Source organism: Podarcis raffonei, chromosome 7 (assembly GCF_027172205.1).
Source record: "Podarcis raffonei isolate rPodRaf1 chromosome 7, rPodRaf1.pri, whole genome shotgun sequence".
NCBI lineage: Eukaryota > Metazoa > Chordata > Lepidosauria > Squamata > Lacertidae > Podarcis > Podarcis raffonei.
The window spans coordinates 11,552,501-11,828,229 of NC_070608.1; the positions used below are offsets into that span (position 1 = coordinate 11,552,501).

The 275,729-nt window shown below is 45.7% G+C and overlaps 1 protein-coding gene across 2 annotated transcripts; it reads left to right on the forward strand.

Annotated features, from left to right (window-relative positions):
• Nucleotides 1-67,961: 67,961 nt before the first annotated feature.
• ADCY8 (adenylate cyclase 8) lies at nucleotides 67,962-192,312 on the forward strand. 2 transcript variants are annotated; one of them, XM_053395289.1, is made up of 18 exons: nucleotides 67,962-70,961; nucleotides 114,350-114,499; nucleotides 119,521-119,651; nucleotides 121,625-121,736; nucleotides 131,256-131,383; nucleotides 135,391-135,549; nucleotides 143,737-144,007; nucleotides 152,142-152,339; nucleotides 161,714-161,814; nucleotides 163,742-163,943; nucleotides 165,226-165,315; nucleotides 166,292-166,464; nucleotides 173,076-173,157; nucleotides 176,969-177,127; nucleotides 178,702-178,848; nucleotides 188,508-188,600; nucleotides 189,655-189,769; nucleotides 191,726-192,312. In XM_053395289.1, exons 1-18 carry the CDS (start codon nucleotides 70,089-70,091, stop codon nucleotides 192,211-192,213), a joined length of 3,672 nt encoding a protein of 1,223 aa, XP_053251264.1. In that variant the 5' UTR covers nucleotides 67,962-70,088; the 3' UTR covers nucleotides 192,214-192,312. The 2 variants fall into 2 exon arrangements, with proteins under 2 accessions (XP_053251264.1, XP_053251265.1); XM_053395290.1 differs by lacking the exon at nucleotides 152,142-152,339 and having other exon boundaries at nucleotides 67,964-70,961.
• The last annotated feature ends 83,417 nt before the right edge of the window (nucleotides 192,313-275,729 follow it).

Here is a 275,729-nt window from a genome sequence, read left to right on the forward strand (position 1 = left end):
GCTCAGTGGTTTAGACCACAGCGCCACCCGCGTCCCTTAGGAAGAGCCTATGCACATCTAGCAGGGTTCCCCATTGCAGACCTTAGTGCATATAGCCAGTCTGGCCGGGCGGATAATTACAGTCCTCCATGCACCAGTAGTGGTTTAGTCCTGCTGGCCACATAACCCAGAAAGCCGTGGACAAAGGCTAGCTCCCTCGGCCTGAAAAGTGAGATGAGCACTGAACCCATAGTCATCTTTGACTGGACTTAACCATCCAGGGGTCCTTTGCCTTTGTCTAATGGCAGGTCTAGCAGCAGTGCCAGATTTATGTATAAGCTAAACAAGTTAAACCTACATACAGCAACAGTGATTTGTGTTGTGTAAGTGCCTATGATGTAAGTAATGGGCCCTGCCTGCTAACGTGCTCCCTAAAATATCACTGGTTTGCTCATTTGTATAGATAGCAGGCATAGGCAAACTCAGCCCTCCAGATGTTTTGGGACTACAACTCCCATCATCCCTAGCTAACAGGACCAGTGGTCAGGGATGATGGGAGTTGTAGCCCCAAAACATCTGGAGGGCCGAGTTTGGGGACGCCTGATATATAGGGTGCCTACATTCTGCGTGGACTGGTTGCATGGCAAGATGTGCAAATGGCTTTAAATACTTATTAGGTCTATATATTACCAGATAGCATATGTTCAACACAAAAACCAGCAACAATTTGTTGTTGAAAAAGGACAGCTGGACATATAAAGGGCCCCATTAACTTCAGTAGCTTAGGGCCTCATCAAACCTAAATCCGGGGCCCGTCTAGCAGTGTGGTGATCACACAGGGTCCCCAGACATTGAGAGCCAGTGTGGTGTAGTGGTTAAGAGCAGTGGACTCATAATCTGGTGAACCGGGTTCGCGTCTCCACTCCTCCACATGCAGCTGCTGGGTGACCCTGGGCTAGTCACACTTCTTTGAAGTCTCTCAGCCCCACTCACCTCACAGAGTGTTTGTTGTGGGGGAGGAAGGGAAAGGAGAATGTTAGCCGCTTTGAGACTCCTTCGGGTAGTGATAAAGTGGGACATCAAATCCAAACTCTTCTTATTGATCCCTGTGCCACCACTGTACTCGCTTCGCCGCTACCACCAACCAGTTACTCTCTGGTAAAACACTGAGTCCAGACAGTTGTTAAAAGTGAACAAAAAAACCCCCAAGTTTGTTTTACAGACATTAACAATTTTGTGGTTTCTCTGATAATATTCCTGTCAGTACCTTAACTTTAGTTTCTTTACCGGTCTATACCTTCCTAATACCTTCTGACTAATTATCTCAACTGCTTGACTGACTCCTCTTAACAAATTCTCTCACTCTCTCACATCAGACTAGCCCAACCCACAGACTTATCTTCTCTGTCTCTTCTAAGTCCAGACTGTCTTCTCAACCACTCTAACTCCCAACTCCTCCAAAAAACCCGCTGTGCTTCAACCTTATACACAGTTAACTCTGCCCCTTGGGTTCCCATTGGTTAGTCATTTTACAATTAGTTAACCCTTTCCCTATGAACCCAGTATGATGTCACACACCTAGGAGGGAAAACGCAACAAGCAGGCACAACCCCTCACTGTTACACTCAAGCAATGTTAAAGAAATAATCCTCAAAAAGGACCAACATCTATTCATCTACTGATTGGCAGACCAATACTAAACCAGAGAAGTGTTGGATGGGGACAGATGACCTTGAGGTCCTTTCAGGCTTTGCGATGTTACCTTGGATTTAAGATACTCCTGCTCTCTGCCCATATGCAAAACTGCTGTTTTGATAGTAAAAGTGGATGCTTTAAATGTTTTCATGCATTCAGCATCCCATCTGTTTTGACTGTCGGTGAGATTGAGAGGAAACTGTGCAGGTGTGAGGTCGAAGATCTGACTTAAGCATAGTGATTTAAGCTAGTCATCCAAATCTTCAGCTGCTGTTCCCCAGTACCTCATATTTTCCTTACGTAAGCAAACAAACCATACTGCAAACAACCAAATGCAAATAACCAAGCTTTGGGCCACCTCGCCCCAATCTCTCACAATGCCGATAAAAATAAATATATAAGTAAAGGACCTACCCACGTGAGGCTGACACAAAAACCCTGCACAAACACTGTGCAGTAGAATGAAAGATCATTATATCCCCCCTCCATCTTCCTCTCTCCCTCTCTTTCCCCCAATGTCTGTGACAATAGCATCTCACACTGTATGTAAACAAACTGTGAAAAAGACTCTATGAATTGAAAGTGGAGGTGCCATATGTACTTTTCCTTGTTTATTTTTGTTTGTTTGTTTGTTTGTAACACAGAGTCATCTTTAATAGAAAAGAATTTTAGAAAGAAAAGAAGGAAGGAAGGAAGGAAGGAAGGAAGGAAGGAAGGAAGGAAGGAAGAAAAAAAGAAAGAAAGAAAGAAGCACTCTTTCTTGAGGTCCCTTTCCTTTTTTTATTTCTTAAAAAAGGAAACCAGGAAGAAAGGAACCACAGGTAGGAAAAGTGCAAGGTATAACTCTTTCCATCTTCAATGATCAAAAGCTTTCATGTTCTTTCCTGTCTTCCTTTTGCGAATCTTAACTTCTTTTAACCTCCTGTAAGCCAGTAAGTGCCTACAATAATGTTTTCTAAAATGTTTCTCCTTCTTGCTTTAAAGAAGGATGGTGGCGGCTTTCAAAAGCCGCTCGCTTATTTCTTAGATATTTACCAAAAAAGGAAGTAAATTTATATACTGCTAGTCATAAAAAGAAATGAGAGCGGTTTACAACAATTGTACAATAAAAAGCATATAAAAAGTTGAAATCAGAAATCAGCTAAATATTGTGGAAAGATGTGTTCTTAATTGCCCGTCCAAGCCTGATGGAATAAGAAAGGTTTTAGCAGGCATTTAAAAATTGAAACAGGGTATTCTACAATACTGGGCCATTGACATTAAAGACTTGGTTTCTTCTTGTCACATGAGCCTTGCCAACTCAAGAAATGGCCAGCGATGATTTCTGCAAATGATCTCAGCAATTGAGCTGGGATTTTTTGTCTGCTGAGCATTTGGATGGAAACCATACCAGGAACTTGTGGTCCTCTAGATATTGCTGAACTCCTCTGTGATTCCACACTCAGCCACTTTGCAGTGATAAGCTAAGCTCAAATCCCAGCACCCACCAACATCCTGAAGAACTGCTGAAGTCCCAGGAGAACAAGGTAGAAAAATGGAAGCCTCTTTTGCAAGGGAATAAAACTAGGAGACAGGTTTCAGGAAGACAATACTACCATACTACTTTGTATTGTCTAAACACACACACACACACATGTGAACCTGCATGCTACATGTTTAATGTAACATATAGCTAGACTCGTTGAATATTATGTTGGTGTTAGCCCAGATTGTGTACAAACCAGTACGAACAAAGCCGACAGAATTAAAAGTTAGCAGATGCTTTTTTGCTTGTTTCTTTTGACACTGAAATGCTTCAAGGAACAAATTGGGTTTTGAATATTCATGAGAAAGTCGGCAAGCTTTGCAGGCCAGTCTGGACTACGGCAAGGAAAAACTCCCTTGAGGATTGGTGTCAGGCGAACCTTTCAAAATTAAGGAGCCCTGTTGGTTTCATTATTCTGCCATAAGGGAAACAAAATCATAATAAAAACCAGCTATTTGCAGTATGAAAGTGGGAAGCAGCACAGTTCCACGCCATGACTTACAACTTAGATCCCATCTGTAAGGTAAAGGAAAAGGGACCTCTGACCATTAGGTCCTGTCGTGGCCGACTCTGGGGCTGCAGCGCTCATCTCGCTTTATTGGCCAAGGGAGCCGGCATACAGCTTCCGGGTCATGTGGCCAGCATGACTAAGCCACTTCTGGCGAACCAGAGCAGCACACGGAAACGCCGTTTACCTTCCTGCCGGAGCGGTACCTATTTATCTACTTGCACTTTGACGTGCTTTTGAACTGCTAGGTTGGCAGGAGCAGGGACCAAGCAATGGAAGCTCACCCCGTCACAGGGATTCGAACCGCCGACCTTCCAACTGGCAAGCCCTAGGCTCAGCGCCACCCGCATCCCTCTTTGTGCTGCTAAGCAAAAGAAGGGGATTGTTGCTCCCTCCCAGAACATCAAATGACCAGTCTCATGGCCAATAGAAGGACCATTTGCATCTTGACCAGGTGACCTGGGCAGAAAGGTTCAAACCCCATCTCTTTGCCTGTTTTATTGATTTTCCTTTGGTTGCCACAGCTAAAAGTAGCAAGGTCTTGGATGGTGGGAGGGCAGAAAAAAATTGCTTGAGGAATCAGATCAGTGGTGGCCCTGGTAAACCGACATGCATCATTATACACCAGCCAGACAGTTATCTAATCTCATCCAATATTATCAGTGGTAGCAGTTCTAATAATAATAATAATAATAATAATAATAATAATAATAATAATAATAATAAAAAATTTTTATTTATATCCCGCCCTCCCCAGTCGAAGCCGGGCTCAGGGCGGCTAACAACAATAAAACAGTACAAAAGTACAGCACAGACAACACTCTAAAATCATTCATTATAAAATTAATTAAATTCAAGCCACTGGCCACCATTGGGCCAGAGCTCCGCAAAGATTGCCAAAGGAGGGAGTCAGGCTGTGCCCTGGCCAAAGGCCTGGCGGAACAGCTCTGTCTTGCAGGCCCTGCGGAAAGATGTCAAGTCCCGCAGGGCCCTAGTCTCTTGTGACAGAGTGTTCCACCAGGTCGGAGCCACAGCCGAAAAAGCCCTGGCTCTAGTTGAGGCCAGCCTAACTTCTCTGTGGCCTGAGACCTTCAAGATGTTGGCACTCACAGGGGAGTCCTCCTGGGCAGCAGAGCAGTCCTTTTGAGGCTTCAGGGGCCCCCCAGGCCAGATGGTAAGTGGCAGGAAGGAGCAGGGCCCTCAGGCACTCACAGGGGAGTCCTCCTGGGCAGCAGAGCAGTCCTTTTGAGGCTTCAGGCCCCGCCCCAGGCCAGATGGTAAGTGGCAGGAAGGAGCAGGGCCCTCAGGCACTCACTTTCCCATCACCTGATCTTTTTAAACAAAGATTGAACCTGAAACCTTCTGCATCCCAAGCACATGGTATACTACTAAGCTATGTTGCATCCTCTGGAATGAAGACCCCAATGGGTTTCCATTTGTCCTGCAGAGCCAGGGTGGTCTCTAAACCAACTGCTTTGGTGTTATCATCATTCATTTAAGCCAAGAACGAAAACACCCCCTTTTCAGAGTTGCTAGCTTCTCTTGGCAGAGCTACTGTGCCTTTAACAGCCATGCAACCACCAGAATTCCAAGGTTACCTTGGTTTACCTTCACCGCATCTGTTTGCTGGGGAATATTTCACCAGTTGACTTTCAGTCCGGAATGTGGAGAAGGTCTCAGTGACCTAAACTGAGTCCAGATCAGCCAGAGGCAACTGAACAATAGCACTATTCTCCCTTGCACTCCCAGAGACATAATTTAAGGAGGGCTGAGCCGATTTTTTCGAATAGGTTTTGATTTTCACCAAGGAACTTGCCCTCCCAAGAAGAGATCTGGGGAGGCTTCATTGGTTGGATGTTTTAAAAACCCACCTGTTTGTTCCAACCTAATTCCACAATTAAGAGGGGTATCTTCAGCTCCTGTACCTAAGCTCATGATGGCTGTCCCTGCCCTGGCTTACAATATAGCCGCCATCTGCGCTATATATTTACGGATCCTCGGATGGGCCAGACTTCTTCAGCTATCCCAGCCTGGAGTGAGCAGGGCAAAAAAGTAAAAATAATATGCCACCATCTTCCACCATGGTTGGTGTGGACCAGCAGATGGGATGCAGTGGGAGAGCCATCATTGTACTCATCCCCAACCCGACGGAGGATTGCTCTACAAAATAGCATATTGCTTTCCCTCTCGTTCTTTCCTAAGTCCATCCCCACACATGATTGATTTAATCTGTCGGTCTATTTATCTAACACCATCAATGCACAAATAAGTGGTGTGCAGTTCCAAAGAGAATTGCAGTAGGGCAAGATCCGTTGACTGCCTCTGACTCTGGGTGGCTCCCATGAAAGGATTGTCCCATGAAAGGATTGGTGGGGGCAGGTGAAGTATCTCTCTCCCTGGTTCAACCCTTGCCAGCTCCAGGTAGCCAATGTACCAGCAGTTCTGATCTAGACGGACTAATGGTCTTCTTATGTCCATAATGTGCACACCCTTTAACCTTCACTTGCCCCAGGGAGTCATTCAAATGTGGTAAAGGTAACGGTAAAGGACCCCTGGACGGTTAAGTCCAGTCAAAGGTGACTATGGGGTTGTGGTGCTCTTTCTTCAGGCCAAGGGAGCTGGTGTTTGTCCACAAACAGCTTTCTGGGTCATGTGGTCAGCAGGACTAAACTGCTGCTGGTGCAACGGGACACCATGACGGAAACCAGAGCGCACAGAAATGCCATTTACCCTCCTGCTGCAGTGGTACCTATTTATCTACTTGCACTGGTGTGCTTTCGAACTGCTAGGTTGGCAGGAGCTGGGACAGAACAACAGGAGCTCACTCCGTCATGGGGATTAGAACCACCAACCTTCTGATCGGGAAGCCCAAGAGGTCCAGTGTTTTAGACCACAGCGCCACCTGCATAAGGAAAGCTGTGACATTAGCTCACGCCAATTACGCTCCCCTAGAACTGGCCTGTGTTAAGTAATCAGGTGTGATGCTGTTTATGCACTGGATTTTCTGCATCTGAAGAAAATGGCTCTGTTTTGCTTCATAACCACCACCCCCATCTTACACTCCCCCAAAACACATTTTTAAGCATCTGAGTCGATTTTGTTTGAGAAAGTCACCCAATAGGCTTTCCTTAAAAACAGAGAGCAGGAGGAGGCAAAGCACCAGAGCATCTGATTCCCCCAGCAACATGAGAATGGGGTCGTTTCTTCTGAATGAAATTCTGCAGCAATGCAGGCCGACGTCAGTGGTGGTGCTGGGCAAAGGGTCCCTCCCCCCTCCCCTTTCTCCTCCAATCCTCTTTTTCTTCCCCCTTGGTCTGTTTTTGTTTTTTTTTGGGAATGAACAGACGTTAGAGCTACAGGCAGAAGGAGAAATGCCACTGCAGTGCAGTAAACCGAGGAAATCATTAGAATGCATTTATGACAGCTTGGGAGCTCTGAATGAAAGGGGGGGTCATTTTATGCAGAACAAGGGACCTGGAAACAAATCTTGGCTCATGTACAATATTCAATTCTGGGATGTAGTTAGCTTTCTTCTTCATCATCATCATCACCATCTTCATCTTCTTCTTCTTCTTCTCAACAGAGCTTCAAAGAGCCCAGCATTACAGATCACCCAGTACACACTAATAACATTTTTAAAAGCCTACTATGTTGTTGTGCTTTTATCATTACGACTTCCTTCTGCTCATACGGTGCTCCAGATTTGCCAAATTCTTTGTCCCTGCTGAACATTCAGGCTTCTCAGCTTCCCTCGCTGTTTTCTGTGAATGGGAGGTGGTGGGCAGAGCGTCTCATTCATCACTGCGACTGGCGATTTGGGGCCCAGAGAGACAACGTATTTGAACTGGAGTTGACTGGTTACTCTTGGAGGAGGGCAGGAGGAAATCAACTGATCCCCCCCCCCTTCTCCTCTCCTGCTGTCTTCTCCAGTTTCTGCATTAGATTGTAAGTGCCTTAGGGCAAAAACTTGTTTCTGTTCCTTTCCAACACACCATGCACACTGTAGATTTTTTTCCCTTTCCATGGCGTGCTTGCAAGGTTATGACAATATACATATAGATGATGATCTGCGTTCCTGAAAGTTATTTGTGTTAAAATAGAAGGGTAGGAGGCATACACAAAGTCATACATCCCTCCTATATGCATGCTGATCCTTGGGGATCCTTGTTGTTGTTGTTTAGTTGTTTAGTCGTGTCCGACTCCTCATGACCCCATGGACCAGAGCACACCAGGCACTCCTGTCTTCCACTGCCTCCCGCAGCTAGGTCAAACTCATGTTGGTAGCTTCAAGAACACTGTCCAACCATCTCGTCCTCTGCCGTCCCCTTCTCCTTGTGCCCTCCATCTTTCCCAGCATCAGGGTCTTTTCCAGGGAGTCTTCTATTCTCATGAGGTGGCCAAAGTCTTGGAGCCTCAGCTTCAGGATCTGTCCTTCCAGTGAGCACTCAGGGCTGATTTCCTTCAGAATGGATAGGTTTGATCTTCTTGCAGTCCATGGGACTCTCAAGAGTCTCCTCCAGCACCATAATTCAAAAGCATCAATTCTTCGGCGATCAACCTTCTTTATGGTCCAGCTCTCACTTCCATACACACTTCCTTACAACTCCACAATTCTATGATTCTTTTATATATGCTCTATACAGCTGACTATGCCCCCAAATACCCCAGTAATAAGATCATTAAGTTTGCAGATGATACAACGGTGGTTGGTTTAATCAAGGCTGGAGAGGGGGAGGCGGCCTATAGGAAGGAAGTTGAGCAGTTGGGGGAGTATTCAGACACTTATTATTGAGGGGAAGTGTGTGGAACAGGTCTTGGTGTTTCAATTTCTGGGAATGGAGTTGAGAGATGACCTAACCTGGGGAGAAAACAGTAAAGACCTGATGAAGAGAGCACAGTAGAGGTTATATTTTCTGAGAATCCTCTGGAAAAACAATCTCTCAAAGGACCTGTTGATGGCATTTTACCATTGTACTGTGGGGAGTGTATTAGCTTATGGTCTGTGTGTGTGGTTTGGGAGCTGCATGGTCAGGGAAAAAACAATGCTGTAGCTGAGTCCTGCATCTGGTAAAAACTGTAGTTCCATTTTGGGGGTGGGGGAGCAGGTTGGCAAAAGTTCCTTAAATTATTTCTGGGAAAGACATTTTTAAAAAATGTGGTTAAAGGTAAAGGGACCAGACCCCTGACCATTAGGTCCAGTCGTGGCCGACTCTGGGGTTGCGGCTATTATCTTGCTTCACTGGCCAAGGCAGCTGGCGTACATCTTCCAGGTGATGTGGCCAGCATGACTAAGCCACTTCTGGCAAACCAGAGCAGCGCACAGAAACATCATTTATCTTCCCACCGGAGTGGTACCTATTTATCTACTTGCACTTTGACGTGCTTTCAAACTGCTAGGTTGGCAGGAGCAGGGACCGAACAACAGGAGCTCACCCTATCGCGGAGATTCGAACCACCAACCTTCCAATTGGCAAGCCCTAGGCTCTGTGGTTTAACCCACAGCGCCACCTGTGTCCCTAAAATGTGGTTAACAGATTACAAATTACAGTGGTGTGCAACATAGGGGTGCGCAGTAAATAAATACATGAATTTCATGTTGAAGCTTTATTATTTCAAGAGTTAATGCTAGCGAATGCCCAGAAATCTTCCCTTCCTCCAATCTTTCACAGCTATCTATTGTTTCCGTTGGGTTTAACTCTCACTTTCTCCCGTGCGCCAAATCCATTTCACATGCAGGATGCATCCTCTCTTCTGCTATGATCTAATTATCACATCTCCTGCTAATGCAGTGCCGCTGGCTGGAGCCTGATGCTTAAAAGGAAAGACGTTAATTCTCTTTTGGAAAAGTTTTAAGCCCAGGCAGTTCACCAAATATCTGATCAGCAGCACATCAAATAGGTGGAGAGACGTGTCAGAAACGGCAGCTGACCTCATTTCGGAGCCAAACTATAACATTCACAATGAAGCTTATATTAACCCAGACTCAATTACATCCACTTTGAAGAGCCAGCTCAGATGGAAATAGCCCCGAGAAACTCCTCTGAATGGTCAGCAATTCTAAACACAGGTAGGAATGTATGCATGCATGCATGTTAAAGGTTTGATGTGGTTGTCATGTCCAACAAGGACCTGGGAGTCCTGGGTTCAAGTCTCCACTATACCATGAGCTCACTGAGTGACCTTGGGCAATAAATAAATTGCTAGCTAGCAAGGGCAACAGATTTTGAGCTTTTGCAACTCACCATTTTTACAAAGCCTTCTACACAAACCCCTGTTTCTCATGCCCATATCCAACCTCCCCTGACCTAGTGCCCTCTATAGATGTTCTGGGACTTCAGTGCCCAAAATCCCTGACCTGTGATTGTGTTGCCTAGGGCTGATGGGAGCTGTAGTCCAACAACCATTGGAGGGCAACCATTCTGCAAAACACTGCGCTAGTGCAACTAAGCTCAAGGGCCCAATTAGATGATACCTTAAACAAATACATGCACTTAAGACCCTAGAGAGTTTCAGAGGATGGCAACAAGAGAATGGGCCTTTTCTGTGGTGGCTTCCCATCTGTGGAATGTTCTCCCCAGAGAAACTTGCCTGGCGTCATTGTTACATGTCTTTAGGAGCCAGGCCTATGGCTATTAAATAATCTATGGCCTGTGAAAGTGTGGGGGAGAGAAACTGTTATTAAATACTTTATTATTATTTGTCTGTCTGTCAGTATGCCTTTTATTATTGATGCTTTGCAGTGTGTGTTTTTATGTTGTACACTGCCTTGGGATCTTTTGATAAAGGGTGGTGTATGAAGTGAATTGATAATAATAATAAGCAGATCCATGTTTTGATATTTATTTTAAAATAGCCATCACAGTGAGGTTGGCCAGTACAGTGGATGCTCGGGTTGCGAATGTGATCCGTGCGGGAGGCACGTTCGCAACCCGCAGCATTCGCAACCCGCAGTGCCACATCTGCTCATGCACGGGTTGTGATTCGGTGCTTCTGCGCATGTGCAAAGCCCAATTTAGTGCTTCTGCACATGCGCGACCACCAAAACCTGGAAGTAATCCGTTCCAGTACTTTGGGGTTTTGGTAGGTCCGCAACCCATAAAAACGCAATCTGAAGCGTCTGTAACCCGAGGTATGACTGTACTGAGAATGCAATTCATGGAGACGCAAGGTTTAAGTCTCCCGCCCACCTGATGAAAATCCCTCCTTGAGTTTGTGGTTTGTCCCAGAGTGAATCTTCCCTGTTGTCTGGTTTCCCCTCCAAACTAACTTTATCCTGCTTCTTCTTACTTTTTCTTAAAAAAAATAATAATATAAAATTGCTGCTTCCCTCTGCACGTCCTTCCAAAGGCCCATTGTCCCGATCTTTAATTTGATCCACTTCTCTTTGCCAAGGCATATTTATAGGCTGCCCTCGTCATAAGAAGGAGTGGAGATCATGGGCTGGTTCTTATTTCTCTGTTTGAAAGTCCTCTGTTCTCCACCATTCTTCACACCAAGGTTAGGGATCGTTCATTCTGAGCGGCAGGAGCGGGCACCAGCTAATGGGCAGGACCTCATTAGAGAGATGCTCTTGCACATTGTCCAGGATTGAAACTCTTCCTGCCTGCACACAAAAGGCTCTGGGGGGAAAAGCAAATGAAAGGTGCTCCTTGCAAGAGGAGTCTGCCCATATGGACTAATAATGAGCAGAAAATCCATATCAAATGGAAAGAAACTTGAGCTCAAATGGCATGGGTTGGGCATCACATAAGTCCAGCATTTCACAGATTGAAATAGGGAGGTACTTGTAATAGTGACACCTCTGGTCTTACACTAAGGGTCCTTGGCCTCTCGCAACCTCTGCCATCACACACTGAGGAAGGTTCTGCCCCCAATTTGTTTATGCAGTGTATATACGTATAAGAACTAGTCACACTCTGAAAGAGCCAGGTGGGGCTAGGGAGTCACTGTCACGGGCAGCCAGAGTCCTGGCTTGGTACATCGGGACTGGGGTAGAGGTCGGGAAGCAGGAATCAGCAGTCCAGGAGTCAGGAAGCCAAGAGTCCACGAATCAGGAAACCAGGAGTCAGGAAACCAAGGGTCCAAGAGTCAGGAAACCAGGAGTCAGGAAGCCAAGGGTCCAAGGGTCAGGAAACCAGGAGTCAGGAAGCCAAGGGTCCAAGGGTCAGGAAACCAGGAGTCAGGAAGCCAAGGGTCCAAGAGTCAGGAAACCAGGAGTCAGGAAGCCAAGGGTCCAAGATTCAGGATACCAGGACTCAGGAAGCCAAGAGTTCACGAATCAGGAAACCAGGAGTCAGGAAACCAAGGGTCCAAGAGTCAGGAAACCTGGAGTCAGAAAGCCAAGGGTCCAAGGGTCAGGAAACCAGGAGTCAGGAAGCCAAGGGTCCAAGATTCAGGATGCCTGGAGTCAGGAAGCCAAAGCACAGCTAGGTGGGTAGCATGTTGCTGTGGCAAAGAGCCAGAGGGAAGTGCTGGTCTTATATACCCCTCCTGGCCCTTCCCACCAAGTGCTACGAGTCTTCTGTCAAGCCTCACCTACGCAGCTGCGTCTTGCCCTTCCAGGCCAAGCTCAGGAAGGCCCCAGTCCTGCGAGGCCCTACCAGTCACAGGGCCTGGCTCCTGCATGCACTCCTGACAGTCACTCTGCAGAGAGGCCTTCTGCTTTTAAGAGGAAGTCTCCCCTTTTCAGGCTAAACAAACCCAGCTCCTTCAACTGTCCCTCATAAGGCTTGGTTTCCAGACCCTTGACCATCTGCTGATGGCTGATATTCCTATGATACTTTTGCAAGACCTATAACAACACTGGCACCAACAACTGGCACCCAGGTACCCACAAGTTGTTTTTGTGGGTGCCCAGCACCCACACCATGAGACTCCAACATGATGTCTGAGGCGACGTCCGAGGCCCTGCAAAAAAACTGGAAGTCACACCATGAGACCTTGGACATGACCTCTGAGGCCCCGTAAGGCCTAGGAAGTGATGTCTGAGGCCTTGCCAGGCCTTCAAATTAACTTCTGGTAGAAACCAGATGTTGCTTCGGAGGTCTCTCAAGGCCTTGGACGTGATCTCCAAGGTCCCATGTGTGATGGCCTGGGATTTGGACTCGGATGCTGAACCTGAGGGATCCCAGCCTGCACAGGATTCCCCGCCTCCAGAACCAGCTGAGCTGGGGCTGGGGCATGAGCCTGAAGGGTCCTTACCTGTGCTGGATCCTCAGGTGCGGGCATCAGCTGAGTCTGCTCTGGCTCCTGAGGTGATGGAGGACCCATTGCCTGCAGGTGCTCCACTCTCAGCCCTGTCAGAGGAAGCTGAAGTTGCCTCTGGGTCCGGTGAACCCTCCAGCCTCTCCTGAGCTGCAGAGGCTCAGGGTAGAGAGGCGGAGGGAACTAAGTTCCTGCAGGAGGAATGCTTGCCTCCAGGCCAGGAGAGGCGAGTCACCAGAGGATTGAGGCCGCCCTATGCCTCGGGGCAGATAAAAGCCGGCTGGCCCCAGTCCCAAGTTGTGAGAGCAACATTGTTGGTTGCTAGTTCCTGCCTGAACCCTGTCCTGCTTTCCTGCCTGAGCTCCTGACCTGCCCTGGCTCCCTGCTTGCATACCCGTTCCTGACTTCAGCCGACTCCCTGCCCTGCACCCAGCTTCAGCTACTATGGACTGCCTCCACTTTGCACCTTTGACTACGGACCAGACTTGGATCTCGCCTCTCAGGTAGCCCACAGGACCAGCACACCGTGAGGCCTCAAAAGTGCCGCTATGGCACACCAATGTCATGATGTCATGCTATGTCATGGGGCCCAAGTCAGCGTCCCTGCATAACAATATACCTGATATGACTTTTGGCTAAGCCAGGCTCCTCAACATAAGGAAACAGGCTCAGAAACATTCACACCAGTTGAAATGCAGCATGTTTGTGCCAGCAAGCAACCTCAGTATTAATAGCTTGGTTTATTTCAATGGTCTTACTCTTTGTATTAATGTGCATGTCCATTATTCAGAAAGCTGGTAAATGGGGATTAGGAGAGAACCTCAACAAGCCTATCACATTTTTTATTTGTTTCAGAACACAGTGAGAAAGCAAAATGGAACAGGTCAATATTTTGCATGCAGTGATAAAATTGAACTGTCCAATAGTAAATAAAATATTATCCTCATGAGGAGAGGGGATTGCTAATGATTCCATTAACATACATTTGGCAAAATGACTACAGTTTTAATAAGACGCCCATGATGTATGGAATGGGGCAGAGTCTTGATTTGCCTTTTTTGTTTGCCTTCTAAACATTATTCAAAAGCGCAGTTTTTAAATTAAAACAGGAATTGATCCCGGGCTACATAAACAACTCACAAAAAAAACAGCATTTTTTCCCCTCAAAACAAGCAGCCTTTTCTCCAGAAGACTAAAATAATGATAATTGCACATTCTGTCATTGTGGTTGATGGTTTCCCAAACCGCTTGAAAATTCATTCGGAAAGATTTGTCTGAGCTGTAGCAAACTTCTATTCTGCAAAGCTATAAAGTGCAAAAAGTAATGATGGTAAAATATGACCTTTTGGAAAAGCATTCTTTGGGCATTTGTTGCTTCCACAAAACCATATTGATGTGGGTTTTTCTCCCTCCCCAGAGTGGCTAAGATGATTTGAATATCATGTGACAGCCCTTCAGATATTTGAAGATGGCTATCATCTCTCCTGTCAGTCTCCTCTTTTCCTGGCTAAACATACCCAATTCCCTCAACCGTTCCTCATAAGGCTTAGTTTCCTGATCCTAGATTGCAAACAATGCAGAAGCCGCAACAACTTGTAGTCTCGGAGCCCACTTTGACAATTAAAGCTGTAGGATCTTGGGATGTTGAGGATATTTCCAACAATAATTGCACCAAATTGCAGTACCTAAAGCTCTCCCGAAATGATTAAGCTAGCCTGAGGCTGGAAGCAGTGGCGGACTTTGGGCTATGCTAAAATTATGTGCGCATCCACCCACCCCCCACCCCGCCTCTCATGCTCTGTTCTACAGCATTGTTTGGAGCAGGGCATAATGCATAGAAACACAGGGAGGCAGTAGTTGAGAGCCCAGTTACAGCGTGCTCAGAAAAGTGTCAAATCTGGAAGCCACCAAATGTTAAAGATTCAGTGGCTGGTCCCCAGCAGTGGTTATAGGTTTCTGCTGCTAAATTTGGCAGGTGCAACAGCTCATTGTGGTCCAAATTAATGTGCAAGCAAGCCAGGTCTCTGAGTCTGAGACCAGCAGCTCTTGATGAAACCATAGGAAACACTCTCTCTCTCTCTCTCTCTCTCTCTCTCTCTCTCTCTCTCTCTGGAGAATTCAGCAGATGGAGTCTGCCTCATAAGCTAAAGGTCCACAACATTTCCTCCCAGGCACATTTAGTGTTAAAAACATGAAAAATGCTTTGCAGAAAGAGGCCAAGGTCAATGTGATATGGCATTGCTTCCATCAGTCGGTCAGGATGGACAAATCCATCATTTTCAGTTTTCTTCAGTCTCTCTCTTTTTTCAATCTGAGGTTCAGTTCACCCCATTTCTTCCTCATTTTGCAAATCGTTTCTGCAAATTGTTAAACACACACACACAAATGTGTTCACATTTTGAGATGTATTTCTTCTAACATCCACATCTGTGCACTCGGTACTGCCTAATATGTCTCATTTCCCCCCCCCAAGCCTTCCCCCACCCCTCATATTATGCTTATGGTGCATTTCCTGATTGGTTGGGGAGGGGTCGTTTACTAAGAAGAATACCAGGGGCAAAAATGTGGGGAGGATGGAAAACAGCCACAAACAGATTACCACTCTTTACCATGGTGAAGAGTAGGGGGAATTGTTCAGGAAACATACTACAGTGGTACCTTGGTTCTCAAACTTAATCCATTCCTAAAGTCTTTTTTTTAAAAAGAATTTTAATAAGTTTTTATTGTTAAAATAGTTCATCATTAATACACATATACAAGCATACAAACATACATTTCACACAATCCTTAAAAGTGTTCAAACATACTTACACTCAATCCCACAGATAATTCCTTTTCCCATCACCATCCACCACCCCTCACCCGACCTTTGTGATAGACTTCCAATCTACTCAATTGCAATTTCTTTCCACTTCTATTACTTTCTTTCACACACCTTTAGCCTAATTTCATACTTCTTTTTCTATTACACATTGTTATCCATCTTATTTGATATTTCAGTTTTTGAAACGGAACTTGTTTATTCTAATAGGAGTTCTGATTTTTCGATATGATTTTGCAAGTATCTTTTTAACACCTTCCAGTCCCTATCTATCTTTTCTTTTGAAATCCTTCCAATTTCTTCCATTGTTTTGGATATATTGTAATACTCCAATAATTTGGCAAGCCACTCTGTTTTTGTCGGTATTATACCACTTTTCCAGTTTTTCACAATCAATAGCCTTGCTGCTACTGTTGCGTATAAATATAAGGTCTTATCTTCTTCCTTTAGGCTTCCTGGTACTATTCCCAATAGAAAACCTTCTGGTGTTTGATTGCGAGAGGTCAAAGAAAGAAGGTAATGAAAGTTAAAAATTTGAGAATGATGGATGTATTTTTTTCTATTTTTCTGTTTTGTCTTTTTTCTTGTTTTTTTCTCTTTTTTATAACATTTTGAAAAAATCTTTAATAAATATTATTTTAAAAAAACAAAAACAAATCCATTCCGAAAGTCTGTTCAACTCCCGAAACTGTTTGAAAGCCAAGGTGTGGCTTCCAATTGGCTGCAGCAGCTTCCTGCACTCAAGTGGAAGCTGTGTCGGACGTTCAAAAAATGTTCAAAAACTGGAACACTTACTTCCGGGTTTTCGGCCTTCGGGAGCCAATTTGTTCGTCAACTAAGCCGTTCAAGAACCAAGGTACCACTGTATTTTTCCAATAGAGCAGTGTTTCTCAACCTGTGGGTCCCCAGATGTTGTTGGACTACAACTCCCATCATTCCTAGCCAGCATGACCAGTGGTCAGGGATGATGGGAGTTGTAGTCCAACAACATCTGGGGACCCACAGGTTGAGAACCGCTGCATTAGAGCCTACTCTTCCTCTTGAAAATGTTCACATGCAGGCATGCATTGTAGCCCCGCTCTGCCACTGAGCTACAACAGCTCTCCCCAATACAGCTTAGTTTAAACACACCTGCAAAGACCTCTATAATCTTCTTCTCTGGAACTGCAGTGAAGGCTGGAGAGCCATCCATTCTTCCTCCTCATCCTTTGACAGTTTATTTCCCCTCCCTCTCCAGGGTCACAACATTGCAAATGATGACATGCTCTGGCTGTGAAGAATGGACATCCTAGCCATAAATTGTCTGCTCAGGAACTCATTACCTGCTTTTGCAGGACAGGGCAACAATGACTTCCTAGCCTGAAAGCACTCTGGGGGGCACTCAGTGAGAACTAGATGTTCCTGGGCTACTTTTAAGTGATTTCAGCTCATACTTGGGTTTGTGTTATAGAACTAACTTTCCATTCCTTCCCCCCAAACCCCGTTCTTTATGAGAATGACATGAATGATCATTTATCCAAACCTCTGAACCAAAACCTAGGCAGATGGGATACGTCAAGGACACAGAAAACATAACAAATGTCAACGGTACCCAAATATAATGAACGAGAAATCATAAGAGCATAGCAATTGCCTTGCTGGAATGGGAGCAAGCCATGATGCCTTGAAGTTAGCATTCTGTTTCCAAAAGCAGCCAGGCAGATGCTTCCAGAAAGTCACTCTTGCTACCCGCCGCCCCCTCTTCCAAGCATCTGGTACCCAGAGCATCTCTGTCTTAATTTGAGCACAGTAGGATTCCGTTGAGCTATCATTCCCTCTAGCAGTGACCCTGGGTGGTGAGTGCCAACAGAAATACAGAGCTGGAGAAACCAGTGAGGAAGTAAAAAAACCAAAAAAACTATTTTAGGAAATGATGGCAGCAACTTCTCCCCAAATAAACAAAACCTGCCCAATGGGGATTGAGAATTCTCATTAGCCATCAGATATTGGATGTCAGCTGGAAAAGAAACTAAGATACTGTCAGAGGCTCAGGAGCAGAAGCGCAGGGGAGAGAGCAAATAGAGAGCGGAGGAGAGGAATCAGAAGGGAGCGTAGGGGAATATGACAGTGGCCCGAGAGATTCCATGAGCTTCTCCAGCGAATCAGAAGATTCCCAGAAGGGGGCGCCTTTGGTAAGGGCGAGGGGGGTCCCAGGGGGGACGCTCCAGAAACAAGGGACCAGCGAGGACTCCCAAGGGAGCAGCGGAGGATCAGGACCAGTTCCCCCACCAGAGCACAGTGGGGGGGAAGAGTCACATGAGCCAGGATCAGCCTCTCCTCCAGCGGGGAGGGAACATGAGTCAGGGGTAACCACGCCCCCATCGGGAAGTGGGGGAACGGAGGGAAGGCCAGGTCCAGCTAGCCTCCCCGAAAGAGGGAGCAGTGACACAAGTGTAACGGTCAGAAGGAAAGTGGGAGGCTGCGCGTGCGCGCCAAGTTCAAATGTGGAGGAGCGCGGGACAGCAGAAAACCCGGATTGGGAGCCAGGTCCAAAGGCCCGAAGGAGGGAGGGGGAAGAGTCAGGGGACTCAGCGTCAGAGGAGTCTAGGAGGGCTGAGACTCCGACTAGCAGGCGGACCCAGAGAAGGAAGGAACAGAGGAAGAGGTGGAGTAAGGCTAGAATCTTAAACTGGTGTCAGGGGGGAGGAGATTCAGATGGAACTTCGAAGGTCTAAGGTATAGACGTAGCGTTGCGCGCTGCGCGTCTGGAAGTGAAACTGAACTTCAATAAAGACTTTTATACTAGAGAAAGAAGCAGCGTTGGTCTTGTGTGAGCTGGGACCTTGGGCAGCGCTGACAGATACTATCAAGAATGTATAACTTGCTGTTGAAATGGAATACACAGGATGAAACGGTAAAATCTGCTATGATAAAATGGGCACAAGATGTTGGACATAACATTATGTTTGCTGACTGGGAACAGTTGTGGACCACAGGTATGAAATTTACGGCATGTAATGCCTTAAGAGAGAATATTATGAAAATGATATACAGGTGGTACATGACACCAGTCAAGCGTGCAAAAATCTATCATTTGCCCGACAATAAATGTTGGAAATGTAAAGAAAATGAAGGTACATTCTTTCACCTTTGGTGGACGTGCCCAAGGATTAAGGCTTTCTGGGAGATGATTTATAATGAAATGAAAAAGGTATTTAAATATACCTTCCTGAAGAAACCAGAGGCCTTTCTCCTGGGCATGGTCGGCCAATTGGTGTTAAAGAAGGATAGAACTTTCTTTATGTATGCTACAACAGCAGCAAGAATACTCATTGCAAAGTATTGGAAGACACAAGATCTACCCACCCTGGAAGAATGGCAGATGAAGGTGATAGACTATATGGAATTGGCGGAAATGACTGGCAGAATCCGAGACCAGGGAGAAGAGTCGGTGGAAGAAGATTGGAAGAAATTTAAAGATTATTCACAGAAACATTGTAAAATTAATGAATGTTAAAATGATGTCGGAATGAAATTAAGTGGTTTTAGCAGCAATGTTAAAAAGGAGTATGTAAAAATGGATTGTTAACAGGTGAAAATGTAAAGCTATAATATATTAAGATAAAGAATTAAGATAAAAACAAAGCGGGAAAGGATTTGCTGAAGTAACCATTTGAACTGGAATACAAAAAAGGGAGGTGTGAGGAGGTCAGGGAAATAAGTGAATGAAAGGCAAGACATGGAAAGATGGATTTTTTAAAATTGTTTTTATTTTTTCTGTATTTTGTATTTTTTGTTTCTTTTTCTATTTTTATTTCTTTTTTACTTTTGTAACTCTTTTTGAAACTCTAATAAATATCATTAAAAAAGAAAGAAAGTGGGGGAATTAGGCAAGTGGGTGGGGAGAGAGAGGAGCACCCTTCTTGAGCACCTTACCACTTAAAGTATCCTGGAGAAGGGCATGGAGGTCTGGCTGGCTGGCAGAAACCACCAACAGATGTACTCCTTTTAGGAATAGAGGGTACACTGCAATATTCTGCTGCGAGTGCCACTTGTCATGGCTAGCAGCTACTGATAGACCTGCTCTCCATATTATTATGAAAGTTGGGTGCCACCCCTACTCTCTCTGCTGAACGGTAGCAAGACAGCGGGTCCCAGAATCTCTGTTCCTTTGGAGAATTGAGACACGGTGTAGACTGTCATAGCTTTAAGAAATATGGTTTATTCACCTACAGTGGCGCCTCGCAAGACGAAATTAATTCATTCCGCAAGTTTTTTCTTCTTGCGAGTTTTTCGTCTTGCGAAGCACGGTTTCCCATAGGAATGCATTGAAAATCAATCAATGCGTTCCTATGGAAACCGCCTTCAGACCAGGTCCGGGGACAGTCTGTCCCCCGACCTCTTCTGAAGGCTGGGGGGGGGGACAAGGGCTTTTCTTCCCACCGCCAGCCTTCAGAAGGCTGTTCTGAAGGCTGGCGGTGGGAAGAAAAGCCCTTCTCCCCACCTCCCATCCCGCAAGCTCTGGGGACAGGAGGGCTTTCCTCCCGACTGCCAGCATTTTAAAAGCCCCCAGGACAGCGGAGACTTCTCCGCTGTCCCGGGGGCTTTTAAAATGCTGGCGGGCGGCATCGGCGTAGAGGACAAGTCCAGCTTCAAGCCTTACTCCAAGCCCGGCGCGGACAAGAAAGAGGCGTCGGCGGGCGTCGGCAGCGCAGCGTTCGCTGCCGCCCGCCAGCATTTTCAGATCGCCCTGGGACAGCGGAGAAGTCTCTGCTGTCCCGGGGGCTTTTAAAATGCTGGCGGGCGGCAGCGCAGCGTTCGCTGCCGCCCGCCAGCATTTTTTTTCAGATCGCCCCGGGACAGCGGAGAAGTCTCCGCTGTCCCGGGGGCTTTTAAAATGCTGGCGGGCGGCAGCGCAGCGTTCGCTGCCGCCCGCCAGCATTTTCAGATCGCCCCGGGACAGCGGAGAAGTCTTCGCTGTCCCGGGGGCTTTTAAAATGCTGGCGGGCGGCAGCGAAGCGTTCGCTGCCGCCCGCCAGCATTTTCAGATCGCAGCCACCTGACGGCTGCCGGTGGGGCGGAGAGACCTCCTCCCGCCGCCAGCCTTCGGAGCAGCCTTCCAAAGGCTGGCGGCGGGAGGAGGTCTCTCCGCCCCCCCGCCTGCCTTCGGAGCAGCCTTCCGAAGGCTGGCGGCGGGAGAAGGTCTCTCCGCCCCGCCGCCAGCCTTCGGAGCAGCCTTCCGAAGGCTGGCGGCGGGAGGAGGTCTCTCCGCCCCCCGCCTGCCTTCGGAGCAGCCTTCCAAAGGCTGGCGGCGGGAGGTCTCTCCGCCCCGCCGCCAGCCTTCGGAGGAGGTCCGAGGACAGTGGGGAAGGCGCGCTGCACTTCCCCGCTGTCCCGGAGATTTCCCTATGGGCTTTCGTCTTGTGAAGGAAGCCCATAGGGAAATTCGTTTTGCGAAGCGCCTCCAAAACGGAAAACCCTTTCGTCTAGCGGGTTTTTCGTCTTGCGAGGCATTCGTCTTGCGGGGCACCACTGTATTTACACCCTCAGCCTTCATGGAGGGAGTCCAGATCTTATAGCATGGTTGTTTCAAGAGGGTCCGTTCCCCACAGCAGTCCAAAGCATCTCCCCCAACCAGCCTTCAGCCAGCCTGCCCAAGATGGATCCCAGTCTTTCTTCTCCCCTGTTCTTCTTCCCAGTAAAGGTAAAGGTAAAGGGACCCCTGACCATTAGGTCCGGTCATGGACAACTCTGGGGTTGCGGCGCTCACCTCGCTTTATTGGCCAAGGGAGCCGGCGTACAGCTTCCAGGTCATGTGGCCAGCATGACTAAGCTGCTTCTGGTGAACCAGAGCAGCACACGGAAACGCCGTTTACCTTCCCACCAGTGAGGTACCTATTTATCTACTTGCACTTTGACGTGCTTTTGAACTGCTAGGTTGGCAGGAGCAGGGACCGAGCAATGGGAGCTCACCCCATAGCGGGGATTGGAAACGCCGACCTTCTGATCAGCAAGTACTGAGGTTTAACCCACAGCGCCACCTGCGTCCCTTCTTCTTCCCAGTACTCCTTGCTATAGACTCACTGTCACTTCAAATCCACACCCATCACCATGGCAAACTCTATCTACCCAGGCTCTCAGATGGACCATCAACCCCTTTTGTCATCTGAATACCTCTATCCCAGGTGATACCCTGGCTTGGAAAGAAAGCTTAGCCTGTACTTTTCCTCTGGCCTCCAATATTCCCTTCAGTACTCCAAATACTCGGCTATGAGTGATCGCCATAGAAGAAGACCAGTAAACTGCATTAAGTCACCTTCCAGTGTTCAGATGTACGTAGTCCTAGTGCTTGCTCTACAGCAGGGGTAGTCAAGATTGTGTCTACACCTCCCATCATCCCTGGGAATGATGGGGGTTGGAATCTAACAACATCTAAAGGGCAGCACGTGGACACTTCTGGCTCTACAGGAATAAATCAGTCAAAGCATAGTCAGAATAAGAAGAAAGAGCACGTGACACAAAGTGTGAAACAAAATAATCCTCTGCACTTTCACACCTTCTCCTTCTTCCTCTTCTTCTTTGGCAATCACTTGTAGCCGAGTAAGATTGTCTTCCATGAACACGGTCTTAACAGTGAATCTATAAGTGACAGTGGAGGCCAATTCTGGATCCACACGTCCTGCCACAGTGAGGACATAGGTTTCTGGGCAGGAGCTGATCACGGTGAGGGTTTGCCAAACATGCCTTCCTCTTAGTACGTTTCTCCCTTTTGTTCTGACTTCGTGATTCTTCAAAGTCCATGACACCTTTGGTAAAGGCTGTCTCCAATTGGGGCACTTGCAGGCCAGTGTTTCCCAGTTGTCAGTGTTTACACAGTGGTACCTTGGGTTACAGACGCTTCGGGTTACTGACTCTGCCAACCCAGAAATAGTACCTCGGGTTAAGAACTTTGCTTCAGGATGAGAACGGAAACCGTGTGGCAGCAGCAGCCCCATTAGCTAAAGTGGTACCTCAGATTAAGAACAGCTTCAGGTTAAGAATGGACCTCCGGAACAAATTAAGTTCTTAACCCAAGGTACCACTGTACTACATTTTTTTCAAGATTTGCCTTGAGAGAGTCTTTAAATCTCTTTTGTTGACCACCAGCATTACGCTTTCCATTTTTAAGTTCAGTATAGAGTAGTTACTTTGGAAGACGATAATCAGGCATCTGCACAACATGACCAGTCCAATGAAGTTGATGCTGAAGAATCATTGCTTTGACACTGGTGATCTTTCCTTCTTCCAGTACACTGGCATTAGTTCGCCTATCTTCCCAAGTGATGTGTAAAATATATTCGCAGAAGCTAACGAAAAGCTTTGCCTATCACACCTACACCCACCCTGGGTCATAGGAAGGTTTTGTTGGCTTTTCTTCCAGGTTAATCAGATTAGAATCCTGAAGGTTTGAGAGAAGCCAACTGGGTGTCACTCATTAAGAGGCTTAGAAATCGCAATGCCATTAGAGGCAGCTTGATTTGATAGTTGAAACAGAGCCCCAGCCAGCCTTTGAACCGTGAGCTAGTGAAAACCTGGTCTAATCACCCTCTACTAGATCTGATGGCAATTGTCTTAAAAAGAGAATACTTGGGTGTGGTTCCTCCCACAAAGCGGTCAAATTGGCATGCACGTCTTGCCCTCTCCTCTTGTAATCATCACAACAACCCTGTGAGGTAGGCTAGACTGGCCCAAGGTCACCCAGTTAGCTTTATGGCTGAATGAACCCTAGTCTTGTCCCAAAATGAACCATAGGCCAGGACATGTGCCATGACTCCCAAGGTCATTGCTTCTAGTTCAGCAGAGCTGAAGTTTCACTCCATCCAACCTTTGAAATAAATCCTTTGATGGTAACAAAAGAGTTGTGTCACAACTGTGTGGCACTATGGTTCTCGACAGGAAGCGACTTAACTAGATCACTGGCCATTGACAAAAGGCCTAGGAAGCTACAACTGTCAAGTGCAAAAAACTTTCCTGAGTTTGACGCCTGATGTTTGATGACATCTTGGATCTGAACCATAGCCCGAGAAGCCAAGGAGATTCGGATCTTGCCTACCTGCAGCCAATGGCCCCACCCACTGTTGTTGTTTTCTTTCAAGCTGAGCTCTCCAGAGAGGGGGAAGAAATGCATTATGGTAATTTCTGATGTTTTCTGTCTCCACTTTTCTCTGTATAAATGACTTAACTAGGTCATGAAAAGTATAGCTGAAGGCAATTTGGGACCTGTGTCGAGGAGACTGTTACAGTCAACTACAACAATTTATTTTTCCGTAGCAGCGTGAGAAGGAAAAGAAGAAGATGGACTGGAAATGACTTTGCAGGAAGCTGTGTTAACTGCAAATTGGCCGGCTCTCACAAGTTTTCAGTATTGGAGCAGGGGAGTTGATTCACAGCTCCAGAGTTGTTTGCAGGTCCAAGGCTGCATGGTTATGGGGTCATCATCTGTTGTTGCACAGATGACAACAAACCAACTTTTGTTTAAGGGTCTTGGCCTCATACCAGAGGGAAAGCCCCTCTCCGCCTCAAGGCCAGAACACATTCTGAAATGGAAGAAAATGGAAGAAAGTTGCCTTGAACTGAGTCAGACCATTGGGTCCATCTAAGCTCAGTATTTTCAGCACTGGAGGCAGTGATTTTCCATGGTATCAGGCCAGGTTCTGTCCCAGAGCTACCTGGAAATGCCAGCCCCCTTCTGCATGAAGGCAATATGCCTTGCCAGTGAGATGCAGACCTTCCCTTGTTGTGCTAACTCCTGAACAGTGCTCAAATTACATTGGGAAGTGGGGCAACTCCCTTACATTTTGTGACAACCCCTGCCAAGCTCCTTTCTAGTCCAGATTTCGCAGGAAATGAGGGGAGTCAGGACTGCAGCATAGGCATTGAGTGCTGCACATTGTAATGCCAATTTATATTTGTGAACATGTAGAGCACGCAAACAGGTAAACCAAGGGTTAGGGTGTTGCCCCCAGACTCTCCTTGCCAGGAGCTGGAGGGTGATCATCAGCAATGGAGGCAGAGCTAACTAGCTTGCCCCTTCTCTTCCCATCCCTGATTTCTACATCAGAGGAACTTGCAATCCATCTGATGTTTTTGGACTCCAACTCCGATGATAGAAAGCCATCCCGGTTTCTGATTTGATCCCAGAATGTCCCACTTTTCCTTAGGTAAAGGTAAAGGGACCCCTGACCATTAGGTCCAGTCGTGGACAACTCTGGGGTTGCAGCGCTCATCTCGCTTTATTGGCCAAGGGAGCCGGCGTACAGCTTCTGGTCATGTGGCCAGCATGACTAAGCCAGAGCAGTGCACGGAAACGCCGTTTACCTTCCCGCTGGAGCGGTACCTATTTATATACTTGCACTTTGAGGTGCTTTCAAGCTGCTAGGTTGGTAGGAGTAGGGACCGAGCAACGGGAGCTCACCCCGTCACAGGGATTCGAACTGCTGACCTTCTGATCGGCAAGTCCTAGGCTCTGTGGTTTAACCCACAGCACCACCCACATCCCCACTTTTCCTTAGGATGTCCCTATTTTCATTGGAGAAATGTTGGAGGGTATGGCGTTATTCAACCACTGAGCCCTTTGAAGGCAATCCTGTACAGGGATTTAAAAAAAATGTTTAATGTTTTATTATGTTTTTATATATGTTGGAAGCTGCCCAGAGTGTTGGGGCAACCCAATACGATGTGTGGGGTATAAATAGTATCATTAGGGAATGAGATGTCCCTATTTTCATCAGAGAAATGTTGGAGGGTATGCTAACCTGGCTACCTAACAATGACTTGCAGTTCTTAAGACCTGGTCTATCAACTCATTTCATTTCTTCAATGGCAGATGGCAGCGAAAAGCCTCTATGGTTTTCCTTGGTAGCAGAAACTGAGTTCCCTTTGCTGACGCAGGAAACTGCCCTGGCGTTTTTATGGCTCCTTGTTAAGTGTTGCTAGTGGAGTGCTTTGACATCAGAGGAGCTCGGAATGCGTCAGCAGGAGAATTATGGAGCGAGGAAATTGAGGCAAAGCCAAGACAAACTCAGCATAAAGAAATCCCCAGGACGAGAACTCGCTGTCAGCAAATAATTCCTCTTTTGGAACATCATATCAATATCCTTCTTCAAAATGAAACACATCAAATTTTACCAAACTTCTGATAGGGACTATACTTAATTTGGCACTTCTCCGTGGATATTCAAGAGGTATTTTGTCAGTAAATTGCAGTGATTGTAAACGGCTCCCAAACTGTGGAGAGTTGTATAGAAAATCACCTATTTTTTCAGCACAGAAGCAAGATGAGGGAGAAGAAAGCTTGGAAATGTATTAAATAACTATAGATCACTTAGTTAACCTCTTTTCCTTAGCTGCTTTCCTCTCCATCAGAATGACTCAGGAGTCCATGGCCACCTTGACTGCACACCATGCCTGACTCGCATGTGTCACTGAAAATAGCATCCCTGTAGTAGTTTTAGGAAGAGACTTGGGGAAGATACTGCCCTCTTTCTCCTGGTGTCAGCTGATCAGCAGGACTTGCAAAGCCTCATGCATCAGAATTTACAATCTCTGATGATCACCTGGTTGTGGGTTCTTGCTCCTTATAGGAAGCCACCCTGTACTGAGTTGGACCATTGGTCCACATAGCTCAGTACAGTCTACACTGAGTGGCAGCAGCTTTGCAGGGTTTCAGGCAGGGTTCTCTCCTAGCCCCACCTGAAAATGCTGGGGGGTCAACTTGGGACCTCCTGCAAGCAAAGGTAAAAAAGGTAAGGTAAAGGACCCTTGGACGGTTAAGTCTAGTCAAAGGCGACTATGGGGTTGTGGCGCTCATCTCACTTTCAGGCCAAGGGAGCTGGCGTTTGTCCACAGACAGCTTTCCGGGTCATGAGGCCAGCATGAATAAACTGCTTCGGGCACAACAGGACACCGTGACAGAAACCAGAGTGCACAGAAATGCTGTTTACCTTCCCGCTACAGCAGTACCTATTTATCTACTTGCACTTGTGGGATGTAAACACAGGAGCAGTCAATGACAACATTCCTAGAGTGTACATGTTAGAACATGGGGAGGCATGTCTGTCTAGCAAGCAGGTAAACTTCCTGGGGACGGACTTCCTCCGCATGTGACCAGAGGTGGGTGTGGCCTCACCTGTGCAAGTAAATGACAAAAGCACAGGGCAGGCAGCCATCTCTCTCTCTCTGCCATCTTCCTTCCATGAGGAAACATCTAAGGATGCTCTCTTGGCTCCCAGCCAAGAGAGGAGATAAGGACTATCTTGCTACAAGATAGATTCTAAATGTATTTTACCTTTTTAAGCCTGTCTGCCTTCTGGGATCATATTGTGAACAGAACGTGAGTAAACTCTTTTATACTTTTATAAAGACTGTGTTGTGTCTTGTATTTTAAGAGGGAACAAAGGGGAAATTACCAGAGTAATTATTATAGAGGTTCAAGCGAACCTGTGCACACGTTACCATTGCGAACTTAAAGGGGAATGTCTATAAACTCTGCTGATATTTGGGAACTTGTTAGCACAAGTTGGGATTAGGATATAATCTCACAATATATCCTCTCCTGCACCCCTGAACATTCCCACAGCACTGGCGTGCTTCTGAACTGCTAGGTTAGCAGGAGCTGGGACAGAGCAATGGGAGAACACTCTGTTGCGGGGATTCGAACTGCCCACCTTCCGATTGGCAAGCCCAAGGGGCTCAGTGGTTTAGACCACAGCACCACCCACACAGATGCTGTACCACTAAGCCATGGTCCTTCCCCAGTTAGTTGAGAAAGTCCTATGAAGGAGCTTATAAAGATCAGTAATGAGATTGACTGTTCTCAGGCTTATACAGTGGTACCTCGGGTTACAGACGCTTCAGGCTACAGACTCCGCTAACCCAGAAATAGTACCTCAGGTTCAGAACTTTGCTTCAGGATGAGAACAGAAATCGTGTAGCGGCGGCAGCGGGAGGCCCCACTAGCTAAAGTGGTACCTCAGGTTAAGAACAGTTTCAGGTTAAGAACGGACCTCTAGAACAAATTAAGTTCTTAACCAAAGGTACCACTGTAGTTTACAAGACACTGCACAAAATGAGAAGGGATTGAGAAGGAAAAGGTTTAGAAATGGAGACCCAGACAGTAGTTATTTGTCACAAAGATGTGATTGCAAACAGCTGGAATGGGAAGAATTCAATGAGAGGAAGTGTGAAAAGGAGAAAGTGTGGGACCTTGGTATTATCAGCACCATGGTCTAACCAGCTGAGCTATCCACCAGGTGACAGTTGATGAAGGGAGAAGCCTGATGAAGCTGAACTCTCATTGGAGCACTCTGCTTACTTTCTCTACCTTCGCCGTAGTTTGAAGGAATGACTGGTGCCAGGTTGCAGCTGATGATGGAAGGGGGAACCTGGTAAAGCTAGTCTCTCAGTTGAGTCAATGGAGTCGCCCTGCTTGCTCTCTCCCTCTCTGCCACAGCATGATGGAATGATGGTGTTGGACTCTCAGAAGAACTGATGGTAGTCCTTCTCTCCTTCTGCTGGAGCCTGATGGAATGAAGCCAGTGCGGTCCCCTCTGATCGACTGCAGCTCTGCAAGATCTCAGGCACAGGTATTTCATAACCCTGGGTGACCCAGAGGTAACCCATCCTGTTTCACTGCCAGAAGCAAAAGAGAAAGGTATCTTCTGCCAGCCCCACCACCTCCAACATCCTTCTGAAGAAGCCTTGCTTACCCCCTGCAGGTTCTCCTTGCCTCTCTGGTGGTGGCAGGGCTGGTAGGGCACCCACAAAAGGGGCCGACCCATGGGATTCTGCCACCAAAGGCAGCTTCCTCAGTTCACCTCATAGGCAGCCCAGCCCTGGAGACACCTATATTCAAATCCACATTCAGCCATCAATCTCACTAGGTGACCTTGGGCCAGGCATTATCTCTTAACCTAATGTATCATAGGTAGGAACAAAAGAGAAATTTGATTCAGTTCACACTGAAAGGTGAACATGCCAAATTTGCAATTTCCGAAACCATCTGAGAACCAAAGCACAACCACCCTTACAAATTTGCACTTCTCTGAATTTTGCAATGACATTCTCCAGCCAAGAAATGTGTTCAGAAATGCATATATTGCGGTAAAGTGTGCATGAAAGTGTGTTTTCCTATTAATGAAAATAACATACAAAAATGCTTTCCATTAGGGGAAATTAGTTTGCAAAATAAAAATAAAAATGTGTGTCTTACGCAAAATTGCATAGACTAATCTGGAGAAATTTGCATTAAAATGCTAGCGAATTTTCTCGATGGCTGTTTTTTGATTAACGCAGACAGATAAAATGTAACATACAAATATCAAGATTTTGCCACTGAATATCCGTTGCTGGGAGGCAAGAGTGCAAGAGGGAAGGTGGCCACATTTCATATTTCTGCCCTTCCCCAAGGCATCTATCATGCCACTGTGGGAAACAGGATACTTGCCTAGAGTGGATTATTTTTCTAATCCAGCCAGGATCTATCTTTCTTTTTTAATGCAAAGTTCATAATGATGACTCCAATGTAAGCAATTACTATACGACAAACAGACAATTATTCCATCAGGTGCGTAAGTAAACATTTGAGACACAAAGAGACTTGTGTTTATGCAAATCGTCTTAGTAATCAAGAACGCTGGGAAAGAAAGACATGGAATATTCCTAAACAAAATTATCTTTTGGATGGGATCCTACTGTAGTAGGAGCACTGCTTGCATAGGAAGATTTGGTGCCAGAAAGCTTGAGCAACTGCACTATTAAGGGAAAGACAGCCCTGATAAATTGGAAGGGAGTTTTCAATCAGTTGTAAAACTGGAGATGGAGCACATCCTAAATTCTGTCGACGATGTAAGAAAAGAAAAAGTCCTCAGGTGGGTGGGAATTGTTGCAGGAGGCACAATAGATTTGCTTGTTTGCTTCTTTCTTATGAAGAGCTACATCTGGGCCCAGTGCGCTGTATATGAATTAGGTCCTTCCACCCACTTGCGGAAAAAGGTGCAAATGCATGTCCTCTTTTGCTGGTGGAGTGGAGAGCCCCAAAATAAATCAGTGACCACACACACAGAGTAAATGTCTGACGGACAGAATGGGAGATGGTTAAGCTTTCCCCAGCACTAGAAGGGGTTGCACCCATTGAATTTCTGCCTGCCACACAGGTTTTAAAGGCATAATAACCCTGCTCCCCCCCCCAAAAAAACCCCAGTCAACCCTAAACCAAAGCCTAGGTCACAATTGTGTGTCCACTTACCTGGGAGTGACCCACATTAAACGCAAAGAGACTTACTTCTGAGTAGAACTGTTGAGCAGCTAAAATCAAGTGAAAAGCAGATATATATATTGTATCTGAAGATGAACCAAGTTCTAATGGACTGGAGGAGAGGACATGGCAGTTGCCACGAGCCGGTGTGAACAAAGCGAAGCCGCAAGGGCTCCCCACAAATATTAGGCCACCATTTTGAGAAGGGTTTACCACCTCAACCCTAGAGTTGGCCCTGGGAAGAGTCAATTGTCAGTGTTGGTAAATGGAGGCAAGGACAGCGAGGGTAAAGATGGAAAACGCTGCTGATCAGAAATAGCCAGGGGAACAAAACATCACTTGAGATGGCACAAAGGCTTGGTGAGATGAGAGGTTTTGTGTCCCCTCCTTCCACTCATTTGCGTGGCTGTGCCTAAAATGCTGCATTGAATGGAAGCAAATATTGAAATGAGGGACTATTCGACACACACTTAATTTACAAGCTTCCCTCACATACAAGTGTTCGCTGGGCAGGAAAAAAGCTCTATTTGAGGGAAAGTGCTGTGGAACTGAACAAAGGACATTGCTACACCATATGTGGCTGTAATAAAAACTATGTTTAAAAATCAATGCTTGTCCACAATGTGTGTGTGTGTGTGTGTGTGTCTGGCTTCAATTGCTCAGGGAGGCTTAAACTGTCACACTTCTAAATCTTGCTAAAAGCAAGTTTCTTTGTACTGCTCAGCTCCTCCTGGTGCATATTTCTCTCACAGTGTGGAAAAAAATATTAAAGTGTTTTTTCCCCCTAAGGGGGGAATTTACCCTATTTCTCCAGTGTAACCAACTGTTCTGAACATCCTAGCCATCGTCTACCACACAATGGGAGCAGCTTGTGGCTCTTACCACACAATGGGAGCAGATTCTTTCATCTTTCTTGATTATTTGCACCTGCTGGAACTGGACAAATGCAACCGGCCCGTTTGTGATAGCACATGCCTCATGACATACGGACATAAGAAGAACTCTGCTGGATCAGGCTAACCAAATGCCTCTGGGAAGCCCAGAAGCAGGGGATGAATGCCACAGCACTCTGCCCACCTGTGAGTCCCAGCAGCTGATATTCAGAGGTCTACCACCTTTGGAGTTTGGATTTGATATCCCGCCTTATCACTACCCGAAGGAGTCTCAAAGCGGCTAACATTCTCCTTTCCCTTCCTCCCCCACAACAAACACTCTGTGAGGTGAGTGGGGCTGAGAGACTTCAGAGAAGTGTGACTAGCCCAAGGTCACCCAGCAGCTGCATGTGGAGGAGCGAAGACGCGAACCCGGTTCACCAGATTACGAGTCTACCGCTCTTAACCACTACACCACACTGGCTCTCACCTTTGAGAATGGAGGTAGAACTTAGGCATCATGGCTGGTGGCCACTGATGACCTTGTCCTCTGTGCATTTGCCTAATCCTCTTTTAAAGTCATTCAGGCTGCTGGCCTACATCTTATGGGAGTAAATGGTGTACACTGTGTGAGCAGGGCCGTCTTACCCATAGGCGCTAGGGGTGCAGGGCACCCGCACGCCAGGCTCTCAGGGGCACCAGGCTGAGAGTCCGGAGCCCGAGAGTTGAGCCCGGGGAAGAGCCTGTCCGTTGGTCAGAGCATCACAGAGGGCTCTTCTGCTGTGGGCGGCTCTCCACCGCAACCCCCCACACTCCTGCCCAGTGTCTGATCAAAGTGAGCAGGTAGCCAGACAGGCTTTCACGAGCCGCCCACAAAGGCTTGCCCTTTGGGTGCCCAGCGGCCGCCAGCCTTAACTTTCCTCCTTCCCTTTCTCTGCATCCCAAATTCTAGGCGCTTTGCTGGAGACAGAGGGCAACATGTGAGCAGGGAGGACAACACAGGTGACAGAGAAATTGGCTCAGCAGAGTCCCTGGCCATTTGATTTGATTTGTAACTCCCTCCCTGTTGCCAACACCTGGCATCTGACCAAGCTCTGTCCAGAAGGCTTGGGGGGTTGCTGGGTGGATTTTTGCACCCTGCATATGCTTAAGACAGCCCTGTGTGTGAGTGGATGCTTTCTTTGGAAAATTCATAGCACATCACACTCACTCGTTCCTGAAGGGGTTTATGTTGCACAGTAAGAAGGAACATGAAATATCTAACAGTACAAAAAAAAACTCACAGGGTCACCAAATTCTGCATCCATGCAGAGGCCAAAATGGGATAACTGCCATTTTGAGAACAGGCTTTTGATTTTAATACAGGTCTACAAGAGTTGAAATGGTGGTCCAGAAGTTGGGACTGGAGGGACTAAAGGTAGCTTATTCAAAACCAACTACTAATGTGATTGAGTCAGAACTGGAACCCACTGCCTCCAAAAATTCAAATTATAATACACAGGAATATCAGAATTTGGGCACTTGTTTTGACCCTTACCCAGTTTCTATATAGATGGCAGAATGCCTAGCAGGTCAGTGCACCTACTGAGTTCATAAGTGTTTCACAGGTTATTTCTTTAGTCCAGCATGTAAATTAGCTGAATGCAGAATGAACAGGCTTTGAGGAGAGATTTAGATTTAAATCAGTTTTTCTCAAAGTGGGTGATACTGCCCCCTGGGGAGGGGTGCTGGAACAATCCAACAAGGCAGTATGGTAGTAGCCCGGGTGCAACTAGGGGAGTAACTGAATAGAAGTAAGGGGGCAGTGGAAGCATAAAGAAAGAAGAAGAAAAAGAAAAGAAAATTTTTTGGGGGGGGATTCATACATGTTTCATCTGTTGTGATGACACAAATGTAAAACAGAGTTAAATGTTAGTATGGTAGATTTTAATAACTAATTTTATAATTTCAAGCTTCGATGTGTTTTATTTACAACAACACCTTTACTATGTTGTAGATACATAAAAGAACACAAATTTGTCACTGCATCTTTCTGTTTGTTTGCTTAAAGAAGGTTGATTTCCAGGGGGGTACTGAGTAATATTTTTTCTGACAGGCCAAATACGTTTGGAAACCTCTGATTTAAATCAAGGTGAACGACTAGTTCAAATCACAACAAATCAAAACGAAAGGAGAATGCCATTGATGTAAATCAAGTTCCCCACTTACGGAGATCACATATTTCCTGATCAAACACGCATATTAATTGGTTAGTGTAACAATTAAAACATGTTGGTTTGCAACTAAAGAGCCTTGATACTCCCTGGGAGCATATTTCAGAACCCTTTTATCATGCTTCCCTCATTCCTTCTGTGGCAAAGAACTACCGGTATATTTGTTTAGCAGCAAGCGGGTGAAATGGATTTCTGTTTGAGTCTCACTGTATACCATGTAGTGTCATGACTGGGCTGAGTGTGGATTTGCAGGTGCCACCAATCGGTTGGTGACATTGTGATGTGAGGTGATTGAAAGGTTAGTGGCCCTGCCTGGATGTCAAACTTAGCACCACGGTATGTTAAAAATGTCACTTAAATAACACAGGTGGAGTCTACACAGAAAAGTCCTGATAAGTCTTTACTGAACAAACTGAACCAAAACAGTGTATAATCTGAGGAGAAAGAAGCAGAGAGGTTCTGTCTCTCAATTCAAGGCTTGTACATAGCAGGAAGATCTACAACCAAAAATACAGAGGAAAAACTCTCTTGGAACTGCAATCAGAGGACATGCAGCTAGGTCATTGAAGATCACACCACTCAGCATGTTTGCGCTCCGAGGCCCCCAAGCCCTTCCCCTGAAATAACTTCACACTGACACATAATTTTAGTTTAAGTTATTGGGCAAAATTTAGGCCACAACTTTATTGATTACAGCAAAGTGAGCGGTATTGGCTTAGGCATTGGCAACAGACTATAACTGACTCCTGCCTCTCTGTCTGGAAGTCTGGAAGGGTAAACACCAAACGAGGGAGCAACATTGATGAAGACCAACGAAGCTCACCCCGGGGTTCCTGTGGTCCTGGCATGGCCCTAGCCCCTCAAGCGGACTTCGGACGAGATCCAGGAGCCCCAGATTCCTTTACCGGAATACCCTTCTTCCTGGAGGGGCAGGTGATGGCCGCACCTCCCCTCCCACACACTTCAATAAGCCAATGCCTAACCGCCAAACCTTACAAAGTTGTGACGACTGCTAGGGGGGTAGGCAAAAACCAAGTGACTACATCCAATCTGCCAAATGGAAAAATTCCTACCCAGCCCCTGCTCCAAAGCAGGCGACCCAATCCAAAGCAAGGCCAAAGCAGCAGCACCTAAAATTAGGGAGGGAGGGTGGGTGTTCGGCAGCGTGATGCAAGTTCCCCCAGTTAGGCCGCGCTGCTGCTTTTATAGGCCCCAAGAATCGCGCCAACTGCCCCGATTGGCCCAAACAGCCCGGCACTATCCCGGGGCCCAACGGTTAAGGCTTGGGCCACGCCTGGCAACATGGGGGTGGCTTAGGGGCCCGTGCGCATTTGCTAAGCAACACCCCTGCTCATCCCACCTACAGGAATCCAAGAATCCTGATTTCAAGAGGCTTTGTGTGTGTATACACACAACAGGATATCTCTGACATTCAAGTCTGACTATGAATGAATAGTCTCTAAAGTAGCCAAGTCGCTAAGTACAGATTAATCCTGTGTTTATTTGTCTTGGTGTTGCATAAGCCCTTTTTTTCTGATCCAGCAGCCGGAAGGCAGGTTTAAATCAGCAAACACAAGCATCACAAATAAATCTATTATTCCTTAGTAGGTGCTCAGAGGAATCAAAAACTGAATTAGTTCATTCAGTGTGCATTGGAATTATTAATGTCACTTCAAATGCAAAGTGCAGGAAATGACACTTTCCCCCGCACCGCCTTGTTGACATTTGCCAATCAACATGCACCGGTCATGTTAATAATCTGAGGGTGACAGATTGAGGTCAGACTCTGTTCACTATTCAAGGGCAACAATTAGATCTTTGGAGGATTAGTGCTCAACAGATGAGAGGCCACTAGGGCAAAACAATCACCAGTAGTTTCCAGATTCCAGACTAAAGGAAGTCTCGTGATAAGGCTGCACTGGAGCTGGAGCCAAAGATCCACAGCAGGTTTGCACAACTTGCTACAACTCAGCAAGGCAGTGTAGTGTCAAGTGGGTCATGGGCAGGAGAACTGGACTCAAATCCCCAATCAGTATAAATATCATTGGGTGGCATAGCCACTTCCGACATCAAGAGGAGGTGGGGTTGCGGGCTCACGCCCCCAACACACGAGCGAAGGCTGGTTTCCAGCCCCACGCGATCAGGGGAATCCTCGGGCCGCGTCATTCCCTGAGCCAGCCAATCGGCTGGCTCAGGGGGTGTGGCTTGCCTCATTTAAGGCAAGCGTGGCCCCGGGATCTCCCTCTTTGGTCTGCACAGCTGTTCCTCCCCCAAATATTGAAGGGTAGTCCGGTAAAGGATTCTGGGGGGCATTGCCAGGGCCTAAAGCGTGCCCCCGATCGGTGACCCCGGGGGAGTACCTAGTTGATGTGCATCAGCAGGGCTCCCCCTGCTGGTGTTAACCCTTCCCGGTTTTCAAGCAAACAGGCTGAAGCCAGATAGTCTGATAGGACCAATGCCTAAGCCAATACCGCTCTTGTTGTTGTTGTTGTTTAGTCGTTTAGTCGTGTCCGACTCTTCGTGACCCCATGGACCAGAGCACGCCAGGCACCTCTGTCCTCCACTACCTCCCGCAGTTTGGTCAGACTCATGTTTGTGGCTTCGAGAACACTATCCAACCATCTCATCCTCTGTCGCCCCCTTCTCCTTGTGCCCTCCATCTTTCCCAGCATCAGTGTCTTCTCCAGGGAGTCTTCTCTTCTCATGAGGTGGCCAAAGTACTGGAGCCTCAGCTTCACGATCTGTCCTTCCAGTGAGCACTCAGGGCTGATTTCATTAAGAATGGATGCATTTGATCTTCTTGCAGTCCATGGGACTCTCAAGAGTCTTCTCCAGCACCATAATTCAAAAGCATCAATTCTTCGGCGATCAGCCTTCTTTATGGTCCAGCTCTCACTTCCATACATCACTACTGGGAAAACCATGGCTTTAACTATACGGACCTTTGTTGGCAAGGTGACATCTCTACTTCTCAAGATGCTGTCTAGGCCTGTCATTGCCCTTCTCCCAAGAAGCAGGCGTCTTTTAATTTCGTGGCTGCTGTCACCATCTGCAGTGATCATGGAGCCCAAGAAAGTAAAATCTCTCACTGCCTCCATTTCTTCCCCTTCTATTTGCCAGGAGGTGATGGGACCAGTGGCCATGATCTTCGTTTTTTTGATGTTGAGCCTCAGACCATATTTTGCGCTCTCCTCTTTCACCCTCATTAAAAGGTTCTTTAATTCCTCCTCACTTTCTGCCATCAAGGTTGTGTCATCTGCATATCTGAGGTTGTTGATATTTCTTCCGGCAATCTTAATTCCAGTTTGGGATTCATCCAGCCCAGCCTTTCGCATGATGTATTCTGCGTATAAATTAAATAAGCAGGGAGACAAAATACAGCCTTGTCGTACGCCTTTCCCAATTTTGAACCAATCAGTTGTTCCATATCCAGTTCTAACTGTAGCTTCTTGTCCCACATAGAGATTTCTCAGGAGACAGATGAGGTGATCAGGCACTCCCATTTCTTTAAGAACTTGCCATAGTTTGCTGTGGTCGACACAGTCAAAGGCTTTTGCATAGTCAATGAAGCAGAAGTAGATGTCTTTCTGGAACTCTCTAGCTTTCTCCATAATCCAGCGCATGTTTGCAATTTGGTCTCTGGTTCCTCTGCCTCTTCTAAATCCAGCTTGCACTTCGGGGAGTTCTCGATCCACATACTGTTTGAGCCTTCCTTGTAGAATTTTAAGCATAACCTTGCTAGCGTGTGAAATGAGTGCAATTGTGCGGTAGTTGGAGCATTCTTTGGCACTGCCCTTCTTTGGGATTGGGATGTAGACTGATCTTCTCCAATCTTCTGGCCACTGCTGAGTTTTCCAAATTTGCTGGCATATTGAGTGTAGCACCTTAACAGCATCATCTTTTAAAATTTTAAATAGTTCAGCTGGAATACCATCACTTCCACTGGCCTTGTTATTTGCAGTGCTTTCTAAGGCCCATTTGACTTCACTTTCCAGGATGTCTGGCTCAAGGTCAGCAGCCACACTACCTGGGGTGTACGAGACATCCATATCTTTCTGGTATAATTCCTCTGTGTATTCTTGCCACCTCTTCTTGATGTCTTCTGCTTCTGTTAGGTCCTTACCACTTTTGTCCTTTATTATGGTAATCTTTGTACGAAATGTTCCTTTCATATCTCCAATTTTCTTGAACAGATCTCTGGTTCTTCCCATTCTGTTGTTTTTCTCTATTTGTTTGCATTGCTCGTTTAAGAAGGCCTTCTTGTCTCTCCTTGCTATTCTTTGGAAATCTGCATTCAATTTCCTGTATCTTTCACTATCTCCCTCGCATTTTGCTTGCCTTCTCTCCTCCGCTATTTGTAAGGCCTCGTTGGACAGCCACTTTGCTTTCTTGCATTTCCTTTTCATTGGGATGGTTTTCGTTGCTGCCTCCTGTACAATGTTACGAGCCTCCATCCATAGTTCTTCAGGCACTCTGTCTGTTAGGATATTTCCGTTCCACCTTAAAAGGGAGCAGGATGTTTGTATAACAGCCTGCGTAAGTTCCTGTCTCACAGGATGTTTATGTTGTAAGTTCGTTTCGTTTTAGCCTGTTTTGCCTGAGCAGTCAGAGCAGACGGTCATGATTTCTTTGTTCTGACCAACGCCTAATAAACTGTAAATATGCATGTTCTGCTCTCATGCTGTGCAACTTCTGTTGTGTGAATTCTGCTGTCAGAGTGTGCACTAAGCCTGAGGCTTAGTGTCGCTGAATTGCTGATATTGCCTGACTACGGGAGGTCGATGGATCGTCCAGCACCGAGCTTGGGGGCTCAGATGGACCTTATCTCCCTGGCAGTATCCCAACAACAGGTTTCGGGCCCAGATTCACGGCACTTGCAGGAGAGTAAGACTGCGACAGACTGCTGAGGTATGTGTTGGGAAAAGCGAAAGCAGAGGCTTTTCGTTGCCGCGGCAAGAGCCTTTGATGTCCGGCTGGCCTAATTGGCCTGGGAACCGAGCCAAGCAGGCTTCGTGATTTATGGGTGCTAAGATAAGGAGTCTCTGAAGTGAAGAAGACTCACGGCTGGCGTTAAGAGGTGGAATGGAGTTTTTCCAAGCCTCTGAAGCTGCTGAGTGCCCAAAATTAAATCGGGACAATTATCAGAGCTGGGCAAAATGGTGTGAGAGTTTGCTGCGTCAGTTTGGAGTCTGGCATACTGTCTGTGAAGCCCCTCCAGTTCCTCTGACAGGGAGATGGCAGGCTCAGAATTCGAGAGCCATAGACGTAATAGTCTTGTCCATCTCTCTGGAGGAAATAAAGACGCTTGCTGGAAATCTCACGGCACGTGACATGTGGGATGCTTTGAAAAAGGCCCACCAGCCAATAATCCCAGCCCAGTGTTTGAATGCATCGGAGGTCCTGGCTGTTTCCCAGAATGCTAGTGAATGCAGAGATGCCGAGGGCACCGGTTGCAAGCTGCAGGGGGAGCTGACTGTGATGTCATCCCAGGCAGCATTCCAGCCTCCAGAGGGAGCCAAGGAGTCGGCAGCTGAGAGCTCTGTTTCTCGTGAGAACCAAGGTCAGAGCCTTTGCAGAGGCCGGAAGACCAGACGTAAACAGAGCAAGATGCTTGCAGGTGGCCAGGAGCGGGGGGGCACGTTGCAACAGCCCACGCCAGTGGAAAACAAGGCTATGTTTGCTGGCACAGCTCCACCAAAGGCTAAAGGCACGTCTGATGGCCAGGAGCAGGGGGGCAAGTTGCTAAAGCCCTCGCCAGTGGAAAACACGGCTATGTTTGCTGGCACAGCTTCACCAAAGGCTAAAGGCAAGCTGCAAAAGCCCACGCTGGTGGAAAACAAGGTTTTGTTTGCCAGCAAATCTGCTTCGAAGGGGAAGGCCAGGTTTATTGTTGACTCTGCGGCCACGCGCCATCTCACCAAAGACCGCCATCTGTTTGTCTCCTTCACACCTCAAGATGGAGAGGTCCAGCTGGCTGATGGAAGGACTTTGCAAGCTACAGGAGTTGGGACTGTGAAACTTGAAAGTCTGCATACTACGATTAGTAATGTTCTTTTTGTTCCAGGAGCTGTGGACAATTTGATTAGTGTACCACAGCTGACTAGGCGTGGTTTTGAGGTTTCCTTCAAGAGGACTATCTGTGTCATCAGAAAAGGCAAAGAGGACATGTGGCATGCAAAGTTGATGGATGGTTTGTTCTGTCTAACTTATGATGACAATGCTGCTATATCTAATGCTGATACTTGTTGTGTTGCACAAACTAACAAGGTTCTTCATGCAGGTTGCATTCATGATGCACATCGAAGATTTTGTCACCTCTCTTGGCAAGCGCTAGCCAAGATGCCTGGGTTGGTTGAAGGTTTGGACATCAAACCTTGCAAATTTCACATGAAATGTGTCTCTTGTGCAGAGAACAAGGTGAAGGTTGCTCCAAAAGGCAAGGAGTCTAGCAGGCAGGCTTCCAAACCCTACCAGCTAGTTCACGCAGACCTGGTAGGCCCTCTAGCGCCCTCTTTGGGAGGAGCAAGGTACTTCATGGTTCTAATTGATTCTTTTTCCAGGTACATTCATGTGTTTATGCTCGAGCAGAAATCGCAAGCATTTCCTAAGTTCAAGGCATTCTGTGCTTGGTTGGAGAATGCTCATGGTAAACGTATTGGTTGTCTGTTTACTGATCGGGGCGGGGAGTTCACTTCTCAGCAGTTTGAAGCTTTCCTGACTGAGAAGGGAATCCAGCATGATTTGTCAACGCCTAGATCGCCATGGATGAATGGGCTTGCGGAGAGAGCAAATCAAACGTTGCTGCAAGGGATAAAAACCTTGTTGCATGATGCCAATCTCCCTGAGAAGTTTTGGGGGGAGGCTCTGGCGAATTTTGTTTATTCTTTTAACAGGAGACTGTCATCACCTATTGGTTGTACTCCCTATGAGAAGATGTATGGGAGGAAACCTAATGTCAAGCACTTGAGAATCTTTGGTTCTGACATGTGGGTACACACCCCACAAAGCAACAAGCTTGGGAAGCGTGGGGCACATGGTTTGTTCATGGGGTATGAAAAAGGTGCATACAGGGTATGGATGACTAACTCTAAATCCATAAAGTTCACAAGGAGTGTTGAGTACAATCCTAAGTGGGGGGAAAATGTGGGAATTTTCCAGAGTTACCCAGAGGAGGATGAAGGTGATGTGAAGAAACCAGATCATGCTGAAAAAGCTGAGGAAACTGAGGATGAGGATGATGATGATGATGATCAGAGTTCGGATTCCAGTTCAGTGGGCGGCGCTGCTGCTGCTGTCAGTGACAGTGATGACACAGCAGACTACAAGAGCGCAAAGGCCTCAGTCAGACCATCTGATGAGTCTGACAATGAACTGGAAGAACCACTGTTCACCATTGGTCACTTTTCTCCTAAGAAGGAGGAGATGAGTCCAGAAGACTTGCGTCTGGTTCGCAGGTCTGAAAGGGCGACCAAAGGCAAACCTCCAAAGAGATTTGCTGATGAGTTTGCTAAGATGGCAACTGCTGTTCTTAGTAGCTCAGAGAAGGTGTGGGAACCTTCTAGCTTCAAAGAGGTCCAGGAGTTAACCTCTAATGATGCTGAGCCTTGGCTTAAAGCCATGAAGGCTGAAGTTGATTCCTTGAACAGGAATCAAACTTGGGAGCTGGTACCGGTAGTCCCAGGGATGAGACTGGTTGGCAGCAAATGGGTCTTCAAGGCCAAGACAGACCAGAATGGCAAGGTTGTCAGACACAAAGCCAGATTGGTTGCCAGAGGTTTTTCACAGGTACCAGGGCAGGATTACCACGAGACCTACTCACCCACGGTCAAATATGAGAGCATTCGGCTGATGCTCAAGATCGCTGCGGAGGAGAAAATGCATGTTTCCCATCATGACATTAATACAGTTTTTTTGTACGGGATTTTGGGGGAGGAGCTGTACATGCTTCCACCTGACGGGATGCAGATACAGAAGGGAATGGTCTGTAAACTGCGGAAATCCTTATATGGTCTCAAGCAGAGTGCCAGGTGTTGGAACACAAAACTCACTGAAACGTTGCTTTCTCTAGGTTTCCACCAGGGCAAAGCTGATCCGTGTGTGTTTGTCAAGGAGGAGGGGCAAAACAAACTGTATTGTTTATGTTTTGTTGATGATCTTCTGATGTTTTGGAAGAATCAGGCTTTTTACCAAAGCACCCTAGCTCAGCTGAAGGAGCACTTTGACATGAAGGATCATGGTGAGGTATCCAACTATCTTTCTCTGCAGGTGGAGAGGGACCAAGCAGGTAATTTTCTGGTACACCAAACACAGAAAATTGCTGATGTATTAACCAGGTTGAATTTGGTTGATGCAAACCCAGCAGACACACCGATGGTGACAGGTTACCAGGTAGACAGTACTGCTGAAGCGTTTTCTGACACAACGCTGTACAGATGCATTCTAGGCAAGTTGAATTTCATTGCTAGATGTTCAAGACCTGACATTGCTGTAAGCACTAACCTGCTGAGCAGACATGCTAACAATCCTACTGTTCAGGATTGGAAAGCTCTGAAGCGCATAGCCCGGTATTTGAAAGGGACTATGCACTACAGGCTGAGGTTCACCAGTCAGAAGACTGGAGGTCTTGAAATCTTTGCAGATGCAAGTTTTGGAAGTGACACCACGGATGGTACAAGCACTTCTGGAGTATGCTACATGTACAACCACTGCCTGTTTGACTGGTTGTGCAAAAAGCAGACGACAGTTAGCCTAAGTTCCTGTGAAGCAGAACTCAATGCTCTGTCATTTTCACTCATGGATTGTGACTGGTTGATGCAACTGTTTAAGGACATTGGGGTTTCTGTGAAATGTCCTATACAAGTGTATCAAGACAATAGATCTTGTTTGGCTTTGCTGAACTCAGAGAGTTGCAAGCAAAGAACCAAGTACTTGCAGATTAAGCTACATCGTGCAAGAGAGTTTATTCAGAAAGGACTCATTCAGGTGTCCTACATGGCAGGAAATGAAATTCCTGCTGATCTGTTGTCTAAGGTTGTTAACAGAGAACAACTGAAGGTTTACGCACAAAGGTTGCAATTGGGTTGAACCACAGGTACTACAGGTTACACGGAAAGGGGGAGGATGTTAGGATATTTCCGTTCCACCTTAAAAGGGAGCAGGATGTTTGTATAACAGCCTGCGTAAGTTCCTGTCTCACAGGATGTTTATGTTGTAAGTTCGTTTCGTTTTAGCCTGTTTTGCCTGAGCAGTCAGAGCAGACGGTCATGATTTCTTTGTTCTGACCAACGCCTAATAAACTGTAAATATGCATGTTCTGCTCTCATGCTGTGCAACTTCTGTTGTGTGAATTCTGCTGTCAGAGTGTGCACTAAGCCTGAGGCTTAGTGTCGCTGAATTGCTGATATTGCCTGACTACGGGAGGTCGATGGATCGTCCAGCACCGAGCTTGGGGGCTCAGATGGACCTTATCTCCCTGGCAGTATCCCAACACTGTCCACCAAATCTAAATCCTTAAACCTGTTCGTCACTTCCACTGTGTATTCATAAGGGATTTGACTTAGATTGTATCTTACCGGCCCAGTGGTTTTTCCTACTTTCTTCAGTTTAAGCTTGAATTTTGCTATAAGAAGCTGATGATCTGAGCCACAGTCAGCTCCAGGTCTTGTTTTTGCTGACTGTATAGAGCTTCTCCATCTTTGGCTGCAGAGAATATAATCAATCTGATTTCGATACTGCCCATCTGGTGATGTCCATGTGTAGAGTCGTCTCTTGTGTTGTTGGAAAAGCGTGTTTGTGATGACCAGCTTGTTCTCTTGACAGAACTCTATTAGCCTTTGCCCTGCTTCGTTTTGATCTCCAAGGCCAAACTTGCCAGTTGTTCCTTTTATCTCTTGATTCCCTACTTTAGCATTCCAATCCCCTATAATGAGAAGAACATCCTTCTTTGGTGTCACTTCTATAAGGTCTTGTAAGTCTTCATAGAATTGGTCTATTTCAGTTTCTTCAGCACCAGTGGTTGGTGCATAAACTTGGATTACTGTGATGTTAAAAGGTCTGCCTTGGATTCGTATCGAGATCATTCTATCATTTTTGAGATTGCATCCCAGTACAGCTTTCGCCACTCTTTTGTTGACTATGAGGGCCACTCCATTTCTTTTACGGGTTTCTTGCCCACAGTAGTAGATGTGATGGTCATCCGAACTGAATTCGCCCATTCCCGTCCATTTTAGTTCACTGATGCCCAGGGTGTCAATATTTATTCTTGCCATCTCATTTTTGACCACCTCCAACTTACCCAGGTTCATGGTTCTTACATTCCAGGTTCCTATGCAATATTTTTCTTTACAGCATTGGACTTTCCTTTCGCTTCCAGGCATATCCGCAACTGAGCGTCCTTTCGGCTTTGGCCCAGCCGCTTCATCAGCTCTGGATCTACTTGTACTTGCCCTCCGCTCTTCCCCAGTAGCATGTTGGACGCCTTCCGACCTGAGGGGCTCATCTTCCAGCGTCATAACTTTTATATGCCTGTTGTCTTTGTCCATGGAGTTTTCTTGGCAAGGATACTGGAGTGGCTTGCCGGTTCCTCCTCCAGGTGGATCACGTTTGGTCAAAACTCTCCACTATGACCTGTTCATCTTGTGTGCCCTGCTCGGCGTAGTTCATAGCTTCTCTGAGTTCTTCAAGCCCCTTCACCACGGCAAGGCAGTGATCCATGAAGGGGAATACCGCTCTTACCTGTAACCAATAAAGTTGTGGCCAATTTTAGCCCATTAACCTTAAATAATTGTGTCCTGTGTCTTTATTCCTACTGGGGGGAGGCAGGAACTTGCCACGCAACTAAGGATGAGTGAATCTCTCCATTTTAGTTCCTCCTAGTTTCTCATTTTTCCACTCCAAAGTTCAGTTCTCCACATTTCCACATCAGTTTGTGATCATCATCATCATCATCATCTTTAAAGTCCTCATGAAAATGCATCAGCACTGTAGCATGGATTTCTCCCAATATACACATTTTTTGTATGACGTTCTGCAAAGCAATTTCCCCCAATATAATGCCTTTTTGCCTTAATGGGACATCCTCCAAGTTTTTGGCTCCTCGAATCCAGTCGCGTTCTAGAACACAGTGCATCACGAGGGTTTTAAAGGTTGCAAGCCCCAGCACTTTCAGCTGAGCCTGGAAAAGAACAGGTAACCAGTGCAGCTGGTATATGATCACTGCAATGCCACCCACCCACCAACATTATGGCTGCTGCATGTTATGCAAGCTGTGGTTTTTTAAAACAGTCTGACATAGCGAGCACTGAAAATTACGTGACTTATGAGCAGCTGAGCACCAGATTCTCTTTCTCCCAGTGAGATGACACTTGGCAAACCAGCTCAAGCTGTTAGAAGCTCCCGATTCCTACAACATATTTTAGACATCCAGGGGGCAATGCTGAGACCAGTGGAAGGTGCAAAATGCATACTTGAACATTCAGGGGGAGAGCATCCCAACCTCAGACAAGTTATACAGCCTCTACTAGGACCAACAAAATGTAAGAACATCAGAACGCGCTGGATCAGGCCAATGGCCCACCTGATCCAGCATTCACTTCTCACAGTAGCCAACCACCAGGGGCGAACGAAGGCGTCATGACACCCGGGGCAGCAAACCACTATGTACGGTGCATGTGCAGCGTCGCTATCTACAGCGCATGCACCGCACGTAGCGACGCCACACATGCGCTGTACATAGCGGTTTGCCACTGGCACTGATCAAGCACCGTACAGACGGTGCCGGGATCCTCTGCTTGCGGCTGTAGTGGTGACTGAAGGATCCCACCGCCATCCGTATGGCACTCAAGCGGTGCCAGGGGCAAACCGCTATGTACAGCACATGCGTGCGGCGGCGCACATGCACTGTACATAGCGGTTTGCTGCCAGCCCTGGAATCCTCTGCTCGCGGCTGCAGCCACAAATGAAGGATCCTCCATGTGCGGCTGCAGTGGCACAATGGCTGCTCACGCTGCTGCGAGCACCTGCGAGGTGCCTTCTTGTCACCCCCCCAGACATGGCACCCGGGGCGCACCGCCCCCCGTTGTGACGCCACTGCCAACCAGATGCCTATGGGATGCTCGCAAGCAGGATCCAAGCAAAACAGCGCTCTAACATCCGGCAGTGTCCAGCAGCTGGTATTCTAAAGCATGCAGCATCCATTCATGGAGACAGAACATCATCATCATCATCACTAATAGGCACTGATGGTCTGGGTGGCATCCAGCTACACAGTTGCACTAGTGAGAGGTATTTAGGCTATGCAACAGAAGTCCCCTGCCCTCTCCTCTCCCTATGCAACCCCACCCCCAACAGCACCTAAATCTGTTATGGATTTCTCTCAACCTCCAGAGCAGATCTAAGGAAGCCCAGAGGGAGGATAGAGGATGGGGAAGTTGAATTGTGCAGGTAAAACTCTTTGCACTAGGGCAGCTAGTTGGTCCCCAGATGTTGTTGGACTACAACTCCCATCATCCCTGAGCTCTGGCCTTGCTAGCTAGGGGTGATGGGAGTTGTAGTTCAACAACATCTGGGGACCCATAGGTTGAGAAAGGCTGCACTAGGGGAACAGTTTAGTTGGATGTCAACCATATTTTTTTGCAGCAGGGTGGAGAACCTGGAGAGTCCTAAGTACAAAGTTTGCATCCCTGTTCTAAAAAATGTGTTTGATCTGTGCTCCGTATGTCCCCCCCCCCCACTGCACTACTGGTTGTATTACGTTGTCTTGAGCACTTTGAAAGAAAATCAGAATTAACATGGGACAATCATAAGGAAATCAGCCTTCTGCAGCTCATATGAATGGGCCTTTTCTTGATAGACCCATATTCTGTTCTAGACAAAGCAGCAAACCCAGTATATTTATGGATGCTCCACTGTTCCACCGTACAGAAACAGTGAGCTGTATCAAGCTCCAAAGTTCACAAACGGTGCAGCCCTCCTGGAATTCTCTTGATCTGGATTCTTCCACCCTCAGATTTTAGAGTTCTGAAAGAATTGCCTCCTCTTGCTTTCTGAAGGGAAACCATGTGTTAGGGATCCTCCATTGTTCCATTGTTAATTTTGTACAGAGTTCTGTATTTTGCCACTGGTCCTCTAGACCTGTTGCCATCTTTCCTAAAGCATGGTTAGGGGACCTGTGTGTCAGCATCGCCCTTGAGCCAGTGCCACCAACTGGACTCATCCACTTCAGCCCCGACTGGGCTAGGCGAGCTGGGTAGCACTTCCAGAGACCACCTTCTGCACAGGAACAGGTCAAAGTGCTGTGGACTCACAGCTTAGAGTTGTGAGCACCGGATTCACTCCAACAAGAAGACAGTCGTCGCACAGCAGAGTATAGCAGAGCATAAACGACTCAGAGAGCAGCTCTGTAGAATATCTTCTTTTATTCTATCTACAACTATAATACACAACTATGTACAGAGCTAAATGAGGTCTAAGTGAAAATGCTGGACTGCACTGAGTGTCTGCAGCTGCTCTTAGCAGCAACCTTATCTATACACACAATCTCTCTCTAACACTTAGTGTCTCTCTCTCTCTCTCTCTCTTTGATGTGAGGCTGGAGCGGAATAAGTAGAGAGCAGAAATCACCCCCTCCTCTCTGGAGAATCAGCAGAGAACATCAGCAGATTCTTGGATATGGGAGGGGTGAAATCTCCTCACTGTGTTCCTCTTTAAGTTGTCGGACTCCAATTCCCACCAGCCCCAGCCAGCATGGCAAATGATCAAAGGTGATGGGAGTTGTAGCAAACAAAAAAAAATTCCCCATGCCTGTCCGAAAACATCCTAATAGAGTTGACTGAGCTCTTATCAATGGGAGAAAACATCTAGCAGTGATTGTGTCAACCATTGGAGACAATGCCCCCTTTCAGAAGTCAGCCAAAGCTCTGCAAGGTCTAACTGTCAGGGGTAGTTTGATGACTCCTAAGGTAGTTCATAGCTACGCAAGATCACTTCCCTGTTTGTCAAAACTGTAATGTTCTTTGGGGATGTCTGTGTGAATTCTGCAATCAGAGTTGTGTAAAGGTTCACCCCAGTTCTTACAGCTGGCCTTTGCTTTCTACAAATGGGTCGTGTTATTCTTGGCTTTCTGAAAAGGAAGGTGAAGAACACACAAATAGTCCCCAAGCCAAAACTTTGTGTACAAAACGAAGAATGAAAAATCTCACAGAATGAACGGCATGAGAAAGCGTCAAATACATTTTTCCCGTTGGAGTGGATAAGGGTTCTGCAAAGTTCATCAGAAGGTTAGAGTTGTTGAGAGAGGATTAGACAAATTCATGTAAGTTAAGTCTATCAATAGCTGCCTACTAGTCATGATCAGAAATGAGCAAATCTGTCAATTCTGAGTTTTCTCTGCTTCTCATTTATCCAAATTTAAGTTCAGATCTCTACATTCCCACAACAGACTGCACCGGATGTAACATACTCCCAGCGCACTTCCACTTCTGAAGTTCAAATCCTTTATAGAAAGGGAGGGAGCAATGCTTCAATGCCTTGTACATGCGCCATGTCAGGAAGATTTTGGACAGAGTCTCAAACAAAGATGTGCTCTCCCAAGCCCACATTCCTAGTCATGACGACAAAATGGAAGATGGCAGGATCCCCATGGTCTACAGGGAGCTGGCTTCAGGTACCAGGTCCATTGGCAGACCAACTCTGCATTACAAAAATGTCTGTAAACATGACACGAAGGTTGGCAACATCAACCCCACCAAATGGGAATTCCTTGCAGATGACCACAGTGCCTGGAGATAGACTGTCAGGTCATGCATCCATAGCAGTGACCAGAGGAGGATGACTGTTTGGAGAAGAGCAGAGAGAAGAAATGCCCTGGTGCATCTGAAGCATCACAACCAGACTCCTTCATCTGCTCCAGCTGCAACAAAACATGTTTCTCCCATGTCGGTCTCTACAGCCAGAGCAGGAACCGTAGCCTTCCAACAGTCTGACTTCACCCAAAAACATGAACTCCACCATTGTCTCCTGGGATAGTCAACCAGCGTTAGAGCCTTCACGATTACAAAAAACAGACCTAAAGTGTCCAGGCCTGGTGAAATCTCAGAAGCCAGAGAGTTCTCCTATGTTGTCTTTTTGAGTCCTGTACGTGAATTTTTCCCTTCTCTGTGCCTTTCAGAGCCAGAATGCATTCTGCAGAAGAGCATCAACTGCAAAAATAATTATGAACTAATTCTGAAATAATTATGGCTGCCAGCAATCAGCTGCAGCAGAGAACCTGTGTCCCTCCAGAACTTGCTGGACTACAAACCCCATCATTCCTGACTATTGGCCATGCTGTCTGGGAGCTAGATTCCATCAACATCAAGAGGTCTGCAGATTCCCCAGCCTTGAAGTACAGATGATGTACAGTACATGTATCTGTCAAATGATACCAGGGCACAGAGCAAATATTTCTGGACTGCATAGAGAAGTCAGGGGTATGACCATAGCTCCAAACCAATAAAGGCAAATAATCAGGTTCCACCAGCTTCATGATTTGCTGATTTAATGCTATTATTCTAATGCTCCAGGCTCAGCTACGTGGATCTTGTTTCTCAGCACAAGCAGTCAAACTGCAGCACTCACACACATTCCCACTCCAACACGCACACCAACACACACAGAGACTCTTCCATTTTTAGCCAAGGCAGCTGCAGCTAGACAAGTATATAATAACAATGATTAGCCACCCATGGAAATGATAAGACCGTTTGGGGAACAAACTTTGCGGTGTTGGCGTTAGGGACATTGTGCTCCACCATAAAGTGTGGTCAGGCATTCAAGATGCCCAGGGCACAGCCCCAAACATTGTGAGCTGCTTCCAAGCTCCTTTACCAAGCATTCCTGGGCAAAGATATCAGCCTTTGAGCAGCTGCCCAGACCGCACACACAAACACACCGGCTTATTCCTCCCTTATTGCTGATAAAGATTTCATTTGATGTTTGAGCTGTAATCTTTGAGAGAGGCGGCAGATTACAGCTGCGGTTGCTGGCAGGAAAATCTCTTCCCCTCTTCAGTAAGGAGAGTAAGTTCAAGCCTGGTGTGCAAATTTCATTTACTTGATTGGCAAAGCCCAGGGGGTCCAGGAAGGCACACAGCCCTGATCACACTGCACAGTGTGGTAGTCACATAACTCCCGGACAAGCTGGCAGTATAGGATACAAGCCAGTCCCTAAACTCCTGCCGTTAGCAAGTCTGAAAGATGGTGCCAGACACATAGAAACAGGCATGGTTCATGAAAATCTGGAGCTGCCAGGCTCAATGAATGGCATTAGCCTTCATCCTAATAGATGCATACTCAAGGCATCCTTTAAAAGGAGCCAGTTGCTCGCTAAAACCCTACTGATTTCAATGGGACACACACTGTGATGAGGGATGGGTTGCTAAACCCCCCTGTGAGGGAAACAGGGGTCTCCTAATAACTCTCAGAACCCTAACAAACTACAGCTCCCAGAATTCTTTGTGGGAAACCATGGCTGTTTAAAGTGGTACCATGGCACTTTAAAGTGGTACCATGGCACTAAGCTACAGTTAGAACTGGATATGGAACAACTGATTGGTTCAAAATTGGGAAAGGAGTACAGCAAGGCTGTATATTGTCTCCCTGCTTATTTAACTTATATGCAGAATTCATCATGCGAAAGGCTGGGCTGGATGAATCCCAAGCTGGAATTAAGATTCCCGGAAGAAATGTCAACAACCTCAGATATGCAGATGACACAACCTTGATGGCAGAAAGTGAGGAGGAATTAAAGAACCTTTTAATGAGGGTGAAAGAGGAGAGCGCAAAATATGGTCTAAAGCTCAATATCAAAAAAACCAAGATCATGGCCACTGGTCCCATCACCTCCTGGCAAATAGAAGGGGAAGAAATGGAGCCAGCGAGAGATTTAACTTTCCTGGGATCCATGATCACTGCAGATGGTGACAGCAGTCACGAAATTAAAAGACACTTGCTTCTTGGGAGAAAAGCAATGACAAACCTAGACAGCATCTTAAAAAGCAGAGACATCACCTTGCCAACAAAGGTCCGTGTAGTTAAAGCTATGGTTTTCCCAGTAGTGATGTATGGAAGTGAGAGCAGGACCATAAAGAAGGCTGATCGTCGAAGAATTGATGCTTTTGAATTATGGTGCTGGAGGAGACTCTTGAGAGTCCCATGGACTGCAAGACGATCAAACCTATCAATTCTGAAGGAAATCAGCCCTGAGTGCTCACTGGAAGGACAGATCCTGAAGCTGAGGCTCCAAGACTTTGGCCACCTCATGAGAAGAGAAGACTCCCTGGAAAAGACCCTGATGTTGGGAAAGATGAAGGGCACAAGGAGAAGGAGACGACAGAGGACGAGATGGTTGGACAGTGTTCTCGAAGCTAGCATCATGAGTTTGACCAAACTGCAGGAGGCAGTGGAAGACAGGAGTGCCTGGCGTGTTCTGGTCCATGGGGTCACGAAGAGTCGGACACGACTAAACGACTAAACAACAACAACAAAAATAGATGCTTCCTCAAACCATCCTTTAAAAGGAGCCAGTTGCTCGCTAAAACCCCACTGATTTCAATGGGACACACACTGTGATGAGGGATTGGTTGCTAAACCCCCCTGTGAGGGAAACAGGGGTCTCCTAATAACTCTCAGAACCCTTAACAAACTACAGCTCCCAGAATTCTTTGTGGGAAACCATGGCTGTTTAAAGTGGTACCATGGCACTTTAAATGTAGGGTGTGAATGTTGCCTGAATCCTGAGGGGGTTTCTATGGACTGTACCACTCCATACCGCAGGTCGGGGAGAAGTCTCCAATGCTTGCAGCTGTTAAACAATAACTAAGCCGTGTGGTAGGGGAGAAGTTCTAGCATAGTGTGTTGCTTCCTTGTTAGTTTTGTCCTTTCCTGGGACTTTCTTCTTTATGTATGCAAAAATGTGATTCTCCCCACCTGCATTCTGAGGTGGTACAGTCCAGTTCAGCAGCAGCAGGTATGGTGGGTTAGAGCAGAAAATCTGACGTCACTGTTACTTACCTGTATGACGCTGCATCCAGGTTTTGGTTGTGCAGTTGAACCGGTGGGACTGCTAATCTGGTGCTCCTGCTGCACCTGCAAGATCCCCACCTCACCCCAGACCACCCCCTCCACAAACCTGATGCCCCCCATGTCTGCTTCACATGGAAGTCTTGACACTGCAATGCATTTGAATAAATGCAGACCGTGGGGATTTCTATGTTTCAATTTTGCTGGTGTTTTTTCCACCGCATTAGCATGAACTGATTTGATTCGGTAGAGGCAAATTAACAGCAGAAGTAAACCACCATCAATTCATTTCTTCCTATTAAAAAAAAGACAAAGCAGTGGAGATGTACTGCCACATTTAAATATATATATTTCCTGCTGAAGATACCTATTGCTTTGGAAAACACTAGGTGTTTTAGAAATCACTGGCTGCAAGGCTGGATTAAATGGCATTCTTCTAGTAATACCGTGGTACCTGGAAGTCCATTCTGGAGGTCCATTCTTAACCTGAAACTGTTCTTAACCTGAGGTACCACTTTAGCTAATGGGGCCTCCCGCTGCTGCTGCGCCGCCAGTGTGCGATTTCTGTTCTCATCCTAAGGTAAAGTTCCTTAACTTGAGGTACTACTTCTGGGTTAGCGGAGTCTGTAACCTGAAGCGTCTGCAACCTGAAGCGTCTATAGATAGATATCTATAGATAGATGATAGATGATAGATGATATATGATGTACAGGTGGCAGTAATGGTAAGGGGACCCCAGTCACAGATGACTCTGGGGTTGCGGCGCTCATCTCGCTTTACTGACCAAGGGAGCCAGCATACAGTATCCGGGTCATGTGGCCAGCATGACTAAACCGCTTCTGGCGAACCAAAGCAGCACACAGAAATGCCCTTTACCTTCCTGCCGGAGTGGTACCTATTTATCTACTTGCACTTTGACGTGCTTTCCAACTGCTAGGTTGGAAGGAGCTGGGACCGAACAATGGGAGCTCACCCCGTCACAGGGATTTGAACCACTGACCTTCTAATCAGTAAGCCCAAGGCTCAGTGGCCAAATAAATTAGCCAAAATGTATAAAAAATATGTCAAGTTGGAAATGTAAACAAACAGAAGGGTCATTTTTTTCATATGTGGTGGACAAGTGAAAAATATCCATTCTACAGCGTGGTTTTGGCGCCCCCTGCAGCATGGCGTCCATTGTGACCACGCCAGTCAGGTCACCCTCAAGCCACCTCTGGTATGGGTGACACAAAGCTCTAGGATGATTGTAGGAAAATGGAAGAAATTGAACCTTGGGAAGGAATAAGATGAAAAGAGACACACAAGGATGTTTCTGATGCTTCACGTTATTGATTTATTTGCCTTACTTTCCATTGCTTGTGTCAAGGAGCTCAGAGTGTGTTAAAATAAACCCCTTATTTATTTCTGCTCTGTGGTTTCCCATAAACTTGACAGCTCCAGCCAGGGAGACACACAGCAGAGATTTATGAAGTCCTTGATGGACTGCCTTGGGCTTGGGTGCATCGGATCTTGTGTCAGTCTAGGTTCAGCCAAGAAACAACGTTTTGCCCAGGGCTATCTAGTGAGCCCTGCAGCTCAGCACTGGCTTGGACTTTGACTCTCCCCTTTCAAATCTCCTCTCATTGCCCTATATTCCATGGGGCACCGCCCATCCAGAACCAGATTCTGACCATAGATGGCTTGGGAGATCTGTTTAGATCTGTTGTTGGGAAGGAGCCGGGTGGCAGTGAGGGAACCACCTGTGTGTGCCCTACCAGAAGCGGAAGAAGGTAGCAAGGAAAACACAAAGAGTGACTGGGGAAAGTTTTGTGGAAAACACAGCAGCTGCAATAATAGGGAAGTAGCCTGAAGGCAAAGCATCACACCAGGAACTTCTAATGGGAAACAAACAGAAGTTGGGTCTGCAGATCCAGCCTGGGGAAGGGAAAAGAGTTAAGTAAATGTTAGAAACTAAGGTGCTTGCTTAGTTTTTAAAGCCCTTAACACTTTAGGGATCATCTATGCTTCCTTTTGTGCCTTGCTTTCCAGGAACAGCTCTGCACTTTCCAGGTCTTCTGTGTCTGAGCAGTTTTTTTTGTTTTATTCCATGCCGCTTTCCCTGGGAAAACCCGCGGTTTGCCGCTGAATCAGAACAAATCAGTCTCTTAAGCTTAAGACAAGAAACAGTATTCTTTATGAAACTGAATATCAATATACATATCAAGATTAGAGAACTGGGCCAAAACAAACAAGATGAATTTTAACAGGGAGAAATGTAAAGTATTGCACTTGGGCAAAAAAAATGAGAGGCACAAATACAAGATGGGTGACACCTGGCTTGAGAGCAGTACATGTGAAAAGGATCTAGGAGTCTTGGTTGACCACAAACTTGACATGAGCCAACAGTGTGACGCGGCAGCTAAAAAAGCCAATGCAATTCTGGGCTGCATCAATAGGAGTATAGCATCGAGATCAAGGGAAGTAATAGTGCCACTGTATTTTGCTCTGGTCAGACCTCACCTGGAGTACTGTGTCCAGTTCTGGGCACCACAGTTCAAGAAGGACACTGACAAACTGGAACGTGTCCAGAGGAGGGCAACCAAAATGGTCAAAGGCCTGGAAACGATGCCTTATGAGGAACGGCTAAGGGAGCTGGGCATGTTTACCCTGGAGAAGAGGAGGTTAAGGGGTGATATGATAGCCATGTTCAAATATATAAAAGGATGTCACATAGAGGAGTGAGAAAGGTTGTTTTCTGCTGCTCCAGAGAAGCGGACACTGAGCAATGGATCCAAACTACAAGAAAGAAGATTCCACCTAAACATTAGGAAGAACTTCCTGACAGTAAGAGCTGTTTGACAGTGGAATTTGCTGCCAAGGAGTGTGGTGGAGTCTCCTTCTTTGGAGGTCTTTAAGCAGAGGCTTGACAACCATATGTCAGGAGTGCTCTGATGGTGTTTCCTGCTTGGCAGGGGGTTGGACTCGATGGCCCTTGTGGTCTCTTCCAACTCTATGATTCTATGATTCTAAGACTTTGAGATTAGACCACTGAAGAAGCCTGGAAACTACCTTGGGAGTATGCTACTTTCAAGCCCCAGTAAAAGGGCCCCATGGGGGGTGAACAGCAGCCTTACTTGGACTGCCAGGGCAAAACAGGTGCAAAACGCCGGCACCCTGTCTACAACTTCATTAACGTCCACCTACAACTTCACTGAGGGACGCGGATGGTGCTGTGGTATAAACCACTGAGCCTAGGGCTTGCCGATCAGAAGGTCGGTGGTTGGAATCCCCGCAATGGGGTGAGCTCCCATTGTTTGGTCCCAGCTCCTGCCAACCTTACAGTTCGAAAGCACGTCAAGTGCAAGTAGATAAATAGGTACCGCTCCGGTGGGAAGGTAAACAGCGTTTCCATGCGCTGCTCTGGTTCGCCAGAAGTGGCTTAGTCATGCTGGCCACATGACCCAGAAGCTGTCTGCGGACAGATGCCTGCTCCCTCGGCCAATAAAGCAAGATGAATACGCAACCCCAGAGTCGTCCATGACTGGACCTAAAGGTCAGGGGTACCTTTACCTTTACCTTACAACTTCACTAGCATCTCTCAGTATTGTGAACAACACCGAACTTATCCTTTGTTGGTATCTTCATGAACTTACCTAAAAAGATAAAGAAAACAAAAGACTGAGTTAAGCATTTGAAAAAATCCATTGAAACCAGACATTATAAGTTCATCTTAAGTTAGGTAGTTCATAAGTCTCTGTGGCTTTGCACAAGGTTTTGTATTTTTCTCAGAAGATTGATAAAGAATGTATAATTATTTTGGCAGTTATTGTTTGTATATTAGTTGCCAACGTGTTGCATGAGTTGTACTACTGCTAAATCAGAACAAGCAGCAATCGGGTTTTCCATGGATTCAGCCTGCAAATGGCGGGTTTTCCCAGGGAAAGTGGTCGGAGGGGAACACTCAGACCTAGACCTAGAAAGCCCAGACTTGTGCCTGGACAGTGTAGCAGGAAAGGAAGTCCAGATGAGTCCTTAGGGAGCAATTTTATGCACAACTAGCTGTAGAAAGATTCAGGACCTAGAAAAGAAAGTAGTTAAACTGTGGAACTCCCTCCCACAGCAAGCACTGATGACCACAATCTAGATAGCTTTAAAAGAGGATTAGACAAATTCATGGAGGAGACGGCTATTGGTGGCTTCTAGCTCACACCCTCCAACATTTCTCTGGTGTCCTATTGAATAATGATGATGATGATGATGATGATGATGATGATGATGATGATGATGTTACTATTATACCCCAACCATCTGACTGGGTTGCCCCAGCCACTCTGGGTGGCTTTCAACATATCTGAAAACATAATAAAACATTAAACATTAAAAAAAAAAACCCCTTCCCTATACAGGGCTGCCTTCAGATGACTCAGGGATCAGATAGCTCCATAGCCTCCAACATTTCTCTTTTGAAAACAGAGACTTCCTAAGGAAAATGGAGCATTCTGGAATCAAATCAGAAACCGGGACTGCTTCTGTAAATCTGGGTGCAAAATCGTACAATGTCATAGCATTCAAAATGGCAGCCGTTCTCTCACAAGGAAAAAAATGGGATGTCCCAGTTTTTCTAGGAAATTTGCATAGGGTTGACATATTTCAAAAATTGTAAATCCAGACACAAAAGTTGTTGAACTTTCTTTTTTAGGACCAGCCCTATCAACTGGGACCTCATGGATGAATGCAGAGTAAGAAACCTAAACGACTAATAAGTAAGTAAAGGTAAAGGTAACCCTGCCCATACGGGCCAGTCATGTCCGACTCTAGGGTTGCGTGCTCATCTCGCCCTAGAGGCCGTGAGCCGGCGCCGTCCGAAGACACTTCCGGGTCACGTGGCCAGTGTGACGAAGCTGCAGCTGGCGAGCCAGCACCAGCGCAGCACACGGAAACTCTGTTTACCTTCCCGCTATAAAGCGGTACCTATTTATCTACTTGCACTTAGGAGTGCTTTCGAACTGCTAGGTGGGCAGGAGCTGGGACCGAACGACGGGAGCTCACCCCGCCGGCAAGTCCTAGGCGCTGAGGTTTTACCCACAGCGCCACCCGCGTCCCTTATATACTAATACTAATAAGTATTGCCCAGTTATTGGGTTTGGAAATTTCTTAATGGGCCAACGCAGCTATCTTTATTTTTTTGATAGAAAGGATGTAACAGCATTCTTTGTCATGAACTAAATGTGCAGACAATGACACTGAGGTCTGCAGCTGGAACCTGAAGGAGGAGAAAGCAAGCCTCTGGGAACGAAAGATCTCTGTTTCCAAGGCACAGCCAATTAATCTGTAATAAAATGGCCATAATAGTTTGTGTTTATCTGACATAATTGGCCCCAAGGGATCATATTAAGGACTTACCGAATTGAAATATATGAGAAGGAAGCCTCTGAAAAGGCAGATCGGAAATTTGATTGCCGGAAATTTCTCTGTGGTGTTAGAGATGGGGACGATCAGATTAATTAATCTGCCACGTCCTCAAAGCACACATTCATCTGCACTTTTACACCACTAGGCTGAAGAGTGATTATCACTGCTGCAATCCTATCACTTAGCTGGGCAGAAGTTTTGCTGAACTCAGATGGGCTTGCTCAGTGAAGACATGCATAGGAATGTACTATAAAGGTTGAGAAATACCCCTGCCGTAGCTTGAATCAATGTCAATCAATTAAATTTAAAGAGAATATTGTTTTCATTTGTGTGTGTGTTTGTGTGTGTGCATATGTTTTTGTTCTTGAGTTGATGATCTTTTATTATGTTTTTATGTGCATTTTATGTGCCCAGGGTGGCTGGGGCTACCCAGCAGGTTGGACGGGGTATAAATAAGAAAATTAATCATCATCATCTTGGAAGATTGCTACTGTTGCTTATTTGGAAGGTCTGCTCTATCCAATACCTTTTCAAGGAAGAATGGGCAATAATCCATCTCCTTCCTCATGTAAAAGGCTTTTTATATGAGCCTTTTACATGAGTAAATAAGTGTGGTTACAGGGTTTTTTGTTTTTAACATTTGTATCTGTCTTCCATGGCTCTTAGGGTTCCATATATATATAATTTTCTGTTTTACAATTTAAAGTATGTACTCATTTTTAAATCCTTAAGATATCAATGACTTCTCTTCTTTTCTTTCCATGGTTCATTGAGACAAGAGTGACCTTTCCAAGTCTCCGGTATTCTCTGTTCTGCTTTCCTCAATAAAGAAACTAGCTGTACGTTAGCCAAGTGTTTTACTCTCTTTCTCTGATCTGTGAACGACCTGCTCTCCTTGTCTGCTCCCTGACACAACATGGCCAATGGTCACAGAGGAGTTGGGGTTCAGCAACATCTGGAATGAGGCAGGTTTCCATTCCTTGGAGTGTTGGGCAAGGACTGAGGAAGTCCGGACCCAAATCCCTAGTCATTGAATGTTCACTAGGCAACTTCGAGCCATTCACTGCCTCTTAGCCTAGGGATGGCTAAGACATGTGGTCGGCCTCCCAATTCCTGCCAGCCCCAGCCAGCATGACCTAATGGTCAAGGTTGATGGGAGTTGGAAGCCAACAACATCTGGAGTGCCACCAACTCCTCCACCCTTGCCCTAAAATACCACTGTCTAAACCAGGCATGGCCAAACTTAGCCCTCCAGATGTTTTGGGACTACAATTCCCACCATCCCTGACCACTGGTCCTGTTAGCTAGGGATGCTGGGAATTGTAGTCCCAAAACATTTGGAGGGTCAAGTTTGGCCATGCCTGGTCTAAACCTACCTCACAGGATTGTGGTGAGGATAAAGTGGGAGGAGCAGCAATTATAATAATAATTTATTATTTGTACCCCGCCCATCTGGCTGGGTCTCCCCAGCCACTCTGGGCGGTTTCCAACAAAGATTAAAAATACATTAAATGTCACACATTAAAAACTTCCCTGAACAGGGCTGCCTTCAGGTGTCTTCTAAATGTCAGGTAGTTGTTTATCTCTTTGACATCTGGTGGGAGGGCGTTCCACAGGGCGGAACCTCCGCCTGGTTCCCTGCAGCTTTGCTTCTCTCAGTGAGGGAACCGCCAGAAGACCCTCGGCGCTGGACCTCAGCATCTGGGCAGAACGATGGGGGTGGAGATGCTCCTTCAGGTATACTGGACCGAGGCCGTTTAGGGCTTTAAAGGTCAGCACCAACACTTTGAATTGTGCTCAGAAACGTACTGGGAGCCAATGTAGAAGAACCAGGTATGCCACCCTGAGTACAAATGGTGTCCTTCTTCTCAGTCTCGTTCTGGGAAATGGTTGCACATGCACCCCAGATTTTACATTGATTCTTCTTCAAACTGGGATATAAATAAAGCATAGTCTTGACCACAATTGACCTGCTGCTTTGCCTTGGCTCCTCCTGTCACACTTTGGTGAAATAGCAAAGAAGACCGGCACCAAAGGAGGCCTGTACTCAGTAATCGGAATGGATTTGTGCATTAAATTTTTCTGCAGCCTTCTCCGCTGTCCAGGGACTCCGCTTGAAGGTTTTCTAGAGTCTGCAGCCAAGGGAAGACGTGGGAATTGAAAGAGAAGGGCAGCAAAATGATTAAAGAGCTGTTGAGCTTGACTTGGGAGCAAAGCGGGTGGTGGGAGGGGGCAGAATTAAATAGATATCACTTGGCCCAATCAAAACTGACAGGTGGGGAGGCTTGCAAAACAGTGGCTTGTATTCTGAGGGTGTAGGTAGAAGAGAAAGAAAGGTTAAGGAAGTGGGAAGTTTAGGTAATCGGAAGGAAACAAAATGTAAGCTGGCACCCAGGAAAATCTGAAGGCAGCCCGTCTCTAGCGTGAATCTAAGATAATGAGTGGGTTTTGCATGTGCAACGAAGTTCAGTTGACTCACTGTGTCAATGCTTGGGCTGACTTTAATGGTGTAACAATATACAGATGGAGTGATTCACACATGCATGTTCTCTGTCCTATATGTGAATTTACTCTGCCCTTTTGAGGTGGCTTCTCTGGCAGTGATGGGCTGAGCTGCTGTTATGTCACAGAGAGATGGGGTTGGGCAGACAATGGGCAGATCAAGTCAAAACCCCACCACCACCACCTTATGCCAGGCTGAGTGTGGTAGTATTGGAATGAGTGGCTAAGATGACCTCCCACTGGTTGCCAAATGAGCAGGCACATGGGATTGCCATTAGCTGGAGCCAACCAAAAGGCCCCAAATGATGCACTCTAAGGGGGGAGCAGCTGGCATGGTCCTAGATCCACTAGATCCTGAGCTGGTCTCTCTCCCACTGAAAATAAGTAATTCTCACCCCTTTTTTCTGATTGGAGCCAACCAGAGTGAAAGGAATGGGCACCGAAGGATTGACTTCTAGGGTCATTGTGAAGAGGTTCATGGGAAGAACACAGAGGAGCTGTTGTTCTGTCTTCTCCAAAGCTAAGCACTTTGGGGCACTAAAAGCAAAGAGTGCTTCAGTTTCAAAAGAGCAGTGTGCAAGTTCTCAGAAAGCACAACTTAAGTCGTTCCAAAAGATATTAAGAATTATTATTATTATTATTAATAATAATAATAATATCCTGCCCTCCCCAGCTGAAGCCGGGCTCAGAGCGGCTAACAACAATGAAAGTAACACAGCATTCTAAAATCAATTCATTTTAAAATCAATTCAAAATCAAATTAATGACAACCATTGGGCTAGAGTGCTATGAGGATTACAGTAGAAGGGGGTCAAACTGCGCCTTGGCCAAAGCCCTGGTGGAACAGCTCTGTCTTGCAGGCCCTGCAGAAAGATGTCAAGTCCTGCAGGGCCCTAGTCTCTTCTGACAGAGTGTTCCACCAGATCGGGGCCATGGCCAAAAAAGCCCTGGTTCTGGTTGAGGCCAGCCTAACCTCCCTGTGGCCTGGGACCTCCAAGATGTTTTTGTTTGAAGACCGTAAGGTCCTCCATGGGACATACCGGGAGAGGCGGTCCCGTAGAGCACTCCAAATAATTTGTATGTGCACAGAAAATAGTAGATCTATTTGAAAAGCAAAACCATGGAGATCTGCAATGATTGTTGCAGTGCATCCCTATTTATTTTTATTGTATAATCTAAAGGGACCCCTGACCATTAGCTCCAGTCGTGGCCAACTCTGGGGTTGCAGCGCTCATCTCGCTTTATTGGCCGAGGGAGCCGGCATACAGCTTCCGGGTCATGTGGCCAGCATGACTAAGCCGCTTCTGGTGAACCAGAGCAGCGCACGGAAACGCTGTTTACCTTCCCGCTGGAGCAGTACCTATTTATCTACTTGCACTTCGACGTGCTTTCGAACTGCTAGGTTGGCAGGAGCAGGGACCGAGCAACGGGAGCTCACCCCATCACGGGGATTCGAACCACCGACCTTCTGATCAGCAAGCCCTAGGCTCTGTGGTTTAACCCACAGTGCCACCCACATCCTTAGGATGCTGCATATTCTTATAAGGAGCATGGCTGTGACTATCATGAAGGAACACTGCTCTAATTCATTAAAACTTTCCTGTTCTAGCAAGCCTTTGTCTCAGGGTTGGCTCCAGATTTTGGAGGGCCCTTGGGTAAGAGGTCCTCTCCCTGGGTATGTCTACCTCCATACTATAAGCTGCCCAAGCTGCTCACCTTCTTCCTCATGATTCTCCCATCTGCTTGCTCATCAGGCAGAGAGCCATGGAGCAACGGTACCTCCTACCTGCCTGGCTCTGACCACCACACCTTGGCCAGAGGGAAAAATGGGTGGAAAAGAAGGCAGGCCACAATGGGGAAGAAGAGCAACAGGTGCCTGTCAGTGGCCACCCCTCTGCTGGTGTGGGGACTTTGTCTGTTCCCTAACCATACCAATCCTTGATGCCAATCAGTTGATTGCCGAGCAGTTGATTGTTATGTGATGCATCCTGATTTTAGAATTTTTAAAGATCCGCTGAGCTGGTTTCCTTTTCTTATTTCCAGGAAATTGCACATAGGCACACAGTCACCGTGATGGCAATAATCAGGCTTTCTACCATTTGCTGCTGATCTTTAGTGGGTCCAGCATGATGGATTGTCTTGCATTTTTGGACTCTCCTTGGGGATGTGGCTAGGAGAGCGGTCACAATGAGCTCGTGCATTGTTAAATTTAACCACTGCATTGCTGGGTCAGCCAATCAATATTAGCCAGAACAGCTGGATGAAAATGCCATGTTCAAAGGCATTATACCTTTGAACACCACATGCCAGGGGCATATAACAGGGAAGGGCTCTTGCAATGTGGGCTTCCTTTGCAGAGGCATCAGTCTAGCTGCTATCAGTCTGGTGGTTCCCTCTCTGCGAGATGTGAGGTTCCAGGCAGAGGGCCTTCTCAGTGGTGGCGTCTGCCCTGCGGAACGCCCTCCCATCAGGTGTCAAGGAAAAACACAACTATCTGACTTTTAGAAGACATCTGAAGGCAGCCCTGTTTAGGGAGGTTTTTAATGTTTGATGTTTTATTCTGTTTTTAATCTGTTGGGAGCTGCCCGAGTGGCTGGAGAAACCCAGCCAGATGGGCAGGGTATTAATAATAATAATAATAATAATAATAATAATAATAATAATAATATTCTGAACTAGATTGGCCCTCCATCTCAACAAGCAAGCATCTTCTTATCCTTCCTACTGCTTAAATGCTGGCACTGGTGTAACTCCAAAGTTTAAATGAATAGCTGGTGTGTGGCAAAAAAAGCTTGCTTTAAATGCTGCCATTCTGTGTAAGTGTCGAATGAAGCCACCTTCATCAGAACAATCTGTCATTGTTATTATTTTGGCAGGATAGCTACCAAGCAGAAATCATTGTGATTCATCCCAGATCACATGGATAGGAATACTCTATCCAATCACAAAACATTAATATAGAAAGAGTCGTTACGGTCTTTCCTTTACTGACTTGCTAATTTTCTTCATTACTCAGATAAGAAGACAACATTGGAATACATTGTCCAATTCTCTCTTTCTGTCTCAAAAGATGGAAGACTAGAATAAGGCATTCTTAGGAAAGTTAGAATATATTAAACTTCTGAATTAACTGCTCTGAGTATATGTTCTCCATAACTGCTATTGCCAACTCATTTAGCCTGGAGGGTGGAATCTAGTAAGGATATATTGCAACACACACACACACACACACACAGAGAGAGAGAGAGAGAGAGAGAGAGAGAGAGAGAGAGAGAGAGAGAGAGAGAGAGAGATATTGTTTGATAATTGAAGGAGTGCCATCCTAGACTGAACAGGTACATAAAGAACTACCATGCAGTACAAAAATGGAAATAAACCTCAACAAAATTAAGGCATAAGAAAAAGATTGGGATCAAAAGCCAACAGCAAACTAAGGGAGAAATCCTATGCACTAGAAGCTGGCATAAAGCAAGCAGGTGTAATTTGAGCCAGCATAAAATTGCACCAGATCCAAACCCTGTTCAGCAGCTGGGTTGCTGTTGCTTCCCTGCCTAAACCTGGCAGAGGGAAAACAAGTCTTAAAATAGTGTTCTATGCCAGTTTGCCAGGTCATGTAACCAAGCTGAACAGGCTTGCAATCCAACCTAATTCCCCAATCTCTGGTTCTGCTACACCAGGGGTTGGAAAGGCTTATCTTGCCAGGGCCAGATCGGTCCTGCGGAGATCCCTGTGTGTGCGCAGACGTGATTTTTGGCATCTGCGCAGATGCGATTTCTGGCACCACGGAAGCGAGTCCCTGCGCCGCACTGCGCCGGTTTAGCGCAGGGCACCAGCGGGCAGCTCAGTTCAGGGGTGGCTCCTGTGTCGGTCAAACGACGCCCACGGGCCGCTTCCTGCCCATGGGCCTTAGGTTGCTGACCCCTGTGCTACACCTTTGCCATGACCGTTTTGGAAGACCTGTGCTATCTGAGCCCCAGCTGACCTGGAATGAGCAAGTTATGTCAGTGTATCTTTGGCTGAGCCAGGGTTGGGGGTCTCAATGCTGGCTGAGTACAGCAGAGCTTGGAATCAGCTGGCTGAGCCAGAGACCAGCTGGATCCTTACCTGCTCATCCCAGTGGATCTTGTCACAAGATTACCCCCTGGTATAAATGCATGCAATATATTAAAAATAATTTAAATAAATCTAATGGCAGTGATGAATGAATGGTGTATAGCTATTTATATCCAAAGCAAGCAAGCAAACAATCTTCAGATTGAACAAATGTAGTTCATAAAGCATCACAAAGCACAAAAAAGTCACCAGACTAAATAGATACAGTGGTACCTCGGGTTAAGAACTTAATTCGTTCTGGAGGTCTGTTCTTAACCTGAAACTGTTCTTAACCTGAAGCACCACTTTAGCTAATGGGGCCTCCTGCTGCCGCTGCACCGCCGCTGCACGATTTCTGTTCTCATCCTGAAGCAAAGTTCTTAACCCAAGGTACTATTTCTGGGTTAGCGAAGTCTGTAACCTGAAGCATATGTAACCTGAAGCGTATGTAACCCAAGGTACCGCTATATAACCAATGGACTTTCACAAAGCACAAACACATTTCAGCCTTAGTCTTCCTGGGTGGTCTCTGCACTATGTACATGGAAAGGGCTTGGCATAAAAGGAGCTGTAATTCAACAAAGAATGAGCCATGTGTTGGATATACTGATAAAAAGCAGCAGCAGCACCTGTAAATGCAAAAGGATAATATTTTAAAATATTTGAATGAATGAATGAATGAATGAATGAATGAATGAATGAATGAATGAAAATTGGTAAAAATAGAATTGGAAGGGATCCCAAGGGTCATCTAATGCAACCCTCTGCGATGCAGAAGTCTCAGCTAAAGCATCCATGACAGATGGCCACCCAACCTCTGTTTAAAAGCCTCCAAGGAAGGAGAGTCCTCCACCTCTCGTGGAAGTCTGTTCCATTGCTGAACAGCTCTTACTGTCAGAAAGGTTTTCCAAATCTCCTTTCTTACAACTTGGTTTGAGTCCTACCCTCCAGAGCAGGAGAAAACAAGCATGCTCCCTCCTCCATGTGACAGCCCTTCAGATATTTGAAGATGGCTATCATATCTCCTCTCAGTCTCCTCTTTTCCAGGCTAAACATACCCAGCTCCTTCAACCATTGCTCATAAGGCTTAGTTTCCAGACCCTTGATCATCATGGTTGCTTTCCTGTACACACATTCCAGCTTGTCAACATCCTTCTTAAATTGTGGTGCCCAGAATTGGATGCAGTATTCCAAGTGTGGTCTGACTAAGGATGAATAGAGTGGTACTATTACTTTCCTTGATCTGAGCACTATACTTCTGTTGACACAACCTAGAATAGCAGTAGCTCTTCTTTTGCTGCTGCCTCACACTGTTGACTCATGTTAAGCTTGTGGTCCACCAAGACCCCTCGACCCTTTTCACATGTATTGCCAGGTGTCCCCCATCCTATATTTGTGCATCTGGTTCTTCCTGCCTAAGTGCAGAACCTTACATTTGTCCCTACTGAAATTCATTTTGTTAGTTTGCACCCACTTCACCAATCTGTTAAGGTCATTTTGAATTCTGATTCTGTCTTCTGTGACATTAGCTACCCCTCCCTGTTTGGTATCATCTGTAAATTTGATGAGCATCCCCTCAATTCCTTCATCCAGGTCTTTTATAAAGATGTTGAACAACAATGGGCCCAGGACAGAACCCCGTGGCACCCCACTTGTCACTTATTTCCAGGATGACGAGGAACCATTAATGAACATTCTTTGGGTTTGGTCAGTCAATCAGCTACAAATCCACCCAACAGTTACTTCATTCAACCCACATATTGCCAGCTTCCTCGCTGGGGGAGTTTGTCAAAAGCCTTACTGAAATCAAGATACACTATGTCCACACCATTCTCCTGATCCACTAAGTTTGTAATTCCATCAAAAAAGGAAATCAGATTGGTCTGGCATGACTTATGACCCATGCTGTGTCTTAGTAATAACAATAAGGTAAAGGTAAAGGTATCCCTGCCCGTACGGGCCAGTCTTGCCAGACTCTAGGGTTGTGCGCTCATCTCACTCTATAGGCCGGGAGCCAGCACTGCCCGCAGACACTTCCGGGTCACGTGGCCAGCGTGACAAAGCTGCATCTGGCGAGCCAGCGCAGCACACGGAACGCCGTTTACCTTCCCACTGGTAAGCGGTCCCTATTTATCTACTTGCACCCGAAGGTGCTTTCGAACTGCTAGGTTGGCAGGCGCTGGGACCGAACGACGGGAGCGCACCCCGCCGCAGGGATTCGAACCGCCGACCTTTCGATCGGCAAGTCCTAGGCGCTGAGGCTTTAACCCACAGTGCCACCCGTGTCCTCGTAATAACAATATCCTTTTCTAAATGCTCACAGACCGACAGTTGATTTAGCTGTTCTAGGACCTTCCCTGGTATCAATGTCAAGCTCACTGGTCGGTAGTTACCTGGGTCTTCCTTCTTCACCTTTTTGAATATGGGGCCAATATTTGCCCACCTCCAGTCTGTAGGAACCTCACCTATTTCTCAATAATTCTCAGAGATAATAGGCAAAGGCTCTGAAATTACATCCACAAGCTCCTTTAGTACCCTTGGATGCAGCTCATCAGGCCCTGGAGATTTGAATTCATTTAATGTAGCTAGGTGTTCCCTTACTACTTATTTTCCTATCTTGGGCTGCTTATCTAAACTTTGAGTCCCACACAAAAACATGGAAGATATTGTCCAACCAAGGGGGCACTCAAGGGATGAAATCTGCCTGTCCAATGCTGTCCTTGTGGGGGAAGCCAGACCTTCATAGGATGTGAAAGCTCTGTGATTTAGCTGCAGGTTCTATATACAGTATGTGTAAATGAAACCATATATCATAAAGACACCACAGTCTCTGCTGTGCCATGTTCCCAAAGGGAACTGTGTCCTCAGTTCACATCTTTCATAAATTGTCCCGGAGGATAGATAACAGGTCTAGAAAGAGCAAAAGGGTCACAATTTCCTCTCCTGGGAGAGGGAGACCAAGGAAGATTCAGTCCTTAACTCACGTTGGAATGGATCTAGATCCTCAGTTTCCTCCAGAAATGCTTGCAGCTCATCACCAATTACTGTACAGTGGATGCTCAGGTTGTGAACGTGATCCGTGCGGGAGGCACATTCGCAAACTGCAGTGTTCGCAACCTGCAGCGCTGCATCTGCGCACGAGCAGGTTGCGATTCAACGCTTCTGCGCATGCGCAACCACTGAAACCCAGAAGTAACCCGTTCTGGTACTTCCGGGTTTCGCGGGTCTGTAACCCGAAAAAACGCAACCTGAAGCATCTGTAACCCGAGGTATGACTGTATTCTCCCTAGCAACTTGTTTGAAAAGGAGGTATTTGTGGTGGTGTTGTAGTTGTTCCACAAGATCAAAGGCTGGAGACGTCTCCTGCATCTGGAGTTCCTTTAGTTCAAGGACAGGGAATCTGTGGCCTTCAAGATGCTGTTGGACCACAGCTCCCACTATCCCTGACCACTGTCCATGTTGACTGAGGCTGGTGGAAGTTAGAGTCCAACAATTTATGAAGTTCCACCAGTTCCCGCATCCCTGTTCTAGTTGAATGGCCGAGTACTGAACCTCGGACTTTCTGCATGAAAAGCACATGCTGTACCATTGCTCTCTAGTCCCTCCCCATGTTCCTTGTATACATGAATAAAAACCATGTATCTCATAAAGCGTGGAGGCTATGTACCTTATAATGTGATCTCTGTCATCACAGGCTGTAGCTCTATTACTCTTTGTACCCAAGCACATACTGTCCTTTTTTAAAGCACAGTTCTGTGTTTACTGATCCCTATATTAGTGGATCACGAGTGACCATTCAAAGTCAGAAGGTCAATTCCACAGATGCTGTTAGCCTAGGAAATGCCCCCCCTCCCCCATGGATGCTTGCCTTTTTCTAAGCGCCAAGAGGAATGACTGTGAGATGTCTTGCACAGTAGCAGTGACCCCAAAACCTCAGCATATTTTCATCCTTTGAATTAAAGCTTAACACACATTATTTCCAACAATGGAGGCAGTAATACTTCCAAATACCAGTTGCTAGAAACCACAGAAGGGGACCTGGGCTCAGGTCTGGCTTGTAGGTTTCCCAGTGGTTGGCCACTGTAAGAACAGGCTGCTGGACTAGGTGGGGCATTGCCTGATCTAGTTGGTTCTTCATAAGTTCTTACAGCCAACAGAGCTACCCAGCTAGAAAGAGTGAACAGCTGACCTCCTCTGTATGTGCAACATAGTGGACAGGATCAGGCCCTATAACTCACCCTGAAGTTGGGGGGCAGGGAGAACAAATGGAATCCAAAAACAAAGAAGACTTATTTTGTTTTCTGCAAGCTATAAGCCAGGTGTGCTGATGTTTGTAGTACTAATATTGATACAGTGGTACCTCGGGTTAAGTACTTAATTCGTTCCAGAGGTCCGTTCTTAACCTGAAACTGTTCTTAACCTGAAGCACCACTTTAGCTAATGGGGCCTCCTGCTGCCGCTGCACTGCCGGAGCACGATTTCTGTTCTTATCCTGAAGCAAAGTTCTTAACCTGAAACACTATTTCTGGGTTAGCGGAGTGTGTAACCTGAAGCGTATGTAACCTGAAGCGTATGTAACCCGAGGTACCACTGTAATAAATAGTAGTATTAGTAGTGATTTTGGAATCACTTTGAGAGCAGAGACTCCACGTCAGTGTGTCTTGCGATTTAGCGCTTCAGATTGCACCCTCTGGATAGAAAGCGGACTTTCCTTCCAAGTGAGCTCGCACTGGTTGCCTGTGGTCCTAAGCAGGGTGAGTGGAATCCAAGAGGAACTCCCTAGCCACTGGCTCATTCGGATCCATCCCTTTGGGGACAATGCGCGTGTCTTGGGGCTGCTGTTGTTGGGGAGGGGGGGAGATGGTACTTCTTTAAGTGGGCGCACAGGGGAGCGGGAGCAGTAGAGCCTGACGTCACTGGGCCATCAGCTGACCGAGCCGGGCTCTGCCTTTCCCAGTAGAGGCGGCGGCGGTGGCGGCAAGAGGAGCGCCCGCCGCGGCACCAGCTCTCCTGCGCTCCGGATTATCTTTTCCCTCGCTCGCTTGCTCTGATTCCACTCTCGGAGGGCTACCAGGAAATCGCGGCGGCGGTGGGCCAGAGCAGGACCCGAGGGCGCCGGAAATGCCCAATCGGCGGAGCTGCTATTAGCCCAGCTGCTGCCCAAAGGACGGATGGACGGATGGGGGGCGCGCGGAGCAGCGAGGAGTAAAGAACCCCCTCGGGTGGGGTAGGAGAAGCCCTCTGACTTTCCGGGTGCCCCAAACTCCTGCCATCCCGGGGCAGCTGCTCTGAAGGGCAGCCCCTTCGCCTCTCTTTCTTTCTTTTTTTTGGGGGGGGGCGCTCCTTGGATCTCATAAAGCATCCCCTCCCCTCGAGGAAGCGGCATGTTAGACTGAAGGCTCCGGTTAGGCTTTGGGGAAGGGGGAGAGGGAGAAGGAGGAAGGCTGGAGAGGGAGGGAGATCGGTTTAAAGCGGCGTGGGAAGCGCAATGAGGACCGTCGCCTAACCATTACGCGCCGCGCGCCAAAGAGATGTCCAGCCAGGCATCCCGCCGACGGCTCCTCTCTCCTCCTGCGGGGAAACTTGAAGTCGCCGAGCCGTGAGCCGCCAGCCACTGCATCCCCCACCCCGACTGCTTCCCTTCCCATCGCCAAGCCGGCCATGTCTCGCTGCTGCAAGTCTCCGATCTCCCGAAAGAAAAGGAAAACTCTTTGCATCTTCCTGCGCGGCTGGAGTTTCCCTGGATCGCTCTGGGCGCGCGCTTGGGAAGAGGCGACTCCGGGCCAGCCGCCAGCTCCAGCTCCCTTGACCTTGTCAGCTTCGCACCTCGCCTCCCGCTTGGACCACCGGCAGCCTTGTCAATTTCAGGAGTGAGACCAGCGCCCCGGTCGGGGTCTCCTTGGGCATTTCTCTCCCTTTCGGTTTCTAACCTCCTTCCCGTTTCAATCCTCTCGGTTCTTCCTCTTTGTGGCACGGATGGCTGATCCTGATAGGCGACTGCGCCGCGGATTATAGCAAACCAGCGATCACCTCTCTCTCGCCCTCACAGCTGCAGCTGTACAGATATATATATAAATATAAGTACCCGTGTGAAAGGAACAGATCTTCCATCAAGCTCCTAGAACCCTCCAGATGGTCACTTCCCTCTCCTAAGAAGTTGCATGATGTTGTTGTTGCTGTTATTAATGCACCTGTAATAGTCTACAATATATACAAATATATATATATATTTAAGGGAAACAACCACCCACCTATATCACTATTGCACAGGGCTCTCATTTTTCTTCTGCAAGAAGTCATATCCAATTGATAGACCACACGCTCTGGATTCAGTCCCTGCCGTTTCCAGTTGCAAGGATCTCCGCAGCAGGACTGGGAAGGGTTTGAACCTGGAACCTCAGAGAGCCAATCAGAGGAGGGAGTCCTCAGCTTTATGGACCAATGGTCTGGCTCGTCCTAAGGCAACTTCCAATATCCAGCAGTACGCCATGTTTTCTGAATGTAGGATGGGAGCCACCAACCTGCCCTCCTTTCGTTGGCTCAGTCTGAAGGGCACTTTTTGCCTCTCTGTGGGTATCTTTCCCCTCTTTGCCTTTGGATTCTGCGGCGCCAACCAGGGACCCACAAGGATGTGGCTTTGATTGCACTGGACTGGACTTTTGACCACGCCGTTAGCAAAAAGGGCCTTCTGTATCTCAATCTGCTCTCCCCCCCCACCGCCAGCTGTAATAATAACCTGGGGGGCAGGGTCAGATGCACTTTACAAAGCCAACCCCCCATGCAAAGGTCTATCCAGTGCCAAAAAGGCATGGGGAGTCCCCTTTCTTCTGCAATAATTGACTGACCCTTGATTCCCCCCAACCCCGCCAGCCAAGGGGGTAGGGGGCAGCCACCGCCTTTCAATGTGATACACCCTCCCTCTCCTGCCGCTGCTGCCGCCACCACCCCGAGCCACACGATGGAGCTATCCGAGGTGCGCTGCCTGAGCGACAGCGACGAGTTGTACACCATCAACCAGACGCCCCCTAGCAGCGGCGCTCGCTCTCAGCGCCTGCTGTGGCAGACGGCAGTCCGCCACATCACTGAGCAGCGCTTCATCCAGGAGTACAGCGGAGGGAAAGTGCTGGGCTCGGAGGAGTCCTTCCGCTCCAACCATTCCCACCATCCGCGGTCGGCAGGCAAGAGCCTTGGCGGCCACAACAATGGGGGAACCAAAGTCTTCCCGGAGCGTACGAGCAGCAGTGGGGACCTGGGCTTCCTGCACCTCGACTGCGCTCCCAGCAACTCGGACTTCTTCCTCAACTGGGGCTACACATACCGCGGTGTGATCTTCCCTACCTTGCGCAATTCCTTCAAGTCCCGGGACTTGGAGCGCCTCTACCAACGCTACTTCCTGGGCCAGAGGCGCAAATCCGAGGTGGTGGTGAACATCCTGGATGTGCTCACCAAGCTGACCCTCCTGCTGCTCCACCTCACCTTGGCCTCGGCCCCTATGGACCCCATCAAGGGCATCCTGCTGGGCTTCTTCACGGGCATCGAGGTGGTCATCTGTGCCTTAGTGGTGGTCAGGAAGGATACGACCTCCTACAACTACCTGCAGTACAGTGGGGTGGTCACTTGGGTGGCCATGGCCACACAGATCTTGGCTGCCGGCCTTGGCTGTGGTCTTCTTGGAGATGGAATTGGCTATGTGCTTTTCACGCTCTTCGCCACCTACAGCATGCTGCCTCTGCCCCTCACCTGGGCTATCCTGGCCGGCTTAGTCACCTCCGTTCTGCAGCTCGTCATGCAGATGGTGATCCCGAGGCAAACCATGACCTCCATCAACCAGGTATTTCCTGTGGGTTCATCCTTCTTTCTCTCCGAAGTCACCTTTAGTGGGGCAACTTGTAAGGACACATGTTCATCTCCTCCATGAGCTGGGTTACTAAGACAGCTAGACATCATCATTGAGTAAAGCTATCCTTTCTCATAATGGGTTGATTATATCCTAGCAAGGATGTGCTGGTACATTCATAATCCTGATTAATGCAAGAGGAATTACAGGTTCAGACATCTAGCTCTGTTTAGGGTGGGGAGAGGGAGGAGGCAGTGAGACCTTATGAGGAACGACACATAAAAGTTGGGTTTTTGTCATGATCAAACAACCCGTGTCATGGAAATCTAATGTCCTCCTCATTTTAGTCACTTAGATGGAGATGCAAATGGAAGGCTATATTGAAGAGCACCCATCCTTAATCTTTATGTTCATCTGCAATGCAACATCTGGCACCCAGATGTTGGATTGCAACTCCCATCTGCATCCCGACCTCTCACATATGTATCCCACTCTTCCCAAGGACCTCAGGACGTTCATTGCTCATGAGCTTGTCTCATGTCATCCTCACCACATCTCTGTGTAGTAGGTTAGGCAGAGAGGCAGCAGCTGGTCCAAAATTATCCAGGTCTGAGGAGTCTGAATGCAGGTCTCCTGTCCCAAGTCCACCACTGCACTCCTGGTCCAAGACCAGCTGTGTCCACTGCAACATTCCCTAGTGGGTCCTCCTTATTCTCCTCCACTTGATACTTGTACCAAGTGGTGATCTGGAGTGGATTTGGAGTTAAAAGAATCTACCTGGAAGCAGAATTTAGAAGGCGGTAGATATATTGATGCACCTGAATGTTTTGCAAAACACACACACAAGCTCATTGCAACCCTAAAATGCTGCTTTCAATCCCTGGAGCTATTTTGGCAACCATTCAGTGGACAAGGTTAATCAAGAAGGAGAACAGTTTCAGTTGGATATAGTGTACCTTTTCTTATTTTTGGATTCTTGGTTTCTGTCTGTATCGTGCTAATATGGAGCATATTGGAATACCACATCACCTTGCAGTGGGTGAGGTGTCAGTTTGCAAATCCCTAGCACTTGTGCATATCACACTTTTCAGTGGGCTTGACAATCTGCATTTGACACCTTCAAATCTGTCCTGATTGCATATCATGATGGATGAAGCAGGGAATGTAGCAATATATGCTTGGAGCCACCTGATGGGTCTGTGGTCAAATTAGCATCGAACCTTAGTTTCTGAGAAGTAAATCAGATCATCTCTCCATTAAATGACAGTGTTCACTGAGTAGTGCTGGTTTCTTAGTTTGTGGGCTGCTGTCGCTGAGGTGTTTTGTTCCCCCAACCCACTGCAAAACAGTATTCAATCTCAAAAAAAATAAAAATGCAGATCAAGCCAAATGGCTTTTGCTGGGGGTCCGGTTCTCTGTTTCTGCCACCTGGACAAAGGTTTTGAGTGATGAGGTCTCGAAAGAAGTAATTGTTATGTCGGTCTTGGCTCCTACCAGTTTCTACGTAATTTATCAGGGATTAATGATGGTGAACAGGGAGAGATCAGTCACTTTTATCATTTATTTGGCATACACGAGAGAGTCAGCTTGGTCACAGTGCTAAACTCTCAAATCCCCACTCAGCCATGAAAGTTACTGACTGATTTAGGGATGGTCACAGCCTCTCTGACTAACCTACCTCACAGGGTTGTGAGTAAAAAATTAGAGAGAAGAGCCACATTCACCACCTTGAGCTACTTGGGAAAAAGGTGGGATATTAATGCAACAATATAATACATAAATGAATCAGTTTTACCTATTCCTAAATTTGTTTTCTGAAGGCAGAAATATATTAAAAATTGAAACAAAAATCCATTTTCTTTTATTACAAGTTTCAAGATATATGTGGTACTTTTTTAAAAAAAAGCGTCTTCCCTCAAGTAAATAAATAATGCCAGCTGTATTTATAAAATAAACAAACTGGAAAGCTTGCAGGTCTAAGGATTATTTTGCTGTGTGACACAATGCAACCCAACATTTTACAGGGGCATGAGATCTAAAAAGTGGAAAGTCTCATCTGCTCTAGAAATTGTCTTGCTGATAGGAATTGACTTTATTTATTTATTTATTAAAAATCCAAGAGAAATGTTTTGTGCACTTAACAGGTTTGCGGGTGGGGCGAGCCCTTAAATACTTAGCAATTGCCTTTTAATACACAATTTCAGATTATTTTAGGTTCACAGTCCCCATTTTTTCAAAAGACTCTAGTAGCAGCTTGACCTGTAGCAGGAATTGACAAACAAAGGTGTTGTTGTTGTTGTTGTTTACAATCATGAGAAAACCTCATCACCTGTTGTAAGACATAGTTGGCAGCCCTTTTGACACATGCCTTTTAGTCCGAAGAGAGAACCCAGAACAGATCATTTGGTTTAGGAAGCATTGGAGGAGGGGGAGACGGAAATGATTTATGGACTAATAGTTTATTGACACCTAAGATTGCTAGAGCTCCGATCCTAGATCCTGTTTTCAGTGCCAAGGGCTCAGCAATGGAATATGTGTTGGCAGCAGTTTTGAAGAAAGCACCTCTGAGCAAGTTCAGAGTGTATTTTACCACTGAGCCCTGGAAGCCTACAAACATCTGAGAGAACGGAGTCCAGTACAGCTCAGAGGGAAAAGGCATTTTCATTAGGCTTGTGATCCCATTTCTGTCATTTTTACAAACTGGATCAGAAATGGGACTAACTTTCTTATGCTCTAGCAACCTCTCAAATCAAAGCTGGTACCTTCAGATCAATCTCTCCTATGTCTTATTTAACTCTCATTTCGACAGAACACAGCAGCGTGCAATAACTGGACAGCCTTTTAGGAATCGGTTTGGTATATCCCCTTCTTTAGAATAGAAGAATAAGAATATCATTTTGAGACTTTACTCCCCTATTCTCATTTCTAGTTTCCTTGGTTCTACTCCTTCACAGTCGTTTTTCCACAGCGTTTGTGCACTCTGTGATAGTTATAGCCAGGATTGGCAACAGAAGCTGACCAAGTCAGGCAAATGCCAAGGGCAGAATGCAAAGTGGGTGAGCTGGATGGCATTAGACTGACCACCTGGGCTTTCAGTCCACAATAGTCCAGACTTGACTGATGGGTCAGGGAAGGCGTTGCCCATTTTTGTTGTGATCTGATACCTTGTTTCAGCAATACAAATTTTGAGTGCCTGTACCTGGCGTCTGGGGATGCGGGTGGCACTGTGGGTTAAACCACAGAGCCTAGGACTTGCTGATCAGAAGGTTGGCGGTTCGAATCCCCATGACAGGGTGAGCTCCCATTGCTCAGTCCCTGCTCTTGCCAACCTAGCAGTTCGAAAGCACGTCAAAGTGCAAGTAGATAAATAGGTACCGCTCTGGCGGGAAAGTAAATGGTGTTTCCGTGCACTGCTCTGGTTCACAAGAAGTGGCTTAGTCATGCTGGCCACATGACCCGAAAGCTGTATGCCGGCTCCCTCAGCCAATAAAGCGAGATGAGCACCAAACCCCAGAGTCGGCCGTGACTGGACCTAATGGCCAGGGGTCTCTTTACCTTTTTACCTGGCATCTGAATACAGGAACTCACAAACAGCCAATGAATCTGAAAGACAAAAGGAAGCACTTCTTGCTATTGCAGTGCATGGATAAAATATGGAACTCACCCCCACCGGAGGCAGTGATGAACACCAACATGGGTGACCTTAAAAGGGAGGAAAGTACTGATGCACACAAGTCCTGCTTGCAGGTTTTCCACAGACGCCAGATTGGCCACTGCAAGAATAGAGTTCTGGATTAGATATGCCTTTGGCCTGAAGCAGCAGGCTCTTCTTATGATCCTAGGCTTCTGCTTGCTGCACAGAGAGAGGGCAAGCACAGGGATGTAGGGATCTGCCATACATCTCACCTGACTCCTGCTCTAGCTAGCTAGCAGAGGACAGGCTGGGGAATGAACCAGGGACCTTCTAAATTGTAAGGCAGATACCCTGCCACTGCTGGGATGCAGTGCGAGAGCTCAGAGAAGCAGTGGTGGCTGCTGCTTGACCAGTCCCCCCCCCCCCAGCACAGAAACCGTTGCTTGCTCGCCCTCTCTTTTTGGGTGGTGCGGCACAGACGATTGGAACATCTCTCTGTCCAGCAAGAGAGAAGTGAGTGCTTACAGTATCTCCACTGTCAGAGGAATTATACTTCTCCATATCAGTTGCTCGGATCACAAGTGGGAAAGTCCGGTTGCATTTGGGTCCCTCTTACAGGAATACGGTTGGCTATGTTGAGAACAGCATGCTCTTCTTGTGTGTCTAAAAGGGCATTCGTTTTGATTTTGTTTGTGGCTGCCCTTGAGACAGACCCAGAAACTCCAGTGGGTGCAGAATGCCGTGGCGAGACTCCTTACGGGGTCCTCGCTGTGGGATCACATTCAGCTGGTGCTATACCAGCTGCACTGTCTCCTGGTGGAGTACAGGATCAGGTTTAAGGTGCTGGTTTTAACCTTTAAAGCCCTATACGGCCTAGGACCCTCGTACCTACGGGACCGCATCTCCTGGTATGTCCCATGGAGGACCTTACGGTCTTCAAACAAAAACATCTTGGAGGTCCTGGGCCACAGGGAGGTTAGGCTGGCCTCAACCATAACCAGGGCTTTTTCGGCTGTGGCTCCAATCTGGTGGAACGCTCTGTCCCAAGAGACTAGGGCCCTGAGGGACTTAACATCTTTCTGCAGGGCCTGCAGGACGGAGCTGTTCCACCAGGCCTTTGGCCAGGGCACAGCCTGACCCTCTCCTTTGGCAATCCTCACAGAACTCTAGCCCAATGGTTGCCATTAATTTGATTTTGAATTGATTTTAAAATGAATTGATTTTAGAATGCTGTTTTACTTTTATTGTTGTTAGCAGCTCTGAGCCCAGCTTTGGCTGGGGAGGGCAGGATATAAAATTATTATTATTATTATTATTATTATTATTATTATTATTATTATTATGAGAGGGGCGATCAGAAAAACCCCACTGGAAGGAATGGCTGTTGGAATCCTGAACAGATGACGTTCCTCCTCTGTTGGAGGCAGTACACCTCTGGATCCCAGTTGCTGAGAAACACAAAAGCAGAGAGTGCTGTTGTGTTCAGGTCCTGTTGTCAGGCTTCCTATGGGTATCTGGGTGGCTACTGTGAGTTCAGGACCTCAGCCTTGATGGGCCGTTGGCCTGATCCAGCAGGCTCTGCTTAAGTTCTTATAGTGTACCTTCCACCCTTTGAGCTGGTAGAGGTGGTATCAAATGTGGTCTTGAATATATCCTGGTTATTCTGGGGGATTTCAACACCTCGTGTCCCTCACCTGCTGTAAGTCTGGATTGCCTGAGTGAAAGCACATGGCTCCAATCGAGCTTGGATGATACGTTGTGAAGTACTGGAAGTGCGGGACGCGGGTGGCGCTGTGGGTTAAACCACAGAGCCTGGGACTTGCCGATCAGAAGGCCGGCAGTTCAAATCTTCACAACGGGCTGAGCTCTCGTTGCTCGGTCCCTGCTCCTGCCAACCTAGCAATTCGAAAGCATGTCAAAGTGAAAGTAGATAAATAGGTACCACTCCGGCGGGAAAGTAAACAGCGTTTCCGTGCACTGCTCTGGCTCGCCAGAAGCGGCTTAGTCATGCTGGCCACATGACTTGGATGCTGTACACCGGCTCCCTCGACCAATAAAGTGAGATGAGCGCCGCAACCCCAGAGTCGGCCATGACTGGACCTAATGGTCAGGGTTCCCTTTACCTTTACCTTTACTGGAAGTGCCTAGTCTTTCTTGTTCTGTTAAATGCTTTAGGGTTGTGCAGGATGTGGACAGGCTCTTTGGAGAGGATTTGCAGGTGCAAACATTGCTCTTTCTGGCTGCTGGCAGTTGCCAGAGTGGGATTGGCCGCTGGGTGATGAAGATAACAAAACATGGGTAGCCAAGGTGATGTGAGATGTTATTAGTATTCGTGCCAAAGGCCCTGGTAAAGAGGTTCTGTATAATGAAGATGCCAGATGCACCTATGCTGGGAGGGAATTCCACAACTAAGGGGCTGCCAGAGCAAATGTCCTCTCCTGGGCTGCCACCACCTGAACCAAGTCTGCTGTCTGCTGATTTAAAACCCAGGAGGGCCTGTAGGGTAGGATGAGGTCTCTCAGGTATTTGGGGCCGAAGTCATCTAGGGCTAAGTCATGCAGGGGGTGGAGGCCCCCATGTCCTTGATGGGGCAAGACCATTTCTTAGGAAACACCTGCACCGTGCCACAAATTTTAGTATCTTCTAGCCAATTTGCTACAACTGGTTTCTTATCCACCTGATGCCAAACCTGGTTTTCATAGCAATACAGCTTGGGCTATCCTCGTAGTTGCTTGCACCAGGAAGGTGGATGCACGCTGTGTTTCATCCCAGCTTATTTCCCCAGACCACTCAGCAGATTTGATCACGCTAGATCTCAATTCAGGAGGCGGCGCTGGGAGCCTCTGCTCCACCCTGCAGCTGTTGTGACTCCCATAAACCTTAATAGGATTATCTTATTATGACTAGACTGGTGTAGATAGCTGTCTCGGTGTGTCTGAATTCAATGTCTTCCCACACCCACAGCTCAGACATTTCCCAAGGAAAAGTAAGTGATGATTCAGTCCCAGAGTAATTTGTACATATTGGTTTCCTGATAACTCTTAGCTTCTAGATTTCAACCCAGGCAGTAGATCTGGTGGGTGTGCATTCCTGCACACAGACTATGTAAGTAACTTGCGGAATTTACTCTCATAGGGTTTCCCCTCCAAAAAAATATATATATCCCTCTCTTGTAATACTAGAAACCCAGGGTCATCCAGTGAAAATGAAGGTTCAGGAGAGACAATAGGAAGTTCTTCTTCACACAGTGCATAGTGAATGCAATACCACATGACATAGGAATGACCGCCAACTTGGATGGCTTTAAATTCATGGCGGTTAAGGCTTTCTGGGAAATGATATATAATGAATTGAAAAAGGTATTTAAATATACCTTCTTGAAGAAACCAGAGGCCTTTCTCTTGGGCATGGTCGGCCAAGTGGTGCCAAAGAAGGACAGAACATTTTTTATGTATGCTACAACAGCAGCAAGAATACTCATCGCAAAGTATTGGAAGACGCAAGATTTACCCACTCTGGAAGAATGGCAGATGAAACTGATTGACTGTATGGGATTGGCAGAAATGACTGGCAGAATCCGTGACCAGGGAGAAGAGTCGGCAGAAGAAGATTGGAAAAAATTTAAGGACTACTTACAGAAATATTATAAAATTAAGGAATGTTGAATGATGCTGGATTGAAATTGAGTGGTTTCTAGCTGTAATGATATAAAGGAATATGGAAAAAAAGGGTTTGGATAGAAAACAAGGTGTTATTATAAGCTGTAATGCTTTAAGTTAAGGATTTGCTGAACAAATAATTTGAAATGGAATACAAGAAGGGGAGGTATGAGGAGGTCAGAGAAATATGTTATTGAAAAGTATGTATTATGATCTATATGTTTTTTTTTTAGTTTTTTTGTTTGTTTTTTGTTTGCATAAAAAATTGAAAACTTTAATAAATATCTTTAAAAAAATAAATAAATTCATGGCGGTTAATGGCTATCAGCAGAGATGGGAGGGTTATACCTCTGGTGTCAGAGGCCACACGCATCTGAATTGCAAGGTGCTGGGGATCGTGATTGCTTTTGCACACAAGTCAGACTCGTAGCCTTCCCAGAGGCATCTTCTTGGCCACTGTTGGAAATGGGAGGCTGCACTAGGCAGACCCTTGTTCAGATCCAGAAGGACTCTTCTAATGTTCCTAAGATGCAGAGGCGGTCAGTAGCTTAGGTTGTCCACCCACACCAAGAGGTATAGAGGTGGTATGCCTCTGGATATTAGCTGCTGGGAAGAAACAACAGGGAAAGTCCAAAGTGATGCTTTAAAGGCATTTGGTTGGCAGTGGATGGAAACAAAACAACTCACCACGTGGTTGATCTCACCCTGCATGGAAGTTCTTATATTCCTCTACCCTTTCAATAAGCTGCTGGGCTTTAGTGCCCATCCATCCTTGTATTTGGGGTCACAGACTCCTAATTTTAGAGCATGGTCCCTCCTCCCACCTGCCCCCACTGGAGAAAACAGTTTGTGACACTGGTACATTTCCTTGGCAAGATTTCTGTTAGGGTTCCTCAGTCTTCTTCAAGTATTTATGAAAGCTTTACAACAGGCTTCCTCAACCTCGGCCCTCCAGATGTTTTAAAACTACAATTCCCATCATTCCTGACCACTGGTCCTGCTAGTTAGGGATCATGGGAGTTGTAGTCCCAAAACATCTGGAGGGCTGAGGTTGAGGAAGCCTGCTTTACAAACTCATCTGTTTTCCTTGCCTTTTAATTTAGAGGGGTGTTTTTTTTGCATGGGCTGCTACTGCTGGTGGGTTGTTAGCATTTACTGACTTGTATTGCAGTGCGGTGTTTTTGTAGCGGTTTGAGCTGCATGTTTCGATGCTTCTCTTCTTAATGAAATTGTGTATTTGCTATTCATGTGAGCCACCTTGGGCGGGCTGTAGTCTGGAAAGGCACTTCGGAAATATCTGAAATGAACAGTCTTAAAGGGGGTTGTGTTGAATATTAGGTTCGACACTTAGAATGGCTTTGACACTCCAGCTTCGTGTATGACCATTGCTTCTTGAAAGCTGGCAGGACTCTAAATGCCAGTGGTCACAACTTCAGATGGACTTCAACACACTAAAGGTAAAGGTAAAGGACCCCTGACAGTTAAGTCCATTTGCAAATGATCCTGGGGTTGTGGCGCTCATCTCGTTTTACAGGCCGAGGGAGCCGACGTTTGTCCGCAGCCAGTTCTCCGGGTCATGTGGCCAGCATGACTAAGCCACTTCTGGCAAAACCAGAGCAGCACACGGAAACACTGTTTACCTTCCCGCCTGAGCGGTACCTACCGTATTTTTTGCTCTATAAGACTCATTTTCCCTCCTAAAAAGTAAGGGGAAATGTGTGTGCATCTTATGGAGCGAATGCAGGCTGTGCGGCTAAGCCAGAAGCCAGAACAGCAAGAGGAATTGCTGCTTTCACTGTGCAGCCATCCCTCTTGCTGTTCTGGCTTCTGAGATTCAGAATAATTTTTCTTGTTTTCCTCCTCCAAAAACCAGGTGCGTCTTGTGGTCTGGTGCATCTTATACAGCGAAAAATATGGTATTTATCTACTTGCACTTTGACATGCTTTCGAACTGCTAGGTTGGCAGGAGCTGGGACCAAGCAATGGGAGCTCACCCCATTGCAGGGATTCGAACCGCCAACCTTCCGATCAGCAAGCCCTAGGCTCAGTGGTTTAGACCACAGCGCCACCTGCATCCCTTTTTCAACACACTACTCAATCCTTTATCAACCAGTCCAGTTGTAACTATAGTAATTGTTTTATTTTGGATTATTCAAAGAGGAAAGGTAACTAACAAACTCAACTCCCCGTCATGCTTACTTGTAAATTTTAGTTGTAGTGTTTAACTGGCATATATTAACATTTTGAAGTTTAAGAAAAATGCACAAACTAAGTTCCTTCTTACACCTATTGCTCTCTATTTTGTTGACATAAGTAACTTAACTGCAGAAGAAAGTTCCTCTTGGGAATATGTTGTCTTAAGCTTTCCCTCCATTTAAGCTAGATTTCTGTTCTGTGTTGATCCTCCCTTATTTCTGAATATTTGTCAAAGTGCTTGCATCTTATTTGATGCAAATAAACTTGCAGATCATTAATAAAAAGAAAAGAAATCTTTTTTGCAAGAACCACATCAGGTGAGCCTTACCTTTGGCATGGTCGCCATCCCTGTCCCTTGCTTCTTTGTTTAAGAGAAGGAAAAAAGAGAAATGGGACAAAATGGAAGAGAGATAAATAAGATGAAAATAAACACATAGAAGGGAAGAAGGCAGGCAAGCAGGCAGGCATGGTGTGGAATTACCGTATTTTTTGCTCTATAAGACTCACTTTTTTCCTCCTAAAAAGTAAGGGGAAATGTGTGTGCGTCTTATGGAGCGAATGCAGGCTGCGCAGCTATCACAGAAGCCAGAACAGCAAGAGGGATCGCTGCTTTCACTGCGCAGCGATCCCTCTTGCTGTTCCGGCTTCTGAGATTCAGAATATTTTTTTTCTTGTTTTCCTCCTCCAAAAACTAGGTGCGTCTTGTGGTCTGCTGCGTCTTATAGAGCGAAAAATACGGTAATTTTTAATCTTGTGCACAATTACCTGGGAGTAAAGCCCAGTGAACTGAGTGGGACAGGCATGCCTAAAATAAGAACACAAGACAAGCCTGATGGATCAGGTCCATGGCGCACCGAATCCATCCGCCTCCTCTCACAGGGACTGACCAGATGGGAAGTCGGTAAACTGGACATGAGTGTCCCAGCATTCCCCTCACCTGCAATTCTGAACAACTAGCATAATTGCAGTGCAACACTGGGGGTTCATGCTAAAGGAGATGTGTGTCTGCAACGGTTAGACCAGGGATGGGGATCCTGCACCCCTCCAGGTCTTGTTAGACTACAGAATGGATGGTAAAGTCTTGACCCTCCAGATGTTGCTAAACTTCAGCTCCTGATCACCCCTGACCATTGGCCATGCTGGCTGGGGATTATGGAAGTTGGAATCCAACAACGTCTGGAGGGCGACAGAATCCTCATCCCTGGCTTAGTCAATCAGTGGGCTGATTTAATAAATTAAACTTTGATTAACTAGACAGGGGTCCCCATTTAAACAAGCAGCTGATTTTTAAATAAATAGATACATACAATTACTTTAATACAGTGGTACCTTGGGTTACAGACTCTTCAGGTTACAGACGCTTCAGGTTACAGACTCCGCTGACGCAGAACTAGTACCTCGGGTTAAGAACTTTGCTTCAGGATCAGAACAGAAATCGTGCAGTGGTGGCAGCGGGAGGCCCCATTAGCTAAAGTGGTGCTTCAGGATGAGAACAGTTTCAGGTTAAGAATGGACCTCCAGAATGAATTAAGTTCATAACCAGAGGTACCACTGTACAGGAACTTATAAAAACTGTGAATGGTACAAGGCACCTTGAGAAAGAACCAGGTGCTGTTCCACTACAATTCCCATCACTTTTGACCATTGATCATGTTGGCTGGGACTAATGGGAGTTGGGAATCCAGCAACAACTGGGTGGAGGGCAGGTTTATTTTTTTTTATTTGCAAAAATGTCTTTATTGCCAGCCTTAAGAAAACAAATTATTTTGGCTGTGAATGCCATAAAATCAACAGTAAAATGTCATCCACAAAACTAGTACAAAATGCATAAGAAATGTGTTTTGTGTTCCCCATCCCTGGTCTGCAGGTAAATTGATGAAAGGAGTGTCTGTAAGAATGTACAGAGAATATTTCTCAGCCACGGCCAGCTCTAATCCCTCTGCAATTGTGATTGATTGGTTAATTCATTATTTAAAATATTCTCATCCTGTCCTTCCATTCAGCATGGACCTACAGGATAGCTTACAACAAAGTTAAAAATACCAGACATAATAAAGCCATATAAAAACCAAGACATGAAAGTACTGCTGGCAGATAAAAGGAACATGTTCCCACCAGACAATGCAGAAAGATAAGCAGCACCAGTATTTCACAGCCCTCCAGGAAAGTACCATCTTAATTTTATACTGGGAAGCTAGCAAGGTAAGCTTAGAAAAGAGCAGTGTTCTTCAGCTTGGGGCTCCCAGGTGTTGCTGGACTACAAATCCTATCATCCTCAGCCAGTTTAGCTCAAGGATGATGGGAGTTGTAGTCCAACAACATTTGGGGAGCCAAAGTTGAAGAGCACTGGAGGAAAATTTTCCATAAAGTTAGTACCTATGTGGAAAAGCCCTGTTCTGCATTGCTACCCGCTACCCACTTCAGATCCATGCAGGGAGGGCTGCTGGAAATTGTCTAAACATTTTAGTTGGCTTGACTGGAAGAAAGCTGTCCTTGAGGCATTCTGGTTCCCAGGTCATTTAGGGGTAAGAAGATAAGATTGTAAGAGGAGCCAGCTGGTTCAGGGTAATGGCCCATCTAGTCCAGCATTGTGTTCTCACAGAGGCCAACCTCTGTTCTGCCTTGGCTGCCCTTGATTTAGGACCTTAAAGTTTAAAAACAGCACTGAATTAGATCCTAGATGGTGGAAACCTGGTGGAATAGAGAAACAGGTTATAGAGAGCCAGTGTGGTGTAGTGGTTAAGAGCGGTAGACGCGTAATCTGGGGAACCGGGTTTGCGTCTCCGCTCCTCCACTTGCAGCTGCTGGGTGACCTTGGGCCAGTCACACTTCTCTGAAGTCTCTCAGCCCCACTCACCTCACAGAGTGTTTGTTGTGGGGGAGGAAGGGAAAGGAGAATGTTAGCCGCTTTGAGGCTCCTTCGGGTAGTGATAAAGCGGGATATCAAATCTAAACTCATTATTATTATTATTTCTGGATACAAACTGTACAGGAAGAACAAGAAAATGTATGTTTGCTTATTTATCTATTTATTTAGCAATCACATCAATGACAGAAAGATATAAAAACAGTTGCAATGCAGATGCAGAATGAGGATCATCTCAAAGGCATCAAAGAGGACATAGAGACCAACAAGCTAGAAAGGGACAGGATCCTCCACAGAATGACTGTGGGTGGAAATACCGCAGAGTAATTTTAGCATTGGCAACATGCTATTTTTTGGCCACCTGACCAAAATGTCCAGGATGATCTTGAGAAAGAGAATGAAATCACAGAGGCATCCACAGGAGGAAATGTTGGAGTAATGGGTGATTTTAGTTACCCATAAAATGGGTAAGTGCAAGTTCTGGTCACAACAAGAAGTTTCTAGATGCCCTGAATGATTGCATTCTACAACAGTTTCTCATCAATCTAACCAGAGGAGAGGCAACACTGAGCTTAATCATAAACTGTGTCCAGAACATGGTGCAATATGTAAGCTAGGATGCATACTGCAAATTGGGAAAGGTACTGCTAGAGTCAGGACGCGGTTGATGCTGTGGGTTAAACCACAGAGCCTAGGACTTGCTGATCAGAAGGTTGGCGGGTCGAATCCCCGTGATGTGGTGAGCTCCCGTTGCCCGGTCCCTGCTCCTGCCAACCTAGCAGTTCGAAAGCACGTCAAAGTGCAAGTAGATAAATAGGTACCGCTCCGGCGGGAAGGTAAACGGTATTTCCGTGCGCTGCTCTGGTTCGCCAGAAGTGGCTTAGTCATGCTGGCCACATGACCCAGAAGCTGTACGCCGGCTCCCTCGGCCAATAAAGCGAGATGAGCGCTGCAACCCCAAAGTCGGCCATGACTGGACCTAATGTTCAGGGGTCTCTTTACCTTACCTTTACTGCTAGAGTCAGGTAAAGGTAAAGGACCCCTGGACGGTTAAGTCCAATCAAAGGTGACTATGGGGTTGTGGCGCTCATCTCACTTTCCAGGCCGGTCTTTACTAAAGAGTAGAAAAATCAAAACTATATACACTTAGAGAAATGAAAGGGAGGTGGAAAAGCAAGCTATAACCTGTAAATACTGGGGGAGCTGTCCACATGTCATGGTTCTGAAATGTTTTCTATTCAAAGTTAATGTGCAAGTTGTTAGACTTGCAGCATTTTCATTTGGCTCCCTCTAGTGGAAACCTCTACACTTCTCACAAGCTCAGCCTCTGAATTCTCTGCTTAGCTTTGATTCTAGATTTTTTCCCAATTAATCTGAAGAGCAGATGTCTCACAGAAGGGAAATATTAGATAGGATCTGTTCTATCTGAAGCAAAAGGAAGCTCTTTGTGGAATCTTTTTCATTTGTTTGTTTGTTTTGAGGGAATCAGTGTGTGAAATGTCTGAGTGTTTCCTTCATTCAGAAATACGTATTTAGAGCATTACTTAAAGGTGTATAGATATTGGGACCTGGGGACTGAAAGTTGCATTTCTTGGTTCTAGACCACATTCTTTGTACTCAGATGTTTCTGCATCAAGGAAAATTGAGAAGAAGCAAAGTTTCTGAAGGGCTTTGCAGGCAAAAGAGGTGGGTGGGATATCAGTACCTGTTCTGTCCAGTCAAGGGCATCTTGGGCAGGCGGGTTGGAATTGCTCTATATGAGCAATTGGGCTGACCCAGTAAAGATGCTGTCCTTACCTGAAAATATTTTGCTACATAGAAAGTCTAAAGACCATCAACTCTCCACTTTGTCAAAACAAGGTTGAGATCATGGGCATCAGTATCCAAATCTACACTGGGAACACATGCCCTCCAGTGCAGGGGCCCTGAAAATAATGGAATTGCAAGGTGGAGCATAGGCAGCAGTGTTAGAAATTAGCCAGGCACTAGGCGCATTTTAGGGAGGCGGGTGGCACTGTGGGTTAAACCACAGAGCTTAGGACTTGCCGATCAGAAGGTCAGCGGTTCGAATCCCTGAGACGGGGTGAGCTACCGTTGTTCAGTCCCTGCTCCTGCCAACCTAGCAGTTCGAAAGCACGTCAAAGTGCAAGTAGATAAATAGGTACTGCTCTGGTGGGAAGGTAAATGGCGTTTCCGTGCGCTGCTCTGGTTCGCCAGAAGCGGCTTAGTCATGCTGGCCACATGACCCGGAAGCTGTATGCCGGCTCCCTCGGCCAATAAAGTGAGATGAGCGCCACAACTCCAGAGTCAGTCACAACTGGACCTAATGGTCAGGGGTCCCTTTACCTTTTAGGTGCATTTTGCATCTGGCTTTTGACCATTTACGACCCAAGGCACTGGGATAGTGCCTTGAATCTAGAGTGTTTTCACACACTAATACCCCCATCCAATGGAATTCTATCACTTATATTTTATCTGCACAATCAAAACGAATTTCTGGAACCAAAATGCTTTTTCTGTGCAGCCTGAACAGGAAAGGTCAATTACAGTCAGTCCATCATTTGAAAAACACGGGGGCTGTCTTGCCCCCAAAATGAAAAATGCCACTGGAGCATGCACAGTCCCAAGCAGCTGACCACACTGAGTTTGAGCATCAAACCTCAGGGTTCCTAGTAGATTTTATCCATAGCAGCAGCTCCTAGGAAACCAAGCTCAGTGTGGTCTAACTTGACAGATGTTTACAAAGACTAGTTTTCTGTTCCTTCCCCATTGTTTGCAATGAAGGACATTGTAAAGAAATAATGGCTCATATTTCAGATCACATTTCCCAGCCAGTATGCTGTATTGAATTCTGGCTTGCAATGAATCAGGAATCCCTCTGTGTGTATTTATTGCATGTGTTACAAAGTCCTAGCAATGGGAAAGTGGCCGGGCCATGCAATTCTTGGCTTCTGTTACTGCCACTCCCATAGTGACCATAATATGCTATCCATTTGTTTGCATGCATTCATGAGATTGTTTACATAAATGGCATGCCCTTCCATTTGTGTGTGTGTGTGACATTTTAATATGCGGTTTCCCTATTTAAGACAATGGTAGCATGGCCCTGAAGACAAATGGTGTATAATCCCACAGAAAACTGCATATTGTGCCATATTTGGGGTTCTGTTTGGACAGAACTAATTGAAAATGTCAAATTCTACCCACTGAAGACTTTGGCTTACAGGTGAAGTTTGCCTTAGGAAAGAACAGCCACTCTTCTCTCCATATATATTCGCTTCTTCACATGTGATAAATATAATGTGAAATACAATCTCTAGCCCATGGGCTGAATTGGATTTACCATGCGATTTTGCCCAAGCCATACCTACCCCTCCCCCCCAGTAATCACCTCATGTCATATATGACACCAGGTATGGACAGGTAAAAAGGCAGCCGAGCTGAGCCAAAAGGAGCTGCTGAACTGCTGTCCATCAGCTGATCATCAGCACTTCGTAAGGCTCATGTGCTGTGCTTCTGCAAGCATTTGAAACACAAAGACCAGCCAATTGCTAGGCTTCTGAAGCACCAATTATCAGCTGTTGGACAAGACTTCAAAGCACAGCATAGAACTCTTTGTCCCTGGTATAGTCTGTTTAGATTTCCCAAACTTGGATCTCCAGCTGTTTCTGGACTACAATTCCCATCATCCACCAACCCTGCTAGCTAGGGATGATGGGACTTGTAGTCCAAAACAGCTGGAGACCCACATTTGGGAACCCCCAGTATAGAGGCAGCTGAGTCAAGCCTGTCAAGGATCAAGCTTTTTGGAAGCAAAAATACATGGATGTAAAATAAACAGCTGCTTCAGAGGGATTAGGTGTTAAAGCGACATGTTCAGTGGAGAGATTGAGAAATGCAAAAAAGGGGCTCCAAACGAAATGTGTTTATATTTTGGGAGAAGTTCATTACTCACACAGGATTTTACATCTGTTCAATTTGGAGGTACTTGTCTCTTTGTCAGAAAGAAGAGTTTAGCATCACGGGTGCCTCTCCCTATTCAGCAAATGTGATGAATAAGACCTCCTTTCTTGGAGAACAGTGTTCATTACTAGGAGCTGTCTGTCCACATCATGATTAACTGAAAATTTTGAGCATTCAGTGTGCCTCAGCTTTAACTGAACATTTTCTTCCTGTGGTGGGGAGGGGGCAGAGCTCAGTGCTCCTTGCCTATGACAGTTGGTTTTGCTAGGTTGTGTGAAGTCCACAGAATCTAGTATTACTACTTTTATCACAGTTGTATTCCACTGTTCCTCCAAGGAGCTCATGGCAGCATACGTGGTTCTCCTACCTCTACGTTTCATCCTAACAAGAGCCCTGTGAGGTAGGTTGGGCTAAGAGACAGTGACTGGCCCAAGGTTCTCACCCCATGTGAGTTTCATGGCTGGTGGCAATTTGAACCCATCTTCATCCATCTTTAGGCACCAGACAACAACCTTTCTCTTTACTGAAGCTTTGTATAGCTGAGCTTTTGGGTTTTTTGGTTGTTCTTCGTTGTTTTTGATGTTTTTTGGGTCAGTCTGTGAAGGTTGGTTCCTCTGCTACCTGACACTGGCCTGCCATAAGTTCCCATGGATCACCAGGGAAATGATATGTGGGAACAGATTGTATACTTGATTACAACTGCCTGGCATCTCCTACCTCTGAATTAGGAAGAAGTTAGAGGCAGAGAGAGAGAGAGATCTGCTGTTTTCAGAGCTACTTTGGAGCAGAGGCGTGCTGGTCCCGTGGGTTACCCAAGAGGTGAGGCCCAAGTCCAGTCCGTGGTCAAAGGTACAACATGGAGATAGTCTGTAGTAGCTGAAACTGGGTGCAGGGCAGAGAGTCGGGTGAAGTCAGGAACAGGCTTGCAAGCAGGGAGCCAGGGTGGGTCAGGAGCTCAGGCAGGAACTAACAACCAACAATGTTGTTCTCTGCCCTGAGCCTCTACAGTTCAGGAAAGGCTGGAGGGTTACCGGACCCAGAGGCAACCTCAGCTTCCTCTGACAGGGCTGAGAGTGGAGCACCTGCAGGCAATGGGTCCTCCATCACCTCAGGAGCCAGAGCAGTCAGCTGATGTCTGCACCTGAGGACCCAGCACAGGTGAGGACCCTTCAGACTCATGCCCCAGCCCCAGCTCAGCTGGTCCTGGAGGTAGGGAATCCTGTGCAGGCTAGGATCCCTCAGATTCAGCATCCTAGTCCGAATCCCAGGCTATCACAAGAGGCATTGAGTTTGCAACCAACATTGAGGGGGCCCATCACACATGCACGATGTGACACGCATCACTTGACGTGCATTGGGAGGAGGCCAATGGCAGGAGGAGATCGCTGCCATGAAGCCTGGCTCCTCAAGATGGGGAGGGGAATAGGACTCAGCCCCATCCCAACAGACTTAGGGGAGGCTGAAGACACCTCAGTTCTATAGAGTTGGCACCTATGCTTTGGAGTGTGGATATCGCTAACTGATCTATAAGTAAGTTTTATACTCCAATGTTTTATGTATTTTAAATGAACTGATAATTGCTGAAATGTTCATGTTATACTGCAGTAATTTCATTTTTATTATTTAATGTGATTGTATGTAGACTGTTGGTTTCCTGTGACCCTCTTTGAGGTCCAAGGGATCTGTGGAAAATGTAGCATATAAATACATTGGGCATGGCTATGACTCAGAAGACTTTCCCTCGCTGTCATCATGGAAGGGGCTTGGCATTTCTCTAGAATGCCAGCCATCCTTCACCTCCATTAATATCACTCGAGATCTGAAGGCGATTTCCCCTCTTGTAGAAAATGATATTTAAGTTTGCTGAGAAGGAGGAGGCTTCCGTAAGATGTGTCAAAGTGTCAACGTGTCAAAGTGAAAATTGATTCCAGTGCTGAGAAAACATTTGGGTTCAAAGTCCAGTTCAGCCAAGAGCCGAATAATTGATGCTGATAATTTAATTCCTGCATTAAGCAATTGACTGCTGGATAAACCGATCTCGATGATGCCCTATGCAGAGACGGCCTGTTAGTCAATCTAACTTAACACTGTCTTTGCACCAGGGATGATGAAACAGTGGTCTTCTAGATGTTGTCCGACTCCAACTCTCATCAGTCCCAGCCAACATGGTCAATGGCCAGAGATGAGTGGAGCTACAATCCAACAAGTCATGTCAAGTTCTTTTTCTTTACAGTCAATGACCAGTATCAAAATGAAAAACACCAATTATTTATTGAATTTATATACCGTCCCAAAAATTTCAAAGCTCAAGGCAAAGTAAAATCACATGTACGTGAAAGGGCAGTTCTGGGTTGTTATTCCAGGCTAAACATACCCAGTTCCTTCAACCGTTCCTCATAAGGCTTGGCTTCCAGGCCCTTGATCATCTTTGTTGCCTTCCTCTGCACACCTTCCAGTTGTCAGTATCCTTACTAAATTGTGCTGCCAAGAATTGGACACAGTCTTCCAGGTATGGTCTGACCAAGGCAGAATAGAGTAATACTATTACTTCCCTTGATCTGGACGATATACTTCTGTTGCTATAACTAAAGATGCAAGGCATTGCATTCTATATTGTCTTTTATATACAGCAATCAGAGAGAGGTGCTTGTTATTTGATTTTGATTTTCCCCCACCCTTAATTTTGCATCCTCCTTTCCCCCCAAACAGTGGTGGAAGGCGGTAAACACCATTACCACAAATATTCCTGCTTCTGCAGACTTTACAGATCCTGGTTAAGATTTATTTCTTACTAGCCAACTTGGATGATTATATAGTCCATAAAATATTGAGGTTTTCTGCTGCAGCTGAAAACGAATGTGTGCATTCAATTGCAGAACCTTGCCAGGATGACCATCTATTCAGAGCTGACAACTTATTGAACCAATTCTTTCGTTTCTTATTACAGCTTGACTTCTTTAGATCTTTTCTGTGTTGGCTGAAACGTGTGGTTTTTTGTTTGTTTTTTTAAATGCTGAGATATGTTGTGATATGCCAAGCCTCTTGTTTTGCAACAGAACTGCTTTCAGCTAATAGATGTAAGTGACAAATTAATTGCTGGTGTAATTCAACTGATGCAGTTAATTGCTGAGGCAATGAGGAAGATATAACTGTTTGCTGTGCGTGCATTTCCTTTTATACAGCACTGGGGAGTGTGTACAGGAATAGACACACACACACACACTTTTTTTAAGATGTCGGACACTGAAATGTGTGCAGGCTTCTGGCTTGAAAGGTTGAGCCAAAAATGTATAGCATCATAGAAACATAAATTGTAGAACTGGAAGTGACCTTGAGGGTCATATAGTACAATCTCCTGCAATGCATAAGGTTGCGGCACCAATCCTAGTGCGTTTTCCACTCATTTGTGACACCCCCATTCAATGATGCCTATTGGTTGTTGTTGTTGTTGTTTAGTCGTGTCCGACTCTTCGTGACCCCATGGACCAGAGCACGCCAGGCACTCCTGTCTTCCGCTGCCTCCCACAGTTTGGTCAAAATCATGCTGGTAGCTTCGAGAACACTGTCCAACCATCTTGTCCTCTGTCGTCCCCTTCTCCTTGTGCTTTCAAGCTTTCCCAACATCAGGGTCTTTTCCAGGGAGTCTTCTCTTCTCATGAGGTGGCCAAAGTCTTGGAGCCTCAGCTTCATGATCTGTCCTTCCAGTGAGCACTCAGGACTGATTTCCTTAAGAATGGAGAGGTTTGATCTTCTTGCAGTCCGTGGGACTCTCAAGAGTCTCCTCCAGCACCATAATTCAAAAGCATCAATTATTTGGCGATCAGCCTTCTTTATGGTCCAGCTCTCACTTCCATACATCACTACTAGGAAAACCATGGCTTTAATTTGGTAGAAGCCAGCAATCCACCCAAAACTTTCTAGCCCATGATTTGCCAATATCCTGGAAGATGTTCATGCTACAGAAGTCTGTGCTACAGATCTTCCTACTGGGTGGAATATAAGTAATTATGCAACCTTTAGAAGAAATCTGAAGACAGCCCTGTATAGGGAAGTTTTAAAATGTTTGATGCTTTATTCTGCTTTTATATATGTGGGAAGCTGCCCAGAGTGGCTGGGGAAACCCAGTCAGATGGGGCGGGGTATAAATAATGAAATTATTGTTGTTGTTATTCTCTCTGTTTTCATCGGAGAAATGTTGGAGGGTATGATGTAGGAGCAGGGCCTTTATTGAAACTGAGCTCTGGGATGGCCTTTCTATGAAGGTGAGGACTAGCTCCACCTCTAGGACCCACTTACAGGGTGCGTAAGGCTAACATAGCTATATTTTGGCTGCTGGACATGTTGACATTTTTGCTGTGCTCTTACTGTCTGCTATTGTTTTGAGAACAGTCTTTTTTATATATATTAAAAAATGCATGTTTGTGGCACCCTTCCCCCAAAAGAGCTCATAGTGGAATACATGGCTCTCTTGCCCCACTTTTGGTGGTACCTACAAGCCATCATTTTCACTTCTCATAATGCCCTAGAACAGTGGTTCCAAAAGGGGGTGGAACTACAACCCGGGGGTGGCTGGATTACCTGGGGGGGGTGTTGCTAAGAGGCATGGGGGTGACATGGCAAATGACTATCAGACTTTGAAAAGCTGGCATCACTAGATCAAGTTCACCCATTTTGTTGAAATAAATTAAATAGTTTTAATTGGATTTTGAATAAATGTGCAAATAATTCTTACTGTTTTGACTTTTATTGTGTGGTTATCTTCCGTAGTGGGCCATGCAAACTGCTATTCTGAATAATGTTTTTTATAGGGGAGGAGGCACTACGGATGAATTTATAGAACTAAAGAGGTGTTGGTCTGAAAAAGTTTGGGAACTCCTGCAGGCCCTCCAAGTGTCCTGATTTCCCAGGAACTGTTCCAGAACTAATAATAATAATAATAATAATAATAATAATAATAATTTATTTATATCCCTGCCCATCTGGCTGGGTTTCCCCAGCCACTCTGGGCGGCTTCCAACAAAGTAGTAAAATACAGTAGTCTGTTAAACATTAAAAGCTTCCCTAAAGAGGGCTGCCTTCAGATGTCTTCTAAAAGTCTGGTAGTTGTTGTTCTCTTTGACATCTGGTGGGAGGGCGTTCCACAGGGCGGGTGCCACTACTGAGAAGGCCCTCTGCCTGGTTCCCTGTAACTTGGCTTCTCGCACTACCGAAGCCGTCCCAGTTTATGATTTGATCCCAAACTTTCCTGCTTGTCTTTTTTGAAGGGTGTTCCTCTTTTCATCAGAAAAACGTTGGAGGGGATGCAATAGGATGTCCCTATTTACACCTGAGAAATGTTGGAGGGAATACCCCTGCCCTAGAATAAACCACTACATTGGATACATTGCTGCTGCTGTTACCACCATAGATGCCAAGGGGGCATTTATAGCTGGAGCCACTCCTGGATTGACCGGACAGAGGTGTGGGAAAACAAATACAGTAATACTCCGTGGAAACACGCACTGTAAGACAGACTGCGTGCAATTGGCAGACCTGCTGTGGCAATTATTTTTTACTGGAAATCCCATTTTCATGGTTGAAAGCAAGACCCAAAATGAGATTGAAAATGGCCACATATTACGTTGGCAGTACATGGTCTGCTTTTTTGGCTCAGGGCCCAGATGGGAAGATGATGCGTTCCTGGAAATTGTTGGCTTACAGCATGCTAATGTTTTCAAACTTATAAATGGCTTCTAATGGACATGAATAGTTCCTAATGGCACAAAGGGTAGCCATTTATTTATGGTTTCTAAATCAAAATGGTTTTTGAGAGCCTGTGGTGTGCAGCCACGAAGGGTAGCGGTAGTCCAGGTCATGGATAAACAAATTCTGATCCAAAATATCTGAAAGACCACCTCCTTTCCAATAGATCCTCTTGGGCATTCAGATTGGTAGAGAGGAGCATCTTGGTAGTTCTACCACCATGACAAATTTGAATGGTGGTAGCCACTAAGCCGCAGAATTCCCTCCCCACAGAGTAGTTCTGGCATCTTCATGATATAGCTTTTGTCATATGCTGAAGACATATTACTCTGGCTGTTGACACCTATGGTAGGGTTGCTGTATTTCAAAATGTGAAAATCTGGACACAAAGTATTTGTTGAGCTTTTTTTAAGTTTTGCCCAAGGTTGTTGAGCCAGACATTTCAGTGATTTCTGTTCGGACACTATTTCCGATGGTCAAATCCCATCTATGTCTGGGAAATTCTGGACATAGGGCAGGCCTATGGTATATATTCTCTTCACTATCATATTTTAACTTATTTTAAAATTGTATTTTAAAATTGTTGAAACCTGCCCTGGTCATCCGCCAGAGCAACCAAGGCCAATTCAGTCTCATAACCAGGCCTGAACCCGGATTGAAATGGATCAAGATAATCTGATGAAGAAAACTTGAAATTGTTAGAGCAGGACCCTATTGATGATCTTCCCTGCTTGAGACAGGCTGCTAGTTGTCATAAACCAGTGGGTCCAGAGTGGGCTTTTTCAGGAGTGGTCAGATCTCTGCCTCTTTCAAGATGGCTGTGACCGCGTCCTTTTGCCAGCATACATTGATCACAATCTGGCCATTCAATTGTCTCAGTTGGACTCATAATCACTACAGGTGGCATTAGTTCTTCCAAGCCGGAATAGACTTTCATAATATGGTGCCCTCTGTGAGGCCAAAATTTGGTTCCCCAAATGGATCTTCTCAATTATGGATCCTCTCAATTTTGTGTCCCCTTGTCTCAATGTCCGGGGAAAGGGGAACCACCCACACCACCCAAAATCCAGCACTGTTTCCAAGGATCTGGGGGAAGGTCTGTTGAGATGATCCTGTTTTATCCTCACAACTGCCCTATGGAGTAGGTTGGATGGAGATATTGTGGTTTGGCCAAAATCATCTAGTGAGCTTCATGGTTGAGAAAGGCTTTGAATGCACCTCCCTGGAATCCATGCCCCTAAATCTTCAACAAATGATCAAGGACCTTTTTTTTTTTTCTTCAAATGTCCTTTTGACAATCACTTTCTGCTCTGCCTCCCGATCTCAAAGTCTGGACACACTTGTCATACATGTCCTTATTTTCAGAAGATCACCTCTATTATAAGCAATGTTTTCCTTTTTCCCCCTGTGGCTTTCAATGGCAGGTGCCTTCTGCTTCATGTAATTACACTTGTATTTGCCTGGAATACTAAACAGTTTCCAAATGAGGTTACCTCCCAAACAAAGGTAAATGGAATAAACTCCCTAGAGGTCAAGCTTGTCCTTGCAAACTCTGAAACTTGGAGATGAGGTTCTTAGATTGCGAAAGAAAAAGTTCCGTTACCTAGGCCTGGCTCCAGAATGTTGTGGATAGTGGACGAGTTTTCACTCAGGAGGCTTAACTGCTAGTGGGAGGAATCCTATACACAAGAAACAGATATAAAGCAAGCTGGCATTAAGATGGCGGAAAGTTACTCCACATCCAAACCCTGTTGAGGAGCAAGGCTAATGCTGGCTGAACAAGCCTGTCAGAAGCAAAAGAAGCCATTAAAATAGGGTGTGACTAACACTACCTTTTAAGGGACGCAGGTGGCGCTGTGGATTAAACCACAGAGCCTAGGACTTGCCGATCAGAAGGTCGGTGGTTTGAATCCCCACGATGGGGTGAGCTCCCGTTGCTCGGTCCCTGCTCCTGCCAACCTAGCAGTTCGAAAGCACGTCAAAGTGCAAGTAGATAAATAGGTATCACTCCAACGGGAAGGTAAACAGCGTTTCCGTGCACTGCTCTGGTTCTCCAGAAGTGGCTTAGTCATGCTAGCCACATGACCCGGAAGCTGTACGCCGGCTCCCTCGGCCAATAAAGCGAGATGAGCGACTGCACCTACTGGTCAGGGGTCCTTTTATCTTTTAACACTGTCTTTTTTTGCCAAGTCACGTGACCGAGCTGAACAGAGTTCGGATGCTTCTTAAGTCACCCCAGCGTGGTCCTGCTCCACCACTCTCCTTTGGGGTGACTTACACTGGGCATGACTCAGCCAGCATGTCTGAGCCCCAGCTGAGCTGAGTTGAACATGTTCTGTGGCCATATTTTTGGCTGGGTTGGGGTTGGGCACTTAATTCCAGCTGAACCAGGAACCAACCTGGCTGAGCAAGAGAGTTGCTGAATCCTAAACTGCTCATCCCAGAAGAGATTGCTCTAAGATTGCTCTCTACGTCTAGAAATGATGATGAGGTTAGGTTGCAGAATTGGAAGAACTATGATGCTACCACAAGGAAAACCCTGTCTCTTGTACCTGCTAATCAAATCAACTTTACAAGTAGGGTCTCTGATTTAGAGAAGCCATCCTGGTTTCTGATTTGATCCTGGATTTTGGGCCAAGCAAAAGCTATGGTTAGGCAAAGAATTATAGACACCAAGAGACAACAGGACTGCTTAAGGTGCCCCGAGTACAAAATTGTAGAAATCTATATATATATATATATATATATATATATATATATATATATAGCTGCTCCAGCAGCATATCTCTTTTTTCTTGTATCCAAAAATGCAAGAAGGGCTTTTACACTTGCCAGAAGCTCGGCTGTGCCCTTGCCAGTCTTGGAAGGATCCTTTTAAAAAGTCCCATATGACCAGAGAATTTGCGCCTGTCCATTGGGGGATATAGGAAGCCCTGAACACATATTTTTTAGATGTCCCTTGTACGATGAGACACGTAGAGAAACCATTGACCCCCTGCTGGTGAGGCTTACTGACCTCCCGATAAAGCAAAAAATCGATCTTCTCCAGTTAGGCAAAGACCACAAGATGACCCGGATTGTATTCATATACTCTGATCCACAGTGAAATGTTGCTAAGTCCTAAATTTAAATATGGGATCAAATGTTTTGTCAATGCTGATTTCTCTCTTCAGTTCCCCACATTTGTGCAGCAATTTGCAATTATTATTTTTTTAAAAAAAGAAATCCTTATGAAAATGTGTTAGCACTTTAGTGTGACTTTCCAAATAAACACATTTTTGCATGCACCTTTTGACTAAGGCACATGCTTTTGATAGCAATTCCCCCCATCATAATGCATTTCTGTATGTTATTCTCACTAACGTATTCATTTTTATGCACAATTCCCCTAGGCATTTTTGTAAATCCTGTTCAGTTGGAAAACTGCATTGCAAAATTTGGATAAGTGGAAATTTTGAAGGATAGCTGCGTTTCAGTTCTTGTATAGTTTTGGAATGTGTGAATTAAGTAGAGTTGCCCTTCAATGCAAACAAAATCAAATTTCTCCCCATCCTGATTTTGCATTTTGTGTTTCAGCGATGACACATTGCAAGCATCAGACTTGCTCAAGATATGTAAGTGGTGATTTGGGGGAAACTGTTTGGCACTTTGAGAGTTGACCAGTGGCACTAATAGGTAACATTTTCAGCTTGCTTGCATTTCTCAATGGCCTTTTCTGGTTGTCACTTTGTCTCTGATGTACCATAATTTACTGGAAGTTCTGGTATGCTGCAGTGAATCACAGATACCCAGTCCAAAATGGAGGGCTGGTGTGCTAAATTATATGTTTGCAATCACCTATGAACATTTTTGTTCTGGCATTTAATTGCGTGGGGAGGGGAATAGCTGTCGTCTTCTTAATGCAATATGGATTCTCCTCCCCCCGTGTGATTGTGAAAAATAAACTGCCTAACACATTTCTGCATTGAGATGAGACACTTTTATATATATGCAGATGACATTATTCTGGTGAAGGGGGAGAGAGTGATTTTGTTTTTCTACGCTCTCAATGAAATATCACACCCTTTAAGCTGCTTTTTATGTTTCCAGAAATAGCATAAAGGCTATTTTGGAGGGAAAGGGATGTCAAAGTTTGGCTTTGTTCTATTGTAATTGCCTGATACTGCCTCTTATTTGATGAGCATCATCTCTGCTGAAAATTACATCTGTTGTTTCGAGCCAAGGTCAGGCTTTTATCCTTGAATGTCATATGGACCAGTATGAAGGAGTGATTGACATGCTGGACTTGCACTGGGGAGACTTAAGTTCAAATCCCCACTCAACTATGAAGCTCACTGAAGGATCTTGGACCACTCACTAGATCCCCCTAAATGTAAAGGGTGTTAATTGGTTAATTGATTAATTACTTTTTATTTCCCAGCTGGCTAAACAGAGCCTAAACAGGGACTCGGGTGGCGCTGTGGGTTAAACCGCAGAGCCTAGGACTTGCCAATCAGAAGGTCGGTGGTTTGAATCCTCACGATAGGGTGAGATCCCGCTGCTCAGTCCCTGCTCCTGCCAACCTAGCAGTTCGAAAGCATGTCAAAGTGCAAGTAGATAAATAGGTATCACTCCGGCGGGAAGGTAAATGGCGTTTCCATGTGCTGCTGTGGATCGCCAGAAGTGGCTTAGTCATGCTGGCCACATGACCCGGAAGCTGTACGCTGGCTCCCTCGGCCAATAAAGCGAGATGAGTGCCGCAACCGCAGAGTCAGTCACGACTGGACCTAATGGTCAGGGGTCCCTTTACCTTTATCTTTAAACAGAGCCTTTATCATGAGTGTCCACTTGTTTGGGTTTCAGTCTTATTTTAAGTGCCTTTGTGAGTTCAACTGCTTTTAATTATTTAATAGACAAATCACCTTGAGGTCGGAAGAACATTTTCCTGCATCTGGTCTGCAGGGACCTCATGTGTTCCCCAAGAATTCTCAAAGATTATAGACAGCGGCTGTGAGATTACATCTGAAGTCTCCTATAGTACCCTTGGGTGCAGCAAATCAGGGCCTGGGGATCTGAATTCATTTAAAGTAGCTAGGTGATCCCTTACCACCTATTTTTCTATCTTGGACTGCAGTTCCCTTATTGCAGCGATGTCCAACTGGTCAACAGGTAGATCCCTGGATAATCGCTGTCGATAGCGGGACCCTTATCGATCGTGGGATTAAAAGCAATGTAAAATTATTATTTCCCCCCCTGCCCCCCTTACGCTGTCCCAACGCAGCATCAAAAGGGTGATCTTTGATAGTCTGCTGACAATGTTAGTTGTGTTGTGTGCGCTTGTTAATGTTGTAGTTAATGGTTAGCCGTTCCCCCATAAAAAAGCTCAACAACTCTGGCATCCCCCCCCCCTAAAAAAAGCCGAAGAATTCTGGTCTCCCTCCAAGAAGCTCAGCAACTCCTCAATGACAATGGGTAGATCACTGCCAGTATTTTTATACTGGGAGTAGATTGCAGTCTCTTGGGAGTTGGACGTGCCTGCCTTATTGCATCAATTCTTTAGATGATTTCCACTTTTCTTTCTTGTTGGAATTGTCTGCATTTTGTACCTTCGACATTTCACCTTTAAGAAACTCCCATCCATCAACTCCACTGCTCTCTGAGTATTTCAAAAAGTTCTTATTTAGTACAAATGAGAACTTTCAGGTTCTACGACTAAGCAGGCATCTTTCCATCACAGTCCTATGGAATCAATTTGCTAGTGAGTGAATAATGAACTAGCCATTATCTGAGCTGTTAAAGAATTAGCACAAATGAATTATTTTTGCTCTCCCCGCTCCCTGCAAATCTCATAGAATCATAGAATCATAGAATCATAGAGTTGGAAGAGACCACAAGGGCCATCGAGTCCAACCCCCTGCCAAGCAGGAAACGCAAATCTGCGCAAAAGAAAATGTGCATGTTCAACTTATTAAAGAAAACAAGCTGATATTTTTAGCTTAATAGCTAATGATGATTCAAAATTGTTATTCAGGCCTAATTAACTAATAATTTCCATGGCAACCAATGCTTTGGGCAACACATATTGAATATGCTGTGTGGAGGAATATCACAACTTCATATTCCTTATGGTTTGGACTAAATCCTGCTGCTAAAAAAATGCTGTATTGTCATTGGCCAAAGAGGATCAGTGCAAGTGATTAGAGTTAGTTTTTTCCAACCCTAATCCAGCCAGGATTAGGCTGTCAGAAACAGTGTCTGGGTGAAAATCGCTGAAATGTCCAGGAAAATCCGGATGTATATCACCCAAGTCGGAAGTGTTGGTTTTGGCAAATTTCATAAAAAATAGCCCAAAAACTTCTCTCTCTTTTTAGATTTTGCAAAGAAAGCTCAACAACCTTTGTGTCCAGATTTTCACTTTTTGAAATACGTCAACCCTATGTAAAATAAATCTGCAGATTGTTACCGAATGTAATCAGTTCCTGGTTTTTTTCTTCTCTTTAATGGAGCTGCTTCATTTAGCTCCCCAAGGACAGCTATATCACCTTACATCTCCCCCTCTCCTGTTGTGTCTGATCCAAGTAATTGCATATTTTGATTTGAATTGTGTATGGCTGATATATTTCTCATTCGCCTGCCAATATTAACATCACAGCCTTCTGCAAATTTCATTAATGCACATTGAAACCGGTAGCATTTATTTCAATATATTTTGTTGGATCCAGACTTAGAGCAGACACATTGAAACCCATGGGGTTTGGGACTTATTTGCCTGTTGTTTTCTTTATCCTGCTTTTCCGACATTCATTGCCGCCTAAAGCAACTCTCATCAAGAAAGAGAAACAGGTTTTTTAAATGCAATGGGACTAACATGTATACCACTGGTGGCCAACTTCGAGACGTTCACTCTCCAGTCTTGCGGTGGTTCACAAGATAAAAGCGCTGTGGGTTAAACCATAGAGCCTAGGACTTGCCGATCAGAAGGTCGGCGGTTCGAATCCCCACGACAGGGTGAGCTCCTGTTGCCCGGTCCCTGCTCCTGCCAACCTAGCAGTTCGAAAGCACATCAGAGTGCAAGTAGATGAACTGGTACCGCTCCAGCAGGAAGGTAAACGGCGTTTCCGTGCGCTGCTCTGGTTCACAGAGTCTGTAACCCGAAGTGTCTGGCCACATGACCCGGAAGCTGTACGCTGGCTCCCTCAGCCAATAAAGAGATGAGCACCACAACCCCAGAGTCGCCCATGACTAGACCTAATGGTCAGGGGTCCCTTTACCTTTAAACAGAAACAGCAAAAGAACTCTTGTGTGTTAAGATCAGCCCTGCTGGTTGTTTCACTGCCTCAGAAATTCAGAGTGGTGGCCTGGGAGAGGGCATTTTCTGTGGCAGCCCCTAAGTTGTGGAACTCTCCTCACAAAGAGGTGCGACAAGCACCTTCGTTATATAGCTTTTGGCAAAGGCTGACATCACCATAGCTTTTGACACTTGAGATGTGTATTTTCAGAGCCTACCTTAATTTTAGTGGTTTTAGTTGCATTCAGCTTTTTTAAATATTTTGTGTCAAATGTTGTTACCTGCCCAGGGACTTTAGGGTTAAGGGCAGGTCAACAACAACAACAACAACATAGCATTTTGAAATTTCTCCCTTCTGTGTTTCTGACTCAATCCCTCATATTTGCAATCTAAGGCATGGTTTAACAGTATGTTTCCGAGCACAATTCAAAGTGTTGGTGCTGATCTTTAAAGCCCTAAACAGCCTCAGCCCAGTATACCTGAAGAAGCGTCTCCACCCCCATCATTCTGCCCGGACGCTGAGGTCCAGCGCCGAGGGCCTTCTGGCGGTTCCCTCATTGCGAGAAGCAAAGCTACAGGGAACCAGGCAGAGGGCCTTCTCGGTAGTGGCGCCCGCCCTGTGGAACGCCCTTCCAGCAGATGTCAAAGAGATAAAGAACTACATAACTTTTAGAAGACATCTGAAGGCAGCCCTGTATCGGGAAGTTTTTAATGTTTTGCTATTCTACTATGTTTTATATATGCCGTAAGCCACCCAGAGTGGCTGGGGAAACCCAGCCAAGTGGGTGGGGTATAAATAAGGATCTCACCTCACTCTGGTAAATTAAAAGGAATTCAGCAAGAGCTCACTTTACAAATGATGCCTAGGCATCCAATCGTCACCTGAGCAGGGGGTAGAGGTGGATCAGCTTTAATAGCTAGCCCCACCTCTGTCATCCACACATACAATGCAGGTGGCCTGAGCAGGGAAGGCTTTGTGTAACAGAGGTGCACAAGAAGGCTTCACTTCCATAGATGCTTGCAGCAGATGCCACAGAGTGGAGCTAACCAGCCCAGATGTGCTCATGTTCTGATTGAACACTTGGGTATCATTTCTGAAGAGGGCTAAGGTCCATGGGGGCAATCAAGCAGGAGAGAAGGAGCCTTGTTGCAACCACTGTGTAATCACAGGTGCCTAATCACATTATTTGATTATGAAATACAAGAGCCATTTCCTTATCGGACAAAACTGCATTGAAGCAACCTGGCTGGTGGTGATGTAAATTTCACAGTATTGCCAGGGGACATGGGCTGAATGTCAAGTGGCCAAGGCTTGTCACAGATATTTTTCACAGCAAGGAGTACCTTAAAAACGAACAGATTTCTCGGGGTATAAGCTTCTGCCAACTGGATTCAGAAATAAAATTGCATTTCCTCCCGGAAGTGTAAGGTGAAATACATGGTTTTCCCACCATAGCATCGATGCGTAGCATCGGTTGCCAGCAAATAGGGTGGGAGTGGGGGCATGCACCCTTGCCACCAATGCCACTGGAGTGATATTCCCCCCCCCCGAGAACTGCGGGGCTCCACTGTGTCACCTGCCTGCCCACACAGGAGAGAGCCTGGCCAGTTGGCGTAGCCCTTGGCAAATGGAGAGGAGCACTGGGGCGCCTGGTTCGCACCCTCTCAAAAATTGTGCGCCCCTAAGACTATGCCCCCTGCTCCTACTCAACCACACTGTGAAGTAGGCTAGGTGACTGGCTCAAGACCACCCAGTGAGCTGACTGGAATTCGTACCTGCCCTGGCCCAAACCCCTACACCATCTCTCTAAGATTTATCTCTAGGTCTCTGCCAGGTAAGATGATTCCAGGTGTGATGCTTCCAATGAAGTGGAACAGAGCTCTACAGTGGTACCTTTGGTTACATACTTAATTCGTTTCGGAGGTCCATTCTTAATCTGAAACCGTTCTTAACCTGAGGTACCACTTTAGCTAATGGGGCATTCTGCTGCCGCTGCGCCACTGGCGCGCAATTTCTGAGGTAAAGTTCTTAACCCAAGGTACTACTTCCAGGCTAGCAGAGTCTGTAACCCGAAGTGTTTGTAACCTGAAGCGTTTGTGGCCCGAGGTAGCACTGTATATGCAAAAGCTAACAATAATAATAATAATAATAATAATAGAAATATGTGATGATGATGATGATGATGAAAGACTCCGTGTTGTTGTTTTTGTTGTTGTTTTGCTTCAACAGACTAAGACAGACACCCATCAGGAAGAAATGTACAGTTACCATATTTTTCGCCCTATAGGACGCACCAGCTCATAGGACGCACCTAGTTTTTTTTGCGGGGAATAAAGAAAAAAAAATTTATTCCCCCCCCTCAGCCGCGGGGGAAGCCTGAGCCCTGTGCTCCGTGCAGCAGGCTGCTATCCGCAGCCTAGGGAGCCCTGCGGGAACTCCTGCGGGCTCCCCAGGCTTGCTGATAGCTTCCTGAAGCCTGGAGAGCGAGAGGGGTCGGTGCACACCAACCCCTCTCGCTCTCCAAGCTTCAGCGAAAGCCTGCATTCACCCCATAGGACGCACACAGATTTCCCCTTCATTTTTGGAGGGGAAAAAGTGCGTCCTATAGGGCAAAAATAGATCTTCTCTATTTTTTTGAGCTCAACTTTTGTGTGGTGGTGGTGGAAGAGGAGGAGGAAAACTAGTTTCTGAATCTGGAGCAAATGTCTCAGTTTGAACCAAGCCAGAGGAATGCTTGTGTGAGCTCACATAATGCCAGAGAGTTGCTGCATTTTGATCTATCCAAAGCACTGCCACCACCTCCATCTTTTTCTTCCTGTGATCTCAGCTAGCAAAACCTCTTACTATTTATGCCGCATGACAGGAGGCAGATAAAAATGAATTGCATTGCATTAAGGTCCATTTTCAAATATGAAATTATCTTACCTGCTTGACTGTGGCTCACCCATGCTTCATTGACTTCGGTGTGGATTTTTATTTTATTTTATTGTGGTTTGTTTTTAATATTGACTCTGGCAAGTGCCTCAAGGTCCCAGCGTGTAGGATATCTTGTAAATGTAAATTTGATTTGATCTGACATTTGGTTTCTATGTGGATTCAAAGGAGATAAGAGCTCTTAGCTTCCAGGAAATTGATAACAGGACTTGATACGATCGATCTGGTTAGTTTCCATTAATCCTCTAGAGAGGGCAAGCATTTCTCAAATAGTTAATGCCTCCCCAAGTGTATGGCAAAAGAATGAAAAGTCTTGAAAGTGTCTGATTTTGTCAAAATTGACGCATGAAGGTCAAATGAGTCTGGCAAGAAGATGGCTCTCTTGCATTCTATGGTCTTTGAAAAGGCAGTCCAAGATTTATGCATAATGATGATGATGATGATGGTGATTGGGGAGGGAATAGTTTTCATAATAGAAAATTACAGCCAGGTTTGGACAAATCTGTCAATTCCAGTTTTTCACAATTTCCAATCTTAAATTCAGTTTTCCACCTTTTAGAAGTTTGCAATTACATAAAAAAATCTTGAAAATTCATGAAAATTCCCATCAACATTTTAATGTGATTTTCTCTTCATATACACATTTTGCAAGCAATTTGCTTGAATAATTTGTGTGTGTCCTTTCCCCTGATATCTGTATTTTTATTTTTTTATTTTAAATGATATTTATTAAGATTTTTCCATTATAATACATCAAAAAATAAAAAAATGAAACAAAAAAATTTAAAAACACATAGAATTCAACGTCCTTATTTTCAATGACATATTTCCCTGACTTCCCCATACCTCCCCCTCTTGTATTCCAATTCAGATTGTTGGTTCAACAAGTTCTTGTCCCCAATTTTTAACCTTTTTATATTTAATTCATTTTAGAAAAACCAATTTTAACTTATAAACATCAATATTTAAACAACAGTTCAACAAGTTCTTGTCCCTAATTTTTAACCTTTTTATGTTTTATATTTTATATTTAGTTCATTTTGAAAAACCAATTTTGCCTTATAAACATCAATAATTATACATCCGTGCTTATTCTTAAAGCCTTTTCCTAAAGTCGACCTAAATTCCCTTCCACGATTTCCTCAATTCTCATACAAATGACAAAACAAAATAAAAGCAAAACAAATTATAATTATACACCCTTTGGATTCCCAAACTCCACCCCCCCTTTCCCGGTTCCAATCCCCAATAATCGTCCATCAATCAATCTACTCTCAGCCTGGAGACCTCACGTCCGAGGCTCTTAATTCTCTCTCAATTCCTCTCTGCCGGCTTTTTTGATAGTCCTTGGTATTAAACACCAAATCTCGGAGAAGCTCTAGTCCAATAAAGTCCATGTTTCTTCCAACCAGACCTCCATACTTAAAAGTGGAGCCTAAATCTTGTTTCTTACTCCTTTCAAATCCAAATGTCTCCAAAACTCCAACTTCCACCTTAATCAGATTTGTAATCCTTGGGTCTTCAGATCTCCACATAAGGAGATCTCTCCATTCTTCAGTCTCCAATTCAAACCAAGTTTTCACCATCAAGTTCTTATTTTCCTTTGCAGCCATCATGTCAGGCCTCTGGCTCTCCTTTATCATCTGTAAAATTACAGCTCCTCCTTCCTTTTTCTCAGGAACAACATAAATCTCTTTCTTCACACTCTCAAAGCTCTCAAGTTTCTCTTCTTGTTCAACTGCATGGGCTTCCTGAGACAATTCCTTATCAGATTCAATGAGTTTGTTTACTGTTAAGTCCAGAGTTGTAACATTTGTAGCCAAAACATCAATTTGGCCTTCTAACTTTCCCAAGAGAACAAAGACTCTGTCCAGTTCAGCTTGAATTTCCCCTCCTTCAGCCATTCTTGTAATGTCCCAAAACCCCCTCTAGAGGGATTTTGGTTACTTAGTATTCTTTCCAGTTCAAATCCAAAAATCAAATTAGTTTGTATCAGTTCTTCCTTGTTTCCAACAAAATATAGTCAAATTGTAGCAAATATAGCCAGCAGAAGCAACAGAAACAAAGTTCGCTTTTTCCGTCTGACAGCTAATTTGACAGCTGTCAAACTCTTCGATGTCTTTTCAACAGGCTCTCTCGCGGATCACTCCCGGGTCCGGGGGGGGGTGGCACTTCAGCTCCCAAAATTAGCTCTTATCCTCCAATAAGGTTTCTTCTAGTGCCAAATCGTGAAATTAATATCTTTTGCACAATAATAAAAGAAAAAATTCTCTCGACCTTAGTTAGCAGGTCCTTGCTTTAGATTGTTTACAGGAGGAGGAGGCTGACTTCCTGTTTACACCTCCCCCGATCGTACCTAATTCACCGAAAATTTTTCTTTAAAAATCCAATTTCCGTACTACTCACGGGTTGTTATTTTGAAGTCCAAATCACAAGAAGAAGTCAGCGCTCTCCAACCATGGCATGCGGCTTCACTCCACAGGAGAAGCAGTCAACTCTCAGCACCGCGCCGCTCACCCCGTCCCCCGTTCCGGAGCCTTTAAAAAGGCTCCTTCGCGGGTCGGGGGGCACAAATGGTGCCCGCCGAGTCACCAGGTTCACAGGCTTCACCGCCTGTGATTTTTAAGGGTCTCCGCGTCGCCGCAGCGGTAAGACCCTAATCCTGTGGAGCCGATTCCCTCCGGAGCTCGGAGGAAATCCGCCATTAGCCGCTGGCGCTAACCCGGAAGTCCGATATCTGTATTTTTAATCACACTTTCCCTAATATCTGCATTTTTGTTATCCTTACGTGGTTCAAGAACAGCATTGCACAATTCAGAGGCGTGTGAATTTTGAAAGATATTTGTGCTTCACTCTGCATATTGGTTTGAGAACTGCAAACTAGGCATTTTTCATTAAATTGAATTGAACCCCCCCCCCGCCTAATTGCAACAAGAAAATCATATTTTAAAAGTTTGGTATTTTAAAAAGTATTTTAATATCAAATTTTGAATGTCAAATTTCAAGTTCTGATTTTAAAATTCATTTTTCAGGCTTGTATAAATTTATTTTATTTATTTTTAATGGGGGCTAAAGATCTAAGGGTGGCCAGTCTGCATTGCTGGTGCAGCATGTAATGAGTTTAGGCTGCAGAGACAACTTTTGAATGGGGGAGGGACTTCATAATTTGACACTGTCCACTGTACTACACACCAGCCCTAACCTAAAAGAACTTGAAGGCTTTCTTTTGGTAAGCAAAATAATTTGCAAATAATGATTTCAGTTTGACTGCATCAGGATACAGTAGATATATAGCCAGAGGTAACTTTGAAGTGGAGATAGAACATTCTATCTCTTGGCTCATGCAAACCAATTTTGCTAAGTATTAGTGTCTGCTTACACATCACTAAAAAGGAGGACAAAACAGGGTTCAGGTTTTCATCGAAATTACATATGTTAATTCACATGCATACATTCAAATTTGGAAATAAATACTATAATTTAATCAAAAACAGGACATCTCGCCCAAGTGGCGAGGACTGTCAGCAGTGGACCTGTGTGCCTCTTAGTCTTCTGTCTAAGTAGGTACCAACTGTTGATGGGCACCTTCAACATCCTTGCTCTTCATTCTGACGCTTCTTTGTTTTTAAACTGAACAGCCCAGATGCTTTCAAATAGAGGACTGTCCTCTGTAAAGTAGGACACACAGCTATGCTGCAGCCATTCTCAAAAATAAGCTGGTACCCAGATTAAGCAGTACCCAGGTCCTGCTGGTGAGCTTGCCTTGGGCAACTGATTGGCCACTGTGAGTATCAGATTTTGGTCTAGATGAGTCACTGGTATGCTCCAGCAGAGCTCCTCTTATGTTCTTATGTTCTTACCTGAGGAAGTAGAAGGCTGAGAAAGGATGTCCAGACCAGCTCAAAACAATGTGAGCCCAGTGGCGGAGGAAGCCACTTCGGCACCTGGGGCGGTGCGCCCAAGGGTGGGTCGAGTCACCCATAGGGGCAGGGCACACCGTGGGGCCTCTGGAGTCTGCCTGCCTTCTCCCACTCAGCCGCCCTACAGCTGGGAGGGAAGCAGCGGGCGGATTGTTTGGCCAGCTCAGAGCCTGCGTGTGCCCAAGCCACCGTGACTCTCCCCCTCAGTGGTGACACCCGGGGCAGACTGCACCCACCGCACTCCCCTTCCTCCACCCCTGCCTGAGCCACCTTGAAAATGGGATATGGCTTTTTGAACAGAAAGTGTTTGCCCTTTGAGCTCCTAATCTGAAGTCATCTATTAGCCTTAGTCCTTCAAACAGAGGACAACCTACCAAATAAAGGTAAAGGTAAAGGGACCCCTGACCATTAGGTCCAGTGATGGATGACTCTGGGGTTGCGGTGCTCATCTCGCTTTACTAGCCAAAGGAGCCGGCGTGCAGCTTCCGGGTCATGTGGCCAGCATGACTAAGCCACTTCTGGCAAACTAAGCACACGGAAACACCATTTACCTTCCCACTGGAGTGGTACCTATTTATCTACTTGCACTTTGACAAGCTTTCAAACTGCTAGGTTGGCAGGAGCAGGGACCGAGCAACGGGAGCTCACCCCGTCACGGGGATTCAAACCACCGACCTTCTGATCGGCAAGCCATAGGCTCTGTGGTTTAACCCACAGCGCCACCTGCGTCACTTTTACCTACCAAATAGTAGTCTGTAAAAGTACAGCGTGTGGCCGCCATGCTCTTTCCTCAACATTTGTGAGCTTCTTTGGTGGTTGAGGAGCCCCAGAAACACTGAGGATCTAAAATCTAATAGTGCTTGGGACATAGAATCATAGATTTGGAATGAACCTCAAGAGTCATCTAGTCCAACTCTCTGCAATGCAGGGATCTCAACATGCGGTCTCCCATCCACTTTGAAACCATAGCAGCCCCTGCTTAGCTTCCAAATGTGCTAACTGCCTTATACTGAATCAGGTTTCAGACAAGAGCCTCTTTTATTCCTACCTGGAGGTGCCAAATATTGAACCTGGGACCTTCAGCATGCGAAGCAGATGTTCTACCACCGAGCTATGACCCCTTCGCTAGTGGGTCACCAGTCTTGACTATGCTACCACTCAGTGGATTTGTAACTGGCTGACTGACCGAACCCAAAGGGTGCTCATCAATGGTTCCTCTTCATCCTGGAGAAGAGTGACTAGTGGGGTGCCACAGGGATCTGTCTTGGGCCCAGTCTTATTCAACATCTTTATCAACGACTTGGATGATGGACTCAAGGGCATCCTGATCAAATTTGCAGATGACACCAAACTGGGAGGGGTGGCTAACACCCCAGAGGACAGGATCACACTTCAAAACGACCTTGACAGATTAGAGAACTGGGCCAAAACAAACAAGATGAATTTTAACAGGGAGAAATGTAAAGTATTGCACTTGGGCAAAAAAAATGAGAGGCACAAATACAAGATGGGTGACACCTGGCTTGAGAGCAGTACATGTGAAAAGGATCTAGGAGTCTTGGTTGACCACAAACTTGACATGAGCCAACAGTGTGACGTGGCAGCTAAAAAAGCCAATGCAATTCTGGGCTGCATCAATAGGAGTATAGCATCTAGATGAAGGGAAGTAATAGTGCCACTGTATTCTGCTCTGGTCAGACCTCATCTGGAGTACTGTGTCCAGTTCTGGGCACCACAGTTCAAGAAGGACACTGACAAACTGGAACGTGTCCAGAGGAGGGCAACCAAAATGGTCAAAGGTCTGGAAATGATGCCTTATGAGGAACGGCTAAGGGAGCTGGGCATGTTTAGCCTGGAGAAGAGGAGGTTAAGGGGTGATATGATAGCCATGTTCAAATATATAAAAGGATGTCACATAGAGGAGGGAGAAAGGTTGTTTTCTGCTGCTCCAGAGAAGCGAACACGGAGCAATGGATCCAAACTGCAGGAAAGAAGATTCCACCTAAACATTAGGAAGAACTTCCTGACAGTAAGAGCTGTTTGACAGTGGAATTTGCTGCCAAGGAGTGTGGTGGAGTCTCCTTCTTTGGAGGTCTTTAAGCAGAGGCTTGACAACCATATGTCAGGAATGCTCTGATGGTGTTTCCTGCTTGGCAGGGGGTTGGACTCGATGGCCCTTGTGGTCTCTTCCAACTCTATGATTCTATGATTCTAGTTGTGCAGGCTCTTCTGTCCTAAGTAAAATCCAATATTCCGTTCATTGTCTTCCTCCTGGCCTGATGAATGCACAGCAAATGTTCCAGTCACAAGCGCAGAGCAAAATCTCAGACATGCCGTAATAAAGAGCTATTTATATGATATGCATCTCCATGTATGTGTCAGAGCACTAAATTAGGGGGAAAGGAACAAGTTAATATTTATTTTACCAATAAAGGAGGTGGGAGAGGCAAAGGAGGCGTACAGCAAAGATGCTTGAGAGAGGGGGTGATGAACCAATTTTAGATTTAATGAGGAGAGCATAAACCTGGAACATGATAAAACAGAATAACCCTCAGCAGCGGAACGTCTGATGCCACAGTTCCTCTGTGTTCTGCCCAGTTTATTAAAAAATTTAATACTGTTGTCAGGGACTGGGCAGAGGGGGGGGGAGTGGTGGAGACTGCCTCCACGTCCTGACCATTCCAGGGAGGAGGAAGAGGAAGACAGTATAGATTTACAACAGTGGTTTGTGGAATTTCTCAGCTCAGAGGCAGATGGAGGGGAAAGTTGGGAAATAATGGGGGGGGGGGAGGAGCAGGCAGAGCCAGAGCAGCAGCTGATGGACACAGTGTCACTAGAAAGCATTCTAGACCCACCATCTCCCAGAACCCAGCGAGCCTTAAAAGTATCAGAGCAAAGAGCTCAAAGACAGAGGGCAGCACCCGTAGAGGAGGAGATGATGATGATTATGATGGATGATGAAGTGAGAGAGACGGGGGGTGGAGATTCACTCGGGACAAAGCCATTATCCAAGAGGCTGGGTTCTATAGCCTCTCTCTGTAAAGTCTGAAATAAAAAAAGGATTGTAAGAAACTTTCCCTTGTCTTTATACCTTCTTGGGCAACCAGCCGGAAGCCACTGAAACCACCCAGACAACTGTATTTAATTTTTTGTAGCCTCCCTAGGGTCCCTAAAGTGGTCCACCCAATTACATAAAGATCTCATCATGCAATATTTCTTTATGTTCTAATAGCTTGCACTCAGGGGAGCAGGGTAAGCCTCGCAAGGAAAGTGTTGCAGGCTTCTGAGCTTCAGCATTATTGGAATCAGGGAGAAAAGAGGCAGTAGGAAAGTCCCTGCGAGACGTAGAGATTGGGTAGGGTTCCACCCAACTGTCTTAGAGACTCCCCTCTGGATTTGTGTACAGTTTACTCCTTAGCCTTTTCTTCTCCCAAAGATGTCTGGAAAGGCAGCGGGAGTTTAGGATCAGAGCTTTCCTTCTCCTAGATGGCCCAACTTCCCAGGATGATGAACCCCACCTGCCCCTCACTTGACTCTACCGCATGTGCAGAAACCACATTCTTGACTGCTGGACCCACTCTTGGTCTCATCTACTCAGTTGCGCCGTAGCCTGTCTTTTGCATGCAGGGGAAGTCCCTAACTCACCAAGGGTTTGGAGACCCAACAGTCACCTGGTTTAGCTGGCCTGTCAAAACCATTTCCTGGGGTGTTTACAGCTTCTAGGAGACAAAGGTGAGAGTTGAGTGCAGGGTGGGGACCAAAGGTGGCCAAACTACTCCAGAAGAAGCACAACGTGTCCCCCATCCAATTATTATTATTATTATTATTATTATTATTATTATTATTATTATTATTTACTTATACCCCACCCATCTGGCCGGGCCTCCCCAGCCACTCTGGGCAGCTCTCAATAGAATATTACAAACACAATAAAACATCAAACATTTAAAACCTCCCTAAACAAGGCTGCCTTCAGATGTTTTCTAAAAGTCAGATAGTTGTTTATTTCCTTGACATCATATGGGAGGGCGTTCCACAGGGCGGGTGCCACTACCGAGAAGGCCCTCTGCCTGGCTCCCTGTAACCTCACTTCTCGCAGGGAGGGAACAAACAGAAGGCCCTTGGAGCTGGACCTCAGTGTCCGGGCTGAATGATGGGGTGGAGACGCTCCCTCAGGTATACTGGGCCAAGGCCATTTAGGGCTTTAAAGGTCAGCACCAACACTTTGAACTGTGCTCAGAAACATACTGGGAACCAATGAAGGTCTTTCAGGACCGGTGCTATATGGTCTCGGTCGCCACTCCCAGTCACCAATCTAGCTGCCACATTCTGGATTACTTGTAGTTTCCAGGTCAACTTCAAAGGTAGCCCCACATAGAGCACATTGTAGTACTCCAAGCGGGAGATAACTAGAGCAAGCACCACTCTGGCAAGACAGCCTGTGGTAGGGTCTCAGCCTGCATACCAGATGGAACAAGTGGACAGCTGCCCTGGACACAGAATTAACCTGCGCCTTCATGGACAACTGTGAGTCCAAAATGACTCCCAGGCTGTGCATCCAGTCCTTCAGGGGCACAGTTACCCTATTCAGGACCAGGGAGTCCTCCACACCTGCCCGCCTCCTGTCCCCCCAAAACAGTACATTTGTCTTGTCAGGATTCAACCTCAGTCTGTTAGCTGCCATCCATCCTCCAACTGCTCCCCTAACACCCCTCACAGACAACAGTGCATTACAAAAAAGAAAGTATATTTCTACAGTATATTTGTAATTTGTCCCGGTACTTTCCACTCAGAATTGGCAACCAGCTCCCCACTTTCTTTGCTCTAGATCATATTGGCAGCCAACCATATGTGATCTGGCCCATTCCTTTTTAACGGACAGGAGTGCTCCTAGGAAGCAGGCTAGATCAAGTTGTCAGTAAAAAACTTCTAGAGACCAGGGCAGGGAAGAGTTGTGCAATAGCCCCCTATTCATTACTATGGTCATCAAATGATCCCTTCCATACAATATGGAATCCGGCCTTTAGTGTGGAGTCACCAACTCTTTGAAACTCTCTTTTGTTGTGTGTCAACCAGGCACTGTCTGTACAGTATTTTTGTCGCCTGTTGATGACCTTTCTTTCCCCACCAAGGTACTTAAGTGAAATACTTTCTCCCATCCTATATCTGCATTGGATTTGTAACGGTGTTTACATATGAAAGTGGTTTTAATTGTTGCTGGTTTTTTGGGCATATGGGATTGGTTTTATTAGTTGGGCTTTTGACAGTGATATTTTTGTTGAATGGTTTCTTTAAATGTAAAGGTTCATCATTGTTCCACCCGATGTGTATGTCTTTAAGGGGCCAGAGCAAGGGCCAGAGCAAGATAACGAGACCCAGCTTTACAGCTGTGAAACATAGCAGGTGCTGCTGAGTTGTATTTGATTAAGGTGTGTCAGCATTTGGGTGTAGTATATAAGGAGCAGCACCTAGCTCTCCCATTACCCTGGGGGATGGGTTGGTGGTTGGGTCTGGTTTGGTTGTTAATGTATTTAGTGTCAAAGGAGTTTTTGTTTTTCTTATTAAAACCTTGTTTAAGTTATATTTGAGTCCTTTCTTTTTAATGCATGGTCTCCCCAGCAAGCTCTCTGCAGCGCTACCATACTGCAAACAGCCAACAATTTTATGGGAAGCGATTCAGAAATGGAATTAAAATAAGTAAGGATTGCAACGGTAGGAATCACACTTATCTGCATTTTAGCAGGGCGCACTCCTCCCCTCCAAGGCAAAAACGGACAGCAAAGTGAGAGCGATTTACCAGGGATATGTAATGGAAATTTAAAATATTAGGAAATGAAGACAGATTGAGTGTATGAAATCTCTGAGCACCAGAAATCCTCCAGCTTTGGATATTTCACAGTGTAAATCAACCTTTGCAGGAGGGTCTAAAAATTGCTTTAAATATAGAGAGCAAAAATACTCATGATATTAAGGGTGATACCAGTTGCTTTGACTTTTCTGCCCTACTTGTGTAAATACAGGACACACAGCCCTGATAGCGTCGGCATTAGAAGGAAGGAGAATCACTGAGTAAAGAAACAGAGTGAGACATAACCACTTTGAGAAGGAACAAATCCATGCAAACTTGCTCTGTGACTTTGTTCAAGACGTTCATTATCACCCAAAACAATCCGATGGTGGCAAACAACAACAACAATGACAAATGCCGATTGCAATCCATACTTTCCCCAGATCTTCTTCTCCTTACACACTAGACTGTTCAGTGAGTCACAACAACACCATTTGCTTCAGAAGACATTCTGCCCCCAAAAAGTAAAAATAAAAAATGGCTAATTATGTTTGTAATCATTCCTGACTCCACTGCTGTGACTCAGCTCTAGCAAGCATCATCTGTGGTTCATTGAGAGTTTAATGCCCCCAAACACTGTCTATTTCTTCCTCCTGGCACAGAAAGTATTGTACGTTTCAATGCCTTTGAGATCCTGATCATCATATTTCTTTCTTTGTTTTAAAAGTTCAAAACAACCTTGATTAAACCCCTTTACTTTTTATACACACACACACACACACACAGCAAAATGCATGTTAAAAATCATTATAATTATACTATACACAATATTTTACTACATAGAAAAACTATTGTCCATAGTTTTGCTATATTTATACTTATATATTTGAATTCAAGAAGCAGTTTGCCTTTATCTTTAGAATTCTATCCTTCTCCATTGGGTAGATTAATCAACTAAAAATTCAGTTTTTATCAGCAGAGTGTCAGCTTTACGCAGTGCAACTATCATTTAAAAGCAGACTTGATTTGGGTTTTCTTTGTTGTTGTGTTTCTAGTATGCTACTGTACGAGGGTGTTATTAAATGGTAACTATGTAAAAAAAAAGATTGCTAGGTATCGTTTATTAAGCTATTATCATACAGTTTCTTCAGCATCTCAGTACGTTCCATGTAGTACATTTTTGGTTGCATAGATTTATTTAAATGGATTGGTTAGTGGGAAGATAATTCATCAGCTGAGGTTGCAATCGGATGCACACTTTCCTGGAAATAAGTTCCATTTAATATATTGGGGACTGCAGTGTATATCAGCATTTTTATCACTTCACAGCTCTGTTTTCTATCGGTATGTGCATGCCTCTATTTCTACGATACAGCCATGCCGTTAATGTTCCTCCTTCTTCTTTCTTTCAGACAGCAGCTCAGGCGGTTTTATTTATGTGCATGAATACCGCTGGGATCTTCATTAGCTACTTATCAGACCGTGCTCAACGCCAAGCCTTCTTAGAGACCCGGAGATGTGTAGAAGCTCGGTTGAGGCTGGAAACCGAAAACCAGAGGCAGGTAGGGTAATGGAAGAAATGAAGTTGTGAAATGCAGCCGTGTCAATCTGTTACAACAAAACCAAACACATGAATTGTACATTAAAGAATGAGGTCGATTTCCAGCAGAAGCCCCATCTGCACTACAAATTGAAAATGGTCTTATTCCACTTTAAACGGTCATAATAACAGCAACAATAATAATAATAATAATAATTTATTATTTATTCCCCGCCTATCTGGCTGAGTTTCCCTAGCCACTCTGGGTGGCTCCCAATCAAGTGTTAAAAACAGTACAGAGTTAAATATTTAAAACTTCCCTGAACAGGGCTGCCTTCAGATGTCTTTTAAAGATAGGATAGCTGCTTATTTCCTTCACATCTGAAGGGAGGGCGTTCCACAGGGTGGGCGCCACTACCAAGAAGGCCCTCTGTCTGGTTCCCTGTAACCTCACGTCTCGCAATGAGGGAACCGCCAGAAGACCCTCAGCGCTGGATCTCAGTGTCCGGGCAGAACGATGGGGGTGGAGACGCTCCTTCAGGTATACAGGACCGAGGCTGTTTAGGGCTTTAAAGGTCAGCACCAGCACTTTGAATTGTGCTCGGAAACATACTGGGAGCCAATGCAGATTTCTCAGGACCGGTGTTATGTGATCCCGGCGGCCACTCCCATTCACCAGTCTAGCTGCCGCATTCTGGATTAATTGCAGTTTCTGAGTCACCTTCAAAGGTAGCCCCACATAGAGTGCGTTGCAGTAGTCCAAGCGGGAGATAACTAGAGATTGCACCACTCTGGAAAGAATCCCGGAGACTGTAGTTTGTTAAGGATGCTGAGAGCTGTTCAGAGACGATCCCAACCATTCATCTCGCAGAGTTACAGTTCTCAGAATCAGTCACTCCCTCATCTCCTTTAGGTGATTTCCAGCTCTAGACTATCACTCCTGATTTCTCAGGAATGTTCTCATTCCCTCTCCAGCAATCTCACATTTTCTGTAGGCTGTATAATCAAGCCGTCCCTAAGTGGAAAAGATTGGAAGTGCAGGCAAATAAAAAATTGCTTATCCATATTTATCAAGACCTCGCATCTCTCCTTTTTAATCAGGAGCCAGCAATGGGAGCAAGCTTTAAATCAAAAGTTTGTTTCAACTCATCTAAACAAAGTCGCCAAGAATATGAAAAGTATGTTGCCTGTGTGGGAGGATAAGGAGCCGATCAGAGGCAAAATGCTCAACAATCTGCAAGCTACAGATCCTAACAGTGTTTATAGCCCACATGTTTGCCAAAGTGTTATTTTGCATGGGGCACTCAAGGATTTGACTTAGTCCACATTTTAAAGTGTGCCAACCTGATTTGCATTCCTTAGACTAATACCCTAGATCTGAGCATAGGTACTATTGAGTTGTGGGTGAACATATCAGACGACACAGTGATTCTTCAAACAGCTCTTGTTTATTCACAGGCCAGGACAGAACTGAACTGAAGGGCTCAGTCAGCCTGCTTATATAGAGCTCCAGTACAATGTAACTGTAACAATTTTCTAAAACTATCCAATCACTGAACGTCACTTTCGATCCCTTATTTGCATAACTATCTACAGTATCCCCCTGCTGGCCCAGGGTGAGAACTTCAGTATATAACAGGTACCCTTACATTTCTGCACTTTTCCAGATTTTGTGATACAGTTCTTAGCTCAAGAAGTGGAGCAAAATGGAGCAGATTATTACATCTGAAGGCAGCCTTGTTTAGGGAAGTTTTTAATATTTTACTGCTGTATTGTTTTTGACACTCAATTGGGAGCCGCCCAGAGTGGCTGGGGAAACTCAGCCAGATGGGCGGGGTATAAATAATAATAAATTACTGTTGTTGTTGTTGTGGTTGTTGTTGTTGTTGTTAAAATGCATATTTTTGTTAAAATACATACAATTTTTTTTAAGTACATCAACAACAAAAACACAAACTAATTGCAATAAACTAATAACACTGCAATAAGTTAAAGACAGCACATGGTTATACATTGTCACTGAAGCTATTATTCCAGATCACAAAAAAATTCCCATCTCTCCATAAACCTTTTGGGTTGATTTACATGTGTTCTCTTATAGTAGGTTCGTTTGATCATGGTCATGATGGGCCAGATCTTTCCAATCCATTCAAACTCAGTAGGAATGTGCATTTTGAGAGAAAGTGCATACAAAAAAAATCACATTTTTAATGTATGATAATGAATATTTTGTGAAGAAACGGTGAAAATAATTTGAATTTTCATGCATGTGGGGGGAATCACAGGTTGATACTTTAAACAGGATGAAATGAACTTACGATGCCACATGCAAAATAGACAGATACATACATACATAGATACCCACCCCCTTTCCCAAAAGACCCTAATCTGTGGAGGGATCTGAGATGATCTCCTACAGCCACTGCTCTAGGTGAAATGGTTTCAAAATGGGGAAAATAATAAGAAACCAGAGGCTTTTCTCCTGGGCATGGTAGGCCAATTGGTGCCAAGGAAAGATAGGACGTTCTTTATGTATGCTACAACAGCAGCAAGAGTTCTTTTAGCAAAGTATTGGAAGACACAAGAACTACCCACGCTGGAAGAGTGGCAGACGAAGGTGATTGACTATATGGGACTGGCTGAGATGACTGGCAGAATCCGTGACCAAGGAAAAGAGACGGTGGAAGAAGACTGGAAGAAATTTAAAGTTTATCTTAAGAACTGTTGTAAAATTAATGAGTGCTAAAATGTCCTGGGTAACGTAAAACAGAATTGCAGCGGTAAATGACTGAGTAGGAGAAAAAGGATTAAAGAAAGTGAATTATAAGTAATTGAAATTAGGGGTTGCTGAAAAAGTTTAAAACAGGGATGCAGAAAAGGGAGGCATGGGGAAGTCGTTGAAATTAGGCTTAAGAAAAAGAGGTTATGAAATTATACGTGTTTATATGTTTGTATGTCTATGTGTTGTGAGTTGTATTGTGTTTTAATTCATGTTGGAAAATCAATAAAAAATTTATTAAAAATATATGTGGGGAAAATAAGAGTTGGCTGCACTAAATTAAGTAAGAAGTGAGATCGTTTTTGCTGCTGTTGTTTTCTCCAGAATCCTTTGTAATTAATGTAGGAGTTTGATACCTCCTGAGTTGATTATTCTATTCTTTTAATGAAGAATCCTGAAGGAAAATGGATTCTTGAGGAGATAGGTAATCTCTTCTGAGCATTCTTTTATATGCTTGACAGCTGCCACAACTAGTCATTGAACTGAAGACTTCTAAGTGCTGGAATATGAGACATGTCACTTGGAGCTAAAATGCAGGGCCATATAAAGCTATTTATATTCTGCCAGTCAGGCACAGAGCAGGAAGTTTTAACTTCACCCTCTCCTCAGAGATAATTGAGTCTATACTTTTCTAGGCAAAGTTTGCTGAGATGAACAAAATGGATCTTGACAGATAAAATCCTTCATGTGTGAAGTGGTTTCTCTCTCTCTGGAGTCAAAAGTGATGTGTGCATAGGTTCATAAACCAGAAGGCAAGTGCCTATAGGAGAGGGCATGAAATGGATTTTGCACTTCAGAGGTGTAAGAGAGGAAAGCTGGTAAAAAGGACTGGTCACACATATTTACTTATTATGATCTTTCCTTAAGGAGCTCAACTTCAGAGGAAGTTCATACTTTGGTGATACTTTATTATAGACTTTGTGCTTTGTGTATGTGTGTTTGTGGACTAATTTGGTTTGATTATACACTTGTATCTCCGACCTTCTGATTGGTTTGGTTTGATTATACACTTGTATCTCCAACCTTCTGATTGGAGATGAAGTATTGTTCTGAGAAAAAGAAAAAGAATAAAACATGAAGTATTATGTCAGAGAGAAAAATAAAATGAAATGAAACCCAAATTAACATATAACAATTGGATATGATGTAATTATCAGATATGATAATACACAGGTATATACAGTCATACCTTAGAAGTCTAACGCCTTGCAACTCAAACATTTTGGCTCCCAAATGCCGCAAACCCGGAAGTGAGTGTTCCAGTTTGCGAACGTTCTTTGGAAGCCGAATGTCCAATGGGGCTTCGACGGGTTCTGATTGACTGCAGGAGCTTCCTGCAACCAATTGGAAGCTGCACCCTGGTTTCCAAATGTTTTGGAAGTAGAATGGACTTCCGGAACGGATTCCGTTCAACTTCCAAGGTATGACTGTACAGTGGTACCTTGGGTTAAGAACTTAATTCGTTCTGGAGATCCGTTCTTAACCTGAAACTGTTCTTACCCTGAAGCACCACTTTAGCTAATGGGGCCTCCTGCTGCTGCCGCGCTGCTGGAGCACAATTTCTGTTCTCATCCTGAAGCAAAGTTCTTAACCTGAGGTACTATTTCTCGGTTAGCGGAGTCTGTAACCTGAAGCATCTGTAACCTGAAGCGTCTGTAACCCGAGGTACCACTGTATAGATATGTGATGGACAATTATTGAACGTGAAATCATATATGATACATTATAATCGGGGCTTTTTTTTTTCCAGCCGGAACTCAGTTCCATCACTTCTCTGGTGTGTTTGGCCACCTCTCAGGTGGTTGCCATTGTTGGCTGGGGTTCTACTTGGAACTACTGTTACACCTCCAGACCCAATTTAAAATGATCACATTAGGACCTAAGACTGAGTGTTTTGGAGGTGGCCCCAAGAGGGTGAGCTGTTGCAGTTTGCTGTCATTGTTTCACCATGAAGGAAGCATGCCAAGGACCTCTTGAGAGCCAGTGTGGTGTAGTGGTTAAGAGCGGTAGACTCGTAATCTGGGGAACCAGGTTCGCATCTCCGCTCCTCCACATGCAGCTGCTGGGTGACCTTGGGCCAGTCACACTTCTCTGAAGGCTCTCAGCCCCACTCACAGAGTGTTTGTTATGGGGGAGGAAGGGAAAGGAGAATGTGAGCCGCTTTGGGACTCCTTCGGGTAGTGATAATGCGGGATATCAAATCCAGACTCTTCTTCTTCTTCTCCTGTACCTGCCTCTCCAATCTCCTGTTGTTGTTGTTTCAGGAACGTCTGGTTCTGTCTGTGTTACCTCGATTTGTAGTCCTAGAAATGATTAATGACATGACCAACGTAGAAGACGAGCACCTTCAACACCAGTTCCACAAGATCTATATTCACCGCTATGAAAATGTCAGGTGAGAGCATGCATTCCAATTTTCTCTCTTTCTCTTAACAATCTGTTCCTCTGCTGAATGTCAGCTGGGGGCTTTTGCGTGGAGTCTTTAGATCACTTCATTCATCACAGGTTTGAAATGTTGGGAGATGTTGCTGTTCTCTCCCCACGCCCTTTTAGCAGACAAACATTTCACAGTAGCGTTTTTTCTCCCTTAATTCATCAAAGCTCCTTGGCGACTGCTCCTTCACCGTGGTATTTCTGAGTCGGCTTGCTAGAGTGCATGCAAACAGGGGGTAGGATTTTCCCTCCAACACACACACACACACACACAATGCTCCAGCTTCTCACCGCAATCCACCGAGGCCACCATCTCAAACGTACTGACTTTTAAAGTACATCCCATTGGAATTAATGGGACTTTCTTCCATGTAAACATGATTAGGATTAGAGTGTAATCTTTCTGATACAGGCAGCATCTGTCGTGCTGCACAGGCAGTTCAAACAACCACCTAGGGTAGCATTATTCATGACGTGGGGGGGAAACCAATCTATTCCTTCCTGGCCAGTGTCCATGTAAGAAACGCAGCCAACATCTAAAGGGAAAAGAACAATCTTCTTGAATGAGGACCCAAAAATATCATTAGGCAGAGGGAGCCACCTGAACCCAGCAACAGAGGAAGGGGGCCAGGAAGCAGCAGCAGGTGTTCTGTACCTTGAAAGATGGGGAATAAATATGATCCAGTTTGCATTTAAAGGCAAACGACTTAATTTGCATTTCCCACAGCAATATGCAAATCAAAATGCAAGAGTCAGGGATCACCATTACCAGGTACTGAAAACCCAACAATGGTCCAAGTGTTCTGGGTGATGTCTCTCAACTAGAGCTTGCCTTGTCTCAACTGCTGATATCGATATCGATATAGATACATTGTCCATCATAGCACAGCATCTTCTTGTTTTCATTCATTAAAAGTGTATGGGCTGGATCATACATACGTTCAGTAGAATGACCTTCAACTCAAAGTATGAAATGCCTCCATTGACGTTGATGCACTGACATGAATTCATAATCTCCGTTGGGTCATTCACACACTAAAATCACAGCTTGCACTTCCAGCAAATGGAGTGATGAATATACATGTGTGAGCCAGACCTTCAGCTTCATTGGAAGATTATTTGAAGGAGAAACACCTATGAGAATAGGAGTCCAACAACATCTGGAGAGCCATAGGTTCCCCATCCCTGTCATGGGGACTTCTGATGGCTGAACTACTGCAATGTACTCTATGTGGGGCTACCTTTGAAGGTGACCTGGAAACTACAACTAATCCAGAATGCAGCAGCTAGACTGGTGACTGGGACCAGCCACCGAGACCACATAACACCAGTCTTGAAAGACCTACATTGGCTCCCGGTACGTTTCTGAGCACAATTCAAAGTGTTAGTGCTGACCTTTAAAGCCCTAAACAGCCTCGGTCCAGTATATCTGAAGGAGCATCTCCACCCCCATCGTTCTGCCAGGACACTGAGGTCCAGCTCCAAGGGTTCCCTCAATGCGAGAAGCCAAGTTACAGGAAACCAGACAGAGGGCCTTCTCAGTAGTGGCACCCCGCCCTGTGGGACGCCCTCCCACCAGATGTCAAAGAGAACAACAACTACCAGACTTTTAGAAGACATCTGAAGGCAGCCCTCTTTAGGGAAGCTTTTAATGTTTGATGCATTACTGTATTTTAATATTTTGTTGGAAGCTGCCCAGAATGGCTGGGGAAGCCCAGCCAGATGGGTGGGGTATAAATATATTAGTAGTAGTAGTAGTAGTAGTAGTAGTAGTAGTAGTAGTAAACATTGTTGAATTTCTATTTATCTATTGGAGGTTCCACCTAAAACGGAAGGTGGACTGTGGCATGTTTTTTCTGCAAAGTATTACTGTCACCGTTGTTACCTATAAGTCAGGAGTCCTGATTTTCTTTCTCTTCTCCATTTGGTGTCCAGCATTCTTTTTGCAGATGTGAAAGGGTTCACCAACCTCTCCACAACACTATCAGCCCAGGAACTAGTCCGAATGCTGAATGAACTCTTTGCCAGATTTGATCGCCTAGCACATGTGAGTCAAGAGGCTTATTTGTTTCATTTAGCACGCAAGAGTCAAGCTGCCTGTTCATTTTTGGTGCTTCAAAAACCCTGTGTGGTGCTGTGAAGGGTGGGAATTTGTTGTGTTAGATCTGATTTGTGACCCACCATGCTGTATGCAGTCTACCTGCCCTGAATTGTGGCTTGGTAGGAGCTTCACAACATCCCTGTCATTGTAGTCCCAGGTAAGCAAAACTTATTATGTCACTGGAGGGCCATGGCTGGTAGATTGTGTTGGGTTTGGTAGTTCACCAGTTTTTCAAGTCTATAAGAGATTCTACATAACTTAACCTTACTTATACTTGTCCTGTTGTTCTTGACATGGCAACATTTTCTTACAAAGACAGGTGTTTGGTTCCCCTACCATTTCACAGACAGATGGATGGCTGCTAACAGATTGACAAGACTGACAATCCTGACAAGACAGAAGTACTGTTTTTGGGGGACAGTGGGTGGGCAGGCATGTGGGACTCCCTGGTCCTGAATGAGGTAGCTGTGCTCCTGAATGCCCAGGTGCGCAGCCTGGGGGTCATTTTGGACTCACAGCTGTCCATGGTGGTGCAGGTCAATTCTGTGTCCAGGGCAGCTGTCTACCAGCTCCACCTGGTATGCAGGTTGAGACCCTACCTGTCTGCAAACTGTCTCGCCAGAGTGGTGGATGCTCTAGTTACCTCCCGCTTGGACTACTGCAATGCGCTTTACGTGGGGCTACCTTTGAAGGTGACCCGGAAACTGCAGCTAATCCAGAATGTGGCAGCTAGACTGGGGACTGGGAGTGGCCACCGAGACCATATAACACTGGTCCTGAAAATTGGCTCCCAGTACTTTTCTGAGCACAATTAAAAGTGTTGGTGCTAAACTTTAAAGCCTTAGTTACAGATAGGTAGCTGTGTTGGTCTGCCATAGTCAAAACAAAACAAATTTTTTTCCTTCCAGTAGCACCTTAAAGACCAACTAAGTTAGTTCTTGGTATGAGCTTTCGTGTGCATGTATCTGAAGAAGTGTGCGTGCACACGAAAGCTCATACCAAGAACTAACTTAGTTGGTCTTTAAGGTGCTACTGGAAGGAAAATTTTTTTTTTTGTTTTAAAGCCTTAAACAGCCTTGGCCCAGTATACCTGATGGAGCGTCTCCACCCCCATCGTTCAGAGCCACAATACCAGAGCCCATAACAAAATAAGGTTCCCAGGATTCTTTGGCGGAAACTGTGATTGTCAAAGTGATACATCTGCACTTTAAATGTATGTTATTAGTGTTGCTAGAGCATGGGATTGTTCCATTGACTAGCACAGTTAATTCTGTCTCTTTCTTTCTGCATAGATCAGTGCAGAGTTTACATATAAGCTAAACAAGCTATAGCTTAGGGCCCCACTCTCTTGGGGGCCCCAAAAAAATCTAAAGGAAAAAAACTGGATGTACTTTGATAAAAGACATATTTTGTTATGTGCAAATGGCTTTAGATACCTATTAGGTCCATAAACTATGATACAGCATATATTCGAACCAAAAAACAGCGACAATTTGTTGTTGACAAAGGACAGCTGGACATATAAAGGGCCCCATTACTTTCAGTAGCTTAGGGCCTCATCAAACCTAAATCCGGCCCTGGCATAGATCTAGCGATAACATTCAGACACATACACATACACGACCGTTCAGGGCAGTTATCTGCATTTGTTAAAACACGCTCTTTCCTGTGGAAGTGGGAAAGCGTGGATATTCACAGGAAACACACACACACACACCCCTTCAACTTCTCCCTTGGGTGCCATCTGTATTCAGATGTATATCTATCTGTAATGTGTGATTGCGAAACTCTCTTCCCCCAACCATTCATGCCTGATATACTTCCGTGGTCCTTAGCAACGGGCATGGCTGGAGAGGGAGGAAAACAAATTGGTAGGATGCGGAGCCAAAGGAGGGAGCTCCTCAAATGTCAGAAGCTTTGCTAATGTTTTTTGTTCTGCCTGATCATAAATCTGGGGAGGTGAGGGAGAGAAGGGAACATCGGTGCTTACTGTCATAAGTTCCTTCTCTGTAGGGAGAATTGGGATCCATGAAGTACCTGTAAGGTTGTCTCCATCCATCTCACCACTGACAGGTGCTCTAGCCCCCAATTCCTGCCCACTGGGAATCTTATTCAGCCTCCCAAGTTCTGTCCTGGGCTTAGGAGACATCAGCAGGCATTGCCCACGCATGTTCAAGCTTACTGCTTCAGGACCATTAATTAAAATGAAATAGAAATAGAAATGGGTAGTAAAACTGAGATTCTAGAAATGCTGGAATCCCACGTTACTGTCCACTTATGCTTGTGTGTCTTGGTTGCACAGAAACGTGGAATATACTATCACCAGCTCGGGTCTTAGCAGTCTCGAGAAGAGCATAAGCTAAGGTCCCTCTCCCTAGTTCCTGCTGGGATTTTGCATTCTCCATCTGTTTCCAAAACCTGTTTTCCAAACTGAGATGAATAGCGAGCTCCAAACTTCTGCTAGGCACACAGCATATCGGTCTTATTTGAAGAGTGGGTGGAATTGATAGCACAGCATGGGTCTTAGAAAACACAATCCATCATTTCCCTGCCCTGGGAAGTGGGGGGGGGGGCCTTAATGAAGTTTCTGTTTGGTGCCTTTGGTGGATGGATATTTGAGCAGCTCATTTCTTTAGCTCTCTCTCATGCCAATTTTTTCGTGCTTTGAGTCACCATGGTGTGTTGTTTTTGTAAGGTAACTTATGCATAAATCTTTCTCAAAAGCTTCAGTCAAATGTCGTTCTGCGCAGAGTAGTCATAGATCAGTGACAGAATTCTGCTTTGCACTCAGAAGGCCTTGAGTGTATATGAATCTGCTTCAGACCATCTACCCTACCTATGTCTACCCTAGCTTTCCCGCTTGGACTACTGCAATGCGCTCTATGTGGGGCTACCTTTGAAAGTGACCCGGAAACTACAACTAATCCAGAATGCAGCAGCTAGACTGGTGACTGGGGGCGGCCGCCGAGACCACATAACACCGGTCTTGAAAGACCTACATTGGCTCCCAGTATGTTTCCGAGCACAATTCAAAGTGTTGGTGTTGACCTTTAAAGCCCTAAACGGCCTCAGCCCAGTATATCTGAAGGAGCGCCTCCAAACCCATCATTCTGCCCAGACACTGAGGTCCAATGCTGAGGGCCTTCTGGCGGTTCCCTCGCTGTGAGAAGCCAAGTTACAAGGAACCAGGCAGAGGGCCTTCTCAGTAGTGGCGCCCGCCCTGTGGAACGCCCTCCCATCAGATGTCAAAGCGATAAACAACTACCTGACATTCAGAAGACATCTTAAGGCAGCCCTGTTCAGGGAAGTTGTTAATGTGTGACATTTTAGCGTATTTTTTGTCTCTGTGGAAGCTGCCCAGAGTGGCTGGGGAAACCCAGCCAGATGGGTGGGGTACAAATTAATAATAATAATAATAATAATAATAATAATAATAATAATAATAATAATTTCCCCAGCCATTGGTCCCCAGATATTATTGGACTACAACTCCCATCAGCCTTGGCTATGGATGGCTTTGGATTGTGTTATTTGTAGCCAAACATCATCGGGGGTCTCCTGGTTTGGGGAAGACTGGTCTACTCTAAGAGTAGTTCTCCAGTACCTCAGGTGGAAGTCAATGCCCTCTCCTTCAGTTGGAGATGCCAGGGATGGAACCTAAGATTTTTCTGCAAGCAAAGGACAGAGTTATGGCATCTAAATCTTTAATTTTCAGGTTCTCCAGTTTAAAAAACTTCAGGCAAGGCTGGTACTACTGTCTGCCTGAGAGGGCTGCTTAAGGACCGGCAGTGTAAAGCAAATCCATACAATACTATGATATCTTTTAACCAAACAGCTGCTGAGTGGGGAATGGGGATATATCCAGAGGATATATCAAGAAATTCTGCCTAACCTTTAGCTGAGTTGAGCCAAGAAGCCTCTCTAAGCTTGGCCAGACAAACTAAAGAATTTCATACCACACATACTATCGGGAGTCTCATCTGATCATTGTTTGTGGTCTAAAGCTCTCTTCCCTGCTTGTCTCCCAGAACCAGAAGAGGTGTGAAAAGGGCAGAGGAGAGGTTGGCTTCATGCAGGTGCAGTCTCCGATTCTTTGGGGAAAGGCCTGGTGAGGAGGGAACTTAGAAGGCTGTGTGGAGGCAGGGACTTTCAGTCTCGACGACCGATCCATGGGGCAAGACCTACCAAGTCTGAGCCACTGCACTCATTAGGCCTAACACTCTGCCAAGTCTGTGCACATCATGTTCTTGCTAATAAAGAGTTTATTCCACCTTGAATTGTGTGATTTATTGCCGGCTCGCTCTTGTCACCTGAGCAGCTTCTTCCTCCACTTCCAACACATCCTGTACCCCTTTCCCTGCCTCTGACTGTTCAGGCTCTTCCCCATCCACCAGCCCAGGCTCCTGCCTCGTGGGCAGCACAGAATCCCATAAAGAGCTGTCCCCCATCTCCTGGGTCAGCCTCCAGCCTCGCTGCCACACACTCATCAGAGCCCTGATAGTCAATGACAGTGGCTTGATCTCCCTCTAACGTGTGGCTACAGGTGAATCTTAATACAGGTGAATCTTAATACAAGCTCTCTTGATCCACGGGAAAGCAGACGGCATAGAGCAGGGGTCAGCAAGGTTTATCTTGTCTGGGGTGGATTGGTTCCGTGGAGATCCCTCCGTGGGCTGGATCACACAAGATTTCTGGTGCAGTGGAAGCGAGTCCCTGCACCGTGCTGCACTGGTTTAGCGCAGCGCGTGAGCGGGCAACTTGGTTCAGGGGCAGCTCGGGGGCCAGTCAAATGACTAGATCAAGGGAAGTAATAGTGCCACTGTATTCTGCTCTGGTCAGACCTCACCTGGAGTACTGTGTCCAGTTCTGGGCACCACAGTTCAAGAAGGACACTGACAAACTGGAACGTGTCCAGAGGAGGGCAACCAAAATGGTCAAAGGCCTGGAAACGATGCCTTATGAGGAACGGCTAAGGGAGCTGGACATGTTTAGCCTGGAGAAGAGGAGGTTAAGGGGTGATATGATAGCCATGCTCAAATATATAAAAGGATGTCACCTAGAGGAGGGAGAAAGGTTGTTTTCTGCTGCTCCAGAGAAGCGGACACGGAGCAATGGATCCAAACTACAAGAAAGAAGATTCCACCTAAACATTAGGAAGAACTTCCTGACAGTAAGAGCTGTTCGACAGTGGAATTTGCTGCCAAGGAGTGTGGTGGAGTCTCCTTCTTTGGAGGTCTTTAAGCAGAGGCTTGACAACCATATGTCAGGAGTGCTCTGATGGTGTTTCCTGCTTGGCAGGGGGTTGGACTCGATGGCCCTTGTGGTCTCTTCCAACTCTATGATTCTATGATTCTATGACCTCCGCAAGCTGCTTCTGGCCCATGGGCCTTAGGTTGCTGACCCCTGGCATAGAGCTTGCGGCGCTGTGAGAGTACCAGGCTCTCAAAGCTCTTAGGCAGGGGTCAGCCAACTTTTTCAGCAGGGGGCTGGTCCACTGTCCCACAGACCTTGTGGGGGGCTGGACTATATTTTGAAAAATAAATGAATGAATTCCTATGCCCCACAAATAACCCAGAGATGCATTTTAAATAAAAGCACACATTCTGCTCATGTAAAAACACACTGATTCCCAGACCATCTGTGGACCGGATTTAGAAGGCGCTTGGGCCAGATCTGGCCCTCGGGCCTTAGTTTGCCTAGAATCATAGAATCATAGAATCATAGAGTTGGAAGAGACCACAAGGGCCATCGAGTCCAACCCCCTGCCAAGCAGGAAACACCATCAGAGCACTCCTGTCATATGGTTGTCAAGCCTTTGCTTAAAGACCTCCAAAGAAGGAGACTCCACCACACTCCTTGGCAGCAAATTCCACTGTCGAACAGCTCTTACTGTCAGGAAGTTCTTCCTAATGTTTAGGTGGAATCTTCTTTCTTGTAGTTTGGATCCATTGCTCCGTGTCCACTTCTCTGGAGCAGCAGAAAACAACCTTTCTCCCTCCTCTATGTGACATCCTTTTATATGTTTGAACATGGCTATCATATCACCCCTTAACCTCTTCTTCTCCAGGCTAAACATGCCCAGCTTCCTTAGCCGTTCCTCATAAGGCATCGTTTCCAGGCCTTATGCCAGACCTATGCTCTTAGGCAATCTGGCTACTTTGGGCTTTTCACTGCAGAGCAAGGCTATATCAAAGGATAGGTATTTCTTTGGAATGTTCATCCTGGCAAAAATATCTCAACAGTTGCATACAACCAATCCTTTGCTTGCAGTACTTTTTTTTTTTTGTGACGTCCTAGTTAGAAATGTTTATCTCCTGGCAACCTTCTGCATTGCTCTTATTCTTTCTGGCAATTTTCTTAAGCAGATGGTTTGGCATGCAGCATTTAATGAGGCATTAAGATCCAAGCCGTTGTGGCTTCCTCTAGTTTTTCAGAATATTCCCAAGAGCTCCTTGTGGAACCAAGACTTGAAAATGAAGGGCCTGCCTCTTTCTTTCTTTCTTTCTTTCTTTCTTTCTTTCTTTCTTTCTTTCTTTCTTTTTTAAATCCAGTGCATCTTCCTCATCTCCCTGCCCCATTTCAAGCACCCATCCAGACAAACAAGCTGAAATCCACCCCCGATGGTTCTGTCTGCCACAGAGGTAGAGAATCTTTTTGGCTCCACCGGCCAAATACCTCTGAGGATCAGCATGCCAAATATGGCAGGTGGGCTGGGTTATACACCTGTCAATCACTTGACATCACAATGATGTCAGGTGCAGGGTGCTTTGAAGTCCTAGGAACTGCAGTATGAACTATGGGAATTGCCATTCTGTGAGGAGAATAGAGGATGCCTAACAATTCTCAGCACGCTTGAGAGTTGTTAAAAGTCCCATATTCCCCCCACAAAACTGCAATTCCCAGAGTTCCATGGGAAGAGGGATTGACTGTTAAACCACTCTGGGAATTGCAGCTCTATGAGGGGAATTGTGGTCTCCTAACAATTCACAGTACTGCAGTTCCCTTCTGGCATTGCACCCAGGATTCGCTGGGCGAAGCCATGGCTGTTTGAAGCAGTATAGAATCATAGAATTGTAGAGTTGGAAGGGACCTTGGGGGTCTTGTAGTCCAATGTTTCCGAGCACAATTCAAAGTGTTGGTGGTGACTTTTAAAGCCCTAAACGGCCTCGGTCCTGTATACCTACAGGAGCGTCTCCACCCCCATCGTTCAGCCCAGACACTGAGGTCCAGCACCGAGGGCCTTCTGGCGGTTCTCTCATTGCGAGAAGTGAGGTTCTAGGGAACCAGACAGAGGGCCTTCTCGGTAGTGGCGCCCGCCCTGTGGAACGCCCTCCCTTCAGATGTGAAGGAAATCAGCAGCTATCTTATCTTTAAAAGACATCTGAAGGCAGCCCTGTTTAGGGAAGTTTTTCATATTTAATGCTGTATTGTTTTTAACACTTGACTGGGAGTCGTCCAGAGTGGCTGGGGAAACTCAGCCAGATGGTCGGGGTATAAATAATAAATTATTATTATTATTATTATTATTATTACTACTACTACTACTACTACCCCCTGCAGTGCAGGAATATGCAGCTGTCCCATACAGGGATCAAACCTGCATCCTTGGCATTATCAGCACCACGCTCTAGCCAACTGCGCCATCAAGGCTGATAAATAGTGCTTTAAATGTATATAGAGCACAGATGAGGCCTAGGTGAACAGGGAACTGGGAGCCAGAATTCAGGTCAGAACCGAAGAACAAGTCTCTAGCAGCAACAGAAAGCAAGTCAGAAGTTGGGGCTGCAGATTAACAAAAAGGCTAGGTTTGGGAGGGAGGAGGAAATTGTTAGGATATTTCCGTTCCACCTTAAAAGGGAGCAGGCTTTGTGAGTCACAGAGTCTGCGTATTTCCTGTTCACAGGATGTTTATGTTTTCAGTTGCTTTCGTTTCCTTCTTCGTGCCTAAGCATACCGATGCAGGCGGTCATGTTTTTCTTTGTTCTGATCAACGCTGAATAAACTTGGAAAAATGCTCTCCTGCTGTGCATCTTTTGCTGTGTGAATTCTGCTGATAGAGTGTGCACCAGCCTAAGAATGTGGCAATCTATTTCTGAGGCTTCGTGTCGCTAAAATGCTGATACTGCGTGTCTACGGGAGATCGATGGATCGTCCGGCAGCTGGCTTGGAGGCTATGATGGACTTTGTCTCCCTGGCAGTATCCCAACAGAAATAAGCAAAGACAAGTTCAAGTTCTCAGTTTGTGCTACCTCAACAGTCAATGCATGATGCAGGAGACAGGAAAGGGAAGCTATCTCAGCCGTCCTCCTTTTTCCCCAAAATCTTAGGACATGAGCATATAGGGCACAGATGCAGAGCCTGTGTCCTTCCAGATGTTGTGTTTCAGCTCCCCCATGATCACTGGCCATGTTGGTTCAATAACATATGGAGGTCTTTCTGCACCCTCTCCCCCAGATCTAGGGGATGTGGTCTACCTCTGAATATATAGAGAAGGAATAACTGGCATGTGGCGCTCCAGATGTTTTGGACTCTGATGCAAGTCAGCCTCATCTGGCATGGCCAATGCTCAGAGATGTTGGGGACTTTAAGCCACAACATCTGGGGGGGCAGACCTGCCAGAGGGCACCAGAGGAGAGTGATATCGCCATAGCTGCTACCCACTGCTCAGGCTTCCAGTATCTCTCTGAATGAAGTTCCAGCCTTTGTCCTGAATGCCAAGGCATGACCCCATTAACATATATCCCTCCTCTGACTGTAAAAAGGTAAAGGGACCCCTGACCATTAGGTCCAGTCGTGGCCGACTCTGGGGTTGCGGCGCTCATCTCGCTTTATTGGCCAAGGGAGCCAGAGTACACCTTCTAGGTCATGTGGCCAGCATGACTAAGCCACTTTTGGTGAACCAGAGCAGCGCACGGAAAACCATTTACCTTCCTGCCGGAGCGGTACCTATTTATCTACTTGCACTTTGACATGCTTTCAAACTGCTAGGTTGGCAGGAGCAGGGACCGAGCAACGGGAGCTCACCCTGTCGCAGGGATTCGAACTGCCGACCTTCTGATCGGCAAGTCCTAGGCTCTGTGGTTTAACCCACAGCGCCACCCACGTCTCTCCTCTGACTGTAGTCTCCAGTAAATGGAAACGTCTTGCCTTGTCTTCTGATTTAGGTAATTTGGCAAGCACAGCCAAGCTTGCCTGCGGTGCTCAGATCTTTGTAGTATTTCTTTGATGTGTTTTCTTTCTTTCCAGGAAATCACTGACCCTTTCAGGATGCAATATATACGGTATATAAAACGAATGTTTGTCACAAAATCAAGATATTGCTTGTCCTTTACACACACAAACATCTCTTTCCGAAAGAGCTTTCAGATTTTGCTTTCCATATTTTCCACCCTGCTCATTTTTATATCCATCCTGCTCCATCACACCCAATCTCATTGCTTCTAATCATTCTCCTTTTGGTTACAGGAACATCACTGCCTTAGAATTAAGATCCTAGGGGACTGCTACTACTGCGTATCCGGGCTCCCGGAACCTCGCCAAGACCATGCTCATTGTTGCGTTGAAATGGGACTCAGCATGATCAAAACAATCAGGTAATTTGTTTTCCTCCTTCTCTCATTTCTTCTGCCGCCATCACACTGTGCCTCAGTCTGTGATGTGCTGGCTCCTTGTTGCAAGACAGCAGAATAGCCTCAAAGTCTCTCATGCTGCTTTGTTGTGTTCTTTTGGGTACCAGTGAGCTGAGATTCCCTCCCCATTTTCAATGGACTATTCATCACACACACACAGAGAGAGAGGACAAATTTGGCTTGATGGGGGGGGGAAGAGCAGAAGTTCCTGAAATTGCTTCTTCCCCATTCCTGCTCCTGCTGCACCGGGGAAGAGACAGTGCAGCGCTCGTGGATTGTTTTTCTCCAAGCAAACAACATGCAGAAGGCAGTCTCTGGTTTGTTTCCTCCTGGTATGAGAGAGAAGCAAAGCACTCATGATATCAACAGTGTGCATCAAGACACAGGTCATTCACTTTGAAGTGTGAACCACGGCAGTGATGTTTCCTAGATGAGGCAAACCTCCAAGTGTCCCTATTTTCCAGGGATGTCCCTGATTTGGAGAAGCTGACCCAGTTTCTGATGTGATCCCAGAATGTCTCACTTTTCCTTAAAAGTAAAGGGACCCCCTGACTGTTAGGTCCAGTCATGGATGACTCTGGGGTTGCGGCACTCATCTCGCTTTACTGGCTGAGGGAGCCGGCGTACAGCTTTCGGGTCATGTGGCCAGCATGACTAAGCCACTTCTGGTGAACCAGAGCAGCACACAGAAATGCTATTTACCTTCCCGCCGGAGCGGTACCTATTTATCTGTTGAGGGATCTTAGCCAGAACCTGTTGAATATAGCAGAGCATACACAGACTGTCCAGAATCAGTTAGCTGCAGGCAGGATGAAGCAGGAACAAGACGCTGCTACTAGTAACTTGGTTACTTATAGATTTATTATTTACAGCAGAATCACAAGTTACTATATACAGGATACAGACATGGCTCTTAACTCTCTCACAGAACAAACTCCAATGACCTCTCAAACCACACACTGACCAACCAACCAACCAACCAACCAGGAAGGTCATGAGTCATCATGCCTATGTGGAGACCTCGACCAATAGCAGAGTTGTATCCAAGGTTCCATATATCTAGGCAGAATAACTCCCTCTGCTCAGTCTTCTTGGCCTTCGGCCAACTCCTTAATTGCTTCTGTGGGAAGCTGCATCAGATAGCGTGTAGGCAAAATCCCAACATTATCTACTTGCACCTAGATGTGCTTTCGAACTGCTAGGTTAGCAGGAGCAGGGACCGAGCAATGGGAGCTCAGGGATTCGAACCACCGACCTTCTGATCGGCAAGCCCTAGGCTCTGTGGTTTAACCCACAGTGCCACCCACCCTGTCCCTATTTCCATCAGAGAAATTTTGCAGGGTATGGAGTTATCCAACCCCAGAGCCTTCTGAAGGCAGTCGTGTTTAGAGAAGTATCATGTTTTATTATGTTTTTTCTATATGTTGGAAGCTGCCCAGAGTGGCTGGGGCAACCTAGTAAGATGGGTGGGGTATAAATAGTAAAATCATCATTGGGGAATGGGACATCCCTGTTTTCTTTTTCTTTTTTTTAAAGATATTTATTAAAATTTCCAATTTTTATACAAACAAAAAGCAAAAAAGTTTAAAAACACATATAGTTCACAATACTTAGTTTTCAATGACATATTTCCCTGACCTCCTCATACGTCCCCTTCTTGTAGTCCAATTCAAATTATTTATTCAGCAAATCCTTATCTCAAAGCATTACAGCTAAAAAACCCCTTAATTTCTGTCCGACATCATTCAACATTCATTAATTTTACAATATTTCTGTAAATAGTCCTTGAATTTCTTCCAATCTTCTTCCGCCGACTCTTCTCCCTGGTCACGGATTCTGCCAGTCATTTCTGCCAATCCCATGCAGTCAATCACCTTCATCTGCCATTCTTCCAGAGTGGGTAAATCTTGCATCTTCCAGTACTTTGCAATAAGTATTCTTGCTGCTGTTGTAGCATACATAAAGAAAGTTCTATCCTTTTTTGACACCAACTGGCCGACCATACCCAAGAGAAAGGCCTCTGGTTTCTTCAAGAAGGTATATTTAAATACCTTTTTCAATTCATTATAGATCATTTCCCAGAAAGCCTTAATCTTAGGGCACGTCCATCAAAGGGGAAAAAATGTACCTTCATTTTCTTTACATTTCCAACATTTATTATCGGGCAAATGGTAAATTTTTGCAAGCTTGACTGGGGTCATGTACCACCTGTATATCATTTTCATAATATTTTCTCTTAAGGCATTACATGCCGTAAATTTCATCCCAGTGGTCCACAACTGTTCCCAGTCAGCAAACATAATGTTATGTCCAACATCTTGTGCCCATTTAATCATAGCTGATTTGACAGTCTCATCCTGAGTGTTCCATTTCAGCAGCAAGTTATACATTTTTGACAAAATCTTAGTTTTGGGTTCTAACAGTTCTGTTTCCAATTTAGATTTTTCCACCTGGAAGGGACATCCCTGTTTTCATTGGAGAAATGTTGGAGGTTATAGGTGAGGGACTCAGCAGGTATCACTTAAGCATGGCAGGTTCAGATGCAAAGAGTTGATCCTCCAGGTATTTGTACCCTAAGAAATTTGAGACTCATTAGTAAGGTCACGGGAGACAAGTGGAGCTGTTTATTCTATGTCTGCTCTTCTCCCTGGTAAGCAGGGATTTCCCCCATGGAAAGCAATGTGATTTCCATAGCTGTGGTTCAACGCTAACAAGGCATTGCTTTGACACTTGATGTTGTTGTTTAGTCGTTTAGTCATGTCCAATTCTTCGTGACCCCATGGACCAGAGCACGCCAGGCACTCCTATCTTCCACTGCCTCCCACAGTTTGGTCAAACTCACGTTTGTAGCTTCAAGAACACTGTCCAACCATCTTGTCCTCCGTCGTCCCCTTCTCCTTGTGCCCTCAATCTTTCCCAACATCAGGGTCTTTTCCAGGGAGTCTTCTCTTCTCATGAAGTGGCCAAAGTATTGGAGACACTTGATGAACTTACCCAAATAACAGAAAGCTGGAGGATGCTTTGAGACTGATTGCCACAACTTCATAGTTGGAGAAAGGCTCTTTCCACATGCTCTTCTTCACTGCTACTTAACACATTTCAGGGCTAGGCCTTGATCTACAAAACAGCTTTCTGGAGCTCACTTCATATTCTCACAACCACATTTTTATCTTCCTGCCTCTATTATTTATGATTAGAAGTTTGCAAAAAAGCAATAATAATTCCACCAAGTAATATTATGAAAATGTTTTTTTAAAAAGTAGAAACCTTTGTACAAAGCTATTAATTGCTTGAAACAGGAGGTAAGTTGAGGGAACTTCTTAATTAAACCAATTGTGGGTGCTATAATAAATATCCCTGCTCTGGTTTTTATGGGGAAAAGTTCAGCAAGCTTAATGGAGCTTGTAGCTTCTTCCATCCAAATATCCTCCATCAGTCTTTTTTCTTTTCTTTTATGCTCCTGTTTAATAGCAGTAATGTGTGTACCACCAGACCGTGCAATGCAATTAAGTGTTCCTGTGATAATCCACGTTGCAGAGTTATTTTACTGCTGCTTATATTTTCCGCTAATAGTGTTAGGTGTTAATTGTATGAACCTAGCAAAAAAGGTGTGTAATTTAAAGTCCCCTTTACTGCCATCAGATATACACTTCAGTTTTAATTCTGCCCCATACTACAACACACACACACACACTGCAGTCAGTTCCATGACCAGCACAGGCACAGTCATTTAGAATATCAAGGATTCTTTTCCTCATTGTTACGACTGAAACACAGATGCAAGGGCAGTTGAAGTCACCAATACCACGCTTGGTAATTCCTCAAGGGAATTAATTCCAGGACTGAGGAGCAATCATCACCCTTGAAATAGTGGCTTAGCACATAAATGGCCTTCAGAGAGCATCCCATCTCATGATGCAACATGACTCTTCGATCTTTCAGATAAATTTTAAGTTAAGTTTCTTTTTCAGGTATGTTAGGTCAAGAACGAAGCACGATGTCGACATGCGGATTGGAATACACTCTGGATCCGTGCTGTGTGGTGTGTTGGGTCTACGAAAGTGGCAGTTTGATGTCTGGTCCTGGGATGTTGATATTGCAAACAAACTCGAGTCAGGTGGAATCCCTGGGTAAGTGTCTGCTTGCATTAGTCTACAATCTGGGGCTGGAGCAATTTGTTTTGAGTCATGTATCCTTGAAGCATCATGGCATAAATGCCGCCATTTTGAATTCTGCTCAGTCATATCCACATGGAATCAAGATGGCTGCCTCCGTTACATCCATTGGAGAGAGGCAAAATGGTATTGGGCTTGTTTGTCTGCTTACTGCCTGAACTGGTGCTTTATGCCACCACTGTCACTGAGGGCCAGCAATGTGGGCAGGCTGATGTCTCCAAAGGCAGTGCCTAAGATAGCCTGACAGCCCAACATGTATAGCTTTAAAAGTGGAAAAGACATAGAACACAGTCATGGTGGTTAGTAGCCATTAAAAGCCTTGTCCACCTAGAATTTATCTAACCCTCTTTTAAAGCCATCCAAGTTGTTGGCCATCACTGCCTGCCTTGGGAGCATGTTCCATAGTTTAACTTTGTCCCTGACCATTTGACATGCCGGCTGGGACTGAATGGAGCCCAACAACTTTTCGAGGGCTCCACACTGGCTCCACCTGCTATATTTCCTTAGATAAACTTGCTTGCTGCTGCTGCTGCTGCTGCTGCTGCTGCTGCTTTCTTCTTCTTCTTCTTCTTCTTCTTCTTCTTCTTCTTCTTTGGTATATAATTTTTTATTAGTTTTTTTTAACATCCCATTTTCAACAGTAATTAAACATACTTTTACATCTTATTCAAATTTTTGACTTCCATTAATCCTGTCTGAAAATTTTCCAATCTAATCTCTCAGTATGCATTTCTTATCTTCCCTATTACATTTCAAACTCATAACCAATATCTCTATATTTTTCTACTTTGTAACACTTTGTATATTTCTCCTTACAAAATTTCTTGTAGTCCTACTAGCATAATTTGTTGATTACAGTTGCTCTTCAAATAATTCATATACTTCTTCCAATCTTCTGTAAATTTCTGGTCCCGCAGGTTTCGAATCCTTCCTGTCATTTTGTCCAATTCTGCATAGTCCATAATTTTCATCTGCCATTCTTCTTTCGTCGGAATTTCTTCTTGTTTCCATTTCTGGGCTAACAACACTCTTGCCGCAGTTGTTGCATATAAAAACAATTTAACATCTTGCCTATTAATGTCCTGACCTATAATACCAAGTAAAAATGGTTCTGGTTTTTTTAAAAATGTCTATTTCAAATGTATGCTTGCTTCTTTTATCATCTGCCAACATAATGACATGGCGCTTTGCAAAACATGCCCTGCAGGCGATCTTCACACTAATATGAGGTTGTGGGTTGCTAACATGTATTTCTGATAACCTTTGCATCGCTGCATCTAAGGTGAGATGTGCACAGTTTCTTTCCATCCATCTGCCCAGTTGTTTCTTCATCCAAAGTGGCTGCACTAACTGCTGGGTACAAATGTTGTTTCTACCTGACATGGCCTATTTTTCAACACATTCCAAGAAGCACAGCTTGTTCCTTTGACAGGGTAAGGCAATTGCCGTTTCTCAACGGTGACGTTGACAGCTTGCAAGAGGGAGGGAAACCTACCAGTCAAGTCCTCTCGTCCACCCAGCCCATATATCAGCTACTTATCGGCCAATTTTGACTGGTATGTTTCCTCTACTAGCATGAAACAGAGATGCTCTAGGAACACTGGGAGCGCATTCTTTGCTCCTGGAAAGTCATGGCTTCTGGTCCCACCTGTATTTAAGAACAAAATCAGAAGCAGAGCCCACTCAACCTGCACATCGGTTGCCCACAACCATTATTGCCCTCCCCTTCTCCTTTTCCCCACACTCACACAAAAGACTAGTGAAGGTTGGTGCCCTAAGGCAAATGGGGCACTTCTCTACTAACCTCATCTGCACTCAACGACCCTGACTTGCCTATCTTCTGACATACAATCAGTCCAGGAGGCGGCTGTGACTATCAGTTTCCTTCTCCATAATCTCATTATTGCTGAAGTTGGCATGTTAGAATTCCTGCTCCATGATTGCAGTCATGGGATTTTTGTCTATCACATGACGGTATATGTTTTGACTCCACCAAGTGGGAAGTGACAGAGACAGGATGTTTGTGTTACTGTGTTCCGTGAAGTGGGACTATTGTCCTTTGCTCTTTGCTGTCTGATGCTAGAGAGAGAGGGAGCCATGTTGCAGTGCTCTGTGTGTGTTTATATGTAAATAAAGTAGATTAGCCAAAATGCTAAGTTGCTGAGGTCTGTCACGCGCATGGTGCGCAAACTCTGCGGATCCATAAGTGTGCCGGTGTCGGTTGGCATCGGTCGCTGTGATATTCAGCCTGAAGAAAGCTTATGAAGCTCCTGAACGATTGACCAGGAGGGAGGGAACATACCAGTCGGGCATGGGTCTCTGCCAGGGTCCTACTCGAGTGTAGGCTGAACTCCTGACAAGAGGATGGAGACAAACCTAGTATTAGTTGACTCTGCCTGTCATTGGTTCCGGTTCTGCCTACCTTTGGGGTACCTACCTGTTCAAACGGGCACCACTGTCAAGGCCTATGCAGAGGCGGCAGCTGCTGTGTCTCAACACCCACCACTTTCCCTCTGCTGGGAGGAGTTGCTAGGACTCCAAAACCAAGCTTCACCACCTCAGAGGGAGAAGGGTGCTCTCCATCTCTTCAGTATTGCTTTCCTTCCAAGGAGAAGCTTCCAACATCTCCTCTCCATGGTGGGAACAAGGCCACAGCCTTACTTTTTCCAACCTGTGATTACTCTGATCAAATCCAGAGCACACACTTGTTGTTGTTGTTGTCGCCGTTTAGTCGTGTCCGACTCTTCATGACCCCATGGACCAGAGCACACCAGGCACTCCTGTCTTCCACTGCCTCCCGCAGTTTGGTCAAACTCGTGCTGGTAGCTTCGAGAACACTGTCCAACCATCTCGTCCTCTGTCGTCCCCTTCTCCTTGTGCCATCCATCTTTCCCATCAGGGTCTTTTCCAGGGAGTCTTCTCTTCTCATGAGGTGGCCAAAGTATTGGAGCCTCAGCTTCAGGATCTGTCCTTCCAGTGAGCACTCAGGGCTGATTTCCTTCAGAATGGATAGGTTTGATCTTCTTGCAGTCCATGGGACTCTCAAGAGTCTCCTCCAGCACCATAATTCAAAAGCATCGATTCTTCGGTGATCAGCCTTCTTGATGGTCCAGCTCTCACTTCCAAACATCACTACTGGGCAAACCATAGCTTTAACTATACGGACCTTTGTTGGCAAGGTGATGTCTCTGCTTTTTAAGATGCTGAGAGCACACACATACCCATCTTTAAAGCAAACAGAAACAAAGTCTGGAGATCTGATCATGGGACTTCTATAGCAGATAGAGTTTGGCCCTTATAGCCCATCTGCAGAATACATAGGTTTCAGCAGATTGTTTCCTCCCCTGCCATTGCCCGCTGAAACTTAGGTATATCCAAACACGGCAGCTCAACTGGGTCATGGATTGACTGTACATTTGCATTTTAATGGAAGTCAATGTCTTTCTTTCACTGCCTCTATCTAATCAAATGGATGGAACCAATTAACGTTGCTGTTTGATTTTTTTTCATTAACATGCAAACCTAAGTGAGGTCTACAGAGTTAAAACAAAACTTTGATTTTATTGAAATGGACTCTGGTTTCAACTTCATTTGAATCCCTCTAGAAAATTAAAGTAGGTGTAAAAGATTCTGGGTGAAAGCAAAAGACAAACATCTCAGCAACTCCCTGGGCCTTTCTCCTCCATCACTGAAAATCAGATGTGGTAAGAAGGATCATTGTTAGAAGTTAAATTGAGTTCTGCTGGATCAGGCCAAAGGCCCATCTAATCTGAAACAATGGCCAATGGGAATGCCTATGGGAAACCTTCAAGCAGGATTTTAGTGCAACAGAACTCTCCCTACTTTCTTATTTCCAGCAAATGGTATTCAGAGGCGTACCGAATACAGCTGCCTCATTCTCACTTCTGTATCCTGGAAGGTGGACTCTTACCTTGTCAGATTTCCAGAAGGATCAGAGTTCATCTCTGGCTTCTGCTGGGTCCCCAGAAAATGGAAGATCAGTTACCTCTTGTTCCTGTGGGAGTAAATAGGGCCAGTGAGGGACAAAGTGACTCCATTGAGAGCCAGTGTGGTATAGTGGTTAAAAGCGGTAGACTCGTAATCTGGTGAACCGGGTTCGCGTCTCCGCTCCTCCACATGCAGCTGCTGGGTGACCTTGGGCCAGTCACACTTCTTTGAAGTCTCTCAGCCCCACTCACCTCACAGAGTGTTTGGTGTGGGGGAGGAAGGGAAAGGAGAATGTTAGCCGCTTTGAGACTCCCTAGGGTAGTGATAAAGCGGGACATCAAATCCAAACTCTTCTTCTTCCATTGTGATTTGGAAAAGAGCATGTGACTATGGAGCATCTGACTGAAAATTTGGATGAAAGGTTTTCCGTATCCCAAGCTCTTGAAGAATGGCCAAATTTGAGCACATACACACCACTGAAATGTCTCTTGGGTTTGTGGCACGTTTAGTGCAGTGGTCCTTTTGTGACTCTGTGTGGCACAATGACATCTTGGGTTGTCAACCTGTCATTGGTCAGCGTCACGTATACTTTGATTACAAATGGAGGAGTCGAAAGGCGGAGGTATAGCAGCTGTGAGTGAACAAGCCACAGAAGCAGAAATAACAAGGGCACCTGTGATCAATCTAAGTTCCAGTTACAAAAATATTAACATTCTGGGGCATCGGAGTCAGGAGTCATTATACCTGCAAGAATTATTAACAAGCTAGACTCATGGTACATACCAACTAATTACAAGTTTCAACGCCATCATTAAATAGAGGCAGGCAGAAGGAAAGAAGGTTTCTGGCATCTGGCTGCTGTTTGTGTGCTCCGGGTTCCCATCACATTTTGTCACACATGTCATCTGTTGCACCACAGAATCTCATGCAATATTCTGCTTTGAATTACCCATTTGAAGCCCCAAATAAATAAAGGATTTTGCACATTGTCTGCTCATAATGGGGCAATATTACATTGGTTGAAGACCCAGGCTTGGTCTTGCTCTCGTTATTTTGAGGAGCAAATGATTATATTTTAAGCCATTAATATTTTTTTTTAAAAAAAATTATTGGTTTTTCAACATATAGTATAGGACAATACAAACAACAAACACTCACAAACAAACATATAAACATGTATAATTTCATAAATTTTTTCGTATACCCAATTTCAATGACTTCCCCATGCCTCCCTTTTCTGCATCCCTGTTTTAAAATTTTATCAGCAACCCCTGGTCTGAATTACTTATTAATTCCTTTCTTTAACCCTTTTCTTTTCCTCTTGTCTATTCATTTATCGCTGCAAATCTGCTATGCTTTACCCATGACATTTTAACACTCAATAATTTTACAGGAATTTTTAAGATACAATTTAACTTTCTTCCAGTCTTCTTCCACCGTCTCTTTCCCTTGGTCATGGATTCTGCTCGTCATCTCTGCTAGTCCCATATAATCAATCACCTTCGTCTGCCACTCTTCCAGTGTGGGTAGTTCTTGTGTCTTCCAATACTTTGCTAGTAGAACTCTTGCTGCTGTTGTAGCATACATAAAGAACGTCCTATCTTTCTTTGACACCAATTGGCCAACTATGCCCAGGAGAAAAGCCTCTGGTTTTTTATGAAAGGTACACTTAAGCACCTTCTTAATTTCATTATATATCATTTCCCAGAAAGCCTTAATTCTTGGGCACGTCCACCAAAGGTGATAGAAAGTACCTTCAGTTTCATTACATTTCCAACATTTATTATTGGGCAAATGATAGATTTTTGCAAGCTTGACTGGGGTCATGTACCACCTATAAATCATTTTCATAATATTCTCTCTTAAGGCATATTTTAAGCCATTAATAATCCATTGTCTCTTAGAAGCCCAGATGGAGATCGTGTTGTTATGGAGAAGTGAATGTACTACAGGCAACCCTCGTTTTAGGCATGATCAATATGTGCACGATTGCACACACACATGCAGCGCCAAACCTGGAAATGTAACAAAAATGTCACTAAGAGGGCAGGGCAGAGTGGGGCGTGGAATGGGGTGGAGCAGCGGCAGAATGGGGTGTTTCAATTGCGCACAATTTCACGCAAGTATTCAATAACTCAGAATGCAACCTCCACAAAACTGGTGTGATACGCTTTGCCAGGTTTCTCTTGTAGACCAGCTAGCACAACATTGAAGAGTACGATGCCTGGTCTCCTTTTGTTTCTTTCATTAACTCCTCAGCAGAAGAATCTAGACCACACTTCCTCACAGAGGTGTGTTCTGCTAACTTCATGATGTATCTTTGTCTAAAGATGAGCTTCTTGACCTTGGCTTTTGACACCTGGGATATATATTTTGGGGGTCCCACACCATTCTCTGGACTGTGATTTGTTTTAAAGGGATTTTAATACTGTGCTTCTAAATTGCATGAGGTCCTGGGACCTCGTGGTGAAGGACAGGTCAAAGAATCTTACAAATCTTCTTCATCATCAACAACGTCATGAGTTGTTCAGTGAATCTGGCAAAGGAAGCCACAACTGCAGCTGCTGCACTCAAAAGTGATTAACATGTAGGCAGATGGCATGTTTTATCAACAAGATGATCCTCCATTGTGGATTCCTTTTGTAGGCATTCGTTTAAGACGTTTAGCATTAACGTTTAATCATTACAGATACGGGTTGGAAAACACAGAAGATAAATTGTCCCTATGGCTTAAGCAAACAGAAACCCTAAGCAAAGCAAGTGTCTCCAGACCAGACAATAAAAGCTATTCCAGACATTGCATGACAGCGGCAATTATATGCTTGACAGATCTGCAGCTAAACGGGGCTCTCAGTGGCCCGACGCATGCATTTTCAGACACAGGTTTGCTCAGTCAAGCATGGTAGCTTTAGGTGTGCCTCTGAAAATCTTAACCCCTTCCCTCAAATGCCCTGAGTTAATGTTAGCCCCCATGTCCTTGTGAACCATTTCATGAGGGTTAACTATGAGTGCAAAAGCTGGTTTCTCTTCACAGGAGTTAAGTTACTGGGCTGAAATATAACAGGGCTGAGAATTAAGTTTTATCATCTCTCTTGGGGGAATGTCTCTAGAAGCGAACTCACATGGTGAGGGCCAACAGTTATGTAGCCACTGAGAAATTAAAGGGAGATGCTGGGATGTTCAGGGTAAGCCTGAGGATTTCGGTTGTAATTTTACCGGGCTGTGAATGTTACAGATACTGTAATCTTATACTGTGGATGTTACAGATAATCTTAGATTGCTATTGATTGCTACAGATGTAACTAAAGGTGGTCAAATAAGTAAAATACAAAAAAGCTATTTATAAAGACTAAAGAGACTGAAGACCCCCCCCCCAAAAAAATAGCCAATGAGGACTGAGCATGCTCATTAGCCACCATAGGAGCCAACTCCTAGGGGCCAAGGTCCCTTCGGGCTCCCCAATAAAATATTTGAGATAAACATTGCCATTCAAATGGGTCTGTGTGTGCTGTGTCTTGTGATCAGCTATGTTGGGCGGGGCTTACCTGGCCCCCCTCTCCAATATTTAATTCAAGTTGGCCCCCCTGCTAGCCACAGACTGCTGAGTATAACCTGTGGTGAAAAAGAACAGCAGGGATGGAATGGAGTAACCTGGGGCAGGGTATTATGGCCAGCCTACTGGGATGCGGGTGGCGCTGTGGGTTAAGCCACAGAGCCTAGGACTTGCTGATAAGAAGGTCGGTGGTTCGAATCCCCGCGACGGGGTGAGCTCCCGTTGCTCGGTCCCTGCTCCTGCCAACCTAGCAGTTCGAAAGCACGTCAGAGTGCAAGTAGATAAACAGGTACCACTCTGGCGGGAAGGTAAACGGCATTTCCGTGCACTGCTCTGGTTCGCCAGAAGTGGCTTAGTCATGCTGGCCACATGACCCGGAAGCTGTATGCCGGCTCCCTTGGCCAATAAAGAGAGATAAGTGCCGCAACCCCAGAGTCGGCCACGACTGGACCTAATGGTCAGGGGTCCCTTTACCTTTTACTGGGACTCTGAACTGAAGCACTCCTATACTGCAGCGTTTTGTTGAGGGTTTCCCCCTTGCATCTTTTGGGTGTGTTTTTTTCTTGGTTGGTTTGTTGGTTTGTTGGTTTTACCCAGGCACCATGTGTGTTGATTCTTTCCAATGCTTTATACTTCCGCAGGAGAATCCACATATCCAAAGCTACGCTCGATTGCCTCAACGGGGATTACAAAGTGGAAGAAGGGCATGGCAAGGAACGCAATGAATTCTTGAGGAAGCACAACATTGAGACGTACTTGATCAAGCAGCCCGAGGAGAGCCTGTTGACTCTGCCCGAGGACATTGTCAAGGAGTCGGTGGCGGCTGCAGACAGGAGGAACAGCGGGGTGATGCTCACCGAAGGATCGTGGAGCCCGGAGCTTCCTTTTGATAACATTGTGGGGAAGCAGCATGTAAGTCCCAGCTTCCTTCCTTACTTCCTTCCTGTCCTGCTCTTTGCGCTCATGCTCCTTTAATGCATCTCCATAATAAAAGCCTTGGAGAAAAACAAATTTCTCTCTAACCTTTTCCCTCTAACACGAACCGCAGATGATTAAACAAACCCCCACAGGTCAGAATTAACCTATGCATCAGAATCTTGGGAAGTGCTAAGTTCTCCCCTCCCATCTCCCTGTCAAAATTAAAAGTTGCACACAGCTGAGTGTTAATTGAATCAGAGCCTCAGACAAGTTCATTATGGGTATGAGAAGAAGATCTGAAAGCTGCTTAAATTGCTGCAAGCAACCATCAGGCAGCTAAGATTTTGCTAGTTATCAGCGCAGTGTGTTCAGCCCGGGACTTAGTTCTCACAAACAGCAGGTGACACAGCAGGGTTGTGTCTGGAATGCACCACTTCTTGTTGCAGATGTTGTGGGAGGAGAATCATCCTCTGTAAAATGTTTTTATTTTATTTTTAAAAAACCCGTCTACACATAGAAAACAGCATGATGGGTGAAGGCTAGGTTGGGGTCTTGATTTCTGGACTTCTGATTTGCTATGCGCAAGGATGTATTTTATTTATTTTTGCATGCAAGAGAACTCAACAATGTAGCCCCCTATTCTGAAGTTGCGCAGTCAGGAGACAGGTTTACCACTTAGTCTCCAATATGTGAGATGGAACATGCTGTGTTGGTGGCTCAGTATTGCAAATAAAGGATGCAAAACTTGCTACAAACCACAGGGTAACTTTAAAATATTGCACATATTAGTATTGTGCAGCATGAAGCAATTGGATGCATAAAAGTTTACTCCTTTTGGAATAAAAATTGCCCAGACTCGTAAGTATTCTTCAAAGCTTTACTAACCAGAACTTCTTCAAAACAGGTACAAAGTAATCAATGATGCATCCAGAAAGGTGTATAAAGCATATGCACAGGTTCTTCTTCTTAAATATATTACTCAATTATGACCAGAGCTGAAATCCAAGCTCTGACTCTCCCATTGCCTACATTAGCCTGCATCCAGACTAAGGTTTTGCAGCTCCTGAAGAGGCATCATTATCACATTCTTTTCTGACTGTGCTGGGGTACAAAAGGCAAAGGCACCACTCAAAATGGCAAATTTGCAATTGAATGCCTTAATCACATGATCTAAAGTTAAACACTCAGTGTGAGGGCCAGCAGAGAACAATAGTTAATTATCAACTCAGCTAGAGGCTTAGAGAGCCCTTTCTAGCTTAGTATACTCCAATGCAATTTTCCAATGCTAAATCCCTAAAAACATACATACAGGTAGAGTGGCTGGGGAAACCCAGCCAGATGGGTGGGGTATAAATAATAGATTATATTATTCTCCATTTCAGTGTGCAGTTGAACAATTATACTTAACAACATGGGCTATTAGTCTGATCCAGTAGAGCTCTTCTCATGGAGTGATAATGTAGACAACATTTAAGGAGAAGTCATAGATCAATAGTGGAGTACCAGTTCACGTGCAAAAGATCCCAGGTTCAAATCTTTGATGTCTCTTGTGAAAGGTTCTGAGATAGCAGATGGTGGGAGACTTTGGGAAGCTGCTGTTACTCAGAGTAAGCAGCATGGCTGTGTGTGAAATAGCCTGGCCCAGCATAAGGCAACTGCAGTTCCTATCTCTAATGCACATCTCATTGAGTGTGTGGAATAAACACACCTGATACACATGGGCTGGAATGTGCTGTCTCATGTAGGGTCAAGGCTCTCCCACATTGCTTCCGTGACTCACCAGCTTTTGCCCACCATTTGTGGTCTTAATGGTGATGGCTGTGGCACTCCCCCTTGCTGTTGACCCTCTCTTTGAATTGGCTTCATCCACATCCACAACATGTAGCCAAATCTCATTGGCTGTGGGTTGTCATGAAGCCAAGTCAGAGTGAGCAGAATGTTCTGATGGCTCCTTGCTTGTGAAATGCTCTCCTCAAGGACACATCTTAATCTATGTTTAGGCTCCAGGCAAAAACTTTTCTTTTTCCTGGGGCTTTTGGCCCTTGATTGGAAGGGGTGTGAGGTCTTGTGGCACCTTTTAGTGGGGTGGGATCTGCAAGGCCTGTACAGATGTTTTGGGGGTGGTTATTGGTTTGTTTGTTATAATTGGTTTTAGTGCTTGTATTGCTTTTGTAAGGTGCTTTGGGTCCCTTTTGTGATGAAAGCAACATCATGATGATTATTGCAATTATTAGTTGAAGGCAATCAGAGCAAGCAGTACAATAAGCAGGAGACTTTGCCCTTGTTCACAGGGTCCCCCCACCCTGGCCAAAGAAAGAAGCTTAGATGGAACCCAGATTAACTACCAAATGGCTGTCATGATAACAGGTGGGGTGTTTTTACAGGGACTTTGTGTACATTGTAAGCATTCCTTAGAATTGCTTTGGGGGAACTATATAGCTGGACTCAGAGAATCCTAGAGTTGGAAGGGAATCCCAAGGATCCTCTAGTCCAGGCATGGCCAAACGTGGCCCTCCAGCTGTTTTGGGACTACAATTCCCATCATCCCTGACCACTGGTCCTATTAGCTAGGGATGATGGGAGTTGTAGTCCCATAACAGCTGGAGGGCCAGGTTTGGCCATGCCTGCTGTAGTCTAACCCTCTGCAATGCAGGAATCTCAGCTAAAGTATCCATGACAGATGGCCATCCAGCCTCTGCTTAAACACCTCCAGTGAAGGACAGTCCACAACCTCCTAAGGGAGGCTGTTCCACTGTCAAACAACTCTTACTGTCAGAAAGTTTTTTTTCTGTATGTTTAGTTGGAATCTACTTGCAACCTCAAGCCTTGGTTTGAGCCCTACCCTCCGGAGTGGGAGAAAACAATTTTGTTCCCTCTTCCATGTGACAGTCCTTGAGATATTTGAAGATGGCTATCATATCTCCTCTCAGCCTCCTCTTTTCCAGGCTAAACATACCCAGCTCCTTCAACCGCTCCTCATAAGGCTTGAAATATGGTGGTACCCATTGAGTTTAGGCTAAATGTGCTTCTTCTCCCGGTTGACCAACAGCTTCCTTGGACATTGTAAATCGAGGCTGCTTGTATCTGCATATGTCCCATCCTGGCTTCTGTTTCTTGGTCTCATTAGGGCTGGGCAGGGAAAACTTCAGGCTTAGGGCCAAATACTACATCTAGCCCCCATCTAGCAACCCCCCTCCCCAGCCATGCCCCCCATGCTAGGCCACACCCCTTGCCTGCCCTGCTTTGCACTGCCATTGAGTATCTTTGCATGGCTGGAATGAGTCATTGCAATATGAAAATGCCGTTTCCTTGCCTGCATGGTGGACAAGAGAGATTTGGGAGTGTGTGTGGAAGCTGGCCTATTGTACAAAAGTATAATTCGTGTTTGTTGCTCTTCCCGCTTTTGCCTATGGTCCTGCCACCAATGACACATTGGGCCCTTAAAGTTGCCCAGAAGGGAATCTGACCTTGAGCTGAATAGAATTTCCCCATCCTTTGGACTATGTAACAGAAAGGTTTCCAAAATGCATGCTATGGAAGAAGGAGACAGAGAACGGTTCTTCTCCCTCTCCCTTAGTGTTAGAACCCAGGGACCTCCCTCCAATGAAGCTGAATGTTGGAAGACTCAGGGCAGACAAAAGAGGGCACACTTCTTCTTGCAACGCCTTGTCAAACTATGGAACTTGCTCCCCAAGGAGGCAGTAATGGCCACCAGCTTGGATAGCTTTAAAAAAGGAATTGGACAAATTCATGGAGCGTAAGTCTATATCAGGGGCTATTAACCCTGATTGGCTATGCTTTGCCTCCACTGTTGCGGGCAGCATGTTTCTGAATTGGTGGAATCCAGAGGTGTGGAGAATGCTTCCAGTAGGAGTAGTCATCTTGTTGGCCTCTGTGAGAACAGGATGCTGGGCTAGAAGGGCCACTGGCCTGATCCTACAGGTGGTTCTTATAGTCTACCTGTTGGGAGCTGAGGGAAATGGAAAACAGGGTCAGGGAGAAGAATGGATGGAATGTTTTGGAAGACTGCGTGAGTGGGTGACTGGAACCCTGAATAGGATCAGTCTAAAGGTAAAGGTAAAGGGACCCCGACCATTAGGTCCAGTCGTGGCCGACTCTGGGGTTGCGGCGCTCATCTTGCTTTATTGGCCAAGAGAGCCGGCGTACAGCTTCTGGGTCACGTGGCCAGCATGACTAAGCCACTTCTGGCGAACCAGAGCAGTGCACGGAAGCACCATTTACCTTCCTGCTGGAGTGGTACCTATTTATCTACTTGCACTTTGACGTGCTTTCGAACTGCTAGGTTGGCAGGAGCAGGGACCGAGCAACGGGAGCTCACCCCGTCGCGGGGATTCGAACTGCTGACCTTCTGATTGGCAAGTCCTAGGCTCTGTGGTTTAACCCACAGCTGCAACAATTTGTTGCAGGTCTCACTTGTATACATAGATTGCCGAACCCTGGAAAACACAGATTTCTGACAGCCAGAAAGAAAGAAAGGAATGGACCACTGCCTCCATTCCTTCTTCAGCAGCCATTGCCTCAAGGCTTGTAGGATCTGAATTTTTAGCTGTCAAAAGATCCCTTGTGAAGGCTGTCTGCTTAAAGAAATTAAAGAGGAAAAGGTTAAAGTGCCTTAAGATACCAGTCTTTCTACCACATTTAAAAGATTGATGAGTCACTGCGGAAGAAGGTCAGCTTGAGTCGTCTTTCCCTCTTTGCTGGGTAGATCCGTAATGACACTATACCTCATTCCTGTTTCTGCTCATGCTTAGTCCTCATCGTCCCAAACGTCCACATGTCTAACACAATTGCTTTGTTACCTAGATATGTTGCTTTGCCAACTGTGCCCCTTGCATCTCAGGCTTATGACTGGGAATAAGAAAACCCCACGAGTCATTGATGGAGGCAAATGTTGTTGTTATTTAGTCGTTTAGTCGTGTCCGACTCTTCGTGACCCCCTGGACCAGAGCACGCCAGGCACTCCTGTCTTCCACTGCCTCCCGCAGTTTGGTCAAACTCATGCTGGTAGCTTCGAGAACACTGTCCCACCATCTCGTCCTCTGTCGTCCCCTTCTCCTTGTGCCCTCAATCTTTCCCAGCATCAGGGTCTTTTCCAGGGAGTCTTCTCTTCTCATGAGGTGGCCAAAGTATTGGAGTCTCAGCTTCAGGATCTGTCCTTCCAGTGAGCACTCAGGGCTGATTTCCTTCAGAATGGATAGGTTTGATCTTCTTGCAGTCCATGGGACTCTCAAGAGTCTCCTCCAACACCATAATTCAAAAGCATCCATTCTTTGGCGATCAGCCTTATTTAGGGTCCAGTTCTCACTTCGATACATCACTACTGGGAAAACCATAGCTTTAACTATATGGACCTTTGTTGGCAAGGTGATGTCTCTGCTTTTGGAGGGAAATACATCAGGCCTTTTGAGCATGACACCAGGGTTCTCTTTGTTCAAAACTTCTGTCTTACAGTTTTACAGTTTGTGTGTGTGTGTTCATTCTGAGCATATGCAGCTATTTTTAATTAATTTTTTGTACTCTCCCTCCATTTTAGCATGCTCCATGCCAGTGTCATGATAGTAGCTGTAGTAGAGAACATACCTGTTAACAGCTGTGCTCTTTGGCTCCACGTGCTTCCCAGTTGCGATAAATCACATGGAAAAGTAACACAGAGCTGCTATTCTTCCCATTGTGTGACAACCCAGCTACAGCCTTCCTTATTTACTTATTACATTTGTATTCCCCCCTGTTGTCCGAGGGTGAAAAATATGGACTCCCCCCATTTGTCCTCACAACAGCCCTGTGAGGTGGGTTCATAGGAACAAAAAATAATAATGCTGCCTTATACTGACCATTCATCCATCTAGCGCAGTACTGTCTGCACTGACAGCAGCTCCCCAGGATTACAGACAAGCATCTTTCCCAGACTTACCTGGAGATGCTGGGGACTGAACCTGAGCCCTTCTGCATGCAAAGCAGATGCTCTACTGCTGATCTACAGCCCTTGAAAAGATTCAAGCTGAACCTTTTTCAGATGTTCTGCCAATGTGTATGATGGGAACTACAATTCCGTATATTCCCCCCACCCACAAACCCACACAAGAATTTGCTCAAAGGTAAAGATGCAGCCAACATACATGTAGAGTAAGGCTACCAGACGTCCCCATTTCCCAGGGACAGTCCCCGGATTTGCAAATCGGTCCCCATGCAAAATCCATTGAAGTTGAAAAGTGTCCCTGGATTCATTGAAAAAAATCTGGTAACCTTAACATAGAAGATGGGCCCTCGATGAGAGCAGAAACCATGAAAAATAATTGTCAGTTGCCTTCCAATTATACACTAAGTAATGCAGTTCACTACCACTTAATGCATGGGGACTGATAGACTGGGGAGTTGGGTCTATGAGCAGCTTTGGCCATGATAATCAAAATAAGTCTCCATGTTCAGAGAGAGTGTAGCTTTAAATATCAATGGCTGGAAGGAAGGGACAAAGACTGGAGGAAAAGTTCCATAGATTCTCGGTCCACCAGAGACTGCCTCTGAGAACAGAATTAGGGTAGCTCCTTACTTGCTGCAATGCGTCCTTCAGAAAGGATGTTGGTTTGCATGAAATTGTCACGTGCTAATTTTATACACGGAGATGCAGATTTAGAAACAATGGCTATTATTGAAATAGAAATATGATGCATCTCACTGCGGTGGGAAGATAGTGACCAGGTGGCCTTTCTGCCTGCTCAGCCTTCTATCCTGGTGGGGAGCTGACTTTGAGGACCCTGTTGATGCCCCTTCATAGAATTCTATATCTCTTTAAACAAGACGTGGACTGGAAAGCTCTCTGTAAAGTGACCACCTGGTACAGGATGCTGAACTCGATGGCATCTTTTTTTGAACCATCAGAACACTATGTGTTGATATCTGAGATTCAGCTTCAAGCACATATATTGTAGCAATTTATCTTTTTAATGCTACTATTAATTTTTCAGTGTATGGTATGTGTGTGTGTTCTGTAATAGCGGCATCCGTACGCTGAAACCCTACACACACTTATTTAGGAGTAGGTCCTCAGTGCTAGACTTACATCTGAGCAGTAGAGATAGATATGGCTGTGGTGATAAGTATGAAATTCATAAGTATACATGAATTCTGTAGACCTGGTTCATCTTGAACAGTCAAATCCCCAAACCAGAGTGCCTTGCTGTGAATGCAGCCCTGTGAAGGAAGTAATGTTTGAGTGGCTGGGACCACACAGCTTCCCAGAAAATATTATTGTACATGGGGGAGGAGAAACTCAGGTCCCTGTGTACAAGCAAATCCCCACTGGGCAGCCATGCAATCTTGCTGTTTTATACACTTCCCATTCCATATGTCTGTAGCCACAATAGCAATCCATGGGGAGACTTCAGCACAAGGGTCACCAACCTGGTGCACCTGGGTGCAGTGGTGCCCATGAGGTTCTCCACTGTTGCCCATGAAGCACCTGAGCCCTTTCCCACATCCTCCATGATCATGAGATGGTCTGAGGGTTGTCACCTTACCTTGTTCTCCCTTGATCCAGGTTCAATCCCCAGCATATTCAGGCAAGGCTGGGAAAAGACTGCTTTCTGAAATGCTGGAGAGCTGCTGTTAGTGCAGACAACACCAAGCTAGATGTTGTCTTATTCCAAAAGGAATAAGAACATAGGTAGCTTCCTTATACCGGGTCAGACCATATATTCCATGCAGCACATGATCTTTCCCCACTCCTCTGCTTTGGAAATTGTTTTGATGGGTTTAACTTGTTACTGGATGATGTGCAGTTTTATTCCTTCAAAAATTATTAACAGCAATTCATAATAATAATAATAATAATAATAATAATAATAAATGGACAGATGACGGATGGACAAATGGAATTGCCAGCTTCAAAACCCATTGAAAACATGTCATCAAAGCAGTTCTGCCTATTTTACTTGTGTGGATTTTGTGGTTCGGACCTTTACATTTAAAACTTTGCGGGGTGAATGAATTGCATGGGATGCTGTCATTAAAAAAAGAGAAGCAGCAAAAAATAAAAAAATAAAATAAAGATTGCATTTTTAATCCAAAGGGGACTAGCAAGTTTATTCTTTTTGCATGTGCTTTCCCCTAGACTCTGGCTGCCCTAACAAGAAATTCAATAAATCTGCTTCCAAACCATCTTGCACAAGCTTTGCATGTCCAGTCTGGGCCCGAGGAAATTAACAAGCGAATAGAGCACACCATCGACTTGCGGAGTGGCGATAAATTGCGAAGAGAGCATATCAAGCCTTTCTCCCTGATGTTTAAAGACTCTAGCCTGGAGCATAAGGTAGCTGGGTCTTGATAGATGCTTTTCTCTTTTCTTTTTTTGCCAGCTCAAAACTGTCTTGGAATTAGTGAATAAGATGACATTGCTTTGGGTTTTCTTTTCTGATTTTTCTCTCTCCCTGCCCTCTCCCCCAGACTGATCTGAGAGCCATTCAAAAGCACTGCAGTTCTTGTAGTTGCATAAGTGTGATGACTCAGTTTAAGAGCCAGGAAACCCCCTCTGGAAGAAGTGACTAAGCTTTGCAAGACAACCAAAGCACTGTGATATAAAAAAAGGGGGGAGGAGGGACAAAGATTGGCTTAAACAAACCAACCAACAAACAAATCTCTGCTTTTCTGCTCTGAAGTCGGGAGACACCTTTATTGTAAAAATGTGCTAAGGGGTTTTGTGACAGCTGGCTGCCTAGGAATGTTCACCAACAGTCAATGGGCCATAACCATATATTTACCACAAATGAGGGACACGGGTGGCGCTGTGGGTTAAACCACGGAGCCTAGGACTTGCCGATCAGAAGGTCGGTGGTTCGAATCCCTGCGACGGGGTGAGCTCCCGTTGCTCGGTCCCAGCTCCTGCCAACCCAGCAGTTCAAAAGCACGTCAAAGTGCAAGTAGATAAATAGGTACCACTCTGGCGGGAAGGTAAACGGCATTTCCGTGTGCTGCTCTGGTTCGCCAGAAGCAGCTTAGTCATGCTGGCCACATGACCCGGAAGCTGTACGCCCGCTCCCTCAGCCAATAAAGCGAGATGAGCGCCGCAACCCCAGAGTTGGTCATGACTGGACCTAATGGTCAGGGGTCCCTTTACCTTTACTTACGAAACTGTAGTCTGGTGGCCATTTTTAAAGGGTGGAGAGAGGATTCAGAACCCTCTTTTGGAAGGGGTGAGCAGGAGCATAAAAGCAAAGAGCCATTGCAAATAAGCCACTTGAGAATTATTTCAGATATTAATATTGTGCAGCTTAAAGCAACAGGATGCATAAAAACAGACTCCTTTTGGGAATAAAACATTGTCAAGGCCCATAATTTTGATTAAAGCTTTACTTGTAGAGCTTTCTTCAAAACAGGACGAAGTAAATGGTACATGCAAAATATGCATAAGATCATGTACAAGTCCAGCACAGGCTCAGCTTCTTATAAAATATGAAATACTCCCAGCAGATGTAAAATCAGAGGTCTGTCTCTCCCTACTGCTTCCATTTTGACTGGAGTTGTATTCACTCACTGGGGATGGTCATTTACACATCCTGACTTCCACAGACCCAAGGAAGGAAGATTCAACCACCACCCTTCCAAGGTCGCAAATTTGCAATTCAATAGCCTCCCATATGATCTGAGGTTAAACACTCACATGTTAGCTAGTAGAAAACAACAACAGTTAATTATCAACCCATCAAGGAGTTCAGAGACCACTTAGTATAATCCAGTGGAGTTTTCCCATGTTCAGTAATTCACATTTAGGCATTCCCCATTTCAGCGTCAATTAATCAATTATACTCAACAAGTATATGATTTAAAGCTGGGAAATGAAAGGCCCTCCTTACTTGGTGCTAAACAGCTCCTGATTTGGGGAAGTGCCCTGATGATTTGGGAAAGGGCTGTGATTCAGTGGTTAGAGCACATGCTTTACATGCAAAAAAGGTCTCTGGCTTCTCTAGGTAAGGCCTGAATCCTTGGAGAGCCACGTCCAGTCAGTGTGGGCAATACTGAACTAGATGGACCAATCGTATGACTGGGTATAAGGCAGTTCTCTATGTTCTTAATGCCCCCTCTGAGCCATTAGCCCAAAGTCTTTATGTTAGGGTCCTAAGTGCTGAGTAAATCACTACAGTCTGTTAAATACATTTTCCCCCCAGTGGGCGTTCCCAGCTGAGTAAATGAGTCTTTACCACACATGTCCATTTATTAGGGTTTTGGGTAGGGTTTAAATGTTGTTTTAAATGTATCTGTTGGGTTTGTATTTTTAACAATTTGTAATACAGCGGTACCTTGGTTTAAGAACAGCCCTGTTTATGAACTATTCGGTTTACAAACTCCACAAAACCGGAAGTAGTGTCCCGGTTTGCAAACTTTACCTCGGTCTAAGAACGGAAGCCAAACAGTGGAAGGGCACCGGCGGCGGGAGGCCTCATTAGGGAAAGCACACCTCGGTTTCAGAACGGTTTCAGTTTAAGAACAAACTTCCGGAATGGATTAAGTTCGTAAACCGAGGTACCACTGTACTTGTATGTGCGAATCTCCTTGAGGCGGTGGTTTAGAAGGTGATGAATAAATCAACTGTAATGGTGATAATAATAAAAGGGCAATGCAGATTGAGTGTGACAGCCTATGACACAAATTACAGAATTTTAATTGTTAGATGAAGATTTTGTGGAGTGGTTGTTTTTGCACTGCACCTTTCAGAATCTTGTCTATATGCCAATAAAAGTTTGAGATTGAAATGACAGGCCAGTCTGGATGGGTCAAAACCCTAGCTCTAGGAATGGGAGGAACTATGTCATCGAGGTCAGGAGAATGAGGGGAAATTGATTTTATCCAAGGAAGTGACTCAATTCCAAGAGTTTAATAAGGAGTCCAAAATTACAGGCAGGCTAGACTTGAGAAAGATATTTGAAACAGGATTATAATATATATTTCTCTATTTTATTGTAAACTTCTTCTCATTAATGAATTGTTGTTCCAGTCCTCTGCCTCCCATCACTCCTTCCCATGATTGGTATATAGAACGGTGCCCTTGTGTACGATGTTGGGTCTATTTGGGTGATGGACTCAAGGGCATCCTGATCAAATTTGCAGATGACACCAAACTGGGAGGGGTGGCTAACACCCCAGAGGACAGGATCACACTTCAAAACGACCTTGACAGATTAGAGAACTGGGCCAAAACAAACAAGATGAATTTTAACAGGGAGAAATGTAAAGTATTGCACTTGGGCAAAAAAAAAAGAGAGGCACAAATACAAGATGGGTGACACCTGGCTTGAGAGCAGTACATGTGAAAAGGATCTAGGAGTCTTGGTTGACCACAAACTTGACATGAGCCAACAGTGTGACGCGGCAGCTAAAAAAGCCAATGCAATTCTGGGCTGCATCAATAGGAGTATAGCATCTAGATCAAGGGAAGTAATAGTGCCACTGTATTCTGCTCTGGTCAGACTTCACCTGGAGTACTGTGTCCAGTTCTGGGCACCACAGTTCAAGAAGGACACTGACAAACTGGAATGTGTCCAGAGGAGGGCAACCAAAATGGTCAAAGGTGTGGAAACGATGCCTTATGAGGAACGGCTAAGGGAGCTGGGCATGTTTAGCCTGGAGAAGAGGAGGTTAAGGGGTGATATGATAGCCATGTTCAAATATATAAAAGGATGTCACATAGAGGAGGGAGAAAGGTTGTTTTCTGCTGCTCCAGAGAAGCGGACACGGAGTAATGGATCCAAACTACAAGAAAGAAGATTCCACCTAAACATTAGGAAGAACTTCCTGACAGTAAGAGCTGTTCGACAGTGGAATTTGCTGCCAAGGAGTGTGGTGGAGTCTCCTTCTTTGGAGGTCTTTAAGCAGAGGCTTGACAACCATATGTCAGGAGTGCTCTGATGGTGTTTCCTGCTTGGCAGGGGGTTGGACTCGATGGCCCTTGTGGTCTCTTCCAACTCTATGATTCTATGATTCTATTTTGCTGGCAGATTATTAGAATCCCAAGCTAGGAGCAATGGGGATAGGGTGATATCCAACAATCGTCATACGTGGACTCAGGCCTGTTTATTTCAGTGGGTAGGGCTTAGTTTGAATGTGGTGCTTCCGTGACTGTATGCTGAGCCTAGGAGTTTGCTTTTTAGTAGCGGAACTGGATGAAGCTCACAATGCTTTCACACCAGAGCATCTTTCTCCAGGCCTTGCTCCAAACATGAATGCCTCCTAGCATGAGAAGCAATACACCTTTAATTTAAGGCTTATGAGACTGATGAGACTCATAGAGTTGCATCTCCCCCATCGCTTGTCCAAGCATCTTCCACAGCTCCCATTGGCTTCGGTGGAGGTTTCCAAGACGCGTTCCTTGTCGGAAGGCGTCTCACTCTCCACGGTCGGAAGTGCCCCCTGCCCACTTAATCCCATTATTTTCCGAAATACTGGAAACAAGCTGAATAGGGAAAGCAACCTTGAAGAAAATCAAATAATGGCGCTTTCTTTTCTTCTTCTTTTCGGGAAATGGATAATAACCGCAGAACTGCAAACATGTCCGCTCATCTAATTTCTCCGCTTCCTTGTATGACTGCAATTCAATTTGCAATGGCCAGATCATAATGATGATACTTTTTTCTTTTCTTTTTTAAGAAGAAGGACAGACCGTAAATAGCAATTGAAAGCTTAGCTGGGTTAAATGTCTATAATAGAAGCGCTTTCTTGGGAGCCAAGTTATTTTGGCATCAGTCCAGTACTTGCCCATCAGAAAGGATAAGACTTCAAACCACTTAATGCTGAACCACGTTGTAAACTGGCTGCATTAAGCTTTCATTGCCTGACAATGCTATTTTTTCCTGGGGGTGGGGAGTGCCTGTCCTAAGGTCACCAGCTTCCCCCCCCCCTAGCTTCTGTATCTAAACAGGAGTCTGCTGGTACATAAAAAATGCAGTTTTCTCTGGCACACCATATGTTTAAAGCACATCCAATGCACATGACTTTTCCCCCAAAGAAACCTGGGAACTGTAGTTTATTAAGGAAGCTGGGAATTGAACCCCCGTAAGGAAGAAAACTGCAGTTCCCAGGATTCTTCAGGGCAGGGGAAAGTCATGTTTTTTATATGTGCGCTGGATGTGCTTTAAATATAGGATTAGGATCTGTCCAAAGAGCTAAATGGTGGGGGAACCATCTCCTAGTCAATTTATATGCACCACAGCCAGGAAAAAAATGTTGCCCTAGCTCTGGGGGTGGGGATATTGTGTCCCTCTAGAGCAGCCTTTCTCAACCTGTGGGTCCCCAGATGTTGTTGAACTACAACTCCCATCACCCCTAGCTAGCAAGGCCAGAGCTCAGGGATGATGGGAGTTGTAGTCCAACAACATCTGGGGACCCACAGGTTGAGAACCACTGCTCTAGAGGTTGTTGGACAACAGTTCCCATGATTCCTGGTTATTCACCATAGCCTGCACAACCATTGTTCAGAGAGGATGGGAGCTGGCTTCTCCCTTCACTCTCAGACTAGGTAAAGGTAAAGGTAAAGGGACCCCCGACCATTAGGTCCAGTCATGGCCGACTCTGGGGTTGCAGCACTCATCTCGCTTTATTGGCTGAGGGAGCGGGCGTACAGCTTCCGAGTCATGTGGTCAGCATGACTAAGCCGCTTCTGGCAAACCAGAGCAGTGCACAGAAACGCCATTTACCTTCCCGCCAGAGCAGTACCTATTTAACTGCTTGCACTTTGACGTGCTTTTGAACTGCTAGGTTGACAGGAGCAGGGACCGAGCAACGAGAGCTCACCCCATTGTGGGGATTAGAACCGCCAACCTTTTGATCGGCAAGCCCTAGGCTCTGTGGTTTAACCCACAGCGCCACCCGCGTCCCAGTGTATTACAGTGCAGCAAAACAATTGCTATTAAAATTATGTCTGGCCCTCCAAAGGTCGACATAAGGTTTCCACTCAGCCATAAGATTAGATTTCTGTCTAATCTTATGGCTGTCCCTTCATGTACTGGCTCTAGTTAGTTGGCTGAACTTTACTATTTGACAGACTTCTCATTTCCTTACACCTTGGGATCCTAGAGATTTTCCCGTTCCAGCATAGCAGCTGCCAATAAAACAGAGGTCATCATTCAGTGTGTTTGGGGTATGTTAACACGATTAATTTCCCAACAGCGATGGGTTTTTGTTGTTGTTTTGTTGTTGTCCTAATAATCATTCATAAACAACCATCTTCTGAATATTTATAGATTCTATATCTATTGTCTTTATGTACTACCTTCCTGTGAAGGTACCCAAGGCAGTTTGCAATTTAAACACTGCGTAGGATTATGATGTGCCAGAGATTTTATTGTAGAATTATGAATGATGTACAGATAGTAGGTGCAGATATCACCCATCCATCTCTCAGAACATTTAGAGTGTTGCGTCGGGTACCCACGTATCCTACTGGGAACAATTGTTTCTCGAAAGCATCCTCTATTTGAAGGTCCATAACTATTTTATAGATAAAGAACACAAAGCGGGAGAGTTGCCCATCAATAGCATGTGGAAGATGGAGTGAATAGAGACGCTCATCACTTGGGTGTAGCCTTCCCCACTTGGTGAATGGGTTGTATCCATCACTAGCAAGGATTTCTGCTTGCCCAACAGAATTCTCACCCTCTCCTCACCCCACCCCTAAATCTGTTCTGGGGGTTCCCTCCAGCCCTCCAGAGCAGATTGGGGGAAGGAACAGAGTGCAGAAGAGGAGGGGAAATCCCATTGCACTGATGGGGCGTGCAAGTTGCATACCACTCATTGTACTTCTATTTAACTTATGCTAATTATTTCAAAATGTTATGCAAATCCGCCTCCTCCTTTGTACCCTTTTTTGATGTTGATGAAAGTGGTGTATCACAACTGTAGGGTCATCTGGTGCAACTTATTGCCAGTAGGTTTAGGACAGATGAAAAGAAGCATTGCACATAACACATGGTTAATGTATTGAATTCATTGCCACAAGGCATGGAAATTACCAGTCGTTGAGATGCCTTGGGCAGGAGGAGGACCTTTGGACAGGTTCATGATGGTTTGGTCACCACGATAGTTAGACAAAAGCTTCACATTCATAAGTGGCATCATACTGAAAGCCAGTTGACAAGCGCAAGAGGTATTTAGAAGCATAGAAAGGTCAAACCATTGGTCCATGTAGCTTAGTGTTGCCTACCGCACTGACTAGCAGTGGCTCTCCAGGGTTTTAGACTGCAGATATTCCTAGCCCAACCTGGATATGCCAGGAATGGAACCTGCAGAGCTTCTGCGTGCAAAGCCAATGTTTTACCACTGAGCTAACAATCCTTCTTCTGTTCATGCCCTGACTTGAGATTTAATGACAGTTCTGTTCTGGTTTTGAAGGGTGTTTCTGATATGGATCTGTGTTTTCCATCTTTTCCATGTTTTCTAGATATTGTATATCACCTAGATAGTTTTGATAAGTACCGTAAATAATTCAACAGTGAGTTGAATCCAGAGTAATCTAGGTCCCCTAGAAATCAATGTAAGAAGCTGGTCTCAAGTCATGCATTATTTGTACCTATAGCCCTATAAACACAATCATTTAGAGGGATTATATTGAGGCGCAAGGAAGGGAGAGTGTACATGAATGTGCGCATTCTGACCCCTCATCCCCACACCCTCCGTATACTCAAAAGTACTGCAGGGTAAGATTCTGCACTTGTGGAGGCTCCTAGATGTTTTGGAACCTCTGTAGACCATCCCTGATGAACACAGAGAAGGTGGCAGGGATGAGGGGTGGAGATACCACGATTTAACTTGCACAGATGAGCGTCTGAAGAGGATTCATATCTGGATCCAAACCAATGTTGGAAACAGAAATTTTAACATAGGTGTACTCCAGTCCAATCCAGTAGGACCAGAACCTGTCCAAGCCTCAGCCCTGAGGCTGAGGAGCAAATAACACACCTAGTACACAACACCAACCCAGCTGTTCCTGCTTCCAGGCCTGGGCTGTCTTTCTGAAAAGGCCTTAGAGTTCTACATGCTTACCTCCCCCATGGCCCAAGTTTGAGAGATGGGTGGAGCTGTCCACCTGTCAGTCGCTGGATATCACAATGACATCAAGTGACCCACTTTCGTCCGTGCACATGATCAGTTGATCTTTGGGGCTCGCAAAGTGTCGAAGATGCAAGCCCCGGCAATCAACTGATCATAGAATGGTCGAGTTGGAAGCGACCACAAGAGTCATCTCGTTTGACTCCCTGCAATGCAGGAATCTCAGCTAAGCCAACCATGACAGATGGCCATCCATCCTCTGCTTCAAAACCTCCAAGGAAGCAGAGTCCACAACCTCCCGAGGGCTTGCATAGTTCCACCTGTGGCACTTTGTCACAGCTATCAGCTGTTTGTCAACCCCCTTTGGCCTCAGGTGTGGGGCAGGTGGGTCTCGCTCAACCAAAACAGCCTGGTAGGATGCCTGGCAGGCCTAATTCAGCTCACGGCTGAATAGTTAAAAAACTATTTTTCCAAGACTGGGTCCAGCTGGGATAGTTTGACCCAACATGAAATGTAAGTTATAGAAGTCCAGAGCAGAGGACTTCCAGATCAGTCACAGCTGGCGTCAGGTCGTGAGCTTGCCTAGTGTTCAAGTCAGGCAGCTCGATCATAGAAAAGAGTACCAGTACTGGATTTATGTATAATATCTTAGGTCCCCACTCTCCTGGGGCCCCCCACAAAATTTAAAGGAAAAAACCTGGATGTACATTTCCAAAATATAAGATAAAAAGCAAATAAAATAAAACCTACATACAGCAACAGTGTTTTGTGTTGTGTAGGCTCCTATGATGTAAGTAATGGGCCACACCTGCTAGCCTGCTCCCTAAAATATCACTGGTTTGCTCATTTTTATATATAGGGTGCCTACATTCTGCATGTGCAAATGGCTTTAGATATCTATTAAATCCATAAATTACCATATGGTATATATTCAACACACAAAAAACAGCGACGATTTGTTGTTGACAAAGGACAGCTGGACATATAAAGGGCCCCATTACCTTCAGTAGCTTAGGGCCTCATCAAACCTAAATCCAGACCTGATATGCCCCCTTTACCTGTTGGAGTGAATCACCTCTAGCGCTCTAGCACTACCTATCTTCCGAAAGAACATGCTTTACATGCAGAAGGTTCAATCCTGAGCTCCCTGGATTCCAGTGAGCGGCGCTGCATCACGTAAGCTCAAACACATACAGCCCTCTGCTCTCTAGATATCTCACAAAACGGAGCCCTTCCTTGCTGCTCATTTTGCGTTCAATCCCTCAACCCCAGCCTTTTGGCTGTAGAATCTTACTTCGGCTTAAGTGGCAGAAGTTGTTGCCTTTTCAAAAAACATCTTTAATGTGACTCGTTATATGAAAAGAAAAAAGCAGGCGAGGAAAAGTTCGTTGCAAGATGGAGTGGTCGGCTTTTGCTTCCCTGGTGAGGGTGATTTACAATCTCCTCCACTGCATATTTCTTCTGAGGGGATTTTTCTATATATATAACTCCTATTTTTTAAAAAAATCTCACCCTAGGAAGCTAATTAATTTACCGGATCGCCTTGCTAATTTCCCAGAAGCCTCGCAAAGCTGTCTTGCTCTCTTCGCGGAGCTGTCAAAGCAGACTAAAGTTATTTCTTTCCCCTCTGTGTTCCCTTTTCTATTTCAGTATTCCCAAATGAGGGACGAAGTGTTCAAGTCGAATTTGGTGTGTGCGTTCATGGTCCTCGTCTTTATCACGGCGATCCAAAGCTTGCTTCCTTCTTCGAGGTAAAGGCAGAAACTTCTCTTGAATGGTATTGCAGGCAGCCGTCTGAATAGTTTCAGGCCTCATATTGCACAGTACATTTGAAGGAGCATCTTTCCATTTTAAACAGTCATGGCTTCCCCAAAGCATCCTGGGAAATGTAATTTGCTTTGGACTTTGGTTGGTTGCCCGTCTTGAGTCGGGGACCGGGTAGGAATTATTTCCATTTGGCAAATTGGCACAGGCCACTTGGCTTTTGTGGGTGGGAAACAAACAAACAAACAAAACCAGTTTATTAAAATATGGGTTAAAATACATTTTAAAATGCAGCCTCATTTTAATAGTAGCCCATAAATCAAAACCATAAGGGGAGGGAAACATAAGGGTCAGACTGAGTCCAAACCAAAGGCCAGGCGGAACAGCTCTGTCTTGCAGACACTGCGGAAAGATATCAAGTCCCGCACCAATTGAGAACCACTATCCTAAACCAGTTCCTCCAAATACCAGTTGCTGGAAATCAGAGGTGGCCAGAGTACAGTTATGCTCGTGTCTAGCTTCCAGGTTTCCCCAGTCATCTGGTTGGCCTCTGTGAGGATACTGGGCCAGATGGGTCATTGGCCTGATCCAGCAAACTCTCCTTAAATTCTTATTCCCGCCAAGCTATTTTCCTCTGCCCTCCACCCTCTTCCCTATCCCTCTTCCAGCTTTTGCCTCACGTGCTCCCTTGAACTCCCTGCTCCCACATATCCCAAAATTGTGTCCTCCAAGCACTCTTCTTCTCCTTCTCAACATCTTTCTGTGCCCCCTCGCCCAGCTTGTCTGGAGTTTTGGGTTGGGCTGCCATCAGTATGCTGATGACACCCAACTCTATCTGTTGATGGATAGCCATCCTGACTCGGCCCCAGACACACTGATCAGATGTTTGGAAGCTGGGGCTGGATGGTTACATGGGAGCCGGTTGAAGTTAAATCCTTCAAAGACAGAGGTCCTCTGGCTGGGTTGGGATGATATGGGATTGGGGGGGGGGCGCAACTCCCATCTCTTGCGGGGGCGCAATTAGTGCCAGCAGCGTCCGTTAAGAGTTTGGGTGTAATCTTTGACACCTTCCTTTCCATGGAGGTGCAGATTGCAGTTATAACAAAGGCGGCATTTTTTCATCTCCACCAAGCTAAGCAGTTGGCTCCTTATCTCTCTCGCCCTGACCTAGCCACTGTGATCCACGTGACGGTCACCTCCAGACTGGATTATTGTAACTCACTCTACGTGGGGCTGCCCTTGAGACTGAACCAGAAACTCCAGTGGGTGCAGAATGCCGCAGCAAGACTCCTTACAGGGTCCTTGCCGTGGGATCACATTCACCCGGTGCTATACCAGATGCACTGGCTCCCGGTGGAGTACAGGATCAGGTTTAAGGTGCTGGTTTTAACCTTCAAAGCCCTATACGGCCTAGGACCCTCGTACCTATGGGACCAACTCTCCTGGTATGTCCCACGGAGGACCTTACAGTCTTCAAACAAAAACACCTTGGAGGTCCCGGGCCACAGGGAGGCTAGGCTGGCCTCGACCAGAGCCAGGGCTTTTTCGGCCATGGCCCCGATCTGGTGGAACGCTCTGTCACAAGAGACTAGGGCCCTGCGGGACTTGTCATCTTTCCACAGGGCCTGCAAGACAGAGCTGTTCCACCAGGCCTTTGGCCAAGGCACGGTCTGACCCCCTCCTTTGGTAATCCTCACAAAACTCTAGCCCAATGGTTGCCATGAATTTGATTTTGAATTGATTTTAAAATGAATTGATTTTAGAATGTTGTGTTACTTTTATTGTTGTTAGCCACTCTGAGCCCGGCTTTGGCTGGGGAGGGTGGGATATAAATAATTTTTTTTTAATTATTTTATTATTCCTCTTTCAAGACATGGATTCTCACGATATCCTCTTTTTCCTCCCCTTCCTCAGGATGGTACCCATGATCATCCAGTTTTCCATCCTGATTATGCTGCACTCGGCTCTCGTCTTAATCACAACTGCGGAGGATTATAAATGCTTGCCTCTCGTCCTCCGGAAAACGTGCTGCTGGATCAACGAGACTTACTTGGCCCGGAACGTCATCATCTTTGCCTCGATTATGATTAATTTCCTGGGAGCCATCATCAACATCGTAAGCCCCCAAGGGGGTCGGGAAGGGTCTGGAGATGGGCAGAGGGCAGGGCAGGCCTGGGGGAGAGGAAGAAGATTTATGAATTATTTCAACGGATATGTTTTTGTTTTGTTTTTTCAGCCGCAGGAGCTTCTAATGCATGTGTACAAGGGAGGATTTTAATGTTGTCACAGAGACAAGTCAGAGCTGTCGAATATCAGGGGAAATCAGTCTGCTGTAGTGTGGGATTACATGGAGCTTGATTTGTCCCTTGTGAAGATAATCTTTTTTAAAAGGAAAAGAAAATCCTCCTGCTTTATTCTGCTCAGTATATGTTGCTATTTCCAGCTACATATAGACTCATACTGGAGGGTTGAATTAAAAAAAAATTCCACTGAAAACAGTTCATGTCCATGTGGAGATGGCAGTATCAAATCAGTAGCTCGTGTACTGCTAGACTGTACTCATTATAAAGATTTGAGGAGTGAGGTTATTACTTACCCCTCTTCTACTATTCATATCAGGTCGCTTGTCCTTTCTTTTGGCAGATTAAGATAACCAAGCAACAGCAAAAACTGCAAATTTTTTAGCAGGGGCAATTAGAATAAGATCTATTATTTGATTAACTTTCTAACATTTTCTTTTTAAGAAAAGAAATCAAAAGAAAACCTATTGGCTCATATGTTTGATCTGCAGCTGAAGGAACGTGTATGAATTCTGTCATTTGTATTGATGTAAAAGTATTTTGTAGGGATGCGGGTGGTCTAAACCACAGAGCCTAGGACTTGCCGAACAGAAGGTTGGCAGTTTGAATCCCCGCAATGGGGTGAGCTCCCATTGCTCGGTCCCTGCTCCTGCCGACCTAGCAGTTCGAAAGCACGTCAAGTGCAAGTAGATAAATAGGTACCGCTCCGGCGGGAAGGTAAACGGCGTTTCCGTGCGCTGCTCTGGTTCGCCAGAAGCGGCTTAGTCATGCTGGCCACATGACCCGGAAGCTGTACACCAGCTCCCTTGGCCAATAAAGCAAGATGAGCGCCACAACCCCAGAGTCGGCCACGACTGGACCTAATGGTCAGGGGTCCCTTTATCTTTACCTTTTAAGCTACTTTGAGGGATTTTTGATAGGCAGAAAAGGGACCTATCAACTAAAATACACATACACACACAAGGTAATATCCCTTGTCAATGTTGAACCATCAGATGTTACCCAAAGCCAGTATTTAATCACTCTCATATGGCTGACGCATAAATGACTTGATTTTTTGCAATAAAAATTCTTCTTCTTCTCCTTCTGTGTCCACAGCTATGGTGTGATTTTGACAAACCGATGCCCTTTAAGAACCAGACTTTCAACTCTTCTGTGTATTTGACGGACCTTTGCTCCTACCCAGAGGTAATTCTGAGCAGACTGTTTTAGAAAGGCAGAGCATTTATTCACAACTAACCTTCCCATTCGAAGGCTCTGCAAGAGAGTGCTTATGCAATAGAGACTGTCACTGCCAAGGCCTCCCTCCACCCCACCCCCTGGTCACTGAAGTCAGCGACCACTTTGCATGTAGAATATCTCAGATAGGACTGGGAAATGCGCCCCCTGGCTAAAAATCCTGGAGAGCTGTTGCTACTCATTGAGCTACATCTAACTCAATCACATTGGTTGTTCTTGTTTTGTGTGGAGGTCCCCAAGCCACCCCTCAAATAATTCACAAATCACACGTAATTTTAGTTTAAGGTTTTTGGCACTATTTTGGCCACAACTTTATTAAAATACATAATCTGTGGGTGGTTGCTTAGGCATTGGTTATGACTATCTGTCCTCCCGCCTGGGACAGAACTGACTATCCGAACTCCCTCGGAAGCCAGTGAAGGGAAAGACAATGTTGGGGATCAGTTGAGCTGAGCGACAGTCCCTCACCGCTCACCCAACCAGCTCCCCAAGGCTTGCCAGCCCTGGTCCCATTTCAAGGATTGGACGAAATTGTGGCAAGCCCAGGATTCCTTTAACGGAATTCCCTTCAGCGCAATTGAAGGGGCAGGCACAGCCTATCCTGATCCCTCCACCAGCAATTTTTATAACCAATGCCTAACCGCAACCTTACAAGTTGCGACGAATTGCTAAGTAGTAGGCAAAAACCAAGTGGCACCAGCAAATCAGCCAAATGGATAAAATTCCTACTAGGCCCCTGCCCCAACGGCAGACGACCCCATGACAAGCATAGCAAGGTCAACTGGATCAAAGGGCGAGCGAGCGGGTGATCCGATGCACTCTGCGAAAGAGAAAGCAAAAGCAGTGTGCCCCCAATATTTAAAGCCTTTGGTCCCACCCACCCTGGAAGCTGAAACGAATTCCTATCCCAATCTCCTTTCCAAAGTATTTTGTCTTCACCGGAATCCTGGCGATGGTGACCTGCGCCGTCTTCCTCCGTCTCAATTCCGTCCTCAAGCTCGCGGTGCTGCTCATTATGATTGCCATCTACTGCTTCCTGACAGAGACCATTTACGCTTCGCTGTTCCTGCGATACGACGACATCAATCACAATGGAGAGTAAGTGTTTAACGCAGCTTTAAACGCCTGCAGCCGGGATATTTGATGACATTGAATTACCCCTCTTCCTTCTATAATCAACTAAAATCTGCCCTTATGGGGCACACAAGAGCCCTTATAGAGTCCTTTGTAGGTTCTCCATCGGTCGGAGAAAACAACAGAGGCCAACCAGAGAATATTGAGAAGCAAAGCAGCTCGTAAGCCTGATCTTTATTGAACTGTTGCAACAGGGTGTCCCCTTCACACACAAGAGGAGGACCCTGAACCAAGGTGTGCCCACCCTTATATAGACATTTTAAATTGCCAGCCCTGGAGTCCAAGACCACCCCAGAAATATCATACATACATCACAGAAGGGGTGTAGCTCAAGACCACCCCCCAGACACATCATACCTACATCACAGAAAGGGCGGTCTACAACAGAAATCTGAGTGCATTGTTTACCTCCTGTCTGGCAGGTTACCTGTTAATGCTTACTTGATTGGGTACCCTGGGGAGCCTGGCCAGTCTTTTGTAATGATAAATACAGGTCACAGGCTCACCCTATTCATACACAGACATACCCTTAAGACAGGATTTGTGAATGAAAAGACAGTGGGGAGGTTTTTCCATTTACCTTCACCTTGCAGAGAAATCATTTGGTCAGTTTGGGAGTCAAAATGGTTTCAGGACTGTTTTCCTGTGCTGCTTCAGACATGTGGTTTATATATTTATGTATGTGTTTGCTTGGTACATTTATGAACATTTATTATATATATATATATATATATATATATATATATATGACCTTAAATTTTTTATTTCACCTCCATAATGCACCGGAGCACAGGGTTTGAATGCAGAATGTCCTGGGTTCAATCCCTGGCATGTCCAGTTAGAGCTGGAAAAGCTTCAGAGCTGCTGCCTGTCCGTGTAGACAGTACTGAGCTAGATGGACCTATGGGATGACTTGGTTTAAGATACTGTATTTTTTGCTCTATAAGACTCACTTTTTCCCTCCTAAAAAGTAAGGGGAAATGTGTGTGTGTGTGTTATGGAGAGAATGCAGGCTGCGCAGCTATCCCAGAAGCCAGAACAGCAAGAGGGATCGCTGCTTTCGCTGCGCAGTGATCCCTCTTGCTGTTCTGGCTTCTGGGATTCAGAATAAATTTTTTCTTGTTTTCCTCCTCCAAGAACTAGGTACGTCTTATAGTCTGGTGCGTCTTATAGAGCGAAAAATACGATAGTTTCCTATGTTTCAGTATACGGTACAGTTTGGGCAGTGTACTTTGCAATAGATCCAAGAACAGGCCTTTGTACCTTGGCGTGAGTTTGGGTCCCAACTATTGAAAGCGGAATTGGGGGTTCTGCAACAACTTTGGGGGACAACATGCAAGTCGTGCTTGGGAATATTTACACTTTGCAGTGAATTTCAATCAGGAGTTGAGCCTCCTGGCTTAAGAAACATAACATTTGTTTTGCTGTGTCAGATCAAAGCTCCATGAAAATGGTGTTAGGAGCAAACCTGCCCAATATGTTACTAATTACATAAAGTGTTCGTCAAGACAGTAGCAATCTTGTAAGTATGTTGGACTAGATTTGCTCCCCACTTCCAAAATAAAATAAATAGAATTTTGGGGCCTTGGGGGGGGAAGCAATTTTCTTCTTTCTGAGATGTCTCTTTTTCATGTTGCATGATTCATTTATTTTTTGGTCCACGACTATACATGCCTTAGGTTTTTTTCACTTTTCTCATTGTCTTGACTTAGCACTAGTTTCTACATTCAGCTTTTTCTTGAGGAAACTACTGCAGGTGGGGAGCCCTCATTTTGACTGCTTCCCTTGCCCCAAACTTCCTGCTATTGGAAATCTAGCATGTCAGGGAGAAGGGCTCAACTTAGGTTTATCCCTGACAAGCTAGCTTTCTACACTCAGGGATTTTCTCTACTAGGGTCATTTCAAGTCTGGAATACCCTCTTCTTCCCCCTGACCCTCTCCAGCACTCGTGAACATATTGTGCTGACTGAAGTGCTGCAGTTCAGGGGAAGGGGGGGGGAAAGCTTTGCCATTTCTGCTGGGTATATAAACAGATCCTTACACAACATCCTTTCATTTCTTCAAATAACGAAAGTAAAAATAGCCTTGAGAAATAGAGAGCCTTGCCCGAGTCATCTCATATCTAGACAAGATAATTCCTTAGTGGTGCTGGGAATATATCATCAGCTGGGAAACGGATTCATCAGAAATGAAAGAGGGTGTCCTTATTATGGATCCACAAATAGGAAAGCAATACCACGGATGGTTTGAGGTGTCAATCTTTTACTCCTATTACTGTCAAAAAATGCAGCTCTCTTGTCAGTTGCCAGCTAGGCTGTCGCATGGAAATGAGGATGGGGTTCAGGCATCAGGTGTGAATGTCTGAGAGAAGCTAAAGCTGTATTTTCCTCCCCCTCTCACTTTTCTGAACGCAGAAAAGTGAGGGCAGAACGAGAAATTGCCTTAATTATGTAGCAGGCAGCTTCAAGCCTTGCTTTTCCTGAGATAATCACAAGCAGAAGGGAACCCAATTCTTTCTGGGAAGGCAATGTGTAAGAAGGGGGGGCTTATCTGTTCACACCCCCCCCCGCAATCCTCACTCCCCTGCCCCTCTCACAGGTAGGAGCCTCACAAACACAGCCTCCTGAGGAATTGAAGACTACAAAACCCACGATGGAGTGTGACTGTCAATGAAACACTCATGCACAAGAATTGTAGAGTCCTGCATGGAACTACCTGGGGCCTTTAATATAAGGTTACCAGATTCTTTTTCAGTGAATCCGTGGGACACGGGTGGCGCTGTAGGTTAAACCACAGAGCCTAGGACTTGCCGATCAGAAGGTCGGCGGATCAAATCCCCGTGACGGGGTGAGCTCCCGTTGCTCTGTCCCTGTTCCTGCCCACCTAGCAGTTCAAAAGCATGTCAAAGTGCAAGTAGATAAATAGGTACCGCTCCAGCGGGAAGGTAAACGGCGTTTCCGTGCGCTGCTCTGGTTCACCAGAAGCGGCTTAGTCATGCTGGCCAGATGACCAAGAAGCTGTATGCCGGCTCCCTTGGCCAATAAAGCAAGATGAGCGCCGCAACCCCAGAGTCGGTCACGACTGGACCTAATGGTCAGGGGTCCCTTTACCTTTACCAGATTTTTTTTCAATGAATCCAGGGACACTTTAGTTAATTAATTAATTACCGTATTTTTTGCTCTATAAGACTCACTTTTTCCCTCCTAAAAAGTAAGGGGAAATGTGTGTGCGTCTTATGGAGTGAATGCAGGCTGCGCAGCTATCCCAGAAGCCAGAACAGCAAGAGGGATTGCTGCTTTCATTGCACAGCGATCCCGCTTGCTGTTCTGGCTTCTGAGATTCAGAATATTTTTTTTCTTGTTTTCCTCCTCCAAAAACTAGGTGCGTCTTGTGGTTTGGTGCATCTTATAGAGCGAAAAATACGGTAATCACTCCACATTCGGGATGTTGATGCTGCAGCAATGGTGGTGGCAGAGGGGCCACCGTCGCCTTGACCTCAACCGCCACATTTCGCCTCCCTCCAAGGCTTCTATCGCCTTTCTCCATGAGCCTGGGCAGCGCCTGAGTTCTTCGGTTGGGGGGGGGGAGCAGTGCACAGTGGGTCAGGCATGGGGAAGGTGGAGAAGGAGGGCCGAGACCAGCGGCAGTGATGAGGCTTGGGCAGTGCAATGCCTCCCTTTCCATCGGAGCAGCCCTGAAATATACTCATAGTCGAGTGCGGTTTTCATGCTCTTTATTTAGCTCATAGTAGTGAGGAATGGAAGTTCCCCCGAAATGTCTGCTTTGTATACATTATTTACACAATGGGCCCTACGTGATTGGCTAATTCTGGGATTCTCCTGTAAGCCAATCAGATTGTGGATTCACTTCCACCTGGAGTTGGATTGGGTGGCTCCAGTGGACCATCCGACTGCTGCATTCTGAATCCTATTGTTCTAGGACCAATCCAACTGCTGCATTCTGAATCCTATTGTTCTAGGACCAATCAGACTGCTGTATTCTGAATCCTATTGTTCTAGGAGCAATCAGACTGCTGCATTCTGAATCCTATTGTTCTAGGACCAATCCGACTGCTGTATTCTGAATCCTATTGTTCTAGGAGCAATCAGACTGCTGCATTCTGAATCCTATTGTTCTAGGACCAATCCGACTGCTGCATTCTGAATCCTATTGTTCTAGGACCAATCCGACTGCTGTATTCTGAATCCTATTGTTCTAGGACCAATCCGACTGCTGCATTCTGAATCCTATTGTTCTAGGACCAATCCGACTGCTGCATTCTGAATCCTATTGTTCTAGGACCAATCAGACTGCTGTATTCTGAATCCTATTGTTCTAGGACCAATCCGACTGCTGCATTCTGAATCCTATTGTTCTAGGAGCAATCAGACTGCTGTATTCTGAATCCTATTGTTCTAGGAGCAATCAGACTGCTGTATTCTGAATCCTATTGTTCTAGGACTAATCAGACCACTGCATTTTGGATCCTATTCAACTCAGTACATATCAAGCCCCAATCCCATTCCTACTTGTGTGCAAGCAGGAGGGGGCAGGGATCCCTCAGCTGGGAAGCGAGGCTTCACACTGCCTTTCGGAGGGAAGGTGGAGGCAGCCCAGAAACTGCATCTTAGACCCTCTGCACCACCATCATATGGGGACTTCTGAGCAGCTACTGAAGCCAGTCAGAGCCAACTGCTCCGGGCTGCTGAGACTGCCACTGCTGCATTTCCCAGGGACATTACATGAAATCCAGGGACATTCCAGGGATGGAATTTGTATGGGGACTTATTCGCAAATATGGGGACTGTCCCGGGGAAATGGAGACGTCTGATGTTAAATAGTGGGTGAACAGGGGTTTTCTGCTTGGCAGGGGGTTGGACTCGATGGCCCTTGTGGTCTCTTCCAACTCTATGATTCTATGATTCTATGATTCTATATCAGACGACACAGCGATTCTTCAAACAGCTCTTGTTTATTCACAGGCCGGAACAGAACTGAACTGAAGGGTTCAGCCAGCCTGCTTATATAGAGCTCCACTACCATGCAACTGTAACAATTTTCTGTAACTATCCAATCACTGAACGTCACTTTCAATCCCTTATTTGCATATGTGGACCTAAGTGAAAACTATCTACAGTATCCCCCTGCTGGCCCAGGGTGAGAACTTCAGTACATAATATCTGGTAACCCTACTTTAATATTGATAGGACATTTGATGCAAACCACTTGGAGGTTTTGAGGATTAAATGACATAATGGCACCAGTGGGGGTTACTCCCCTAAAGCTCCTATGCATACCTAGTCCAGGAACATGGCCGGATATAGGTTTGATGAGGCCCTAAGCTACTGACGGCAATGGGACGCTTTATATGTCCGGCTGTCCTTTATCAACAACAAATTGTTGCTGCTTTTGTGTTGAATATATGCTATATGGTAATTTATGGACGGGGACGCGGGTGGCGCGGGGACGCGGGTGGCGCTGTGGGTAAAACCTCAGTGCCTAGGGCTTGCCGATTGCATGGTCGGTGGTTCGAATCCCCGCGGCGGGGTGAGCTCCCGTCTTTCGGTCCCAGCTCCTGCCCACCTAGCAGTTCGAAAGCACCCTTAAGTGCAAGTAGATAAATAGGTACCGCTTTATAGCGGGAAGGTAAATGACGTTTCCGTGTGCTGCGCTGGTGCTGGCTCGCCAGAGCAGCTTCGTCACGCTGGCCACGTGAACCGGAAGTGTCTCCGGACAGTGCTGGCCCCCGGCCTCTTAAGTGAGATGGGCACACAACCCTAGAGTCGGACACGACTGGCCCGTACGGGCAGGGGTACCTTTACCTTTAATTTATGGACCTCATAGGTATCTCAAGCCGTTTGCCCATGTTGCCATGCAACCAGTCCATGCATAATGTAGGCACCCTATATATAGAAATGAGCAAGCCAGTAATATTTTAGGGAGCATGGTAGCAGGCAGGGCCCATGACTTATATCACACGAGCCTCCACAACACAAAACACTGTTGCTGTATGTAGGTTTTGTTTTATTAGTTTTTTATCTTATATTTTGGAAATGTACATCCAGGTTTTTTCCTTTAATTTTTTGGGGGACCCCCCAAGAGAATGGGGCCCTAAGCTATAGCTTGTTGAGCTTATATGTAAATCGAGCACTGTGCAGGAATCTCTGTTCTCGCCACAGTGGAGGAACGAAGAGATCAGCTTTGCGCGCTGCCTTCCCAGTAAGAATTGGGCTCCCCTGCGTTTGGTGGTGGTGTTTTGTTTTATTATGCATTTTGTGTTCTCATTTTGTATTTTTATATTGCCGACTGCCCTGTGATCTTTGGATGAAGGGTAGGGTACGAATTTAATAACTAATAATAGCAATAATGCAAGATATGTAACTTCATGCTATGCAGTTAAGCAGACAATGGGTTTGGCCCTGGCAGCCTTAGTTCAAGATAGATGCTTCCACTGTGATAAAGGTTAACTTTTTTCCTGCGCTTGGACCCTACACAGTAGGTCTTTTATTTTATTTCTTTGTATTTGAACCTTTGCGATTCCTACTCTTTCTTTTTTCCCCCCACCTTTTTTCTAGCACAGACTTTCTGGGGACAAAGGAAGCCTCCTTGCTCCTCATGGCCATGTTTCTGCTTGCTGTATTTTACCACGGCCAACAGGTAAGGCAAAGGGTTATTCTTTATTTCACATTCTCCCCAAAAGTGGAAAATATCCACAGTGGCTCCATAGCAATTACCTTCCGACTAATGGCTGCCATTTGGAGCAAATAATGAAATATCAACCAGGAGAATTTTATGACCTTCAATAATTGGATGTCTAATTAACCTTAAAGAAAGACTGATTAGGGAGGAAAAGTATCCTTCTCTATGCAGTTTTGTTCTCTCTCTCTATTTCTCTCTCTATAATCTAGGTCAGGGGTCAGCAAACTTACTGACTCGGGCCAGTGTCTCCAGTGTCGATCGCGCGACGGGCCAGAGGGCGGGGGCATGCGTGCCCATATGCGTGCGCACACACTATTTCCAGCGCACTTCTGGGTCAGAGGAGCATCGGAAATAGCTTGTGCGCATGTGCACAGGCCTTCTCCGACCCAGATGTGCACCGAAAATAATGCTTGCACATGCGCACAAGCTATATCCGGTGCTCCTCCGACCTGGAAGTGGGCAGCCGCGCACCGGTAAGAGCGGGCGGCGGGGGTCGCCATGGGCCAGATAAACAAGTCCTGATCTAGGTTCTCAGTTTTCCAACTGTCTTTCCCAGCATTGCAACACATTCCAAATTAATCAAATCCCAAAGCAGAGGTGGATGTAAATAGTCTTTATTGTGAGACACAATTTGGGGGGGGGGGGGTTATCTGTGCCCCAGATGTTGAGTTCAGCAGAGACAGGGTAATTTATCCCAGTGGTGTCTCTTTGCATCACTTTGTTAAGGCAGGGGTGTGGTGCCCACAATCTACACACACTGCCTCCTTGGTCATGAAGTTGTGATGCCGGTTGCTTTCCTCTCCCTTGAAAAGTGCGTAGAGATGAAGGAGGAAGTTAGAAGACTGACACTCTTCCCCACTTCCTGTTTCAGATCTATATGCTTGCCAAGACTCAGATGAATTCTACTTAAATCTAGCATCTTTCCAGATCCCTTGGAAGTGTGTGCATGTGTGTGTTTCTCTCTCCCTCTTTTCCCTTGGAAGGGCTGATCTTGGAGAGAAAGGAGAGAAGTGACCAGAGAGTTGTTGTTGTTTAGTTGTTTAGTCGTGTCCGACTCTTCGTGACCCCATGGACCAGAGCACGCCAGGCACTCCTGTCCTCCACTGCCTCCCGCAGTTTGGTCAAACTCATGCTGGTAGCTTCGAGAACACTGTCCAACCATCTCGTCCTCTGTCGTCCCCTTCTCCTTGTGCCCTCCATCTTTCCCAGCATCAGGGTCTTTTCCAGGGAGTCTTCTCTTCTCATGAGGTGGCCAAAGTATTGGAGCCTCAGCTTCAGGATCTGTCCTTCCAGAGAGTGGCATCCAAATGTCAAAAATCCAAATGTGCCCAGGAGCCTAAAAGAATTAGCAGCCCCTGCGCTAATGGGTGGTGACCATTCACTCTTGTGGGAAAGGATGAAGCACTATGCTTAAGGACAATTAGGAAGATAGTCTTCTTGATACTTTCCCCTCTGGCTGCTTTTTCTGTTCTAAATCACATGCATGTTGTTGTTGTTGAGCTGACGTATGTAAAACAGCTCGGGGGCCGAGTCTCCTAGATCATCATGCCAAATTCAGATATTGTTGGACTGTAAGACCCATCAGCCCCAGCCATGATCAAGGATGATGAGAGCTGTAGTCCAACAACATCCAGAAGGTAGCATGTTGAAGAGGACTGTGCTACACAATCATCCATCCAGGCATTTTTCAGTCTCCAGGCGGCTCTGAGCTTCAGATGCTGAGCTGTGCCATGTACCTGCAAGCCATTCTGTGATCCAGAAAGGGTTCTTTCTGGAAGGTGAAGGTTAGCAAGTGCTTGGGACAGCAAGAGCAGAATCATATCCATAATCCAATACAGTGGTACCTCTGGATGTGAACGGTATCCGTTCTGGAGTCCCGTTCACATCCTGAAGCAAACGTAAGACATGACTGTGCGTCTGCGCATGCACGGGTCACATTTCGTCGCTTCCGCGCTTGCGCATGATGTCGTTTTGAGCGTCTGCGCATGCGCGAGCGGTGAAACCCGGAAGTAACGCACCCCATTACTTCCGGGTCGCCGCGGAGCGCAACCCACAAATATTTAAGCTGAAGTGTATTCATCCCAAGATATGACTGTAATCCACAGTGCCGTAGGGTCGCCACCTGCCCTGTATAACAGGATTGTCCTGTATTTCTACATAAAATGCTACATCCTGTATTGATAGAGTTTTGTCCTGTATTTCAAGTCTTCTCTCTCTCTCTCTCTCTCTCTCTCTCTCTCTCTCTCTCTCTCTCTCTCTCTCTCTGCCAAGTTAGGGATCCTCTCCAAATGCATGTGTTTGAAAGGTGTGTGAAAGGTCATATATTTAAGCTCTGGGTTTTTAGGCACAGAGAGATTTACAAACTCATGAGTATGTGTGTGCGTGACAAATTCCAGAAGGACCATTCAGCTAGGCTGCAGTAGATTGTAATGGATTGCTTTGAAGTCATTTCAGCACCAGATTTGGAGTGGGGTGGGGAATGTCTCCCAGCCAACCCACCCTGTCCTGTATTTTGCTAGAATAAAGTTCTAGCAAACCCTGCACCACTGGGGATTAACAGCAAGCAAGCAAAAAATACTTCCCATTCTTGAGCTATAGTCCACCAGCAATTCTTTGTGAAGAGTCCGCATCTCCGCTCCTTTTTGTTCAAGGCCCAATCCGAACGCTAAGCAGGCATGCCTTTAACTTAATTTGTCTTGGGAAAACCTGAAATGACCAAGACTGTTTGCTCCTAATAAGGTTTCTCCTAGATACATATCTCACATAGTCAATATGTCTGGAGGATGAGTTCTGCTAAGCCCCAAATTTGAAATAACAATAATAAAAAAGAGTTCCATTAGCCGTCCTTGGCATTAGTATAAATCAGATGCTTTTGGAGCAGAGACTTGACGCAACATAAAAGCAACGATTTCTGGAGCTGAATACAATATGCCCTTACAATAATTTCATTGAGCTCTGGCTTTCAGAGTTATGTTAAAACAGCATTAAAAGGAAAGGCAGCCCATCAATCTGCTAGGAGTATTTGTTCCGTGCAAAAAAAAAGAAAGAAAAAAGGAAAACAAGTAAACTTCAGTTTAAACAAGGGCAGAGCAGGTGTATTTTCTTTTTCCTTTTTTTAAGTTATCTTTGTTGCGTTTTTTAAAAATTACATAGGAAGCATGAATTTAACATTACATCCAAGTATCCAAAAATAAAAATAAAAATTACAGAAAAAGTAAAAATATATAAAAGAAAAGGTGGGGATGATAAATAAATAAATAAATAAACGAAAAAGGATTAGTCCAGTACACAAAATTGTTCAAAGGGTACAAACAATAGTTTGAATATTCTATAAGCCAGGTTCTCAGAAAGAAATACATTTGTGATCCTTCTTTCCTTTCTTTCTTTACATTCACTTTCTTCTGTCCTGGAAAACTAGTTTGAATCCCTGCTGTATTAGTTGATTTCCCTCTGTTTGCTACCAGCAATATATCACAGCTTCTATAGCCTACATATAGTAGAGGTATTGAAATGAGAGTCGTCAGGGATCTGCAGTTAAAAGCAGAAGTTGGCAAATGTGTCCTCTTTTTTGCTCTTCAAAATATGGCAACCCTACCTAGTCTACCTCACAGGTCTGTTGTGAGGATGAAATGCGGAAGGGAAGGCCCATCTCCAAGTGAGACTGGGGTCTGATTCACGGTGCCTGACTTACATGCATTGGCTCATGTAATTAAAACCCTAAGTGGCTTAACATTTAATTCATTTCCCCTTCCTCTCCTCACCTCTGCAGCTTGAATACACAGCCAGGTTGGACTTCCTGTGGCGTGGCCAAGCCAAAGAAGAAATCAACGAGATGAAGGAGTTAAGAGAGCACAACGAAAACATGCTGCGCAATATCCTTCCGAGCCATGTTGCCCGTCACTTCTTGGAAAAGGACCGAGATAATGAAGTATGTAATATTTTGGCTCTGGTTTCACCTAAGAATGGCCAGTGTTTTAAAATATTGTACAGATGGGACTTCTCTTGTGATTGCCTTCACAGCTAGTGAAATTCCTGCTGCTGAAGAGACAAGCTGCTGAAAAGGGCAATAAAATGCCCCCTGCCTTATTTTCATCGCCTGCAAATTGAGGGGCATGCACAGGGCAAATATGTTAGCCAGGTGACCAAGAACATTCAACCCATAGTTTGTTTTGAAACTACGGTTTAATGCGACTTGGGAACCAGGCCATTGTTATGCTAAGCTACATCTGTTCTCGCTGTGCAGAGAGCACTCTCTGCATAGTTTGCCATTTATGCCTGTTATTTTCAGACTCTGATCTCTTAGCATAATAATCCCTTTCCTCTCTCTCTCAGCCTCTTTCATTATCATGCCTGCTGAAGATTTGTGAATCAGCTCACTGGCTTTTTCGTGCTTTAATGCAGAAAATGCTCATCTACGTAATATGTGAGCTTCAGTGCTCTCCAGGAAAGGGGAATGGAAGAGTGAACACTTTTTCATGCATAATCCCTAAGCTAGTGGGGGGCTCCCAACAGAATATTAACAACGCAATAAAACAAACATTAAAAACTGCCCTAAACAGGGCTGCCTTCAGATGTCTTCTAAAAGTCAGATACTTGTTTATTTCCTTGACATCTGGATGCTGTTTAGTTGAAATTCCTGCACTGCAGGGGGTTGGGCTCGATGTCCCTTGGGATCTACGATTTTATGATTCTATGATATACAATGGTAGATAAAGGACTCAGCTACATTAGTCAAAATACAGCGTTATAAATGCATTGTAACACTGTGACACCTGATGGCGCTGTGAGCTGAAATCACAACTCAATGATATTTTCAATTGTGAGCTTTACAACGGTTTTTTGTTGTTGTTGTTGTTTTGGCAGAGTGTTTCTTATAGCTGTTTACATCTATCCCTAGTATGCAAGGCTGGCCTCTGGCAACTGGCTTTGGCTGCCATGAAAGGGCTGCAAGGTTTAATGTATGTAAGATGTGTTTGATTTATTTAGAAGCCACCAATATAGCAAGGCCACTTGATACAAGCAAGAGCCTGCATGTGTGGACCACTTGTCTCGCAGTGGCAAAAGTACAACTAGCAATCATATAGCTTCTAGCACAGCACATTACTACAACAGGCAGAAAAACCATTAAGTAGTCAGCCAAGAACCTCTGCAATTTTCAAGTGGTCCAGTGTATGTATATGTCAAGTCTGGGAACTACTAGTTCTAATGTATTTTTAATATTTTGTTGGAAGCTGCCCAGAGTATAAATAAATTATTATTATTATTATTATTATTATTATTATTATTATTATTATTATTATTATTGATCTACCTCTAGGGTTAATTGATGAGCAAGTATCAGACACCTGTCCTTCCTCTTGCTCACAAGATGCACAAAACTCTATGGCGTGTTAACTGCAGGCAATGAAACTCGCTGCACTCCCCCTTCAGTCTGCTACCTACAATATTTCACTTTCCTACATTTTTCTTCTCTCTGTCCTTTTGCTCTTCGTCTATCCCTAGGAACTGTATTCTCAGTCCTACGACGCTGTCGGCGTCATGTTTGCTTCCATCCCGGGCTTTGCCGACTTCTATTCCCAGACTGAAATGAACAACCAAGGAGTGGAATGTCTGCGTCTGCTGAACGAAATCATTGCAGACTTCGATGAGGTAATTTCGCAGCCCTTGATGGCGTTTTTGGGCGTGTGTGTGCGCGCGCACAGTGGAATGAAATTTAAGAAAACAGGCGGTCAGGGTCGGGAGGCCTGGCATTTGCACCAGCTCAGTCATTACATTAGTTTAACCTCCATGCAGTGATTTCTGCTGCTTTTATTTCAATCTATATGGTAATGTGCTGAGGGGGGTTGGGGAGGCGGGGGTTGATAATGAGTTCTCGGTTAATGATTGGCCGAGCTGCCCTGGTGGCACAGAAGGCAGGTGAAAGATTTCCTCACTCCGATTGGCTCAGCTGCTCTCCTCCGAAAGGACTCTCATTGCCATTGGCTCAGTCGCATGCATCCTACGGAACAGACAGAAGGGCAGAGGAAAGAAAAAGTCGAGGGCTTTGGAAAGAAGGCAGCAGCCCAAGAAAGCAGAACAGCAGGGGAAGCTGGGATATTTGGGAAGCGAAGGTTGGAAAAGAAGCCGTAAGAGAAGGATATGTGAGAGGGAGAGCCGGAAGAAAAAATATGCAAGCAGGAGACCCAAAGTGGAGGAAGTCTGTATATTAATTTGAAATCAAATTGTAGAGATGGGATCCCCAAAGGTCCTCTAGACCACCCCCCTGCAGTGCAGAAATCACAACTAAAGAATCCCTGACACATAGCCTAACCTTTGGCTGCCAGACTCCAGTGATGTAAATATATACAGTGGTACCTCCAGTTGCGGACGGGATCCATTCCAGAGCTCCGGTCAAATCCCGAGGTTTCCACAACCAGGGGGACCGCTTCTGCGCATGCGTGCGGTGCGGTAGAGCACTTCTGCGTATGCGCGCTCGCCAAAACTCTCCCGGGTTTGCCACTTTCGCAACCTGAAGTTTACGTTACCCAAGGGCAACGTAAGCTGAGGTGCTACTGTGTGTATATATATATATATAGTCGGGGGCGGGGGAAGTATTTGGTCCCCTGCTAAGTTTGCCCTCTGATGAAGAAATGACCAGTCCATAATTTTAATGGTAGGTTTATTGTAGCTGTGAGAGACAGAATAACAACAGGAAAACCCTGACTTTTGTCTTCTGGGTTTCTGGGGTTTTTCCTGTTGTTATTCTGTCTCTCAAAGCTACAATAAACCTACCATGAAAATTATGGACTGGTCATTTCTTCGTCAGAGGGCAAATGGTCAAATTTAGCAGGCGATCAGAAACTTTTCCCCCCTCACTGTATATAGCACCAAACACAACTGCTTATTCTGGTAACAATGAGGCAAGGGAGATGACTCTTTGGCAAACCAAGGGCCGCATTCCCTTCCCGGCAACTCTGCAGGGGCCACGGATCAGTAGTGGACAGGGATAGACGTGGACAGCGCAACAAATGTAAATTTCACCTTGTGCAATTGGCTAGTTTCCATACATGCCCCTCTCTGACCTCCATCCAGGCTAGTAAGAAGCATCAGCAGGGCCATCTTTAGCAGATGCGGCACCGGGGTGCAAATATCCACTCTGCGCCCCCAAATTACCATGGGGGGTGAAGCTGCGCACTGCCAGCCATGGGAAAGGGTGCGCAACTTTCCCCCATGCTGCTGTGGGAGAGGCTTGGGGGGGAAGCTGCATCCCCTCCAGCCATATGTTTGACAGGGAGCAGCTGGCAGGCGTGCAGCGAAAGGGGAGGCCGCCGGCAAAGCCGCGCATCTCCCCCACTCACTGGGGCGCTCCTGAGAGGCTGGCACCCTGGCGCAACGAACCACTAAGCCGTATGAGAAAGACGGCTCTGAGCATCAGAAGAGCTCAAGGGTGCATTCTAGCCAGGGCAGAAGCAGGGCAGGGAGAGGTTATGTGGCCTGGGGCCCCCCCCAGGGGCCAGATAGAGAGACCTAAGGGGCCGCATTTCACCAACTTTTCTTGATTTTTTGAGTTTCTCCCTCATTGGGCTCCCCCTCATGGATTCTGGGCTGCTGTGTGTCTTGGTTGTTGTTGTCGTTTAGTCGTTTAGTCGTGTCTGACTCTTCGTGACCCCAAGGACCAGAGCACGCCAGACACTCCTGTCTTCCACTGCCTCCCGCAGTTTGGTCAAACTCATGTTTGTAGCTTTGAGAACACTGTTCAACCATCTCGTCCTCTGTCGTCCCCTTCTCCTTGTGCCCTCAAGCTTTCCCAACATCAGGGTCTTTTCTAGGGAGTCTTCTCTTCTCATGAGGTGGCCAAAGTACTGGAGCCTCAGCTTCAGGATCTCTCCTTTCAGTGAGCACTCAGGGCTGATTTCCTTAAGAATGGATGGGTTTGATCTTCTTGCAGTCCATGGGACTCTCAAGAGTCTCCTCCAGCACCATAATTCAAAAACATCAATTCTTCGGAGATCAGCCTTCTTTATGGTCCAGCTCTCACTTCCATACATCACTACTGGGAAAACCATAGCATTAACTATACGGACCTTTGTTGGCAAGGTGATGTCTCTACTTTTTAAGATGCTGTCTGTGTCTTGGTTACATGTGCACAAACGTCAGGAAATGCAGATCAAAGGATGTATCAAGAGACAAGCGTGCCAACTACTTGAAAGTGCAATTCCTCGGGAAAGCCAGCGAGCCATTTCAGACTGTAGAGATGGGATGGTTGTTCCAGCTTGGCTCTGCACACTCTGGAGCCTCTACCTGGGCATCCTTGCCAGCTTGCCATTTCAAGCTGAAGGAAATAATGTTCCCTGAAACTCTCTCTCTCCCCCTCATTTCAAGGTGACATTTTGAGCAATTGTACAAATCTGTATAGATCGACAAGCCGAGGGCATGACAGAGGTAGCCTTTAAGACGGGAACGTTCAATAGCTTGTGTTGTAATGCAGCTCAGAGACATTTCAAAGAGGTGTTCAGCTTTTCAAACACTGCCGGCAATCCTCTCCCACTGTGTCCATCGATATAAAAACTCAATTTTATGCCCAGGTTCCTGTCCAAGCTATCGGTGTATTTATTAATGGCTTTGTTTTTCGCGCTGCAGCTGGAGCAAAACAGCATGCTTTAGAAATGAAACAGGGCCCGTCATATCCAACAATATTAGTAATTATATTAAATAATCATGAAGTGCCTTTTGCATGGGCTTTAAGGTGAAATGCAAACAGATAACAAAAACAGCTAAAATAGTTTTTTTAAAATAGTGCAAAGAACAACTGGAAATAGTGTTCATTCTGCATTGTTTTTAAATCTAAGACAAAAACAACTGCAATTGCTTCAGGAGGAGGTACAGGCGAGGGCCTCCCCTCATATCTCTGTGGGGAGGCTGTTCCACAGAACAGGGTCAGTCACGTTGAAGGACCTACTCTGAGTTACTGTGATATTTTGGGGGGACTTCAAGAAGAAAATCTCTTGCAGAATGCAGCTGCCTACTGGATATTTAAGGGGTATGGTGACTTCTCAAGTTACCTGGTCCTGATCTGGCCCTTATTCCATTTGAGCACTGTTAACGGAGAAATCTGAGGGCTCCCTTGGACAAAAATATAAGGACACCAGCCAGGAATACCAGAGCAAAACAGCAGCCAGTAGGCTTGGTCTTTATTGAAGACTGTGCGACAGGACTCCCACCTGCCACAAGGTGGAACAAAATGGAAGCCCCGAACAAAAGAGCCCCCAACTTTTATTAGCTGCTAATCCCCATGTTACACCCCCCCCAAACTACATCACTAATACATCATGATTACATCATGAAAGGGGAGGTCTAGTGGCAGTAATCTGAGCATCCTGGACCCTGCCCCATGGTTCTCCTTGCCCTCCACCAAACACCCATCAAGTGTAACAAAAGAGATATTTACATTTCCCTGTTACCCAGCCAAGTTAACCACACCCTTTTGTCTTCATCTGGGTTTATTATTTCTGGAACGGCTACCTGCCTGGCACTCAGGTATCAGGATGCCAGGAATTATCACTCAGGCAAAGCTGAGTAGCTGAGCTCACATATCTATATGAATTTCTGAAGTTTTCCCAGTGAGCCAGTACATAATTACATTTATCAGTGAATTGTTACATTTGGTATCGTGCAGCAAAGGCCCTTTGAATAGATAGGAAGAAACTGTGATGAAGTGTTTTGTGGGGACAAATCACAAAAGTCACAAAAGCGATTGTTCTGGTTTTGGTAGTGGGCTGCATGTGCATGATATCTGCTGGAGGGGCAACCCCCATCCCCAACCTATTATAAATTCCTGCAACAGCACATAAGCGCAACACTGGCTAGGATTTTCCCATGGTGCCAAGAAAGTCAGAAAGCATCAGCCTCATTGAGAAACTTAACCTTCTATTCTTGCACTGATCGCTTAATTTATAAAGGATCCAATTAGGGGTGACTCCCGACATCATTAGGTATATATAACGATCAGTTTGGGAAGCAAGAGGAGGTGATGCAGTCCTTTGCCAGTTGTTAATCTGTTTTTGATTTGGAGACACAGTTGATTGACTTCCACCAGAAGCCTCTTTCAGCAGGCTTAAATGAAGGAAAGGAGCTGAGACAGTTCAATTAAGTGCCGCAGCTGTGACCTCGCACAGCGAATGAAGGGTCTGGCCTTATGTTCCTGAGCCAATAAGAACATAAGGATAGTATGGGGGGGTCAAGCCAGTGGTCCATCTAAGCCAGCATCCTCTTCCAGATGCCTACAGGGAACCAGCAACAACAACAACAACAACAACAACAACAACAACAACAACAACAACAATAATAATGTATTATTTATACCCTGCCCATCTGGCTGAGTTTCCCCAGCCACTCTGAATGGTTTCCAATCAAGTGTTAAAAACAACACAGCATTAAATATTAAAAACTTCCCTAAACAGGGCTGCCTTCAGATGTCTTTTAAAAAGAAGATAAGTGCTTATTTCTTTCACATCTGAAGGGAGGGCATTCCACAGGGCAGGTGCCACTACCAAGAAGGCCCTCTGCCTGGTTCCCTATAACCTCACTTCTCGCAATGAGGGAACCACCAGAAGGCCCTCGGAGCTGGACCTCAGTGTCCAGGCTGAATGATGGAGGTGGAGATGCTCCTTCAGGTATACAGGACCGAGGCCGTTTAGGGCTTTAAAGGTCAGCACCAACACTTTGAACTGTGCTCGGAAATGTACTGGGAGCCAATGCAGATCTCTCAGGACCGGTGTTATGTGGTCCCGGCGGCCATTCCCAGTCACCAGTCTAGCTGCCACATTCTGGACCCAAGCACAAGCCCACCCTCCCCTTCTGCAGTTTCCAGCAACTTATATCCAGAACCATTTGTTGCTTCCCCAAAAAATGGGAGATGGTTGTTGCACCCAGGTCCTGCTTGTGAACTTCCCATAGATATCTGGCTGGCCACTGTGAGATAAGGACGCTCAGCTAAATGGGACTTTGGCCTGATCCAGCTGGGCTTCTGTTTGCGTGGCAAGTGCCCCCCCAACCCCCCAGGTGGAAATAATGGCACATGACACAATTATTAAGGTTACTGGGCTAAAAAAGGCCACAACTTTATTGGTTACAGGTGATGAGCTGTATTGGCTTAGGCATTGGTCCTAACTGACTACAGTGGTACCTCGGGTTACATACGCTTCAGGTTACAGACTCTGCTAACCCAGAAATAGTACCTCGGGTTAAGAACTTTGCTTCAGGATGAGAACAGAAATTGCATGGCACAGCAGCAGCAGGAGGCCCCATTAGTTAAAGTGGTGCTTCAGTTAAGAACAGTTTCAGGTTAAGTACAGACCTCCAGAACGAATTAAGTTCTCAACCCGAGGTACCACTGTATATCCGACTTCAGCCCGTCCGCTCGAAGTCCGGGAAGGGTTAACCACCAAGAGGGGGAGTCCTGCTGATGCACATCAACTAGGACCCGCCCCGCGATCACCGCTAGGAGGCGTGCCTTAGGCCCTAACCTCCCTAGGCTTCGGACAGGGCCACGCCCCCCAGAATCCTTTAATGGACTACCCTTCAATATGTGGGGCAGGTGATGCATCCTGCCTTTATAGGGCAGGCCACGCCCCCAAGCCAGCCGATTGGCCGGCCGGGGGGTGACGCAGCCGGGAACCCCCCCAATCACACGGGGGGGCTGGCCTCCATCCACCACGCACATGGATGGGCCGTGAAGCCCGCAACCCCACCTCCTCCTTAGGTCAGAAGTGGCTTTCTTAAGAATCAAACAGTGCGATTCCTCTCCCTCCCTTTCTTCACACCCTCTCTCTCAAACTCACACGCAGTCATCACCAGTTTTGCTCTCATTTATCTGTTGAGCTTATCCCATCTCATCTTAATTGCTCCATTTCCTCCTCTTTCCCGCAGCGCAGGTAATACCAATATTGATATTGTCATGAAATGCTTTAAGTTTTTCGCCCCATTACAGGGATCATTTCTCACTCCTTTCAATCTTGCAAAGATTTGTGTGCAGGGAGTGTGAAATCAAACTGCTTTACACGGCATCTAGTATCCTGGTGCAAAATGCAAATTATGGTCGTTGCAACATTTATTATTATTATTATTATTATTATTATTATTATTATTATTAAAGACTTAGGGGGGAATTAAGCCTCATTTGCAGGGCATGTCAAGTTTCCAAGCAGTCTGTAGATTTGTGCCATTCTGCAAAGCGCACTTTAAGAAGCCCAGGTCCTGCATTCTGGGCATGGCTGCAGTGACCTTGAGTGCAGACAGGACTGCGGTGTCATGCCAACAGAAGATTTTGAAGCACAGTTTGGATTTACAGAATGCGTAGCAAACAGCGTACCCTCTAGTCATCAATTGCTGTAGGGTGCAGAGATGAAGAACTGATCAAGAGAATCATAAAAATGCAATCTTTCACTTCATGCGAAATCAGAGTGTTGTGTTGCGTTTTTCCCAAACATGGGAGGTGGCATATGCGAAGCTTGAATCCCTACAAAACTCAAGCCAGAAACCCCTCTGCTACCATAGGAACACAAAGTGAAAGCCTTAGCTGATGACTTGGTATTAACAATAGAAGAACCATTAATTAGTGCCAAGGAAGTATTAGAAGAGATAGAACAATTCGGACATGTAGCAGGTTTTAAACTGAACAAAAAGAAAACTAAAATGATAGTTAAAAATATGAATCAGGACTTGGGAAATGATATATAATGAGATTTTTACTTGGCAATGTAGATTAATAGACAGGATTGTAAGTTGTTTTTATATGCGATGACGTCAGCAAGAATATTATTGGCACAAAAATGGAAGCAAGAAGAATTACCGACGAAAGAAGAATGGAGGATGAAATTGATGGACTATGCAGAACTTGATAAATTAACTGGAAGGATTCGAAACCTGCAGAATCAGAGATTCTTAGAAGATTGGAGTAAATATACAAACTATTTGGAAAGTAATTGTACTGAACAGATTGCGCTAGTAGGACTGCAAGAAGTTTTATAAGGAGGATTATTCGAAATATTGCAGGGAAGACTATGAGGAGAATTATTAGTCACCGGTAATGACAATTATCTCTTGAGAGTCCCATGGACTGCAAGAAGATCAAACCTCTCCATTCTTAAGGAAATCAACCCTGAGTGCTCACTGGAAGGACAGATCCTGAAGCTGAGGCTCCAATACTTTGGCCACCTCATGAGAAGAGAAGACTCCCTGGAAAAGACCCTGATGTTGGGAAAGATGGAGGGCACAAGGAGAAGGGGACGACAGAGGATGAGATGGTTGGATGGTGTTCTTGAAGCTACCAGCATGAGTTTGATCAAACTGCGGGAGGCAGTGGAGGACAGAAGTGCCTGGCGTGCTCTGGTCCATGGGGTCACGAAGAGTCGGACACGACTAAACGACTAAGCAACAACAACAACAACAACAACAACAACAACAATGACAATTAAGAGTAATGGTGAAATTAAGAAATGCAGAATAAGTTATAAAGAACAAAAATCATCAGAGGTGTTGATGGAAGTCTAAAACATTGTACAGTGGTACCTCAGCTTAAGTACTTAATTCGTTCTGGAGGTCTGTACTTAACCTGAAACTGTTCTTAACCTGAAGCACCACTTTAGCTAATGGGGCCTCCCACTGCTGCCGCGCCGCCGGAGCACAATTTCTGTTCTCATCCTGAAGCAAAGTTCGTAACCTGAAGCACTATTTCTGGGTTAGCGGAGTCTGTAACCTGAAGTGTATGTAACCTGAGATACCACTGTATAAGATGAAAATTATGTTATATGACTGTTGGAAATTATATGTCCAAAAAACCCAATAAAATGTATAGAAACCCTTCTGCTAGCACAACTGGTCACTGGGAGAGGTTTTCCATTACAGTGGGGAAAGGAATATTTGGGGGCTGGCAGGTTCAGTGACCGCAACCTGGTGTGGCTCATGTCAGGAAACAGTCGCTAGGGTAAGCTGGTTTGTGCAAAAACGGGGGGGGGGTATAAGTATTTTTTTATTCGGAATTTTGACATAACAATTCATCAAAGATACATCATCCTCATTTCCCCCCCATTTCCCCCTCCCCCTCCCCTAAAAAGAAGAACCCCCCATCCCGCCCCGCCCCACCCAGACTTCCCTCAGCTCCTCTCTCTGGTTTCTCGGCACATATTATTCTCTGCATGTTATAAAGTTGTAAAGATCCTCAATTTGTCTATCGGCATATTACCAATAAAGAGTTTGTGAATGTTTATTCAAAACCTGCCAAGGAGTCCAGTTCATTTAATTGTTTCTTTAAGTACTTCGTAAAATGTTCCCATTCTTCTTTAAAGTCGCAGTTTATGTGTCGGTTTTGCCAATTCCGCGTAATCCATCAGTTTTTCTTGCCACAGTTCTTTAGTCAGGATTTCCTGGTTCTTCCATCCTTGTGCTATTAAGACTCTTGCCGCCGTTGTCGCGTACATGAAAATGTTTTTTAATTTCCTTGGCAGGTCTTTTCCTACAATCCCTAACAAGAAAGCATTGGAACATTTTCTTCAACTCATTATATATCATTCCCCCCCCTTTTTTTTTACTACAATCCCACCACATATGATAAAAAGTCCCTTCTTTTTCCTTACATTTCCAACACAGATTTGAACCGGTTTTATACATTCTTCCTAACTGCACTGGTGTTATAAACCATCTATACATCATCTTCATATAGTTTTCTTTCAACAAAGAACAATCTGTGAATTTTAAATAAATTTCCATAACCTTTCCCAATCTTCCAACATGATGTTATGGCCTAAACAGGGTTTTTTTGGTCATTTTGTTTTATGCTGTATTTGTGTTATTATGCCTGGGTTGCATGCTGCCAATTTCATAGCTGGATGCCCAGAGAACTCTGGTTATGGGGTCAGGATACGAATGTTCTGTGTAAATAGCAGAGAGTTCCAACCTCCACAATCTGCCAGGGAAGGAAGGCCCATTCAGCTTCACCTGTAGTGCAGGTGTGTGCAAATGCACAAACATTAACACAAAATGCCATCATCTTCATTCTGTCCCATCCGCAACCACATAAATGCATATCTGGATAATCACATACTGGGGCAAACCTGTTGAGTTGCAGCATATTATTCCATCCATCGAATGAAACATTCTTAAATGTTTCCTAACAGTTATGCTTTTTTAAAAAAAAAAAACACAGGTCATTAGCCCTTCTGCAAAGTGCTACTGAATTGACACCTTCCAAGTGATGAAAAATAAAAATAAAAAACTGTTTGGGAGCTGTGTATCCAATAAAACGTGATTCAACGAACTCTCTTCTTTGTTAGTTGCTAGGTGAAGAAAGATTTCAAGATATTGAAAAAATCAAAACCATTGGCAGCACCTACATGGCCGTGTCCGGGTTATCACCTGAAAAACAGGTAAGGAGTTTTCTGTTGCCTAACAAAGAGAGCTTGTATTTTCTAACGCATTTGTCATAGTACAGGACATTGGAGTCGCAGTTTGGCATTTCCTGGAACAAAACAGACATTTGTTATCACCTGTCATGGCTACATGCTGGTTGAACAATATTGTGTGTGTATGTGTGCAAATACATACATACATACATATATGTATGTGTGTGTGTGTGTGTATGTGTGTGTGTGTGTGTGTGTGTGTGTGTGTGTGTATAATACCTTTTATCCAAAGATCACACAGTGCTTCACAACAACAAAAATGCAAATTGAGAACACAAAATGCATTTTTAAAAAAAACAATACCCCCCTCCCACAAATTACATCTAAAAGGCTTTAGACTGTTAATCAGCCCAAGGCCTGGTGATATAGAAACCTTTTCTCTGGGTGTTTATTTGCCATTAAGTGGCAAACAAATTCTGTTAAATAAAAAATAAAATTAATCTCTAGTGGGACAGGGAGCAAGATCCCAATTGTATGAAATGTGAGTGGAGGGCAGCTATGCCTAATAATAATAATAATAATAATAATAATAATAATAATATATTTATACCCCGCCCATCTGGCCAGGCCTCCCAGCCACTCTGGGCAGCTCCCAACAGAATATTAAAAACACAATAAAACTTCAAACATTTAAAACTCCCCTAAACTGGGCTGCTTTCAGATGTCTTCTGAAAGTCAGATAGTTGTTCATTTCCTCGACATCTGATGGGAGGGTGTTCTACAGGGCGGGCGCCACTACCGAGAAGGCCCTCTGCCTGGTTCCCTATAACCTCACTTCTCACAGGGAGGGAACCTCCAGAAGGCCCTCGGAGCTGGACCTCAGTGTCCGGGCTGAATGATGGGGGTGGAGACGCTCCTTCAGGTATACTGGACCAAGGCCATTTAGGGCTTTAAAGCTCAGCACCAATACTTTGAATTGTGCTCAGAAATGTACTGGGAGCCAATGCAGGTCATCTCAGGACGGGTGTTATATGCCTGACTTGTGCAATGAATTTTCTGCTTTTCATTCCCTCCCCAGCAATGCGAAGATAAATGGGGGCACTTATGTGCGCTAGCGGATTTCTCCATAGCACTGAACGAAAGCATCCAAGAGATCAACAAGCATTCGTTCAACAACTTTGAACTCCGCATTGGTACGTATGGGCTGAGCCCTTTAACATTAGTCACCCGAATGTAGAGTTTCAGGTGCATTTAACGCTCCCAGGCTTCACATCAGTAGAAAGGGTAGCACTGCACAGGCTTCTCTTTGAAGACTTGAGACTGATTCTTCCCTGGAGGAAATGAGAAAGCCTTTGCAAGCATCTCTACACTGAAGCCATGTGCAATATAATCCTGGGAGCTAGGAGCTGCCATCCATTTGTCTCAGGAGACATTGGAGGGGTGCACCTTTGGGTGTGAAGTCAATCTGTTGGAAGGCTGCAGCACCTGGGGGCAGACGAAGGCGTCCGGTTCTGCTGGTGTAAATGTACCATGGCGTTACTTCTCTCTGCGCCGCTCCCAGCGGTCATTCCCCCTCTGGTCACGGCTGTGGATGCACAACTTGTCTGTTGTGGTTCGAGGACCCGATCCCCACGTAGTGGAATGAAAACACAGGGACACGTGATATAAGGTTAATAGGCAAGAAAAGGCCACAACTTTATTGATTACAGCAAGTGAAAAGGTATTGGCTTAGGCACTGGATTACGTCAGCTGACTCCACCCGCCATGCAGGCATCGGACAGAATACACGACCACCGGATTCCTTTAACAGAATACCCAAAAATTGAAGGCGCAGGCGATGGCCACACCTAGCCCTTCAACACACCACAACACATTATTCCAATGCCTAACCTACCCACCAATACCACGAAAGTTGTGACGATTGCTACGAGGTAGGCGAAAAAACCAAAAAGCCTAATGCCAAATGGAAAAATTCCTACCAGGCCCCCCGGACAACCAGGGCGACCAACCTAAGGTCCATAGCAAGGCCAAAAGAAAACTGAGACCCTGAGCTCTAAGGGAGTGGAGGGTGGGTGACTCGCGACGGGACGACGAAAAGTGAGGCCGGAAGGCTGGTGCCGCAGCAATTTAGGCTGCTAAACACGCCCCCTCACAGGTACCTGGTTGGGTGCCTGCCCGTGGGCATGGGCACCAGCCAAGTGAGTGGGGGGCAGGGGGCTATCGCCCCCCTGCTTAAGGCGGAGTCCGGCTCCCGACCACAACCACTCCCCTCTCTTGCAGGAGGAGAGTCTTTGCTAGACACTGTGGTCATCTGCAAGGGATTCCCACATGGCGATATTGATGTTGCCATGTCATGTTTGCTGACATCTCTGTAGCCCAGAGTTAGTCTGTCAATGGGCCTAGTGCCTAAAGCCAGGTAGAGGTAGAGGTAAATGACCCCTGGACTCCAGTCAAAGGTGACTATGGGGTGCGGTGCTCATCTTGATTTTCAGGCCAAGGGAGATGCCATTTGTCCATAGACAGTGCTACCTCGGGTTACAGACGCTTCAGGTTACAGGCTCCACTAACCCAGAAATAGTACCTTGGGTTAAAAACTTTACCTCAGGATGAGAACAGAAATCATGCGGTGGCAGTGGGAGGCCCCATTAGCTAAAGTGGCATCTCAGGTTAAGAACAGTTTCAGGTTAAGAATGGACTTCCAGACCCCCGCCCATTTGGCTGGCCTTCCCCAGCCACTCTGGGCGGCTTCCAACAAAATAATAAAATACGGTAATGCATCAAACATTAAAAGCTTCCCTAAACAGGGCTGCCTTCAAGTGTCTTCTAAAAGTCTGGTAGTTGTTTTTCTCTTTGACATCTGGTGGGAGGGTGTTCCACAGGGCAGGTGCCACCACCGAGAAGGACCTCTGCCTGGTTCCCTGTAACTTGGCTTCTCGCAGTGAGGGAACCGCCAGAAGGCCCTCGGCGCTGGACCTCAGTGTCCGGGCAGAATGATGGGGGTGGAGATGCTCCTTCAGATATACTGACCCCAGTTTATCTGGTACCCCAGCCATGTTAGATCCAAAAACAGTCATTCTTTGTTGTTTGTGCTGCAGCAGACTAGCATGACTATTCTTCTAGCCTGATTTTTTCTCTTTTCCCCTTCCTAGGGATCAGCCATGGCTCTGTCGTCGCGGGCGTCATTGGTGCTAAGAAACCCCAGTACGACATCTGGGGCAAAACAGTCAACTTAGCAAGCCGAATGGACAGCACCGGCATTAGCGGCCGAATGCAGGTGCCCGAGGAAACGTATCTCATCCTCAAGGACCGGGGGTTTGCCTTCGACTACCGGGGGGAGATCTACGTCAAGGGCATCAGCGAGCAAGAAGGGAAGATCAAGACCTATTTTCTTCTGGGAAGAGTACAGCCAAACCCTTTGATCTTGCAACCGAGAAAACTGACGGGGCAGTATTCCTTGGCGGCTGTCGTGTTGGGACTGGTGCAGTCCCTCAACAGGCAGAAGCAGAAGCAGATCTTGAACGAGAACAACAATTCCGGGATCATCAAAGGACACTACAACCGAAGGACTTTGCTCACTTCCGGAGGATCGGAATCCGTGGCCCAAGCGGAGGGGGCCGACAAGACTGAACTGCCATAAGCCTGCATTTTTTTCTTCGTCGTCCTCTTCATTTTTTAATTTCTTTTTCTATATGAAAAAATAAATATATAAATAAAAATATGGTTTAATTTTTTTTAAGACCGGGGCTGCTTTGTTTGCTTATTTTTAGACACAGGCATGCACAGAGACGCACACAAACCTTCCTGAAATATACTCTGAAGTGAAGGCCCAAGACAGGTGTTGATCATCATGTGAGCTGCGCACAGGTGGTCTGAAGCGAGCTCCCACCATTCCTGTGGGGCCTCCTTTTATTGAGACAAATATGCAAGCCAGGCAAATACACTTTGGGCTGTGACCTTTACACATCTTCCGTCCCGAGATCGTGGGGTGGTACAAAGCTATTTTGGCACCTGTTCCACAGCATCATTTTCCCCTTGCACAGTGTATGACGAATGGAGACAAATAGTCTCAGGGACAAAAGGTTACAGACAGGACACTGCTGACTGCTGAGAAAGGTCAGACACAGGAGACGATATTCCGACAGCCATGGCTTGTCTGAGGAGGCGTTTTCCCTGCACCCCAGGGTCATGCGTGCAGGCAAACTGTGGCTGCCTGCTGGTGGAAAGTGTGCTCCCTCCGGACCCCACTGTCCACTCGGCGATATCCCTACAATACTCAGAGTCAAGAGTGGATTTCATGCTCTTTATTCAGCTCATAGTGTTCAGGAGGAATGGAAGTTCCCCCAGAATGTCTGCTTTATATACATTATTTACACAGTGGGCCCCACGTGATTTGCTAATTCCGGGATTCTCCTGTAGGCCAATCAGGTTGCGGATTCACTTCCACCTGGAGCTGGATTGGGTGGCTCCTGTGGACCAATCAGACTGCTGCATTCTGGGTCCTATTGTTCTAGGACCAATCAGGCTGCTGCATTTTGAATCCTATTCCACTCAGTACATAACACTTCCACTCTCTTTCAGCGTGTTGTTCGCGTGCAAAGATGAAGCAGCTGAAACCGGCTATAAGGTGACAATGTTCTACATTGCACTGTTGGAGGCAGGGTGCCTCTGAAGGCCAGTTGCCGGGAAACACAGGTGAGGAGAGCACTCTTGTGATCAAGTCCTTCTCTGAGGTTTCCCTATAGACATCTGGTCAGCCGCTGTGAGAACAGGATGCTGAACTAGATAAGTGACTGGTCTGATCCAGTGGGACTCTTTTTATGTTCTTGGGCTGCTTATCAAGAAAGGCAAGTTGGTAGGAGGTAAGCCGACAGGAACAGGTCAGCAATAAATCACACTGAGGGAAGTTAGCTCTTTATTAGAGAAATATAATCGGCTCAAGAATGCCAAGCCCAATGAGCACAGCAACTCTCCTCAGTAGATCTTGCCCCTATGTTGTGGATACTAAGGTCCCCACCTTCTCACAACTGCCTAAATCTCCTTCTCCCCCAGGTCCTTTCGAAACAAGCTGAGACTACACCAGCCTTTGCTCTTCCTTCTTCATGCCTCTCTTGGTTCTGGAAGACCAGAGAGGAGAGCTTGTCACATCAGGAGGGGAAGGCACCTTGGATTGAGCTTGACTCCTCTCTGCCTCTTGGCCTCCCTTCTCTCCTGCTTCTGCTTCTGCCACAGATTCTCCCTGTTCACTAAACCCTGTCACTGCTTCAGCTTCCTCCCAGGCTTCTTTCTCCCTCTGACCAATCATCATCATCCCACCACCAATCCCTGTGCTCTGAGCCTTCTTCCCTTGGGGACTCCCCAGCTGGTACCTCCCACCGTTCTTCTGCGTCCAGCCAGTCCATGGCATCAGCACCATGCAAGTGCACCAGCAGAGTTCCTTTGCCCTGTGCTGACCTCCCCACCACTTTGTCCTTCCTTCTCCAGCTAAGCATCTATGACTCCGCAGCCAGGAGGTCAAGGAAGTGTCATCAGCCTGCCCTGCCAGCCACTACTGCAGCTTCTTGTATTCCAGTGCTCCTTAGCGGGGTGTAGGGACATGGGTGGTGCTGTGGTCTAAATCACTGAGCCTCTTGGGCTTGCTGATCAGAAGGTCGGCGTTTGAATCCCGGCAACAGGGTGAGCTCCCGTTGCTTTGTCCCAGCTCCTGCCAACCTAGCAGTTTGAAAGCACACCAGTGCTATTAGATAAATAGGTACCATCATCATCATCCTTTTTTATTTGTATGCCGCCTTTCCACAGTTAAAACAATGCTCAAGGCGGCTTACAATATGAAAAGATTTACATGATGACAAACATAGCAAAGTAGTCAAAAATAAGTAAAACACATTAAAAACTACATTACCAAACTAAACAATTTCCACATAAAAAAAGATACAAAAAGTTAATATCAGTAACAACAGGAAAAACTCCCAGCAAAACTTCCCCACAAATACTCCATTCCTTGCTGGGCAGCAGCTGCAGCCACAGGTACCGCTGTGGCGGGAAGGTAAACCATGTTTCCGTGTGCTCTGGTTTCTGTTACAGTGTCCCGTTGCACCAGAAGCAGTTTAGTCATGCTGGCCACATGACCTAGAAAGCTGTCTGCGAACAAACGCCGGCTCCCTTGGCCTGAAAGCAAGATTAGCACCACAACCCCAGAGTCACCTTTGACTGGACTTAACCGTCCAGGGGTCCTTTACCCATTTTTTACCTTTTTTAAAAAAAGGTAAAGGACCCCTAACAGTTAAGTCCAGTCGCAAACGACTCTGGGGTTGCAGCACTCATCTTGCTTTACTAGCCGAGGGAGCCGGCGTTTGTCCGCAGACAGTTTTTCCGGGTCATGTGGCCAGCATGACTAAGCCACTTAGGCAAAACCAGAGCAGCGCACGGAAACACCATTTACCCTCCCGCTGGAGTGGTACCTATTTATCTACTTGCACTTTGACGTGCTTTCGAACTGCTAGGTTGGCAGGAGCTGGGACCGAACAACGGGAGCTCATGTCATTGCGGAGATTCAAACCACCGACCTTCCAAAGCTCAGTGGTTTACACCAGAGCACCGCCTACGTCCCTATTTTTTACCTTACATTTATCCAAATCCATGGTGTGGAACAGCCCACTCTGAATCCGCACGGTGGGAGCTTGCCTTGAGAATGCTCCTCACGCTTGCTCCTCCTGACCTAGCAGCTCTCATCCTGCTGGAGGTAGCCGGAGCTGCCTAATAAATATGCTAATGTTGACGGGTTGGCAGACATGCCGATTTACAGTGTATCGCACCTTTGAAGAACTTCTAAGCAGATCCGCCTTCAGCTTAAAGGAGAGGAGATTCAGCCCCACTTCACCTTGAGAGAGAAAGCGCTGGAGGGGGAATATTGCTGAAATCTTTTTTTTAAAAGGAGACGTTCTCCCTGGGGAAAGGAGAGAGGCAAGTGAAAATTGTTTCATGGGATGATTTCACGGGGAGAAAATTTCTTCGCGATTATACGGAACTGTCTTAAATCGGTCCAGCTAGCTAGCTCAGATCTGGCTGAGTCTCAGGTCATTTATTTTTATTCTTATTTATTAAAATTTTATACCACCCTTCATCTGAAGATCGTAGGGTGGTTCACAACATAGCAACAAAAAATGAGAACACAAAATACTGTATTTTTCACCCTATAGGACGCACTTTTTCCCCTCCAAAAATGAAGGGGAAATGTGTGTGTGTCCTATGGGGCGAATGCAGGCTTTCGCTGAAGCCTGGCTTCAGGAAGCTCTCCAGGCTTCAGGAAGCTATCCGCAAGCCTTGGGAGCCCGCTGGAGTTCCCGCCAGGCTCCCTAGGCTTGCGGATAGCAGCCTGTACCCAAAGCCCGGGGCACACTGAGCAGTGTGCCATGGGCTTTGGGCAGATATCCGCAAGCCTGGGGAGCCTGCAGGAGTTCCTGCTGGGCTCCCAAGGCTTGTGGATAGCAGCCTGTTCTGGGGGCTGGGGTCGGGGGAAGCTCGGGCTTCCCCCACCCCAGTCCTGCGCCTGGGGGTGAAATAATTTTTTCCCTTTATTCCCCCCCCCAAAAAAAAACTAGGTGCGCCCCATGGGCCGGTGCACCCTATAGGGCGAAAAATACGGTACACAATGAAACAGAAACAAAGCAATAACCCCTCTCCCACAAACGCATTGAAAAGACCAAAGGTCTGGTTTTTGCCTGGTGCCTAAGGATGCAAAATGAGGATGCTAAGCAAGCCTCTTTTGTGGAGTTGGAGATGGTGTTTATAAGTGGTCCACGTTTCACTAGCATACAATAAGGTTGGTAGTACAGTGGTACCTCGGGTTACAGACGCTTCAGGTTACAGACTCCGCTAACCCAGAAATAGTACCTCGGGTTAAGAACTTTACCTCAGGATGAGAACAGAAATCGTGCTCCGGCGGTGCGGTGGCAGCAAGAGGCCTCATTGGCTAAAGTGGTACCTCAGGTTAAGAACAGTTTCAGGTTAAGAACGGACCTCCAGAACGAATTAAGTACTTAACCTGAGGTAAGGTAAAGGTAAAGGTACCCCTGCCCGTTCGGGCAGTCTTGCCAGACTCTAGGGTTGTGCGCTCATCTCACTCTATAGGCCGGGAGCCAGCGCTGTCCGCAGACACTTCCGGGTCACGTGGCCAGCATGACAAGCTGCATCTGGCAAGCCAGCGCAGCACACGGAACACCGTTTACCTTCCCGCTGGTAAGCGGTCCCTATTTATCTACTTGCACTTAGGAGTGCTTTCGAACTGCTAGGTTGGCAGGCGCTGGGACCGAACGACGGGAGCGCACCCCGCCGTGGGGATTCGAACCGCCGACCATGCGATCGGCAAGTCCTATGCGCTGAGGTTTTACCCACAGCGCCACCCGCATCCCTTTTAACCCGAGGTACCACTGTACAATATATGCATATTCACTTCTACATAGAATGGAAGTTTGCACAGGGCTACACACACACACACACACATACACAGGGGACATGGGTGGTGCTGTAGTATAAACCACAGAGCCTAGGACTTGCTGATCAGAAGGTCGGCGGTTCGAATCCCCACAACAGGGTGAGCTCCCGTTGCTCAGTCCCAGCTCCTGCCCACCTAGCAGTTTGAAAGCACGTCAAAGTGCAAGTAGATAAATAGGTACCCCTCCGGCGGGAAGGTAAATGGCGTTTCCGTGCGCTGCTCTGGTTCACCAGAAGTGGCTTAGTCATGCTGGCCGCATGACCCGGAAGCTGTACGCCGGCTCCCTCGGCCTATAGAGCGAGATGAGCGCCACAACCCCAGAGTCGTCCACTACTGGACCTAATGGTTAGGGGTACCTCTACCTTTACACACACACACATAGTTCCAATGCTTTTGGTTTGACACAAATTGAGAGCCACACTCTGGAATTTGAGAGAGATTTATTTTTAGATGTCGGGAGGGCTGTTCTGAAGTAACTGCATCATGCAACAGCAGCACAGAAGTCAAAATGCCTTTCCTCTGCTTTAGATGAAGACTAATTAGGAGGAAAAGGGAATTTATTTCCCTTCGGGGCCTCATCTCACCCTCCAAATTTCTGATCCGCATTGGCTGCCTGCTTCCGTCTCAAGACAGATGCTGCCTTTTCTAACTCCTAATATTTCCCTTGGCTTAGCAGCAGCCGCCAAACAATGGAGGCGGGATATTTTATTGATGGATGAAACAGGGCGAAGCAGCCGAAAAGCCTCCACTACTTTGAATTATTAATAGGTTATCATCTCAACACACAACATAAATCACATTTGTTTTGCCTTGCCTTCCTCAAGAAGGAAGGAAGGAAGGAAGGAAGGAAGGAAGGAAGGAAGGAAGGAAGTGAAATTCCAGCGGAGGTGGTGCTGTCAGTCTCCATGGCCACTTAATTGCCTTAATTACAGTAATCCTGTAACAGCTAAACCTAAGATGCACTCAGAGCATAAGGATGCATTTGCTGGGTCTGGAGATGCGTACCCTCCAACACTTCTCCAGTGAAAATAGGGAATCCTAGTTATTTACTCCTAGTAAATTAGCAAAAATGTATAAAACATGCTTTAATGAATGCTGGAAATGTAAGGGAAAAGAAGGCACCTATTATCATATGTGGTGGAATTGTAGAATCATAGAGTTGGAAGAGACCACAAGGGCCATCGAGTCCAACCCCCTGCCAAGCAGGAAACAGTAAGGTAGTAAAGGGATTTTGGGAAATGATATATGATGAATTGAAAAAAATGTTTTAAACAACCTTTGTTAAAAAGCCTGAAGCCTTCCTTTTAGGAATTCTAGTTGCCGAAATCCCAAAGGAGCAGAAAAGACTATTGATGTATGTGACCACAGCTGCATGGATGTTACTGGCCCAGAGATGGAAAGAAGATGAAGTTCCTACCAGAGAAGAATGGCAGATGAAGTTAATGGACTATGCTGAAATGGCTAAAATGACCAGAAGAGTAAAAAATCAGGAAGACCAAAATTTTAAAAGGAATGGGGAAAATTTATAACTTATCTTAAAGACCATTGTAAACAGTTAAAATCGTTAGCAGGATTGGAATATCAATTGTAGTTTAAGGTTGAATCCTGGACATAATGGAAGAGGTAAAGGATTTGGAGTATCATAAAAGATGCGGGAGGAGATAATAGGACCCATACAGAGGCGGATGGAAGTCCAGGAGATTCCTTGGAATCTTGTTATTATTATTTATGTTTAATATATCGATGTAAAATTTTAATTTGAAAAACCAAATAAATAAATTTGTAAAACAACAGCAGCAGCAGCAACAGCAACAGAAAATAGGGGCGTCCTATTCCAGTAGCAGATGGTGACAGCAGTCACGAAATTAAAAGACGCCTGCTCCTTGGGAGAAAGGCGATGGCAAACCTAGACAGCATCTTAAAAAGCAGACACATCACCTTGCCAACAAAGGTCTGTATAGTTAAAGCCATGGTTTTCCCAGTAGTGATGTATGGAAATGAGAGCTGGACCATAAAGGAGGCTGATTGCCGAAGAATTGATGCTTTTGAATTATGGTGCTGGAGGAGACTCTTGAGAGTCCCATGGACTGCAAGAAGATCAAACCCATCCATTCTTAAGGAAATCAGCCCTGAGTGCTTACTAGAAGGACAGATCGTGAAGCTGAGGCTCCAATACTTTGGCCACCTCATGAGTAGAGAAGACTCCCTTGAAAAGACCCTGATGTTGGGAAAGATTGAGGGCACAAGAAGAAGGGGCCGACAGAAGACGAGATGGTTGGACAGTGTTCTCGAAGCTACAAACATGAGTCTGACCAAACTGCGGGAGGCAGTGGAAGACAGGAGTGCCTGGCGTGCTCTGGTCCATGGGGTCATGAAGAGTCGGACACGACTAAACGACTAAACAACAACATTCCAGCAGCAGCAGCATTTTATTATTCATACCCCCCCCCATCTGACTGGGTTGCCCCAGCCACTCTGGGTGGCTTCCAACATATACAAAAACCTAATAAAACATTGAATGTTAAAAAAAAAAAAAAACACTTCCCTATACAAGGCTGCCTTCAGATGTCTTCTAAGGGTTGTGTACTGTACTTATTTATCGCCTTGGCTTGGGGGGCGGGGTCACATAACTCCATACCTTTCAACATTTCTCCGATGAAAATCGGGACGTCCTGAGGAAAAGTGGGACATCCCAGGATCAAATCAGAAACCGAGATGGATTCTGTAAATCCAGGACTGTCCCTGGAAAATAGGGGCATTTGGAGAGTCTGGAGATGCCTTCAAGCCCAGAAGACAGACGAGGATCAGGCTAGCGCATGGGAGACCAGTGCTCAATCACACTGGGTTACCATGAGTACCATGTTGTGGGGATAAAATGGGGAGGAGGAGAACTATGTATGCCACCTGGCAGGAGTGCCAACTTGGCCCCACAACCATGAGTGCCCAGGGCCGTGGGTGCCATGCAGTGTATTCTGGCACTCATAGTTTTGGGTGCCTGGCCCCTTCATGGGGAATTTTGTGGCTGCTAGGGCACCCAGGGCCCCAGGGAGTTGGCACCAATGCCACCTGGAGCTCCTTGGAGGAAAAGTGGGATGTGGTAAATAAAGGAAGGGAGTCAATATCAACTGAGGGCTCATGGGTGTGTGAATTGTCCATCCTAGATCAGGGGCGTCTTACTCATAGAGGCTAGTGGCGCGGGGCGCCGGGGTGCCAAGTTCTGGAGGGCGCCAGGGAAAAGGCAGAGGCTGGAAGTGGCGCCTCCCAGCATCAGATCGCTGTCCTCGCCTGCCTCCGTCATGCCATGCTGAAGCAGTGCCACACCTGGAGCCTCCATCTGCCATGATCACCATGGCACGAAGCGTCCAGCTGAGCTGGGAGGCACAGCGTCCAGCCTCTGCCTTTTCCCCGCCAGAGGAGCCGCCCTCCAGCCACTGCCCGCCTCCTCCGCCCCGCCGGCAGTGCCGTCCTCCCTAAAAAAACTCCGGGAAATGGGGGGCTTAAGATGGCCCTGTCCTAGATAACACACTGCAGGTGGAACATCTAAGCCCTGAGACAGGGGTTTTCAGCGCTGTTCATCCGAATGCCAGTCATTACATGAGCAACGATCAAACCAAATTATATATAAGTGCATGTGCAAACCAGCAATCAGTGTATGAATCTTAAAGAAAGAGTTCCCTAGTCCAAATTTCAATTGACTCTCTTTCCCGTTGACTAGGCAATTGCAGTCTTTGGTAAGAATAACGCAGGACTGTCTGACAGTGCTGATTTAGGTACGCAGGTGAGGTATTTTGAATGCTTAAAATGTACTATATAATTGCAATTTATTATTATTGATGTTATGAGATTGGTGGGGGTAGACCCCCCCCCCAATAATCTCTACATTCAGCAAAGGGATAGAATTTGAGCAAACACATAAACTCGTGAATTTAGTGAGGGCTGGAAACTGGAGGCCACCTAGCTTCCTCATGAGGCCAGCCTGGCAAAGGCTCGCTGACAATGGCCTGGTTGTTTGATAAGGGTAAGCCTTTGGCCAAGTGTAAGACCCTCTGCCCAGTAGCTTTTAGGGATAGGACTACCGTTGGCCTGATGTATGCAACAGGGCGGCAGGGGGGAGATGCTTTTGCAATGGGTTTGAGAAACAGAGGTTAGCAGGGTGACTGGTGTGGGGGGGAGGCTGCAAGCGGAAGGGGAAGAGTTGTTTTCTGCAAAGGCTGCTGGGAAGGAGGAAGAGGAAGGGGGCAGAACTTCATGCAGGATTTGATGGGCAGCTGCAGTGCTGGCTGACAGAAGCATGCTGTTACAGAGAAACATAGAGATGGCACTTAGGATGCCTCTGAATTCAATACTGTGCTGTTGGGAAGGAAGAGCCCCTCTTCAGGTGTAAATGCTGTGAACTCTGACTCCATAAAACCACAGTGTAAATATGTGTGACTAAACCATATTTATTAAAGACACTGCAGTCTCCGCAGTGCCTCACTTCAAAAAAACACAAACCCTGGTCAAGGGCCAAGATCCCTAGGATCTTGCTATCACACGGCAGAAATTGAGGTGGCTTGTAACACTATTATTATTAAGCAGGTAAATTAGAATATTAGAATCATATATCCCAAAGGGTCATCTATTCCAACCCTCTGCATTGCAGGACTCTCAGCTAAAGCATCCATGACAGATGACTATCCAACCTTTGCTTAAAAACCTCCAAGTAAGGAGAGTGTTTGACTGTCTAGCAGCTCTTACTATTGGCAAAACCTATTGGTGTTTCGCAACTTTCCGACTAGTTGCAGGACCTTAGCCAGACCTAGCAGAGTACACGCAGAATCCATGGAATCAATTGGCAACTTGGCTGCAGACAGGATAGACGAAGCAGGAACCAGGAACTGGTAGTTAGGTGTTTATTATAGACAGTGGACTATTTACAGGAACAGAACACGGATCTTTTGCTAGCTTTCTCTCTCACAACTCTTACACTGACAGACTGAACTCTGAACTCACGAACTTCTGAACTAACAGTTAGTAGGCCAATTATCACTCCTTTGAGAGAGCTTGACCAATCAGGGAGCGGTCTCCAAGTCTCTGTTATCACCAGGCAGACTTACTCCTTCAGATTGCCTTCTGGTTGTCCGCCAAACCTTAATTGACTCTGTGTGAGTAGCTGCACGTACACAGTTTCCCAACATCATAGATCCCAAAGGGTCATCTATTCCAACCCTCTGCATTTCAGGACTCTCAGCTAAAACATCCATGACAGATAACTATCCAACCTTTGCTTAAAAACCTCCAAGGAAGGAGAGTGTTTGACTGTCTAGCAGCTCTTACTGTCAGAAAGTTTATCCTGGTGTTTAGCCGGAATCTCGTTTCTTATAACTTGGTTTAAGTCCTCCTTTCCAGAGCAGGAGAAAACAAGCTTGCTCCATCTTCCATGTGGCAGCCACTGAGATCTTTAAAGGTGGCTATCATATCTCCTCTCAGTCTCCTCTCAAATGAGAAGTGTATATTGCTTTGCAGAACCAAAACCTCACTCCTAAGAGATTTACCAGAAAAGTAAAATAGAAAAATACATAATGACATAACCATATAATATTTATCGTCAGCATTGCTGACTCTACAAGACAGGGCTTCCAAAAAACATTCATAGCACAGCTCTCACCAAATTCAGTAATTTCAAGTTCCCGAAAGTTAACTTTCCCCCTTAGCAACAGAGCTGTGAAATGTTTGCACAGGGAACCAGAAATTCAAACACCAAACACTTTTCACATTCGGAAGCCAGAGCTTCAGAGTGACAGCCATAATAACTTTTGCATCAACAAGTGAGCCCCAGAGACTGCTTCTGGCCTCTCATCTTTCACCATCAAACAGTGAAAATGTAGAGTCCTCTTTTCCTGCTGCCAAACTAACGCATCTCTCTCCCCCTTCTCTCACCTTCACTGTCAGCTGACAGGTTGCGTTTAGGAGAGAGGGGACTTCACATCCCCTGAATCCTTTGACTTCACCTGTCCCCCTGAAGACCATGTATTTTTAGAATGCAAAACAGTTTGTTTGTTCTTCTTCCAGAACATATTCCCTGTATGGAGAAATGTTGGAGGGTATGGAGATATCCGACCCACAAGCCGTCTGAAGGTAATCTTGTATAGGGAGGTTTGTTTAATGTTTCATTGTTTTTATATACGTTGGAAGCTGCCCAGAGTGGCTGAGGCAACACAATAAGTTGTGTGGGGCATAAATAGTAAAATTATCATTATGGAATGGGACATCCCTATTTTCATCAGAGAAATGTTGGAGGGTATGATAGTTTGACCAAGCTGCGGGGGGCAGTGGAAGACAGGAGTACCTGGCGTGCTCTGGTCCATGGGGTCATGAAGAGTCGGACACAACTAAACAACAACAACATGATAGTATACTGCTGGACATGGACTCTTTCAGACTGCAGGCTTACCCAGTGCTTTTTTCGGGGGACACACGCAGGGGTAAGCATTCCCCTAAACATTTTGTGAATCTAAGTTTGGCCTCATTGAGGGGCAGTAATAAGAATAAGAATAAGAATAAGAATAAGAATAAGAATAAGAATAAAATTTATTTATATCCCGCCCTCCCCAGCCGAAGCCGGGCTCAGGGCGGCTAACAACAATCAAATAATCAAACAATCAAATAATCCAACATTCTAAAAATATTTCATTATATAAATTAATTAAAATCAAGTTGATAGCAACCATTAAGCAAAATTCTGTGCAGGTTGCCAGAGGAGGGAGTCAGGCTGCGCCCTGACCAAAGGCCTGGTGGAACAACTCTGTCTTGCAGGCCCTGCGGAAAGATGTCAGGTCCCGCAGGGCCCTAGTCTCTTGTGACAGAGCGTTCCACCAGATTGGAGCCGCAGCCGAGAAGGCCCTGGCTCTAGTTGAGGCCAGCCTAACCTCTCTGAGGCCTGGGACCTTCAGGATGTTTTTATTTGCAGACCGTAGGTTTCTCTGTGGGGCATACCAGGAGAGGCGGTCCCGTAGGTACGAGGGTCCTAGGCCGTATAGGGCTTTAAAGGTTAAAACCAGCACCTTAAACCTGATCCTGTACTCCACCGGGAGCCAGTGCAGCTGGTATAATACCGGATGAATGTGGTCTCGCAGCGAAGACCCCATAAGGAGTCTCGCCGCGGCATTCTGCACCCGCTGGAGTTTCTGGGTCAGTCTCAAGGGCAGCCCCACGTAGAGCGAGTTACAATAATCCAGTCTGGAGGTGACCGTCGCGTGGATCACAGTGGCTAGGTCAGGGCGAGAGAGATAAGGGGCCAACTGCTTAGCTTGGCGGAGATGAAAAAATGCCGCCTTTGTTATAGCTGTAATCTGCGCCTCCATAGAGAGGGAGGTATCGAAGATTACACCCAAACTCTTAACGGATGGTGCTGGCATTAATTGCACCCCCGCAAGAGATGGGAGTTGCCCCCTCAATCCCATATCGTCCCGTCCCAGCCAGAGGACATCTGTCTTCGAAGGATTTAACTTCAACCGGCTCCCACGTAACCATCCAGCCACAGCTTCCAGACATCTGGTCAGTGTGTCTGGGGCCGAGTCAGAATGGCCATCCATCAACAGATAGAGTTGGGTGTCATCGGCATACTGATGGCAACCCAGCCCAAAACTCCGGACAAGCTGGGCGAGGGGGCGCATAAAGATGTTGAAAAGCATCGGGGAGAGTATCGCACCCTGAGGCACTCCACACACGAAGGAGTGGCGCGATGACAATTCCCCCCCAAGCGCCACCCTCTGTCCCCGACCAGAGAGAAACGAGCGCAGCCATTGAAGGACTGTGCCCTGGATCCCCACGTCGGCAAGGCGGTGGTCCAGTATTTCAATATGAGCAGGAAAATGAGAGTACCATAGCTGTCAACCTTCCCTTTTTTGGTGGGAAATTCCCTTATTCCAGTGCCGTTTTCTGCTGCTTCCCGCTGCTATCCTGGATTGGTAGATATCCCGTAGACTGTCCCCGGGACAGGAGAGGCTGCTGATCCCTTATTTTCGAGGCTGCTGATCCCTTATTTTCAAATCTGAAAGTTGACCGCTATGGAGAGTACCCCTAAACCTTTTTTTCAGGGGGGAGCACTGGGTTTACCTATTTTCATGCATGCATGCTGCTTTGTTTGGATAATATGCACTTAATTATTTCCACCTGTCAGTTGTGTGGTAAAGAGAGTTTCCTGTCTTCAAGAGTCTATTTTCTTCCCAGAAGATGAAAAAGAGCCCCCACAGTTTCAAGGCTATTTATCTATGTTGTGTCACCGTTATATAGATCTGATTGATTCCTTCATTATCTCACAAGCCTTGAATAACTGAGAGCGGCACTTAGTGCCTGTTTGCCTAGACAACAGAACTCCCACTTCACCATTAAAGGCCTACTTGTCAAAGCCTTTGTAGAAGGAGAACTGCAGCAACACTTCACTATAAGTGTGTTGCAACAGTTTATGCATTTGTTTCCTTCTTTTCCCTTTTCTGCCTACTTGACTTGCTCAAGGAACACTAAATTGTGTGGGGTTCTTCCCCCCCCCCACCCACTTTGGTGTGCAGCTGATGGGAAATTATCAATTGCTCAGAGCTTTGTGTTCTCACTAAGGCTACAAGCCCTGATTAGTCAAAGGCTTACTAGCAGTACATGTGAAAAGGAATCTAGTAGTCTTGGTGGGCCACAAGAGTAGCATGAGCCAACGGTGTGGTGCAGCAGCAAAAAAAGCTAAAGCTATTCTCGGCTGCATCAACAGAAGTCCAGATCAAGAAAAGTAATAGTCCTACTCTATTCTGCCTTGGTCAGACCACACCTGGAGTCCTGTGTCCAATTCTGGGCACCACGATTTAAGAAGGATGTTGACAAGCTGGAACATGTGCAGAGGAGGGCAACCAAGATGATCGTAGCCATCTCATAATATTAATAATAATAATACCTTTATTGTCATTGTACAACCTGTGTACAATGAAATTAAACAAGCCTCCCTCCCCCCTGCACCCAAACACTTAATCTCTTATCAAACAACACACCACCTTGCAAGTCAATTTCGCTATGCTATTTTCCATTCAACAGCCTAACAGCCCATGGATAGAAGCTATTTTTTAGCCTTTTGGTACGGCTGATTATACTTCTATATTTCCTGCCCAAGGGTAGAAGATTAAAGAGGTAATGGCCGGGGTGTGAGTCATCCCTGATAATTTATCTTGTTCTCCTAAGGCAATGATCCCTTGTGATGTCATTGAGCGGACTCAAGGGACAGCCCATGATATCATGTGCTGTATTCACTACCCTCTGTAGAGGCTTTCTGTCCGTGGCTGTCAAGCCAGCATACCACACTGTGATACAATATGAAAGGACACTTTCTATTGTGGACCGGTAAAAGGAGTTCATCTCCTAATATCTCAAGGACTGTCACATGAAAGATGGAGCAAGCTTGTTGTCTCCTGCTCCAGAGGGTAGAACTCAAACCAGTGGCTTCAAGTTAGAAGAAAGTAAATTCTGACTAAACATCAGGAAGAACTTTCTGAGCTGTTTGACAGTGGAACGGGCTCCCTCAGGAGACTGTGGACCAGTGGAATGCCGTGAAATTTTTCATAGGGGAAAAGTTAGGGCTGTACAGTGGTACCTCGGGTTACAGGCGCTTCAGGTTAAATACGCTTCAGGTTACAGACTCCGTTAACCCAGAAATAGTACCTCAGGTTAAGAACTTTGCTTCAGGATGAGAACAGAAATCGTGCTCCGGCGGCGCGGCAGCAGCAGGAGGCCCCATTAGCTTCAGGTTAAGAACAGTTTCAGGTTAAGAACTGAATTTAAGATAGAAAAAGGGACATGACAGGGGTGCCCAATCTCCCCACTGCTTTTTATATCGGTCCTGGAGGTCCTGTTAAACATGATTAGAAGGGACCGGTTGGTTAAAGGTATACAGGTCGGAGCCAAACAATACAAACTGAGAGCATTCGCAGATGATTTAGTATTGACGTTACAGGAGCCAGAATCTAGTACCAAAAGGGTTTTAGAATTAATTCAAGAATTTGGTCAAGTGGCAGGTTTTAAATTGAACAAGTTAAAAACCAAGGTTTTAGAGGAAAATTTAAAACTGATTAAAAGAGATAGGTGGTGAAGAAAGTGAAATACTTGGTGATTAATATGACAGCCAAAAATGGGAACTTATTTAAAGATAATTATGAAAAATGTTGGACGGAAGTGAAAAGAGATTTTGAAATCTGGTCAAATTTGAAGCTTTCACTGTTGGGCCGCATTGCTGTGATAAAAATGAATGTATTGCCGAGAATGTTGTTTTTATTTCAGACATTGCAAATTGTGGACAAGATGGACTGTTTTAAGAAGTGGCAGAGAGATATTTCTAGATTTGTCTGGCAGGGCAAGAAGCCCAGAATAAAATTTAAGATACTAACAGATGCAAAGGAAAGGAGTGGATTTGCCCTGCCAGACCTTAAACTTTACTATGAATCAGCAGCTTTTTGCTGGTTGAAAGAATGGCTACTTCTTGAAAACACAGACATTTTGGATTTAGAAGCTTTTAACAATGTATTTGGATGGCATGCATATTTGTGGTATGATAAGGTCAAAGCGCATAAAGCATTTAAAAACCATATTGTCAGGAAAGCATTGTTTAACGTTTGGATAAGATATAAGGATCTATTGGAAAACAAAACCCCAAGGTGGCTGTCGCCAATGGAAGCAAAAGCCCAGAAAAAGCTCAATATGGAGGCCAAATGGCCGAAATATTGGGAAATTTTGGAACAAGAGGGAGATAGACTGAAACTGCAGAGTTTTGAGAAATTAAAAAACAAAGTGCTTCATTACTATGGCTTCATTACTATGAGATAATGGAGATATACAATTTGGATAAGAAAATTGGCTTCCAGGTGGAAAAGTCAAAATTAGAAACAGAACTGTTAGAACCTAAAACTAAGAATCTGTTAAGAATGTATTGCTGTTGAAATGGAATACTCAGGATGAAACGGTGAAATCTGTTATGATTAAATGGGCACAAGATGTTGGACATAATATTATGTTTGCTGACTGGGAACAGTTATGGACCACAGGTATGAAGTTTACAGCATGTAATGCCTTAAGAGAGAATATTATGAAAATGATATACAGGTGGTACATGACCCCAGTCAAGCTTGCAAAAATCTATCATGTGCCCGACAATAAATGTTGGAAATGCAAGGAAACTGAAGGTACATTCTTTCACCTTTGGTGGACGTGCCCTAGGATTAAGGCTTTCTCGGAAATGATATATAATGAATTGAAAAAGGTATTTAAATATACCTTTCTGAAGAAACCAGAGGCCTTTCTTCTGGGCATAGTCGGCCAATTGGTGCCAAAGAAGGATAGAACTTTTTTCATGTATGCTACAACAGCAGCAAGAATACTCATTGCAAAATATTGGAAGACACAAGATTTACCCACTCTGGAAGAATGGCAGATGAAGGTGATTGACTACATGGAATTGGCGGAAATGACTGGCGGAATCCGAGACCAGGGAGAAGAGTCGGTGAAAGAAGATTGGAAGAAATTTAAAGACTATTTACAGAAATATTGTAAAATTAATGAATGTTAGAAGGAGGTTGGATAGAAAATAAGTGGTTTCCAGCTGTAATGCTTTAAGAGATATGGGGGGGGGGGTTTACAAATGGGTTAAAGTTTAATGGTAAGGATTTGCTGAACTAACAAACTGAACTGGAATACAAAAAAGGGAGGTATCAGGAGGTCTGGGGAAATAAGCGTAAGGAAGATATGTTATGAAAATTAATGTGTTTTTAACTGTTTTTATTTTGTATGTTTCTTTTTATTTTTCATCTTTTTTGTTATACTTTAAAAACTTTAATAAATATCTTTTTAAAAAAAAAGAACTGACCTCCGGAACAAATTACGTACTTAACCCGAGGTACCACTGAATGTAGTTTTGGGGACCCCAAGAGTCATCTAGTCTAAACACCTGCAAGGCAAGAAACTAAAAACCTTCAATGAAGTAGAACAATGGCAAGAAAAATTGATGAACTATGCAGAGTTGGCAAAGTTAACGGACAAACTGCGTGAAAAGGACAATAGTGTTTTGAAAAAAAAATGGGAACCTTTTACAACTTATTTGCAGAAACAAAACAAAAAAACATGGAGTCGATGGCAGGATTTAAATAAACATTTACAACTTTATTTACAGAGAACAAGAAATAGAACAGTGATAACAGAACATTATGTATAAATGGCAGAATGTAACATTTGGTGTAACAAACCAGAAATGGAAGTTGGGGGAAGTCAACAGGGAGGAGGAAAACTAGAAAATGGATGTTAAATGATGATACTGAATATTTGTGATGAGAAAAGAAAATTAATTAAAAAATATATTTTTTTTAAAAAAAACCTTCAATGAAGGAGATTTCACACCCTCCCAAGGAAGTCTATTCCCCAGTCAGTCAATTTGCCAGTTCCTAGCAGGTTGCAAAGGACGCGGGTGGCGCTGTGGGTAAAAGCCTCAGCGCCTAGGGCTTGCCAATCGAAAGGTCGGCGGTTCGAATCCCTGCGGCAGGGTGCGCTCCCGTTGTTCGGTCCCAGCGCCTGCCAACCTAGCAGTTCGAAAGCACTCCCGGGTGCAAGTAGATAAATAGGGACCGCTTACTAGCGGGAAGGTAAACGGCGTTTCCGTGTGCGGCTCTGGCTCGCCAGAGCAGCGATGTCACGCTGGCCACGTGACCCGGAAGTGTCTCCGGACAGCGCTGGCCCCCGGCCTCTTGAGTGAGATGGGCGCACAACCCTAGAGTCTGTCAAGACTGGCCCGTACGGGCAGGGGTACCTTTAGCAGGTTGCAAAAAGAAGAAAAGTTTGGCTTTGCTTTTTTTAAAAAAAAAGACAAGCCCAGGCAGAAGGCTGGACACACACCCCTCCCCGCAATTAAAAAACAATTTTTAACACACACACCTTTCTTCATCATCTCCCTTTCTATGATTGTGTTCAGTGCTGGATTTACGTATAAGCTAAACAAGCTATAGTTTAGGGCCCCACATTTTTGGGGCCCCCCAAAAAAATTTAAAGGCAATAAAAACCCTGGATGTATATTTTCAAAATATAAGATAATAAAATAAAATAAAACCTACATACAGCAACAGTTTTAGATACCTATTACGTCCATAAATTACCATATAGCATCTATTCAACACAAAAAAAACAGCAACAATTTGTTGTTGCCAAAGGACAGATGGACATATAAAGGGCCCCATTACCTTCAGTAGCTTAGGGCCTCATTAAACCTAAATCCGGCCCTGGTCATGTTGTTGTGGGCTGTTGCATGTTGCTGCCGATCCTTCAGGTTCTGGCTGAGGGTTTATCTTATTAAAGCACCATGCTTTTGTTACGGAAAAATCTAGGTGCGAGGCTGCTCAGTCACCCAGCTCGTCGGGCAGAGCCTGCAGGTCCCTGTGGAATAAAGGAAGGAGTCCAGCCACCAACCGGAGCAAATAGCTGTAGACCAAAGTTTATTGCGCAACAGGTTCAAAGAGGAATTTTGAACCCCAAGGATGGGGTGACAAGGACTTTTAAAAGTTTCTATCTTATCCCAGCATACAGTTCATTAAGCATCATCACTACAGCATTGCTACATCATTGCTACATCAGAAAAGGGGAGGGTTATACATGATTAACACAGGAGGAATGTGTTGGGGTAACAGGCGGATACAGGATACGTATTGGGAAGTACATTCTAAGCACCTACAGTACTACAAAGCGAGAATAGAACTTTGGTTTGCATAGTCTGCCACCTGGGCAAGTCCGGAGGAGTGCCTTTGCCCAGCGATTGACACCTATGAGTACCTTCCTGTGAGTATGTGACCTCCCACTTGAGGGATTATGGCAGGGACTGAGTGGTTTCCAAGTCCTTGGCCAATGAAGCAAATTGGCGGTGGGATGAAGGAAACTGGCAAAGGAGTTGATTTTATACGATTTTTAAAGCTAGGTAACTTCCCTGAATGGGACGCGGGTGGCGCTGTGGGTAAAAGCCTCAGCGCCTAGGGCTTGCCGATCGAAAGGTCGGCGGTTCGAATCCCCGCGGCGGGGTGCGCTCCCGTTGCTCGGTCCCAGCGCCTGCCAACCTAGCAGTTCAAAAGCACCCCCGGGTGCAAGTAGATAAATAGGGACCGCTTACTGGCGGGAAGGTAAACGGCGTTTCCGTGTGCTGCGCTGGTTCGCCAGATGCAGCTTTGTCACGCTGGCCACGTGACCTGGAAGTGTCTCCGGACAGCGCTGGCCCCTGGCCTCTTAAGTGAGATGGGCGCACAACCCCAGAGTCTGTCAAGACTGGCCCGTACGGGCAGGGGTACCTTTACCTTTACCTAACTTCCCTGAGCTGTCAAGTCGAAAGGATAAATTTATGCATAATATTTGTAACATTTAACAACTTTAAAGATGTGCCCCCCCCTGTAATTTCCGTAACACTTTCAAAACACACACAGTGGCTGAAGGAGAGGCGGGAGGGAGGATATTAAGGTTGCAGAGATCTTGTCCCCCACCGCATAGGCTCTTCAGGCTTTCTGACAGCTCTTCCTTAAAAATAAAAGTGGAGAAGGGACTACAGTTGTGCGTCAAGCAGCTGCTATCTACTCATGTGACTTGTGGAGTTTTGCAGCCTTTACGGAGGTAATCAGACAGAAATGTAAATTTTATGTGTTTTTAATTGTTGTTTTTTTTGTTTTTTCTTTATTTTTTGAAAATTTCAATAAATATTTATTTAAAAAAAAAACAGACAGACAGACAGACAGACATGCACACACATACAAGGAGCCTGGAGACACTGACTAAGCAGGTGCACAGAAAATTCCTGCTGGCAACATTAAGGGGACTAGGCTAGGCCCACTAGTCCATGGACCGCATGCCGCTGTTGTGGTCTCTCCTTCCTTGGAGGTTTTTCCGGAGGTTGGATAGCCATCTTTTCATGAATGCTTTAGCTGAGATTCCTGCATTGTGTGGGGTTGGACTAGATGACCCTCGGGGTCCCTTCCAACTCTACAGTTCTATGATCCAGCATCTTCATTTTGAAGGTCTCTGCCTGATACCTTGCAGAGCTAATCCAGAGCCAAGGACTAACTCTGGATGAAGCAACATCATACGTTCAATTATATCAAGCTGCCCATAAACTCATGACAGCTTGAGAATGCCCTTTTATATATATATGGATTCCTTTCTCGCCAGGTGGCTTTTTGGAAGTGTGCCAGATTCTCACACATCACTATTTTCAGCTTCTTAATCACAGCTGGGAAGCTCTATATCCTCGAATGCCCTATTTGTGTGCGCTTTAGGTTTTCCTTGACTGCCATCTTGTGGCGTCCCCGACAAAATGCCTACAGTACGAACTCTAAATCAGATACAGTGGTACCTCGGGTTACAGATGCTTCAGGTTACAGATGCTTCAGGTTACAGACTCCACTAACCCAGAAATAGTACCTTGGGTTAAGAACTTTGATTCAGGATGAGAACAGAAATCGTGCTCCGGCGGTGCAGTGGCAGCAGGAGGCCCCATTAGCTAAAGTGGTGCTTCAGGTTAAGAACAGTTTCAGGTTAAGAACGGACCTCCGGAATGAATTAAGTACTTAACCTGAGGTACCACTGTACCTCTGGGCTGGTGCTCCTCAACATACTACATTACAAAAATTAAGAAGATACAAAGTCCTCTCTCCTTCTCCGAAGGTTCGAAAGCTGCAAAAAAGGTAAGTTGTCAAGAGAGTACAGTGGTACCCTGGTTTTAGAACAGCTTAGTTTTTGAACAACTTGGAAATAGAATGCCGCAAACCTGGAAGTAGGTGTTCCGGTTTGTGAACTTTGCCTTGGAAGCTGAACATGTTCCGCTTTCTGTCGGTTCATAAATTGAGTCCCCCGCTGCTAAACAGAGGCTTCATGTTGAGTCTGTCGGCTGTTGTGTCCTGAGCACCCACGCAACACAGAGGTGATATTTGGAGCTTTCGTTTTTGCTATGTGTGTGTGTGTGTGTGTGTGTGTGTGTGTGTGTGTGTTTCGTGTGGCTGTTCTTTTACTGTGACTTGTTCTTCATTTTATGGAACTGACTTGTGACTGTGGCTTGTGACTTCGTTTTTGTGACTTGTTTTTGTGAATGTGTGGAACCCAGTTCAGCTACTGATTGATTATGTGACTGCAGAAATGGATAAAAGCCCCCCATCCAAACAAGGACTATCATCAGTGCATGTAAGAAAATAATAATAATTTTAATTTTTATCATCTACAGTACTGTCTTATTTATATTATAGTTCAGTACATTGATTATTGATTTCATTTTATGGATCAATGGTCTTGTTAGGTTGTAAAATTCCTGTTAAATTGCTGTTTTGGGGGTTTGAAGGTGACCCGGAAACTACAACTAATCCAGAATTGTAGATTGGCTAGACTGGTGACTGGGAGCAGCTGCCAAGACCACATAACACTGATCTTGAAAGACCTACACTGGCTCCCAGTAAATTTCCGAGCACAATTCAAAGTGTTGGTGTTGACCTTTAAAGCCCTAAAAGCCCTTCAGTATACCTGAAGGAGCGTCTCCACCTCATTCGTTCTGCCCAGACACTGAGGTCTAGTGCTGAGGGCCTTCTGGCGGTTCCCTCACTGCGAGAAGCCAAGTTACAGGGAACCAGGGAGAGGGCCTTCTCGGTAGTGGCACCTGCCCTGTGGAATGCCCTCCCACCAGATGTCAAAGAGAAAAACAACTAGCAGACTTTTAGAAGACATCTGAAGGCAGTCCTGTTTAGGGAAGCATTTAATGTTTAATAAGGGACGTGGGTGGCGCTGTGGGTTGAACCACAGAGCCTAGGACTTGCCGATCAGAAGGTTGGCAGTTCGAATCCCCACGACGGGGCGAGCTCCCGTTGCTCGGTCCCTGCTCCTGCCAACCTAGCAGTTCGAAAGCACGTCAAAATGCAAGTAGATAAATAGGTACCGCTCCGGCGGGAAGGTGAACAGTGTTTCCGTGCGCTGCTCTGGTTCGCCAGAAGTGGCTTAGTCATGCTGGCCAGCTCCCTCGGCCAATAAAGCGAGATGAGCGCCGCAACCCCAGAGTCGGCCACGACTGGACCTAATGGTCAGGGGTCCCTTTACCTTTACTTAATGTTTAATAGACTATTGTATTTTAATATTCTGTTGGGAGCTGCCCAGAGTGGCAGGGGAAACCCAGCCAGATGGGAGGGGTATAAATAATAAATTGTTGTTGTTGTTTTTAAAAGTCTGGAATGGATCTATCCATTTTACATTACTTTCTATAGGAAAGCATGCCTTTGTTTTGGAACGCTTTGGTTTTGCAACAGACTTCAGGAACGGATTGATTTTGAGAACCAAGGTACCACTGTATCATTAGGATACTCATTCCAGAAATCTGCAGAGCCAGTGATTCACACACAAAAAGACTCTGCAGCAATTAGCCTCCTTCCTATCCAATCAAGAAAACTTCAGTTACTTTGCCTCTCTGCTTCATACGGGGCAGATTAAGATCTTCTCTGGAATATGAAGAGGAGGGTTCTTTCCCTCACCCCTTGCATTTTATTGCAGATTTACACTTACCTGCCCAGGGGAAAGAGTTGGATGCCCAAAACCTGTTGTGCCTCTTAAACCGAAAAGCAAAACTCTCCTCCAAGAGCTTTGTTTGTTTGTAATAAGAGACTTAAGCTTGCTAGGTAGTTTAGCTGCCTGGGAAATTTTAGAAAAATATGGGGAAATGTATTCTGAAGACGAGCCTCTTATCCACCCTTAGCTACTGAAGGTGTTGGCACCCCTGAAAGAAGTGTCAACACGTTTTTTTAGCTGTGCGTTGGCAGATCTAATTTAATGGGACAGCAAAAATAGATTCTACGTGCCCTAATGGTGGCTAAGAAGCTGAAACTGATGAATTGGAAGAACATAGATATGATTTCCCTTAATCCATGGCTTGGCAACATGATAATATTAGCAACATAGGAACTTACTGCTTATAGATGCAGATTTTCTTTGGATAAGTACAATTATATTTGGAGTGACTTTAAAGAGAATATATTAGGTTATTGATAAAGGTATTTATTTGTAACATTTGTATAAAGGTAAAGGGACCCCTGACCATTAGGTCCAGTTGTGGCCGACTCTGGGGTTGCGGCGCTCATCTTGCTTTATTGGCCGAGGGAGACGGTGGACAGCATGACTGGCAAACCAGAGCAGCACACGGAAACGCTGTTTACCTTCCCACTGGAATGGTACCTATTTATCTACTTGCACTTTGATGTGCTTTCGAACTGCTAGGTTGGCAGGAGCAGGGAGCGAGCAACGGGAGCTCACCCCGTCGTGGGGATTCGAACCGCCAACCTTCTGATCGGCAAGTCCTAGGCTCTGTGGTTTAACCCACAGCACCACCCGCGTCCCAACATTTGTATAGATGTATGGAAATGTAATTGAGTGTTTTTCTTTTAATTCACGGTCCCCCCCCCTTTTTATCATTCTTTTTAAAAAATATATAAATGAAATCCTTCCAATAAAATATCAACAATGACCATAATTGATATTGTACCTAGGACAGTGAGAGAGGGTTAGGGGGGGAGAGGCAGCCAGCTGCCATTTGCAAAAGCACATCTGCAGCTATTTCCGTCTGCAATGGTTTCTGCAGGGTTTAGAGGACGCGGAGAAATTGTTCCGACGCAAAAGTCTGCTTTCAAAGGCATGTTTCAAAAGCACGCCTGTTCTCAGAGAATACCTTGACATCTGCCGTCGCTGAAGAATGTTAAATGCTGCTGTGATTTTTCAGAGATGGCAAACTAGTTCTGTTGTGGAACTTTCCATTCCATTTCCCCTCCCTTTTCTGATTAGGATTGACATCTCCTTTTTTCTCTCTCTCTCTTCCATGGACGGACTCCTGTGCTATTGCTGACTATCTCACAGGCAGACGTTGGTCAGGTAAAGCTTTCCTTACTGCTGAATCTCGATCCGGGGAAAGCTGCACACAGGGCAAAACTGGAATTGCAATCTGTTCTCTCACTGTTAAAGTAAATAAATAAATAGCAGCCATGGGTGGCAAATCTAATCAGGACCATTGCAGGGGATTGGACTAGATAACCCTTGAGATTCCTTCCAACTCTACAATATTATTATTCTACTACCATGGTTCAGAGGGGAGAGGGAAATTTAGTCCTTTGCATCCAGTATTTACATCTGGCTGGGCCAAAGCCAGCTGCCGCCCTGGCCATCGCACAATCATTAACTTTTAAACTGATTAGTCAATTGATAATGAACGGGCTCAATGTAAACACATTTGCATCCCAAAACTTCAGCATGGATGCTTTTTTGAAAGCTATCATTCGTTGTGGAACACGGGTGGTGCTGTGGGTTAAACCACAGAGTCTCAGGCTTGCCAATCAGAAGGTCGGCAGTTCAAATCCCTGCAATGGGGTGAGCTCCCGTTGCTTGGTCCCTGCTCCTGCCAACCTAGCAGTTCGAAAGCATGTTAAAGTGCAAGTAGATAAATAGGTACCACTCCTGCGGGAAGGTAAACAGTGTTTCCGTGCACTGCTCTGGTTCGCCAGAAGCGGCTTAGTCATGCTGGCCACATGGCCTGGAAGCTGTACGCTGGCTTCCTCAGCCAGTGAAGTGAGATGAGCGCCGCAACCCCAGAGTTGGCCACGACTGGACCTAATAGTCAGGGGTCCCTTTACCTTTACCTTTATCATTTGCTGTAGGAAGGAAAGCTTCTTGATACTATTGACTAGTTTTCCTCACTTGAAAGTTTGGGTGAAGGAATATGGATGATACTGCTGGTGAGGTTGGATGGATCTGACACTTTTGGTCTTTCTCATTCCCTCCAGGCTGAATTCATTCACAGCACAAACAGTACCCACATTAAGAAATGGGTCCCCAAATGCATGTTTTGGGTTAAAAGTGGGTCCTGAGACTGTCCTAACGCAAGGCAAATTTGTATGCTGTTTTCACTAATATGTGCTTTCATGTACACACTTTCCTCTAATACACACAGGGATGTGGTGGTGGTGGTTTTTTGTGGGGGTAGAAAACTGTCCCAAAATGCACAGAATACTATATGTTGAATGACAGCTGTGTTTTGGTTTGCATATTGTCTCAAGGAGTGCAGATTTAGGTAAATTCAGGTTAAAATGCAAACCAAGCCAAATCTCTTCCCCCATCCCTAGCTGTGTTAATGGATGGGATAAGGACAAGACTGAGAAGTTCCTTACCTGCCAAAGGACTTCCATTGAGTCAATAGCAGAGAAGAAATTTGATCCAGGGACTTCCTGGTTCCCTTAACCACTAAGCCGTACATGCTGGAAAACAAGGAACTGTTTCCGGTTGTATGCTGATGTGAAGTGGACTGGGACCTGGGAGGCCAGGGTTCAAGTCCTCACTCAACCATGCATTGGCTCCCAGTACATTTCCAAGCACAATTCAAAGTGTTGGTGCTGACCTTTAAAGCCCTAAATGGCCTCAGCCGAGTATACCTGAAGGAGCATCTCCACCCCCATCATCCAGCCCGGACATTGAGGTCCAGCTCCAAGGGCCTTCTGGCGGTTCCCTCCCTGAGAGAAGGGAGGTTACAGGGACGTTACAGGGAACCAGGCAGAGGGCCTTCTAGGTAATGGCAACACCCTCCCATCAAATGTCAAGGAAATAAACGACTATCTGACTTTTAGAAGACATCTGAAGGCAGCCCTGTTCAGGGAGGTTTGATCTTTTATCGTCTTTTTAATATTCTGTTGGGAGCTGCCCAGAGTGGCTGGGGAAACCCAGCCAGATGGGCAGCGTATACATAAATAATAATAATAATAATAATAATAATAATAATAATAATAATAATTATTATTATTATTATTATTATTATTATTATTATTTCACCCTGAGCTCTGTGGAGGAAAAGCAGGTGATGGTTATAAAAGCACACATGTGTGTTTGTGTGTGTTCCAACCAGGGAAGGAAACTCTTTGGGTACAATTTTCAGGTTGCAGACTTTCCAGCTGCGTTGAAGCAAATGGAAGTTAAGTGGTAGAGGAATAGCACTTGGTAGATTGTGCCTTTGGGCACCAGAAGGCAGATAGGAGATCAAAGTTTGCATAAAAGAGGAGGCAGCAGAATCTGGGAGCCTTTTGTTTTGTTTTGTTTCTTTCATCTACACCCACCTTCAGGAAGGACAAATTAGTTCGTCCTGCCTTTTGATTTGCATCCGAAAATCAGCAAATGATCTGCCAGCGACGTGGGGAGCCAGAGTACACAGGCAACGTTCAGCCAACCTCTTTTGATGATATCCAACTCTCTTCTCTTGCTTCCCGCAGTGGAATTTTTCTGTCTCCTCAAAGGAGCTGGGAGATCAGATCCAGTATTTTTAGAACATGCGTTGTGACAGTCCTGGCCATTATCCTGAGGACTGCAGGAGAGATGAACATGCCACTGTTATGTCATCGTTTAGCAAAGCCTTGGTTGGTTAAGGCCACCTGAATCACAGCTTCGGTAGACTCTCACTCGCCACCCTTTGGAGCCAAGGAGAAAGAGAACCGCAGGGGGCATGTCTTCTTACATCCTGGCCTATTTCGCCCTTCCCACGGGCTTTCAAAGACACATCATTTGCTTGCAATTCCAAATTCGGGAAAGTATCGCAGCAGCGAATGCACCCAAAGAGCTCAGGCATTTGTCTAAGATCCTGCCTTCATTCTCTCTCCAAATAGGACATAGGGGGTTCTTGTTTTGTTTTCTCTACGAACAAAAGACACCTTGGATTTTGACTGCCCTCATGACATTGTGTGTGTGTGTGTGTGTGTCCAAATCATGGAAGGATGGGGACCAGGGATGAGAAACCTGTGGCTTTCCAGATGTGTTGGACTCCAGTGCCCCTCATCCCAAACTACAGGGTGGCCGTGAATCCTACTTTACAGAGAACAGTCCTCTGTTTGAAGGGCTATCAGAACACAGTCTTCTTTTGGATGGTATCCTCTGGTTGAAGGACTGTTTGATCCATGTCAGGGCTGTGTGCACATCTAAAGCACTGTGACTTCCCCCAAAAGAATCTTGGGAACTGCAGTTTGTTAAGGGCGCTGGGAATTGTAGCTTGTGGTGGATAAACTGCAGGTTGCATCCCTTTCATCCCTCTCCTAATGTCTTCCCTCTGTGTGATTTCCTTCCTTTATCTGCTACCGTTTGTTTCTACCTGCTCATCCTCAAGTTCTACCCTAGCTGACCTGAGGCATTTATTCCGGCATCTCTAAGGGATGAGTCATCCTGAACTAGCTGCTCCCCTGTAAGGCTTTCCTCAGAACCCATCTTAAAAGCCACTTGACAACCTTTTTCTGTGTTAAAAGCCAGCGCAATCTTATTACTTCAGGTGAAGCTCGTCTCTGTTGGCGCCAAACGATCCCCAGTTCCTAACCAATCTAAACATTCTATTGACAGGGAATCACAAGGGGGAGATGTGCGGTTGCACTCAGGTGTTGCTTGTGGGTGTCCCATAGATACCTAGCAGGCCACTATGAAAGCAGAGTGCTGGATTAGAGAGGCCTTTCACCTGAAGGCTCTTCCAGTGATCTCACAGAAATGACCAGAGCAACCTACGCACACCATACCTGGCCAAGAAAACTACTGAACAACACCATGAAACCTGTAATCTACATCTGGGCAAATCCTTCAATAACTCAAGGACTGTCTCTCCCCATATAAACCACCCCAGGCTCTGTGTTGTGGGAATGTTCAGGGAGGCAGGAGAGGATATGTTGTTTATTAAAATCCTTCCTAACTTCCCCTTTCAAACGCACAGTGGATAGCTGGTTGCAGGCTTGTGTAAGCCTCTCACTATTAGGTTCCTGGTAAGTCCCCTTATATCCCCCTTAAAAGAATAAACACGCCACAGTCTTGTTTAAGGTATATAAAAGAAGTTTACTCACATCAGTTCACAGTGGGATCCCTGAAGGCAGACTTAGTTACAGATATATACATGTGGCCCTATCCTATTTGGGGATAATCCCAGTGTCCTCTGTTGGCTGGAAGCCATTTCTAGCTAAAAAGCTGCTCCGACAGAGGAAGTCAAAAAGAGAGTGAACGTGCTGTGTGTCTTGTCCTTTTGTTACCTGGACAGATAAGATCATGCCCACATTCAGTCACATGCAAAGGAAGGATGTTCCAGCCAGGAGGAAACAGGAAGTTTTCGACTGGCTGGACCAAACATTCCCCAGCATGTCCACTCTAGGAAAACCAAGGATGTTGTACTTGACTGCTTCTTATGTATCACATCCCACACCTCTGAGGCCCTTCTCTGCAGTGGCTCCCCGTCTGTGGAATGCTCTCCGCAGGGAAGTTCACCTGGCACCTTCATTATATATCTTTAGGCACCAGGCAAAAGCATTCCTCTTCAACCAGGCCTTTGACTCACTAATACTCTACAGCCTTTTAAATGTGTCTGTGGGAAGCAGTTGCTGTTTAATTTTAGTTATTACTTGTTTTTATCCTGTATTTTATTCTGTGAACTGCTCTCAGATCTTATGAAGAAGGGCAGAATATAAATCTAAAAAATGAATGAATAAACCCAGTTGTTTCATTATGGGGTTTTTTGTATATAAAGAGTTGAATTTTCTGAGCTCAGGGACAGGGGGGGACAGAAGCTAAATGAGGCGTGAGGAGTATATTATTTGATGATGATGATGATGATTTCAATTTATATACCACCCTTTATCAAAAGCTCTCAGGTCAGTATACAACATTAAAAAACAATGAAAACATAAAACAAAGCAAAGTAATAAACAGCATAATACAAAAAATAATCATAATAACACCCCCCCCATACACAGACCTTTAACAAGCCACATATTACAGTGGTACCTCGGGTTAAGAACTTAATTCGTTTTGGAGGTCTGTTCTTAACCTGAAACTGTTCTTAACCTGAAGCACCACTTTAGCTAATGGGGCCCCCTGCTGCTGCCGCGCCGCCAGAGCACAATTTCTGTTCTCATCCTGAAGCGAAGTTCTTAACCTGAGGTACTATTTCTGGGTTAGCAGAGTCTGTAAAACGTCTGTAACCTGAAGTACCACTGTATTTAATGGCCAAAGGCCTGGATAAAGAGGAATGTTGTTGTTTTTTCCTGGCACCTAAAGACCTGTAATGATAGCACCATGCACGTTTCTCTGGGGAGAGCGTTCCACAGATGGGGAACCACCACAGAAAAGGCCCATTCTGTGCTGCCACCCTCCAAACCTCTTGAGTAGAGGGAGGGCTTGGAGAAGGACCTTGGATGACAAGTGCAGGGTCCAGGTCAGTTCGTAGGGGGAGAGGGGGTCCTTAAGGTATGGAGGTCCTGAGCCGTGTAAGGCTTTATAGGTCAGCACCAGCACTTTGAACAGGACCCAGAAACTAATTGGCAGAGGTAATGGTTATGACAACATCCAAATTTCACATAAAAGTGAGGGAACAGAGCCTGTCTACACTAAAAGCCCAGCCATGGCATATCCTAAAGGAGCAAGTTGTCCACTGTCCCAAGGGTCTAACAATATCATTATCAGCCTGGACTGGTAAGGGAGTCCTCTAAGAATGGCCAGACTAGGTCTCTTTGTGCCACAGCAGATACTGCAATCCACTGGGATTTTTTCCATGGATTTGTTCATTGCTTCACCATGTTTCATAACAGAACTTTGGGCTCTGTTGGATTAGAGGGCAAGGGAAGTGTGGTTCTAGTGGAGTTACGCAAGTGCTGATTCAGTGTGCAGGTAATTCATAGCATTTCATGCAGAGACCTTGGTCCTGTGAGGTCCCTTTGTCACTATTCTTATACATTACCTAACACCGAACACAATGAACTGCAAGCATACGTTTATGTAACTCTGGTGTTCTAATAAAAGCATCGCCAGCAAGGCTCCCAAGCCAATCTCTGCCCTTAGGGACATGTCATTTCCGCGCATTATGTGACTTAGCAAGACCAACTAGACCTAGATAAGTTCCTCCGTGTTTACCTGTCATCAAGGCTAAATCTCCTCTTCAACAATGCATGGATTTGCATGTAAGCTTTGCTGAAGTATATGCATTTCCGTACAAATTACTTTCCCTGGGAGCTGCACTGCAAAATTCAGAGTAGGGTGAATTTCGAAGAATGGCGGCATCTTTGTTCATATATTGGTCTGCAAAGTGTGAGCTCACCTTTCAATGGAAACTGAATCAAATTTCTACCTGCCTATGTAGGAGAAAGCAAGACCTATACTGCAGGGGTCAGCAAACTTTTTCAGCAGGGGGCCGGTCCACTGTCCCTCAGACCTTGTGGGGGGCCGAACTATATGGGGGGGATGAACGGATTCCTATGCCCCACAAATAACCCAGAGATGCATTTTAAATAAAAACACACACTCTACTCATCTAAAAACACTCTGATTCCCAGACCATCCACGGGCTGGATTTAGAAGGCGATTGGGCCGGATCCAGCCCCTGGGCTTTAGTTTGCCTACCCATGACTATAGCAAAGACAATAACATCAGATTCTGACCTCTCTTTTTTAATGTATTGTAGCAAACTGAAGAAGCGATAGTACGGTGAATACTTTTGATAGTGGAATGCAACCACAGAGCTAAGTCAAAGGTTGCAGATCCTCCAAGGACAGTCCCGGATTTGCAGAAACTGTCGCAGTTTCTGATTTGATCCCAGAATGTCCCATTTTTCCTTAGGACATCCCTATTTTCACTGAATCCATGTTGGAGGGTATGGAGTTATGCGGCCCCTGAACCAAGGAGATAAGTAAGTATACAACCTTTAGAATTCATCTGAAGGCAGCCCTGTGTAGGGAAGTTTTTAAAAAACATTTGTGTTTTTATATACAGTGATACCTCGAGTTACATACGCTTCAGGTTACATACACTTCAGGTTACAGACTCCGCTAACCCAGAAATAGTACCTCAGGTTAAGAACTTTGCTTCAGGATGAGAACAGAAATTTTGCAGCGGCGCAGCAGCAGCAGGAGGCCCCATTAGCTAAAGTGGTGCTTCAGGTTAAGAACAGTTTCAGGTTAAGAACGGACCTCCAGAACGAATTAAGTTCTTAACCTGAGGTACCACTGTATGTTGGAAGCTGCCCAGAGTAGCTGGAGCAACCCATTCAGATGGGCGGGATATTATTATGATTATTATGGAATAGGACGTCCCTATTTTCATCAGAGAAATGTTGAAAGGAATGAGGTTGTGACTATGGGATTGTGTTTGCTAGGTTGTGCCTCTGATCTACCCTGAACACTCACATTCTCCAGTCCCTGTGCATGCATTTGGGTGAACGGATATGAGCTTAAAGTGCAGAGTAACATGTGTAAAGTTTCCACCTCAAAAGTCCCTCCCACCTAGATGGGAAGACCACCAAGACCCTCAGCATCTGATGCCTGCACCGACATTCTCGGGGCTACTCTCCCTACTGGCATTCAGAAATGTTCTGCTCGTTACACCTCCCTTTTTGCTAAAACTAACTTGGGTCTTGCTTTCACCTTCAATCATTTTATCTAGCAGGGAGTCCTCAAATAGGAGGCTTCTCAGCAGAAGTTGGGTGGCCATCTGTCAGGGCTGAGATTCCTGAGTTGCAGGGGTTTGAACTAGATGACGTTTGCGGGTCCCTTCCAACTTGACGGTTCTACGATTCTATGAAATTCATCTATCCCAAGCGCCGTCGGGAACAGCCACTAAAAATATACAGAAGAGAACAGAAAAGGTCATTCTGGACATCACTGACACATGCTCAGAAGGGAACAGCCTGCTGTGAGCTTCTCCGGTGATTGGCTGTACTGTTCAGAGCCTTGGCCAATGGACAGCGAGCCAGCAAGCTAGGAGGGAGATACCTGCTGTTGTCACTCTGAAGTAGTTCCCGGAACCTTTTAACAAAGCCTAGCTCAAGCAAACAATGCATCTCTCCACTGCCCCACTGTCTCAGTTTCCGAAGGGCAAACAAGAACAGGAAAGAGAAAGTTCCGCAAGCTGCAAAATGCTCTCTGGAGCAGCAATTATTATTCACAAAGAGCAAGCTGATATAAATAAACCATAGCCACATCAAAGCTGCTAAGGTTATATAAGGATCCCCTAACTAGGCTCCCTTAATGCAGGCAGTCCAGACTAATCGCCTGCAGCCGAAATTAGAACTGCGTCCCATCCAAGCACATCATCTGACAGAAGGAAAACAACTCATCCCAGTGATATTGCACCCTTTGCTTGGTTGCATCTAGGTAGCTTGGCGTCACACTTTTTAACAGGAAATGGACCACATGGCTCAGTGGCAGAGCCCTGTCTCTGCTTTGCAGGCAGACAGTCCCAGGTTCAGCCCACGGACTGTCTTGCCAGAGTGGTGCATGCTCTAGTTATCTCCTGCTTGGACTACTGCAATGTGCTCTATGTGGGGCTACCTTTGAAGGTGACCCGGAAACTACAACTAATCCAGAATGCAGAAGCTAGACTGGCGACTGGGAGTGGCCGCCGGGACCACATAACACTGGTCCTGAGAGATCTGCATTGGCTCCCAGTACGTTTCCGAGTACAATTCAAAGTGTTGGTGCTGACCTTTGAAGCCCTAAACGGCCTCGGTCCTGTATACCTGAAGGAGCGTCTGCACCCCCATCATTCTGCCCATATTCTGAGGCCCAGCGCTGAGGGCCTTCTGGCGGTTCCCTCATGGTGAGAAGCAAAGCTACAGGGAACCAGGCAGAGGGCCTTCTCAGTAGTGGCGCCCTCCCTGTGGAACGCCCTCCCATAAGATGTCAAAGTGATAAACAACTACCTGACATTCAGAAGACATCTTAAGGCAGCCCTGTTCAGGAAGTTTTTAATGTGTGACATTTTAGTGTATTTTTGGTCTCTGTGGAAGCCGCCCAGAGTGGCTGGGGAAACCCAGCCAGATGGGCGGGGTACAAATATTATATTATTATTATTATTATTATTATTATTATTATTATTATTATTATTATTATTTTGCCTGATGTCTCCACCTGAGAAGTTCAGGGAGCACCTGGTGAGAAGGGCCTACTGCCCAAGGTACTAGAGAACTGCTGCCAGGCAGGGGAGCGCCCTGAGCTGGATGGGCAAATAGGCAGGGAAGGTGGAAGAACAAAGAGAGTGGCCTTGTGGCCTCCTTTACAGTGGGCGGTCCTCTATTTGAAGGTATGTCTGGTCCAGGTCCAATTTAAAGAACCTTAAGAAGGGAGAGCACTGCTAGGGTCCCTCCAGTCTTGTGTCTTCTGCAGCATACCACAAAATAGCACATCAGATTATGCTGAACCATCCACATATCATTCTTTTTTAGCAGTTTCTTTGAGATGATTCCCCATTGTTATTCCATCACCGCTGTTCAGAAGGAAACTCTTTGCACTACAGCAACAAAAGTGGGACCACACACGCGTGCACACACACACACACACACACCGGGAACATTCATGGTATGCTGAGCCTAGGGCTTGCTGATCAGAAGGTCGGCAGTTTGAATCACCGCGACGGGTTCAGCTCCCATTGCTCGGTCCCTGCTCCTGCCCACAGAGCAGTTCGAAAGCACATCAAAGTGCAAGTAGATAAATAGGTACCACTCCAGCGGGAAGGTAAACGGGGTTTCTGTGCACTGCTCTGATTCGTCAGAAGCAGCTTAGTCATGCTGGCTACATGACCCGGAAGCTGTACGCCGGCTCCCTTGGCCAATAAAGCGAGATGAGCATCGCAACCCCAGAGTCGGCCATGACTGAACCTAATGGTCAGGGGTCTCTTTACCTTTACATTTATGAGACATGCACCGATCAGAAGCGAAGCAGTAGGTTCAATTCAAAACCTTTGCAGGCGCAAATATTGAATGTGCAATCGTATAACCACCCCAGTACCATTGTAAGCACAAATAGTCATGAATGCAAAATTTTAAAAGGATGTCTGGAGGAGCCCTCAGCCTAAATAAATCAGTGAAGGTTTTTATTTCCCCAATGGTGCTGCAGAGCAGCTTCCAAACTTCTGGGATGAATGCTCAAATTCTGGATGAACTTTGGGCTCACCTGCTGTGTGTGCATTCTGCCACAAGAGGTCACTCGTTCTGGATTTCATTGCAGCAGAAGCATCCAAAACGCTGCACAATTTTAACCAGCATGAAGCAAAGCTGCTACTGTCAGGGCAGATCTTTGCACAAAATCCTTGAAAGGATAGTGGACCATCTCTGGGGCATTTGACAGAAAAGCAAAGTGTGTGTTGCTTCGCACCTTGGTCCACCTAGATACTCTTTGCCCAGAAGCCCACCCCAAATAATAATAATAATAATAATAATAATAATAATAATAATAATTATTATTATTATTATTATTTTTATTTATACCCCACCCTCCCTGGCCAGAGCCAGGCTGAAGGCAGCTAACACCAATAAAATCACAGTAAAAACAGAATAGGGGGAAAGGGGGGGGAGGGAAAGGGGGGGAAACCAATTTAAAATACAGTTTAAAATTCAATTTAAAATGCAGCCTCATTTTAAAGTAGCTGATAAATCAAGACCATAAGGGGAGTGAAACATAAGGGTCAGACCGAGTTAAACCAAAGGTCAGGTGGAACAGCTCTGTCCTACAGGCCCTGCAGAAAGATGTCAAGTCCCACAGGGCCCTAGTCTCTTGTGACAGAGCATCCTACCACGTCGGGGCCAGTGCTGAAAAGGCCCTGGCCCTAGTTAAAACCAATCTAACATCCTTGAGGCTCGGGACCTCCAAAGTGTTGTTATTCATGGACCTTAAGGTCATCCACGGGGCATACCAGGAAAGGCGGTCCCGTAGGTACGTGGTCAAAACCAGCACCTTATACCTGACCCTGTACTCCACTGGGAGCCAGTGCAGTTGGTAAAGCACTGGATGAATGTGATCCTGTGGCATAGACCTCACTTGGAGTTTGTCCCCAGAATAATCATTTCCCGAGAGTTGGTACCCTAGTAGTGAGCATGGGCCAGGTCTCCATGACCCACATCTGTAACAGATTCAGCTTTGAAAGAATCATAGGCTTGGAAGGGACTTTTCTAGAACACCTAACTGCTGATGCAGGAAATCTTCCACTGCAGCCTCCCTGGTGGTCATTCAGCCAAGTTATTAATCTTGTGCTCTCAATTTTGGCAACATCGCCAGCTATGAGTGGAGGTCCTCGGAATGATGATGTTTCAACACTGGCAAAACACACACACCTCAAAAGCATCCGCCCAAATCTTTGTGGCTCCTATAAGCATTGTGATGCGATGTGCTTCGTAATCAGTATCCCAGCATGATGGAGGGGTGAATCTCTCTTGCCGGTACTGAGTGGCAGAATTTCATTGTCTGTTCCAGAAAGCTGAAAAGCAGCTAGCAGAAATAGCCGTGAACTCCTCTTGTATATATAAGGGACGCGGGTGGCGCTGTGGGTTAAACCGCAGAGCCTAGGACTTGCCGATCAGAAGGTCAGCGGTTCAAATCCCCGTGACGGGGTGCGCTCCCGTTGCTCGGTCCCTGCTCCTGCCAACCTAGCAGTTCAAAAGCACGTCAAGTGAAAGAAGATAAATAGGTACCGCTCCGGCGGGAAGGTAAACGGCGTTTCCATGCGCTGCTCTGGTTCGCCAGAAGTGGCTTAGTCACGCTGGCCACATGATCCGGAAGCTGTACGCCGGCTCCCTCGGCCAATAAAGCAAGATGAGTGCCACAACCCCAGAGTCAGCCACGACTGGACCTAATGGTCAGGGGTCCCTTTACCTTTACCTTTACCTCTTGTATAACATGTGCAAGCAGTAAGGAAGTGACCTGGCTGGAAGCTGAGAGTCTGTGGCTGGGAAGGACCCTTCCAGTTCGGCTTAAACCCATGAAATTGTGGGGGGTGGGAGATTTTGGCAGCTTTCACTGGTAAAAGGTGTTAAATTTGGGGGGGAGATATCCCAGGGCTCCCCCACAACTCTGCTTGGCTGGTAGCTGACATCCTTTTCTCCCAAGATGCTTGACTGCAATGCACTCTGGTGGGGTAGAAATGGCTACCACCTCTTTCTCCGCCTATTATAATGTGTCTTTATGGGGGTGGGGCGTTCCTCTTTAAATGCTTTATTTCTTTAAACTTGCCATATAGATAGGATTTGTTTTTTAAGGCAGCTACCAGTGGGCGCTGCCATTTTAACCACTGAAAAGGGAGCATTTTTATGAGGTGCTTCAGTGAAAATTGGGCATCTGCCAAAACTGGGGGGTGGGGAATGGCTTTTCCACTTCTTTCACCCCCAAGACAGGCCAAAATCTAGCCCGGTCTTAGTAGAATCTCATAAATTTTGGGCTGCATACACACAATACATTTAAAGAACAACCCCCCCCCCCAAACACACACCCCTGAGAAAAAAGAAGACTCACTGGAACTGTGGTTTGTTGCAGGTGCTTGGAATTGTATCTCTGTGAGGGGTAAGCTACAGTGCCCATGATTTTGTGCTTTAAATGTTGTCTAGGCAGGCTTGGCCTCCATCAATCTGGGAAGCATTAAGTATTTGAACTGAGCTGGGGAGAGAGTAGCTCAAATCATGACGATCGCTGGTAGATGTTGTACCCAGAGGGGTAGATGCTGTACCCATTTCACAGTTTTGTAGGATTGTGACGATGACGTTAAGGGTACCCCTGAATTCTCTTGACAAGCAGCTTAGATAGGGTTGCCATATTTCAAAAAGTGAAAATCTGGACGCAAAAATTGTTGAACTTTTTTTGGGCAAAGTTTGGCAAAAAGAAGAAGATGCTGTTGCCGTACATCTGGATTTTCCCAGACATTTCTGTGATTTCTGCCCGGATACTGTTTCTGACTACCTAATCCTGTCTGTGTCCAGGAAGTTCCGGACGTATGGCAACCCTACTGAATAAAAACCTGATGAGTAAAATGTTGAAAGAGCAGGACTTTCTCTTCATTCCCTCAGCATGAATTTTCTGAGGTCTCGTGCATCGCAGAGTCAAGGGAAAAATCAGCCGTCAGGTTTGCTGCTATTAGAGCTGATGGCAAAGATCCAATTAATTACAGCCAGTGCCAAGTTCCACGGGGTTGTTTGGAATCATGCTCATCATTGCTGCAGTGGCTTTGGGTATTTTGCAAAGATCCGCTACCGAATTCTCCATAAACATATGACTGGTGCTGTTTGAGCAGTTAATTCTCTAGGACTAATGAAGGTAAGGAAAAAGGTAAGCTCCACGCTGCCACCTTTTCAACTTCAATTACATTGCAAAGGAGAAACCGTGCTTATCTGCATCAGTGACAACATCTCCAGAAACTAATTATCTGAAAGGACTTTTTCTGGTTTGCAGGCAACACTCTGGTTCCAAAGCAAGTCATGCCATTATGAACTATGCTTGTATCTCAGCCCCTAGAATACCTATCAGGTCCATTTGTACCTCGCAAAGGACTCCTCAGTCAACAATTGCCAGCTCATCCTCTCCATCACCGAGGGAAAACACCAACTTGTCATGAGTCCTCTTCAAGTGTTCCTTGTCGGAATCAAGCCAAAAGTCAGAGGAATTGGCCACCCTCCAGGTGCCCAGCTTGCATTCCTTGTTGACCTCCCTGTCAGCGACTCCCGGCAAGACCAGGCGAGGTCTCAATCGGCGATCCTTCTCAACGTGAGAAGAACACACCACTCCTCCCCTACCATCCCCAGGGAGGGGAGAGAGACAGACAGAAATGTATTTACATGCCTTTATTTCTGTCCTTCCAGCAGTACAGAGAAATCGTGACTGCACTCTCTCAACACCAACAGCAGAGAGAGAAAACTCCTCCCATGTACTTCCAGTACAGATCATGTGACACTCTGAGCTAACATCCGGTGCTCAGTATACTGAATAGACTGTCCTTTGTTCCCACGGTACAGTCCCATAACATCAACATCCTGTTCGGCTTTCCAGCCATCTGGAGCACTCTGCTGCATTGCTCCTTTTTCGTAACATTCCTACCATATTAGGTTGGGGAAAGATAGACTACGGTCGCCCCTCCTGTAGCACTCCCTGTGTTGGGAAGTGAATTTGGGAAGAAAAGACCACAGAATTTAGAACCTAGCTGCACTACACCAAGCCTGTTCCAAATCTGATTGTCGAACAGAGCCAAGAGAACAAGCCTTTTGCTCAGAGTTCATTCAAAGATAAGCTTAAAGGTGTATCCACTGTCTAGTATGGATGGAGAAGCTCTAGATCATGGGCAGGCAAACTAAGGCCCAGGGGCCAGATCTGGCCCAGTCGCCTTCTAAATCCGGCCCACAGACGGTCCAGGAATCAGCGTGTTTTTACATGAGTAGAATGTGTCCTTTTATTTAAAATGCGTCTCTGGGTTATTTGGGGGGCATAGGAATTCTTTCTTTCTTTTCAAAATATAGTCCGGTCCCCACAATGTCTGAGGGACAGTGGACCGGCCCACTGCTGAAAAAGTTTGCTGAACCCCTGCTATAGATGAACTCTATACAGATTGATCAAGTTTATCTCTCAAGATATCTGGATATCAATCTGTTTGGAGGTTGTGAAGGGTAGAAGGTCGTAGTACATCCCATTCTCTGTGTGTGTGTGTGTGTGTGTGTGTGTGTGAGCGCGCGCGTGTGTATACAGTGGTACCTCGGGTTAAGTACTTAATTTGTTCCAGAGGTCCATTCTTAACCTGAAACTGTTCTTAACCTGAAGCACCACTTTAGCTAATGGGGCCTCCTGCTGCTGCCGTACACCGCTGGAGCACAATTTCTGTTCTCATCCTGAAGCAAAGTTCTTAACCCGAGGTACTATTTCTGGCTTAGCGGAGTCTGTAACCTGAAGCGTATGTAACCTGAAGCTCATGTAACCCGAGATACCACTCTCTCTCTCTCTCTCTCTCTCTCTCTCTCTCTCTCTCTCTCTCTGTGTGTGTGTGTGTGTATGTTTGTGAGGGGATTGGGTCTTGGGGTTGCCTCCCTGTGGGACAAGTAGGGTTTGCTCATTCTTATTTAGTGATTTTGCTCACTGCCCTTACAAACATGAGAGCAGGAGGCATTGTGCTGCTTCTATGAAGTTGCACCTTTGAATGTATGCATTCATAATATCATAGATAAACCAAACCGGAACCTGCATTCAACATCTGAGGGATGCGCAGGTGGTGTCAACGTAAGAAACATAAGAAAAAGCCTCCTCAGTGATGGCCCCACACAGAGAGAGGCAAACCTGGCGTCATCATTATATTTAAGTACTATGTATCTTTTCTGCCAGGCATTTAGCCTTTAATTACTTGCTCCAATGGGCGAGATGTCTTAGTCTTGACATATTTATGAATACAGACGTGTTTTCATCTTTCACTCTGTTTCAGTTTTAAGTTAGTTTTCATGCATGTGCTATTTTTTTCTAAGTTGCTTTGAGTTCTAACTAATAATGTCAAATTATTATTATTATTATTATTATTATTATTATTATTATTATTATTTATATAATCATGGGTATGAACATATCATGTTCCTGTTTTCCTGCTGTGTTGTATCAATGGACCCATGCACAACTAGTTCCAGAAATAAAATAACAGAACAGTGGAAAATTGCTAATGCATTGGTTCTGCTTCAGAGACAAGACCACTTTCCGGTGTATCTTTCAACACCTTCCCCCTGATGCAAGAACGTAACACCAAATTCAAAATTGGCTCCCTGGACTAATTAGCTCCATTATTCTCCAACTTTGATAGAAAAGCCAGGCTTTTCCTCCTCTTTTCTTCCCCAAGAACAACAGAAAACATTTCCAAAAGTAGCTTGGTGGATTTAGTGTACTTGCCACGAAAAACACATGCAAATCCAGGCTCACTCTTTGTGCTGCAAAGAAAATGTCTTTCTCTGCTGTGGCTTGAAGATTTAACCCAACCACTCCAAAATAACCCAATGCATTGTGACAATTGCTGCTTGACAATGCTGGCAAGAGGAATCTCAGAAGTCAGGCTGAATGAGTTTTGTTTTTGCTAAGCAATATTTTTAAATTTCTCCATTTGACGAACACAATAGAAACTATGGACTGATTTAGGTGGTACTAAAGTCCCATGGACTGCAAGAAGATCAGACCTCTCCATTCTGAAGGAAATCAGCCCTGAGTGCTCACTGGAAGGTCAGATCGTGAAGCTGAGGCTCCAATACTTTGGCCACCTCATGAGAAGAGAAGAATCCTTGGAAAAGACCCTGATTTTGGGAAAGATGGAGGGCACAAGGAGAAGGGGATGACAGAGGATGAGATGGTTGAACAGTATTCTCGAAGCTACCAGCATGAGTCTGACCAAACTGCAGGAGTCCGTGGAAGACAGGAGTGCCTGGCGTGCTCTGGTCCAGGGGGTCACGAAGAGTCGGACACGACTAAACAACAACAGCAAAAAGAAGAGAACCAGTGTGGTGTAGTGGTTAGAGTGTCAGACCTGGACCTGGGGGACCAGGGTTCAAATCCCCACTGGACCATGAAGCTCACTGGGTGACCCTGAGCCAGTCACTGCCTTTCAGTCTAATCGACCTCACAGGGTTGTTGTGGAGATTCAGTGAGAAGGGAGAGAACCATGTAAGCCATATTAAGCTCCTTGGAGAAGGTGCGATATAAATGCAACAAATAAATAAATCACTCCATGAGGAGAGTTCTGCTGGATCAGACTAATAGCCCATTTTGTCAAGTATAATTGTTTAATTGCACACCGAAACGGAGAATGCCTGTATATATGTTGCTAAGGATTTAACATCAGAAAACTCCATTGGAGTATACTAAGCTAGAAAGAAGCTCTCTGAGTATTTAGCTGAGTTGACTCTTGTGATTCTCTGCTAGCTCTCGTGTGAGTGTTTAACCTTAGATCATGCAAGTAAGGTATTAAATTGCAAATTTGCCATTGCCTTTGTCTTTTGTTCCCAACCACAGTGAGAAAGGGATATAATAAGATGCCTCTACAGGAGCTGCACAGCTCTTAGGCTAGATGCAAGCTAATGCAGGCTATGGGAGACATGGAGCTTGGATTTTTGCTCTAATCATAATGTAAGAAAAAGAACCTATGTTTGAATAGGCATAGGATTTATAAAACCTTCAGAAGTATCATGGATCCTTTTGTACCTGTTTTGAATAAGGTTTGGTTAGTAAAGCTTTGAAGAATACTTACAAGTCTGGGCAATTTTTATTCCAAAAGGAGGCAACTTTAAGCATCCAATTGCTTCATGCTGTGCAATATTAATACGTCTAGCATTCTCACAGTGGCCCACCAGATGCCTCTGTGAAGGCCACAAGCCAGGTGTGGGGAGAATTGCCTTCATTAGGTGACTCCAGGTTCTAATATCATGGGAGAGGGAGACCCATTTTTTTCTACACCATGCATATTTTATACACCTCTCCTATGTCCCCTCCCCACTCACCTTTCATCTAAACTAAAAAAGCCCCAAATGTCCTACCCTTTCCTTGTAGTTGCTCCACCCCAACTCCCCAAACATTTTGGTTCTCCTTCATTCTTCTTCTTTGGCGATCACTCGTAGTCGAGTAAGATTGTCTTCCATAAACACGGTTTTAACAATGAGTCCGTAAGTGATTGTGGAGGCCAATTCTGGATCCACACGTTCTTCCACAGTGGGGACATTGGTTTCTGGGCGGGAGTTGATCATGGTGTGGATTTGCCAAGCATGCCTTCCTCCCAGCACGTTTCTCCCTTGCATCCTGAGTTTGAGTGTCTTCAAAGCCCATGACACCTTTGGTAAAGGCTGTTCTCCAACTGGAGCGCACGCAGGCCAATGTTTCCCAGTTGTCAGTGTTTATACTACATGTTTAAAGATTTGCCTTGAGGCAGTCTTTAAACCTCTTTTGTTGACCACCAGCATTACGCTTTCCGTTTTTAAGTTTGGAGTAGAGTAGTTGCTTTGGAAGACGATCATCAGGCATCCGCACAACATGACCAGTCCAACGAAGTTGATGTTGAAGAATCAATGCTTTGACACTGGTGATCTTTGCTTCTTCCAGTACACTGATATTAGTTCGCTCGTCTTCCCAAGTGATGTGTAAAATTTTTCGGAGACACCGCTGATGGAATCTTTCGAGGAGTTGGAGATGGCGTTTATAAGTGGTCCATTATTTGAGCAAGGTTACCTTCAGTGGAAGCTGGCCCATTGGTGAAAATGGGGTACTGCCCCACCAACCCAAGTCTGCTCTCAGTCAGCCCCCACTTGTCTGCCATCTTGCTTACCCAACCACACAAGGGAGGGGTCCTGCTTGCCAGCTTCCTCCTCCTTGGCTCTTCTCCTTGGAGGACTCAGCAGAGACGAGGATGGTAACAACACTGAAATTAGTTAGCTCTGCCCATCATTTTCCACCCACCCAGCTGTCAGTCACCTGACATCTCAACAATGCCAGGTGATTGGATGCTTTGACGTCCTGAGGTTGGGACGTCAAAGCAGCACACAGTTTGCAAATTGCCCTGTGTGGTACTTTAAAACACCTGAGACTTTGGAGTGACTGGGCATCAGCTGATGGGCAGGAGAGCCAAATCTTGCTTTCCTTTGCCAATGCACAATCAGGAGCACACTAAGTGTTTTCATTAGTAGCCATGAACACCTGTCACACACCTGACATCAGTGCAAGGTGTGGCCCTGGCTGTCCATTTTGTCCTCTTTCGTCTCAGCATCGTGTCTTGTAGGGAGGAGGCAGGGAAATACACAGCAATAATAATTTGCATGACAATTTGTTGCTGCTCCAGGACACTTAGTTTCAGCTACCCGAGGCAGATGCCTCATGGAACCTGAGTGCAGAACAGGAGTGGGTCACCCTTGTGGATACAGAAGGTGCCCTGGCAGAGCTTGTGGAGTTGAAGTCTATGCAACTATGTGCAAGGAAATAAAAATGGAGTCTTTACAGGAATCGCTAATGCTGTGGGTGTGCTGTGAAAAGCAGGCCGTGGGAGAGCAGCCAAAAGCTGTCGGTGTGCAGTTTTTAGGCCACGGACATCCTTTTATCGGCCGAACCAAAGCCAATTCCATTGTATTTCCGTTCATGTGTTTGTCTCCCATCTAAAACAAACCTCCGAAGCTTCAAGAGGGGGAAGGTTCATCTCACGGTTCTTTGTTGGTGTGTAATTCTGTATGGGGCAAAGAATTCCATGTTCTGTGGAGCTGCCAAGATGCCCACAATGGATGCTGGCAAGAGGTTCTACCGTAAACTTCGCTGCAAGCTATATTTCTTTGTTTCAAGTCTAGACCCACCCAACTAGATAGATGCTGTGAGATCCAGGGGAAGGTCATCACACAGAATCATAGAATTGTAGAGTTGGAAGGGTCCATGAGGATCATCTAGTCCAACCCCCTGCAATGCAGGAATCTTTCACCCAATGTGGGACTCGAACCCACAACCCTAAGATTAACAGCCTCATGCTGTACCAGCTGAGCTATCCCAGGTAGCATGAAGAAGGTGCTGGGTTAGAGGGATCAGGAGAGGACTGCCTGGAAGACTGAACAACATGAGCTGCCTTATACTAAATCGGACCATTGGTTCATCTAGCTCATTATTGTCTACACTGGCTGGCAACAGCTCTCCAGGATTTCGGGCAGGAGACTCTGTCAGCCTTAAAAGGTAAAGGGACCCCTGACCATTAGGTCCAGTCGTGACCAACTCTGGGGTTGCGGCCCTCATCTCGCTTTATTGGCCGAGGGAGCCGGCGTACAGCTTCCGGGTCATGTGGCCAGCATGACTAATCCGCTTCTGGCGAACCAGAGCAGCACACAGAAACCCCATTTAACTTCCCGCCAGAGCGGTACCTATTTATCTACTTGCACTTTGACGTGCTTTCGAACTGCTAGGTGGGCAGGAGCTGGGGCCGAGCAATGGGAGCTCACCCCGTCGCGGGGATTCAAACCTTCTCATCAGCAAGTCCTAGGCTCTGTGGTTTAACCAACAGCACCACCCACGTCCCTTTCTCTTAGCCTTACCTGGATTGAATTTGGGACCTTCGATCTGCATGGAAACGGAGGTGCTCTGCCACTGTTACATCCGTTCCTGTGAGACCCTGCCTGTCTGAGATCTCAAAAAAAGGACCTTGTAGAGCTGGAAAGGTATAATGAAGGAGATTGAGCAGGCTGAAAGCAAAGAGTAAGGTTACCGTAACTTCCGTCATAGAGCTTCAGTATGCTGATGGTAACGTAGTGTGCGCACGCTCAGAGGATGACCGCCAAACCATCCTAAATATCTTTGCAGAAGCTTACGAAAAGCTTGGCCTATCACTCAACATCCAAAAGAGGTCTCAAGGCAAATCTTTAAAAAAATGTAGTATAAACACTGACAACTGGGAAACACTGGCCTGCGAGCGCTCCAACTGGAGAACAGCCTTTGCCAATGGTGTCATGGGCTTTGAAGATACTTGAACTCAGGACGCAAGGGAGAAACGTGCTAAGAGGAAGGCACGCTTGGCAAATCCACACCGTGATCAACTCCCACCTGGAAACCAATGTCCCCATGGAGCTGGCCATGTTTTGTCAGAGACCCTAGAAGGCATCTGAGATACTTGATGCTGACAGCCTGCTATAGGCGTTCACTCTGCTTCCCATTAAGTGCAAATAAAACCAGTGATTAATCTCTTAGAAATCAGCCGTATTTGGATAGGATGAAAAGGAGAATGCTTTAAGAAGAGAAGGAGTTATTCATACCTTCTGAGGGACGGAGCCCTCCATCCTGCCAGTTGCCTAAATATTAGATCTTACATGCGCTCCATCCAACAGAGGTGTTGAAATGGGAGTGCAGTCGATCACCACAACGTTGCTCTTTGAAACAAATGAAACCCACTCATCAAATCTTATTAAGTCCTGTCACTTAACAACAGCTGTATCAAAGAGAGAAATTGCTGCCACCTGACACAAGTCCCACGTGAACCAGCTAAGACAAAAGATATGCAAAGGCGAGAACGATGAATATTAAAGCCATCAGTCAGAGAAAGGCTCCGATGCATACATGAAATGAAATATTAAATGCAGCAGAGGAACTTCCTTTGTCTAGGCAGAAAAGTGAGTGGGACTCACCGGGGGAAAGGATTGGTAAGTATGAGATGCAGAATTTTAAAAGTATTCATGTCTATCCAAGGTGGTTCATAGAATCATAAAATCTTGGAAGGGACCCACTGTATTCCAAGCTTTTCATCAACCATCTTCCTTTGAAGGTGTTTTCCTTCCATTTCTGTGCATAGAGAATTCTTGCCAAAGTGGTCACATACATAAGTACCATTGAGGCTTTCAAATGTGGTAAGCATTCTTCATAGGGAAGTTGCCCCCTTTCTGAACCTTTTCCTACTCTACAATATCCTTTTTGAGCTGAGGCAACCAGAACCCCAGAATTTATGTTGACTGCATCAGCTTTCTTTCTGTTGGCTTCCAGACATATATCTTCTTCCTACCTCCAGTACGACAACCCGAGGCGGAAAGTCCTCACACATGTTTTCCGAGATATTGTCCCATATGATAAATGGATAGAAAATGGCGACAATTCTGTATGTAGCTGAGTTTTATCTCAAATCACCTGTCGTGCTTATGAGATAAACTGCAGAATGCAACATAAGCACAGAGAAATGGCTATTTCTTTGTTGCTGGAGGTCTGTGGTTATGAATGGAAGAGCCTCCGTCACGCAATAAGCAATCATTACCATCGCTGGTTGAAGGTCCTAAGGCTCCATTAAATGGACAATACCAGCATCAGGGACTTCCATTAATATCAGCACGAAAAACGTTCCCATGTTTTGAGCAAGGGATGTGTGGTAATCATAGACGCTAACTTGAACAAGATATTGTGCTTGGGACCTATTTGCAGGTTTCACACAAGCATCTGTGAGAACAGGGTGCTGGACTCAATGCTGGTCTTTGGACTGATTCAGCAGACCTTATTACAGATAGGTAGCCGTGTTGGTCTGCCATAGTCAAAACAAAAAAATTTTTTCCTTCCAGTAGCACCTTAAAGGCCAACTAAGTTAGTTCTTGATATGAGCTTTCGTGTGCATGCACACTTCTTCAGATACACTGAAACAGAAGTTGCCAGATCCTTCTATATAGTGAGAAGGTGGGGAGGGGTATTACTCAGATATCTGCCAATCACCCATTCCCACCACCCTTCTGAGTAATACCCCTCCCCACCTTCTCACTATATAGAAGGATCTGGCAACTTCTGTTTCAGTGTATCTGAAGAAGTGTGCATGCACACGAAAGCTCATACCAAGAACTAACTTAGTTGGTCTTTAAGGTGCTACTGGAAGGAAAAAAAATTTTTGTTTCAGCAGACCTTGTCTTATGTTCTTCTGACTCGTCTGATGGTCAAAAGCCCTTTAGCTCCCAGCTAAATACCTAAGGGGTGGGAGGGGGGAAACACAAGACTGAAGTCTCTCAGGTGTTGCCCTTCTCTGGTTTTGTGCTGCTTTTGACCTATTAAGCCTTAAACATCTCAGGACCACAATACCTCAAGGACCGCCTCTTTCCATATGAACCTACCCGGATCCCGAGATCATCTTCTGAGGCCCTCCTTTGTGTACCTCCTCCTTGAAAGGTCCAGAGGATGGCGACAAGAGAACGGGGCCTTCTCTGTAGTGGCTCCTCATCTATGGAATGCTCTCCCCGGGAAAGTTCACCTGGTGCCTTCATTACACACCTTTAGGCAGCAAGCAAAAATGTTTCTTTTTAAACAGGCCTTTGGTTTTACATCCTATGCCCTTTTAAAATGTTTTTTTTTGCAGGGGCTATTGGGTGGTTGTTTTTAATTTTTATTAGGTATTTTATGGTTTTATATCTTGATTTTATTCCATGAACCGCCCTGAGATCCCCGGGTATAGGGCGGTATATAAATTCTAATAATAGTAATAGTAATAATAAATTTTATCTTTTGTTGGAAGCCTCCCAGAGTGGCTGGAGAAACCCAGCCAGATGGGCAGGGTAGAAATATTATTATTATTATTATTATTATTATTATTATTATTATTATTATTATTTCCAGCTCTCCCCTCCAGAGATAGCTTTCCTTGACAGCTGGGATAGCTCAGCTGGAAGAGCACGAGACTCTTAATTTCAAGGTCATGGATTCAAACACCACTTTGGACAAAATATTACTGCATTGCAGGGGGTTGGACTAGAAGACCCTGGTGGTCCCTTCCAACTCTACAAAGTCTATTATTCTCCATCACCCTTTTTTTCTTTTTCTTTGTCGCATAAGTTATCCAGGAAACCAGCATAAAAAGTAGGGTTATTGATGTGATGAGCGGACAGGGAGAGCTGCACACATTGGTCACCTCAGCCTCTATTGTTTGATGCAGCAGTTGTTAATATTTGCCAAGCTCTTCTGCTCAGTGGACCCACAGAGCTGCTTACAAAGGCTGGGAGAAAAAGGAAACAACAGTGCATAGAAACAAGAAGAAACAATATGAAACCACGGACGAAAACAGTCATTAACAGCAGAAACGGCTAAAAACACGGCGGCTCAGCTAGCTGTTAATCACCTCTTTGAATAAATACATTTGCAGGTGCCTGTTCAGACAAGCGAAGGTCAACTGAATGCTGTTCAGCAAATGATGCTGAACAGTAGTGCCATGAGCACGGGACCCCCATAAAACCTCAAATACAGTGTGGTGTAGTGGTTAAGAATGGTAGACTCATCATCTGGTGAACCGGGTTCGCTTCCCCGCTCCTCCACATGCAGCTGCTGGGTGACCTTGGGCCAGTCACACTTCTCTGAAGTCTCTCAGCCCCACTCACCTCACAGAGTGTTTGTTGTGGGGGAGGAAGGGAAAGGAGAATGTTAGCCGCTTTGAGACTCCTTCGGGTAGTGATAAAGTGGGATATCAAATCCAAACTCTTCTCTTCTCTTCTTTCCGTACACCATGGAGAAGACCCATAACTCAGTGGTACATCATCTACATTGCACACAGAAGGTTCCAGGTTCAATTCCTGGTATCTCCAGCTGGGAGAAATCTCTGTCTGAAGCCCCTGTGAGCTACAGCAAACCAAATGATATTGAGCTTGGTGGACCAACAGTCTGATTCAGTCTAGGGCAACTGCCTGTGTTCTGCCAGACCTATGCATGGGGTATAATGCATCCATTCACAGACACACACACCTTGCAGGTAAAATGACTGAAGGGCGGACTGCCCAAGCTGCAAAGCTGTAAAACGGCAAAGAGTGCCCACAAAACTGGATATAAAGAAGATTTATGTCACGTTTGCTCATCGCAGGGGAATTTGTCTCGAGGCAAGCTCCGGGAAGGAAGATGAATATCTCACCCAGACATGTCAGCAGTATCTGGGCAGTTCATACTGAATTAAAAATAGAAGTGTTATTTCAGATGTGGGGGGGGGGGATATGTTTGGGTATTTAAATTTGTGTGCACCTTAGAATGATCATTCATTGCCTTTGCTCGTCAGCAGCATCCAGGCCACATCTTGAAAAACCAGAACACCTGGCCTGGATGTTGTCGCATGCTCGGCTCCTGGTCTAATTTGGGAGTGAGGATGCTTTGAGGACGGAGTTCTCTTTATCAAGGGCAAGACAGCAAGAACAGCCTCCCGCTGTCACTTTTAGAACTTGAGCTGATTAGGGCTACCCACAGAACGACCTACCACATGAGGAAGTTTTTGGCACAAATTGCATTTTCCTCCATTGAAATATCCATTCCCTTTTTGAGCAATTTTCACTTCAATCAATCAATCAATCAATCAACCTTTGCTGGCATACAGAGAAGGCAGGAATAGATGAATCTAAGCAAAGAATTGGCATCTGTTCACAGAAGGAGATAAAACTATACAGACCTAATAAGGTTAAAAGGTAGTACTCGAGTCTTATGACAACGTAGTTTCTGTCAGGAACTCGTCCTACACTCGATTAGGAACCTGGCAGAGACACGTGCCCAACTGGCATGGTCCCTCCCTCCTGGTTGATTGTTTGGGAGCTTCAAAAGCTTTCTTCTGCCCGAACATCACAACGACCAATGCCAACAGACATTGGCACACTTAGGGATACGCAGAGTCTTCGCAGCTTGTGCGACAGACCTCAGCAACTCAGCATTTTGGCTAATCTACTTTATTTACTTATAAACACACATGGAGCCCTGCTACATGGCTCCCTCTCTCTCTAGCATCAGACAGCAAAGAGACAAAGAAGAAAGGACAATAGTCCCACTTCACAGAACACCGTAACATAAACATCCTGTCTCCGTCACTTCCCACTCTGTGGAGTCGAAACATACACCGTCATGTGATAAACAACAATCCCATGACTGCAATCACGGAGCAGTAATCTTCAACAGTTTCATGGTGTTCCTCAGGTATTCTGCTACTTTCTCCATTCTGTCATGCCCACAGCTATTCAATAAAAAGGAAACCCTATAGGAGTCAGAACAATTTAACCTCTCCTTCAGCATGGGGCTTAAACATTTGTCATGGGTTGCTGCATAAAATGGGCAGTAGAGGAAGACATGTTCAATGGCCTTGACTTGTCCTACATCACAAGGACAATATCCTCTCCTATTTTAGTTATCGATGGGGATGAATTCGGCTGGACATGGCTTCCAAAACTGAAAGAGATCATTTCCGGGGTGCACACTATCCTGCAGCTTTCTTATGGCACTTGGAAGCATAGATGAAATATACTCGGAGTTGAGTGTGGATTTCATGCTCTTTATTCAGCTCATAGTGGTGAGGAGGAATGGAAGTTCCCCTGAAATGTCTGCTTTATATACATTATTTACACAATGGGCCCCACGTGATTGGCTAATTCCGGGATTCTCCTGTAGGCCAATCAGGTTACGGATTCACTTCCACCTGGAGTTGGATTGGGTGGCTCCTGCGGACCAATCAGACTGCTGCATTCTGGATCCTATTGTTCTAGGACCAATCAGACTGCTGCAATTTGGATCCTATTCAACTCAGTACACAACACCAGATTTGATCCAAGGTGGGAAGAGTGCACCCAATTATTCTCTCCGCAGTCTTTACAACCTTAGACAGCATTGTTTTTTCCCTGACCGTGCAGCTCCCAAATCACACACACAGAGGATTCTCAGAAAATATAACCTCTGCTCTGCTCTCTTCATCAGGTTTTTACTGTTTTCTCCCCAGGTTAGGTCATCTCTCAACTCCACTCCCAGAAATCGAAACACCGAGACCTGTTCCACACACTTCCCCTCAATAATGAGTGGCTGACTATTCAATTTACATTTCCTAAAGTCCACAATAATCTCTTTTGTTTTCTTTAAGTTAAGGAGTAAGTTGTTTTTCCTGCACCACTCCCTCAACTGCTCAACTTCCAGCAGCTTAGACAGGAGTTACCTAGCTGTGAGATAATGGCAAGAGAAACAGAAGGGAGGGAACAGATAGCAGAGATTTCATTAGAGAATGTGGGGGATCCTCCCTTCCCACAAACTAGGAGGACCGTCCGTATTAGAGAACAAAGAATGCAAAGAGGAGGAGGAAATTCCCATTGGTGCCCAGGATGTTGTGGGGGACAGAAGGTGGAGGATTTAGAGTAGCCAACTGCTCTCCTTGTGGAGAGATGTGGATTTTTGCTTGCAACCAGATGACTGAATAAAAAGGACAATAAAATATAAGCTGCTCGTTAATTCTTGTCTGTGAAGTTACCGGGGGGAGGAGAGGACTCTCCACGCTTGACACCTTAGATGGTAGGGAAGCTCCATCTAGCTCATAAATGTCCACACCGATGGACCAGAGATTCAGGCTGGAGACATTCCCAGCCCTACTTGGGTGTAGAAGAAGGCAAAACAGCTTCTCAGCCACTTCCAAGAATGGAAAGGAGCCATTTTGCAAACCTCTCGGAGCACAGACTGCTTTGCACATTGTTGTTCTTGGTTGTTGTTGGTTTTTTTTGGGGGGGGGGTTCGAAATGCTGGTTTTCACCTGGATTCCTATTTCCCTACAGATTTTCGAAGATTTCTTCTTTAAAGAATGCACATGGAAATGGGACGGACTGGGATTAAATCCTCTGTACATCCCTGGTCCCACTGTGGGAGTTTCTCTAAGTAGATCCCCATTTATCTGTCACGAGAATGACAGCACAGAGGAAGAATGCTGTATACAATGGAGCTAATTAAGACATCGAAGGCCTGCCAAACATTGCCATAAAGGCAATATAAAATCAAGACTCAGCTACTCCAGACATTAAGAGCTGGAGAGTTTCCTGCAAGCATTTCAACAGTGCCCATAATAACATATTCTGTGTTGGATCCAGATCAAATGAATACTTTATGCTGTGGAGGGTTTGTTTGTTTGTTTTTTAAAAATACTCCTTTAAGTATGGAGAAGGACAACAGCTGATTTATTAATTCATCTCTCATCTCTATTGATTACATTCGCTGCTACAATGGATCTGGATGTGTTCTGTGATAACGACAGAAACCTTAACCCCAGTTCTTTTCTTTTTTCAGAAGAAGAGTTACCGTGAAAACTGTGGCTCTGAACCTTATAATGATGTAAAAGGTGACCTTCAGCTTTAACCCACCGTGGCCATTTTCTGTATTATGACGCTGCTGCTAGCCTGTGAACTCTGGAGGCTTTAAGCTGCGATAAAGCCACTTCTGCCCTTTGGAGGAGGTGAAATTGTAGGCTTCACGGCCTCACCATGCGTGTGTCAGGATTTGGCAAGATGAACCATTGGTCTGATCCAGCAATGCTCTTTGTAAGTTCTTATGTCGACTGTGTATCATCTGTAACTCTTCCTCTTCCTCTTCCTCCTGTTCCTTCCTGCTTTGTAGTTGCTTACAGCTTTGAACGTAGTTTCCCTCTCCAACATAAATAGCATAAACCGATTCTTATTTTTTTCAAACATTGCTAAATGCAGACCTGGGGAAAGGGTAGATTCAAGGCTCCGTTGCTTGCATATCAACCAATATTAGCTGCGATGTGAAAATGATGAAGGGGCTGCCTCTCAAAGTTACATTAGCTCATCGATAGCAAGCGCACCTGAAGATGGCTTTCAGGTTCGGCTGTCTCTGAAAGTCGCATATTTTCCCATTGATTTTCCTGACCTTGCCAGCCAATACGAACAAAGAAGTAAGAACTCTGCATTGCTCCACAAGGAGGGAATGGCTGGCAGCCAACGGGATAATGATGTCACGTGCCCATAATGTAACGTTGAGCAATTCCTGCAATTGCTAATCTTGCAGTTAGCGTTGGTGGTGGGGGTTTTGCTGTAGTGACTGATAGTGAAGCCAGAGAGATCTAAGACCCCATCACCGTGTTCAAGGAGGAGAGCAGTCATCCAGCAGCCAAGCACACCTGCCGGAATAAAAGCGTCGGATGTGCAAAATCACATCATGCACCTACTCGAATGAACGAGTCAGCAAAAATTCTGATTGTTTTCAGTCTCACTTCAGTGCCAGAATATGCACACCTAGAGGACTGGTGGGGAGGGGAGTTAATGAAGGAGGAAATGAGTCCAGTATAATAAAACCTGAGGCATAGATTAACCCAAGCTGGAAACAGACCATCACGTTTTTTTTCAGAGAGATGGAAATGGTTTGAAACATACTTTGCTTTCCAGAACACAGCTTTGTTAGGCAGGGCACTTTGCTGCTTCAACCCAAGGACAAGATGATGCCCCCCCCCCCACTTAATTCCAAGCACAGAATAATAATAATAATAATAATAATAATAATAATAATAATAATAATAATAATTTTATTTACAGTGGTACTTTGGGTTAAGAACTTAATTCGTTCCGGAGGTCCGTTCTTAACCTGAAACTGTTCTTAACCTGAAGCACCACTTTAGCTAATGGGGCCTCCTGCTGCTGCTGCGCCGCCAGATTATGATTTCTGTTCTTATCCTGAAGTAAAGTTCTTAACCTGAAGCACTATTTCTGGATTAGTGGAGTCTGTAACCTTAAGCGTATGTAACCCAAGGTACCACTATATACCCCGCCCTGTATATCCCCAAAGCCAGGCTCAGAGCGGCTAACAACAGTAAAAATAGCACAGTTTACATAAAGTCACAGCCAATTAAATGAAATACATTCTCAAACAGAAACAGACTGGAGTGGCAGTTGAACCTTAAATGTGTTCTAGGGGTTTCCCCTGCCAGTGGCGGAGCATCATGCTCCGGCACCCAGGGTGGCAAACAGGCAGGGGTGTGGTTGGCACACGCCACAGGGTGCGGGGTGCATGGCGCGCATCACGGGAGGGGTGTGCAACGTGTGGCGAGGGGATGCGCAGCGAGCATCACAGGGGTGCGCAGCAAGCAGTGTGCATCCCGGAGGCAGCCATGATGGCAACCCCCCCCCCCAATGGCACCAAGGGCGGACCGCTCCCGCCCCCCCATCTTCTTCCGCTAGTGCCCCCAGCTCTCCGGAGCAGTTTTAGGGAGGGTGTGGGTTGCAAAAGGAAACAAGGCTTTTTTTCCAGCCACACCTCTCAGGTGGGCCTCATTTGTGGTGAGTTCCGGCACCTCTTTTTCTAGAAAAATAGCAGCCCTAGGAGGGAAGTCCTCTTGCATAAACAGTGTGATGGCCTGGGACTCAGACTCGGAGGCTGAACCTGAGGAATCCCAGCCTGCACAGGAGTCCCCGCCTCCAGAACCAGCTGAGGCAGGGCTGGGGCATGAGCCTGAAGGGTCCTCACCTGTGCTGGATCCTCAGGTGCAGGCATCAGCTGAGTCTGCTCTGGCTCCTGAGGTGATGGAGGACCCATTGCCTGCAGGTGCTCCACTCTCAGCCCCGTCAGGAGAAGAGGAGGTTGCCTCTGGGTCCAGTAACCCTCCAGCCTCTCCTGAGCTGCAGAGGCTCAGGGCAGAGAGGCGGAGGGAACTAAGTTCCCGCAGGAGGAGTGCTCGCCTCCAAGTCAGGAGAGGCGAGTCACCGGGGCCGCCCTATGCCTCGGGGCAGATAAAAGCCAGTCAGCCCCAGTCCCAGGTTGCAGGAGCAATGTTGTTGGTAGCCTGTTCCTGCCTGCACCCTGTCTGCTCTTCTGCCAGAGTTCCTGACCCCACCCGACTCCCTGCCTTGGACCCAGCCACAGCTTTGATGGGCAGCCTCCATACCGCACCATTGACCTTGGACTGGACTCGGACCTCGCCTCTCGGTTAGCCCCCAGGACCAGCACACTCTGCCTAAAGGTGCCGATGGCCTTGCTTGCACTATTGCTGTTATCATTTGTTCTGACTGACTTCCAGCCCTTCAGAAAGCAGCTTCTGACAGCTTCCAGTCAGGGGCGTAGAAAGGAGGGGCAGGAGGTGGTTCACCCCAGGTGTCATCCAAGAGGGTGAAGACAAAACCCCCCTGGGCGGATCACCGCCGCGCCGATCACCCCGCAGGTAGATCACACTCCGGGTGCCTGAGCGGCTAGCTCCACCGCTGCTTCCACTGAGCACCTCCAAAGGATTATGGCAAAGTTTCTTCTTCCGTTTTTTTGCCACCCCAATTTTCTTGTATTGAATTTAAAAGCTGCCATGGCAGGCCTGAAGGAGTGTCTCCACCCCTGTCGTTCAGCCTGGACACGGAGATCCAGCTCCGAGGGCCTTCTGGCAGTTCCCTCCCTGCGAGAAGTGAGGTTACAGGGAACCAGGTGGAGGGCCTTCTTGGTGGTGGCACCCGCCCTGTGGAACACCCTCCCGTCAGATGTCAAGGAAATAAACAACTGACTTTTAGGAGACATCTGAAGGCAGCCCTGTTTAGGGAAGTTTTTAATGTTTGATGTTTTATTGTGTTTTTAATATTCTGTTGGGAGCCGCCCAGAGTAGCTGGGGAAACCCAGCCAGATGGGTGGGGAATAAATAAAATAATAATAATAATAATAATAATAATAATAATAATAATATTCATTTCTGTAGCTGCCTCCCCATAGAAAGCTGAAGGCCCAAGAATGCCTATTGAATGTGTGTGTATCCGAGCCATCTCAAAATGCATAACAGAACCCAAGGTAACAGCCAGAACAATTAAATATTCCACCCTTTTTCCACCCCACCCCTCAAAGGTAACCATAAAATATTAAGCAGCAAATACAAACAATAAGACTGTGTTTCGTCTTACATATTAAACAAAAGCCATTGTTTTGTTTTTTGCTGGCAGTAAAAAGAAGAGATTTTTATTCCGCTCCCCTGCTGTACTTAGCCAATCCATCTAGCTCACTTTATCTATCTCACCCAACGTGGTGCCCTCCAGATTCTGTTAGACTAAATTTCCCAAATCCCTGGCCACTGGGCATTCTGTCTGGGGTGATGGGAGATGTAGCTCAGAACATCTGGAGGGCGCAAGGTTGGGGAAAGCTGCCACTCAGTAGTGGCAGTGGCCAGTGTGGTGTAGTGGTTAAGAGCGGTAGACTCGTAATCTGGGGAACCGGGTTCGCGTCTCCGCTCCTCCACATGCAGCTGCTGGGTGACCTTGGGCCAGTCACACTTCTCTGAAGTCTCTCAGCCTCACTCACCTCACAGAACGTTTGTTGTTGAGGAGGAAGGGAAAGGAGAATGTTAGCCGCTTTGAGACTCCTTAAGGTAGTGATAAAGCGGGATATCAAATCCAAACTCTTCTTCTTCTTCTTCTCCTCCAGGATTTGCTCCCCAGGTTGGTGAGGTTCATTTGGCAGCAGCAAGAAACTGAGCCTCTGGTGTAACCAGTCCAGTCTTGTGGAAGATTTTGGCACCTTCTGTTTTAACTCCCCCTCTATCCACCATAGATGCTGATGTAAAAGTTTCCCTTGGGAGTTATAAGAACATTAGTCTTCTGGATTAGGCCAATGGACCATCTCAGACACAGAGCAAGGTGTGCTGTCAGGGGGGAAGGGGTTTGACTGTGAAGGGTTCTGGGGGCCACACAGAGAGGGCTCGTGGGCCACAACTGATGCCTAGCCTTTCTCCTCCACAACAATGAATGGTTTCTTTTGTGAATTCTGACTTTCTGTTGTCACCATTCCAGCTGCTTGCTAAAATCATCAGAGCAACTCACAACCCTCTGAAGAAAAATTGCATTTCCTCAGTTGGTGGCATGCACAGTTTTTTCTTCTCTTTTTTAAAAAAATAAATTAAACAAGCGTTAGCACTAAAAATAAATAAGCAAAGCCAGCAACAGCAAAGGAATAATCTTACCCAGCAAAGTGATTTTTCAGGCAAAAATGACTCAGCCTTTTTCCACTGAAAGACAAATCTCCTGAAGGGGAGGAAGGGGGGGGGGGAATCTAGGCTGCTTTATGTAACGATTGCCTACATTTCTGTTTTGAAAATTAAAGAGCTGTTTCAGCTTGTGCATTCCAAACCCCTGGTGTGCTGTGGCCAAGCTCTGTGGCTGAAGTCTGAACCTCAGAAAAGTATTTCTGGAGATCTAGAAATATCTAGCAGGAAGGGAAGAACAGCGTTCTTTCCCAGCTTACAGTTTTATCTTTTTTCATGTCAGCCAGAAGCATTTTTTAAATAAATATATATATATAAACTTTGGAAGGGAAAAAAGAGAAATGGGCTCAGAAGAAAGCCAAGTCTTAAATACAGTGGGTGGTGGAGGGAAGGAAATCATTTGGGGCGAATCTTGCATAAAGTAGCACTAGGATCTGCTGCATCAATTTGTGTAACAGTACTATGACGTCCCTATGTGGGACCAGAAGCTACAGTTAGAACTGGACATGGAAGAACTGATTGGTTCAAAATTGGGAAAGGAGTACGACAAGGCTGTATATTGTCTCCCTGTTTATTTAACTTATATGCAGAATTCAGCATGCGGAAGGCTGGGCTGGATGAATCCCAAGCCGGAATTAAGATTGCCGGAAGAAATATCAACAACCTCAGATATGCAGATTACACAACCTTGATGGCAGAAAGTAAGGAGGAATTAAAGAACCTTTTAATGAGGGTGAAAGAGGAGAGCGCAAAATATGGTCTAAAGCTCAATATCAAAAAAACCAAGATCATGGCCATTGGTCCCATCACCTCCTGGCAAATAGAAGGGGAAGAAATGGAGCCAGCGAGAGATTTAACTTTCCTGGGATCCATGATCACTGCAGATGGTGACAGCAGTCACGAAATTAAGACGTCTGCTTCTTGGGAGAAAAGCAATGACAAACGTAGACAGCATCTTAAAAAGCAGAGACATCACCTTGCCAACAAAGGTCCATATAGTTAAAGCTATGGTTTTCCCAGTAGTGATGTATGGAAGTGAGAGCTGGACCATAAAGAAGGCTGATCGCCGAAGAATTGATGCTTTTGAATTATGGTGCTGGAGGAGACTCTTGAGAGTCCCATGGACTGCAAGAAGATCAAACCGATCCATTCTGAAGGAAATCAGCCCTGAGTGCTCACTGGAAGGACGGATCCTGAAGCTGAGGCTCCAATACTTTGGCCACCTCATGAGAAGAGAAGACTCCCTGGAAAAGACCCTGATGTTGGGAAAGATGAAGGGCACAAGGAGAAGGGGACGACAGAGGATGAGATGGTTGGACAGTGTTCTCGAAGCTACCAGCATGAGTTTGACCAAACTGCGGGAGGCAGTGGAAGACAGGTGTGCCTGGCATGCTCTGGTCCATGGGGTCATGAAGAGTCGGACACGACTAAACAACAACAACAACAACTATGACTTCCACCTTGCTCCATATTGCCTACACTGGCTGGCAGCAGCCTTCCAGGGTTTCAGGGAGCTATTCCCCAGCCCTACCTAGAAATGCCAGGGGTTGAAGCCGAGGCCTTCTGCATGCAAAGCAGATGCTCTACCTAATCATAAGTTCTGTTTTCCACATTTCCACATCAGTTTGCAATTTTTTTAAAAAAATGCTTCTCATGAAACTTCATCAGCATTTAATTGCCCATTTTTCCTAATTTGCACACATGTCTATGAAATCTTGCCTAATGTGCACATTATGGTTCTTCGCTGGCTGGATTTAGCTTGCTGGGTACAGGCAGGGATGTTTGAATGTTGCCCAAGGAATACATCAATACAGTCGTGCCTTGGTTGTCGTTCGACTTCCGAAAATGTTCGACAACCAAGGCGCGGCTTCCGATTGGCTGCAGGAGCTTCCTGAACTAAACTGAAAGCCACGTCGGATGTCCGGCTTCCAGAAAATGTTCACAAACCGGAACACTCACTTCCGGGTTTGTGGCGTTTGGGAGCCAAAATGGATGAGTACCAAGGCATTCGACAACCAAGGCACGACTGTAAAAGTTTACACACATGGAAAACTACCACGCTCAGGAAAGAGGTTTCCCCCTGGCATGCTGACTTTCTAATGTGCTGGAGCAGAAGTTTCCAGCCGTTTCTGACGTGTGAACCACTTTCACCCCAAAATTGCATACGAAGAAGTTGAAACCCCAGTACTGCGACCCACCTTAGATAAGGCCATGACGTGATTGTGGGTCCTGAGTGAATCACCAGTTGAAGACCCGTGTGCTAGAGTTTGCTTTAAAAATGATAACAATGGAGAGGTGTTTAAAAAATGCAGCACCCACACCTGTAGTCTGAAGTGATGTACTTCTAGAGCATGGGTAGGCAAACTAAGGCCCAGGGGCCGGATCTGGCCCAATCGCCTTCTAAATCCGGCCCACGGCAGTCTGGGTGTTAAGTTGTGGATGAACATATCAGACGACACAGCAATTCTTCACACAGCTCTTGTTTATTCACAGGCCAGAACAGAACTGAACTGAAGGGTTGAGCCAGCCTGCTTATATAGACCTCCAGTACAATGCAACAGTAACCACTTTCTGTAACTATCCAATCACTGAACCTCACTTTCAACCCCTTATTTGCATATGTGGACCTGGGTGAAAACTATCTACAGTATCCTCCTGCTGGCCCAGGGTGAGAACCTCAGTACATAACAGCGGGAATCTGTGTGTTTTTACATGAGTAGAATGTGTCCTTTTATTTAAAATGCATCTCTGGGTTATTTGTGGGGCATAGGAATTCATTCATTTTATTTTTTTTCCCAAAATACAGTCCGGCCCTCCACATGGTCTGAGGGACAGTGGACCAGCCACCTGCTGAAAAAGTTTGCTGACCCCTGTTCTAGAGCTGCACCATTTGATTCTCCAAACCATGTGGCTTGGCCCTGAGTTAATTAAAATCCCTGCTTCTGGCTGTTAGGACTTAGCTGCCTCTGAATATGTGTGTTAAGGAACTTGTAATGCTAGAGGGGGGGGGGGTTGCATTTGGAAATCATAATTTAGCCAGCTGCCCCCACAGACAGTTCGGAACTTGCCCCTTCTTCTTTTTTTAAGTTGAGGTTTGTTGTTGCTTTTTCCCCGAACGAAAGATTTCGCTTTGTCTCTCTCCTGGTGGAAATCCAGGAATGCCTTTCTGAAAGACAAGCTCGCTGCAGAGAACGGCGTGTACTTGCAAGCAATATTCCATTTTAAAGGGCTTTAGGAAATGCTTTCCTTGCACTGTGGGCTCTTTGCGCAGAGGGCAGGCGTTTTGAAAGAGCTGGCATGCGCCCAACCCCTTTCCTAAATGGAAAACTCAGACAGGGCTGCTCTCTCGGTTCACTACCAGAGTGGAAATCGCCGAAAGGATGCAGTCACCTGCCAGGAAGCCGTATTTTCCTCCGTGCTCCTTCAGCAAAAAAAGCTATCTATCATCGTCCGACATCGAGCCATTGCTTTAGTTCTGTTTCTTATAAACACAGCAGCAGCCCAAGATGAAATATGAGCTGGGCCCAGCCTGTTGGATTACCTAGGCCGTTCTGTGGAAGGGAATACTCAGCCGACATATGGCAACCAGGCAGCTTTCAGAGCGCCTGAAGCATAACATTCTCCAGTCCAGCAAGCATGTAGGTGGTCTGCGCGCCATCACTTTCCACGCTAGTTCTGTTCGCCCAGGTTCTGTAATTCAGCCTGCGTGCTGTGGTACCAACCTGCCAGCTCCGTCTCTCTGGGTGGTAATGACCAGTTCGAAAGCCCCATCATGTGCTACGATGGGGGAAAAGGCTGCCAATTTCTTTCCCTTCTCTGGCTCTGCTCCAGCCTTTGAAACAACAGCCTCAAGTGCAACAATTCGGCTTTCCTTGGCGCGGAGATCAGCCACGAAGGGGGAAGCACCACCTGAATAATTTTGGAGAGCCAAGGCACAAGAGCAATAGGTACACGGGTGGCGCTGTGGGTTAAATCACAGAGCCTAGGACTTGCCGATCAGAAGGTCGGCGGTTCGAATCCCCGCGACGGGGTGAGCTCCCGTTGCTTGGTCCCTGCTCCTGCCCACCTAGCAGTTCGAAAGCACGTCAAAGTGCAAGTAGATAAATAGGTACCGCTCCAGCGGGAAGGTAAACGGCGTTTCTGTGCACTGCTCTGGTTCGCCAGAAGCGGCTTACTCATGCTGGCCACATGACCCAGAAGCTGTACGCTGGCTCCCTCGGCCAATAAAGTGAGAGTCGCCGCAACCCCAGAGTCGGTCACGACTGGACCTAATGGTCAGGGGTCCCTTTACCTTTAAGGTACAAGAGTCATGAGATGCGGGCAAAGCAAGATGCAAAAGGCAGATCCCAGGTAGGGTCTGGTGCAAGGGTTCGCCAGAAAGAGCTTTGCCGCCAGTCGATACAATACGATACTATAATCTTTATTGTCATTGTCCCATACAGAACAATGAAATTGAAAAAATCTACATCAGACATTCAAAAACCAACAAGCCTGCTATCCCAGCCTGGTTAACCCTCTAAAAACTCTGATACCCCATAATTAAATACAATATGCTCCCATAGAGACTCCTTACACTGCGTTTAAAACCAAAATCGCATTTGGATAGAAACTGTTTCTCAGGCGGCTAGTCCTAGTCTTTATAAACCTGTACCTTCTTCCAGAAGGCAGAAGCTGAAAGAGGTCATTTCCGGGGTGCGCACTATCCTGCGCTATCTCTGCAGCTTTCTTATGGCACCTGGAAGCATACATTTGATCCAAGGTGGGAAGAGTGCACCCAGTTATTCTCTCTGCAGTCTTTACAACCCTGGACAGCATTGTTTTTTCCCTGGCCGTGCAGCTCCCAAACCACACACACAGACCATAAGTTAATACACTCCCAACAGGTTCAGATGATACGCTAAGTCAAACCTTGAGTTAGGGCAACTTGTCACAACGGTGTGTATACACACACACACACACACACACACACACACACACACATTAAAGGATCAGGGAGTTGCCAAGCAACTACCAGTTGTCTTGGCACCTATTGTATCCTTCAGTGCCCCTATTTTCCAGGGACATTCCCAAAATCACAAAAGCCATCCCAGCTTCTGATTTGATCCGGGAACGTCCCAGTTTCTTCTGCCAGTGCTGCTGCCACCAAGCTCAAAGAGGAGGATTTTTTTGTCCTAAAGTGTTCAGATATATCAAAAGAAAGATAAATTAAAGATAGAAACCACATAACAGGTTTTAAAAGGTGGGGGAGGGGAATAGCCAACCAGCACACCAGTCAGTACTAACGAAAGTTGGAACAGGAAACATTTTTACAATATTCATCTATGAGAAGTGGGTGGTTGCTTGCATGTCACCATATGATAGCCATGAGCTCATTTTGTGAACTGAAAGGTCGCTGTAAAAAATAATTATTAAATAAACAAACATGTAGGTGGTGTCATTCTGTAGTTAGACACTAGGTGGCACTGGACTTAATTTTATCTGGGTGGAGTGAAGAGGACCCTGTTCTTGCAGGAGAAAGAAAATAAAATTATTTCTTAGCCTCCTGAACGTTGAATCCTCTACCCATTCCCTATAAATAGGATTCTTCCCTTCCTTTCTCCTTATATACCGTATTTAAAAAGCAGAGTCATATACATTGAGAGGGTGTCATTTCCATTTATTAAAGAGCAGCCTCACCATAAGGAAAAGTTACAGCTTTGAGGGCTTTTCAGTTTTATAAAACATGCCTCAGGACATATGATATAGCCTCAAGGCTTGGGGTGAATGGGGGCACCTAAAGAGGTTCAGGTCTGGGTGGGAAGGCACCAGCTAACTCTAGGCAGGTAGTGTCATTATATTTTTGCACACTAGGTGGCACAAAAAGTTTCCTGTTGCTCTTCTTGAGGAAAAGCAATAAAGTTCTTGTCCAGCTTTCTGACTGGTGGGTTCCATGACACCATGATGGAACCCACGTGAGATATGAACAAATCATAATCATAGAATTGTCGGGTTGGAAGGGATCCTAAGGGCCTAATCCTTTCCCCTGTAATGCAGGATTCTCAACTGAAGCATCCATGACAGGTGGCCATCCAACCACTGCTTATAAACCTCCAAGGAAAGAGAGCTCACAACCTCCACAGGGAGTCCATTCCACTGCTGAACAGCTCTTTTTGTCAGAAAGTTCTTCCTGATGTTCAGCCGGAATCTCCTTCCTTGTAATTTGAAGCCATTGGGAGTATGTGGCATATTGGCCTAATTCAGCAGTCTTCTCCTTGCTTTGCATCTGCTATGGGCTTCTGTTTGGTTCCCTTAGAGCAGGGTCTGCCAAATTTGGGTCTGTTTTTTTGGGACTACAACTCCCATCATCCCTGATGGTCAGGGATGATGGGGATTGTAGTCCAAAAACAGATGGAGACCCAAGTTTGGCAAACCCTGCCCTAGTAATATAGCCCATAACTCTATTAATGTCAGAGTCCAAGCAGTTTCTATCAGGATAGGGTCATTGGGCATCACATAGGGTAGCAGATTCCAGCCCTGCCTCTTTCTCTGCTCTCCCAGAAGGAAATGTCTGCGTCAGCCAACTCAGCCTTACGGCAGAACTGGAAAGTCGTCCATCACTTTAAGCTGGATTACTAAAGTGACTCACAGTTTTCAGCCGAGCCAGAGGATGTATCTATCACGTTGATTTTCCTGCCTCTGACAGCTGACAAAGAATGATTCTACACAAGGACAATGCCTTCAGTTCCTGATGCGGCTCAGCGGGTATATTTGGAACAACTCAGGAGAGCCAGATGTCCATGGCTGGGCAAAGGAAACCATTCCGGATAGATTATTTCACATGGTTGTCAGGATGGGAACGCCAGCTTTCAAGTGCCCAACTTTCTGTTCTGTAACTATGAGCGCAACCCCTGCACTACGGTGGCGGGTGGAGCTGTGGTCTAAACCACTGAGCCTCTTGGGCTTGCCGATCAGAAGGTTGGTGGTTCGAATCCCCACGACGGGGTGAGCTCCCGTTGCTCTGTCCCGGCTCCTGCCAACCTAGCAGTTCGAAAGCACGCCAGTGTAAGTAGATAAATAGGTACCACTGCAGAGGGAAGGTAAATGGCATTTCTGTGCTCTCTGGCTTCCGTCACAGTGTCCCGTTGCACCAGAATCAGTTTAGTCATGCTGGCCACATGACCCAGAAAGCTGTCTGTGGATAAACGCCCACTCCCTCAGCCTGAAAGTGAAATGAGTGCCGCAACCCCATAGTCACCTTTGTCTGGATTAACCATCCAGGGGTCCTTTACCTTTAGCCTTTAACTTACTATGGTGGCCTTATCAAGAGACTTTACATTTCCCTCAAAATTCCACAGATGTTTAGCTCAAGCGGGAACCTCCAATTTTGCTTTGGGCAGAATCTGGCGCAATTTAAGGCTGTTGCAAAGCCTTCCAGCCCAGTCCTTGGAATTTTGCAAACCTTATCAAAACTCTTTTGGCTTCCCACAAAATTCCTGAGATGTTTTGCTTGAGAATAAACTTCTAAACTCAGTCCCAACTCTTCTTATGACCTTCCAGGCAAGACTGGCTGGACCATGAACGATGGATTTGTGTCCTGTATTTGCCAAGGCAGTCCCACCCCAGAGCAAGTGGTTTGGCAACGCATCTCAAAGCAGCATAGACACATGGGTGGGAGATGCCAGCTTAACTTTTTCATGTTGGTCAAAGAAGGTTAGATGCTGGAAGACCTCTTGCGCATTTCCCATTGCCAAGCCACTAGGGAGCACCAGCGAACTCCAGCGAGCTGGCAGGAAGCAAGCAGCACATCTCGTCCACGTTGCCAAAACAGGAAACGCGGAAAATGATTTAAGCCCCATGCATGAAAACATCTTGTTTTCATGACCCATTATGCTATCAGGCATAATGACTCATGTTTAATCCCTGATCGTCTGTCAAGCCAACTGAGGGGGGTCTCAGTGCATACAAACATAAATAGTGAATATTGTCCAAATATGTTCTAGCTGTGCAGATATTCCATGGATATTTGAACTTTGGCATTTAATGGTAACAGGCTTATTCACTTATTTCACCCCTTCCACAGCCCAGCTGCACTCAGGGGACCTTCCTGTTCGTTCTGCTGAGTGGGGCCCTCGACTTCTGCCCAAAACTCCAGTCCTGGTGGCATCAATGCTTTCATATCAGTGAGAAAAACATTCAGAAGAGAATATCAAGCCTGGCCAATTCAGATGCATCAAACTGCACTTGTTAGCTCTCTCTGAGACAAATAACATACCCTCCAAGTGTTCCGATTTTCCAGGGACAGTCCTGGACTTACAGAAGCTGTCCTGGTTCTGACTTGACCCTGGAATGCCCCACTTTTCCTTTTTCCTCCATGTCTTAGATAGCGATTAATAATGGTTTGTGTGGGTGCAAAAACAGAGTCCTGTTTATCCTGAAAATAAAACACCTGAGCCAAATGTAAAAGGTAAAGGTAAAGGTACCCCTGCCCGTTCGGGCCAGTCTTGCCAGACTCTAGGGTTGTGCGCTCATCTCACTCTATAGGCCGGGAGCCAGCGCTGTCCGCAGACACTTCCGGGTCACGTGGCCAGCGTGACAAGCTGCATCTGGCGAGCCAGCGCAGCACACGGAACGCCATTTACCTTCCCGCTGGTAAGTGGTCCCTATTTATCTACTTGCACCCGGAGGTGCTTTCGAACTGCTAGGTTGGCAGGCGCTGGGACCGAACGACGGGAGCGCACCCCGCCGCGGGGATTCGAACCGCCGACCTTGCGATCGGCAAGTCCTAGGCGCTGAGGTTTTACCCACAGCGCCACCCGCGTCCCTGAGCCAAATGTAGGAAATGGTAAAGCTCACATACAAAGCCCTTTCTATAATTTTGAAGGGAAAGGTCACCAGTCCACTTTAAATTCTTTTGCTGCTATGCTTCCGCAGCCGGCCATTTCTTAGGAAGTGTGTGGAGTGTTTATTCCTTTATTGCAAATGGAGCCTTACACTGTCTGTTGTTGTTGCTTAGTCGTTTAGTCGTGTCCGACTCTTCGTGACCCCATGGACCAGAGCACACCAGGCACTCCTGTCTTCCACTGCCTCCCGCAGTTTGGTCATACTCATGCTGGTATCTTCGAGAACACTGTCCAACCATCTCGTCCTCTGTCGTCCCCTTCTCCTTGGGCCCTCCATCTTTCCCAACATCAGGGTCTTTTCCAGGGAGTCTTCTCTTCTCATGAGGTGGCCAAAGTATTGGAGCCTCAGCTTCAGAATCTGTCCTTCCAGTTACACTGTATACTCTTAAGTAAGTTCCACGGTATTCAATGGAGCTTGCTCCCAGGTAACTGGATCAACTGGATCAACTTACACTGTGACCCAGGTAACTGGATCAACTTACACTGTGATCCTAAGTATCTTTACTCAGAACTATGTCCCACTGGGTTCAATAGGATTTACTCTCAGTCTCTGGTGTATTCCTGGTCATTCTCATAGTTTCCATTGTTGTTCTTTCCCTCCTTCAAGGAAGCTTCATGCTAAACATTTACTTCATTCCATTTATCTGTGGAAGGTGTTGCGCATGATCCCTTCCCTCAAACATGTTTTCTTTACAATGACCCTGTGAGGTAGGTTTGGAGGAGAGGTCACTAGGTGACCGATGTCAATGCATATGTGACGCTTATGTGTGCGCTGAGATCGAATGCAGGAGAAGCTTCCCCGACGTAGAAGAGGATGGTCCCTATTTTCATCAGAGAAATGTCGGAGGGGATGAAGTAAACCTTTGAGTAGATGAGTGGGTGAATTTGGCAGGTAAATGTGTGCACATACAGTGGTACCTCAGGTTAAGTACTTACCGTATTTTTCGCTCTATAACATGCACCCGACCATAACACGCACGTAGTTTTTAGAGGAGGAAAATCTGTAGGCATTCCCTCCATAACACGCACAGACATTTCCCCTTACTTTTTAGGAGGAAAAAAGTGAGTGTTATGGTGCAAAAAATATGGTAATTCATTCCGGAGGTCCGTACTTAACCTGAAACTGTTCTTACCCTGAAGCACCACTTTAGCTAATGGGGCCTCCTGCTGCTGCCGTGCCGCCGGAACACAATTTCTGTTCTCATCCTGAAGCAAAGTTCTTAACCTGAGGTAATATTTCTGGGTTAGCGGAGTCTGTAACCTGAAGCGTCTGTAACCTGAGGTACCACTGCAAATGCTAAAGCATCTTGCAGCACACACAGATGTCAATGAGTGCAATTTGTGTTTCAGTTAATAATAATAATAATAATAATAATAATACCTTTATTATCAATGTACAACCCGCGTGCAATGAAATTAACTGAAGTTAATTCAGTTATAGCATAATATCTGTGTTCGGATGTTCGGAGTGTATAGAAGTCCCCTTTGCGTGAACCATGAAATCACATTATTTCTGTAGGGGGTTCCCCCTGCTCTTAGCGCTCATCCCATTTTCATTCTCCCTTGCGTACGCTTAGAGGTAACTACATCGAGAACAGCAGCAGAGGAAAGGCATTGGCCGGAAGCCAGAGAAAGACTTGTAATGGGCTCTCTATGGTTCTAACCCCCTGATGGCTCTAAGTGGTGCTTTAAATTCAGGCGGGATAGAATATTGCCCGAATGCCCGCTCTGTCCTTTAGGCTGTATTAGACACATCTATTATTGAGATGCATCTATCCTAAATAATCTGCTCATTATTCAAAAGGTTGGAAGTCTCCCATCATGCATGCATGCCCTGCTTTGGGATTTATTGCTCTGCTTTGCCATTCAAAAATTAGCCGCAGTCAGAGGCAGGTGGTTATTTTCAGATAAGGGATTTCTCCTTGTGGGGCTGGTTGGTGTGAGTTTTGACTGGAAGAAGCAGTAAAGTATCCCTTTCTACTTGAAAGGGATGTCAGGTCCACACTCTCTACGTGAGGCTACCTTTGAAGGTGACTCAGAATCTACAACTAATCCAGAATGCAGATGCCAGACTGGTGAGTGGGAGCGGCTGCTGGGATCATAAAACACTGGTCCTAAAGGATCCTCACTGGCTCCCAGTACGTATCCAAGCACAATTCAAAATATTGGTGCTGATTTTTAAAGCCCTAAACGGCCTCGGTCCTCCTGTATACCTGAAGGGACGTCTCCACCCCCATCATTCAGCCCGGACACTGAGATCCAGCTCTGAGGGCCTTTTGGTGGCTCCCTCACTGCAAGAAGTGAGGTTACAGGGAACAGGGCCTTCTCGGTAGTGGCGCCCACCCTGTGGAACGCCCTCTTTCTGGTCACTGCAATGGATGCACGACCAGGCACTGCAGTCATTTGCAAAGGATTCCCACACAGCAGAGTTGATGTTGCCAGCCTTAATCTCATGACTGCTGACATCTTTGTAGCAGAGTTGGTGGGAGGAAATGAATTGTGCAATATCAGGCTTAGCTCATTTCCAGATGACCTGGTTGAGGAGTCTTCCTGATCTGCTAGTTTTGGGGAAAATTAGATGATGTCAACTACTTATTGTGCATTCATTCTGATTTGTTTGTGGGGAGGTCATGCAATGTTGCATCAAATTTAATCAATAATAATAATAATAATAAACAAACAAACAAATAATAAAATAGTTAATAATAATCAAGCAACTGCTATTGCACCTTTTCCAGAGCATGTCCCCATCATTTTTTTACAGCAAAAATTCTGATTATTATTATTATTATTGCAGTGGGGGGGAGCAGGTTTGTTGTGCACAGTTGCCAAATGCAACTTGAATTTTGCAAGTCAAACTTGCTGGCGTACAATCAAATCCCACCCACAAAATAGTCTGGAAGCAGCCTTGGAAAGGGAAGCTAAATTTTGCCTTATGGCACGTTCATTCCTGTGCATATGACCGGGCTCTGGAAGCAGGAAAAGGAAAGGAGATAATAAACCCGGGCTTTGCAAACCCCTCTGGTGTGCTGCAGCCTTTTGCTCTGGGTGCCTGTCAAGCTCAGAATAGCCTCCCAAGCCACTTAGATCCCCCATCCAGCTGCTGAAAGGATACTCTGGGAGAAAATGACTTGCTCAAGAATTTACCACCACCCCCTGAGTTTTGAGAGCATGCCAGACTTGGCCCTAGGATTTATTTGCTGCTCGTGTGTAGAATTTGAGCAGTCGGGCTGCCAACCCAGTTAAGCCTGCCAGTCAATGAGTTACTAGCTGTTCTGGTCACTGCTGCCAAACGAAACAGAAGACTTCTTGCTTTCATGTTTAATAGCTGGGAAGGTAGCGCATAGCGCCTCACGGCCCCCCACCCCACCTCACTTTCTCCTTCCTGGGCCATGGGGCTGGGTTTGTCTCTAAGCTATGATTGCATTGCAGCAAAGAAACAGCGTAGGACATGGCTCTGTATCCAGAACTCCCCCCTCATACCTATGGGACCGCCTCTCCCAGTATGCCCCACAGAGGACCTTAAGGTCCATAAATAGCAACACCCTAGAGGTCCCGGGCCCTAAGGAAGTTAGATTAGCCTCAACCAGAGCCAGGGCCTTTTCAACACTGGCTCCAGCCTGGTGGAACGCTCTGCCTCATGAGACCAGGGCCCTGCAGCATCTGATTTCTTTCCGCAGGGTCTGTAAGACAGAGTTGTTCCGCCTGGCCTTTGGCTTGGAGTCAATTTGATTCCCTCCCCCTCTTTCTTTCTTTTTTCCTTTCTCCTCCTGTGTAGAGGCTGCATTTTAATGTTGTAATGTTGTATTTTAATCTTGTTTTTTAAGTTGTATTCATTCAACTTGTTTTTATTATTGGTTGTTAGCCACCCTGAGCCTGGCCTTGGCTGGAGAGGGTGGGGTATAAATAATTTATTTTATTATTTTATTATCATTATTATCATCATCATCATTGTTATTAGCCAGCTCGGGCAACCTTGTGATGGAGAGATGAGTCAGAAATATTTGAAATAAAGAACTGATTTGAAATAAATAAACTCCCTTAGTTAAGTGGCAGGTTCTCTTTCATTGAAGGTTTTTAAGCATAGGTCGGATGGCCATCTGTCAGGGATGCTTTCGTTGAGATTCCTGCATTGCAGGGAGTTACATTAGAGGCATCCTTTCCACCTCTACAATTTTATGATTTCTCCTTGTGCAATGGGACCATCTCCTCCTGCACAGCCTAATATGTTCTGGGTTGCCCCCCGCCCCCCACAAACCCTCTGTAGCTGATCTGGGGATGCTGGAAGGTGCTTTGCTTATTTATTTATATACTGCTAAATCACAAAACGCATGCAGGTATATGGACCTTCCAGCTTAGCTCCTGCACATTTGTAAACAAGCAGATGTTACAGCAGCACCAAAAGACTCCAGTGCTCTCTCATCACAAGGAAATGACTGTGTTGAAGACGGCCCCTGGAACTTCTAAGCTCCTACTGCCCGTGGAAGTGGGAAGCCGCAAAATGCCACTATCTGAAAAGGTCTTGCTAGGAAGCAGCTATTTATTTATTTTTGGCTAGCCTTCAGCCTCGACAAGGCCCTAGAGCATTTGTCCACAGCCTGCAATTTTCTCAAGATACACACACACACACACTGCATTTTGCAAACAGCACAGCAAGAATTTCCAAGGGCAAAACACAGAGGCTTGTTCTGTGAGCTGGAAATGGGGTGATTAAAATGCAGGATCGAGTCTAACTAGATTCCTTCCTTTGAAGCGCCCCCTTCCAGGTCCATCTCTCCTTTTCAAAGGATAAAATTAGCAAAACGCAGATGACCCGGAAGATAAGCGAAGCTGTGCTCTTGTGCCTTGCAGGAGGAGACACTTTAAAGGATGCAATTTGGCTACAAGCATGCGATTGTAATTTATGGATTAAGTGTCCGAAGATGCCAGGTAGATGAGTGCTTACAAAAAAAGCCTGTCCTAACTTCTAGCTTTGAAGGATTAACCAGCAAATGCTCACACAGGCACACTTACCAGCTGCTGAATACCTTAAATAGCAGAATCTCTCCCCTTCCTCCATTCCCATTATTCCTCTCCTCATTCTCCACATGTCCAAATCCAAGGCTGGAGTTCAAGGTTCTTTTCTTCTTTTTCTTGCAAAAGTCTCACTCGCTTCCAAGATATATCGCCACCATGAATAAGAGAGGAAGTTATACATCAGCCAACCTCCTTTTGCTGCAGTCTGCTTCATTTCAGTGGAAGAGTGATGGAAGCATGTGCCCATTACTTCCAATGAACCAATGGCGCTTCTCCAAAAGCAGGGGAGGCGGGTCTGTTGGGTTGAGAGGGGCACTTCTCTGCCAACCTCAGTCTGCCCTCAGCCAGCCCTCACCTGCCTGCCACCTTCAACCAGCCCAGGAGGTGGTCCTGCCTGTCAGCTTCCTCCTTCTGAGCCTCAGTTTTGCCTTTGTATATCTCAGAAGGGAGGGGGACAAGGAGAAAAGTAGATTGAAGCCACATTCACACTATAAGTACATTTAAAATGCATTTAAGCAGTCATGCTTCCAGGGAGTTGTAGTTTTGTTGTTGTTGTTTAGCCGTTTAGTCGTGTCCGACTCTTCGTGACCCCATGGACCAGAGCACGCCAGGCACTCCTGTCTTCCACTGCCTCCCGCAGTTTGGTCAAACTCATGTTGGTAGCTTTGAGAACACTGTCCAACCATCTCATCCTCTGTCGTCCCCTTCTCCTTGTGCCCTCCATCTTTCCCAACATCAGGGTCTTTTCCAGGGAGTCTTCTCCTCTCATGAGGTGGCCAAAGTCTTGGAGTCTCAGCTTCAGGATCTGCCCTTCCAGTGAGCACTCAGAGCTGATTCCTTAAGAATGGATAGGTCTGATCTTCTTGCAGTCCATGGGACTCTCAAGAGTCTCCTCCAACACCATAATTCAAAAGCATCAATTCTTCGGCGATCAGCCTTCTTTATGATCCAGCTCTCACTTCCATACATGTGAAAGGTTTTTATTTATTTTTTGCATAATTTTTTTATTTGATTTTAAAACATCTAAACATACAACAAATCACAATTCAAAATCCGAATATCAAGATTACTCTAAATCTCCTGACTTTCCCCCATCCCTTCCACGGGTCCGAATGGTAATATTTACAACTGCATATCAATACTGTCCAAGTTTTATCCTTCCAAATTATCCATAATTTCCATTACTTTACAAGTGTGGTTAAAATCCTGCTAATGTTTTAACCTGCTTACAGTGTTCACATAAATAAATTGTAAACTTTCCCCATTCTTTTTTAAAGTTCTTGCCTCTTCCTTTCTAAGCTTCACATTTAATTTTGCCATTTCAGCATAGTCCATCAACTTGGTTTGCCATTCTTCTTTGGTCAGGGTTATTCCTCCCTCCCTTCCATCTCTGGGCTAATAACATCCATGCAGCTGTTATCACATACATAAACAGTCTTTTCTGGTCCTTTGGTATCTTGGCACCTGTAATTCCTAATAAAAAGGCTACTGGTTTTTTAACAAAACTTATTTTAAACATTTTTCTCATTTCATTACATATCATCTCCCAGATCTTTTATTACTTTACACGTCAGAGGGTGCTGAGAGGTTTTTAGGCAGCCTCTGCTCCCCACCACGGAACTGCAATTTCCAGAGTTCTCTGAGAAGAGGAATTGCTTGTTAAATGACTCTGATAATTCTAGCTCTGGGGGGGGGGGGATAGGGGTCTCCTAACAACTCTTGGCATCTGTAACAAACTACGACTCCCATGAGTCATGAAGAAGAAGAAGAAGAGTTTGGATTTGATATCCCGCTGTATCACTACCCTAAGGAGTCTCAAAGCAGCCAACAATCTCCTTTCCCTTCCTCCCCCATAACAAACACTCTGTGAGGTGAGTGGGGCTGAGAGACTTCAGAGAAGTGTGACTGGCCCAAGGTCACCCAGCAGCTGCAAGTGGAGGAGCGGGGAAGCGAACCCAGTTCACCAGATTACGAGTCCACCACTCTTAACCACTACACCACACTGGCTCATCATGACTGTTTATAGTGGCATCATGGTGCTCCAAATGAATGGTGTGAATGTGGCCTTCCACCTGGAAGTCACAAGTAAGGAACAAAATGTAAGGAAGGACACAGGATCACACCAGATGCCAAGAAGACCTTGCTGTCCAAGCAAGACTCAGCTGGTAACCTTTTATCCTCCTCATTAGGGATCTTCCAACTACTCTCAGCACCATTAAGGTTCTCCCTCCTCTGCTTTAGCCTCACAAGAACCCTGTGAGGTAGATCTGGAGATAGGGAGAGATTACAGACTGAGAGTGACTGGCTGAAGGTCACGCAGTGAGCTTCATGGCTAAGCAGGGCTTTGAACCCTGGTCTCACAGATTCTAGTCCAACACTCTATACTGTCCATACTGGCTCTCCAAAAAAGCAAGATTCCAGTCTTGATGGTTATAATCAATGGGAAGTAGCCTTTGGCCCATCTAGTTCAATATTGTCCAAAGTGATGGTAGTGGCTCTCCAGGATTTCAGACATGGGTTTCTCCCAGCCCTGCCTGGAAACGCTGAGGATTAAACATAGGACCTTCTGCATGCAAGGGAGATGCTCTACCACTGAGCTATGAGTATATAACTGGTCTGAATTTGCAGTACAAGTCATACCTTGGTTTTCAAACAAATTAGTTCTATAAGTTTTGGGTCCCGAACACCGCAAACCTGGAAGTGACTGTTCCAGTTCGTGAACTATTTTTTGAAGCTGAATGTCTGATGGGGCTTCCACGGCTTCCAATTGGCTGCAGCAGCTTCCTGCAGCCAATCAGAAGCCGCACTTTGGTTTCTGAACACTGTGATGGAAGCCAGAGAGCACAGAAACACAGTTTACCTTCCCGCCGGAGTGATACCTATTTATCTACTTGCACTTTGATGTGCTTTCAAACTGCTAGGTGGGCAGGAGCTGGGACTGAGCAATGGGAGCTCACCCTGTTGTGGGGATTCGAACCACCGACCTTCCGATCAGCAAGCCCTGGGCTCTGTGGTTTAACCCACAGCGCCACCCAGGTCCTTTCTCCTACATAGGTAGATAGAAATTTGATTCAGTTTCCATTGAAGGCTCATACTTTGCAGAAAAATGAAACCAAGATGCCGCCATTCTTCGAAACTCACCCTTCTCTGAATTTCGCAGTGCAAAATTCCCTTTGGCTCTGGGGTCACTTAACTCCATACCCTCTAACATTTCTCCAGTGAAAATGGGTGTCCTATCATACTCTCCAATATTTCTTTGATGAAAATAAGGCTGTCCTAAGGAAAGCAGGACCTTCTGGGATCGAAACCAGGATGCCTTCTGTAAATTCGAGGCTGTCCTTGAAAAACAGGGACACTTGTGGGGCTGCACCCACCCTTTGTGGTCAGTTTGCTGCTGGTGGTTTTGGTTCCTTCAGATTTTTAAACGCTTGCAGGTAACAAGAGCAGTGAGGAAGTTTCCGTCCTTTCGCAGCTGAGCAACTGTACCCCGCAGCCGGTAATTTGCTTTATGATAGATCCTCATAAGCTGTTATTATGTGACGAGGAAGCAGAACAACAGCCAAAGGACAGCCAGGGAGTAAACGGAGCAAGCAGCCCACGCAGGGAGAAAGAGGAAGCCGGTTTGGAACGAGACCAAGCACAACAGAGCAGGAGGAGAGAAAAGGCAAAACGTTGTGATTTAATATGCCAACTGTTCTTAAGCAAATTAGAGGCAATATTTTACTCTCTCTTTCTCGTCATTCTTTTTTTTTTTAAGGAAATACCAGCTGATAGCACTTGAAACTGCAAGAAGTGAGGTTACAGGGAACCAGGCAGAGGGCCTTCTTGGTAGTGACACCTGCCCTGTGGAATGCCCTCCCATCAGATGTCAAGGAAACAAACAACTATTTGATGTTTCGAAGACATCTGAAGGCCGCCCTGTTTAGGGAAGTTTTTAATGACTGATGTTTTAATGTATTTCTAATCTTTTGTTGGAAGCCACCCAGAGTGGCTGGGGAAACCCAGCCAGATGGGCGGGGTATAAATAATAAATTATTATAATATTGGACTGGATTGGACTTGGGGTCCCTTCCAGCTTTGTGATTCTGTGAAGCCATGACTGTTTAAAGTGGTGTGCTCCTGCTTTAAATGTAAAGTGTGAATGTGGCCTCCAAATCCGTATTAACAGGATTGCGTGGCACAATTTAGATCCACCCTTTGGCAGGGGGGACTGGAGAAATGGGTGTGTGATGAGAGGCACCATGTTACATTTTAAAACATGAGAAGAAACTGGTACCTTCTTTCTTTCTTTTTTCAGGCAGGAAAAGAGAACACCCAGTAATTTCGGTTTAGCCGTTGCCTGGAGCCAAGACTTTTTCCGTTCCTTAGCTAAGTCCCTTGTCCCTCCCTGCGTTCTGCCATCTGCATAAGCGGCAAAATGCCACAGAGCTGTTCCGACTCCCTCCAGTTCAGTTTTCCCTTGACTTTGATATCCTGAGCAGGGAGGAGTTCCAAGTGCTGAGTCATCCTCTTTCTTTTTCCCTTTTTCTTTTTGCCCACATTATTTCTGTGTGGAAAAGAGTCCTCATTCCCCAGCTGCGGTTCCTGCACCGGAAACGGCTTCCAATGACTCAATAGCTGTCGTTGGAAGCACAGTCCCAAATACCCCACTGCTCCTATAAGTTTCCTTTCGGTGATTCAGCCTCATGGGAAATGCAGGGCTTTCTATAGGAACCGCCGCTATAACTTTTGCAAAGTAATAGCAATGGAATAAAGTTTTTTGAAAAAAGAAAAAAAGTCTGGAGTTTTGACTTGCAACCAACAAAATGGTGAGCCTGATTTGATGAGAAAGGCTTAAGCTGTTCCGTGTGTTGTGGGTTTTGTTTGGGGGTGTATGGTTTTGGGGGGGCAGTGGTGGAGGAACCTTCTCTGTCACCCAGGGCGGTATGCCGAGGGGCGGGGCAAACCGCCCGGCAGCCCAATCGGACTGCGCACGCGTGACAGCCCATATGAATGCCGTTTGAGCGACGCCCAAAGTGACTGCACGCATGCCCTTCGCTGCTCCATAGCTGGGGAGAGGCAGCAGCCCATCTTGTCACACACACACCTGGAGTGGCACCTGGGGCATACCACCCCCTCCGCCCCTGTGATAGACTGGGACTCAGGCTCGGACTCGGAACCAGAGGAGTCTCAGTCCACACCGGATCCTTTAGCCTCAGGCGGCATCTGGACCAAGTCTGGGACCTGATTCTGGAGAGCCTCAGTCTGCCCAGGTTCCCCTGCAACAAGCACCAGCTGGGCCGAGTCAGCTGAGCCTGACCTGGCTCCAGATGCGGGGATGACCTGGTTGCCTTCAGCTGGGCCATCACTTACAGCTGCTCCACTACCGATTGGGTCAGGGGAGGCTGAGGCAGCCTCTGGGTCTAGTAACCCACCGATGTCTCCTGAGCTGCAGAGACTAAAGTCTGAGAGGAGAAGAGACCTGAGTACTCACAGGAGGAGTGCTCGCCTTCGGGTGAGACAGGCAGGTGAGTCGCTGGGGGATCAGGACCGGCCGTTACCCTGACAAAGATAAAAGGCTGTCGGACGCTGCCCCAGGTTGCGGGAGCAACATTGCTGTTTGCTAGAACCTGCCTGAGACGTTGTTCCTGACCTAGCCTGGTTTCCTGCCTTGTGTTGTGACTTGGCCCTATCAGACTGACTCCTTGCAGAATCCTTGGATTTGGGACCAGACCAGAACTGGACTGCGTTACTTGGGTTTACCCCTGGGCCCAGCACAGCCCCCTCCCTTCATACGCCACTGTTGGGGGGTATTTATTACATTTGTTATTTGCAATATCTGGGGCAGGATTCGACTAATGAGTCCTGCCAGTAGGTTTTCAGGGCCCAAACCTGAGACCTAGGGGCAGGCCCCCTGGAGATGGAAGTTGGTTGAGATGGGGAAGGGAGGAGGACGTATTCCCTAGCTCGCCTGTGTTATCATTTGCAGCCAGCCTGTAAGCTGCATGCAAAGTCTTCTTTATCATTTTGTCCTATGAAACACACTCTTACCTACCTGGAGATTCGGGCCCTTTACCAGTCACCTAGAGGGAGCCAGGCCAACCTAGAGATTTCATATCGGTCATGTTGTTGTTGTTTAGTCATTTAGTCCTGTCTGACTCTTCGTGACCCCATGGACCAGAGCACACCAGGCCCTCCTGTCTTCCACTGCCTCCCGCAGCTTGGTCAAACTCATGCTGGTAGCTTTGAGAACACTGTCCAACCATCTGGTCCTCTGTCGTCCCCTTCTCCTTGTGCCCTCAATCTTTCCCAACATCAGGGTCTTTTCCAGGGAGTCTTCTCTTCTCATGAGGTGGCCAAAGTCTTGGAGCCTCAGCTTCAGGATCTGTCCTTCCAGTGAGCACTCAGGGCTGATTTCCTTAAGAATGGATGCGTTTGATCTTCTTGCAGTCCATGGGACTCTCAAGAGTCTCCTCCAGCACCATAATTCAAAAACACCAATTCTTCGGCGATCAGCCTTCTTTATGGTCATACAGCTGTATGTCGGTCATACAGCACCTAAAACCCAGAACTCAAACTCCCCCAAGTCACTTTATACCCCGCAAGTGTCCTGGAAAAACTGAGACATCCCGTTTTTTATTGCAAGGGAACGACGGCAGTGCTGTGACCTCACACGATTCCACAGTGTGAATTTCTCCCCTTCATAGCACGCTTTGGGGCACTGTGCCACTTTTTGGGAAGGGGGAATCAAAGTGTGAGATCACATACCCTCCAATATTTCTCCGATGAACATAGGGACGTCCTATTCAATTATCATCATCATTAGTATTGGTATTATTTCCTATTTATACCCTGCCCATCTGAGGTTAAACATTAAACATTTTTTTAATAAAAAACTTCCCCGCAAAGGGCTGCCTTTTAGATGCCTTCTACAGGTTGTATGGGGTGCGGGTGGCGCTGTGGGTTAAACCACAGAGCCTAGGACTTGCCAATCAAAAGGTTGGCGGTTCAAATCCCCGTGATGGGGTGAGCTCTGTTACTTGGTCCCTGCTCCTGCCAACCTAGCAGTTCGAAAGCATGTCAAAGTGAAAGTAGATAAATAGGTACCAGTCAGGCGGGAAGGTATAGGGCATTTCCGTACACTGCTCTGGTTCACCAGAAGCGGCTTAGTCATGCTGGCCACATGACCCGGAAGCTGTACACCGGCTCCCTCGGCCAATAAAGTGAGATGAGCGCCGCAACCCTAGAGTCGGTCATGACTGGACCTAATGGTCAGGGGTCCCTTTACCTTTACCTTAAAGGTTGTATAGTTACTTATCTCTTTCTCTTGGGGGTTGGATAACTCCATACTCTCCAAGATGGGACACGGGTGGTGCTGTGCTCTAAAACACTGAGCCACTTGGGCTTTCTGATCAGAAGGTCAGCAGTTCGAATCCCCGCAACGGAGTGAGCTCCCATTGCTCTGTCCCAGCTTTTGCAAACCTAGCAGTTCGAAAGCACACCAGTGCAAATATGGTAGATAAATAGATACTGCTGTGGTGGGAAGGTAAACGGCTTTTCCGTGAGCTCTGGCTTCCATCACGGTGTCCCGTTGTGCCAGAAGCGGTTAAGTCATGCTAGCCACATGACCCAAAAAGATGTCTGTGGACAAACACCGGCTCCCTTAGCCTGAAAGCAAGATGAGCACTGCAACCCCATAGTCGCCTTTGACTGGGCTTATCAGTCCAAGGTCCTTAACCTTTTTTTTACCTTTACCCTCCAACATTTATCTAAGGAAAATGGGGACGTCCTATGGAAAAGCGGAACATCTTGGGATCAAATCAGAAACTGGGATGGCTTCTGTAAATCCAGGACTGTCCCTGGTAAATAGGGACACTTGGAGGGTCTGAAATCATGGCAACCAAAATGACTGCAACAAAAAATGGGAAGATGGCATCCCGGCTTTTGGTTTCAGAATGTTGGAGAGTATGTCACCTCCATTCCAGATCTGGCTCCAATGCAGATTCTCTGTTTACAGGCGCAAGATGGTGTGGTGTGTTAAGCCTTAACAACTGAATTCATAGGCTGCACATGTTGGTTAACTTGACTCTATTATTAACGGTGTTCTGTGCAAATCCCTGGCAGGGCTCTCGACGCAAGCCTGCATCAGTTTCTCCCCAGGCCAAGGGCAGGCAGAAAGGATGGAGTCTGAAGCACGCAGCACACAGTTCATTCACTGTGCCTGAATACAACAGAAAGATTGTTTTCCATCCAGCCAGGGGAGAGATGCTGTGCCATTAAAACCACAAATCTGCTGCCATTAAAATTCAATTTAGGACAGCGTGCCGAAACCGATAGCAATGCTTGTGTTATTGCGGGATCTGGCATGTCCTGGCGAAAGCTGTGATGGTTATCTCTACACCGCCTTCCCCTGGGAGAGGAACAGAAGCTGTGTGTGTCTGGAGCAATTGATGGATCAGCCCTGAAACTTTCTCCTTTTTTTTTAAGTGGGGGGAGAGATTCACAGTAGTTCCAGTGGAATCACACAGAGATTAAGAATCAGGGCTGGCTAATTGGAAAATAATTCCCAACAACAACAAAAAGCAATTTCCTTTCTAAAGTGCTTAGAACAACGGAGGAAGATAAGCATATATTATTTGAAACAAATGCTCCACAGTGCCCCATTAGCTGTAATTCATTGGGTTTTGCAATGAGAGAAATGCTTTTCAATTAACCAACCTCACTTACATGAAATTAAGGGCTAGGTGTTCACAAGCTGATAAATCACCAGGGTGCCCATTGCTTTGGTGATAAGAAATGCCAGCGGCCCCCTTGCGAGCTGCTCCCATTTTGTGGATGAGTGGAAGAAAGGTGGCTTGCTCAGCAATCTTGCTTTTCACTTTGATGCTCTCATGCCCAGTCCAAGCGCTGGTCCAATTTCACAAGAGATGCTTGAAGTTGGTGGCGCCAGCTTAAGGAAAATATTGGGGGCATCAAGTCAAGGATGGTGATATGGGAGGCCAGGTGGGGGGGAGGGAGAAGGGATGGCAGAAAAGAAAGTAAGCGGCAAAGCTCTGGGCAATGTCCCTCTCCTCCCGCCTCCTGGTCACAGCAGCCATCGCTGGTTGACTTCACCCAATTTCCTCAACCATTCCAGACCCTCAATCATCTTGGTTGCCCTCCTCTGCATCCAGGGCCGGATTTGTCAGTGTTTGAAAAGGAAAAGGGTTCTGACCTCCTTTTTACTCCTTTGCCTAGTCCTCAGACCTTTGTCGCCTGCCAACCTAGCAGTTTGAAAGCACCCCCGGGTGCAAGTAGATAAATAGGGACCGCTTACTGGCAGGAAGGTAAACGGCGTTTCCGTGTGCTGCGCTGGCTCGCCAGATGCAGGTTTGTCACGCTGGCCACGTGACCCGGAAGTGTCTCCGGACAGCGCTGGCCCCTGGCCTCTTAAGTGAGATGGGCGCACAACCCTAGAGTCTGTCAAGACTGGCCCGTACTGGCAGGGGTACCTTTACCTTTTACCTTTACCTTTTACAGACCTTTGTAGTTGTTGTTTAGTCATTTCGTTGTGTCTACCTAGAGGGAGCCAGGCCAACCTAGAGATTTCATATCGGTCATGTTGTTGTTGTTTAGTCATTTAGTCCTGTCTGACTCTTCGTGACCCCCTGGACCAGAGCACGCCAGGCACTCCTGTCTTCCGCTGCCTCCCGCAGTTTGGTCAAACTCATGCTGGTAGCTTTGAGAACACTGTCCAACCATCTCGTCCTCTGTCGTCCCCTTCTCCTTGTGCCCTCCATCTTTCCCAACATCAGGGTCTTTTCCAGGGAGTCTTCTCTTCTCATGAGGTGGCCAATGTATTGGAGCCTCAGCTTCAGGATCTGTCCTTCCAGTGAGCACTCAGGGCTGATTTCCTTCAGAATGGATAGGTTTGATCTTCTTGCAGTCCATGGGACTCTCAAGAGTCTTTCTTAGTAGTCCTCAGACCTTAGTTGGCACAAAAGAGTCTTTGAGAAAGAGTATTCTTGTATAGTATTGCTGCTTTTATTCTTAAAAAGTCTTCTCCAACCACGACCGACAGCTTTTACACACACCAAACGCAACCAGCTTTCTACCATCCAACCAACCCACACCCAACACTAACACTGACCACTCTATATGTACAGGTACAATTTGGTTAAAGGTTGCATGAGTCATTGTAGGCCACTGACTCATGCTGACTTAGTTCTTTTAGCATTAAAGAAACAGCAGCCATTTTTTAGCCGTGACAGGATTTAGGTTTGATGAGGCCCTAAGCTACTGAAGGTAATGAGTCCCTTTATCAACTGTCCTTTGCCAACAACAAATTGTCTCCGTTTTTTGTGTTGAATATATGCTATATGGTAATTTATGGACCTGATAGGTATCTAAAGCCATTTGCACATAACAAAATATGTACATCATAGGAGCCTACACAACACAAAACACTGTTGCTGTATGTAGGTTTTATTTTATTTGGTTTTTTTAATCATATATTTCAGAAATGTACCTCCAGGTTTTTTTTCTTTAAATTTTTGGGGCCCCCAAGAGAGTGGGGTCCTAAGCTATAGCTCGTTTAGCTTATAAATAAATCCGGCTCTGTCTGCATCCATTCTAGCTTGTCGATATCCTTCTGAAATTTTGCTGCCCAGAACTCCTACCATTATTCACCTTCATTGAATGTCAGTAAGTTCAACTGGTTGAGCAGGGAAGGGTAGAGTGGGGGTCTCCAGAAGGTCACTGCTTTGCAGGAAGGTTTCAAGCCCATACCAGAAACTTAGGTTTGTGCAATGAAAGTGGGTTAAATTGCTCTGTTGCCCTGGAACAACTAATCCACTTTTTTTATATAAAAAAAGACTGTTGTAGTTTGAAAGTGACAGAGAAAGGCACTGAGAGGTGTGGAATGAGCGAATGATTGTTGGGGAGATGTGTAAATGCCCCACGAGCAAATCAGCATTAATGCTCATTGTCGCATCACTGAAAACAAAATCAGAATGAATGCTCACAAGAGACCTGGCATCATCTAACATCTGTGTGAGCTTTGTGCAAGCGGATCAGGATGAATGCTAAGCAAACAGGGTGTGTGGAGGAGCCCGGAGAGAATGCGTTTCTCTGGGTTCTTTGTAGCAAACAATGTTTCCCACCGCTTCACAAATTAATTAGTGAGTCTCCCTGGAATGTGTCAACTTCGCAAAAGGCTTTCAAAAATGTTTGCAAGCAAGACAATGGGGAAGGTAGTCTCTTATCTCAGAGGGTTGCTGTTGTTGTTTAACGTAAATAGTGGCAGGAAAGGATGTGATGGTTCAGCGATGAGGCTGTTTTTGGATGGGCGAGACAGCCGACCCACCCCATTGCTAATCTTGATCTGGAGCTTTCAAGAGAGTTAGACAGAATGATAGAATGGAGGTGAAACAAAAAAGTTAAGGTCATATATATACATACAGTCATGCCTCAGGTTGAATGCGCTTCGGGTTGAGCGTGTTTGAGTTGCTCTCCGTAGCAACCCGGAAGTAACGGAGCACGTTACTTCTGGGTTTCGCTACTTGCGCATGCGCAGACGCTCAAAAGGACGTCACGCGCATGTGCAGAAGTGGCAAAAAGTTGCGCACGCGCGCAGACGTGCCATCGCTAGTTACGTTTGCTTCTAGATGTGAGCGGGGCTCCGGAACGGATTCCATTCATATCTAGAGGTACCGCTGTATATATTAAATGTTCATAACTGCATATATAAACCACGTGTCTGAAACCCCACAGAAAAAGTCCTGAAACCATTTTGTCCCTCCAAAATTGACATCAAATATTTCTCTGCAAGGTCCAAGGAAAATGGAAAAGCCTCCCCATTGTCTTTTCGTTCACAAATCCTGTCTTAAGGGTATGTCTGTGTATGAATAGGGTGAGCCTGTGACCTGGCTCAGGAACTAAGTATTTGTCATTACAAAAGACTGGCCAGGCTCCCCAGGGTATCCAATCAAGTGACCATTAACAGGTCTGCCAGACAGGAGATAAACAACACACTCAGATTTCTGTTGTAGACCACCCTTTCTGCGATGTAGGTATGATGTATCTGGGGGTGGTCTTGAGCTACACCCCTTTCTGTGATGTATGTATGATGTTTCTGGGGGTGGTCTTGGACTCCAGGGTGGGCAATTTAAAATGTCTATATAAGGGTGGGCACACCTTTGCTCGGGGTCCTCCTCCTTTCCTGCGTTTGAGGGGAGCACCATGTTGCAACAGTTTCAATAAAGATCAGGCTTCCTAGCTGCTTTGCTTCTCAATATTCTCTGGTTGGCCTCTGTTATTTTCTCTGACCGATGGAGAACCTACAAAGCACTCTATAAGGGCTCTTGTGTTCCCCATAAGAGAATAAGGGCAGATTTTTGTTTATTACAGAGGAAAGCATTTATAATTTGGGCAGAGGGGAGTGCTTTAGGGTGCTGGGAGGGGAATATTTTGAACACAAAAGGCCTGCTCTTGAATGTGGTGAGAATTAAAGCATTTTAATGCATTGCAGGGGACTTTAAGAGCATTTGTTGCTGTTCCTTCGCTGTGTCTCCTAACAAGAGCTTGCTGTATAAATGAAGAGGCTGGCAGTGCATCTGAGTGTGTGTTTTGTGTGTGTTTGTATGGCAAGTTTCAACTTTCAACACTTAAAATTCAGGACTCGGCCACAGAGCTCTTTCAAACAGCCACAAAGAGCTTGCTCAGAATCCATCTCCCCTCCAAGGACCAAGGCCTCTTTGACCTCGTCCTCATTAGTAAAAGAGCCCAGTGCCACCACACAAGGAAAAATGATGACAGAACATAGACCCTTTCCTGCAAACAGGGCTCCGGAAATGAAAAGCCTTGATAGCTAACTGTTACTGCTTTTTAACCAAGACTGTCAACCAACTAGGCGTAGGGGCAGAATTTGTTCCGGTTCACCTTTTAATGTGAAACTCCCAGATTTGAAGTTTTGTAAACGAACCGAAATGCAGCAAGCCTTTGAAATTCACACTCCTCCAGATTTTGCAATGCAGTTCTTCAACCAAGTGTGCATTGTGCATATAAGGAGAGCGTGTACAACAATGCATATATTAGTTTTTTAAAAAAATTAAAAATGCATAATATATGGGGAATTGCATTAAAAATGTGCATATGTTAGAGGAAACATGCTGGCAAATTTTCACGAGGAATGGAAAAATGTTCTGCGTAGAAACCAGTAATTTTAAAATGTATTTTTTTTATTAAAAAAAAAATTCTTTTCCGCCCTTCCTCCCAAAGGGTGACAAACATCCATATATTAAAACGCCACAATTTACCCACAATTTAAAATAAAACAAAACTTATTTTAAAACCATTTTAAAACACTCAAAAAATATTTTAAGGCACTCGGAATGTCTAAAAACATTTAAAAGCAAACAAATTCTCTCATAGTTAGTAACTTTAAGGTTGCCGTGGCCAGTATGTATCAGCTGTCAAATGTCTGGGTAAAAAGGAATGTTTTTAAATTTCTCCTGAAAGTCAATAATGAGACAGACGCACCTCACCTGGGAGGGCGTTACACAAATGGGAATCACCACCAAGAAGGCCGTGTTACAGGTATGCAGACCAATCGAAGACTGCCGAGGGACCGCCATTTTCCTGCCTGTTATAACAATGTTAATGTATAACATTATACATTAGGGACCGCCATTTTCCTGCCTGTTATAACAATGTTAATGTATAACATTATACATTAGGGACCGCCATTTTCCTGCCTGTTATAACAATGTTAATGTATGCTAGGTGTTGTATCATTCTGTGGCGTTTGCCCTCCTAGGTGTGTGA

Coding starts and splice junctions, on each gene's coding strand:
- ADCY8 (XM_053395289.1), top strand. CDS start 70,089: ATGGAGCTATCCGAGGTGCGCTGCCTGAGCGACAGCGACGAGTTGTAC. Junction 163,944..165,225: donor TGGGAGCCATCATCAACATC/GTAAGCCCCCAA, acceptor CTGTGTCCACAG/CTATGGTGTGATTTTGACAA. Junction 177,128..178,701: donor AAAAGGACCGAGATAATGAA/GTATGTAATATT, acceptor GTCTATCCCTAG/GAACTGTATTCTCAGTCCTA.